At 39.9% G+C, this 284,925-nt stretch overlaps 10 protein-coding genes and 2 long non-coding RNA genes across 19 annotated transcripts; all 12 read left to right on the top strand.

Moving 5' to 3' along the window:
- The first annotated feature begins 15,544 nt into the window (after positions 1–15,544).
- LOC108699124 (major histocompatibility complex class I-related gene protein) lies at positions 15,545–34,783 on the top strand. Of its 4 annotated transcripts, none has more exons than XM_041573569.1 (7): positions 15,676–15,741; positions 21,499–21,791; positions 25,344–25,625; positions 25,785–26,069; positions 28,772–29,044; positions 29,434–29,544; positions 33,380–34,783. In XM_041573569.1, exons 2-7 carry the CDS (start codon positions 21,722–21,724, stop codon positions 33,406–33,408), a joined length of 1,050 nt encoding a protein of 349 aa, XP_041429503.1. In that variant the 5' UTR covers positions 15,676–15,741; positions 21,499–21,721; the 3' UTR covers positions 33,409–34,783. The 4 variants fall into 4 exon arrangements, with proteins under 4 accessions (XP_041429502.1, XP_041429503.1, XP_041429504.1 ...); XM_041573570.1 differs by having other exon boundaries at positions 15,679–15,741; positions 21,499–21,715; XM_041573568.1 differs by lacking the exon at positions 21,499–21,791 and having other exon boundaries at positions 15,545–15,741.
- Positions 34,784–44,288: 9,505 nt separating this feature from the next.
- On the top strand, positions 44,289–60,138 carry LOC108699123 (major histocompatibility complex class I-related gene protein). Its single transcript, XM_018230981.2, has 6 exons — positions 44,289–44,442; positions 49,122–49,403; positions 51,612–51,896; positions 53,331–53,603; positions 53,998–54,105; positions 59,571–60,138. Exons 1-6 carry the CDS (start codon positions 44,373–44,375, stop codon positions 59,618–59,620), a joined length of 1,068 nt encoding a protein of 355 aa, XP_018086470.2. The 5' UTR covers positions 44,289–44,372; the 3' UTR covers positions 59,621–60,138.
- Positions 60,139–61,739: 1,601 nt separating this feature from the next.
- Positions 61,740–76,283, top strand: LOC121397205. The gene is made up of 4 exons (XR_005963582.1): positions 61,740–62,364; positions 62,494–62,566; positions 67,003–67,148; positions 75,454–76,283. It is a non-coding gene; the product is annotated as an uncharacterized LOC121397205 (long non-coding RNA).
- A 1,380-nt stretch (positions 76,284–77,663) lies between these two features.
- Positions 77,664–87,362, top strand: LOC121397202 (major histocompatibility complex class I-related gene protein-like). 2 transcript variants are annotated; one of them, XM_041573577.1, is made up of 5 exons: positions 77,664–78,094; positions 82,400–82,672; positions 84,612–84,719; positions 86,192–86,312; positions 86,962–87,362. In XM_041573577.1, the coding sequence occupies exons 1-4, from the start codon at positions 78,037–78,039 to the stop codon at positions 86,248–86,250; spliced, it is 498 nt and encodes a 165-aa protein (XP_041429511.1). In that variant the 5' UTR covers positions 77,664–78,036; the 3' UTR covers positions 86,251–86,312; positions 86,962–87,362. The 2 variants fall into 2 exon arrangements, with proteins under 2 accessions (XP_041429511.1, XP_041429510.1); XM_041573576.1 differs by having other exon boundaries at positions 84,606–84,719.
- Positions 87,363–100,274: 12,912 nt separating this feature from the next.
- LOC108699401 lies at positions 100,275–158,103 on the top strand. Of its 3 annotated transcripts, XM_018231457.2 has the most exons (12): positions 100,275–100,364; positions 116,137–116,394; positions 127,849–128,127; positions 129,762–130,034; positions 130,762–130,863; positions 135,581–135,653; positions 137,608–137,687; positions 140,806–141,066; positions 142,676–142,954; positions 154,763–155,035; positions 157,054–157,155; positions 157,865–158,103. In XM_018231457.2, the coding sequence occupies exons 1-12, from the start codon at positions 100,307–100,309 to the stop codon at positions 157,903–157,905; spliced, it is 2,079 nt and encodes a 692-aa protein (XP_018086946.2). In that variant the 5' UTR covers positions 100,275–100,306; the 3' UTR covers positions 157,906–158,103. The 3 variants fall into 3 exon arrangements, with proteins under 3 accessions (XP_018086946.2, XP_041429485.1, XP_041429486.1); XM_041573551.1 differs by lacking the exon at positions 157,865–158,103 and having other exon boundaries at positions 157,054–157,357; XM_041573552.1 differs by lacking the exons at positions 116,137–116,394; positions 157,865–158,103 and having other exon boundaries at positions 100,292–100,364; positions 157,054–157,353.
- Positions 158,104–162,749: 4,646 nt separating this feature from the next.
- LOC121397206 lies at positions 162,750–164,124 on the top strand. The gene is made up of 2 exons (XR_005963583.1): positions 162,750–163,126; positions 163,385–164,124. It is a non-coding gene; the product is annotated as an uncharacterized LOC121397206 (long non-coding RNA).
- A 5,284-nt stretch (positions 164,125–169,408) lies between these two features.
- Positions 169,409–183,207, top strand: LOC108699400 (major histocompatibility complex class I-related gene protein). The gene is made up of 5 exons (XM_018231455.2): positions 169,409–169,530; positions 174,535–174,792; positions 176,939–177,223; positions 181,974–182,246; positions 182,799–183,207. Exons 1-5 carry the CDS (start codon positions 169,437–169,439, stop codon positions 182,900–182,902), a joined length of 1,014 nt encoding a protein of 337 aa, XP_018086944.1. The 5' UTR covers positions 169,409–169,436; the 3' UTR covers positions 182,903–183,207.
- A 5,535-nt stretch (positions 183,208–188,742) lies between these two features.
- XB5820455.L (provisional ortholog of major histocompatibility complex, class I-related L homeolog) lies at positions 188,743–201,480 on the top strand. 2 transcript variants are annotated; one of them, XM_041572127.1, is made up of 6 exons: positions 191,866–192,325; positions 193,743–194,000; positions 195,681–195,965; positions 198,045–198,317; positions 199,722–199,829; positions 201,394–201,480. In XM_041572127.1, the coding sequence occupies exons 1-6, from the start codon at positions 192,268–192,270 to the stop codon at positions 201,465–201,467; spliced, it is 1,056 nt and encodes a 351-aa protein (XP_041428061.1). In that variant the 5' UTR covers positions 191,866–192,267; the 3' UTR covers positions 201,468–201,480.
- A 14,028-nt stretch (positions 201,481–215,508) lies between these two features.
- LOC108699590 (major histocompatibility complex class I-related gene protein) lies at positions 215,509–220,215 on the top strand. The gene is made up of 5 exons (XM_018231671.2): positions 215,509–215,566; positions 216,657–216,914; positions 217,420–217,704; positions 219,186–219,458; positions 220,088–220,215. Exons 1-5 carry the CDS (start codon positions 215,509–215,511, stop codon positions 220,213–220,215), a joined length of 1,002 nt encoding a protein of 333 aa, XP_018087160.2.
- Positions 220,216–230,242: 10,027 nt separating this feature from the next.
- LOC108699121 (major histocompatibility complex class I-related gene protein) lies at positions 230,243–243,282 on the top strand. The gene is made up of 6 exons (XM_041573579.1): positions 230,243–230,363; positions 233,435–233,696; positions 237,075–237,355; positions 239,169–239,441; positions 240,923–241,030; positions 243,154–243,282. Exons 1-6 carry the CDS (start codon positions 230,312–230,314, stop codon positions 243,228–243,230), a joined length of 1,053 nt encoding a protein of 350 aa, XP_041429513.1. The 5' UTR covers positions 230,243–230,311; the 3' UTR covers positions 243,231–243,282.
- Positions 243,283–251,305: 8,023 nt separating this feature from the next.
- On the top strand, positions 251,306–262,923 carry XB5756214.L (provisional ortholog of major histocompatibility complex, class I-related L homeolog). Its single transcript, NM_001093994.1, is given in 6 exon segments — positions 251,306–251,426; positions 252,210–252,464; positions 253,787–254,071; positions 256,320–256,592; positions 258,137–258,255; positions 261,125–262,923. Coding segments are annotated over 6 exon segments (996 nt in total). The 5' UTR covers positions 251,306–251,368; the 3' UTR covers positions 261,131–262,923.
- Positions 262,924–270,492: 7,569 nt separating this feature from the next.
- LOC108699120 (SLAM family member 5) lies at positions 270,493–284,007 on the top strand. The gene is made up of 7 exons (XM_041573550.1): positions 270,493–270,617; positions 273,166–273,328; positions 274,026–274,343; positions 277,161–277,418; positions 278,160–278,291; positions 280,532–280,614; positions 283,615–284,007. The coding sequence occupies exons 2-7, from the start codon at positions 273,280–273,282 to the stop codon at positions 283,708–283,710; spliced, it is 936 nt and encodes a 311-aa protein (XP_041429484.1). The 5' UTR covers positions 270,493–270,617; positions 273,166–273,279; the 3' UTR covers positions 283,711–284,007.
- Positions 284,008–284,925: the final 918 nt, after the last annotated feature.

The raw sequence follows: 284,925 nt of genomic DNA, 5'->3' as shown, positions 1-284,925 counted from the left end.
CTCCGACGAGGATATTAGAGGGATTAAGATCCCGGGTATTACTGACCCCATAGTAGGGCCTAAGTGTTAGACTCAGGGGAGTAAGTAGTCTTCTGAGTTCCACCTAAATAAATCCTGAAGATTGGGGAAATACCTTCTCCCAAGCTGCCTAACTCTCTCCCGTGTACTCTCTACTTTGCAGAGAGTAATTCTATGTTGTGTACATTGAGTATATGTTGTTATATTGGTTGATCTATGTGTTATTCTATGTTCCATACTCCATTGTGAACTCTGGTTTTGGTTAATAAACTCACTTTATGGTTTAAGCAAAATAAAACTACTGGCGCCCAATCTCTTGTGCATTGCCCACAATTACAGTTGCACTACACCCTGCCTCCACCCCGCTGCAAGGGCTTACCCCTGAGAAAAGAGTCTTATGGGTGGTATTAACCCACACGGAAAGTAGCTAAAACAGACTTCTATAAAGTCAGTTTATTATAGCGCTACATATAATTCAATTTTTATTTACAAACTCTACATAAGCAGTTCCTCTACCTGCACTCTTATATAAACTGTGGGTGCATGCTGCGGTTTCCCAATACATTTCTTTCCTAAAAATTATCTTTTAGACGTGATATTAATTCGTTGTTGTATTCAGACTTAGTCTGAAAGGAACAGGCTGCTTTTGACTGAAGACTTTACCCCGCCCCAGAAAGTTTCTTGCATTTGTTCCGGAATGGGTTCCATTAAAATATAATAAAGGAAACTTGTTATGTACTTTGGGTCTGGGGGTGCCAGGGAACGTTAAACCACAATCTGACACCTGGTAACAAGAAATACCATACAGAACAAAGCAAAAAACTCATCTTCTGCCAAACCTGTACAACATCGCCATCCACTGACTGAACAGGAGTGTTACACACTTATTCTGAGCGCACCAACGTAAAGATGTTCTCACCAAATTGCTTTACTGGAAATGCTTCTGTGTTCTGCAGTTATTGTAAATATAGGAATTTAAGGGAGAACTAAACCCTAAAAAAATAATATGGCTAAAAATTTAACATTTTATATTATGACCTTATTGCATCAACCTAAAGTTTGAGCTTGTCAATAGCAGCAATGATCCAGGACTTCAAACTTGTCACAGGGGGTCACTATCTTGGAAAGTGTCTGTGACACTCACATGCTCAGTGGGCTCTGATTGGCTGTTGAGAAGCTAAGCTTAGGGCTCGTCACTAATTATCCAGCAGAAAATGAGCTTCCCTGGCTGTAATATAAGCTGATGCTACAGGTTTGCTGATTATTAAATTCTGATGCTAATTGCACTGGTTTCTGTGCTGCCATGTAGTAATTATGTGTATTAATTACTAATCAGCCTTATATTGTGACATTTCTATTCTATGTGTACTGTATATTGTGAGTGGGTCCCTAAGCTCAGTAAGTGACAGTAGCACAGAGCATGTGCAGTGAATCAGCAGAAAAGAAGATGGGGAGCTACTGGGGCATCTTTGGAGACACAGATCTTTACTGCTAAAGGGCTGTGGTTGCCTTGGGCTGGTACAATATTTTTAGCCTAATTTTTTAGTTAAGCTTTAGTTTTTTCCTTTAATGAAATTTGACATATTTCTTTTGAAAAATCCAGAACTGCTGGTCTGTATGTAAGAAATGGCGATTTTGTGTATAACATACCATCACATCATGGCCCAAATTATACATATGAAAGGGTTTCCTGGGAATGGAAGGGGGGTTGTATACTTTCTACTGGAGCCGTAAAATTATTCTGTAAGTGTAAGGGGCCGATTCATCAAGGGTCGAATATCGAGGGTTAGTTAACCCTCGATATTCGACTGGGAACTAAAATCGTTCGACTTCGAATATCGAAGTCGAACGATTTTGCGCAAATCCTGCGATCGAACGATCAAAGGATTTTTCGTTCGATCGAACTATTAAATCCTTCGAATCGAACGATTCGAAGGATTTTAATCCAACGATCGAAGGAAAATCCTTTGATCAAAAAATCACAGGCAAGCCTATTGGGACCTTCCTCATAGGCTAACATTGACTTCGGTAGGTTTTATCTACCGAAGTAGGTGGTCGAAGTATTTTTTAAAGAGACAGTACTTCGATTATCGAATGGTCGAATAGTCAAACAATTTTTACTTCGAATCGTTCGAATCGTTCGAATTCGATCAAATTCGATCGAATTTAACCAATTCGATGGTCAAAGTACCCAAAAAATACTTCGAAATTCGAAGTTTTTTACATTCGCATTCTTCACTCGAATTTTGTAAATCTGCCCCTAAGTGTATTGTTTTGGTCTAACTGTGATCATTTTAGTGTAACATCATCTAGTGATTCATTATCAATATAAACACTTTACTATACACTTATTGGTGTGGATTCAACTATGTCTGCTTGCTCAAAAAGAAATATAACCCTAGTAAGAGGGGTGAATATATTATTATTATTATGATTATTATTAATAATAATACTGTATAATGCTTGTACCCTGTTCTTGTGTGTTTTCTATCTAATATCATTAAAATGTTTATCTTCCCTATGTAGGAGCATAAAGGTTTTGCAAACATCTATTTCTTTAGTTCCCCAAGAGGGTTGTGGCCAGCTAAGTTATTAGAGTTGGGAGGGGAAGCAGGTTCCCGGGCATTAGGTAACTAGCCAAAGGGTTAATGTTTCCCCAAGGTTTCGAAAAATAGAAGCGCACAAATGCCCGGTCTCTTTTGGTTCGGCACTTGCTGGTGGTACTGAAAGGCCAGTGACAGATGTAGGTTTCAATGAGGAGGCCAGTAATGGTTAGTACCCTGCGGCGACAATCCCACCAGTATAGGGACTCACTGCTTGTAAATAACCACTGGTGCCCAAGTTACATTGTTACATAGCTGTGTTGAAAAAAGACCAAAGTCCATCAAGTTCAACCCCTTCAAATGAACCCCCGGGCATATATACACATACAGATAGAGTGCAGTTAACCCTTCCTCTAACAGTAAGTGAGGGCCCACCTGAGAAGGAAGAGTCATATGTAATGTGCCCTACAGGAAAAAATGTTTCAGAGCCCTATATGTTGCTCATCCTCTAAGACAGGGGTCCCCAACCTTTTTTTTACCTGTGAGCCACATTTCAAAAATAAAAAGAGTTGGGGAGCAACACAAGCATGCAAAAAGTTCCTGGGGTGCCAAATAAGTAATAATAATGATTGGCTATTTGGTAGCCACTATTTGGACTGGTGGCCTACAGGAGACTCTGTTTGGCAGTGCACCTGGTTTTTATAAAACCAAAACTTGCCTCCAAGCCTGGAATTCAAATATAAGCACCTGCTTTGAGGCTACTGAGAGCAACATCCAAGGGGTTGGTGAGCAACATGTTACTCAGGGGCTACAGGTTGGGCATCACTGTTCTAAGATTATAAACTCTCATGGACCAATGCTGGAAAGAAATAAAAATGACAAAAGACAATGAGTCAGGAAAGTAAATTGACTATGCCAGTTACCAACACTGGATCAATTTTGACCACACTCTTGATAGTTACATACTGTAGATAATATGGGTTAAAAGAAGACAATTGTCCATCAAATTCAAACCCTCCAAATGAACCCCAGTCCAAGACACATTTGAAACCATTAACAGAATCAACCATCACAACATCATCCGGCAGGACATTCCCCAACCTCACTGTCCTCACTGTGAAGAACCCCCTACGTTGCTTCAAATGAAAGTTATGTTCTACAAGTCTAAAGGGGTGGCCTCTGGGACTTTGATCTTCCTCTATGAAAAATAGATCCCTGTCTATAATGCCCTCTAATGTACTTGTAAAGTGGAATCATGTCCCCTCGCAAGTGCCTTATTTCCAGAGAAAACAACCCCAACCTTGACAGTCTCCCCTCATAATTTAACTCTTCCCTCCCTCTAACCAGTTTAGTTGCACTTAGTCTCTTGTTGATCAAGCTGAATGTTGGTTTTAAAAACATGTGAAGTCAAAAATGTAAATCTCCCCATTGAAAGTCGAGTGACATCTAAGTAATAGAAGTTGGCTCTGCCCATGTTTTCTTCTTGAACTGCTGTTACCCAGAAAGTTTAGGGTCCTTGGCATTAATACTTAAAAGATAAGTAAACCTTTAAAATAAGTGAATGTAAAAGTGATGAGAGTGATATTCTAAGAACTTTTGTAATGTACATTTATTATTTATTTAGTTTTAATTCTAAGATATTAAGGGATACATGTACTGTTAATATGAATGAATTTTGTTACAACAGCGACACCTGCTGGTCATTTTCCCACCAGTCTGACCTCCAAGTAGTCAAGGAAGTTTTTGGGAGAAAGAAAGAGGCTGCTCGGATGTTCTTCTGCTTAGGAAAGGTGTAAGAAAGGTTTCTAATTTTTTTCCTAAGCAGAAGAACATCAGAGCAGTCTCTTTCTTTCTCCTGACAACTTCCTTGACTACTTGGTGGTCAGACTGGTGGGAAACTGACCAGCAGGTGGCGCTGTTGTAACAAAATTCATTCTTCTTAACAGTACATGTATCCCTTAATATCTTGGAATTAAAACAAAATAAATAATGAATGTAAATTGCAAAAGTTCTTAGAATAACACCCTCATCAGATTTACATTCACTTATTTTAAAGGTTTACTTATCCTTTAAAGAATGGCAGCAGTTTAAATTTAAGACAATAAACGTCTGTTGGTGACTTCGGCCACTTCTCCTTGAATATTGGTCACCCAGTGACAAACTGTATAAAGATTTGAAACCCTGGTGTAAACAGCGTGAGAATGGCAGAATTAGAAATGTACATTTCTGACATGGGGCTAGACATATTGTCAGTTTCCCAGGAGCTCCCCGTCATGTGACTTGTGCTCTGATAAACTTCAGTCACTATTTACTGCTCTACTGCAAGTTGGAGTGATATCACCCCCTCTCTTTGCCCCCCCCCCAGCAGCCTAACAACAGAACAATGGGAAGGTAACCAGATAGCAGCTCCCTAACACAAGATAACAGCTGCCTGGTAGATCTAAGAACAGCACTCTATAGTAAAATCCAGGTCCCACTGAGACACATTCAGTTACATTGAGTAGGAGAAACAACAGCCTGCCAGAAAGCAGTTCCATTCTAAATGCTGGCTCTTTCTGAAATCACATGACCAGGCAAAATGACCTGAGATGCACCTACACACATGTATTACAACTACATACACTTGTTGGTTCAGGAACAACATTTTATATTGTAGAGTGAGTTATTTGCAGTGTAAATTTTTGTCGAAAAAAGAAAAATGAATCACTCAAATCATTTGAGTTTTCTGGCAAAAACCTCTGAAAAAAACTCAAACATCAAGCAGGCTGTTAACATCCTCAAATGGTTCAAGGGACCTCTGCCGTTGACTCCTACATGAGCTCGACAGGTTTTTGGTGATATATTTTCGGATTCGAGCTACTGCCAGGATCGGGATATAATAAATCTTGAAAAATTTGAGTTTTGTTAAAAAAACTCCAACAATTCAAGGTTTTTTTACCCAAAAATGTGAGTTTTGACCAAAAATGCAACTCGAAAACTTGAATTTTCATGGAAAACACAACTCGAACCTTAATAAATCTGCCCCCTAATATCAGATTGTTGATTCAACTTAGAGTTGGAATTCCAAAGGTTCCTCAGAAATCACTAAAAATAAAAATTCTACAGAAATTGCAAAAATGCTCATAGGATCACTCTGAGTAAGATTAATTGCTTTACTTGGAATTAGATCCCTTTAAATCTGATCAACATCTGGAGTTCAAATGCATTTGTTTTCTGCCTGGTAACTCTGGCTACAGCTCTATCTGTTTTCTTAATGGACAGAACATTTAACCCTGCCCACTCCAGACCAGATACTTTACTGTGCAGAAAACGTTTGACACTGGCATTTTTTTTTGTCATCATGCACGTTTTGGCGCGAAAACCTGCCTATAAAAGGACGGCAGAGGCCTACAGACTTTGCCTGATTATAGGTTCTACTTATTGTGTTCCTGGGTGTGTTATTCTGCTATTTGATTTCTGATCTTAACCTCGGCTTGTTATCCTAATTACGAACATTGCTGCCTGAACTGACCTTTTTCCTGGAATTGACTAATCTTCTTCTTAACCCCTTTGATACCATGAACTGTGTTTGGAATATTGCTTCCTCCTTGGTCCGTAACTCCAACCTGAGCATTCGGGCCCTTACAGTATAAACGGGCCATGGACCCTTCTGAGGAAGCTCAACCTCAACCAGACTTTGAGAGAGCATTCCAAGGACTGGTTTCTCGTATGAAATCCTATGAGGCACAGCAGACCCATTTTGGCCAAGCTTTGGAAGCCATTTTGGCTAAGCTTTTGGTGACCTCAACACCAGCCCCAGCAGCTACATCACCTGACGTTCCGTCTCCTAGCTAGAAACCCAGAGTTCCAGCCCCTCCTTGCTACAGTGGTGACCCCCAGGCCTGTCGCGGCTTTTTAAAACAATGCCTTATTCAATTAAAGTTACAGCCTGCACAATATGTTCAAGCAAGCCAAAGTGGGGTACGTCATCACTAGCCTCGAAGGAAAAGTGTTGGAATGGGCATCCCCCTTGTGGGAGAAGAATTCCCCACTCATTCAAGACGCCAACGTTTTCCTCCAGTCTTTCCGCACAGTCTTTGATGCCCCTGGTCGGGTTACTACCACTTCATCACGTCTGCTGCAAATTCGTCAAGGGAGTCGGAGTGCCAGTGAATATGCCATTGACTTTTGTACTCTAGCGGCTGAGACAAATTGGAATAATGAGGCCTACCATGCTGCCTTTTATCAAGGACTTTCCACCCATCTTAAAGACGATTTGGTCTTCCGCAATCTGCCGGAGCAGTTGGAAGATCTTTTTGCTCTGGTCATTGAGATTGATACCAGAATGCATAAGCACCAATCGGACAAGGAAAGAAACAAGAGATTTCAACCTATCGGCTGTTCTCCACGATATCCCTCTGCAACAATTATCAATCCCTCTTCGGGTCTTGGCGATTGACAACAGACCGCTATCCACGGCACACAGGAACTTTCTGTTACAGTTGGAGCTCTGCATATTGAAAGACTTCCATTTCTTATAATTAACTATCCTTCTATGCCTGTGGTCTTGGGGCTGCCCTGGCTTCGTCTCCATAATCCTACCATCAATTGGTCTGAAAGCCAGATATCCCATTGGAGCCATCACAGAATTGTCTAGCCCCTAATGCATTACAGAAAATGTCTTGTGCTTCAATAAATCTTCACTCTCTTCTCCTGGCTTATCAGGACTTGATGTGATGTATTTTGTAAAAAGTCTGCAGAGACCCTCCCCCCTCATCGACCCTACGATTGCCCCGTTGATCTACTCCCCGGTACCATGCCTCCTTGTGGTCGCACATATCTGCTTCCACCATCCGAAACAAAAGCTATGAAGAACTACATCCAAGAAAACCTTCAACGTGGATTAATTTATCCTTCCTCTTCTACAGCGGGGGCTGGCTTCTTTTTTGTGGAAAGATGTCAGTTTATGGCATTGCATTGACTATTGAGGTCTCAATAAAATCACCTTGAAGAATCGTTACCCACTACCACTTGTTTCTAAACTTTTTAATAAACTCAAAGGGGCCTGTATATTCACCAAATTGGTTCTCAGGAGTGCATACAATTTAATCTGAATCCGGGAAGGCAACGAGTGGAAGACTGCTTTCAATACTCATGATGGTCATTATGAATACCTCTTAATACCATTTGGGCTCTGCAACACACCTGCAGTCTTCCAAGAATTTGTCAACTACATTTTCAGAGACTTACTTGGTCTCAGTGTAGTTGTTTATCTGGACAATATCCTCATCTGTTCCAAGAATCCGGATGAACACAGAGTTCATGTTCAGGAGGTCCTCGTCTAAGAAAAAACGCACTATTCGTCACTAAGATTCAGTTTCTGGGTTACATCATATACTCAGAAGGCTTTGAGATAGATCCAGCCAAAATCTCTGGAATTCAAGAGTGGCCATTTCCTATGAGTACCAGAGCCATGCAAAAATGCTTTGCCAATTATTATAAACACTTCATCCACAAAGTCTGGAAGCATTTGAGTCATTGAAAAAGTATTTTTCTTCATTTTCTGCTCTCAAACATCCAGATCCCTTTTTCACCTTCTTTATTGAAGTTGACGCCTCTGAGGTAGGTGCTGGTGCAGTGCTGTCCCAAAGACAACTCAGCGATGGTAAACTTCACCCTTGTGCCTTCTTTTCTAAGAAATTCTCTCTGCCAGAACAAAACTATGATGTGGGCAATCGAAAACTCTAGGCAGTCAAGATGGAATGGAGGCATCTACTGGAAAGCTCTATGATACCAGTAACAATCTTTACAGACCACAAAAACTTAGAGTACATTCAAGCTCTTAAACGTCTTAATCCCAGACAAACTCGATGGCCACTATTCATTATAATTTCATCATCACATTCCAATCTGGTTTCAGGAATAAAAACGCTGATGCATTATCTAGAAGTTTCGTTCCTGTGGATTCTTGCCCTAAAGAAAATGACCCTATCGTTCCTCCATCAAAGATTGTAGCTGCCTTATATCCTTCGATGGCCTCTCAAATCCTATCGGCACAAACTGCAGCACCACCCAATATCCCGCTTGGAGTGGCTTTGAATCTTCTTGCTCCATTTGTGCTGATTCTAAATCCTGTCATAACTCACCCAAGGGGCTGCTGATGCCACTACCCATTCCCTCTTGACCCTGGACACATTTAGCCATGGATTTTATTGTAGAGCTTCTGCCTTCTTGGGGTTACACAGCTATTTGGGTAGTAATTGACAGATTCAGCAAAATGGGTCATTTCATTCCTCTCCATAAATTACCCTCAGCAATGGAACTCTCAAAATTATTCATCCAACATATTTTTTGCCTCCATGGCTTTCCTGCTGAAATTATTTTGAGCAGAAGCTCCCAATTTGTTTCTAAATTTTGGAGATCATTATGCAAACCCCTCAATATTTCACTTCAATTTTCTTTATCTTATCATCCTCAATCCAGCAGAGCCACAGAACGTATAAAGCACTTGAACAGTTTTTAAGATGCCATATTTCCTTGTGCCAAGATGACTGGGCTGATCTCCTTCCTTGGGCCAAATTTGCTTATAATCATTCATTACATGCCTCTTCTGAGATATCACCTTTTTTCTGTGTATATGGTCAACATCCTTTGGCATTTTCTCAAGACTTACTTCTCACCAATGTACCTGCAGCCAATGACCAAGTGTCCCACATGTCCGCAATCTGGCAAGCTACCTGTAGAAAAGTTCCATTTCCCAAAAGTCTTATGCCGACAAAAAGCGTTGTCCTCCTCCTCAGTACTCTCTTGGAGACAAAGGGGTTATTTACTAAACTCTGAATGCAAAAATCATGAAAGACTTGCGATTTTTTTTTATAAAATTGGACTTTTAAAAAAAAATCAAAAAAATTTCAGAATTTATTAAACCCCGGGATGGAAAAGTCCGAATCTGAAAATTCGACATCTCAGACCTGTTAAGGTTGCATATAAGTCAATGGGAGAAGTCCCAATGATTTTTTGATGTGCGCTGGGTTTCGTGCAATACCCAGAAGTATTCTGAGTTTTCAGGCGAAAATTACGAAAAAATCATGAAAATCGAGAAAATCCGGCTGAAAAAAAAATTGCAAAAATCGGATTTTTTTCCACAAAGCAAATTTTAGGGAAGATGTAATAATAAATAAGCGTTAAAAACCCGAGCGGATTTGATCGGAGTTTGTAGCAGAATAAATTTAGATAAATTCTAGCTTTGATAAATAACCCCCAAAGTGTGGCTTTCTACCAAGAACATTCCATCTCCTAAGTTGGGTCCCAAGTTCATTGGTCCTTTTCCTATTATTGAACTCAACAATCTGGTGACAGTGAATTCTGAATGTGTTTCATGTTTCCCTTATTAAACCTGCAATGTTTGGTCATGCAAAGGATTTGGGCTGGAGGAATGCTCTTGGATTAAACATTCAGACATCCATGCTTCACTTCTTGTACGGACGTTCCATAAGAAATTTCCTTCCAAACCCAGTCTTGGCGGTCCTGAGGCCCCCCTATGGAGAAGGGGGGTACTGTAAGGATCGCTCACCAGCGCTCCTTACTCCATGAACGTCTTCAGCGTCTTCCCTAAAATGGCAGCGCCCAAGGGAACCGAGTGGGACGCCACGCCGGCGTCAAAACGTGCGGCATCTGTTTTTGGAATATTGTTTCCTCCTTGGTCCGTAACTCCAACCTGAGCCTTCAGGCCCTTACACACCCCTAGCAAACATGTTTTAGGGGATACTTGAACTGGGGATGTGGTGGCCACAGATAACAATTTGCAGACCTTACCCCAGAATTGGGCAACAACAGGACAATTCCATATAAGATATAAGAAATTCACATCTGGTGATTGGCATTTAGGACAGTTACCATGAGACTGCATGTTTGCTTTACACAAATGAGCAGGCATAATAAAGGCCTGGTGTAGGATGAGTATTTGGGTGAATTTGTTCTTAGCATTAAACGATACGAGCAAGCGCTACGTATAATATAAGATCAATCCATTTTATCAGATCTCATCCAAGTGTTGCAGCTGGGATGATAAATAGTAGGATCTCCAGTCTGGGAGAGCCACTCCACCTTGGAGCCTGGCAAGTTGCAATGCTGGGTATGACAGTCTGCTGCGTTTCTCTGCCCATATAAATGTTTTGGTATCATAGTCCAATTGGGAAAACACTTTCGTGGGTATATAGACTAGGGAGTTTTGAAATATATACAACAATTGTGGAAAAAAAATCATTTTATATATCGCTACTCAGCCCGGTGGAAGTGCTTTTTTTTCCGTTAGGACAGGGTGCAGATTGTTCCTCAGATATTGCTTGTGGTTTTTAGAAAAGGAAATGCCCAAATATTGAAACTCACTAACCCACTGAAGTTATTGCGGGGCTGCGGTATCAAGTGGAAATATATGAATTCTCCTGATGTTCATGGAGGTTGCCCTTCCAGGCATAAACCCAGTTTGGTCTCTATGTATCAGTTTAAGGATTACCCTGTTTAGGCTTATATCCATAACTTTCTCTAGTATTTTAATGTCACGGTTTAATAAAGATATAGGGTTATAGGATTCACAGTGTGTTAAGTCTTTTCCTTTTTTTGGGTATCAGTGATATAAGGGCCTCTGTCATGGATGGTGGTAGTGCTTTAGTGGATAGTGATTGGTTATAGCAAGTTTTTAGCCTAGGAACTATGACTTCTGTGTATTTTTTATAGAACTCTATAGGGATCCCATCAGTGACTGGGGCTTTACCAGTGGGGAAGGCATTGATAGCGTCACCTATCTCCTGTTCAGTTACATTGCTATCTAGGAAGTCTCTGTCCTCTGGAGTTAGGATGGGAAAGTGGAATTCACCCAAATAGTCCTGGAGCTCTTCCTTTGAATATGTAACCTTAGACTTGTATGCCGGAGAAAAGTAGTGTTGGAAGACTTTATTAATCTCTTGTATATCTGATACCACTGTTCCATCATGGGGTATGAATATTAAGTGTTGTGGTTGGGGCTATTTCCCTACACATAAGTGCCAGCAGCTGTCCTGTTCTGTCACCAAACTGGGCTATTTTATGTTTGCAATCTAGGATGCTCTTATGTGCCTGCTGCAGTGAGAATTCCTGATATTCTCAAGTTTTAAGGAGCCAGGCTGCCATGTTCTCTGGGGTGGGTTGTAGAGTATACTGCATTTCTGCTTTTGCAAGGCTACCCTCAAGGTGAACCCCTTTCTCCCCTTTTCTCTTTTTCTAACTAGTCTATATTTGACCAACTGCCTAATGTGAGACTTCATAGCATCCCATTCACTGGACTCAGGAGCCCTATGCTCATTATGGGACCAATATTCATGTATTGCCTTTGAAAGGCCAGTAGTTATATCTGGGAGGTGTAACCAATATGGTTGCATCCTCCAGGGGTTATTAGAGTGAGCGAGTTGAGTCACTGTGAGGGAGTGGGTGAGTGGTCTGACACCCCATGAGACAGTATTTTTATACTTTGGATACTGGGGAGCAATTCTGGGGAAAGCAATGCAAGGTCTATCCTGGACGTGGTACCATGTGTGACCGAGTAGCATGTATATTGTTTTACAGTGGGATGTCTAGCCCTCCATACATCTACCAGGCCTAGTGCATTTATATATTGTTGGAATTTGTAAGAGGATTGGGCACCTGATAGGACTGTGGGGGTAAATTTGTCCAGGTTTGCATCCAAAACTCAATTAAAGTTTCCCATGCAGATAACTGGCAGATTGGGAAACATTGGTAGTGGGGAGAGGCAAGTTGCTCTAGAGTGAATGGCAGTGGGATATATACCCCTATTAACAAAAGCTCCCTCTCATCGATCTTAGCATGAACTTACACAAATTTACCCTTGGGGTCAGTTTTAATCTTGATTGGTTGAAACATCAGTTGCCTTCTAATCAATAGTGAGACACCCCTGGCATAGTCAGAGTAAAATGCGTGATATACAGCACTTAACCAGGGTCTCCTGAGTGAGGGAAATTTATCAAAAGTCATATGTGTTTCTTATAATATATAATTCCAATGTGTGGGTGTTTCTTTAGAAAGTTAAAAACGAAAGATCTTTTGATTTTATCTCGGAGGCCCCTCACATTCCAGCTAATCAAACCCTTAAATCAGTGGCAGCCATTACCAAAGTGTTGTAAAAATATTTGGGAGTCACAGGGAGACTAACTGACAGTAGAATTCATCCTAAATAAAGTAAGGAATTGCAAGGAAATAAGAAATGCCATCATACTGAACAGGACCGGGCCAAGCTGACCGGGCACCCTATGCAACTTGGCTGACGCACATATGTGTCGGCGCACCCTGATGTCGAGGGGGAGCAGCGGCAGAGGGGAGAGCCGAAGTGGAGAGGGGAAGCGGCAGAGGGGAGGGGCAGTGAGGAGAGGGGAAGCCGCAGAGGGGAGGGGCAGTGAGGAGAGGGGAAGCCGCAGAGGGATGGGCTGGAGGGTGAGGAGTGGAGGGGGCAATGGGAAGGGTAAGCAGCAGAGGGGAGGGCCAGAGAGGAGAGAGATAGCGGCAGAGGGGAGGGACAGAGAGGAGAGGGGAAGCAGCAAAGGAGAGGGTAGACCAGCACAAGCAAGAGACTATGAACTGGGGGTGGGCAGAAGAGGTACCTGCACATTGCCCCCCTATTGTTGTGCCCTAGGCAGGTGCCTCTTCTGCCTTCCCCTAATTCCAGCCCTGATACTGAAGGACATGCCCATCAAAATATAAACCCCCATTCCCACCCTGTTTTAAATCCTTTACCCCAACTTGGGTTCAGCTTAACTGGATCCCTAACTAACAAAATCATCTTATATCACACACATGTAGTGTGGGGGGAGCCTGTAGCTCAAAAATGGTGAACAGCTTGAATAATTAAAATAGTGATCTGAAACCCTACTTATCAACATCAATGTTCTTTCTCTCCCATGGGTGATTGTTCTGAAGAGGAAGTAAGTTGTGTTGTAAGTAATCCAAACCTGCAAGTTAAAGGGAACGGTGAACGTGCAAAGAGTGTTTTACAAAACCTATCCATCCAACGCTACATTCCGTCTACATTTGAAGGATGATGATTCCAGCCAGTCTGTTAGTTGCCGCAGAGATGAAAAAAATAATTTTGCCCATTGTGTACAATCCAAAGTTTAACTAGAAATAGGAATTCCATATTTGAGGTTTAGCTGCTGCAGTCTCTTTTTAACATACAGTACATGAACTGTCGCCTTTGCTTTTTGACCTCCACAAAAAATCTGGGTATATTACAACAGTGTTTTTTTTGGAAACTCAGTTCCTTGGAGTGAGCCTCCCAAAAAGCAGTATCCCGGTCACGGTAGTTCAAGGGGCGAGCTATCAGTGTGTTGCACCAGGAGGGTCTAGCAGGGACCAGGTGAGCATGCTCCACCAAGAACATATTGGAGAAGGTTTTGTCTCCAAATTGAGAAAGAAGAAATTGTTCCACAAAGACTTGTGGTTCAGCACCCTCTGGCATCCAACCAGTGGTATGTTATTGCATCTTAGGGGGTTTTCAAGATCATCTGCCTTGGCCTCCAGTAATTGTATACGCTTAGTTGCGACATTGCTCTGTAATTGAACACATGCATCTTCCAGCTGCAAAATGAAATGCTCTGCCTCAAATGTACGGTCTCACAGTTTAGAGAGATGCTGTTTCACAAAGTCTGTCTTTAAGCCATCAATTTTGTGGACCAGAGTTTTATGGTTCTGTCTCATGATATACAGTATGTGATCTCTGTTAAAGAAGGCTCTGCATCTCCCGCTGGGGCAATGTTAGAGGGCTGTTGAGGGGGGCTGTGGTGCAGATGTTCTGCCTAATGAGTGGTGAGATAGTCAGGAGTGTGTGCAGCTGACTCATGTGCAAAGACTCCCAACCTTTAAAGGAAAACTATACCCCCAAAATGAATACTTGAGCAACAGATAGTTTATATCAAATTGAATGACATATTAAAGAATCTTACCAAACTGGAATATATATATTTACATAAATATTGTCCTTTTACATCTCTTGCCTTGAACCACCATTTCGTGACTCTATCTGTGCTGCCTCAGAGATCACCTGACCAGAAATACTACAACACTAAGGGGCCGATTCATCAAGGGTCGAATATCGAGGGTTAATTAACCCTCGATATTCGACTAGGAACTAAAATCCTTCAACTTCGAATATCGAAGTCGAAGGATTTAGCGCAGATAGTACGATCGTACGATCGAAGGATTATTACTTCGATTGAACGATTAAATCCTTCTAATCGAACAATTCGAAGGATTTAAATCCAACGATTGAGGGAATATCCTTCGATCAAAAAAACTTAGGAAAGCCTATGGGGACCTTCCCCATAGGCTAACATTGACTTCGGTAGCTTTTAGCTGCCGAACTAGGGGGTCGAATTTTTTTTTAAAGAGAAAGTACTTCGACTATCGAATGGTCGAATAGTCGAACGATTTTTACTTCGAATCCTTCGATAGTCGTAGTCGAAGGTCGAAGTAGCCCATTCGATGGTCGAAGTAGCCCAAAAAAACTTCGAAAATCAAAGCTTTTTACCTTCGAATCCTTCACTCGAAGTTAATGAATCGGCCCCTTATTGTAACAGGAAGAAGTGAGGAAGCAAAAGGCAGATCTCTGTCTGTTAATTGGCTCATGTGACCTTACATGTGGTCTGTATGTGTGCACAGTGAATCTTACGATCTCAGGGGACGGCCCTTATTTTTTAAAATGGCAATTTTCTATTTATGATTACCCAATGGCACATACTACTAGAAAAGTATATTATTATGATAATGGTTCATTTACATGAAGCAGGGTTTTACATATGAGCTGTTTTACTCAGTATCTTTTAATAGAGACCTACATTGTTTGGGGGGTATAGTTTTCCTTTAAGCTGCCAGGGCACCGATGACTGATTTATCACCACTCACTTTATTAGGAGAGAGACGAAGTTCAGTAGCTGGGCCAGCGCCATCTTGGACTTGTGTCGCATCTCTGTTATCAGATCATTTGGAGGCACTCACTGAGGGTTTAGCTGCAGAATTGCATTTGTCCCTGAGTGGAGCTGGAGTAATTCTTGGAGTCTTTCCATTGTGTATAAAGATGACGTAACAATGGGTCACACTGTGCTGCTGCTGCTGCTGCTGTTGCTGTTGAGTCTGGGTGTCTGTGCCGTACATTGTGCCGGTGAGTAACAATATCTTGTGTAATTTATATCACCTGTTGTTGTGAAATAAGTGTTGTCACCTTGATCCTAAACCCTTCTGCTTGCAATTAACTTGAAACAATGTATTATTCAAACAGCATTCCAGGGCAGGTTTCCATAACTGCAATTGTCATGAGTTCTGAAATATTTAAAGAGGTTTTAACACAAAAATACATTTAATGATTAATCAGCCTTATATTGTGACATTTCTATTCTATGTGTACTGTATATTGTGAGTGGCTCCCTAAGCTCAGTAAGTGACAGCAGCACAGAGCATGTGCAGTGAATCAGCAGAAAAGAAGATGGGGAGCTACTGGGGCATCTTTGGAGACACAGATCTTTACTGCTAAAGGGCTGTGGTTGCCTTGGGCTGGTACAGAAGCACAAAGCATAATGTACAACATTTCTACCTACTTCTTTAGTTAGGGTTTAGTTCTCCTTTAAAGCATTGCTGATTACATTTTCCACAGAAATTTTAAATACCTCTGGGGGAAGTCAAAAAAGTGAAGTAAACTGAAAACAATATTATTAATCATCATCATTTATTTATATAGAACTGACACAAGTTACGCGGTTCTTTACCTTAGTTATAACAGATGGGGAATAAATGGAGAATAATAAACGAGGGTTACAGATACAATAGGATTAGAGGGGCCTACAAATTAGAGTTTACAAAGTAAAGGTTAGGGTACAATTGAGAGATTAGGATTTTAGAAACAATTGTGTGATTTATAATTTAGCAATGACTGATTAATTAAGGTACATTGAATAAGCTTCTTTAAACAGGTGGGTCTTTAAGGAGCATTTGGAAAGAAGGAGAAAGTCACCAGAATTCAACTTAAATTGGAGTTGAAAGAATATCAAAATTGCAAAATCCTTAAAGCGGGGATTCACCTTAAAGTTAGCTTTTAGTATTTTCTAGGATGACCAATTCTAAGCAACCTTTCAAATGGCCTTCGTTTTTTTTCTTTTCTATAGCATTTGAATTATTTGCCTTTTTCTTGCTGACTCCTTTCAGCTTTCAAATGGGGGTCATTGACTCCATCTAAAAACATGATCTGTGAGACTACAAATGTATTGATATTGTTACTTTTTATTACTTGTAATTCTATTCAGGCCTCTCCTATTCATATTCCAGTCTCTTATTCAAGTAAACACATGGTTGCTAGGGTGATTTGGACCCTAGCAACCAGATGGCTGAAATTGCAAACTGGAGAGCTGCTGAATACAAAGCTAAATAGCTCAAAAACCACAAATAATAATGCTAAATAATTCACGCCAACTTCAACTTGGCATTAGTGATGGGCGAATCTTTTATCGTCTTGTTTCACTGCGGAAATTAAGCCCATAGACTTAAATTGCGTCCCGAGTAAAAAAAAATTACGCACATCAAAAAAATTTGCTGCCCATAGACTTTAATGGGCATTGGCAAATTTTCGCCAGCAGAGAATTTTTGGTGAAGAGAAACAGGCCAAATTCACCCATTTGACTTGAATAAAAATAATATAAAAATAATATAAAATAATATCAATAAAATATGCATAGTAACCTTTACATTTTTACATGGGTTCCCATAATGGTGTTAAAGCATAAGTAAACCTTTAAAATAAGTAGGGATGCACCGAATCCAGGATTCGGTTCGGGATTTGGCCAGGATTCGGCCTTTTTCAGCAAGATTCGGCCGAATCCTTCTGCCCGGCTGAACCAAATTCAAATCCTAATTTGCATATGCAAATTAGGGACGAGGAGGGAAATTGCGTTTTCCCCTTCCCATCCCTAATTTGCATATGCAAATTCGGATTTTGTTCGGTATTCGGCCGAATCTTTCGCAAAGGATTCGGGGGTTCAGCTGAATCCAAAATAGTGGATTCGGTGCATGCCTAAAAATAAGTGAATGTAAAATTGATGAGAGTGTTATTCTAAACACTTTTGCAATATACATTCATTATTTTTGTTAAGGGATACATGTACTGTTAATATAAATGAATTTTGTTAGTCTGCTGCAGTCTATAGTTGATACTGTGTATGTGTGATAAGGTGGGGGGATTTTAAAGGAAAATTCATTTATAATTTGTAGTGAATAGTAGTGCTAGGGATGCTGTGGGACCATATAGCTCTTGGTTTTTCTTTTCAGGCACAATGTGTATATGCAGAACTTTTGGGTAGAGTTGGGCTACTTACTGTAGATCCATAGGTCCTACTTACAACTTCTAGTTGCTGCTGTACTAGAACAACCACCAGTCTTCCACTTTATACAGGTATGGGATCCATTGTCCAGAAACCCATTATCCAGAAAGCCGTCTCCCGTAGACTCCATTTTATCCAAATAATCCCCATTTATAAAAATGATTTCCTTTATACCTTGTACTTGATCCACAATAATTCATCGTTATTGGAAGCAAAACCAGTCGATTGGGTTTATTTCATGTTTTCGTGAAATACACTTGTTGAGTTAGGAATGACATTTTATATGGAAAAGTGAATTATTTGCAGTCATTTAGGAAAAACAACACCAAAAATCATGACAGGATCCCTTTTAACTTGTTCTACCTGATTTCTTTTTTTCATGAACTTCTCTTCTGACAGATCTACACTCTCACCAATGTTCATAGGTTTATCTTTCTTCCATGTTTGCTGCTTTGGCCCAATCTCTGATATAAAAGTTTTCGTCCCTTCTGCTTCCAAGTCTGACTTTATTGTGTCCTGACCTCTGCTCTTTCCTACTCTCTTCTTCAGGGTCTGACTGGGGGGCCCGGGGCCCATAGACTTAAATTGCGTCCCGAGTAAAAAAAAATTACGCACATCAAAAAAATTTGCTGCCCATAGACTTTAATGAGCATTGGCAAATTTTCGCCAGCAGAGAATTTTTGGTGAAGAGAAACAGGCCAAATTCACCCATTTGACTTGAATAAAAATAATAGAAAAATAATAGAAAATAATAGAAATAAAATATGCATAGTAACCTTTACATTTTTACATGGGTTCCCATAATGGTGTTAAAGCATAAGTAAACCTTAAAAATAAGTAGGGATGCACCGAATCCAGGATTCGGTTCGGGATTTGGCCAGGATTCGGCCTTTTTCAGCAGGATTCGGCCGAATCCTTCTGCCCGGCTGAACCGAATTCGAATCCTAATTTGCATATGCAAATTAGGGACGGGGAGGAAAATTGTGTTTTCCCCTTCCCATCCCTAATTTGCATATGCAAATTCGGATTTTTTTTACTCGGGATGGAATTTAAGTCTATGGGCCCCGGGCCCCCCAGTCAGACCCTGAAGAAGAGAGTAGGAAAGAGCAGAGGTCAGGACACAATAAAGTCAGACTTGGAAGCAGAAGGGACGAAAACTTTTATATCAGAGATTGGGCCAAAGCAGCAAACATGGAAGAAAGATAAACCTATGAACATTGGTGAGAGTGTAGATCTGTCAGAAGAGAAGTTCATGAAAAAAAGAAATCAGGTAGAACTACTGTCCAGGGCCCCCCACCCAGCCCCCTACAGTCACGCACAGATTGTGCACAAATGAAGGCACCGCTCGGCGTGCCTGCGTGAAGGCACCTGGTGTCAAGTGCATGCGCAGAAGGCGATGCGCAGATGGTGTCAAGTGCATAAAAAACCTTTTTCCGGAGATCTGGAGAGGGGTCTGGCCCAGTAGGGGCCCATTAAGGTTCGGGCCCACCGGGTATTTTCCCAGTGTCCCGCCGGGCCAGTCCGACACTGTTCTTCTTTCTTTTTTTGTATTCTGTTAGTGCTCTGAGAAACTGGCGACTGAGCTCTTGCCCCTTACTTCTGTCACCTCTAATCATCCCGTGCCTACTTTGCTGGCGTTGCATTGTAATGGTTTCCTTTCTGCAACTGTCACCCGAATGAGTTCTGCCTCTCCTCCGTCTTGTGATTGAGAGCAGAAATAGCGGAAGTCATGTGATCTGTGATGTGTAATGGTTTCCTGGGTAATACCGCATAATAATATTGTATACTATAAAATAATGTCTAACCGCATTGCATGGTTTAAAAAAATGCACCAAAACCCTGAATGTATCCCATTTTTTATTAAATCAAATGCGGCCTAACTCCCATCCTTGAATTCAAATTTATCAAATAATCAGCTCGAAAAAAGACGGTGCGGGAAAAGTCACGTCAAAATCGAAATTCAATCAAAATTGTACGGCTTTTTCGGATTTGATGCCCGATCTTTTATTTTCAAGCTGTTGACCGAAAATCCAGAATTTTGCAGATTATCGTAGGGGACCCAGTGCAGATCACGACCTCTTCAAATTGTAAAATTGGCATCTGCCATTGGCTTCTACACAGGCCTGGACTGGGAGTCAAAATAGGCCCTGCTATTCCAAGTCTACAGAGGCCCAAACAGCCCCCTACCAGCCCAAACAGCCCCCTTCCAGCCCAAACAGCCCCCTACCAGCCCAAACAGCCCCCTTCCAGCCCAAACAGCCCCCTTCCAGCCCACTATATGGTAACTTTCTATGGAACCATAGAGCAGCCCCTCTGGCATTTACAAGAACCCACAGATTGCCAGTCCGGGCCTGTCTACATGACCTCGACAGGTTTTAGCTGGAGAATTTTCGGATTGGATTTTTAGCAGCTTCAGTGTATAATAAATCCTGAAAAAAAAAAGTTTTTTTCTTCTAAACATGTGAGTTTTCCCCTTTAAAAACTCGAGCAGAAAAAAAGAGGCTTCCCCTTAGTGAATTGATCATTAATTCTACAAATACAAGAAGTGATGCCATTTTTAGTGCCTGCTAACATTTGCTTTTTTACCTTTTGTGAATCGGCCCCACAATCTCCTGCCCTGCCTTTATAATTCATCAGTTATCAGTGCACAAAGATTGTGACTTTTGGTGTAAAATGCATGCTTTTGCACCAATATCTGCCCTTCACTGACACATGAATTCCATGCTATTTGTGAAGACGGAGCTGAACGCAATGGATTGAGTTCTCTCAGCTGCTATCATTACTATAATTACATATGTCTATATTTAGAAAAGAAAACACAGCACATGACACTATACTAATCCTTATTCTGAAACCCTGCTTATAAATTTAAAAGGATCTCAATCAAGGTGCATTTCCTGCAATTTACATTTATTTTCAGTTTTTAGCATATATTTGCAGTTTTATACATCTAGAGGGTTATTTAACAAAGGTCGAGTGTTAGAGTTTTTTATACCTCGAATAAACTCGAAACACAAATGGGATCTTACTTAAGAAAAAACTTAAATGCCAAAACTCAAGTCTGCGAGTTCGAGTCCTGATTAATTGATTCGCAAATTAATTGATTTTTCGTCGTTAAAAAAATAAAAATAGCTCAAATTATTTTTCAGGCTGTTAACATCTTCAAATGATTTAAGGGACCTCTGCCATTGACTCAAACATGACCTCCACATAACTTAGATTTTCTGGATTCAAGCTATTGCCAGAGTTGGGGTATAATAAATCTCCAAAGATTTGCATTTTTTTTAAAAAAAAAAAAAAACACAAAAAATGTGTAAATTTCTTTAATTTGAAAATGTGGGTTTTGACCAAAATATACAACTCAAAAACTCGAATTTTAGTGGTAAACACTACTTGAACCTTAATAAATCTGCCCCTTAATATCAGACTGTTGATTCAACTTACAGTTGGAATTTCAAAGGTTACTCAGAAATCACTAAAAATAAAAAAATAACGGAAATTGCAAAAATGCTCATAGGATCAATAAGTTTCAAATTCTTTTCTTGGGTTAGATCCTCTCTAAATAATATCAACTGGAGTTCAAGTACATCCGTTTTCTGCCTGGTAACTCTGTCTACAGCTCTATCTGGTTTCTTATTGGACAGAACATTTAACCCTGCCCAGTCCAGTCCTGATAATTTACTGTGCAGAGAAGTTTGGTACTGGCATTTTGTTCCTGAGTGGAGCTGGAGTAATTCTTGGAGTCTTTCCATTGTGTATAAAGATAAGGTAACAATGGGTCACACTGTGCTGCTGCTGCTGCTGCTGCTGTTGAGTCTGGGTGTCTGTGCCGTACATTGTGCCGGTGAGTAACAATATCCTGTGTAATTTATATCGCCTGTAATACTTTTGTTGTGAAATAAGTGTTGGCACCTTGATTCTAAACCCTTCTGCTTGCAATTAACTTGAAATAATGTATTATTCAAACAACATTCTAGGGCACGTTTCCATAACTGCAATTGTCATGAGTTCTGAAATATTTAAAAAGGATGTAAATCCAAAAATACGATTTTGCCCAGTGATAAAAGTTATTTGTTGGATTTCTTTAAATTCTCCAGATCTGACTCTTTAAACAATGTACTAGAGGTCTGTTAAATCAGCCGGGCTTCTACTACTTGGTTTCAAAAGTGACAACCAGACCGGTAGGATGGAAAGGCAACAACAACAGATAATTGTTTTCAATTATGTTTTAATTATATTGGAAAGTTGCTTAAAGGGGACCCGTCACCCAAAAAAATTATTCAAAATCCTATTTTATCAAATTAGTCAAGCAAAATGAACTTTAATTACACTATATAAATTATTTGAATCTTGCTTCCTCCAGTCTGGGAATTCATAATTATAATAAGCAGGCAGGAGCCATTTTGTGGACACTGTTATTAAGACAAGTCTTGTATCATCTCAGAATCTTGTTTGTGCACCAGAATGTGGGACCTGATGTCCATCCCCATGTCCTGGCTACACAATTAAATGGTGAAGAGAACTGGGGGAATGTGGGGAGAGCAGTGACATGTAGGAAGTGCTGAATGGAAAGTGAAAGTAATTGTCTGCCCCGCCTCTATGCCACTGGCATAGAGGAGGGGCAGACAATATTTGATTGACAGCTGAGATGTTTAATGAGATTACAACAGCTATGAATGCTTTAATAAAAAATAGAAATTGGATTTCATGTTTAGTTTGAAAAGGACTTTTATTATACAGATTTTTGTGTCTGGGTGACAGGTCCACTTTAAAGGGCACCTATTGGGTAAAAATGTTATCCCCAACCAAAGGTGCGGGCTGATAGAGCCCGCATTCCGGTTGGGGATAACAGTAGTTTTTTTTTAAAAGAAAATGCCCCCCGCCAGCGCTAGGCTACTTGCACAGGGAGGGAGTTCACAGTGTGAGCAGCCATGTCCGGTCACTCGCATGCGCATAATGAAGAGCTGGCCGAATTGCTCATTATGCGCATGCACGTGACGTCATACACGCATTATGCGCATGCGAGTGACCGGACAAAGCTGCTCGCACCGGGAGCTTCCTCCCTATGCGAGTAGCCTAGCGCTGTCGGGGGGCATTTCTTAAAAAAAACAACTGTTATCTCCAACCAGAATGCGGGCTCTATCAATCCGCACCTTTGGTTGGGGATAACATTTTTACCCAATAGGTGCCCTTTAAAGATAGGGGGGTAAGATCAACAGCTACCAAGCAATATGTTGGCACTCTATAAACACATGAAAAAAAAAGAAAGAACATTTCCTTGTAGAATTTTTAAATTCTCAACTTCACTTAGTTACTGTCAGATTGTGTAGAGGTATTCAGTAATTACTAAATGTGATTTATCTTGAATAAAATAGCACTAAACCCCCACAGATTTAATTTAAAATGAATTTGATTAATTAACCATAAAGTGCATCGATTATTAAGGCGCTTAGTGCCAATGAATTCACACAAAGTGTTATAGTATATATATCAATTCTGTGCTCTCACATCAAGCAATTAATTAATTAATGAATTCAATTAAAAACAAATCTGGGTCATCACAATAACCAATTAATTATCAATCCATTTAAGGTCAATCAATTCTTAATAGAAATGTAATTAATTAAAGTGCTTGTGCCTAATAAATGTTGATAATTATAGAAGGTGAGTTCATTAACTTTAGAATTTTCAAAATAGCCAGCAATTCATGAAATGTAGATCAGAAAAGGAAAATAGAATAGAGGTGGAGCTGTCCCAAATTTTCTATCTATGCGTGTTTCGCTTACACGTGATCAAGGCAAAATGTGCCGCTACTTAAGGCTTCCGCGTGTTAAATCACTAAATTATTGCGAGAGCTGCGCATCATCAATTACGACAGCACTTTTTACTTGACCATACACAGTGATGCAGCCCCAACACCCACAGGCACGGAAATGGGAGAAAAATCCCTCCTATGCAAACACCTCTTTGTGGGATTGTGGAAAGTACAGTTTATCTATAATAACAATCAATTCAAACATTATTTATTTTGGATTTGCCTAGTTAAGCAATTGTGTTGCTAGGGTCCAAATCACCCTAGCAACCATGCATTGATTTAAATATGAGACTGGAATATGAATAGGAGAGGCCTGAACAGAAAGATGAGTAATAAAAAGTAGCAATAACAATAAATGTGTAGCCTTACAGAGCATTTGTTTTTTAGATGGGGTCAGTGACCCCCATTTGAAAGGTAGAAAGAGTCAGAAGCAGAAGGCAAATAATTCACAAACTATAAAAAGGAAAAATTAAGGTCAATTGACAGATTGCTTAGAATTAGCCATTTTATTACCTACGAAAAGTTATCTTAAAGGTGAACCACCCCTTTAGTTCCCAAGTTACTTCGCTTAGAACAAAATGGTTTTTCTGTCTCTTGTTTTTCTTTCTGTTTTCTTCAGAAACAGATATTATTGAACAGGGACTTTCATGTCACCTGCTACTCTTCATGATCTTACAGTAAATCCCAGATCAGCAATTTGGAGACTTTCCCAGCCTCGAATACCGGCTCTGTAAGTCTCCATGAACACAAGACGCGGTGTTCAAGTTGTAATATTGCCGTAGTCAGTTTTTAAACAAAATATTTGCATTTCAGATAATACTTTTCTGTATTTTGTTTTTCATGATTAAATCTATAGTTAAACTGGATATACAATGTCGGACTGGGACACCAGGGGCCCACCAAAAAACCTTAGACCAGGGGCCACTCTCAGTGCTATTATTCTTCCTCTTCTCACTCAACCTCTGTTTTCCTAGTTTCTTTTCTTTATATAATATAATCAATTATTCCATCTATTTAGTCTCTTTGTGCCCACAGAAATAGGGAATGGCCATGAATTAGTCCAAATGTTTAGCAGCATTAGGGCCCACTGAAGCCTGAGCCCACCAGGAGTTTTCCCGGTATCGCGGTGGGCCAGTCCGAAACTGTGTACATGCCCGGGTGTTTGTTGGCTTTGAAATGTGTATAAGGTGTTATTGTTGTCTATACACCTATGGGTGCCTTTGCAACACTGAAGCAAATTTTGAAGCAATTTGATTGGTGGTTGTGAGGTGATGTCATCATTATTGGTATTGTAAATTGTACCCGCTATATCCATTAGACTTGCAAGTGCCCTATCAGGTACAGCATGCGTTAGGCTTTTATTTATGTGCTAATAAATATATTTCTGTACATTCTGTGAGGCTTACGCAATTTCAAAGGTCATCTAAATTGCTTCCAAGTATAAAATGCTGTGTCTGCTTTCTAACTATGCAATTGCTTCCCTTATTAAATGTTTTTTATTCTCCATACACGTCACCTATTACCTATAATATTCCAACTATAAAGCTTAATAACACAGATCTGTGTTTCGTTGTATTACAGGTGGCCATGTTTTCCAATATCTCATAACACGAATATTATTTCCAACCCCGGGCCTGCCTATGTATTCTATAATTCTGTATCTTGATGACTTAAAGTGTGGAAAGTACAGCAGTGACACCCGCCAGGCTCAGGTTTTGATTTCACTTGATGGTTTAATTAATATCCTGCCACAGAAAGTCCTGGCTGTGCACCTGGAGATGCAGACTAAATTTGCTCAGGAATTGGAGATTACTGAAAGGGACGAAATGGAATTTATAATGGGGTTTTCAAACAAGACATACGGTGAGTACAATGAAATGCAAATCTGAGACAGTTGGGTATGTAATAATGTATAAATTATAAATATATAAATATATATATATATATACAAGTATATATATATATATATATATATATATATATATATATATATATATATATATATATGTGTTTGTATTACAGATAAAGGACAGTTCCATGTCTACCAGAGGAAATTTGTCTGTGAGCTGAATGAAGACGGTACCACTAGTGGATATGAGGAGATTGCATTAAATGGCAAAGAAATTATAGCACTGGATAAAGAGAAGGTGGTGTATGTGCCTGTAATGCAAGAGGCTCTGGTTATGATGGACCAATTGAATAAGCGCTATGATCATGCAGTGGATAATAAGATGTACATGGAGAATGAATGTATCCAACAAATTAAGCTGTATCTCTATTATTTATCAGCTGACTTGAACAGGAAAGGTGAGATCATATAATATTATTTGTCTTTGGATACCTATGATATGTTTCAATGAGCATTAAAGGACCAGTAACATCAAAAAATGAAATTGTTTTGAAGTAATAAATATTTCTGTTTATCTGTTGCTTCAGAAACACTACTATTGTTTATATAAACAAGCTGCTGTGTAGCCATGGGGGCAGCCATTCAAGCACAGGATACACAGTAGATAACAGATAAGTACTACTATAGTTTATATAAACAAGCTGCTGTGTATCCATGGGGGCAGCCATTCAAGCACAGGATACACAGTAGATAACAGATAAGTACTACTATTGTTTATATAAACAAGCTGCTGTGTAGCCATGGGGGCAGCCATTCAAGCACAGGATACACAGTAGATAACAGATAAGTACTACTATAGTTTATATAAACAAGCTGCTGTGTAGCCATGGGGGCAGCCATTCAAGCACAGGATACACAGTAGATAACAGATAAGTACTACTATAATTTATATAAACAAGCTGCTGTGTAGCCATGGGGGCAGCCATTCAAGCACAGGATACACAGTAGATAACAGATAAGTACTACTATAGTTTATACAAACAAGCTGCTGTGTAGCCATGGGGGCAGCTATTCAAGCACAGGATACACAGTAGATAACAGATAAGTACTATTATAGTTTATATAAACAAGCTGCTGTGTAGCCATGGGGGCAGCCATTCAAGCACAGGATACACAGTAGATAACAGATAAGTACTACTATAGTTTATATAAACAAGCTGCTGTGTAGCCATGGGGGCAGCCATTCAAGCACAGGATACACAGTAGATAACAGATAAGTACTACTATAGTTTATATAAATAAGCTGCTGTGTAGCCATGGGGGCAGCCATTCAAAGGTGAAAAGGCTCAGGTTTCACAGCAGATAACAGATAAACTCTGTTGAACATAATGGTGTTATCTGTTATCCACTATTTAACCTGTGCCATATAGCCTTTTTCAATTGCCATTGCTACTCAGCAGCTTCTTTATATGAACTATAGTGGTGTTTCTGAATCAAACAGATCAGTTTTACCAGTGCAGGGCAACACTAAGGGGCCGATTCACTAACTTCGAGTGAAGGATTCGAAGTTAAAAAACTTTGAATTTCGAAGTTTTTTTTGGGCTACTTCGACCATCGAATGGGCTACTTCGACCTTCGACTACAACTTCGAATCGAAGGATTCAAACTAAAAATCGTTCGACTATTCGACCATTCGATAGTTGAAGTACTGTCTCTTTAAAAAAAACTTCGACCCCCTAGTTCGCCATCTAAAAGCTAGGATATTCCTTCGATCGTTGGATTAAAATCCTTCGAATCGTTCGATTCGAAAGATTTAATCGTTCGATCGAAGGAATAATCCTTCGATCGTTCGATCGTCCTATTTCCGCTAAATCCTTCGACTTCGATATTCGAAGTCGAAGGATTTTAATTCCTGGTCGAATATCGAAGGTTAATTAACCCTCGATATTCGACCCTTAGTGAATCGCCCCTAAATTATATTCCTATTACTTTAAAACACTTTCATTTTTATGTTGTAACTGTTCCTTTAATGACTAAAAGTGATATGTCATGTGACATACAGTATTTGGGATGTACAACTCGGCCTTTGAAAAATAGAATGTGCGAACATATGAATCATATAACATCAAAAAGTGAAAGTACAACAGTCTCAAGGACTATGTTGCGCATTCAAGGTGATTCAATACAGCCATACATTTGTCAACTTAGGGCACATTTACTAAGCTTGAGTGAAGGATTCGAATGAAAAAAACTTAGAATTTCGAAGTATTTTTTTGGGTACTTCGACCATCGAATAGGCTACTAACGACCTTCGACTTCGATTTGAACGATTCGAACTAAAAATCGTTCGACTATTCGACCATTCGATAGTCGAAGTACTGTCTCTTTAAAAAAAACTTTGAATACATACTTGGGCAGTTTAAACCTACTGAGGTACAATGGTAGCCTATGGGGACCTTCCCCATCACTTTTCTAAGCTTTTTTTGATCGAAGAAAAATCCTTCGATCGATCGCTTAAAATCGTTCGAATCGTTCGATCGAAGGATTTTTATTCGATCATAGGATTTGCGCTAAAATCCTTTGAATTCGATATTCAAATTACTTCGAGGGTTGAATTCAAGGGTTTATTAAATGTGCCCCTAAATGTACTCTTAAAGGATAAGTAAATCTTTAAAATAAGTGAATGTAAAATTGATGAGGGTACTATTTTAAGATATTTTGCAATGTATATTCATTATTTATTTTGCTTTTATTCCAAGATATTAAGGGATACATGTACTGTTAATATGAATGAATTTTGTTACAACAACGCCACCTGCTGGTCAGTTTCCTACCAGTCTGACCACCAAGTAGGCAAGAAAGTTGTCAGGAGAAAGAAAGAGGCTGCTCTGATGTTCTTCTGCTTAGGAAAAATATTAGAAATCTTTCTCAAATCTTTCCAAAGCAGAAGAAGATCAGAGCAGCCTCTTTCTTTCAAATTTAACCACAGGTGAAAGTGTGGTCATCCATAATTATTATTGGTAATGGCATAGAGCAGTACAAACTATAAATACCCCACAAAGAGCCACCATGAACACTTTAATTCCATATTAGTTGAATATGGGTTTCTTGCAAAAAGCATTTCACTTCTCTCTCCCTCGCTTCTCCCCCTTCCCATCAGTTTCCCCTAAAGTGAAGGTTTCCAGCTCAGAGTCAGAGAGTGGTACCAAACTGCACTGCTGGGCGTATGGGTTCTACCCCCGAGATGTGGAAGTGAAGTGGATAAAGAATGGGAGAGATGAGATTTACTCCGAGGAATCAGCAGAGATCCTGCCAAACCCTGATGGCACCTATCAGATCAGAGTCAGTGTGGAGGTAACACCAGAGGAGGGCGCCACTTACTCCTGCCATGTGGATCACAGCAGTTTGGAGGATAGACTGGTTGTTCCCTTTGGTGAGTGTTTTGAATTGTTGATCCCAATTATAAAAATATAAAGTGTTAAGGCAGAAAGTTGAGCATAATATCACTGGAAATGTTTTCTACTAGTTAAAAAGAGTTTTACCATTTATGTAATTTATTGTTCTAATACATGAAACCATCATCTTCTAATCACTGATGCCCTAGGTTGAAGGAAACATCCCCTACAGTACTTTCAGTATTCCACCTCTCCTAAAGTTGCCAGCATGGCTTTATCAATTCTGTTGAAGAACTGTGAATAGTCCATTAAAATTCTCTCAAGATTAGCACAACCTGCAACAAACAACTCTACAAGTTTAGGGAATTTGTTTTTCCTTAAGATGAGTTTATCCTTTAAAATCATCTTCTTTCATCCTAATAAACAGAATCCAGTAATAGAAGCATGTTGTACCTCCTGATCGGTGGGACTGCTCTTCTTCTTGTCCTTGCCAGTTTTGCGCTGGGAATATTCATATATACACGGAGAAAGAGTAAAGGTATGTATTGTCCTATTCTCTTGTTTTTCTGTTGGATTTGCAAGTACAGTTAAAATGTTCCTTGTAGCCCTTACTCTAACATTATAGGCAACTTTTGCAAATACACATACTGTACATAGTGAAACAGACAAAAACTACCAAAGCCACCTCCATCTGTTTAATACATTGTTGAGTAGCTGTGTGAGTTTGTACAGGAATGGGACCTGTTATCCAGAATGCTCGGGACCTAGGTTTGTCGGATAAAGTCTGTAATTTGGATCTCCATGCATTAGAGGGCAAATTTATTAAGCTTTGAGTTGTGTGCTCCATGAAAAATTTGAGCTTTCTGAGTTATTTTTGAGTCAAAAATAGAATTTTTGGGTTAACAAAAACTCAAATGTTGAAATAGCTCAAATCCGAAAATACACCTAAAACCTGTCAAGGTCATGTAGAAGTCAATGGCAGAGGTCCCTTGAACCATTTGAAGATGTTAATAGCCTTCATGGTGTTCAAGGTTTTTTTTCAGAGGGTTTCCCTTGAAAATCACGATTCCAGTTCATTTTTGCCGAAAACTCGATCAGTTCGAGTTTTCAGGTTGTCAACCCCAAATAAATTAGAAACCATTCGAGTTGTGAGTTCATTCAAGTTCGACCTTTGCTACTAAAAAATTATTTATACATTAAATAAACCCAATTGGATTATATTGCCTCCAATAAGGCTTAATTATACCATAGTTGGGGTCAAGTACATGCTACTGTTTTATTATTATTATTATTATTATTATTATTATTATTATTATTATTAGAAAGAAAAAGGAAATATATTTTAAAATGTTGAATTATTTGATTAAAATGGAGTCTATGGGAGATGGTCTTCCTGTAATTTGGAACATTTTGGATAAAGGATCCCATACCTGTACCAACAATGGATATATCAGGCATTCCCTGGTATCTGTCCTTGAACAGAGTTTGTAGGGTGCAGAAACAGGTGTGAGGTAGTCTGAAATTCCAAGGAGTAAATTCGAGCGATAGTTTTTTTTTACCTTGAATGACCGTGGAATTCAATTGGTATCTTATTTAAGGAAAAACTCAACCGACCTGAAACTAAAATCAAGCTTTCCTCAAAAAAAACCCCCTCAAATGTCAGGAGACTATGAATTCTTCAAGTAGGTCAGCGGAACTCCATTTGCCATTGACTTCAACCTGAATTCGGCAGGTTATAGGCGGTGACCTATTGAACATGAGTTACGGTAGGGGGATGATAAATCTCACATTCGAATTAGGGGGTTATTTATCAAAGTCCGAATTGATCTCAATATTTTCTGAAAAAAACTCTGACCAAATCCACACGGGGTTATTGGTCTTATTTATTAATGTTATTTATTAATTAATTGATTAATTTAACTTGTTCATGATTTTTTCAGAACTTTCATTCGATTTTCACAATTTTTTCAGATTTTTCACCCGAAAACTCAGAATTTTGCCCAAAAACTCTAAAAATCTTAGGGGCGTTGCCAAAAACCCAGCGCACATCAAAAAATCATCGGGACTTCTCCAATTGACTTATATGCAACCTTGACAGGTCTGAGATGCCGGATTTTCAGATGCGGACTTTTCCCTTCCTCGGGGCTTAATGGATTCTGAAATTTTTTTTTTTAAAAATCCAATTTTATTAAAAAAAAATCCTGAATTTCTCGTGATTTTTTCATTCGGAGTTTAGTAAATAACCCCCTTAGAGTTGGTGGTTTTAAACCAGCTCAAAAATTTGAATTAGAATTTATCATTCAAACCTTGCATTCTTAAATAGTCAGCTTTTTACTATTATTAATAGTAATAATATTACTAAGTTTATTATTATATAATTATTATTATTATTAATTGTATTTTTGTAAAGCATCTGCATATTTCATAGAACTGCAAAATGAACTGGAAGAAAGAAAGAGAAAACAATAGCAACTATAAATTGATATAGGTCAGAAAATCGTGTCTCCAAGATGAATAAAGCGAACCTGATGCTTCAAGGCATAAAACGTATTAGTCTGTTTTTGGACATGTAGATGAAATAATTACTTTTTTAACTAGTATTCTTATGGCCTGCATGTTAGATTTATTTTGGAAAGACAGCCCAGATTTTACAATCGATGAGGTTAACGTTAGTCCAAATGGTTGAACTTGATGGACTTGTGTCTTTTTCTTTCCAGCCTCATCTTCTCTGATGTATCCGACAGTGTTATAGAATTATTATTATGGTTATCCCTCAAGTTTATTTAGTTGGTAATTCAGTGCATGACATAAAAACTTCAACTGGACAGGATTGTGTACTTTGCACTGAATGTTTTATCCAGTGCAAGGTGCAGAGTCCATCTAGATACCAGATGTATATGCATTTTAAATGAGCACTAAGGGTGCACTATTGCTCTTGAGTTTGGGGGTCTCTGTAAAAGACCCCCAAAGTGTTTAATTCTACTTAAAAACACAATGGAAAGCTGTGTCATTTTGAAAACCGGTTATTTAATTTATAGCATTACAATTATTGGCCTTTTGTGCTTGCATGAGAAACCCATTGTCTGTGATTGTCAGTGGTGTAATTAAGCAGAGCCAGCTCCCCTACAAAAAGTTCTTCAGATGGTCTGGCTCACAAAACCAAACGCATGTGCTCCTTCCTTCTCCTCTCTCTTCTCACTCGGTCGATCATTAGTTTGAGTAGTGGGCAGAGAGAGATGGAGAAGGCCAGTGTAGGACCTGTAGAGGGAGAACCAAACAGTAGACTCCTCCACCATTCAGACCCCTCCATAGTAGTGATGGGCGAATTTGCGCCGTTTCGCTTCGCCGAAAAATTTGCGAAATCGCGCCGGCGTCTCGTTTTTGACGCCGGCGCCTGTTTTTGACGCTGGTGCCCGTTTTTTCGAAAAAAAACTTTGACGCGCCGGCGTTTCGCGAATTTATTCGCTAGCGGCGAATCGCGCAAATTCGCCGTGAATTCACGCCTGGCGAATAAATTCGCCCATCACTACTCCATAGTCATAGGATTTGCCGTATGGTGACTAAGGGGCCGATTCACAAAGGGTCGAATATCGAGGGTTAATTAACCCTCGATATTCGACTGGGAATTAAAATCCTTCAACTTCGAATATCGGAGTCGAAGGATTTTAGCGCAAATAGTGCGATCAAACGATCAAAGGAATAATCCTTCGATCGAACGATAAAATCCTTAGAATCGAACGATTCGAAGGATTTTAATCCAACGATCTAAGGATTATCCTTCGACCAAAAAAACTTAGGAAAGCCTATGGGGACCTTCCCCATAGGCTAACATTGACTTCGGTAGCTTTTAGATGGCGAACTAGTGGGTCGAAGTTTTTTCTTAAAGAGACAGTACTTCGACTATCGAATGGTCGAATAGTCGAATGATTTTTAGTTCGAATAGTTCGATTCGAAGTCGTAGTCGAAGGTCGAAGTAGCCCATTTGATGGTCGAAGTAGCCCAAAAAACACTTCGAAATTCGACGTTTTTTTACTTCGAATCCTTCACTCGAAGTTAGTGAATCGGCCCCTAACAGTAATAATAAGAATTAAAGAGAGAATAAGGCTTAGTTGAAGCATTGTACAAATATGCATAGAATGTATAGTTATATATTATATAAATAACTAGCATGTAGACCTCTAATGTAACCAAAAATAATGCGTGTGTCATAAAATAAATTATTATTATTATTAGTAGTAGTAATAATAATAAAGGCAGTGATTACCTTTTAAAATGTAATTATTCCCTTCCATGGGTTTATTGGGTGACATAGAGATTCTTTGCCTTGTTTAGGGGAATTTCTTTTATGCTGAATAAATTATTTTTCCTTTTAGGATTGGAAAAAACAGGAGAAACGGCGTGAATCTTGAGCAACTGTAGAAATAAGAATTATGGTGTTAGTGTTTGAATTACCTTTTCATAAGGGTCACTTTCTACAGGATTGATTTAGCCCAGCAATCTGTTTTTGGGGAGGAATCCCACAGACATTTCAAAGAGTTCTCTGGTTGGAATCAAATCCAGGACCTCAGCACTACAAGACAACCATGTTAACCTCACTACTACGCTTATATTTTGCCATCCAACAGCATAACAAATGAAACGATACTACACACCTTCTACAGAAGATCTCCCAGTTTTTTCACCACAGGAATGGTGACCAGGGAAAGCTGCCCTGAAACTCTATCGAGGCAATAAATATAAAATTGTGCCCAGAACACACAATATTAATGTTGAGCTACAGACAGTTTTAGACTGCTAGGCAGCTTTAGCTCGACAACACTCTTTGAAGGCCTAAAGTATCAATGATCCTGTCTGCTCACTGTCTGTACCAGATCTTGACTCATTATTATCACTAATGATTGGTGAATTCCCTTGCATCTGTAATTAGATTTTGGCCAACAGGATTCTCATTGGCAGCGTTTCATATATTTATAATTACTTGAATTGTAATCAAACTAGAGGGAGGGGCAGTGGAGCAGTTTTATGGAGGGTTTGCAGCCCTTTTAAGCACTTTATTCTGTTTCCAAGGAATGTCCTGGTGTCCTCTGGAAATAACAAATGGTGAATAAATGACTTTATTGATGGCCCAAACTGGCAATCTGTCGATTTAGACAAATGCCCAATGGGCCTGTCTATTTATTGTTAAGTGGGGGAAGCCGAGAAAACAGCTTGGGGTCCCTCGGGTATCGGGTCGACCCGCACATCACTTCTACTCACCATTTTGTTGAATTGTGTATTTTTTTTTATTTCTTGCCGTTCTTATCTGTCTTCCTCATCTATTTTGGTTTTCTTCCAGAACCTTCTGTTCTGCTCCTTTTAGCCACATTTTCTTTTCCTGTTCCACGTTTAATCTCTTTCCTTTCCATTTCACCGTCCCCTTGCTTCTGCCTCTACTTTGATTTTCTCTTCCTTTTTGTATACTCCATTTTCTCTGACTATCACTATTTGCAGGTGGGAATTCTAACCTCAGGTGGCATTTCACTAGGGGTCTATGGTAACTTCAAGGGCTGGATGTCCATTGTTTATAAAGTTTGCAAAACTGTGCACCCCAGCAGCACCAGAAATGCTCCTATTTGCAACCAATTTCTCTTTGTCTCCTGGTTTCTGTTACCTGATGCCATAACTTTGGTTGTGAGGTGCACATAGGAAGCTTGCCTGGTTTCCAGCTCTCTAACTCTGAGTTAGTCAGTGACTATAAGGGGGGCCACATGGGACATAACTGTTCAGTGAGTTTGTAATTGATCCTCAGCATTCAGCTCAGATTCAAAAGCAACAGATATGTCCCATATGGCCCCGCCTCACGTCACTGATTGGTTACTGCCTGGTAACCAATCAGTGGAACCAAGAGAGCTGAAAAGCAGGAAGTAGTGTTCTGGCTATTATGTTACACATCCAGTCACTCCAGCCTTTATACATTACATTTTTGCCTAACTAACTATATTAGAAAAAAAAATGTATTTTGCACAGCCTATCTATTTACCCAGTTTTTATTTTTATACTGAAAAATTCCTTTAAGGCGGGAGATGCATATGCATGAGAATAGAATTTTTTGTTAAAGCTATAGCATGCTTTTATTGTTTCTCAAGATCATAGAGTTCAACATGAATAAAAGCTGTGGCCTTTTCCTCCAACTTCGATCAGTGTCTGTGAGTTTTATTGTGGGTTCATTTTGAGTTAGACTGGCATAAGTATCCAATGTCCTTTCTTATTTCACAATCTTTTCCCACTTGCCATTAAAGTCACTGAAAGCACTTGGATTTCAGCTTGAATGCTGTCACAATCGGCACCATAAATCCAGAACAAGTGCTAGGCTCCCGGTCACGGCTCAGCTTCTGCCTTTAGCAACCACCTTTGGCTTTGGGAGGAGCCCAAGTTGGTGGGAAGGTTTAATTTCTGGTTCGGCCAGAATAAGGAAACCACTCTCAGTAATATATAAAGCCATTGTAAATAATGAGCTCCCTAGGGAGAGTGTTAAGAAAAAACAATGGGAGACTGACTTAAAACTTAAAATAGATGACTTATTGTGGCAGAAAATTATGCTGTCCATGCATAAGGGTTCTATAGCTACAAAGACCCAAGAAACAAATTACAAACTGTTAATGGGATGGTACTATACTCCGTCGAGGCTGCATAAAATGTTCCCGCAAGCGGATAATAGATGCTGGAGATGTCATGCGAGTGAAGGGGACCCACTTCATATATGGTTCGAATGTGGAAAAATAAAAGAGTTTTGGGGAAAGATTCTGGATAATATACAAAAAATAACACCCCTTGGAAAGGTAGTAGACATTGCGGTTTTGGTCTCCTTACATCTTGATCCAATTAAAGGTGAAATTATTAAAAATCAATTGACAATTTTCATGATACAGGCAGCTAAAGTTTTAATTCCTAAAAAGTGGAAATCCCCTAATATACCGACAATTTTAGAATGGGTTAAAACGATGGAAGAGATAAAAAAAACTTGAGGAATTAACTGCATAAAAAAAGGGAAAATTAAACATTTTTGGAGAACATGGGCTCCGTGGGGAAAATTAGGGAAAAACTCAATGCTGACCCTTGATACATGATATAAGAATTAGTATATGGATGTGAAACGGAATACTGGATTTCTTTCCCCTTCCTTTATGTTGGTTTTGTAATCTGCCCTCCTGTTTTCTTTCTGTACCCTTTATAAAAACTTGCTATAAATAAAGAATTCACCAAAAAAATAAATCCAGAACAAGTGCTAGACTCCCGGTCACTGCTCAGCTTCTGCCTTTAGCAACCACCTTTGGCTTTGGGAGGAGCCCTCAGCTACTCAGATGCCGCCAGGTCTTAATATGAGAGGAGCAAAGCAAGGGTTCTGGACGAGCAAAGGGGCACAATCGTTACCGTGGTTTTGGACGGAAGGCCACAGATCAAGGAGTAGACAAAAGTGTAGTCAGGCAGGCTGGGGTTGGTGTGGGCAGAGTTCAAGCAAGATCAGACAGGCCGGGTCGGTACAGGCAGCTTTCAAGGATAGTCAGACAGATAAGGATCAAATCGGCAGAGTTCAGAATGGTCAGGAAGGCAGGGATCAAAACCGGAATCAGAATACACAAAATCAAACCCAGGATACTAACAAGTTAGACCTAACAAGGGCAATGAGTTTAAGCTCAGAGCCCCTTTACATATTTGAATTTTGCAGCACTCGGCGTGATGATGTCATGCGCGGTGCGCGACCTAGTTACCGGCGCTAAGAAGAGGAAGGAACCCTCAACGGGTGTCCCCGCCGGCCCCTTAGACCACCAGGGTGAGTGTTCTTTACACTTGCAGTTCTTTGCCAAAACACACTTGGTGGATTTTGGCAAAGAAAAGCAAAACTTTGCATTTCAAGGCAAAATCCACAGAGTGTGTTTTGACACAAGGTTTTCGAATGCAAAAAGAGAAGAAGATCCGTCTAGCAGTTAGTGGCTGATTTCAATAGACTGATTTCTGCCCTATCTGGCCTTAGCCTAAATCTCCTATTGATTGTCTTGGGTGGTGGCACACAGGGACATTTAGTCACCTGCGATAAATCTTCTACGGGGGACTAATCTCCCCAAAATGGGCTAAATGAGCCGAAGATTCTCCCAGGCATGGGGGTGTGACAGCTGTCAAAATAGTATTAAAAATATTTCCCCATAGAGTTGCTTACCTGTATTCCATCTGGTTACTGTTTCAATTCCATCTTCAGGTTGCATCAAAAAAGGAGGTGTGACTTCACTAAAAAAGGGGTGAAAGCGGCCTATATAAAGACTAACTTGTGGAGCAGTCTTCATTGTTCATCTGCGGTCGAAGGGAAAGGATCGACTTCAGAATCCCACCCACACCTACACTCCAACACGCATAAGCAAATTTAGTGGCAACCCAGAACACGCCATTTGTTTTAGAGGATGTGGCAAACACGGATCCTTTCTACATACATGAAAATCGAGACCATTGATTCTAAACTATCCCATAAATTAGCCACACACATCCTGACAGCAGCAAGATCTCTCTTAGCAGCGAATTGGAAATGACCACAATTACCTGGTCGACAATCACTGATAAACAATAGGGATGTAGCGAACTGTTCGCCCGCGAACTAGTTCGCGCGAACTTCGACCGTTCGCGTCCGCCGAATGTTCGCGAACGTTTGGGAACGTTCGCAGTTTGAGTTCGCGTTCGATCGTTCGACCATTCGACCATTCGAATTCCTTCGACCGCTAAAAATCGAACGATTTCCATTCGTTCGAACGATTGTAAGCATTCGATCCAATGAAAAGCATTCGATCGAATGGCTTCGATCGTTCGATTCGAATGAAAATCCTTCGATCGAACGATTAAAATCCTTCGATCGTTCAATCGAACGATTTTAGCGGGTGTTCGAAGTTCGCGAACTGTTCGCGAACATTCGCATTTTTTGCCGGTGTTCGCGAACGGCGTTCGCGAACACCAAATCGGCAGTTCGCTACATCCCTAATAAACAAAGTAAACTGGATCCGAGCGATGGAATCCATCAGAAATATACTTCTGGATATGAGCTATGAGGGGGAGCTGGAGTGGAATACTTGGGCCCGATACCTGGAGGCAGGACCGCCATCAGAAATCGCAGGGCCCCATACGATAAAATTTCCTGGGCCCCCTGGGCTACACCTACTGCAAGCCCCACCTACAGGTCCGCCCTCCCCACCCCACAGTAAAAAAACAAAAAAAATACTGGTGGCTTGGGTTCCCACATGTTAATAAAAAATATATTGGTGGTCAGGGCCCCCCATAAAAAAACATTTGTGGCCAGGGCCCCCATCATTAAAAAATATTGGTGGCTAGGATCACACATGAGAAAAAAAATTGGTGGCCAAAACTGGTGGCCAGGCCCCCCCCCATTATAAGAAAATTGGTGGCCAGGGCCCCTTTAACTTCCATGCCTTCCCGAAGTCAGCAGCTCTCAGAAAGATGGGGGCCCAACTAATCAAGTAAGTGTGGCGTGGCCGGGCCCCCCTTACCCTCGGGCCCCCTACAACTCTCCCCCCCGTCCCCCCTTGATGGCTGCCCTGCCTGGAGGAAACCCAATCTGAGTCTAACTCCCCTGAATCTGGAACTACTTGAACAATCCAACAGATAAGATGTCGTCTGGTAAAGATGTATTATAGATATGATAACTGCCTCTCTACTTAAACTTTCTTCCCCCCTTTCTTTTCTCCCCCCTCCCCAATAACTGCCCCTTCCCCCCCTTTTTCCTCATCTACAAGCCAGCTGCGTGAATAGCACTGAATTGAAATAGCCCAAGGGGTCATGGGAAGTGACCAGACTCTAAGAATGTTCCGCAAAGAACGATATAACATATTTAGACGGACAAATCTGCAGCTGAATACTTGTTGTACTTTATTGCATTTTTTTATGTTACATTGAAAATCAATAAAAATTTCAAATATTAAAATAAAAAAAAAAAACAGGGGTCGCTTAATGCTTCTTAATCCTTTGAGATGGCCCGCTGCGGAGATCTCATGCAGGGTGGTTTGCTGGCTACAACTAACATGTGAATCGCCAGCAAGATGGCATAAGTGTTGCTTCGATTTTACAAAGTGGTCTCACTTGGAAAACCAAAGCGACTCTTATGCCATCCTGGTGCCGTTCTTGCGGGTGGGAAGGCGTTTCAGGGAGATAAGTCGCCTGCAGTAGCAAATATTTATTGCAGGGGACTAAATCTCCCGCGTGCCACCACCCTAAATGTTCACTTCAATTCTGAAGGGGCTATCTAAACAGATTTGCGATGAGGGAAGACAAAAATATAGAGATAAATAGTGATGGGCGAATTTATTCGCCAGGCGCGAATTCGCGGCGAATTTGCGTGTTTCGCCGCCAGCGAATAAATTCTCGAAACGCCCGCGAAAATTCGCGGCAAAAATTCGCCGGCGTAAAAAACGGGCGCCGGCGCCGTTTCGCAAATTTTTCGCCGTTTCGCGAATTTCGTGCGAAATTCGCAAATTTTTCGGCGAAGCAAAACGGCGCAAATTCGCCCATCACTAGAGATAAACTAATTTCTGGCATACAGTATGTGGAAGGGAGGCAAGTTCCTGTATATAGGAAAGGGCAATAGAAGATCCAGGCAATATTCTCTATTACAAGGAGATTGACTACATATGTTACATTTCTCTTACCTGAATATGAATGAAAAAGCTCTCATCTGTGATCATACAGTCATAGAAAAATATTCCAAATTCCTATGATTAAGTGCCCTGGGGGCACGAAACGAGTAGGGACAATAGAGATAGTGTTCCTTTTTTTAATGAATCTACAATAAACATTACATTTTTAACTTTATTTTTTGGCGGCCCTTGTAGAATTTCTCGGAGTGCCCAACACCCCCTTTATTTTATGTTGCAAGCAATGATATAACCAAGAAGATATGTATAAAAATACACTGTGAAAAAAGGAGGCTGCAATATTTCTTTTCACACGTCATTATTGTGCAGCTGAAATAAATCACAAAGTATTCTTCTCTTTATCTGTTTCACTCCATTTACCCTCAGCGAGTCCTGTGCCTCCTGAAACCACCAACGAAGACCTTTAATAAGGGACACATGAAATAACTAGGCATGGATGAATTTTTTTCGCCTTGTTTCATCGTGGAAATTACGCCATAGACTTCTATGGCGGCATGCGTAAAAAAAAAAGACGTGCGTCAAAATAATTTCGCCGCGCAACAAAGAAATGTTGACGCCCATAGACTTTAATGGGCGTCAGCGACATTTCATTGAAACAGGTCAAAGCGAAGCGCAATAGAGTAGATAGGGATTGCTTCAAAAAAAAAGGTCACATTTTTTCTAATTCCCAAAAAACGCTGGCGTTTTTTCTATATTATGGTTGATAGGCTGAAAAAGATCGAAACATTTTTTGGGGCTCCCCTCCTTCCCTCCTACATTTCCTGACTCATGGCAACTTAACTATACAGTGGGCACATGTGTAGGGCAAAATAAACATTTTATTTGATGTTTTGAAGGTTTCCCAGGCATTTGTAGTGATTCTACGTATTCCTCCATTGAAATTTGAATTTGGCGGCGTATGCAAATTAACCATCACTAGCGTAACTTCGCTTCGCTTAGCGAATCAACGCTAGTGTAACTTCGCAACCTTACGCTACCCCTGTGCGCAACTTCGGATTTTAGCGAATTTGCGGAGCGATGGCGAAACTACGCCTGACGAAGTGCGGCGAAGTTGCGCCTGGCGCAACTACGAATCTTAGTCAATTTGCCCCCCAATCTTTTAGCTGCCAGGGTAGTGATGCCGGATTTATCACCACTCACCTTATTAGGGGAGAGAGTAGAAGTTCAGTAGCTGGGCCAGCGCCATCTTGGACTTGTGTCGCATCTCTGTTATCAGATCCTTTTAGAGCCACTCACTGAGGGTTTAGCTGCAGAATGGCATTTTGTTCATGAGCAGAGCTGGAGTAATTCTTGGAGTCTTTCCATTGTGTATAAAGATAAGGTAACAATGGGTCACACTGTGCTGCTGCTGCTGCTGCTGCTGTTGAGTCTGGGTGTCTGTGCTGTACATTCTGAAACATTTAAAGAGCGTGTAACCCAGTGAAAGAGTGTTTGCCCAGTGAAAAATGTTTTCCGTGGCTTTGTTAAGTTTCTTTGGAATTAAATTCAGTGTTTCTTAGTCCCTTCCAGTTCTCCGGATCTGACTTTTTAAACAATGTACGAGGGGTCTGTTAATCAGCCGGGCTTCTAATACTTTGTTTTAAGAGTGAGGACCAGAATCATAGAATGGAAAGGCAACAACAGATAATTTTTCAAAGGCACAAGTAATTAAAAACTATTTCAATGATTCTTATTAATTATATTGGAAAGTTGCTTAAAGATAGGGAGATAAGACCTACAGCTACCAAGCGAGATATCATAGAGATATTAGGATTTTATTTTTAGTATTTTACTAACATGTTTTGTTTAAAGGAAAACTAAACCCTGAAAACGATTATGGCTAAAAATGGCATATTTTATACAGTGAACTTATTGCACGAGGCTAAAGTTTGAGCTTGTCAATAGCAGCAATGATCCAGGACTTCAAACTTGTCACAGGGGGTCACCATCTTGGAAAGTGTCTGTGACACTCACATGCTCAGTGGGCTCTGATTGGCTGTTGAGAAGCTAAGCTTAGGGCTCGTCACTAATTATCCAGCACAAAATTAGCTTCCCTGTAATATAAGCTGATGCTACAGGTTTGCTGATTATTAAATTCTGATGCTAATTGCACTGGTTTCTGTGCTGCCATGTAGTAATTATGTGTATTAATTACTAATCAGCCTTATATTGTGACATTTCTATTCTATGTGTACTGTATATTGTGAGTGGCTCCCTAAGCTCAGTAAGTGACAGCAGCACAGAGCATGTGCAGTGAATCAGCAGAAAAGAAGATGGGGAGCTACTGGGGCATCTTTGGAGACACAGATCTTTACTGCTAAAGGGCTGTGGTTGCCTTGGGCTGGTACAGAAGCACAAAACATCATGTACAACATTTCTACCTACTTCTTTAGTTAAGCTTTAGTTCTCCTTTAAAGCATTGCTTATTACTTTTTCCACAGAAATGTTAAAATACCTCTAGGGGAAGTAAACAGAAAACAATATTATTCGTCATCATCATTTATTTATATAGAGCTGACAAGTTACGCAGTGTTTTGCCTTAGTTTTAACAAATGGGGAATAAATGGTGGATAACAAACAAGGGTTACAGATACAATAGGATTAGAGGGGCCTATATGCGAGAGTTTATAAACTAAAGGTTAGGGTACAATTGAGAATTTGTGATTTATAATTCACCAATGATTGAATAATAAGGTACATTCAATAAGTTTCTTTAAACAGGTGGGTCTTTAAGAAACCTTTGGAAAGAAGGAGAAAGTCAGCAGAATTCAATGTCTTTTGGACCCTAGCAATGAGATTGGTGATATTGCAACCTGGAGAGCTGCTGAATAAAAAGCTAAATAGCTAAAAAAAAACACAAATAACAATGCTAAATAATTTAGGGGCATTTGGAAACAACAATATATCTCCAAAGTGAACAAAACTGCCGTTTTCACAAACGGGTTAAGGATTTTGTGAATCTGACTTTCTTTCAACAGAAGATAATAGTTCTACTTGAAATTCCAGTTTATTCTACTCCCCCAGGAGAACCAGAGTTTTCCAATTAAAAGTAATTCCATTTTGCTGGCTGTCGTTAATTATATCAAATTCATAAAGATGGAGCTGTTTCATTCACACTTTTTGATTCAAATAAATATAAGTTAAGTTAAATGAACATCAGCTTCCAAAGTCACCTTGACATTTTCACATGGGTTCCCATAATGGTGTTAAAAGATAAATAAACCTTAAAAATAAGTGAATATAAAAATGTTGATAGTAATATTCTGAGATACTTTTGTAATTTACATTTCTTTTTTTTATTCCAAAATTTTAAGGGATTCGTGTATTGTTAATTTAAATGAATTTCGTTACAACAGCGCCACCTGCTGGTCAGTTTCCCACCAGTCTGACCACCAAGTAGTCAAGGAAGTTGTCAGGAGAAAGAAAGAGGCTGCTCTGATGTTCTTCTGCTTAGGAAAGATTTGAAAAAGGTTTCTAATTTTATTCCTAAGCAGAAGAACATCAGAGCAGCCTTGCCTAAAAAAAGTTGCGGAAAAAAGTCTTGTCAAAATCGAAATTCAAATCATACGTTTTTTTTTGTACCTGAATTGGTCGTTTTTTTTTGACCCATTGTACGAGACCCACCGCAGATCATGGCCTCTTCAAACTGTAAAAGGGACATCTGCCAGTGACTTCTACATGACCTTGACAGGTTTTAGCTGGAATATTTTTGGATTTTTAGTAGCTTCGGGGTATCATAAATCTCGAAAAATTCTAGGTTTTTTTTTTCCTCTAAAAAGGTGTTTTCCCCTTTAAAAACTCGATCAGAAAAAAATGAGGCTTCCTATTAATTCTAAAAATACAGGAAGTGATGCCGTTTTTAGCGCATGCTAAAAATAATACTCGCTTTTTTGACTTTTGGAAATTAGTTCCACAATCTTCTGCCTTCTGCCCTGTCTTTATAATGCACTGATAGGCACAACATCCATCTATGACTGCAGAACGGTTGTGACTTTTAGGGGGTTAAATATTAGAGACCGAATGGAAAAAACTTGAATAATTCATTTTTTACTTCGTTACTATAAACTCCGAATTTTTTCTGGATTTATTAAAGCCTGATGCTGCAAAAATAGAACATCATGCAGGCTGTTAACATCCTCAAATGGTTCAAGGGACCTCTGCTGTTGACTCCTAAATGATCTTGACAGGTTTTAGGTGGTATATTTTTTAATTCGAGCTATTTCGAGGGTCTGGTTCTGGTATAATAAATCTGGAAAATTAGAGGGTTTAAAAAAAAAAAAAAAATTAAAGTTTTTTTAACCCGAGTTTTGACCAAAATAAAACGACTTGAAAACTGTAATTTTCATGGAAAACTAAACTCAAACCTTAGTAAATTTTCCCCTTAATATCAGAATGTTGATTCAACTTACAGCTGGAATTCCAAAAAATGAACAGAAATTGCTAAAATGCTCCAAGTTTCAATTCCTTTTCTTGGGCTTAGATCCCCTCTAAACATTACCAACTTCATGCTTTCAAATACATCTGTTTTCTGCCTGGTAACTCTATCTTTTTTATTATTGGACAGAACATTTAATCCTGCCCAGCCCAGGCCAGATTTTTACAGTACGGAGAAAGTTTGGCACTAGCATTTGATGCTAGATTCGATGAGCAGAGCTGGAGTAATTCTTGGAGTCTTTCCATTGTGTATAAAGATAACGTAACAATGGGTCACACTGTGCTGCTGCTGCTGCTGCTGCTGTTGAGTCTGGGTGTCTGTGCCGTACATTGTGCCGGTGAGTAACAATATCCTGTGTAATTTATATCGCCTGTAATACTTTTGTTGTGAAATAAGTGTTAGAACCTTGATTCTAAACCCTTCTGCTTGCAATTAACTTATATTATTCAAACAGCATTCTAGGGCAGGTTTATATAACTGCACTTGTCATGAGTTCTGAAATATTTTAAAAAGGATGTAAATTACCATCTTGGAAAGTGTTCATGACACTCCTTTCCAGTGGGCTACATGTACTGTTAATATGAATGCATTTTGTTTGAGATTTGAGAAAGGTTTATAATTTTTCTCTTAAGCAGAAGAACATGAGAGCAGCCTCTTTCTTTCTCCTGAAAACTTCCTGGACTACTTGGTGGTCAGAATTAACAGGACATGTATCCCTTCATTTCTTGGAATTAAAAAAAAAATAAAATAATGAATGTACATAGCAAAAGTGCTTAGCATAGCCCCCTCATGGATTTTATATTGACTTATTTTTTAAGGTTTACTTATCCTTTAACCTTCTGCTGCTTCTGCCTGCAGTCTAGCCGAGGTTATGTATCCGGGCGCAGGCACATTGGATACCAGAGGAGCAGATTCTCAGCCTGCGTTTCTCCACTGGCCAAGATCCACGTGGCTCTAGCCTAAAGAATCGTAGCAACTGTCGGCTGTTGTCTTTTGTACTAACATTGCAGCGTCTCTGACTGTTCATGTGTTGTTTTTATCTAGAGACTGAGCTTCGTATGATGGTCATATGATTATGTATGAAACCGGTTTTGCTGCAATTGATGCTGTTTATGTGTGATTAGGTGGGGGAATATTAAAAGAAAATGCATTTCAAAAAGTCAGGGAGGGATTCTGGGTGTTGTAGTGAATAGTAGCCCTAGGGATGCTGTGGGACCATACAGCTCTTGTTTTTATTTTTAGACACAATGGGGCTCATTTATCAACATTGGGAAAATTTGCCCATGGGCAGTTACCTATAGTAACTAGTGATGGGCGAATTTGCGGCGTTTCGCTTCGCCGAAAAATTTGCGAATTTCGCGCGAAATTCGCGAAGCAGCGAAAAATTTGCGAAATGCCGCCAGCGTCTCGTTTTTGACGCCGGCGAATTTTTCCGCGAATTTTCACGGGCGTTTTGCGAATTTATTCGCTGGCGGCGAATCGCGCAAATTCGCCTCGAATTCGCACCTGTCGAATAAATTCGCCCATCACTAATAGTAACCAATCAGTGATTAGCTTTTTAAAGTCAGCTGCAAGTAGAACATCGAGTACAGCAATTTGATTGGTTGCCATGGGTTACTCCATGGGCAAATGTGCCCAGTGTTGATAAATGACCCCCATTGTGTTTAAAATATTTTATTTGATTTTCATATTAAACAAATGAATTCAGAATGACAACAAATGTTATGCAGATGAAGCAGATAATGTTGCACATAAGACAATGGCATGATATTATCAAAACTATATCATCCATGAACAACAACAAAAACAAACTAAAATTAACTAAGCCAGTGGGTGCAAATGTAATAAAAGAAAGAAAAAGCCCATTTATCATCTGGAATGTCAGGTAGGTCATCTTACTATTGAAGAAAGTGCATTATTTGATCGCCAGTATTGGAGTTACAGATTTCAAAATAAGGAGACCAAACCAGCCTGAATGAATCTTTGGAAATACTACCTTTAGTTTTAGTTATTAAGGCTTCTTGCCAACTAAGCTGATTCATATAAGAGATGATGTTCTATAATGAGGGGGGTTCCCTTTGTAACCAGAAATTAAATAAAGCTTTCCTAGAAGCAGCTAGAAAAAAAGAAGTCGATAATTTACTCTCATGGGAGATAATATTTAACTTAGGAATTGCAGAAGGCATATTAACATCTAGATGCAGTAAAGCAAAACACGGAGATAGTTTAATTTTTATCTTCAGTCTAGAATTCAAAAATTTAGCAACTTCCCTCCAAAATAGGTTAATTTTTCGACAGGACCATAAATAATGAAAAAGTGACACATTGGTCTCGTCACATTTAGGACAAAATGATATAGGACTATTAGAGATACATTCCCATATCCTAAATGAATAAGCTTAAAGTCTTGAATTCTCCAACTCTCTGCCAAAGTATTAATAGATTTCCCCAAATCTGAGGGAGACACTTTAGGCACAATGTGTATATGCTGGATTAGGGGCCCTCTGGCTGTAATGTGAACCTAGCAGGGCCGGATTTACATAGTGGCGCCCCTAGGCCCACTGCCATTCATCGCCCCTGTTCCCTCCCCTTTATTTGGGAAAATCTTCATCATCTGGACCAGAGCAATAGGGATTGATGCACATTAAAAATGATTTTATCTCCAGCGCATCCCCACTGTTTTTGAACCAATGTGGGTGTGGTTGGGCAGCATGCCGCCCCCCTAAAATCCTGCCACCCTAGGCCCGAGCCTAGGTGGCCTTTCCATGAATCCGGGCCTGGAACCTAGGCAGGGTTGGACTGGAGCCTTGGGGGCTAACCGGGGCTGCAAACGACGGGCTCTCCCCCTTGACCTCCAATTCCCGGGCCCAGCACGAGCATGTGGGCAATTTAAGCTCTTTATGAGGCAAATGGGGGAGCAGGTCTGGGTCGGTGGGTCCCATGAGGGCCAGGGCCCACTGGGTTTTTTCCCGGTGTCCAGACTAGTCCGACCCTGTACCTAGGCAGGTAGAGTTGGGCTACTTACTGTAGATCAGGAGGTCCTACTTACAACTTCTAGTTCCTACTGTACTAGAATAACCACCAGTTTTCCACATTATACAGGTATGGGATCCATTATCCGAAAACCCATTATCTAGAAAGCTGTCTCCCATAGACTCCATTTCATCCAAATAATCTAAATTTTTTAAAATGATTTCCTTTTTCTGTGTAATAATAAAAAAGTAGCTTGTACTATAAGATATAATTAATCCTTATTGGAAGCAAAACCAGCCTATTGGGTTTATTTAATGTTTATATGCTTTTCTAGTGGACTTAAGCCACGAAGAACCAAATTATAGAAATATCCTTTATCCAGAAAACTCCAGGCAACAGGTCCCATATCTGTACTGGGAGGACTGCTTGGAGTTGTAACTTACGTGCAGTAGGGGTGAACTGTAGTGATTTTGTGCCATTTTGCCGTGCCGGTTACTTTTTACTGCTGAACTGCATGAAATGTAATGTGATTAATTCAGCTTTCTTTGAATCTGTAAAAGGTAATTACTTTTCCAGCAGGCATTTATGTGTATAATGACCAGCACTCCATTATTGTAAAAAATGATAAAGTTTCTTTATTCCACCATGTTATTGTAATTCCAACATTTCGGTCCTATATTGGGACCTTTATCAAGGATTAAACACGTGAACAAATTATAAATAAGTGCAAGTGAAAAAAAGGAGGTGCCAAATTATACCTCAGTTAGTTATACCATTTAGGACTTACTTGTAGTCCCTAGGGATCTAATACAGGACTTGAATTCGGCCCGAATTCGGGGGAATGGGGTGCAAGTGCACTCCGGCTAGTTTCCCTCTTGAGATCCACTGGGGACATTAGGATGGAAGATACAGCGCTGCGAAATATGTTGGCGCTATATAAATACATGTTAGTTATAATAATAGGTACAAAATGTCAAAACTTTTCTCCACTAGAACTTTTATAATTCTTGTATATCGGTATATCGGTAAGAGGTGCTCAATGTTAGCTCTTATATAATAATAATAATAGGTAAAGACGTTAAGTTTTTTCTTCTTAACGACCGATTTTAGTGCGATCTGACAGATCTCTGTCTCTGATTTCTCTGCACTGAAGGGAAAGTCCCTATTTTTCTTCACTGAAGGGAAAGTCCCTATTTCTCTGCACTGAACAGCCAAAAAACATACAATTGGCTCTTGGCAGAGAGCACAGAATAGATACTTGATACATTTGTTTTTGTCCCTTGGGAGAAGTTAGACTCACAGCTTAAAGAGCAATTCACCTACATTAGTAAAACTGTAATAAAACATAAAAACTGCAGAAATGTGTTCAAACCTTCATAACCTGGCACATTTTGTAAAATGGGCATGGTAATTAGGGGGTGTGGCTGCAAAAAAGGGTGTGGCAAATCTTTTTGTCCCTTTTTTTCGATTTCCAAAATGTTGGGAGGTATGTCATAGAAATAGGGAATAGCCATTAAATAGGCCAAATGTTTAGAAGCAAGAGGCCCACTGACACCTGAATCTATCGGGAGTTTTCCTGGTATTCCTATGGGCCAGTATGAAATTGTGTACATGAGCGGGTGTTTGTTGGCTTTGAAACGTGTGTAAGGTGTTATTGTTCTCTATACACCTATGGGTGCCTTTGCAACACTGTTCAAATTTTGAAGCAATTTGATTGGTGGTTGGGAGGTGATGTCACTATTGGTACTGGAAATTGTAAACGCCATATCCGTTAGCCTATGAGCAAGTGCCCTATCAGGCACAAAATGCGTTAGACTTTTATTTATGTGCTAATGAATATATTTCTGTACATTCTGTGAGGCTTATGCAATTTTATAGGTCATCTAAATTGCTTCCAAGTATAAAATGCTGTGTCTGCTTTGTAACTATGCAATTACTTCCCATAAAAAATAGTTTTTCTTCTCCATAAATATACCACATATTACCTATAATATTCCAACTATAAAGCTTAAAAATACATATCTGTGTTTTGTTGTATTACAGGTGGCCACACTCTCCGATATCTCATAACACGAATATTCTCCCCTACCCCGGGCCTGCCAGTATATACTATATATGTGTATATAGATGACTTCAAGTGTGGAAAGTACAACAGTGACACACGCCGGGCTCAGGTTTTGATTCCACTTAATGAGTCTTTTATTGCCGTGCCAGAGGATGCCCTGACTGAGCACCTGGAGATGCAGACTAAATTTGCTCAGGAATTGGAGATTACTGAAAGAGACAAAATGGAATTTATAATGGGGTTTTTAAACAAGACATATGGTGAGTACGGATGCGGTGTTCTTCTTCCTCCATGCAAAGCGCTTTTTGTTATGACATATATTTTCGAGTATACGCGAGTATAAGCCGACCTGATTATAAGCCGAGGTACCTAATTTTACCTACAAAAACTGGGAAAATTTATTGACTCGAGTATAAGCCTAGACACAACTATAGCCCTGTCTCCCAGCAGCGCACATTCCGCCAAAGCGACCCCCCCAGCGATCAACCGGACTTCTTTGCAAAGTTGATGGTGACTGAGAATTGCCAAATGGATTACTGTGCGCATTGTCCCACTGTCCCACTACCATGTGCAGAGGGTGCTGTGTGATATTGCCATCACTGTTATTCTTTCTTATAACCAAAAGAGGGCGCTGTGTGATATTGCCATCACTGTTAATCCATCATATAACCAACAGAGGGCGCTGTGTGATATTGCAGTCACTGTTATTCTTTCATATAACCAAAAGAGGGCGCTGTGTGATATTGCAGTCACTGTTATTCTTTCATATAACCAACAGATGGCGCTGTGTGATATTGCAGTCACTGTTAATCTTTCATATAACCAACAGAGGGCTTACTGTTATTCTTTCATATAACCAACAGATGGCGCTGTGTGATATTGCAGTCACTGTTAATCTTTCATATAACCAACAGAGGGCTCACTGTTATTCTTTCATATAACCAACAGATGGCGCTGTGTGATATTGCAGTCACTGTTATTCTTTCATATAACCAAAAGAGGACGCTGTGTGATATTGCAGTCACTGTTATTCTTTCATATAACCAACAGATGGCGCTGTGTGATATTGCAGTCACTGTTAATCTTTCATATAACCAACAGAGGGCTCACTGTTATTCTTTCATATAACCAACAGATGGCGCTGTGTGATATTGCAGTCACTGTTATTCTTTCATATAACCAAAAGAGGACGCTGTGTGATATTGCAGTCACTGTTAATCTTTCATGTAACCAAAAGAGGACGCTGTGTGATATTGCAGTCACTGTTAATCTTTCATATAACCAACAGATGGCGCTGTGTGATATTGCAGTCACTGTTATTCTTCCATATAAACAACAGATGGTGCTGTGTGATATTGCAGTCACTGTTATTCTTTCATATAACCAACACAGGGCACTGTGTGATATTGCAGTCACTGTTAATCTTTCATATAACCAACAGAGGGCGCACTGTTATTCTTTCATATAACCAACAGAGGGCGCACTGTTATTCTTTCATATAACCAACAGAGGGCGCTGTGTGATATTGCAGTCACTGTTATTCTTTCATATAACCAACAGAGGGCGCTGTGTTATATTGCAGTCACTGTTATTCTTTCATATAACCAACAGAGGGCGCTGTGTGATATTGCAGTCTCTCCCCAAGCGTACTGTTGGTATAGGAATGATTAAAAGTGACTGCAATCTCAGCTACTGCCCGCTGACTCGAGTATAAGATGAGGTAGACTTTTTCAGCACATTTTGGATGCTGAAAAACTCGGCTTATACTCGAGTATATACGGTAACTAAATTTTGTCTCAGCAGTCCAAAGCACTTTGTTCCAAAATGACAGTGGCTTGTCTAAATGAGCTTTTGTATACAACAAGCGACTCTGTTTGTGTTTGTGTGAGTGCAGAAAGGGCTTCTTTCTCATCACCCTGCCATATAGATCATCTTTGTGCAAGTTGGACTGAATTGTAGAACGATGTACAGATACACCATCTGCAGCGAGATGTTCTTGCAGGTCTTTGGAGGTGATCTTTGGGTTGTCTATAACCATTCTTACAATCCTCTGCATATGCCGCTTCTGTATTTTTCTTGGCCTGCCGGACCTGGGTTTTACAGCAACTGTGCCTGTGGCCTTCCATTTCCTGATTACATTCCTTACAGTTGAAACTGACAGTTTAAACCTCTGAGATAGCTTTTTGTAGCCTTCCCCTAAACCATGATACTGAACAATCTTTGTTTTCAGATCTTTTGAGAGTTGCTTTGAGGATCCCATGCTGTCACTCTTCAGAGGAGAGTCAAACAGAAGCACAACTTGCAATTGGCCACCTTAAATACCTTTTCTCATGATTGGACACACCTGCCCATGAAGGTCAAGGCTAAAGCTGGCCATAGATGTTGAGATTTTTAAAAGGTCAGATCCTGATCGTGAGACCACGATCTTCTCAGAACTAATGAATACTGCTTCACTATTTGTTTTACAGATAATGGAGGGTTCCCTGTCTACCAGAGGAGGTTTGTCTGTGAGCTGAAAGAGGATGGTACGGCTGGTGGAAATGAGAAGATTGGGTTTAATGGCAAAGAGATTATAGCATTGGATAAAGAGAAGGTGGTGTATGTGTCTGTAACTCAAGAGGCTCTGGTTATGATGGACCAATGGAATAAGCGCTATGATGATGCTACTGATAATAAGATCTACATGGATAATGAATGTATCCAACAACTTAAGTTATATCTCCATTATATATCAGCCTACATGGAGAAGAAAGGTGAGATCCTATGATATGTCTTGTGTATGATATGTTTCAATGAACATTTAAAGACTGCAATTAATTCAATACAGACATACATTCATCTTAATGTACTTTTAATTAAAAAAATATCCAGGCTGATGGGGAGCCAGGGGGTATGGTGGCCCAGTGAGTTCATAAAGAGCATGCAGTTTTATTATATCTTTGCAAAACAGGTGATTGTCCTAAAGTCTAGGGAGGTTCTAAAATGAGTTTGCTGTGGGTCTCAGGAGCTTTCAGTTATACTACCAGTACATTTTCATAATTGTAATTGATCATTACATCGAAGGCAAAATCCAACTGTGAAAGTAAAGTCAATTTTCTTTGCTAGATGGACCTAATTATTATCTCACCTTAATTATACAAGGTCTTTAGTTTATCTTGCTCAACTTTCATTCCTAAATCTTTGCCCTCTCTCCTTTAACTACTCAGAGCATTGCCACTGCAGCCTTTGCATTCTTTGTGTTTAAAGGATAAGAAAACCTTTAAAATAAGTGAATGTAAAATTCCAAGATATTAAAGGGATTTTGGCATGATTTTCATGGTGTAGTTTTTATTTCAATTACACTGTTTACACTACAAACAATTCACTCTACCATGTAAACGTTCATTCTTGAAGCAACAAGTATAATTTTTTCAAGTTATAATATTGGCGTGTAGGTGCATCTCAGGTCATTTTGCCTGGTCATGTGCTTTCAGAAAGATCCAGCACTTTAGGATGGAACTGCTTTCTGGCAGGCTGTTGTTTCTCTTAGTTAGTGTAATGGAAGGAGTCATAAGGGGACATGGATTTTTACTACTGTGCGCTATGCTTATATCTACCAGTGAACTGTTATCTGGATACCTTCCCATTGTTCTGCTGAGGGGCTGCTGGGTGGGGGGGGGAGGGTGATAATATTCCAACTTGCAATACAGCAGACTGAAGTTTATCAGAGCACAAGTCACATGACTGGGGGCACCTGGGAAACTGACAACATGTCTATCCCCATGTCAGATTTCAACATTAATTATAAAAAAAAATCTATTTGTTCTTTTGAAAAATGGATTTCAGTGCAGTTTACTATAGCAGCACTATTAACTGATGCATTTTGAAAAAAAAAAACCCATGTTTTTCCATGACTTATACTTGTACTGTTAATATAAATTAATTTTGTTACAACAGCACCACCTGCTGGTCAGTTTCCCACTATTCTGATAACCAAATAGTCAAGGAAGTTGTCAGGAGAAAGAAAGGTTGCTTCTGCTTAGGAAAGATATCAGAAACCTTTCTCACATCTTTCCTAAGCAGAAAAACATCAGAGCAGCCTCTTTCTTTCAAATTTAACCAAAGGTGAAACACAATCTATTTCTCTATTCTTTGAATATGGGTTTCTTGCGAAAAGCATTTCACCTCTCTCCCTCCCTTCCTGTCAGTTCACCCTAAAGTGAAGATTTCCAGCTCAGAGTCAGAGAGTGGTACCAAACTGCACTGCTGGGTGTATGGGTTCTACCCCCGAGATGTGGAAGTGAAGTGGATAAAGAATGGGAGAGATGAGATTTACTCCGAGGAATCAGCAGAGATCCTGCCAAACCCTGATGGCACCTATCAGATCAGAGTCAGTGTGGAGGTAACACCAGAGGAGGGCGCCACTTACTCCTGCCATGTGGATCACAGCAGTTTGGAGAATCCCCTGGTTGTACCATTTGGTGAGTTTTAAATTGTTGATCCCAATAATTTTGTGCTCAAAACATTTATTTTGTGCCCAAAAATGTTTACTATATCCAGAAATTACATTAGTCACCACAAATATATTTATATGTAATTTATTGTTCTAATACATGAAACCATCATCTTCTAATCACTGATGCCCTAGGTTGAAGGAAACATCCCCTACAGTACTTTCAGTATTCAACATCTCCTGAAGTTCTAAAGTAGCCAGCAAGGCTTTATTAATTCTGTTGAAGAACCACAAATAATCTGATCCATTAGAATTCTCACAGGATTAGCACAACCTGTAACCAACAACTTTAGAGGCTGATTTTTTTTTTCATTAAGTTGTGTTTACCTTTTAAAATCATCTTCTTTCCACCTAATAAACAGAATCCAGTAATAGAAGCATGTTGTACCTCCTGATCGGTGGGACTGCTCTTCTTGTCCTTGCCCTTTTTGCCCTGGGAATATTCATATATAAACAGAGAAAGAGTAAAGGTATGTATTGTCATATTCTCTTGTTTTTCTGTAGGATTTTCAAATGTTCAGTTAAAATGTTCCTTGTAGCCCTTACTCTAACATTATAGGCAGATTTTGGAAATACACATACTGTACATAGTGAAACAGACAAAAACTACCAAAGCCACCTCCATCTGTTTAATACATTGTTTAGTAACTGTGTGAGTTTGTACAGGAATGGGATCTGTTATCCAGAATGCTCACAACCTAGGTTTGCCGAAAAGGTATCTTATTTAAGAAAAAACTCACTGTCTAAAATTCTAATGTTACTGACCAGAAAACTTGAATCTAATTAGAACGTAATTCGAATCAAGTTTTTCTCCAAAAAAAACTCAGGAAGGCTATTAACTTCTTCAAATAGATCATCCATTGACTTCTACATGAACTCGGTAGGTTTTACGTGGCGACCTATTGAATTTGAGTTACTTCCATGGTAGGGGGATGATAAATCTCGCATTTGAATTCGAGTTGGTGGTTTTAATCTCAAAATGTGAGTTTTGACCGAAAAAAGACAATAAAAAAATTTGAATTTGCCATTCGAACCTTAATAAATTTTCCCCTAAGAGTTAGATGGGGAGGTAATATTCTCAAAGTCCAAGGTTGAAGTTATAAAGATATATTGCTTTATACTGAACATACAGTAAAGGTACAGTGTGTGATAAGGAGAACAATATAACCCCATATGATACCTACAGACCTATAATTAGTACTAATACAATATTACTGGTGGACCACAAATTTCAAGCACAGAGAAACTGGTCTCCTCATCAAAGACACACATCCAGGACCGGACTGACAATCTGTCTGTTCGGGCATTTGCCAGAGAGGCCGCTCTATTTTTTCTTTAAGTGGGCCGATCCTGATCTCTACACCTTATTAGAAAGTGCCACTGCCTTTCAATGCATCAGGCGGGCTCTAGGACCGCTCCTGCATCCTCTCTCCCACTGTTGCTCTGCCCCTCCCACTCCTCTGTTCTGCTGCTGCCGTGCTCTATGCAGGCCCGCGCGCTATCAGGAGGCTACAGTCCCAGGCCCAGCAAGATTTAGATTTAAAGGGGGGCCGGCTGTGCTGCTCTTTCAGGATTAGCTGGCCCCCCTTAAGATCGTGAACATCGCTGAAGACCGGATCTCTCTCTGCACTTCGTTTCTGTGAGTCTTTGTCACTCTCTGTCCCTGTCCCTCTCTGTCTCCTTCTGCACTGTCTGTCACACTCTCTCTCTCTCTCTGTCACTCTGTCATTCTCTCTTCCCCTCTCCCTGTCACTCTGTCTCTCTCTGTCACTCTGTCCCTCTCTCTTCCCCCCTCTCTGTCTCTCTCTGTCACTCTGTCCCTCTCTCTTCCCCTCTCCCTGTCACTCTGTCACTCTGTCCCTCTCTCTTCCCCTCTCTCTGTCACTCTGTCTCTCTCTGTCACTCTGTCCCTCTCTCTTCCCCTCTCTCTGTCTCTCTCTGTCATTCTGTCCCTCTCTCTTCCCCTCTATCTGTCACTTTGTCCCTCTCTCTTCCTCTCTCTCTGCACTCTCTGTCATTCTGTTCCTCTGTCCCTCTCTCTGTTTCTCTCTGCACTCTCAGTCACTCTGTCCCTAGGAACCAGACGGCTTTAATTACAAACTGGAGAGCTGCTGAATAAAAAGCTAAATAACTCAAAAACCACAATTAATAAAAAATGAAAACCAATTGGAAATGGTCTCAGAATGTCCCTCTCTACATCATACTAAAAATTAAATTGAAGATGAACAACCCCTAAGGCAGCTCTTTATGCGCATACATTTTTTCAGTTTTACCCCAATATATGAGTGGATGTGTACAAGTCAGACCATTGCGCCTTTATATGTGGGCTGCTTTGATTTTTTTTGCCCGGGCTGCTTTTTACCCCCAGTCTGGCCCTGCACACATCCATCTAATGCAAACCTCCCCAAAAACATCCAACCCAGAGGAAAAACCCTATATGGAAACTGCCAAAACAATAATTGGGCCAAACTTGAAACCATATTCTACTACGAGTATTAATGCATTTCATATAATTGACTGGGTACTTGTAATACACCCAATAATAAGTAATAATAAGCTTGGCATAAAGGCTCATTTACAAACACAATTGCAACCGCAGTGAGCTAAAATGAATGCAAAATTGCATGTGCATTGATGACATTTATAAAAGCTACTTGTGTTCATGCATGTCCCTTGCACTTCTGTCACTTGCCCACGGTCAGACTGGAGCCTTCTGGGCCCATCGGGGCTGCAAAAAAGTGCCTGCAAAGTGCAGTCCCGAGGCCCCCCTCCTGACCTCCGATTTCCTGGTCCACGGCGAGTGCATATGCGGACGCGGCGCTCAGTCTTATTTCTTTATGCGGCAGCCGGGGCATGTGTAGGGCAAAATAACATTTTTATTTGCTGATTTGAAGCTTTTCTAGCCATTTGTAGTGCTGATACATATTCCTCCATTGAAATTTGAATTTGGCGCCGTATGCAAATTAGCCTTCGCTAGCGTAACTTCGCTTTACTTAGCGAATCAACGCTAGCGCAACTTCGCAACCTTACGCTACCCCTGAGCGCAACTTCGGTATTAGTGAATTTGCGAAGCGCTGGCGAAACTACGCCTGGCGAAGTGCCCCTAAATGTTACCAGCGGCGATTCTGGTGCTGCTGCAGCGTGAGGCAGCAGCCCCAGTTGCTGACCCTCCTTTTCCGCTCCTCTCTTAAAAAACAGTGTCGGAGCAGGTCAAAGGGGGAAGTTCGGCTCTTAAAGTTACAAGAGGCGGCTTTTTGTTGCCCCTTGTAACTGGCCGCTCACTGCCGCCTGAGGCAAGGTTCTCACCATGCTTCATGGCAGGAGCGGCCCTGAATGTTACACTCACCTTTCGGCGATTTAAAAAAAAATATGCAAGTTGATGATGGCCTGATTTGGTGTATCACGTGCAACTGAATCATGTCTCCAGGATGAGTAAAATGAGCCTAATGCATTTTATGCCTCAAGGCATATAACGTGTTAGGCTGTTTTTTGGACATGTAGATGAAATAATGACTTTTTTTTACTTGTAGTCTAATGTCCTTTCTTTTGGAATGACAGCCCAGATTTTACAATTGACGTGATTAACTTTAGACCAAATGGTTGAACTTGATGTCTTTTTTTCCCAACCTCATCTACTCTGATGTCTACTACGGTATTATAGAATTCTTATCATGGTTATCCCACAAGTTTATTTAGTTGGTAACTCAGTGCATGACATAAAAACATTCAACCGGACAGGATTGTGTACTTTGCACTGAATTTATTATCCAGCGCAAGGTGCACAGTGCAGTTAGACCCCAGATGTACTGTATATGCATTTTAAAGGACCAGAAACAGCAAAAAATGAAAGTGTATTAAAGTAATGAAAATATCATGTAGTGTTGCCCTGCACTGGAAAAAATTATGTGTTTGCTTCAGAAACGCTACTATCGTTCATATAAACAAGCTGCTGAGAAATTGAAAAAAGTCTATATGGCACAAGACAAGTAGTGGATAAAGATAACATTATGTTCTACAGAGCTTATCTATTATCTGTTGTGTAACCTGAGCCTTTTCTCCTTTGAATGGCTGCCCCCATGGCTACACAGCAGCTTGTTTATATAAACTATAGTAGTACTTATCTATTATCTACTCTGTATCCTGTGCTTGAATGGCTGCCCCCATGGCTACACAGCAGCTTGTTTATATAAACTATAGTAGTACTTATCTGTTATCTACTGTGTATCCTGTGCTTGAATGGCTGCCCCCATGGCTACACAGCAGCTTGGTTATATAAACTATAGTAGTACTTATCTGTTATCTACTGTGTATCCTGTGCCTGAATGGCTGCCCCCATGGCTACACAGCAGCTTGTTTATATAAACCATAGTAGTACTTATCTGTTATCTACTGTGTATCCTGTGCTTGAATGGCTGCCCCCATGGCTACACAGCAGCTTGTTTATATAAACTATAGTAGTACTTATCTGTTATCTACTGTGTATCCTGTGCTTGAATGGCTGCCCCCATGGCTACACAGCATCTTGTTTATATAAACTATAGTAGTGCTTATCTGTTATCTACTGTGTATCCTGTGCTTGAATGGCTGCCCCCATTGCTACACAGCAGCTTATTTATATAAACTATAGTAGTACTTATCTGTTATCTACTGTGTATCCTGTGCTTGAATGGCTGCCCCCATTGCTACACAGCAGCTTATTTATATAAACTATAGTAGTACTTATCTGTTATCTACTGTGTATCCTGTGCTTGAATGGCTGCCCCCATTGCTACACAGCAGCTTATTTATATAAACTATAGTAGTGTTTCTGAAGCAATCACACCCGTTTTTCTAGTGAAGGGCAACAGTGCATTATATTTTTATTACTTTAAAACAATTTCATTTTTTGATGTTACTGGTCCTTTAAATGAGCAATAAGGGTGCACTATTGCTCTTGTGTTCAGGGGTCTCTGTTAATGACCCCCAAATTGTTTAATTTTACAAAAAAAACACTATGGAAATTTGTGTAGTTTTGGAAACAGGTTTTTTTGACTTTACGTAATGTAAAGTTATTGGCCTTCTGTGCTTGCATGAGGAACCCATTGTCTGTGATTGTCAGTGGTGTAATTAAGCAGAGCCGGCTCCCCACCAGAAGTTCTTCAGGTGGTCTGGCTCACAAAACCAAGCGTGTGCTCCTTCCTTGTCCTCCCTCCCCTCATTAGTTTGGGTAGTGGGCAGAGAGAGCTGGAGAAGGCCAATGTGGGACCTGAAGATGGGGAACCAAACAGTAGACTCCTCGACCATTCAGGCCCCTCTGAAGTTATAGGATTTGCCATATGGTGACTTAACAATAAGGGGCAAATATACTTATGGTCGAATATCGAGGGTTTATTAACCCTCGATATTTGACTGTCGAAGTTGGGGACCTTCCTCATAGGCTAACATTGACTTCGGTGGGTTTTAGGTGGCGAACTAGAGGGTCAAAGTTTTTTTTTAAAGAGACAGTACTTTGACTATTGAATGGTCGAATAGTCGAATGATTTTTAGTTCAAATCGTTTGATTCGAAGTTGTAGTCGAAGTAGCCCATTTGATGGTCGAAGTAGCCAAAAAAACATTCGAAATTCAACGTTTTTTTTATTCTATTGCTTCACTCAAGCTAAGTAAATGGGCCCCTAAGAATTAAAGAGAGAATAAGGCTTAGTTGAAGCAATGTACACATATGCACAGAATGTATAGTTATATATTATATAAATACCTAGCATGTAGACCTCTAATGTAGTCAAAAGTAACGTGTAATAAAATAAATTACTATTTTTAGTAGTAGTAATAATAATAAATGTTGTTATAACCTTTTAAAATGTAATTATTCCCTTCCGTGGGTTTATTGGTTGACATTGATATTCTTTGGTTGACATTGAATTTCATTTGTGCTGAATCAACTATTTTTCCTTTTAGGATTGGGAAGCGGCCAAAATGGGAGTAACCTGAATCTTGAACAACTGTAGAAATAAAAATACTACACACGTTCTACAGAAAATCTTTCCTACTAGCTTGTGGCCAGTGCATATAAGGAATGGTGACCAGGGAAAGCTGCCCTGCATTGGTGAAAATGTATTGAGGCAATAAATATAAAATTATGCCCAGAACACACAATATTAATGTTGAGCTAATTGCAGTTTTATACCGCTAGGCAGGCTTTAGCTCCACCGCTCTCTCTGAAGGCCCAGAGTATCAGTGATCCTGTCTGTACACTGTCTATGCAGTGATCTTGACTCATTATTATCACTTTTATTATTATTATCATCATCATCAAGTGACAATATATTCCACAGCAGTGTACAAAGAATAGGTGCATACACTGAACATACAAATTACAAAAATACAAGAAGTAAAGTGGCACCTGCCCAAATGTTCTTGAAGTCTATTGTCCAAAGGGGAATGGTATAATGTCAATGGGGGCAGCTAAAAGGTAATGTTGCTCTGGATTTGCCTGAGATTATTCTGGATCTCTGTGTGGTCCAGTTTGGCTTCTCTCTTACAGTACAATTATATCCTCCCTACTGAACACTTTATTGTAATACCCTTTAGGGTCTATTTATTCAGTTCCACCTCTGGATCACCATTATAAACTCTGCACACACAAATGATTTTTATAGAGATGGACAGATAACCAGAGTACAAGTGTATCTAGTACATATACTGTACATGAATACTACAGACATTTCAAGAAAGTTAATAATTACCTAATACAGGTATGGGACCTGTTATCCAGAATGCTCAGGACTAGTGATGGGCGAATTTATTCGCCAGGCGCGAATTTGCGGCGAATTTGCGCCGGCGTCTCGTTTTTGACGCCGGCGCCCATTTTTGACGCCGGCGCCGTTTCGCGAATTTCCAAATAATGAATTTTTCCATAATTTGTAATCAAAGGAAATCATTTTTAAAAATGTGGATTATTTGGATAAAACGGAGTCTATGGACGATGAACTTCCCCGTAATTCAACAATTTCTCGATCCCATACCTGTAATTCTAGAGTGCCTTTTGATGCCTTCAACTTTGTAAAGTGCATTTTATTCGAATAAAGCCAAAAACGTTTAAATGGAATTATACTAGGGGATTGGGGAACGAGCCCTTCTTTTTACTTACAATCAGGTCTGTATGCTGCAAGCAACATTGTAATTTTGCTACAGCTTTGGGCAATATTGCAGGTATAGCTGGATGATTATTGGCTGGTGGAGGTCAGGTGATCGTGGACAGAGGGTTTAAATACTTGACACAGGTGGGAACTTACCTGATCTGGAACAGTCCTTGAGGCGATCCAGGTCAATTGGCTGAGCGTGATGAAGAGCTTTCAGTCTCCCCCTCCCACCAGAGATTAAAAAAAAATAAAAAAATTGTCACAACTTTTAGGAGGAATAAAGTGAGTTTGGTTTTATGTTTTTATTTGTTTATTGCCAAAATAGTACTCCTGGCAGCTTACGGCAGAACATGCATTTTGTTAAAGCTATAGCATGCTTCTATTGTTTCTTGGCAAAATCATAGAGTTCAACATGAATAAAAGCTGTGGCTTTTCCTCCAACTTGGACCAGTGTCAGTGAGTTTTATTGTGGGTTCATTTTGAGTGAGTCTGACATACTTATCAATGTCCTCTCTTTCTTATTTCACATTTGTTTCCCATTTGCCATTAAAGTCACTGAAAGCACTTGTATTGTATAAACGTTCATTTATATTTGCCAGCAGACTGCAGGCACTGTATGTTTCAATCTATTCAGTTGAGAGCCAGCTCGGCTGCATTAAACATATGGTCAGGCTTAAGGTTGAATTTTGAACCTGCCCATAGCCTTTTCTTTCCCATGTTACTGAGCCAAGTCCTACTAGTAGAACAGACTGTTGCTTTACACTGCAATTCCTTTTGGTTTTGTTCCCCCTTTTCCCTACACTTTTTTTATTTCTTATTTTTCTTCTCTCTTAACTTCTATTGTTTCATCTCACCCCTGCTTTATCTTCATATGTCCCCTCTTCTCTAAAATTCTAAGCCCTTACCCTCCACACTCTCACCCCATCCTTCATGCATTTAGTTCTCCCCTCCCTTTTTTCCCAATTTTCTTGCAAATGCAATTTTTTTGTTTTGGAACCAGGCCCGGATTTGTGGCGAGGCCACATAGGCCCAGGCCTAGGGCGGCAAAATTTTAAGGGCGGCATGCCGCCCTGCTGCATGCCGCCCTGCTGCATCCAAGGAAGCACTTGGTGCTCCAATACTGAATAGTGCACTCGCTTGAGCATAGGGGCCGGCACTTTGGACAATACGTCTGGCGCTAAGACCACACAGTGAAGGGAGGGCGCACACACGAAGCGTCAGGGCACTGGCCTTGGGGCGCGGCTTTCAGAAATCCAGCCCTGTTTGGAACCACAATAATCCCATCATGCCAAATTCTCCACTATTTAATTTCTTTGTTCCCAACTTTTCTTCACCTCTTTTCCTTCCCTCAATTAAACTCCAGTACTGTCACCTTCCACCCAATTCTACTTTTGCTCAGCCATTAAAATGATTTTATTGCCGAATACCTAACTTGTGTTTGCTTTTGTATTTTCTACCTTTCCCTATGCAGTGTAGAATTGACCTGCCTTCCCTTCCAGAAAATTTTCTTATATGTTTTTTGTTTCTCTTCCTCCGTCAAAGCAAAGGTGGGCAGAGTGTGAATACTGGTAATTGAATTAGCCCACTCACTTGGATTACAGGAATATAAGGTTAGTGCTATGCAAGAACTGGACATACGCAGGACTATTTAAGCCTTTACATGGGCAGTAACCTCCTCTTCTTTTTGTATCTGTAACTTTTTTTTTTTTTTATAATTTGAGTTTTTTATTGGTTTTCAGATAACAGTGAAAATTTCCAGTGAAGACTGGGGAAGAAGAGGAAAGGAGAAAGAAGAGTGGTAAAACCAGAAAGGTAAGTAAAGTTAGGTAAAGGGGGGGGGAGTGGAGGGGGTTGTAACTTGCATAGTCCATGAAACAGTACTATATATCTTGAATGGGGGGGGGGAATAAGGTTTGACGTCCTTCATGTTGTCGGTGTCCGTGGGTTGATCGTTGTAGATATTTAAAATTTTTCAATTTTTCATGCCATTTAGTTTTGTAAATCCGTTTTATCAGGTGCGTTCGGGTATTTGATGTTTATGTTTCCATTTTTCCCACAATTTGTGAGTCACTAGGTCTTTGTTGATGTGCGCAAGAGTCGTTGCAGCATACTTCTCATGTGAGAGATTTGAGTCTATTAGGTGGACTACATTATCTCTGTCGGGTATTTCCGTAGATTTCCAGGGGCAAATTCACTAAGGCGCGAAGCGCCGAACGCTAGCGTTAGTTCGCTAGCGTTTGGCATTTTCGCTACTGCGCAAATTCACTAACGAACGCTGGCGTAGTTTCGCTAGTGTTACTTCGCAACCTAACGCCAGGCGAATCTTCGCTAGCGACGAAACTACGCAAATTCACTAACTTGCGCAGTGTACTGAACGCTACCTTTTACGCTAGACTTCCTTCGCCACCTCAGACCTGGCGAAGCGCAATAGAGTAGATAGGGATTGTTTAAAAGTCCAAATTTTTTCTAAGTCCCAAAAAACGTTGGCGTGTTTTCTACATGATGGCTGATAGGCTGAAAAAGATCGAAAATTTTTTGGGGCTCCCCTTCCTCCCCCCTACATTTCCTGACTCATGGCAACTTACCTAGACAGTGGGCACATGTGTAGGGCAAAATAAAAATTTTATTTGCAGATTTGAAGGTTTTCTAGGCATTTGTAGTGCTGATACGTGTTCCTCCATTGAAATTTGAATTTCGCGCCGTATGCAAATTAGCCTTCGCTAGCGCAACTTCGCTTTATATAGCGAAACGGAGCTCTCTTCTATGCGACTACATCAGAGGTTAACTCCGACCCTGCATCTGCAACTTTTATGCTGCGAACACACTCAATTGATTTCAGTATGAAAATACAGTTGAGTTGAGGCTCTTCCAAATCAGCCGAGAGTGTCCAGAGTGCCAGAGCTGCAAATAGAAGAGGAGGTTACTGATTAGGCTAGGGCCAGACAGGGCCAAAATCAGGCTGATTTCAGCCCCCGGCCGCTAACAGTGTCCTCTTCACTTGCCAGATTTTCAGCGGTTTCTTTCGGCAAAGAAACGTGAGACTTTGCATTTTAAGGCAAAATCCGCAGAGTGTGTTTTGACACAGAGGGGCACATTTACTTAGCTCGAGTGAAGGAATAGAATAAAAAATACTCCAAATTTAGAAGTATTTTTATGTCGTCAAAAATGCAGGACAAAAAAGACAAAGAAGTTGACACTGAAACTCTAGAATCTGTTCTAGAGAGCACACAATAATTATTACAAAGCAGCACCCACTGTCCATTTAGGATAGTCCATCCGTCTTAAAGTGCAGTTTTGCTGTATTCTAACAATTATAACTAGTGATGGGCGAATTTATTCGTCAGGCGCGAATTCGCGCGATTCACCGCCAGTGAATAAATTCGCGAAACGCCCGTGAAAATTTGCGGCAAAAATTCGTGGGCGTCAAAAAAAGATTTCTCGAAAAAACGGGCGCCGGCGTCAAAAACAGGCGCTGGCGTCAAAAACTAAATTCGCGAATTTTTCGGCGAAGCGAAACGGCGCAAATTCGCCCATCACTAATTATAACCATAGACTGTTCAAAATTAATTGCTGATTGGTTGAAAGGTTTATCACGTGAAATGTCATGGACGAGATTCAATTGGAGATTAAATTCAGAAAAACTTATCTCATAGTTTATCATGGGAAAACTCTATTGAAGTCTATAGGAAAAATCTGGAATTGAATTTGGAGAAATGTTTTTTTCTCCTCAAATTGAATCTCACCCATGAGTTTTTATGTGATAAACCAGGCGAACTTTTTCTATCTGAACTGAATCTGGCCCAAAGAGTGGGTTCAGTAGTAACAACCAGCTCAGTGGATGGATATATATTGGTAGAGTAAGTGCATTCTTCATTGAAGTGTACAAGAAAGGAAAGTATTTTTCCTGAATTGCGTTGCCCATTTAATTAATTATGTATATTTATTTTATTATGACATTGATATTTGAAGACAATCTACAGGGTGAAACTCTTAGGGAGTTAATTATTGGGAGTCGAGTTTTAGAGTTTTTATACCTCGAATAAACTCACAACTCGAATGGTTGTTTAAGACAAAAAGAGTTTGAGTTACAAAATCCGAAAACTTCAATTAATTGAGTTGAGTTTTTGGCCAAAAAATAACTTGAATCAACCCTCCAAAATAAAACTGGAACATCATGAAGGCTATTAACATCTTCAAATGGTTCAAGAGACCTTTGCCATTGACTACTACATGGCCTCGACGGGTTTTAGATGGTGTATTTTTGGAGTCAAGGGGGCAAATTCACTAGGATGCGAAGTTGCGCCAGGCGCAACTTCGCCGCACTTCGCCAGGCGTAGTTTCACCAGCGCTTCGCAAATTCACTAAAATCCAAAGTTGCGCACAGGGGTAGCGTAAGGTTGCGGAGTTGCGCTAGCGTTGATTCGCTATATAAAGCGAAGTTACGCTAGCGAAGGCTAATTTGCATACGGCGCGAAATTCAAATTTCAATGGAGGAACACGTATCTGCACTACAAATGCCTAGAAAACCTTCAAATCATCAAATAAAAATTTTATTTTGCCCTACACATGTGCCCACTGTCTAGGTAAGTTGCCATGAGTCAGGAAATGTAGGGGGGAGGAAGGGGAGCCCCAAAAAATTTTCGATCTTTTTCAGCCTATCAGCCATCATGTAGAAAACCCGCCAGCGTTTTTTTGGGACTTGGAGAAAATTTTGACTTTTTTTGAAACAATCCCTATCTACTCTATTGCGCTTCGCCAGGTCTGAGGTGGCGAAGGAAGTCTAGCGTAAAAGGTAGCGTTCAGTACACTGCGCAAGTTAGAGATTCGCCTGGCGTAAGGTTGCGAAATAACACTAGCGAAACTACGCCAGCGTTCGTTAGTGAATTTGCGCAGTAACGAAAATGATAAACGCTAGCGAAGTAACGCTAGCATTCGGCGCTTCGGCGCTTAGTGAATTTGCCCCATTGTTCCTTATTCTTTATACAGAATAGGCAGATGAGCACTTACTCTAGCTCTTATCATGGCATAACAGCCGGCTGAGTCCATTTTTTTCCAATACGAAACTAGATAAAGCTGTAACAGGCAGTTACCAGGCAAAAAAAAAACAAAAATAAAAAGTGAATTTGCGCAGTAGCGAAAATGCCAAACGCTAGCGAATTAACGCTAGCGTTCGGCGCTTCGCGTCTTAGTGAATTTGCCCCAAGCTATTTCCAGGGTAGGGATATAATAAATCTCCAAAAATAAAGTTTTTTGGGGGGGGGATTTTTGACCAAAAAAATAACACTGAAAGCTTGAATTTTCGTGGAAAACACAACTTGACCCTAGCAACCTGGCATTAGTCTAAAACGCAGGCTGGAAGGTGGAAGCTATAGAGATAAAAAAAAAACAATAATAATAAAAATTGTATCTGCTTTTGGGTTGTTGGGTCAGTGACACCGGCAAACAAATAACATTTCAGGCTGAAGGAACAAAAGGAAATTTTGCACCAAATCTCACCCACTTTATCAGATAGAAAACCAATAGGTATTCTCAAATCTCACTCTAACTGGTCTTCAGGCTGGGCCCTTACCCATTAGTCTGGGAACCCAAGAGGGACATGACTGCAATTTTGGGTCAACAGACAAGCGCCGTATGAAAGTCTCTGGTCACAACTTTGAACTTTTAATTCTAAAGCATACTTGACAACTCATAGTTCTAAGCCTAGAGGGCTATTATAAAAGATTTTAAAATGTCATTATATTTTTCCATAGGGTTATTGTTTGATATAGTGATTCTTTGTTTTGTTCAGAGAAATTTCTTTCTCGGTGAAGGAACAAACTACTTTTCCTTCCTGGATTGGAAAGAGGCCAAAAGAGGAATAAAGCTGTGTTGCACTAAAAACAGAATGCTAGTGTAACACTATAATAAACTGAGTGGCACCATCTCTGTTATAAGCTTACTTTCATATGTTTGTGCCACGGATGAGACCTTTTCCTTCAGGGAGTAAGCCCTTGCAACGGTGTGGAGGCAGGGTGTAGTGCAACTGTAACAGTGTGCCAATGTACAAGAAGTGGGCGCCAGAGGTTCTTTATGCTTAACCAAGGAACTTATTTATTTACAAGGTCAATCCACAAAGGAGCATATAGAGAAACTGTGTCTTATTTACCTTGTACCACTTTATACTCTGTACCTTACAGCATTAACCTGGCATTGTTTATAAATAACCCACCCCAATTACTGTAAACATCCTACTTTGTTCTTCTTCACAGCTCCGGCTAAGCCTCTGTCTAATTTTATTGGCCTGAATATGTATCTGATCCCAGTCATGAGCGGAAGGACATAAGCGCATTCGGAAGGTACTGCAGCAACAGCTTCTGGGCCCAATGGTCCGAACTAGGGGAAGGCATCAGAAGAGGTATGTGCCTGGCACCCCTTTACCTTTGCGCCCCAGGCACGTGCCTCTTCCCGCTACCCCTTTTTCCTGTCCAAAAGTCCTGGGACTTATTAGCTCCGCAATATCTGATGCAGGAAATTAAATGGGTGGTTTACCTTTAAGTCAACTTTAAATAAGTTAGAGAATGGCCAGTTCTAAGCAACTTTTTAATTAGCCTTCATTATATATTTTTAATAGTTTTTTTTAATTATCTGCCTTCTTCCTCTGACTCTTTTCCAACTTCCAAATGGGAGTCAGTGACCCCATCTAAAAACAAATGCTCTGTAAGGCTATTATTAACATGACTGACATGAATTTATATAGAGCCAACATATTTTGCATCGCTGTGGCTACAAATGTATTGTTATGGCTACTTTTTATTACTCATCTTTCTATTCAGTCCTTCTCCCGATCATATTCTAGTCTCTTATTTAAATCAGTGCATGGTTGCTAGGGGAATTTGGACCCTAGCACCCAGATTGCAAACTGGAGAGCTGCTGAATAAAAAGCTAAATAACTCAAAATCCACAAATAATAAAAAATGAAAACCAATTTCAAATTGTCTCAGAATATCCCTCTCTACATCATAGGCGAACAACCCCTTTAGCTATGGCACCATGAATTACATGACCTGGAAATTATATAACTTATATCAACACGATGCTTTCTTGCTATTTTCACACTCAACTTTCCCCGTCCCACTAGGTACAATGTTATATAATCTGTGGGCGTTTTGCTGGGCTTTCCTAACTCATTCAGTTCCAGCAATCACTTCTCTATTCAGGCTTAATCTCGGAACAGGTTGATTTTGTTTCATGAATTTGCCTCCCCTGCAAATGTTACTTGTAGTGATGGGTGAATTTGGCGCGTTTCGCCGAAAAATTTGTGAATTTCCTGCGAAATTTGCGAAACGGCGAAAAATTTGCGAAATCGCACAGGCGTCTCGTTTTTGATGCCGGCGCAAATTTGCGGGCGAATTTTAGCGGCAGTTTTGCAAATTTATTCACCGGCGCCGAATCTCGGGAATTTACTGCAAATTTTCGCCTAGCGAATAAATTCGTCCATCACTAGTTACTTGGGATGCACCGGATAACATGTTATAATAAAGGAAACTTGTATTTAACTTTGAGACTGGAGGCACCAGAGACAGTTAAACCACAATGTAACACCTGGCATCAATTTTTCAGCCTTTGTTTCTGACCACAGTTCTTTCTTAGAAGATCCTGTCATCCGATCTTCTATATTCCCAACCTCTGTGAATCATATGCAGTTGGCAGTCGATACACCAAAGATAATATACGTTGTTATTGGAGTTGGAGACTGTCCTGCAAAGAATTAGAACGTTGGAAGTATATGCAGACAAAAGTCTGCTTGTTTGCCAGGCGCTGCAGGGGGTTGTTTAACTGTGCTCCAATATAATCTAACCAGGGAGTCAATTGTAATGCAATACAAGCAGTAGTTTTCATTAGAAAAGTGTGAGTGAGAATGAGCAGTAGTGATGAAGAGCAGGGGGTGGTTATTAGAGGTGTGAGAGATGATATGTAGAAGATGAATTTATTGGCAAGCCCCAACAAGCAGCCTGCAATTTATATCATTGTGTAACTAGGGGGCGCTGTGTATAATAAATATAATAAATATAATAAAATGTGCACTGTGCAGAAGCAGCTTCACACAGTAGCTTCAATTTCCCTATTTAACTCAAGAAAAATGAATGTCACACATTGTGCTTTTTCCGTCAGCACCAGAGGAAAGAACCTGATCTATTCCTTTTTGCCCTTTCCTTACAATGCAGCGATTCACACAGGGGGTAGATTTGTTTGTTTTTGCACCAACATCTTCCCCTTGTGCCTAAATTCCATGGTGTCAGTGCATTGGAACGGGTGACATTAGCCTTATGCTCATTCTCATTTCTTGTAAATTGAGAATCTCTTCCAAGCCTACATTCATTCACTATTTCTAGTGGTTTATGAGCAGTTTTAGGCTTCTAATATCAGGCTGCTGGCTCATCCTAGAGTCAGGATCACTCTACGTTTGCATCACTTCACTTTCTTGGGCTTAGATCCCCTTTAAATCTTACTGATAGGAGGAGTGCAGATTAATCACTTTTTTTATTTTTGTTTTTTTTTGCCTGGTAACTGCCTGTTACAGCTTTATCTAGTTTCGTATTGGAAAAAAATTGACTCAGCCGGCTGTTATGCCATGATAAGAGCTAGAGTAAGTGCTCATCTGCCTATTCTGTATAAAGAATAAGGAACAATGGGGCAAATTCACTAAGCGCCGAAGCGCCGAACGCTAGCGTTACTTCGCTAGCATTACTTCGCTAGCGTTACTTCGCTAGCGTTACTTCGCTAGCGTTACTTCGCTAGCGTTTGTCATTTTCGTTACTGCGCAAATTCACTAACGAACGCTGGCCTAGTTTCGCTAGTGTTATTCGCACCCTTACGCCTGGCGAAGTTTCGCTACGGATGTAACTACGCAAATTCACTAACGGGCGCAGTGTACTGAACACTACCTTTTACACTAGACTTCCTTCGCCACCTCAGACCTGGCGAAGCACAATAGAGTAGATAGGGATTGTTTAAAAAAAATTCAACATTTTTTCTAAGTCCCAAAAAACGCTGGCGTGTTTTCTACATTATGGGTGATAGGCTGAAAAAGATCGAAAAAATTTTTGGGGCTCCCCTCCTTCTGCCCTACATTTCCTGACTCATGGCAACTTACCTAGACAGTGGGCACATGTGTAGGGCAAAATAAAATTTTTATTTGATGAATTGAAGGTTTTCTAGGCATTTGTAGTGCAGATACGTGTTCCTCCATTGAAATTTGAATTTGGCGCCCTATGCAAATTAGCCTTCGCTAGCGCAACTTCGCTTTACTTAGCGAATCAACGCTAGCGCAACTTCACAACCTTACGCTACCCCTGTGCGCAACTTCGGATTTTAATGAATTTGCGAAGCGCTGGCAAAACTACGCCTGGCGAAGTGTGGCGAAGTGCGCCTGGCGAAACTACGATTGTTAGTGAATTTGCCCCAATGAGTCACACTGTGCTGCTGCTGTTCAGCATTGCTTCAGGAACTATATTCCCAAAACGAACACTTAAGCAACAGATCTGTCTGTTAATTGGCTCATGTGACCTAACAAGTATGGATTGTTTGGTATGTTTGTGTGCACCGTGAATCGTATGATCCCAGGGGGCGGCCCTTATTTTTTTAAAATGGCAATTTTCTATTTACGATTACCCAATGACACATACTACTAGAAAAGTATATTATTATGAAAATGGTTTATCTACATGAAGCAGGATTTTACATATGAGCTGTTTTATGCAATATCTTTTTATAGAGACCTACATTGTTCGGGGGGGTATAGTTTTCCTTTCGTGCTATGACTTTTCTATATGCTAAGTACTGTGTAACGCAGAGAGAATAGCATTCTAGGACTGGCTTCAGTAGCTTTAAGGGGTTGTTCACCTCTAAATTAACTTTTAATTAGGGATGCACCAAATCCACTACTTGGGATTCGGCCGAATCCCTGAATCTTTGGTGAGAGATTCAGCGAATACCGAACCAAATCCGAATCCTAATTTGCATATGCAAATTAGGGTCAGGAAAGTAAAAAGCAGAAAAAGATCTGCGTTTGTGACTAAAAGTCACGTGATTCCTCTACCCGCCCCTAATTTACATATGCAAATTAGGATTAAGATTCTGTTCGGCCAGGCAGAAGGATTCGGCCGAATCCTGCTGAAAAATGCCGAATCCTGGCCGAATCCCGAACTAAATCCTGGATTTGGTGCATCCCTACTGTTAATGATATAGAGAGTGATAGTCTGAGACAATTTCCAATTGGTTTTCATTTTTTATTTCTTTGTGGTTTTTGACTTATTTAGCTTTTTACTCCAGCTCTCCAGTTTGCAATTTCAGCAGTCTGGTTGCTAGGGTCCAAATTAACCTAGTAACCATGCGCTGATATGAATAAGAATAGGAATAGAAAGATGAGTAATAAAAAGTAGCAATAACAATACATGTGTAGCCTTAGAGAACATTTGTTTGTTTTTTTTAGATGGGGTCAGTGACCCCCCATTTGAAAGCTAGAAAGAGTCAGGAGAAGAAGAAGAAGAAAAAATTAGAAAAAAGGACCAACTGAAAAGTTGCTTAAAATGAGCCTTTCTATAACATACTAAAAGCTAACAAAGACAAACCACCCTTTTAATATTTATGTGTTTTGAGATATTTAAAGAGGATATCAACCCATCAATCCAACTTTGCCCAGTGAAAGAAAATGCTTTTAGTGGCAATAAATCAGCTGGGCTTCTGCAACCACCAGGGCAAAGATCAGACAAGAACTGAAGCAATGCTTAAAAAGCAGTTGTATTTATAAATGACAGTTATATTTGTTAATGACAGTTGAAGTGTGCTTTTGTGCGTGTTGATTGGTTGCAGAACCATGTAGGAGGCCACCTGGCCAGTATTTTATTAGCTTGGCCTGTGCAAATGATTATTGATATCAATGCTATCAACAGAGCATGAAGATGAAAATGTAGCAAGAAAAATATTTTGTTACTGAAAATGTGGCAACTCCACAAGAGACCTGCTTATCTTAAATAGTTACAATTGTATCTTTGCTTATCGTGAATTGTTACAATTGTATCTAAGTGCAGCTGCCAAGTATTCTGGTCTCTCTGGCAAAAGCCTCTTATTTAATTACAAATCTTTTTCCAGCTGTCCAGTGTATGTAGAAGATCAAAGTAAAACTAGGGACATTTCTGTAACAATCCGGGACTGCGGGTTGAGCTGTCTAAATTGGGACACTTGTATATTTTTAGGAGACAATATTCATAAGAAGAAGTGAAACATTGGGTGAGGGTAACCAGTGTGGCTGGAAGAGTTCCCGGGTTGGATAGTTAATAGTAGGTGTAGTAAGAGACAAATAGTTAGCGTGTGTGTGAGTAATGAGCGATTAGGAGGATGGTCAAGCTGTTGAGGGTTTAGGCTATAGACTGGAATTAAAAGGTTGGTTTAAGTGACAGACTGAAAGCTTGGAGGCTGAGTTCCAGAGAATGTATGTGAAAAGTCCTGTATGTGGGGGTAAGAGGAAGTAATGACTGAAGAGGAGAGAAGAAAGTCATGTGCAGGGAAAGAGTTATGCCGGGGGTAATTATTAATTTCGCTATGTATGGCGGTGCTACATTATGAAAAGACCAGTAACATCAAAAAATCCAATTGTTTTAAAGTAATAAAAATATAACCCAGTGTTGCCCTGCACTGGTAAAACTGATGTGTTTGCTTCAGAAACTCTACTATAGTTTATATAAACAAGCTGCTGTGTAGCCATGTGGGCAGCCATTCAAGCACAGGATACACAGTAGATAACAGATAAGTACTACTATAGTTTATATAAACAAGCTGCTGTGTAGCCATGGGGGCAGCCATTCAAGCACAGGATACACAGTAGATAACAGATAAGTACTACTATAGTTTTTATAAACAAGCTGCTCTGTAGCCATGGGGCAGCCATTCAAGCACAGGATACACAGTAGATAACAGATAAGTACTACTATAGTTTATATAAACAAGCTGCTCTGTAGCCATGGGGCAGCCATTCAAGCACAGGATACACAGTAGATAACAGATAAGTACTACTATAGTTTATATAAATAAGCTGCTGTGTAGCAATAGGGGCAGCCATTCAAAGGAGAAAACAGATAACAAATAAGTTCCGTAGAACATAATGGTGTTATCTGTTATCCACTATTTAACCTGTGCCGTATAGACTTTTTTAAATTTTGTTTATATGAACTATAGTAGTGTTTCTGAAGCAAACACACCAGTTTTGCCAATGCAGGGCAACAGTACATGACATTTTCATTACTTTAAAACACTTTCATATTTTGGTGTTACTGTTCCTTTAAGTGCTTTGTAAGTGGGTGCAAGAATTGAATCCTGTATATGACAGGTGCCAGTGGAGGGATTGGCAGATAGGGGTGGCACTTGTGGAGTGGGAGGAGAGGTGTATGAGTCAGGAGGCAGCGCCCCACTAGGTACCAGGGGCGGGAAAAATGCCATTCCTGGTACTTTAAAGCCAAATTTCTGGTTTTCAAATAGGAAATTTGGCTCTTTTAGCGCAGAGAGCACAGTTAGGCTCTCTGCGCTAGCGTACTGGCCGTCCATTACATTATGTTTTGTGCTTCTGTACCAGCCCAAGGCAACCACAGCCCTTTAGCAGTAAAGATCTGTGTCTCCAAAGATGCCCCAGTAGCTCCCCATCTTCTTTTCTGCTGATTCACTGCACATGCTCTGTGCTGCTGTCACTTACTGAGCTTAGGGACCCACTCACAATATACAGTACACATAGAATAGAAATGTCACAATATAAGGCTGATTAGTAATTAATACACATAATTACTACATGGCAGCACAGAAACCAGTGCAATTAGCATCAGAATTTAATAATCAGCAAACCTGTAGCATCAGCTTATATTACAGCCAGGGAAGCTCATTTTCTGCTGGATAATTAGTGACGAGCCCTAAGCTTAGCTTCTCAACAGCCAATCAGAGCCCACTGAGCATGTGAGTGTCACAGACACTTTCCAAGATGGTGACCCCCTGTGACAAGTTTGAAGTCCTGGATCATTGCTGCTATTGACAAGCTCAAACTTTAGCCTCGTGCAATAAGTACAGTATATAAAATATGCCATTTTTAGCCCTATTCATTTTTAGGGTTTAGTTCTCCTTTAATAAATTGCTCACAATCTTCCTGCAGCTATAACCTGTGGGTTCGTTTCTTCCCCCAAGTCATAAGGCTCCTGAATACTCAGGGACCGGACAGATCTCTCTCACACACTCCATCTGACCTCACTATATACCACAACGTTACACAGCCATTGTATAAATAAATAGCCATTGGATACAGTTCTTCTCTATGAGCACATCTGCACTTTATCATGTTCTTTATCATGTTCTTACTACTGTCATATCACAATGATACCCCCATCATGTCTGACGTTTAGCCTTATTTACTTAACATATTACATCTGCTGAGTTGCATATTTTTGCCCTCGATATTCGACTGCCGAATTAAAATCCTTCGATTTCGGATATCGAAGTCGAAGGATTTAGCGCAATTTGTTCGATCGAATGATCAAAGGAATAATCGTTGATCGAACGATTAAATCCTTCGAATCGAACGATTCGAAGGATTTTAATCCATCGATCGAAGGATTATCCTTGATCAGAAAATTGTTAGGAAGCCTATGGGGACCTTCCCCATAGGCTAACATTGGCCTCGGTAGGTTTTAGGTGGCGAACTAGAGGGTCGAAGTTTTTTTTAAAGAGACAGTACTTCGACTATCGAATGGTCGAATAGTTGAACGGTTTTTAGTTCGAATCGTTTGTTTCGAAGTCAAAGGTCGAAGTCAAAGGTCGAAGTAGCCCATTCGATGGTCGAAGTAGCCAAAAAAAAACATTCGAAATTCCAACTATTTTTCCTCTATTCCTTCACTCGAACTAAGTAAATGGGCCCCTTTGTGTCAATGAAGCCATGGACTTTAAATTCGAAAGTGCAAAAAAAGTGTTAAAAATGAAAATATCAATAAACAACTGGAGCAAAAAGACAACTAGAATTAATATTATTTTCACCATAGTTCTTGGACACGTCCAAATTCTACTAGGCCTATCCAAATCTATCATTCCAAAGTGAAAACTGGCTTTAGTATTGAATTGGGAATAATGGTTAGATATTACCTATTTTATTCTATTGTAATTAGTGTTATATTCTAACCTGAACCCATATACCGTATAACACTGTACTACTTGCCATATTTTTCCTTGCATGGATGCAGATTGTTAATATTTTTGTTGTAGTGGCCTAATAAAGAAAAAAATAATCTTCTTAATTTGGTTGTTGGTCACCAGCAATGAAATAGGATTTTACATTTCAGGTGCGAGAGGCAAATAGCTGAATAAACCAATCGTTTCATATGGTGCAGCAGAACTAAAGGTTTTGGACTTTCCAGTTGAAGCATTTATTGAGAGCCAACCTTTATTGAGGGCCTCATTGAGCTTATAATGCTCCATTCTCCATGAATGTAACTGTATTTGGTCCTCAGACTGGACCTCATCAGATACTGCTCTTATCTCATGTGTCCGCAGTTCTGGAACCACTGGCTTAAGTACCGAGTAAACAACTCCTAAACTACTTTTTTATACCATTTATCCCTTCCATGGGTCTGTGATTTGGTGTAAGGATTCATTATCTTGTTAAAGAGAATTTATTTCATTTTCCCTTTTAGGCTTAAATTGTGGCCAAGAGAATTTGCACTCAGAGGAGAACATCTGTGACTCCCCCGAGCTTTTGTTGCTGAGTCGTGGCCAGAATTGGTCAGTCTGTAACAGAAGTGTAACCGAAGCCTCACTACAAAGATATCGAGGCAGAGCTGAATGAGAGAAAACATACGAGAGTGTCCACTAAACAGTGCAGAGAAGACTTTGGTGTGGTTGAAGGGTCGTGTGGTTGCTCAGAAACCTGAGTTAAGGAAACAAAATGGGTTACTAGGCTTGTTTGGGCTGAGGAACACATGAACTGGACTCCTGCTTAATGGTATAAGGGAAATATGAATTCAAGTATGGCAATTTTTGGTTTATCACAACAGGTTTTTGTAGGTCTTCCACTGATTGACTTGCGTTTAAATTAAAGCAGCTACCGGAGTAGTGGCATCAGCATCTTGTCATATCCTTGTAAAACCACTAAAATGTCCTTATCTGCTGGTATTAGACTTATTTGTGTCCCCATGGTTTTCCTGTTGGCTTGTAGCCAGTGCTTAATATAAAATAATAGCAACTTTTCGTTGTCATTGGTGAAAGCTGCCCACTGGAAAATCCTGCATGCTACTTTATTCACGTGCATCTCACCTATCAATTACAAATAATTCAATTTTTTAAAAACAATTTCCTTTCTTCCTATAATAGTAAAACAGTAGCTTGAACAAGTATGGGAACCATTTATTCAGAATGTTCAGGATCTGGGATTCCTGGATGTATTAGTAGGAGTTTTTTTTCAATAATGGCTCATGGTAATACTCTGATTAAACCCAATAGCTCATCGCAATACTTTGATAAAGAACTGTATGAAATATAACACAAAGAACTGTTCTGCTGAACCCAATGTCATATGTTGAGCCCAATATAGTGTAAAAAGACAGCTTTATGACTTATAATTGTGTATAACAAAGCTTTGTATGATAGTATACAAGGCGGCCTTATAATCCATAATCCTGTATAATGAAGAGTTGTGCAAGAGAAATCATGGGAAGTAATCAACTCGATGACCTAATACTTGTTCATTATTCTCATATGTATTATGTCTTATGATTTCTGAAGCCCAGACTCTTCTTTATTATAGATAGGGGCACAATATGCTATTCAGTTACCAGTTAAGCTAAGATAAGATCTCTGCTTCGGATGTGCTTGTTGGGAGTCGGGCCAGATCCTGATGAGCGCATGGGATGCAAGATCTGTTATTAACCAAATCATTGTATCTTCTTACTAAATTACTATATGAGCTCATTGTTTGCTAAGCCTCTATAAACTGGGGGTCTCCATTCGGTCAGTTGAGATCTCACTTGTGGGGTTGACGCGTGCCGCCACAGGACCTTCCGTGCTCCGTTTGAGGGATTCAATCTGCTGACTGTTCCGGGATCTCCCAGTCTTGGTTGCAGATTGTTTGCTTCGCCCTTTTACTCATTCAGTAATGTATATCTTCTTCATTCTATGTATGTTATACACCTTTGCTTATACTAACTGGTGTGTTTGAATTACTTCCGAGAGACTCTGGATAATAGATTTTTTTCTGTAGTTTGGATCTTCATACCTTAAGTCTTCTAAAAAAATATCTTACATTTCTAAATGAACTCAATAGGCTGGGTTTGCCTCCATTAAGGATGAATTTTACCTTATTCTGGATCATCTACAGGTATGAGACCTGTTCTCCAGAATGCTCAGGGTTTTTTCCAGATAACAGATCTTTCCGTAATTTGGATCTTCATACCTAAAGTCTACTAGAAAATCTGGGAAATATTAAATAGACCCAATAGGCTGGTTTTGCTTCCAATGAGGATAAATTATATCTTAAGTGGGATCAAGTAGAAGCTACTGTTTCATTGTATTAATATTGAGCCTTCAGTGCTTCCTTTATATGATAAATTGTACAGGTATGGGACCTGTTATTCTGAATGCTCAGGGCCTGGGGTTTTCCAGATAACAGATCTTTCCACAATTTGGGTCTTTATACTTTAAGTCTATTAGAAAATCATATAAACATGAAATAAACCCAATAGGCTGGTTTTGCTTCCAATAAGGATTAATTATATCTTAGTTGGGATCAAGTACAAGCTACTGTTTTATTATTACAAAGAAAAAAAACCAATAATTTTTTAATAAAATGGAGTCTATGGGAGACTTCCTTTCTGTTATGTGGAGCTTTCTGGATAACGTGTTTCTGGATAACAGATCCCATACCTGTACTCAATGGTAACTAAGCTGCATGAAGCCATTTTGGTGGAGAAACACCCCTATTGGGTTTTTTTTATGTTTAAATAATTTATTAGCAGACTTTTTACAAGTGACTATTATACAGCAAATGAGGCTCTGCTCTGACCGGCTTTAATCTAACACAGTATAAATAACCTACCCTGGTTACTATAAACGGCCTTCCTTATTCTGCCTGGCAACTCTGGCTACACCTCCAGCTATTTTCTTATTGGACAAAACATTTAGCTTTGCCCGGCCATGGCAAAGTGAATCTACAGAAATAGTTTGACAACTGCATTTGCCTTGAGAAGAGCATCTGACTATTTTGTACAGAAGATAAAGGGAAAATGTATTGTATTGTATTGCTGCTGTTTAGCCTTCCCTTCTATACAGTACATTGTGCCGGTGAGTAATAATATCCTCTTCTCTCTCTTTTAGCAGCAGCTACTTACTCAATAATAAGTATTATGCTTATACATTTACTAGCTGGATATACAAGTATACTGACTTCTTTTTCAAATATAGAAAGTAACAGATGATAAACAATATGATGTGTCTTTTCTTAAGTCAAGTTGGTATTGTGGTTAAAAGCAGAAAATGACGTTATGATATTAAATAAATATACTTGCACATATATTAACTGTTATCAGCAATAGATAAGGGGCAGGCAGCTTTTGGTTGGCTGATAGTGGCACTTGGAGTGGCAATGTTACTTTCAATTAAAAGCCGGAATCTGTTCCTACATAGCTTTAAAGGAACAGTAACCCCAAAAAATGAAAGTGTTTTAAAGTAATGAAAATATCATGTTGTGTTGCCCTGCACTGGTAAAACTGATGTGTTTACTTCAGAAACACTACTATTGTTTTTGTGCTGCTGTGTAACAATAGTTAACAATAATTGAAAAAAAGGCTATATGCACAGGTTAAATAGTGGATAACAGATAACACCATTACATTCTACGGAGCTTATCTGCTGTGTAACCTAAGCCTTTTCTCCTTTGAATGGCTGCCCCCATGGCTACACAGCAGCTTGTTTATATAAACTATAGTAGTACTTATCTGTTATCTACTGTGTATCCTGTGCTTGAATGGCTGCCCCCATGGCTACACAGCAGCTTGTTTATATAAACTATAGTAGTACTTATCTGTTATCTACTGTGTGTCCTGTACTTGAATGGCTGCCCCCATGGCTACACAGCAGCTTGTTTATATAAACTATAGTAGTACTTATCTGTTATCGACTGTGTATCCTGTGCTTGAATGGCTGCCCCCATGGCTACACAGCAGCTTATTTATATAAACTATAGTAGTACTTATCTGTTATCTACTGTCTATCCTGTGCTTGAATGGCTGCCCCCATGGCTACACAGCAGCTTATTTATATAAACTATAGTAGTACTTATCTGTTATCGACTGTGTATCCTGTGCTTGAATGGCTGCCCCCATGGCTACACAGCAGCTTGTTTATATAAACTATAGTAGTACTTATCTGTTATCTACTGTGTATCCTGTGCTTGAATGGCTGCCCCCATGGCTACACAGCAGCTTGTTTATATAAACTATAGTAGTACTTATCTGTTATCGACTGTGTATCCTGTGCTTGAATGGCTGCCCCCATGGCTACACAGCAGCTTATTTATATAAACTATAGTAGTACTTATCTGTTATCTACTGTCTATCCTGTGCTTGAATGGCTGCCCCCATGGCTACACAGCAGCTTATTTATATAAACTATAGTAGTACTTATCTGTTATCGACTGTGTATCCTGTGCTTGAATGGCTGCCCCCATGGCTACACAGCAGCTTGTTTATATAAACTATAGTAGTACTTATCTGTTATCTACTGTGTATCCTGTGCTTGAATGGCTGCCCCCATGGCTACACAGCAGCTTGTTTATATAAACTATAGTAGTACTTATCTGTTATTGACTGTGTATCCTGTGCTTGAATGGCTGCCCCCATGGCTACACAGCAGCTTATTTATATAAACTATAGTAGTACTTATCTGTTATCTACTGTCTATCCTGTGCTTGAATGGCTGCCCCCATGGCTACACAGCAGCTTATTTATATAAACTATAGTAGTACTTATCTGTTATCGACTGTGTATCCTGTGCTTGAATGGCTGCCCCCATGGCTACACAGCAGCTTGTTTATATAAACTATAGTAGTACTTATCTGTTATCGACTGTGTATCCTGTGCTTGAATGGCTGCCCCCATGGCTACACAACAGCTTGTTTATATAAACTATAGTAGATTAGTTGTTATGCTTCTGACCAATGGGGTTATTTATCAAAGGTCAAATTTTAGAGCTACATGAGCTTTTTTAGACCTCAAATGAACTCACAACTCGAATGGTCTCTAATTAAGAAATACACTTGAAAAAAAACTCGAATCTAATTGATCAAGTTTTTTAGCGAAACCCACATGACCTCGAAAGGTTTTAGATGGTGAATTTTTGGATTCGAGCTATTTCCATGGTCAGGGTATTATAAATCTTGATTTGAGGTTTTTTTTAACCTGAAAAATCAATATTTTTTAAAAAGCAAAATACCCTTGAAACTCAGATTTTTCGTGGAAAAACCAACTCAACCTTTGATAAATCTTCCCCTTAGTATAATGCAGGTAAGTACATGCTAAGGCAGCTTTCAATATATTTTTTGTTTCAGGCGATTTTTGCAGTCTGGATATTAAACTGCAGCTTGCTGGGCAACTGAGCCAAACAGTCAGGCATTTCTGATCAGCAAGATGGATGAATATAAACGCAAGCAGATAAGAAATATACTATAACTATCACACAATGACATATTAAGGTCATACATAATATGGCTAATGCTGTTGTACTATGATTTTATGTCAGTGGTAATGATGGACGAATTTGTCCCATTTAACGCGATCAAAATTCACGAATTTCCAGCAAAATCTCAGAATTCCCCACAAAATTCGCAAATCGGCAAAAAATTTGTGAAACACAAATTTTGACGCCAGCGTCAATTTTGATGCTCGCGTTAAAGTTTTGATGCTCGCGTCAATTTTGACGTTCGCGTTAAAGTAAATGGGCGTCCGAATACTGTTGACGCGCGACAGTTTTGGTGCCCGCAACTTTTCCGACGGGTGTCCAAATTTTTTTGATGCTGACAAATTTTTGCTGGCATGTTTGGCTCACAGAGAATTCACGCCTGGCGAATTTATTCGCCTATCACTAATCAGTGGTGTAGCTGTATGTTACAGGGCCCCACAGCAAATTATTTTAGGGCCACATCATATCTAGAGGTTGCCCTGTATTACCAGTATATATATTAAAATGCTCATTAATTAGGGCCTCATACCCCCCCCTATATATCCTGGGCCCCCCTGCAACTGCAGGGTCTGCTTCCTCTGTAGTTTCACCCATTTTTATTGTATTGTAACCCAAGCTTGTCTTCATTTTAACTACTGGGTAAAGAAAGTTACTAATTATTGCTTTCTGGTAATAAAAACTGAAAACCTAATAATTGCTCACTTGGCCAGTTAAAGAGGTGGTTCCCATTTAAGATAGCTTTTAGTATGTTATTGAATATAGCTAATTCTTAGCAACTTGGTTGCTAGGGTAATTTGGACCCTAGTTACCAGATTGCTAAAATTGCAAATTGACTAAAAAGCTAAATAACTAAAAAAAACACAAATAATAAAAATATGAAACCTGATTGCAGAGATATATATGTTTCTAATAGGGCAATATTCCACTTTAATTTTTTAACCCAGACTCAATGAATAGAGCGTGTGCTTAACATACTTATTGCCTTAATTAAGAGATATATATTTTGTTTCTATTTCTTGCGTTAAACAAAACAAATTTGCTTTCACTTTCAATTCTTTTGAAAAGCTGTAGGAAGGGAGGGGTTTGTTTATGCCAAGATTATTATCTCTATTTGAATATTTTATCCTGTTTGGGGTGGCGTTAACTGAAACTTTATACAGTAAATCTCAAAATGTGGATCATTTATTATAATTACAAGAGAAGGCAAAATACATGTTCCTATATAACTAATACTGTGTATGATACTAATATTGATCATGGGCATATAGACATATATTCTGTCCCTTCAAATTTTGCTAAACACCATCCAACCCCTTCTTATACCTATCTAATGTATCAGCCTGTACCACTGATTCAGGGAGACAATTCCACATCTTCACAGCTCTCACTGTAACAAACCCCTTCCCAATATTTAGCTGGAACCTCTTTTCTTCTAATCAGAATGGGTGACCTTGTGTCAGCTGGAAAGACCTACTGGTAAATAAATCATTAGAGAGATTATTATATGATCCCCTTATATATTTATACATAGTTATCATATCACCCCTTAAGCACCTCTTCTCCAGCGTGAACATCCCCAATTTGGCCAGTCTTTCCTCATAGCTAAGATTTTCCCTTTACCAGCTTAGTTGCCCTTCTCTGTCCCCTCTCTAATACAATAATGTCCTGTTTGAGTGATGGAGACCAAAACTGTACGGCATATTCTAGATGGGGCCTTACCAGTGCTCTATACAGTGGGACCCCCTCCTCCCTTGACTCTCTGCCCCATTTAATACAAGTCAAGACCTTATTTGCCCTTGATGCTGCTGACTGGCATTGCTTGCTACAGACAAGTTTATCATCTACATCTACATCTACAAGGACTCCAAGGTCCTTTTCCATAATGGATTTACCTCTGTTCCTTCCTGTCAGTTCCCCCTAAAGTAAAGGTTTCCAGCTCAGAGTCAGAGAGTGGTACCAAACTGCACTGCTGGGTGTATGGGTTCTACCCCCGAGATGTGGAAGTGAAGTGGATAAAGAATGGGAGAGATGAGATTTACTCAGAGGAATCAGCAGAGATCCTGCCAAACCCTGATGGCACCTATCAGATCAGAGTCAGTGTGGAGGTAACACCAGAGGAGGGCGCCACTTACTCCTGCCATGTGGATCACAGCAGTTTGGAGAAGACAATGGTTGTTCCCTTTGGTGAGTGACTTTAAAGGGGTGATTCACCATTAAGTTAACATTTAGTACATTATCAAATAGCCAATTCTAAGTTTTTCTTTTATTATTTGCCTTTTTCTTCTGACTCTTTCCAGCTTTTAAATGGGGGTCACGACCGCATATAAAAAGAAACATTCTGTAAGGCTACAAATGTATTTTTATTGCTACTTTTTATTGTTCATCTTTCTATTCAGGCCCCTCCTATTTATATTCCAGTCTCTTATTCGATTCAATTCAATGCATGGTTGCTAGGGTAATTTGGACCCCAGCAAATTACAAACTGGAGAGCTGCTAAATTACTCAAAAACCACAAATAATAAAAAATTAAAACCAACTGCAAATTGTCTCAGAAAATCACTCTCTAAGTTACATTAAGGGAGTTATTTACTAAAACTGGTAAGACTTTTTGGGGCAAAAACTCCTCCTTGGTGAAAAAAAACCTCTAAAAAGCCTGAATTCAAGAATCCGGCATCTCAAACCTGTCTAGGTCATGTATAAGTCAATGGGAGATGTCCCTATCCTAATTTGAAGATATTGTGGTCTGCTCTGATAAAATTAAGCGATTCTGGAAAAAAAGTCAGAAAAAATTATACGATTCGGGGTTTCACACAATTTTATTGGCTTTCTTCCGGATCCGATTGATTTGATTTATTTTATTACCAAGGCAAAATCGGGGATGGGAGTTTGGTTGAGCTTTTTTTATTTTTATTTAAAATACAGGTATGGGACCTGTTATCCAGAATGCTTGGGGGTGCCAAATGTTAGGTACCCCCACGTGACTACTTTTACTTACCTGCTCCTATCAGCAGAAAACTGCACCGGCCCGGGGTTCAGGCCCGGATTTGTGGAAAGGCCACCTAGGCCCGGGCCTAGGGCGGCAGGATTTTAGGGGGCGGCATGATGCCCAACCACACCCACATTGGTTCAAAAACACTGGGGATGCACAGAAGATACAATAATTTTGTAAATTTCCCTTTTTTTGTAAATTTCCACATTGCTCCGGTCCTGATTATGAAAATTTGCATGAATAAAGGGGGGGCACGGGCGACGAACGGCAGTGGGCCTAGGGGCGCTCGCTTTGTAAATCCGGCCCTGCCGGGGTTCTATGGGAGAAGGACTTTCTGTAATTCGAAGCTTTCTGGATAACGGGTTCCCGGATAATTGAACCTATACCTGTATGAGGTAAAATCAGATTTTAGTACATAACCCCTTAAATGTTAACTCAAAGGTGAACAACTCCTTTGTTGGTTACAAAAAGAACTATACTATACAAATATACTTGTTTTCAAAACTATTATCCCACTTACTGTAGGGGTTGCGCATGGTGTGGGTGTAAGATAAATCTTTAATGGGCATATTTATCAAGGGTCAATTTCGAATTGAAAAAACTTCGAAATTCGAATTTAAAAAGACCAACCGAAATTAAGTCGAAGTTTTTTTCGATTGAATAGGTCCGTATTTGGCCAAATTGGAATCGTACGAATCGAAGGAATAGCGCATTCGATCGAATTTGATTCAAAGTTTTCCCAAAAAAAACGTAGATTTTTTAATGTCTAACAATTAACTCCAAATACGTTCTACGAGGTTCCCCATAGGCTAAAACAGCAATTCGGCAGGTTTTAGATAGTGAATGGTCGAAGTCCAATTTTTAAAGAGACAGTACATGATAAATGTTGACATTTTTGAATTTTTTTCAAATTCGAATTCAAAAAATTGCTCGGAATTCAAATTTTTTTCATTCGAAAATTCACTTCGACCTTTGATAAATCAGCTCTTAGAGCATACACTTATCTCATTATTCCTCTAGCTTGTAGGTGAGAATGAGTGTCTTTAATCAGAGGAAGAGAATAGAAGAACAGAACAGAAGTCAGTACACAATGACTTATTTTATATTTTCTCTTCTTCTCCTTTCAAGAAACAGAACCCGGCCATAGAAGTATTTCCCGCATCGTGATGCTTATTCTGGCAGTTTTCTTCCTGTCTCTTGTGGCCCTGGGAATATATGTAACTAGAAACAGAGAAAGTAAAGGTATTCATTATTATATTCTGGTGGCCTTCTACTGCATACTTATATGTAAAACTATTGAGACACATTCTTCTACTCCTTAAATAAGGAAGACCAATTGAAAAGCTGCTTAGAATTAGCCACTCTATAACATACTTAAAGTTAATGGTGGATGACCCCTTTAAAGGACCAGTAACATGAAAAAACATTTTAAAAAAAAAAGACAAATTAAATTGGCCGGATCCCGCGAGTGGACTCTGTCCCATGCCGGTGAGCTCCTTGTGGTAGGGGCTGTACAGATTGTTCATAGATGCCAGTCCCTATTGTCCCTTATTAGGGTGAAGCTGACATTGCCCGGTATCCACTGGTAGGGGTGATGGGGGAATTTGTCTGACATGGTGGAGATTGGGAGTAAAGGCTGTAGAGGGGTCAGAGTGGTGTATGTGCTGCTCATACTCATGCTGGGAGGGGCATCGCAAGCCACGGTCATAGTGGGGTGCCGTGCAGTGGCCCCCTTAACGCATGATGGAGGGTCGGTGGTGGTGGTGATGATAGTCCCCTCCATCGAGAATGGAAGCCATGTCCATGGACTGGGGGTGAGCGGACAGATGGTTGCTCTGAATCCAAGACACTGGCGTTCAGACACGGGAGACCGTTTAGCCTGCGGAGGGAGCCGAGGTCGAACAGGTGCCACTACCGCCTCCTCCTCCTGCGCTGCCGGAGCTACTGCTGCTGGGGAGCCCGGTGACACCGCCTTCCTTTGTGGCTTAATGTACTTCCTCTGGCCTCCTCCACGGGGCGCCCCCCTGCAAGTCCGTCCGCAGTGTTCCTCTTGTGACAAGGGCAACGGGGCCAACTTGCACTGTTTGGACTGCCAGGAGAACTTGTGCATCAACTGCCTGCGGGTCCACCAGCGCGACCTACCAATAACCACGCTCCTTTACATGCTGTCAGTAGAATATAGGAAATAACCAGGGAGGAGAAATCCAGCAGTGCACAATGGATCATTGCCGTATCGCCTTCTGAAGAGGAGCGGCTTTGCGATTTTAAAGTTTACTGTGTCTTGGTGGTTTTTTTTCCATGTATACAATTTTTTTAAACATTTTTTTTGATGTTACTGGTGTTTTAAAGGGGTCATTCACCATTAAGTTAACTTTAAGATTGTTATAGAGTGGCTAATTCTAAGCGGCTTTTCAATTGGTCTTCATTTTTTTTTTTTTATAGTTTTAGATTTAGTCACTGACTCCACCTAAAAACAAATGCTTTATAAGGCTACACAATTATTGTTACTGCTACTTTTTATTCTGGTTCTGGTTTATGGGCATTATTGTAACCAAGTTGTGCCCCCTGCTCATGGCTAGTCTTGCTGCTCTCTGCATTCAGACTGAAGGTAAACTCTGGGTGCACCCCTCTGTCTATAAATGTGACAACTGTGATTTGCCAATTGTGATATGTGACAATTTGTGATATGGCTATTTTTTGTGTTTTTATTTAAGAAAGGTTTAACTTGTTGTTCTGCACCTACCCCTGGGTGGTATGGCCGCCATTACCCTAGCAACAAGGCAGTGGACTGATTGGAAGACTGCAAGATGAACATTAGAGTCTCTAAAAAGAAAGGTATTGAAGAGCTATCACGTTACAAAACTAGAATTAGGATCTAATTTCTGTGGGTTGGAGCCAATGACACTGGCAACTAAATAGAATTGGATGGGAAGAGAGAGAAGAGAATAGCAAAAGTAGAGATGCACAAAATCCAGGATTCGGTTTGGCCTTTTTCAACAGGATTCGGATGTGGCCGAATCCTTCTGCCTGGCTGAACCGAATCCGAATTTGCATATGTGAATTATAGGCGGGAAGGGAAATAACTTGACTTTTCGTCACAAAACAAAAAAGTAAAAAATGTTTTACCACTTTTTCCTTAGTATTTGAACAAATCTTTCACTAAGGATACAGGGATTCGGCTGAATCCCAAACAGTGGATTTGGTAAATCCTTAAGCAAAAGCTGAAAAATCAACGAAAAAATCAACGAAAAAATCAACGAAAAAATCAACGAAAAAATCAACGAAAAAATCAACGAAAAAATCAACGAAAATCAACGAAACAAAATAACACCCACCCACCAGCATATACAGTAGCAGATATACTTTTCCAGTTCAAGCCAATATTCACCCAAACTGTTCTTTACACTGGGCCCCGTGTTGTGAGGATTGTCTTGTTCAGGGGGATTTCTGTCACAGTGACTAAATGAACTATTTTTTATTTTAGGGCTGGAGACTGACCAAAGAGTTTGTGCCCCGAGGAGAGAGGCTACGAGTCTTCCAGTAAACACAGGCCTCCCCTGGGCTTTTCCTTCTAGTTTGTGGCCAACTCAGCACACAAAAATGATTATCAATTAGGAAACGTTGTGTGCTGTGTGTACAAGCAGGGCTGTATATTCTACAGTGACCAGGAGCGCATGGAATTACCCATACAGACATGGAGAGAACAGACACTCTGCCTGCTGAAATACCCAGGCTGGAATTGAACTTCAGAATCCACATACAATTTATACCATGATTTTTAATGGTGGGACATGGTAAAATGTATTCTCTCTGGGTGCTTTTGTCCATTTCTTTTTCTGCCCATTCTTGAGTCTCCCACATACACATATTTATTATCCTTTCCAATCTGCCTCATTCTTTATTGTGTTTGAGTATGAACAGGTGCAGGTGACTGTGGGATATAGTGAGTGTGTAATAGTGAGTATGTTGAGTTGTGTGTGTGTGAATGTGCATGCGAGTGTGTTTATACAGAGTATACATTAGTTATTATGTTTTGTTTTACATACTAATCTCTCAATTGGATAAAAGATTCTTGATTGCCCAGCTTGCAGTAACAGCCACTTCTACAGGGAATCAAGTCTACTTGTTGGCCAAGGGATAGAGTATAATGTCACTGGAGAAGTTGAAATAAGAATTATTTTCTGGTTTCCTTTCTTACTTTACATCTCAGTGTTTGTTCTGCTCTTCCAGCACAATGATATCCCAACTGAGACAAAAACTTCTGTGGGAGTTTAGTTTCAATAACCTTCTCACTTAGCTCCAGCCCTACCACTGATACATGATGGTCATAGAAAGTCTACAGATAAATATCAGCAGAATAGAGCACCCGCAAAACAGACCTGACATATTATCACTGCCTACAGCAACTCCCATGAATATAGTGCTGTTTCTTTTTGGCAGTTCTGTATAAATGAGGGTTGAGAGGAGAAAGCACATAGGTAGTGATAGGCGAATAAATTCGCCTGGCAGGAATTCACTGCGAATTTCCGCGTTTCGCCGCCTGCAAATACATTCACGAATATCCCACGAAAGGGTTCGAATTGCTCGATTTTTTTAGTGAAAACATTCAAATCGCTTGATTTTAGTGAATACATTTAAGTGACAACGTTCGAATTGCATGATTTTTCTGTGGAAACTTTCAAATTTCTTAATTTTTTTTTTGTGAAAACGTTCGAAGTGCTCGATTTTTTTGTGAAAACATTCGAATTGCTTGATTTTAGCAAAGATATTCGAATTGCACGATTTTTAAGTGAAAACGTTCGAATTCTCGATTTTTAAGTGACAACGTTCCAATTGCATTGCATGAATTTCACGATTTTTTCAAATTTCTTGATTTTTTTGGTGAAAACTTTCGAATTGCTCAATTTTTTTTGTGAAAACATTCGAATTGCTTGATTTTAGCGAAGATATTCGAATTGCTCGATTTTTACGTGAAAACGTTCAAATGCTCGATTTTTAAGTGACAACGTTCGAATTGCACGACTTTTTTTTTAAAAATTTTTTTAAAGTTTTTATTTTGCATTTTTTAAAAGTAAGACAATACATAACAGAAGACAAATAACTGTTGCAGTCAGTGCAAGCAGATGCCCAGTCACAGTACATTTTAACATGTAGTCATGATATAACGAACAGTTCTCAAGAGCAATACCATGAGCCCATTAGCTAACACAACTGGCAGTATAAATAAACAATACATATGTACCTGGGGAGGAAATGCCGCCTCAGTTGGGTTTGCATTCAACCAGGGGGTCCACATATTGTCAAATTTTTGTGGGGAAAAAGCAATAAATGTCAACTTCATCAGATGAATAGTTATATTTACCAGTGCTATCCAATCCTCCAATCCAGGAGCAGTTGGGTTCATCCATTTCATGATAATCACTTTCTTTGCATAAAACAAAAGTGACCTCAACAGGTTCCTAGAGTGATTGTGGAGGGTAAGTTCCTCAACCGATCCCAGTAAAGATATTTCTGGAACATTAAACCTGGGGAAAGTCTAGTTGTTTTCATTAGGGTGATGGCACACGTAGCATTCCGGGGAGATTAGTCGCCCAGTGACAAATTTCTTCTTCTACGGGCAACTAATCGCTAATGACTTCCCACTGGTAGCCAATAAAAAGGCAGCCATGTTTGGAAGTTTTAGTCTGAAAGCAGCAAGTAAAGGTGGCCATACACGGGCCGATAAAAGCTGCCGACAGACCGTGTCGGCAGCTTATTGGCCCGTGTATGGGGCCCCGCGACGGGCTTCACCGATCGAGATCTGGCCGAAAGTCGGGGACAGAAAATCCCGTCGGATCGCGGCCACATCTATTCGTTGATGCGGTCCCGCGATCCGACCGCCTGTTTGGGCATCGTTAGGATCCGATCGTTGGGCCCTAGGGCCCACGATCGGATCAGCCGATATTGCCCACCTCAAGGTGGGCATATCGGAGGGAGATCCGCTCGTTTGGCGACATCGCCAAACGAGCGGATCTCTCCATGTATGGGCACCTTAAGTTGGTAAAACTTAGTCCCTTTGTAATATATACAATGAAGCAATAGAATTCTTCATGAATCAGATGAAAATTAAGCGTAGGACTGGCCAGATATGGGATGACTTTGACGTAGTTGTTCAGCTTAAATATATTGTAATATATGGACAAACAATCCCTGTGTTGTTTAAAGGGTAAGGCATTTTTAGGAGCTTAAGGCACAAATTGCTTCAATGTCCTTAATATATTAATAATGAGTTGAGTGCAGAGGACTCTTGTATTTGTCTATATGAATTTTGTGGTTACAACCACATTGCACCCCCCGCTTAATGTTTTTACAAATTTGTGGTGAGCATAACTTTCTCTTGTTTGTTATATAAATATATATATATATATATATATAATTTGTCACACAGAACCGCACTCCAAAGTCTTTTTAGTGAGTCAAATCACCTTTATTAGCATGTGTGTCCAACGTTTCGGCCCCCCTTGGGGCCTTTTTCAAGGGGGGCCGAAACGTTGGACACACATGCTAATAAAGGTGACTTAACTCACTAAAAAGACTTTGGAGTGCGGTTCTGTGTGACAAATGAAGTACAATTATTTTGAACCTGCACCAGCAAACACACTGCAAATCTGGATCAGAGTGCGGCTGCCTGAGAGTTTGTATATATATATATATATATATACCCGTTATCCAGAAAGCTCTGAATTACAGAATGGCCATCTCCCATAGACTCCATTTTATTGTAATAATCTAAATTGTTAAAAATGATTTCCTTTTTCTCTGTAATAATAAAACAGTCGCTTGTACTTGATCCCAACTAAGATATAGTTAATCCTTATTGGAAGCAAAACCAGCCTATTGGGTCTATTTAATGTTTACATGATTTTCAAGTAGACTTAAGGTATGAAGAGCCAAATTACAGAAAGATCCATTATCTGGAAAACCCCAGGTCCCGAGCATTCTGGATAACAGGTTCCAAACCTGTACGTACGCATAGTTACATATACACTTATATACATATAGTCCTTGAAAAACAGTGGAATCAACTCATTGTAACATGAAACATCAAATTCTGTGTTAATCTTCTGTGGCAATCTGGTGTCTAATGTATAAATCCAGAATACTTCACATTTACGTATAACCTTAGTGTTCAAACTCACTCTCTCAATGCCTTGTACCCCAAAATAACTGAGATTTCCCATGTCACATGACTAAAGTCTAGATACATAAGTCTCTTTACTACTTTCAGTGCTCTCGTATCCTTTCTTTTAGTTTTCGTGAAGTTTGTCCTACATATGCTCAACGCCTAAAACAGGGAATTAGATATATGACATTATTTGTATTACAATTAACAGACAGATTGTATAGGACTCTGTTGAACTGGGTGTTGTAAAATTATCACCCACACTTACATAGGGCAAACCACACATCGTTTTTTACCACATTTATCCATCCCCTTATATGATAACCATGTAGGTTTAATTGCAGGTTGGCTCACAATCCTACTGGGGGATAACCTGCTCTTAACTGTGCACCCCTTCCTAGTTACAACCCCATTGCAAGACTTTATACTTGAAGCCATGGATTTTTTTTCTAACACATAATTACTTGCAGAAACAGGGGACTGCCATGGGGGCGAAATTTGCCCCATCATATGCCAACTTATACATGGCATGGAGGGAATATATGTTTATCTATGGTGAGTATAATTCTTTTAAAAACTATATTTATTTTTACAGGCACTATATAGATGACCTCCTGTTCATCTGGGAGGGGGCTCAAGCACTATTTGAAGAATTTATTGAATATCTTAATATAAATTATCTTAATTCACAGTTCACATCAGAATTTCACACTATATATATTAGCTTCCTTAACAGAAGGAAAGAGGGTAGTCACTTCTTTATATAAAAAGGTTTGCACTTCCAATACTATTTTGGATGCTATATCATCCTACAGGACTATTAAACTTACGGACTGAGCCTATCCCCTCTTTTGATACAGACTCAGATAGGAGAATGCCTTTTTTGAATATTTTAATGTATGACTGGAATTAATTTATTACTGATGTTATACTTACTTATTTGGTAAATATACTTGTATTATTATTTATTACTGATGTCATATGACTAACCTATTTGGTATATATACTTGTATATTGGGTGTAATTATGGTGTAGGCCACTGGATGGCAGTATGCCTTTGGTTTTTTGATAATTTACAGCAGGGCTGTCCAACTGGCACTGCCTGCTGTGTCTGCTTACCATTTGAAAGCTTTAAAAGGTATCACTACAGAGTCTGCATAGTTTGAACCTCAAATTCACACTGTAATCCCCTGTATTGTTCACACTTGTGACACCTCTATTGTTTATATCCTAAAGGCCTGTACTGTTCTACCTGAGACCCAGACTGAAACTGCCACATTGTTCTCCTGTTCACACTTTATTCAAAATGCTAATGGGGCACCAGCACTGTGTCACTGTATGTAGTACATATTAGACTGGTCCTGATTCTGTATGTAGTACATATTAGACTGCTCCTGATTCTGTATGTAGTACATATTAGACTGCTCCTGATTCCTGTCTCCTGCTCTGTTCTGCCTTCTCTCCCTGTGTGTGTCATACTTTGGTATTTGTTCTGGGGGTTTGTTAGCAATTGAAAATTATTGTTAGTGGCCCCTAAGGTGTTTAATCATATGCTGGGGTACTGTATTAATTCATACCTCCCAACTGTCCCTTTTTCAGAGGGACAGTCCCTCTTTTGACAGCTCAACCCGCAGTCCCTCATTTATACTGGAAAGTCCCTCTTTTCTCTGCACTGAACAGCCAGAAAAAGAAACAAAGTTTCTCACTTAATTGGCTTTTAGCAGAGAGCCCAGAACAGCTAACAACAATTTTGAGACACAAAAACACAGTTTAGATAAGGAGAAATATTTTCAAACTTTCATAACCTGCCAAATTTTATAAAACAAACATGGTAATTAGGAGGTGTGGCCACAGAAAGGGGTGTGGTCAAAAAATTGCTGCGCTACGTGCGGCATAATTTTTTTTGTCCCTCTTTTTACTTCCAAAATGTTGGGAGGTATGTATTATACACAGGGGAGGAGGAGGCATATGGATTTATGGGTATGTCTTAATATGACTTAGCTTTTTTCCCATATGAGTGACATCCTTGCCAGGGCAGGCACAAGGTAGTTTGGCTCCCTAGACAAGAGCTTCAATCACTGCCCCCTGTCCTGCATTACCATTTCCCTCCTTACCATGATGGTTTTTAAATAAAGAGAGCAACACCATGTACGACACTTTTTCATTTATATTACTGCCCCCCATTCCTGTACCAGCAAGCTCAGCAGCCATCCATGATACAGCCCTCCAGCAGCCACCATATTGCCCCCAATCTTTACCTGTGTCAGCAGCAGCCAAAAATAAATCTGATCACATCATATTGCCCCCAAGTATTTATGTACTTGTGCCAGCGCCCAGCAGCAACAGCAAATATATGGGCCCCAATCTGTACCTGGCTGTGCCAGCAGGAAGCTTCACACTTTACAGTAATAGAAAGAAAGTCTTCAGTTCAGTGCAACTGTGCAAGTGTGAGAGCAGCGAGAGCCACACCAAGCAGCCCCCCAGCTCTCTGCCTCTCTCTGACATCCAACACATCAGTGACGTCATTGACTGTCATTGACATCAGTGATCCCCTTTGACAAAGGGGATCATCCCGAAACGTTGCATCACGCAAATAAAAATTTAGCAAGGGTTATCCCTGCTTGCAACTAAAGACCTGTGTGCCGGTGGAATTATTCGTGCATGGTCTTGTGGTAACATGGGTGTGGTTTAAAGTGGGTGTGGTCTAAAACAGGGAGTGGCTAACACTGGCTTCCATTATTGGCCCTCCACCATGTAGAGTAGAAAAATTCCGGCCCTCTGTACCATATAAATTGGACAGCACTGACTTACTGTATGTACCAGGTCATGCTATGGAGCTGGCAAAACTTGTTGGTGAGGGTAAGGTTTTATATGTTAATTTGCTTATGTCACTTATGTATGCACCTGAGGAAGGCTGGTAAACCAAAACATGTAGTGCAAATGGTGTCTCCACAAAAAAAAACACTATACTGAAAAAAAAATGGATTTGGTACTCTGGGTGAATCTTTTTTCTATTTGCAAGTATAGGCAGCAGACACGGGCATGTAGCCTGTTCAGAAGCACTCACAACAATATACTTTAAGGCAAAAGGACTATTTTGTGCTATTTGGCTACATCATCCTACCCAAAACATCTTGTGTGTAACATTCCGGTGGGACAATTCTTAAGCCTTAGAAGCTTGTGTTCTAACTAACAATATTTTGTGACCGAACAGTGCCTATTTAGAGATCAATTGGAGAAGAGGTATAAGATGCGGATTATGACTGAGGCTTTTGAGAAAGCTATAAATACCTCTAGAACAGATCTTTTTTTGTAAATATATTTTAGATTATTTTATAATAAGAGTAGGACAGGCAGAGTATGGTACACACAGGCAGAGTAGGGCAGGCAGGGTATGGCACACACAGGGAACATAGGGCTGTCAGAGTATGACACACACAGGGAGCATAGGACAGGCAGAGTATGGCACACACAGGGAGCATAGGACAGGCAGAGTATGGCACACACAGGCAACATAGGGCTGGCAGAGTATGACACACACAGGGAGCATAGGGCTGGCAGAGTATGACACACACAGGGAGCATAGGGCTGGCAGAGTATGGCACACACAGGGAGCATAGGGAAGGCAGAGTATGACACACACAGGGAGCATAGGGCTGGCAGAGTATGACACACACAGGGAGCATAGGGCAGGCAGAGTATGGCACACACAGGGAGCATAGGGCAGGTAGAATATGGCACACACAGGGAGCATAGGGCAGGCAGAGTATGGTACACACATGGAGCATAGGGCAGGCAGAGTATGGCACACACATGGAGCGTAGGGCAGGTAAAGTATGGCAGACACACAGGCAATAAAGGGCAGGTAGAGTATGTCACACACAGGCTGAGTAGGGCAGGCAGAGTATGGTACACACAGGCAGAGTAGGGCAGGCAGATTATTGTACACACAGGCTGAGTAGGGCAGGCAGAGTATGACACACACAGGCAACATAGGGCAGGCAGAGTATAGCACATACAGTCAGACTGGGGCAGGCAGAGTGTGGCACACACAGTCAGACTGGGGCAGGCAGAGTATGGCACACCCAGGGAGCATAGGGCAGGCAGAGTATGGCACACACAGGGAGCATAGGGCAGGCAGAGTATGTCACACACAGTCAGACTGGGGCAGGCAGAGTATGGCACACCCAGTCAGATTGGGCAGGCAGAGTATGGCACACACGGGCAGAGTTGGACAGCAGAGAGTGGCACAAATAGGCAGAGTAGGGCAGGCATAGTATGGCACACACAGGCACAGTAGGACAGTTACAGTAAGGCACACACAGGCAGATTATTGCAGTTTAACAATTTCTTTAATAAAGATATCTGTAGTAGCTGAAGGTAGCCGAGGTAGTGAAATGAAATGCGCCATTTTAGTAAGATGATCCACCACCACAAAGATACTATTGCAATTGCTGGAAGGGGTATGGCACCCACAGGCAACGTAGGGCAAGCAGAGTATGGCACACCCAGGGAGCATAGGGCAGGCAGAGTATGGCACACACAGGGAGCATAGGGCAGGCAGAGTATGTCACACACAGTCAGACTGGGGCAGGCAGAGTATGGCACACCCAGTCAGATTGGGCAGGCAGAGTATGGCACACACGGGCAGAGTTGGACAGCAGAGAGTGGCACAAATAGGCAGAGTAGGGCAGGCATAGTATGGCACACACAGGCACAGTAGGACAGTTACAGTAAGGCACACACAGGCAGATTATTGCAGCTTAACAATTTCTTTAATAAAGATATCTGTAGTAGCTGAAGGTAGCCGAGGTAGTGAAATGAAATGCGCCATTTTAGTAAGATGATCCACCACCACAAAGATACTATTGCAATTGCTGGAAGGGGTATGGCACCCACAGGCAACGTAGGGCAAGCAGAGTATGGCACACCCAGGGAGCATAGGGCAGGCAGAGTATGGCACACACACACACAGGCAGTATAGGACAGGTAGAGTATGTCACACATAGGCAGCATAGGGCAGGAAGAGTACGGTACACACAGGCAGAGTAGGGCAGGCAAAGTATGGTACACACAGTCAGACTGGAGCAGGCAGAGTATGGCACAAACAGGCAGATTAGGGCAGGCATACTATGGCACACACAGGCAGAGTAGGACAGTTTGACAATTTCTTTAATAAAAATATCTGTAGTAGCTGAAGCAGTGGAATGAATTTGAAAAAAATTAAAAAATTTGAATATCTAATTAAATATTGGCTTCGACCATTCGCCATCTAAAACCTGACAAATTGCTGTTTTAGCCTATGGGGGACCCCCTTGAACCTATTTGGAGTCAATTGGTGGACTTTGAAAGTTTTTTTTGGGAAAAACTTTGAATCAAATTCGATCGAATGCGCTATTCCTTCGATTCTTATGATTTGAATTCGGCTGAATACGGACCTATGCGATCAAAATTGGACCTATTCTACCAAAAAAACTTATACTTAATTTCAGTTGGTCTTTTTGAATTCGAATTTCGAAGTTTTTTCCAATTCGAAATTCGACCTTTAATAAATATGCCCCTCAGTGTCTGGGTCAACCGCACAGGTGGGTGAGTGCCCAGTAGACCCCAGGAGTGCCCCCACAGTCCTACACCTCAGTCAATTATGGTGCAGCTATTAGGGATGTAGCGAACGTCGGAAAAAAAGTTCGCGAACATATTCGCGAACTTGCGCAAAAATGCGAGCGGTTCGCGAACGGTTCGCGAACCCCATAGACTTCAATGGGAAGGCGAACTTTAACATCTAGAAAAGACATTTCTGGCCAGAAAAATGATTTTAAAGTTGTTTAAAGGGTGCAACGACCTGGACAGTGGCATGCCAGAGGGGGATCAAGGGCAAAAATGTATCTGAAAAATCTGCCTGTGTGTGCTTGGAAGAGATAGTGTAGGGGGAGAGCTGTTAGTGATTTCAGGGACAGATGATAGTAAGTTTGCTGGCTAGTAATCTGCTTGATACTGCTCTGTATTGGAGGGACAGAAGTCTGCAGGGATTTGAGGGACATTTTAGCTTAGGTAGCTTTGCTGGCTAGTAATCTACTGTTCTCTTTAAACAACTGCCATACGTTGACCTTGTAGGCATTGTTTGCCCAGTTTTTTTGGACGCAGCCACTGAAGCACAGTTGCCAGAAAAAATATGCCATATAAATGCTGAAAATAGTAATTTTTCGCCATACGTTGACCTTGTAGACATTGTTTGCCCAGTTTTTTTGGACGCAGCCACTGAAGCACAGTTGCCAGAAAAAATATGCCATATAAATGCTGAAAATAGTCATTTTTTGCCATACGTTGACCTTGTAGGCATTGTTTGCCCAGTTTTTTTGGTCGCAGCCACTGAAGCACAGTTGCCAGAAAAAATATGCCATATAAATGCTGAAAATAGTCATTTTTTGCCATATACGTTGAGTCAACGTATGGCAAAAAATGACTATTTTCAGCATTTATATGGCATATTTTTTCTGGCCTCTGTGCTTCAGTGGCTGCGGCCAAAAAAACTGGGCAAACAATGCCTACAAGGTCAACGTATACACTACTACAGCGGTGGATACGGATTACGTAAAATATATTATGGCTGCTTGAAAAAAGTCACTCCGGTGTTTTTTCTGGAGACGGTAATATTATGGATATTTAGACAGAATGTGAACAAGGTTACACAGCTAGATGGAGGGTTGAAGAAAACAGTGTGCAAATAATGCCTACAAGGTCAACGTATACACTACTACAGCGGTGGATACGGATTACGTAAAATATATTATGGCTGCTTGAAAAAAGTCACTCCGGTGTTTTTTCTGGAGACGGTAATATTATGGATATTTAGACAGAATGTGAACAAGGTCACACAGCTAGATGGCGGGTTGAAGAAAACAGTGTGCAAATAATGCCTACAAGGTCAACGTATACACTACTACAGCGGTGGATACGGATTACGTAAAATATATGAATGCTGCTTGAAAAAAAGTAACTCAAGTGGTTTTTCTAGAGACGATAATATTATCAATATTTAGACAAAATGTGAACAAGGTCACACAGCTAGATGGCGGGTTGAAGAAAACAGTGTGCAAATAATGCCTACAAGGTCAACGTATACACTACTACAGCGGTGGATACGGATTACGTAAAATATATGAATGCTGCTTGAAAAAAAGTAACTCAAGTGGTTTTTCTAGAGACGATAATATTATCAATATTTAGACAAAATGTGAACAAGCTCACACAGCTAGATGGCGGGTTGAAGAAAACACTGTGCAAATAATGCCTACAAGGTCAACGTATACACTACTACAGCGGTGGATACGGATTACGTAAAATATATTATGGCTGCTTGAAAAAAGTCACTCCGGTGTTTTTTCTGGAGACGGTAATATTATGGATATTTAGACAGAATGTGAACAAGGTCACACAGCTAGATGGAGGGTTGAAGAAAACAGTGTGCAAATAATGCCTACAAGGTCAACGTATACACTACTACAGCGGTGGATACGGATTACGTAAAATATATTATGGCTGCTTGAAAAAAGTCACTCCGGTGTTTTTTCTGGAGACGGTAATATTATGGATATTTAGACAGAATGTGAACAAGGTCACACAGCTAGATGGAGGGTTGAAGAAAACAGTGTGCAAATAATGCCTACAGGGCAAATAATGCCTAAAAGGTCAACTTATACACTACTACAGCGGTATTAAAATAAAAAAAAGTAAAATAAAAAAAAAAATGAATATTAAAAAAAAAAAATTAAAGTTGGTGCTGCTGAACTACTAGGAGCAGCAGATTAGCACACCAGTCCCACTCCCCAACACTGCTAGACTAATAGCACTGGGCTCTTATAGTAGTAGTAGTAGTAGTAGTAGTAAAACAACAAAAAAATAAATAAAAGCAGTCCTTACAAGGACTACTGTTATTGCAGCAGTCAGCAGATGAGATCAGAAGCAGGACAGCTGCCCACTGCAGCTACATACAGAGCACTGCAGTAGAAGGTAGATTACTAGCCAGCAAAGCTACCTAAGCTTAAATGTCCCTCAAACCCCTGCAGACTTCTGTCCCTCCAATAACAGAGCAGTATCAAAACGATTACTAGCCAGCAAACTTTCAACTGTCCCTGAAATCACTAACAGGCAGCAGCTCTCTCCCTACACTATCTCTTCAGCACACACAGGCAGAGTGAAAAAACGCTGCAGGGCTTCGGTTTTTATAGGGAAGGGGAGTGGTCCAGGGGAGAGCTTCCTGATTGGCTGCCATGTACCTGCTGGTCTGGGGTGAGAGGGCAAAAAAAAGCGCCAACAATGGCGAACCCAAAATGGCGAACGTCGCGCGACGTTCGCGAACTTCCGGCGAGCGCGAACACCCGATGTTCGCGCGAACAAGTTCGCCGGCGAACAGTTCGCGACATCTCTAGCAGCTATGTTCAAACGCCTTCCTGACTAGATTTTATTTTTAAATTTTTTTAGTTTATTTTGTAACTTCTGAACACACATACATCATCCTGCTTGGTTACTGATGACAGAAAGACACTTCTGGAAATCGGGAAACAACTTTCACAGCAGCTGAACTACAACCCCCTTAACATCAGTGGGACCCTAGTGGAGAGGGTGAACAGTTTTAAATACCTTGGAGTCCACATCTCTAAAGCTGGCCATAGACGCAAAGATCTGATTGTATGAATCGAGGATTCATACGATTTTCGGAACGTGTGTGGAGAGTCCCGACATTTTTCGTCCGGCGGAGATCGGTCGTTTGGCCGATCGGACAGGTTAGAAAATTTCTGTCGGCTGCCGATGATATCTCTGTGTGTATTGCCGATCGTACGATTTTCAGTGGGAGACTGTCACTAGCTTTGGTTGGACATAGATATCGTACGATTGCTGTCAGGGGCAGAACATTGCTGATCTGTTCTTTAACTAATCTGACTGGTAATACTTTGATCTGAATGGTTAGTGGCGAGTCGGGAGATGGGAAAGTCCGATCGTACGATGATTCGTACGATCGGATCTTTGCATCTATGGCCAGCTTAAGAACCTGACATGGTCTAAACACATCCAAATTCAAATCAAAAGGGCAAAGCAGGGTCTGTACCATCTCCGACAACGGCAAAAAAATTGCAAAACGGCGCCGGCGTCAAAAATGCTGGCGTACGTTATTATAAGGCCGGCGTCTGTTTTTTTTGGCGAAAATGCACCGGCGTCCAAAAAACATTTTTTTGCCGCCGGCAAATTTTCGCGCCCGTTTCGCGAATTTATTCGCCGGCGGCGAATCGCGCAAATTTGCGCCTGCCGGATAAATTCGCCCATCACTAATTATGGCCTCAAGGGGCCCCTATACCTCTGGGCCCCCCTGCAGCCGCAGGGTCTGCTTCCTCTGTAGTTACGCCACTGACGCCATTACAAAGCAATCCATTCGAGTCAAGAAAAGATCTTGGCAAATCTGGAAAGAACAGCAGAGTTAATGTGTTGCTTATACAGTTATACAGTCAGCTAACCTTGCTTTTTTCAGTTCCGCCTGGTAACAATGAATAAATTGTAATCTATTTCCCCATTGGACAAATGTTTCAAAAGTGAAACAAGATCCTATTTAGGAACTCAAATTACATTTGTAATGTTTGTTTCCTGCATGCGCTGCCACTAGGATTTTAGGAGAATGGGTGTCGTGGTCTTACTGCTGTTGCTCAGTTTTGGAACCCACTTAGTATATTCTGGTGAGTCTTTTTTCTTTCTTATAATTTCTTTTTTATTGGTTCCGATTTGAATCAGAATATCACTAAACAGCAAACAGAAGATTCGGAGGAACTGAACTATCAAAGATGAGATATAAGGTGTGAGTGGTTGTGTCCCCACTGACAAATGTACTTTTTATTAATAATGGTTTAATTGAATTACAACTTTCACTACACGCAACCAAATGTTTTGAAGACATTTTAAAGAAGTGTTAGGTGAAGGTTGCTTTTTTGTGTGTGGGAAGACTTACAGTATAACAAAATTCTTTCAGCATTATTCAATGATTGTTTTATAGCAGGGGTGCCCAAGACCTCGACCGCGGTCTACCAGTCGATCAATTCAAAGTTCCTGGCACCCCCTCCTGTAGCTCCGTGTCTGCACTGGAATATGGGCGGGTAAAGAAGAAGCAAGAAGCGACAAAGCCATTATTCAAGCCTCAGCCTGCAGACACTACCCTCTCTCTCCTTCCCACACGGTCAGTCAGTGCATCTTGTTTTATTCTGGCTGGCTGACAAGTTTATCCCAGTCTTGGTTCCCATAGCTGATTTGTGTAACTGCAGGCATTAACCATTAAATTACCACTATGCCATGCTTCTATGTCTATGTCTGAGCTTTGGTGGGTTTTACTGTATACATGGAATTGCCTCTGTGTCATGCTGGTGTACTGCTATAGTAAATTGACACTACTCTCTTTACTCAGGGGTAAACCCTCGCAGCGGGGTGGAGGCAGGGTGTAGTGTAACTGTAACTGTGTGCCAATGCACAAGAATTGGGCGCCAGAGGTTCTTTTATGCTTAACCAAGAACTGTATTTATTTACAATAGCACAAATCCACAATGGAGCTTAGAACACAGATACCATAAAGGTATACTCACTGTACCTGTATAGGCTGAATCCCTATAGGCCAGGGACACATGAGCAGAGTTTGCAGCTTATGAGGTATTACCCAGTTTTCAGGATCTCATTAGTTGGCATCTAAAGGAAATACCTATCATCCCTAGTCTCAACACTTTGTCCCTACTCTGGATCAGTAATACCCTGGGATCTTAATCCCTCTATCCTCGTCGAAGCCTTGAGCTGCTCAACTAAATAACCTCTCTATCACTCCTAGAGTGATCTATAAAAGAATATGCTATCACTTTACTAGGGCCACTGGTCCTAGGATCCACTACCCATTCCCTTCCAGCCTGCTTGGTTGGGCTAAAGTAATGGACCCAGACCGCATGGTTCCCAAGGCCTTTATACTACCTCACAGTGCCATCTGGTGTACACTGTGTGAACTACAGGGGTTACATAAGCACAAGGTCCCCATAAGGACCCACTGAGGTGTCCATATTACTAGGGATGTGCCTGTCAATAATATGTGAGGGTGTCTAAGATTTTCACATCCCTACATTGGTATAAAAATTGGGGCTATTATACATGGTATTAACCCTCTACCATCCTGATAAGTTCTGGGGGTATTATGCATGGTATTGCCTCTCTACCAGTTTGCCTTTTAATAGAATGAAATAAACTTCTTCTTTAAACCTCACCGGCTGGCTGCAGGAGTGTGTGCGCTTTCTTTAGATGTGATTATTGCCTCAAGCTACGGGTTTGGGGCACAGCAGCCAGGCCAGCAACTGGATTTGGTGAGCGCGCCTATTGCTGACTTTAAAAGCCCAGTGTTTATAAATGAGCCCCATTATGTTGGATTGAATCAAGTGTCTGAAGTGTTGGACCTGGGGTTTTTACACCCAGGTCACTTTGCCCCTTGGGTGAGCTATAGTTCTACAGATGTATAGAACAGTTATGTGCTTGATTCATTTTTCATTTAATCGTGAGCAGGACTAGAGCCAGCATATTTGTCTTCCAATTGCCTCTCTACCATCTTGATATAAGTTCTGGGGGTATTATACATGGTATTGCCTCTCTACCATCCTGATATGAGTTATGGGGGTATTTATACATGGAATTACCTTTGTGCCTACCTCCTGAGTTCTTAAGGTAGATCTCATGACGGCATCAGGCAGCAGGAGTAGATCGCGAGGTGACAAAGTCTGGGCACCCCTGTTTTATAGTAACCCTTTACTAATGCTACATAGATTTACAGTGTATTAACCCAGACCCTAATCCACTGATCATATATATATATCCAGTATATCTGTGGCTGTGTATGTATACCATATGTGTGCGTGTGTGTGTATATATTTCAGGATCTATGTTACCCAACAAAACACAAACACAAATGTGCACACTCAGTGTCGGACTGGGACACCAGGGGCCCATCCAAAAACCTTAGACCGGGCCCACTCTCAGTACTTTTATTCCTATTCTCCTCACTCAACCTCTATTGTCCTATTCCAGGGGTCAGCAACCTTTACTATCAAAAGAGACATTTTGTCCCCTTCTTCCACTATAGAAAAATAGTCTAACACAGCTTATAAACTTTTAAAAATTGTAACCTGTTTTTAATTATAACTGTTACAACAACAGAAAAAAAAGTGCAGTGAGTATGTGTAGGCCTTCTTTAAAATAAATTAAACACTGAATATCCCTATTAAATGCTAGTGTTCTCATCTGTTTAAAGGTGAGGGCTATAGACGTCATTAAAATATGTCACATCTAAGGTTGCTACTTTTGATGGCGCCTAAACCCGATCAAAGGGGGTGGGCAGATAGCATTGGGGGTGGAGCAGTGGTGACATAAGAGGCAGAAACATTGAAGTAGGTGGAGTTATGAAGCTAGGATGTAATTATTTCATCACTAAAGGCCCCCGTACATGGGCCGATAAAAGCTGCAGACAGACCGAGTCGGCAGCTAATTGGCCCGTGTGTCTGGCCCGAAAGTCAGCCAGATGTCGATCGGGTAGGTTCGGATCATGGCCGCATCTGTTCATTATACAAGTGAGCACCATGGAGCGATCCTCTTCCGGGTTCTTCTTTCTTCAAATTTCCCTGGAGAGACGCATGCGCAGTAGAATGAAATAGGCGACTTTTTAGTTAAAGTTCTGCTTTTCACTCTACTGTTCATGTGCATCCGCGTGAAGAAAGAAGAAGCAAGAAGTCAATCACTCTGTGGAACTTGTTGGAATAACCCAAGGCCGGTACAGTTTTCTGCTGATAGGAGCACCGGCCTGGGGTTTCAGGTAAGTAAATACATTCACCTAACATTTGCCTAACATTTTTCACCCCTAAGTGCATGAATACTTTCCTTCTCCATTAACCTTACTTGATAATTTATTGACCAGATTAGTGTTCGGTTTTCACAAGGCTGAAAACCGAACAGAAACTGGAGACCCAAACAGGCCTTACAAAACTGAACAGGTGGCAACCCAAGTAACATCCACTTCTATAACCCTCATGTCTGCTGCAGCAGGACTCTAGAGGCTTCTCTCTTGTCTTGAGTGTGTGACTGTGATAAGGACCATGATGAATCATCTTGCTGCGGCTTGGTCTTGCCTGTTAATCCTGAGACGTCTATACAGCCCTTGCACCTGCTGGCGGCTTCCTAAGTGAACCGTTAGCTTACCGTGGATGGACACTCAAGAAGCCGCCAGCAGGTGCGAGGGCTGTATAGATGACGTGACAGGCAAAGTCACAAGATGCCGCAGCAAGTAGGATGAAGAGCAGCATGAGGCTCTGGCGCAATGGGTTGCCTACCCCTGTACTATTCTGTTTACTTTACATACTATAATCTATTATTCCATCTATTTGGTTTCTTTGTTCTCATAAAAATAGGGAATGGCCATGAAATAGGCCACATGTTTAGCAGCATGAGGGCCCACTGACACCTGGGCCCACCAGGAGTTTTCCTGGTATCCCGGTGGGCTAGTCTGACACTGTGTACACTGACTTTCTCTGTCTCAAACTACTCAGACACAAATACAGAGCTAGGCTAGTCTGATGTCTGGGGGTTGCAAATCATTTTTGCAAAAGATGTATTAGAGCTCACTCTTTTAAAATTTGATTATTTCAGAAGAAAATTAAGAATTTTTAACTGATTGTATTGAGAAAGTTTCTTATTTCAGTAAGATGAAGCTTTTATTAAATTTTCATTTTCACAATAGTTCCCCTTTAATACATATGCATGTAACTAGTATATATATATATATATATATATATATATATATATATATATATATATATATATATATATATATATATATATATATATATGTAAATATACTTGGGATCTCATAGTATACAGGAAACATGCTGCTTATATGAGGCTCACCATTGCAGAATCAACTTCTCACAGACAGGGGGCATAGGAACAGGGGGCCCGGAACATGGGATCTGCTTCCTCTTTAGAAGTAAAAAAAATAACCCCCTCTTCCCATCCACTCTCTTACCTGTGGCAGGGAATGAGGGGGCACAGGTGGCCTGGAAACTCTGTCATGGGGCAGGGAGTAGGCAGAAGGGGTGGGTAGTGGTCAGACGTAGTGCAGGCCCGTTGGACGGCCCCATGCATGAACACATAAGCTCCCTACTTAGTCTGCAAATCTACTTAGAATATCATAAAGATAAATAGCAACTTTAATGTTTTGATTGAAAATGGGTGGCGCTTCTTCTTTAACCTGTTTTCCTCTCTCCAGGTGGATGTGCTTGGGGATCTTTACTGAGGGATCTTTACTGAGCCCAGTAAAGATTTCTGCCCTAGAGGGACCACCTTTCTAGTGAAAGCTGGGGAACGGGGACCCCCAAAACTGTTGGCAGAGTTGGTCTTTATGATGATCACACAGGGAACACTCAGCACAGCAACTTGGGAAAAGGATTTACTTGTGAATCACAGAGCCCATTTAACAGTGTGCAAGACCAAAACCAATATGGTGGAGACAAAAGAAAAACAACAGAGTGCAGTAATACAACAGCAAAGATTATTGCAATCATACATTAACAATATTCACAGCGCCACCTTGTGACCATTTTAATACTCCAGTGTTTAAGCATGAATGCTGTTGCATGTATTCCAACACCCCTTCTCAACAGTGAAAGGCTTAAACTGATAATCCACTCTTCTTTAACAGTTCCAAGTGTCTCTTTGCATGTAGAGGCTTGGTAAGCATATTTGCAACCATGTCCTCAGTTGGACAATATTTTAAGTCAAGCTGTTGTCTTCAAACATCTGTGTGGGTTCCATCTGCTTTTGATCCAAATCTGCTAAAAGTTGTCTTAGCCAAATTAACTCTTGACTTGCCTGTGCTGCTACAACATACTCTGCTTCAGTTGAAGAAAGTGTCACAGTTGACTGTTTTCTGCTGGTCCAGCTAATGGGTCCACCAGAGATTAGAAACAAGTGACCAGTAGTAGATTTTCTATCACTTGAGTCTCCAGCCCAGTCAGCATCAACATATCCAATCAGGTTACATTTGCCCCTTGCAGGCAACTTTAACTTGAAATGTATTGTTCCCTTTAAGTAACGTATGACCCGTTTTACAGCATTCTAGTCCATCTGACTTGGCTTAGACACCTTTCTGCATAAAAATCCCACTGCTGTAGCGATGTTGGGTCTTGCAACTGTAACAATGTAACGCAGTTTTCCTATAGCTTTTCTGTATTGACAGTTATTTGGTAGCAAATTAACTTCATTTTTCATTTCTTTTAAGTAATTTGTTTCCATAGGAGAGTTAACTGGTTTTGCATCATTCATCTCAAAAGTTTCAATTACTTCTTGTATTTTGTGACTTTGGTTCAGAATATAACTGCCATCTTCTTCTCTTTCAATCTGTATGCCAAGGTAATGTTTTATGTCACCTAAGTCTTTGGTCTCAAAGTCCTTATTTAGAGCTTGTAGTAGTTTGATGTGATCCCCTTCTTCCTCAAAGCATACTAACAGATCATCCAAGTATATGAGCACAAAGATCCACCTACCAGCCAGTTTCTTAGTATACAAGCAGGGATCTGCTTTGCTCCTTTGAAATTTTTCTTTTGTGAGCACATCATTCATTTCATATTCCATGCTCTAGCTGCCTGTTTGAGGCCATAGAGCCCTTTCTGGAGTTTGCATACTAGGTCTGGCTTTTGTGGATTCTCAAATCCCTGTGGCTGTTCCACGTAGATTTCTTCTGTTAGCTCCCTGTGTAAGAAAGCTGTTTTGACATCAGAGTGCTTTATCTGCATTTTCTTTGCAGCTGCTACAGTGAGCAGAGTCCTAATTGTAGTGTGTTTAACTACTGGAGCAAATGTCTCATCATAGTCTTCTCCATATTTTTGAGAATATCCTTTGGCTACTAGTCTTGCTTTGTATCTCTCAACTGTACCATCAGTGTAATACTTGATTTTAAAAGTCCACTTACAGCCAATAGCTTTTCTTCCTGTTGGTAGTTCTGTAAGCTTCCAGGTGTGGTTATTATGCAGAGATTTTATCTCCTCTTCAGCAGCCTTTATCCACTTATTGGCTTCCCCTTCTGGAAGTTGTGATACATCTTTCCAACATGTAGGTTCACATATGTAGGCTGTATTTGCTTTGTATGAAAGTCGAACAGGTGGCTTGCCCTTATTCTCTCTTGTTGAACGCCTTGGTTCATTGTTAGTGCTTGGTTGTATCTGCTCATCTGTGGTGTCAAATTCAGTGCCAACTTCAACTATTTGTTCTGGAGATGTACATGTAACTTGTTCAGTATCTTTCACCTTTTCTCGTCTTTGTTCTAGTGAAGTCATTACACCATCTCTTACGTCTTCAATAAATGTTACACTGTTACTGATCACCACCTTGTCACAATCTTTGGATCCAGAATTCTGTATCCTTTGGAATTTTCTGCATATCCAATGTAGGAAAAATAACTGCTCGCCAACAAAATTGGATATTGCTCCTATTTTGTACTTCTTTATAAAATTCAGAGAGTTATGCCTTTTGAAAGAAAAGATTATTTATTTGATAAATTCAGTTATTGCAAAACAGGTATACAACCTTAGTTGATCTTCATGTGCTGGTAATGGGAGAGAGAGAGAGCAGTCCTTGATGACAAAATCCTTTAGAAGAGTTGCTCCTTCTTATTGATGGTTTTCTCTCTCTGATCTTCTTAGCTTAAAGGTCAGTTTATACACTTTTTCAGTCCAATACAAATGCATTGAACACCTCTAGATCCTCCCATCACTTGTGGTTAAGTCCATATTAGTACTTTCCCAGAAATAGGTTGTGGTAGGTTTTTTTATTTTCTTCCAAAGTTTCTACCCCTCTTGGGGGCAGTAGAGGATTACTTTTGGCATATGTCCAAATGACCATTCATTAGGATAATGTAAATGGTGTCTGATATATAAAACAATCACTCTTTCTTAAATGAATATACATAAATTATCACAAAACCTTATATGTTCAAAATACATCAAGAGAAAACACCCCTTTCCTTATTTATATGAATAATATATATACTATTATTAAATGAGAAAACCTCAATACATGTTTTTTCTGTACAAACTCTTTTGTGACCAGGCCATGCATCACAGTAAAAACCAAATATAGTTTCTCCTTACTCCTCACCTAAGACAGCTGTCCTGTCATTTAACACACACACACTCTACCATACAGACCATGAATATCTCTACAAGAATGTAAAGGAATGACCCTAATCCTAAGAATAGGGATTCACCAGACTGATGACCAAGGTTTTTTTAATGACAGTGTCTCCTCTAAGAGCCAAGGATACTATTGGAATTAGTTCTTGTTAGTAAAAATGTATAATTAAAATATAACAGAATCTTACATCCAACAAGGATACCTTCCACTGCCCGATTTTGCAGTTTGCTGCGTTTCTCTTCTGGAATATAAGCAAATGCTTTGCACCCAAAAACTCTGATGTGTTTAACACTGGGTTTTTCACCATGCCACAGTTCATATGGTGTTTTCATGACAGATTTGGAGTAGAATCTGTTTTGCAGGTAAGTAGCTGTCATTGCTGCTTCAACCCAGTATTTTTCAGATAGTCCGGAATCAGTCAGCATACATCTGATCATTTCTGTTAGGGTTCTATTTTTCCTTTCAGCTACCCCATTCTGTTCTGGTGTATATGGGACAGTCTTTTGATGCTCTATCCCAAGCTGTTTTAAGAAATTCTCTACTTTGTGTCCAGTGAATTCTCCTCCATTGTCACTTCTGAACACAAGTGGTTTTCTCTGAAATTTGTTACTTGCCTTTGTCACATAATCTTGCAGTTTTTCAAACACTTCTGATTTGTTTTTCATTAGATATGTGACTGTGTATCTTGAATGGTCATCTGTAAAAGTCACTATGTATCTATTACCTCCTGGTGTAAGCACTCGCATAAGACCACATACATCACTGTGTATGAGGTCAAGTGTTTTTGAAGCTCTGTTCTGGCTTACCTTTGGAGGAGTTGCTCTTGTAGCTTTGGCTTTGATACAACACTCACATCTCACGGTAGTTGGACAGGCTGACAATACTAGATCTTTTGTCAGGTTCTGCCTAATCAGTTCTTGTATGCCATTTGGATGTCTGTGACCTAGACGTCTATGCCACATGTGAATGCAGTTGTTGTGCCCCTGTGTGCAGAGTTGTGCCTGCTCCTTTACTGTGTCCAGTCGATATAGATGCTTATCCACTATGGCTGTTGCTATTACCTTTTCTCCATTCTGGATTGTACACTTGGAATTTTTGTGTCACCTTGGAATTTTGTGATAAGTCCTTTGAATCCCAGTTTCCTTACAGATAAGAGCCCACCTTCTAGTTTTGGAACATGTAGCACATCCTTTATTGGTATAGGCCATCTGTGTCCGTCAGCATTGTGACATTTAAGAATTCCATGCCCAATTCCTTCAGCTGTAGCGCTACTTCCATCTGCAAGGTAAATAGTTTCTTTGTTATTTGGATCAAACTCTGTAAAGAAGTTTCTGTCCCTTGTCATGTGACTTGTTGCCCCTGAATCTATATACCAGTTCTGGTTTGAAAGGGAGTTTGTTACTTTAAAAGTTCCGTGCCACTGATCTCTATCGTCATTCATTGTAGTTCTGACTGTTTGTTTAAAACTTCTTGGAAATGTTGCCCTTTGCTCTGCCTTCCATATTGAACAGTCTTACTTAAAGTATCCTGGTTTCTTGCATCTGAAGCAAACTTTGCTCTCTTTCTTATGTAGCTTTGTGTCTGTGGCTTTAAGAACTGCCTCCGTATTACTTTCTGTGCTCTCAAATGTTTGCTCCTTTCTGCGCATGTATTCATCTATGAGCCGGGTTTTGACAAATTCTAGTGTTAGTTCAGCTTCAGGCCTTGTTTCCAGGGCATTAATCAGTGCACTGTATGATTCAGGTAAACTGCACAGAAGTATGGCTGATACGTGGCTGTCTTTTATATCCTCTCCAATTGCCTGGAGTTGTGCCACAACCTGCAACATTGCATTTATATGCTCCTGTATGTCTTTTCCTGAACCTAATCTCATCTGGTATAGTTTCCTTAGCAGGAATAGTTTGCTATTCAGGCTGGAACTTTCATGTAGTTTTTGCAATGCATCCCACATGCCTTTAGCAGTATTCTGATGCCTTATATGAATAAGCTGTTCATCTTCCACTAACAGACTTATTGTTGCCCAGGCCTGTCTGTTTTTCTTATCCCATTCCTGGTGATTAACATCTGGTCTATCTGTAGTTATAGCTTCCCACAAGTCATCTCTGGATAGCAGCATTTCTACTTTAAACTTCCACAGTTGATAATTCTCATTATTCAGTTTAGCCACTGCTAGTTTAAGTTCTGAGCTGCTAGCCATGTCTGCCTCACTTCCTTGTATAAAGCTGTGATTCTTACTTGTGCTTTGTAGTTCACAGAACCTCTGGAAGATTCCTTGTGCCAGTCTGTTCACTGAGTTGGATTTTGCCTGGGCCCATAACCTGTTGGCAGAGTTGGTCTTTATGATGATCACACAGGGAACACTCAGCACAGCAACTTGGGAAAAGATTTACTTGTGAATCACTTAGGGATAATACAGAGCACATTTAACAGTGTGCAAGATAAAAACCAATATGGTGGAGGTGGAGTGCAGTAATACAACAGCAAAGATCATTGCAATCATACATTAACAATATTCACAGCGCCACCCTGTGACCATTTTAAGACTCCAGTGTAAGCATGAATGCTGTTGCATGTATTCCAACAAAAACAAGGCAAAGTTAGTTATAGGAATAGTTTTTATCATAGTACGTTCTTGGAATGGAAGATGGCAAGGCATAGCTAGAACACTCATCTAGTCATGGGTGAATTTATTCGCCAGGCGCGAATTTGCGCGATTCGCCGGCAGCGAATAAATTCGCAAAACGCCCGCGGAAATTCGCGTCAAAAATTCGGCCGGCGCCGTTTCGCGAATTTCGCTAATTTTTCGGCGAAACGGCGCAAATTCACCCATCACTACACTCATCCTATCTGTGCCTTGCTATCTTACGTTCCATCAGCTTGTGCTCCAACAAGGACTGATAGGTGATGTAGTAATGAAGAAGGATTAAAGGAATATTTCCGTGTGAAAATAAAAACTTGGCTATGCAAAATAAAAAATGTTTCTAATAAAAAAGGTTTCTAATATAGTTAGTTAGCCCAAAATGTAATATATAAAGGCTGGAGTGAACAGATGTCTAATAAAACTTTCTGCTTTTCAGCTCTATAACTCTGAGTTAGTCAGCGACTTGAAGGGGGGCCACATGGGACATAACTGTTCAATGAGTTTGTAATTGATCCTCAGCATTCAACTCAGATTCAAAAGCAACCCATGTGCCCCCCCCCTCAAGTCTCTGATTGGTTACTGCCTGGTAACCAATCAGTGTAAACCAAGAGAGCTGAAAAGCAGGAAGTAGTGTTCTGGCTATTATGTTACACATCCAGTCACTCCAGCCTTTATACATTACACTTTTGGCTAACTAACTATATTAGATACATTTTTTATTTTGCACAGCCTATCTATTTACCCAGTTTTTATTTTTACACTGAACAATTCCTTTAAGGTTATATTTACTCCCTGATCTATTTCTGCTGTAGATAGGGTTGCCATCCGGCCGGTATTTTACTGGGCTAGCCGGTAAAACACCTGCCAAGGCCGGTATTACAAATTTACCGGCAATGTAGCTGCCGGTAAATTTGTAATACCCTTAAAAAGACCCCCTTGGCTCGCCCCCAATCCCATGTAAACTTACCTTGTCCTTCGGTTCTTGTCCTGGCCGCGATGTGGCCCCTTTGCGACACAACCCCGCCCCCTTTGACGTCACGCCACGCCCCCTTTTTGTACCCGCCCCCACCAGCCGGAATTTTTTTTGGCAAAAGGTGACAACCCTAGCTGTAGAGGATACGACCACTAGCTGGAAACCTAAAGGTGTATTTTTAAACCCTACCAAGCCAATCTCTACAGTGGTGTCACAAGTCTCTGCTCTGCCTCAAATATATTTGTCTGCATAATCTAACTCAACTGAATCTGTGGGTATTAACCCTGTATAGTATATTTGACTAAAAGTATTTTTGCTCTAGTTTTGTTTCAACACAGCAGCAGAGAGGTGTGGTCAAACAACACCATCCCCCTTCCTCCTCCTTTCTGTCAGTCACAACCATAAATAAAAAATACTATAGTCTGTAAAACTGGAATCACTGAATAAGGGAAATTATACAAGGATAACTGATTTTATCTCCTGATCTCAAGTTGATACAACTATACAGTACATATAGGATTTTGAGAAATACAGATATAAGACCTGTTATCCCAAATGCTCGGGCCTGGGGTTTTCCAGATAACAGATCTTTCTGTAATTTGGATCTTCATACCTTAAGTCTACTAGAAAATCATGTAAACATTACATTTTTTGCTTCCAATAGGGATTAATTATATCTTAGTTGGGATCAAGTACAAGCAACTGTTTTATTACTACAGAGAAAAAGGAAATAATTTTTAACAATGTTGATTTGGATAAAATGGAGTCTATGGAATACAGCATTTACATAATTCAGAGCTTTCTGGATATCGTGTTTCCTGATAACGGATCCATACCTGTACCAAACAAAAATCTAAATGCGAGAAAATACTTAAGCACAGAGCACTAGCGGTGTTAAAACCATCGCTTTATTTTAGGTATGCAATGAATCCACTATTTTGGATACAGCCGAACCTCCAAATCCTTTGCGAAAGATTCGGCCGAATACCGAACCAAATCCGAATCTTAATTTGCATATGCAGATTAGTGATGGGAAGGGGAAAACATTTTTTACATTTCCCCCCCCCCAATTTGGAGGAAGTGGCTTTTGCCACAAAACGCGTCAAGCATTAGTTTGTTGTGTGCTCCATTCATGCTTTTTAAAATGTTCTAAGTAAAGCGGTGGTTTTAACACTGCTGGTGCCCCGTGATTGAGGATTTTCTTGCTGGCATGTACACACTTTGGGAACGGATACACGTAGCAGCACAGAGGTGTCTCCTTCAATGGTCAGTGAGTGCTCCCTGCTCTTGTGCTCATTAAAAATCAAAATGCAAAAATGAGAGTACACCCAGGTTGTGTTGCTGGAAATGCTGTGCACCCTTTGGACTATTACACGCATACACACACATATTTATATTTATATGGATAACAAATATGAAATGGACCATCTAAAATGTTTTTGAAGGATATAAAGAACACACTAAAGCATGTCAGAAGCTCAGCACTAGTGCTACGAAAATGACCCATAATATACCTGTATTTACTCTCACATGTCACACATTTTACTAAAGTTAGCTTTTTTAAAAAAATATTCACATATTTGCACACTTACATACACATAGTTCTACAACTTTTAGAAGTGTACACATAGGGGCACATTTACTTAGCTCGAGTGAAGGATGAGAAGGAAAAAAACGTTGAATTTCGAAGGTTTTTTTAGCTACTTCGACCATCGAATTGGCTACTTCGACCTTCGACTATGACTTCGAATCGAACGATTCGAACTAAAAATCATTCGACTATTCGACCATTTGATAGTCGAAGTACTGTCTTTTTAAAAAAAACTTCGACCACCTAAAACCTACTGAGCACCAGTGTTAGCCTATAGGGAAGGTCCCCATAGGCTTTCTAAGTATTTTTTTAGCGAAGGAAAATTGTTCAATCGATAAATTAAAATCCTTCGAATCGTTCCATCGAGCGATTTTTCCTACGGTCGTTCGTTCAAACGAACGAATTGAGGTAAATCCTTTGACTTTGATATTCGAAGTCGAAGGATTTTACTTTGACGGTCGAATATCGAGGGTTATTTAACCCTCGATATTAGACCAATAGTAAATGTGCCCCTACTGTATGGCTACACAAGCTCACACTTTACTACATTTGTTAAAGTTGTTTATTGTCCATGTCCATTACCTTTTCTTTTACAGCATGACTAGTGATCAGTTTTTGATCACTGATCACACAATTAAGTATTATGCTTATGCTGTTTTATGTCAGAGCTTCAGTTTCATAGTTGTGAAGAATAAATATGAACAGTATTTACTCATTTTAGATGAAAATATGTACTTTCCATGTATATGTTGTGTTCTGGGGTCTTGGTACTGCTAGGGGGTCCTACGATACATACTACACATGCTTTGCAATTTGCAAAAACTGCCACACATACCACATACTATACCACATAGAAAACCTATGTATATTGAGCATCAAACTGTTCAGTGGACCCCTAGCATTCAAATTTAGGATGTTTTATCTTGGAAGCTAATGACATGTGAGAGATAAGATGCTGCAAACTGAAAGCTCTGAGAGACTTTTTTGTAATTTTTATTTAAAAATGCAAATTTGGCAAAACTTTACAGTTGGGTAGTTTGGAGTAGAAATACTTACTTACCCATTTTGGATTAGTCAGAACGTGTTTGTCCCAAAAATGTATGGTTTCCTTGGGAAAATATACAGCTGGTGGAATTGTTGCCCTTGACATCTTAAGTAGATTGTGTGGCCCCCCCACATAAATGTCTGTCTGCTGTGACTGATTACTTTTGTGTAAACTTGAAAATATATCAGTACTGAGATTACGTTGCTACTGCACTGTTCCACTATAACTATAAGGACCTGTATTGTTCACACATGTAAAACCCTATTGTTCACACCTGTAAGAAGATTGTATTGTTAAAACTTCAGAATGTAAGCATCCTTAATTTTCATCTGCTCACACCTCTATTCTGGCTGCACTAATCTGCCTGTGTGTGCCATACTCTGCCTGCCATATTCTCCCTGGGTGGGCCATACTCTGCCTGCCCTACTCTGCCTGTGTGTGCCATACTCTGCCTGCCCAATGTTCCGTGCATGTGCCATACTCTGCCTGCCCTATGTTCCCTGTGTGTGCCATACTCTGCCTGCCCTATGCTCCCTGTGTGTGCCATACTTTGCCTGCCCTATGTTCCCTGTGTGTGCCATACTCTGTCTGCACTATGATCCCTGTTTGTGGCATATCCTTCCTGCCCTATGCTCCCTAGGTGTGCCATACTCTGCCTGCCCTACTCTGCCTGTGTGTGCCATACTCTTCTCTGCCTTCCCTATGCTGCCTGTATGTGCCATAGTCTGCCTGTGTGTGCCATATATAACTCTGCCTGCCCTGCTTAAATCGTCCTACAAAAACATATAATACTGTAGCTAATTATTTAAATATCAGTGTACAGTGTCAAATTGTCCATGTATTTTTTTACCAAGAAATGCAGCTCCCCCCCCATAAGTACAGTGAGTACAGGTACACATATGTAACCCTAATTTGGTTATTGTCTATTTAATTCGCAAATTCACCCTTGGCAATCCAGGGGTCCTGAGTCTCTTTTATGTATGAAAGTACTAGGAACTGGTATTTACAGTGCAGTGCCTCCACCTAGGGAACACTGAGGAGCATGCCTCAGGGAGATTCCACTAGGAATAATACAACACACAGTTTGCAAATGAAACAAATATAAACTTTATATAAAACAGTAGTGAAAGAACTTGGGCAATCTAATACACAATACACTCCTGCACTGGGGACATGTGGGACCTACCTAACTCACTGGTACCTGAATGTTTCTCCAACACAGTCCTTTTTATTATCAAAGTCCCAATTCTCTGGAAGGGGTTAATAACCACACATGTCCCTTCCCCAGAGCTCTTATACCCTAGGTAGCGCTACCTTTTCCAAAAGTACCTCTCCCTTTGGAATTTAGCAGCTGCTCCCACATAGCAGGTAAATGCAAAAGACCTGTCCTCAAATTGGGGCCCCACACTTGTATCCTTGCCAGTATCCTCCCTTGGGTGGCTCACTCACCGGGGTGCTTGCAGAGGCAATCACACTGGAGATCACAGGCAGCTCTGCAGCAGGATTAATCTCACCAGTGGCACCTTTCTCCTTCTGAGTCTCTAGCAGTTTGGCAGAGCTCTCTCTGTACTTCCACAGATGCAACAGCTTGGACAGTCTCAAAAGAACTTGTTCTGGCTGGATTTTTCAGCATACAATCCCTGGTATACTCTGTCAGAGACCCTATACAAATGGCTCCAAAGTCAGACACTCCCTCTCTCCCAAGGATGCACTGGGGCACCCAACCAATCAGATGGCTCTCCAGCCTGTAACTGGGCTGGATGATGTCATAGACAGAAAAACAGGAGAAGGATTTGTCTGATCGCCTACACAAAGTTGCATACATATCTATATCAACAGCTATATATACAGAAGAAAAATATATATAAAAATCATGGAGAGAAATTATGGATTTCGTACTTTGCACCATGTCTATAATCAATTTATATACGATCTGAAATTCTCAAAGATGTTTTCATGTATCTTCTGTGCTTTGTCTGTTTTTTCTCTCTTTTATTGGATTTTAGGCAATCACATTCTACATTACTACTTTACTGCGGTGGTTTCAGATGTGACCCATGGCCTGCCACAGTATTCAGTTGTAGGTTATGTGGATAACTTGTTTTTTGGAAGGTACAGCAGTGACACACGGCATCCTGAACTTTTGATTCCATCACTAAAAGGACTTAATGATCTCATAAAGGAGTTAACCATTAATGCACATGACAAAGAGAATGCAGATATAATAATGATGAAACTGATCATGTCTTCATTAAACAAGACTGGTGAGTGTCATATACAATAGTGCAATATACAATACATACATTGTACACCTTCCTCTCATATGCCTCATATAAATGCAATAAGTTTATTTTCTGCATGGGAAACATTATTGTATAGTAGTCAAGTCTGAATGAGCAAGCTGGTAGAAGTGACTAAGACCTCTTATAACTTATCAACATTTACACAGTATTATGTATCCTAATTATAATTTATAAAGATGTAAGTCTCCAAGGAGTTAGATAAAAAAGAGAAGATGCCGGCTCCAATCTCCTTTGGACTAATTATAATATATCAATAGAGCAAATCACTTATAAACTTTGCGGGTCAAATCCCTTATTTTTGTGTATATATATATATATGCATGTAATGCTCAAGTTGCTCAAATTTCTACGTTTCTAGGCAATCCTTACCAAGCAGAAAAATCTGGCCTGGGTGTCCAGACCCCAGGCCCTTCACTCCAATCGTTAAATGATAGAAAACAGCCAAAGAGCTTTACACTCACCAAGTTAGCCGAATGGTCCGGGTGCCGTGCCCCGAACCCGTAGCTTAGGCAAACTCTGTCTTCAAAATAAATCTGCACGCACTCCTGCAACCATGGCCGTGGAGGTTAAAAATGTAACTTTATTCCATGTAGTTAAAAGATATGCGTCCTAACGCGTTTCGTATCAGCAGATACGTAATCATAGGCACTTGTTAACAAAATGACCGTTACAACAATTTAAACCTAATTAGAGGAAATGACGTCCTGGATGACCCTACTTAGGGTACTCCCATCGGACTTAATACTTAAAAACAATTAACTCTTAACAAATCGGAAAGTTACTACTACAAAAATTCATCATTTGAAAAAATACAATTAGAAGAAATTGCAATCTTAAGGAAATTCATTCTTACTTTATACAAAGCATGTAAATCATAATAAAACATTTCTATGCACATTTCAATTTTAATATTTTGAATTTAATACTTCAAGCCCACCTTTATACTTTTTGAATTTCATATTTAAATATTATTTAGATTTCATATTTAAAAATTGATTTCATGCTTTTAGATTCTACAGAAAAACTTCTAAAGCGAAAAAGCTGAAAACCTAAATCCATCGCTTAAACACATGTATCATCACTTTTAAACTGAAACATTTTTGCTTCTTAACACAGACTCATATTGAAACCTTGTTACATGATCTCTGGTCATGTCTATTAGCTCGAGTGTCGCAAATCCATACGATTACGTCAAATTCCTGTTCCTACCTTCTACGTTGTTTAATACTTAAACTACGGAACTGCCGACTATAAAGTTATAATTTAATTAATTAATTTATTCCCAGACTCTAAATGAAAAACTAAACGTTTAATTAAATAATAAAATAAAATAAAATAAACTGTAAAGAGACAATGTACATACTTTAACTTAATGAAAACTGCTGAATAAATTCATGTGCGGACTTATCTTCAGTGGCAAGCCAAAATATATTTTTAAATTGTTTGAAACGCTGGTGGACGTGAATAGGTTTGTTCGTAAAATTGTTCTTAAAAAGTATTTTCTAACTGAGAGTGGGGAGGGAGACGGTGATGACATAGGCTGTACATATGAAGAAGTTAGTAGAGACTTTGTACAATCGGACTTGTCTATATCGGACTTTGATGCAGGTGGGGAACCATCTAATCTAATGTGTAATAAATTGGAAGAGGCAATTAATGATCTTGAATGTGATAGTGGTTTAAGACTTGATTTTCAGGATGAAGTAGCCTTGTTTAATTTAAATTCTTTGTCTGCAGAAACGGATAACGATGTTCTAAAGTTGCACGGAATTAATTTGAATGACATTAATAGGTTAAGGGATAAATCAAAATTTTACCCTGTACATCAGAGAGGCCCTGCGGTTGAAGCTTTTCAGGATCTTATAGAAAAAGAATTAAAGTTGTTAAAAAAGGGCACTACAAAAGTGAACTCAAATTTGTCAGGGTCTGAGACCCAAGCGCTGAAGGAGTTAAGTCTTGATGAAACAATCGTTATCCGTAAGGCAGACAAAGGAGGGAAGGTTGTGGTCCTTGATAGGGCTGACTATCTTAATGAAGTGAATAGACAGCTCAATAACACAGACTCATATAGGACTTTGAAATCAAACCCTCAAGAATCGTTCCAAGGCAAGCTATTGGAGCTGGTGGAAAGGGGCATGCATTTAGGTATTTATACTGAAAGGATTAAAAATTATATAATTCCTGAGAACCCCAGTATCCCGATTTTCCATATCTTGCCTAAAGTGCATAAGAGCAAACGCCCGCCTGAGGGAAGACCGATAGTGTCTTGTATAGGCTCTCTTAATGAGAATTTAGCTGAATTAATTGACATGTTTTTACAGCCTTTAGTAAAACGATTAGATTCGTATCTGTGTGACACAAAGCATGTATTGCAAGTTTTGGATGGTTTTGTTTGGGATGAGGGTATTTATAGTTGGGGCACGATTGACGTAGTCAGTCTTTATTCCAATATACCACATGAGAAAGGGATAGAGGCAGTGCGTTATCATTTACAGAAGTACAGTAGTTACAACATAGAGATTATTGAATTTATAATTGAAGCTTTGCACTATCTTCTAACACACAATTTTTTCACATTTGATCGGACTTTTTACCTCCAAACATGCGGCACCTCAATGGGTGCGAAATTTGCGCCCACCTATGCAAATTTGTACATGGGGTGGTGGGAGGAAGTCCACCTTTTTGGGGGTAAAGTCACAGGGGTTAATTTTATTAAGTTATATAAAAGGTATGTGGATGACCTGATCATGGTTTGGAGAGGTTCAGAGTCACAGTTTATAAGTTTTGTAGACAGTCTTAATCACAATGACTGTAATTTAAAATTCACTTTTTCTTTTGATCATGCTACTATAGATTTTTTGGATTTAAAATTAAAAAGTAAATCAAGTGAAATAATAAGCACGGTATATAGGAAAGAAACAGCGGGGAATTCGTTGTTGCGGGCGGACTCCTGCCATCCTAAACATATTTTCAAAGCAGTACCAATTGGGCAATTTCAACGATTGCGTAGAAATTGCAGTACAGACGTAGAGTTTTTGTCACAATCAGTACAACTGAGGGATCGTTTTTTGGCTCGAGGATATTCTCTACCCCTTTTAGAAACAGCTTTTGTGAAGGCTTTTAAAGAAGATAGGAATACACTCTTAAATAGAGAGAAAAAGTTTAAAAGCTCCACAGAAAGTACTTCACCACTGTTTATCACTACTTATAGTAGGCAGTTTTACAAGATTAAGAAAATAGTTCAAAAATATTTACCTGTTTTAGATGGAGATGACAAATTGCGAAGGGTTATGGAAAATGGATGTAGGTTTGTGTCACGTCGAGCCAGAACAATTGGAAACATCTTGTCACCGAGCGATGTATGTGGGAAGCAGAATAGTCCGAGAACATGGCTGAATGTATGGGGTACTTACCCATGTGGAGCTGGTCGTTGCGTGACTTGTAAATACATAGAAAAGGCTCCAGTTTTTGTGAGCAGTAGTACGACCAATACCTATCATAATAAATGCTATATAAACTGTAACACCACTTTTGTAGTGTATCTTTTGACTTGCAAGAAATGCACCATTCAATATGTAGGAAGTACCACTAGGAATTTAAAATGCAGAATGCGCGAACATATACATAGCATTGAAACCCGCAGTAACAGCACAACAGTATCCAGGCATTTTTTGGAATGCAGTAATGGTGACATAACTAACCTTAAAATCCAAGGAGTAGAAAAGATTTATCAGTCCTCAAGGGGTGGTGACAAAGCAGCGAAACTTCGTTATAGAGAAGCGTATTGGATATTTACATTAGACACGAGGCAGCCAAAAGGATTAAATTTTCGATTTGACGTGGTGTGTCATGTTTAAATAGATTCAAAATAGATATTTATGATATTTTTAAAAATATATTGTGGCTTGCCACTGAAGATAAGTCCGCACATGAATTTATTCAGCAGTTTTCATTAAGTTAAAGTATGTACATTGTCTCTTTATTTTATTCTATTATTTAATTAAATGTTTAGTTTTTCATTTAGAGTCTGGGAATAAATTAATTAATTAAATTATAACTTTATAGTCGGCAGTTCCGTAGTTTAAGTATTAAACAACGTAGAAGGTAGGAACAGGAATTTGACGTAATCGTATGGATTTGCGACACTCGAGCTAATAGACATGACCAGAGATCATGTAACAAGGTTTCAATATGAGTCTGTGTTAAGAAGCAAAAATGTTTCAGTTTAAAAGTGATGATACATGTGTTTAAGCGATGGATTTAGGTTTTCAGCTTTTTCGCTTTAGAAGTTTTTCTGTAGAATCTAAAAGCATGAAATCAATTTTTAAATATGAAATCTAAATAATATTTAAATATGAAATTCAAAAAGTATAAAGGTGGGCTTGAAGTATTAAATTCAAAATATTAAAATTGAAATGTGCATAGAAATGTTTTATTATGATTTACATGCTTTGTATAAAGTAAGAATGAATTTCCTTAAGATTGCAATTTCTTCTAATTGTATTTTTTCAAATGATGAATTTTTGTAGTAGTAACTTTCCGATTTGTTAAGAGTTAATTGTTTTTAAGTATTAAGTCCGATGGGAGTACCCTAAGTAGGGTCATCCAGGACGTCATTTCCTCTAATTAGGTTTAAATTGTTGTAACGGTCATTTTGTTAACAAGTGCCTATGATTACGTATCTGCTGATACGAAACGCGTTAGGACGCATATCTTTTAACTACATGGAATAAAGTTACATTTTTAACCTCCACGGCCATGGTTGCAGGAGTGCGTGCAGATTTATTTTGAAATCCAAGGAGTTAGATAACCATATAAAAGCACAAGGCTGCAGACTGGGTTATACTGGTTACTTTTATAAGGTGACTTCTAATATTGTTATAGATTTTAGAAGGGATGCATTAGTCATTATAATATCAATCTTAAAGTGGACCTGTCACCTAGACATAAAAAATCTGTATAATAAAAGTCCTTTTCAAATTAAACATGAAATCCAAATTCTTTTTTTATTAAACCATTTATAGCTGTTGTAAACTCGTTGAAAAATCTCAGCTGTCGATCAAATATTGCCTGCCCCTCCTCTATTATTGCCTTAATAACAGTGCCCACAAAATGGCTCCTGCCTGCTTGCTATAATTATGAATTCCCAGACCGAACGAAACAAGATTCAAATAATTTATATAGTGTAATTAAAGCTTATTTTTCTTGACTAACGTGATAAAATAGGATTTGGAATAATTTTTCCAGAAGACAGGTCCCCTTTAAGGGAGGTATGTGCTCTGACCAGCTTCTCAACAAGCCCCTCTCCTAAATACTTTTTTTAATGGGGATATAGATCTCACCGGTACATCTGAGTTTTCCCTGGTCACACCCTCTTGGCAGCAGCTTCCTATTTTACATATAGCATTTCCAGACTCAAGATTTACTATGATCTGCTCCCGGATCCAATAAAAATTCAAAATTCTTTATGGCACAGTGCAACATAAACAACTACTGATGAGCAAAGCACTTCCTCAAAGCATAATTACAATCATCACACCATTATAGATAACACCACTCCCAAACAAAATCTTAAAAGGATCTCTTAAAGACACGTTAAAGACATATTTCAGAATTCACACCTCTGTACATAATTAAAGGAGAACTAAAGCCTAACTAAAAAAGTAGACTTCAAATGTTGTACATTATGTTTTGTGCTTCTGCACCAGCCCAATGCAACCACAGCCCTTTAGCAGTAAAAATCTGTGTCTCCAAAGATGCCCCAGTAGCTCCCCATCTTCTTTTCTGCTGATTCACTGCACATGCTCTGTGCTACTGTCACTTACTGAGCTTAGGGACCCACTCACAATATACAGTACACATAGAATAGAAATGTCACAATATAAGTCTGATTAGTAATTAATACAGATAATTACTACATGGCAGCACAGAAACCAGTGCAATTAGCATCAGAATTTAATAATCAGCAAACCTGTAGCATCAGCTTATATTACAGGGGAAGCTCATTTTCTGCTGGATAATTAGTGACGACCCCTAAGCTTAGCTTCTCAACAGCCAATCAGAGCCCACTGAGCATGTGAGGGTCACAGACACTTTCCAAGATGGTGACCCCCTGTGACAAGTTTGAAGTCCTGGATCATTGCTGCTATTGACAAGCTGAAACTTTAGCCTCGTGCAATAAGTTCACTATATAAAATGTGGCATTTTTAGCCATATTCATTTTTAGGGTTTAGTTGTCCATTAATACCTTTTAAAAAAATTTACACTTTCAAGTTTTGCAACTCTACATAATTTTGGAACTTGTATACAGCTTTATAATTATGCATTATACATCATATAATATATACATTTATATATTTATTCATTTATTCCAATTTTGAATTCATTCTCCAAAACTCTCAAGCATAGGCGGATGGTGATTTTTTTGTTTGGGTAGGCTAAAAAATGGTAAGTATCTACATTCATATGAAAAAGTTTTGGAACCCCTATTAGCCTGCATAATAATTTACTCCACTTTCAACAAAAAAGATAACCGGTATTTCTTTCATTTCCCAGAAACTGGGGTGTTTTTTTTTAGTGAAACAGTATTCAGTTGTTTGAAATTAAATCAAATGTGAAAAACTGGCTCTGCAAAAATGTGGGTACCCTTGTAATTTTGCTAATTTGATTGCATGTAAATACTCAATTCTGATTACTGGCAACACCAAATTGGTTGGGTTAGCTCCTTAAAGGAACAGTAACACCAAAAAATGTAAGTGTTTCAAAGTAATGCAAATATCATGTACTGTTGCCCTAAACTGGTAAAACTGATCTGTTTGCTTCAGAAACACTACTATAGTTCATATAAACAAGCTGCTGTGGAGCAATGGCGGAAATTGAAAAACGGCTATATGGCACATTTTTAACTAATGGATAACAGATAACACCATTATGTTCTACAGAGTTTATCTGCTGTGTAACCTGAGACTTTTCTCCTTTGAATGGCTGCCCCCATTGTACACAGCAGCTTATTTATATAAACAATAGTAGTGTTAACACAGCAGTTTTACCAGTGCAGGGCAACACATAATATTGCATTATATTTTCATTACTTTAAAACATTTTTATTTTTTGATGTTACTATTCCTTTAAGCTTTGAACTTCATAGGCAGGAGTGTCCAATCAAAAGAAAAGTGACCAATTGCAAGTTGTGCTTCTCCTCTGAAGGAAAGTGCTTTGGACTGCTGAGACAACAATGAAGTTATTTGGCTAAAACAAAAAGCGCTTTGCATGCCAGAAGAAGAACACCGCATTCCATGAAAAACACCTGCTACCGACTGTCACATTTGGTGGAGGTCCCATCATGCTGTGGGGCTGTGTGGCTAGTTCAGGGGCTGTGTGGCTAGTTCAGGGGATGTGTGGCTAGTTCAGGGGCTGTGTGGCTAGTTCAGGGGATGTGTGGCTAGTTCAGGGGCTGTGTGGCTAGTTCAGGGGCTGTGTGGCTAGTTCAGGGGCTGTGTGACTAGTTCAGGGACTACTGGGGCCCTTATTAAAGTCGAGGGTTGGATGAATTCAATCCAATATCAACAAATTCTTCAGGATAATGTTCAAGCATCAGTCACAAAGTTGAAGTTCCGCTGCAGGGGTCGGATATTCCAACAAGACAATGACCCTAAACACACTTGGAAATCTACAAAGACATTTATGCAGAGGGACAAGTACAATATTCTGGAGTCCCCCGACTTGAATATCATGGAAAATTTATGGGATGATTTGAATCAGACTGTCCATGCTCGGCAGCCATCAAATTTAACTGAACTGGAGAGATTTTGTATGGACCAATGGTCACAAAACTACTGTTCCCATAAGGCATGTTATATATTAAAAGGAAGTTGCTATGACAAAACAAAAAAATGACAAACAAAACTCCAATGAATTAAGAGGGGTTCCCAAACTTTTTCATATGACTGTATCTGCAATGACCAACATCAATACAATAGACTTACCCCAACAATGTTTTTTTGTCACACACATGTTGATAACTCTGTAGTTCTAATGCAAAAATGTTGTTTGTAGCAGTGTAGGGTAACAGAAAAAAAACATTTTTTTAAAACAAATGATGTTGGTCTTTTAAGGTTGGATTTTTTTCCACTCTATTCAGTCATGTTAGCTGGATTCCATATCTTTTCGTACATTCAGCTCCCAATATGTAATTTTTTGTCCCCACACTTTTGTTTTTTTCTATTAGATGCCAGCATGTCCAGCCCTTAGCAGCATTAGCCCCAGCAAAAACCTATCCAGCAAGGCAGTTCTCCTTACACCCCAGCAGAATTATATCTCTTACACACTAAACACAAACTATCATTCCCTGGTAATATAAACCCATACAATCCCAGACTTTTTACACACCTTCAATTCTCTTCATGGGATCCCCAGTTCAGTGATTTCTCCGTGTAGCTCCGCCCACTACTGTCTGGTCTAAACTTTCACTGGGAAGCAGGGCAGGCATGAGCAGCAGAGTCTGAGAGTAAGGATTTAACTCATCTACCAGCAAGGTGGAGTACATTATGGATAGATTATTACAGTCTAACCCTTGCATCTGTTCACATGTTAACGCTGCTTATTGAAGTTGACAGTGCCACGATAATGTAAGTTTTTTACCTGCTGACTCCCTGAGTTTTTTAGTAGGTTACTTGTCTAGCATAATGCTTAGGTTTGGGGAGGCTTAGCCTTCCCCAGCCTTCATTAAAATCCGCCTATGCTCTCAAGTATCTTTATCGGTCTACATAGTCATTTATTTCCCAGTCTTTATTAATACCTGCAGGAAGTAAACATCCCCCATATCTCTATTTTATTTAAGAGCTTCTATATATCTCCCTTCCACTTTCCCAATTTTGCACGTTCTATACCTTGAAAGGAGATAGATCTCTCATTACCATTATTTACACTAAAAAATGGTCTGCAATTGCAAAGGTGGCGTCTTCTCCATAGGCAGCGGAAGATGGATTTTGCAGGGGGGGCTAGGGAAAGTCCGTGGGTGGCGAGAGTAGAGCGCCGCTGCAACTTTTTTGACCATGCCCCTTTTGGCCACTCCCTTTGGACTCCACCCCTTTTCCTGTGAGCTTTCACTGAATTTCCAGGAAAATCAAACCATAGCAGTTGGGGCAAAATTTGCTAAAATCTGGCACTGCAGGAAGGGGGTATTAACATGACATGTACAATTTTAACTGAGAGCTGTGAATGCTGCACTACAAGCACATTATGGGGAAAAAGATTCTGGCACCTAAAGTACATTACACGCAGAGACTGTGAGATACTAAAAACACATACAAATGAGCAGTAAGTACTGATCTCCCCAAGAACATAACATCAGGCACCACAAGCACCATAATGAACATTATATAGTAAGAAGCAGAGGCACTGGCACACCAAATACATACATAGACAACAATGGCACCACAAGCAGTAAGATATACTGGCAGGCCAAGCACAATATAACAAAGTGGATATATTTAATAAGAATCAGTGAGCACAGGCACTCCAAGTTTATAATAAGTTCTAGCACCTCCCCATGCACTGCCTCACTCTATTGCTCTGCCAAAATGCAAGGTATGAGGAGCTGTAGGCCTGGAGCATTGTGTAACCTGTAGTACGGAAAGCCATGCAGTGATTGCATTAGTAATGTGAAAAAGTCAAATATCTCTCACTAAATGGATCCCTTTTTTGTTAGTTAGACAGCAGTGTTATATAATAATGGGGCAGTTGTACAAGTTATCCAATCCCACGGAATCAGCATAATAAATATATATAAAAATAGTAATTTAAGTTGAAAAAAAGACACGTCCAGCCTTTTGGCCTAAGTAAAACCTGTCTAACTTCTAGCTGATACAAAGGAAGGAGAACCGCCCCTTCTAAAGCTTTTCCAATTTGCTTCAAAAAATGTCTTCCTGACTCCAAGATGCAATTGGAACATTTTCTGGATTAACTTTGTACTAAGATCTTTAACCCTGTATTTTCTGTATACCCCCTGCCCAGAAAGCAGGATGGCACAGTAGAAATTCCATGTATAAATACCCTAGACTAATAGCTGAATGGCACAGTGGAAATTTCTACTTCATTTACAACATGACTGCTGAAAAGCAAGTAAAATAACCATGTAGTGGACATGGAGCATGTTTTAATATCACTCACTGCCAGGAAGAAACTGTCAATGTCATTTTTATCACAATATACCAAGACAGAAATGGCTAAGGATGTCACCATCATATGATCTGAAACAAATATGATCTGGAAGTGGGTCCTCCACATCAAGAACAATACAGAAAGCAGCGGTGTCTACTTGTATTTTACTGTGAGTGGGTACTGGCACTCATAGTAAATTACATGAAATGAGAGGCAGTGGGTTTTGGTACTGGTAAATCATGCAATTCGAACATTTTCACAGAAAAATCGAGCAATTAGAACGTTATCACAAAAAAATCGAGCAATTCCGATGTTTGCACTTCAAAATCAAGCAATTCAAGCGTTTTCACTAAAATCGAGCAATTCGAATGTTTTCAATGGAAAACTGCGAAAATCAGAAATTTTGTGGGAGATTTGCGAATTTATTCGTCGGGGGCAAAACGCGGGAATTCGGCGCAAATTCACTACTGCCCAGTCATTCCCCTTTGCTGCCTTCTGCCTGCCCCTTTCAGATTAACTCTCTCTATACCATCTACTCCCACCCTTTAAACCATTCATTCCCATTTGAGGCCTTCAGCCTGTCCTAACTACTCGTTCTCACCTTTCTGTCAGTTCCGCAGCCCACCTCTCACAACTCTGCTCTATCCCACCTGTTCAATCAGCTTTATTGTCTTCCACTGCTCATTCCATATAGGGTCACATTTATTTGTGAATTAAGGGATAGTGAGGCTCATTTATAAACTTCACTTTTTTTCGTACTGCGAATGTCCATAAGATATGTCAAAAATTGCAAATTGCGATTATTTCTGTGCAAACTCAGCATTTGAGTTAGGACACAACTTTGGTGGCAGAGAAAATATTCACAAAACAGTTTTGCAAATTGCAATTTTAAATTACCGTCAATGCTTTTTTTTCTCATCTAAAAACTTTGCACAGTGGATGCACTCACGCAAACACCTCATTTGCGAAAAATTTATGCACAATGCAAATTCGCAAAAAACGGAAAGATGTGCGCAGCAGTGCAATATTTTAACTTTTCTTGCAACTATGATTCCATTGTCCTTACATGCGCTTAATTGTAAAGGTATTTGCTCAATGCTTCTACATTACCTATCTGATCCCCTATCTTCTTCTATGACTAGTCTGCTATATTTGTGCTGCAGTCAAAAATGATCAATATGAACTATAGGTACATTTTTATTTATATTATTATTTATTTTTAGTGTGAGTCACAATAGTGCGTTTGTATTACAGGTGATGGAGCTTTTCATGTTTTCCAAATAAAGTATTCCTGTGAGCTGCGTGAGGATGGCGGCATTCATGGAAATGAAGACTTTGCATTTGATGCAAAAGAGTTTATGACGTTTGATACAGAAAATCCACAGTACCTGCCATTGGTCCAAGAGGCTCTGATTGTAACTCAGAAATGGAATGGAATTTTTGCAAAATTAAAAACAGTATACATGGAAAATGTCTGCATCAGTCACCTGAAATTTTATCTTTCTCATTTAAAAAAAGACTTGGAAAAGAAAGGTGAGACAAGATGCAGTGTTGCAATCAAGGTGCTTTTCTTTGTGTTTCTACCATTAAAATAGTAATGCCATCAATAACAAATATTTAATTCTATCCGAAAAGCAATTTACAAAATGATCATTAGCTTTTCTTAAAGGGATCCTGTCATCCCACATGACTTGGGGCAGCTGGGAAATTGACACTATGTCTAGCCCCATGTCAGATTTCAAAATTGAATATAAAAAAATCTGTTTGCTCTTTTGAGAAATGGATTTCAGTGCAGAATTCTGCTGGAGCAGCACTATTAACTGATTCATTTTGAAAACATTTTTTTTTCCCATGACAGTATCCCTTTAAAATGTATTACAGGTATGGGACCTGTTATTCAGAATGCTTGGGACCTGGAGTTTCTTAATTAGTAAAATCGGGTATTAGAGTTTGGGCGTGTTTTTTACCTTACTTGGTCTTACCCATATTTGCTTTTGCCAGTTGCATCTCCCTGCAACTCCCATTAGAGCACGTTTTACATGTGACTCTCTTCAGTCAGGTGGACCCTCTCTGTATCAAACACACACAAAGCTGATCTTACAAAGAAATATTGGTGCCAGTGGTTCTTGAGACAAAATGATATGTCTTTATTATTCAACTGATCTTTGTGTCAGTGATGTTTAGATGGTACAATCATAAATCACTTCAAGAAATTCTTCAGACACTTTCATCTCCTAGATTATACTTACACAGAACAAGCATAGTGTTCACAACAGTGAAGGTAGTACTCATATCAGTGAACTAGCCCTGAGTGCTCGGAATCTCATATTTCCAGTTACCATTTGAGTCTCTATACTGGCAGGTGCACTACAGAGTACTAACCTTACCTGGTCATCCTGTTGGAGTCTCTGGATGCTCTGCTAAATACCTTACACTTACTATCTCCTACTACTTCATACATACCCCCAGGCCCTTTAGCACACCATCTCCTCAAACAAGTGGGGACCAAAAGAGGCAGAGCACTTGGGATAAAATAGAAAAAGGGCTGACTCTTCTTCCTCTCACAACCAAATAGGCCATCTTTCATCAGGCATTTCCTCTGTAAAGCTATTAACCAGGTCTCATGCTATGCTCTTTCCTGAACAAGGGGAGTTCACTCTTATTGAAACTGGATGTAAAAAAGATGTCTGCATATTTGTTTTAATTAACTTTAGCTATTCTTCTATAGTAGTAAATGCTTGATAAAAGGCAAGTGTATATATTTTAATATTATATACCCCCAACCCCAACCTCTCACTAGAAAACAAATATATGATGTACTGTGTTCCCTAGTAACTAGACAATCACTAGGGTGACTACAAAATATAATCAAATGAAAAAGAAGGCCCACCTCTAAAGTACACAATTTTAAAGGAAGTCAGTACTATGGTTTCATTTAAGTCCATTCTTCCATCAGAACGATATCTTTTTAGGGGGTACATTCTACCTACAGTATGCTGATGAGTAGGACAACATTAAAACATTTGATCAGTCCCACTTATAATTAGCAGGGAAGAATGTCATGCTGTAGCCTTCATATTCAAGTATTCATCAACTGTCATCTCAATTATATTGTTTTCTGAGATCTTACTCTATTTATTGTTGAATATTCTCAATTTTTCTACCAGTTTCCCCCAAAGTGAAGGTTTCCAGCTCAGAGTCAGAGAGTGGTATCAAACTGCACTGCAGGGTGTATGGGTTCTACCCCCGAGATGTGGAAGTGAAGTGGATAAAGAATGGGAGAGATGAGATTTACTCAGAGGAATCAGCAGAGATCCTGCCAAACCCTGATGGCACCTATCAGATCAGAGTCAGTGTGGAGGTAACACCAGAGGAGGGCGCCACTTACTCCTGCCATGTGGATCACAGCAGTTTGGAGAATCCATTAGTTACACCTTTTGGTGAGTGTCTTTATGTTCGTTGTACATACACAACTTTATTTTTAAGATACACAAAATGAGAAGAAGAAGAAAAAATTCTAAGCAATGAAAATAAATATAAAAAATATTAAAGGGGAATGATTGCAAAAATAAAAATGTAATATAAGCTTCAGCATATTGAAATAAGAAACTTTCTAAATACAATCAATAACATATTCTGTACTGTTTCTGAAATAATCAAGTTTATCTTCACTATCCCTCTCTCAGCATCTGTTTGTCTTCATTCTGTCTTCATGTGGCAGTTGAGTGTCAGATACTCTTTGACAGTTAGATCCAATATATCTTAAAGGGGGCCTCCTTTCCTAGCAGATGAATTAGAGCTCACTCAAATAACTGATTCCAGTACAAACAAAATCTAAGAAAATAATTGCCTTTTGCACAAATTCTGCATGTAGAGAGACATGATGTCTGGTGATTTTAATAGTGAGCTCTAATACATCTTCTAGGCAAAAGGAGCCCCCTATAAGCCTTTAAAAAGAAAGCGCTCTAGGAGGGTGCGTATGTTAATTTTTACAACATGTTTTCAAATTGTTTTTATATGCTAATTCATATTTACATCATTTTAATAATTTTTGATACATGCTCTTTAAGTTTTAGAAAACATGTAAAATTGTTTATGCGTATTTTTACACATTTGTGTACATGTGCTAATTTAAATCTGATTTTTTTTCTCTATGTCCTTAAATAGAAGCCAACAATGGAAAGCTTCTCTATATTCTGATCGCTGTTGGTGTGACCATTATTTTATTTGCTGTTGTCCTGGGAGTATTTATATACAGAAAGAAATCTGGTAATTTCTCATTAAATTTACATCTTGGTTTTCATTCCGTATTGTCAAAATGTATAACTAATATTCTACTTTTTCATATTACCTAACATAATATAATATCTTAAGAGAAACCAACTGTCCTGAAACTAGTAGAGAATCAAGGATCAATGAAGGCATTAGATCAAAGATAACGATAGACAGATTAATACAAAAGAGAGGTTTTTAAGGAAATACAGTTAATTAGATATCACAGCCAAGTGGGGTAAAGTCATAAGATAACTACTGAAAGAGGAAGAGAAAGGGAGTGAAAATAAAAAAAGAGGAGGAAAGGAACCTGAAAAAATAATGGTCAAAGATAATTAATAACTATGGAAGTGAATGGAAATGAATTCCATGGTGTGATAGTTTAAATCAGTCATTAAATAAGAATAACTAAAAGCAAACTGATTCCTCCTTCTTTTCACCCCACAAACTTTCTGGGTTCCACTGGGGGAGGGTGTCTCCTCTACTTCTTAGTGGGGTGGAGTTGAGAAGGCCACATTTTAGGAAAGTAAGTGAATAAAGGACTGACATGTAAACTGAATATGGTTCATGCCCATGGCAAGTGTAACATCACTCGGATGGACAGGTAAATCACAATTTTCTACAACAGTAACATCAGTATTACTTGTTGACTTGGCATCTATACTAAGATATCTGTAACAAATCTGACTCACCCAGGTGATCCAGTGGTCCGCGTCACGCCGCTCCTCTTCGGCCGCCATGTCTGCTTCTTAGGGCAAGCACGCCCGCGTCTCGTTTCTAATATAGATGTGGACACTCTGGTGTAATGACGCTGGTGCACAATGACGTGCAATTGCGCGGAAATCAAAACAGTATAAAAGGATAATTTGGGCTTCAAACCCTTGCCCATTATAGGATCTTGTTCCTGGTGCTTCTGTGCTATTGAGCTTCTGATTTATCTGTGTTTGATTCCTGTTGTGACCCCCTATTGACTATCCTGACTTCTGAATCCTGACCCTTGCCTGATTACCGACTTTGATTCTGCTTAACCCTTCTGATTGACTTCCTGGTTTGACCCTTGCCTGCCTGACTACGTTTATTCTCTGCCTGCCCCGACCCGGCCTGATCTGACTACTCTATTGCCTAACGCCTTGTACCACGACCTTCTGCCCAAAGACTTTGCTTACAGTTGTGCCCCTCTGCTTGTCTAGAACCCCTTGGCTTGCACCTCTTGTTTTATGACCTGGCGGCATCTGAGTAGCTGAGGGCTCCTCCCGAGGCCAGAGGCGGCTGCTACAGGCAGAAGCACAAGCCGAGACCAGGGTGCTTGGCATCGGTTCTAGATTTAGGGTGCCAACCGTTACAATATCTTTAACTATACTCCTTTAAAGGAAAAGGAAAGTTAAATCACTGGGGGTCCCAATATTAGGAATCTCCAAGTCCACATAATTATATTAACTTACCTTACCTAACATTTAGCACCCCAAGCCCAACTTTACCTTCTCCTTTAAGTGAAAAACACATGAGATGTTTTGTCCTATATGGGCAGGCAACAAAATGCCTAAAATAATTGCATTGTAATTACTGACTGTGATAACCAGACCCAGATTTGTAGCCACAAAGGCTTAGGACTTTTTTTTTTTTATTTAGTAAAAACTTATCAATTTACAATAATCATCAGCTCAGCTAAATCAAAACTGATTTTAAACTATTTACCACCAATAAGCAAAATAGAGTCCATGAATCTTTGGATTGGCTCAGCAGTATCTCCCACCACCAAACCCTCTTGGCGTCCTTCCATAATTCCCAAACCAACCCTGGTAAAGTCTTTCCCTTTGTCCATGAAAAAGGTTTTCCTCCCTCCCCACCCACCACCATCACCACCACAGCCGCATTCTAAGGAGCACTGAGGATGTGCAGCTGTTTAACTCTCCTGTAGGCGAAATCCCCGGTGCTCCTGCGGAAACCAGCACATGGGTGTGTGCACTCAAGTGGGGAGAAATTAGAAATAAAAGTAATACAGTAGAATGCTAACCATGTCACAAAACATCTGTTTTCTTTTAGAACGACAACCTGTGAACACAGAAGAGAGAGACTGAATTTAAATATTAAATGACACGTTACTTTATGTGAACTGCATGAAATTTCTAAACATTGAGATAAGGTTAAGAGTAAACCCTAATACTCAAATGTACCAAGTTTTCTGTGGAAAGAACTCGAATTGCTTGTAAAACCCAAACATCATGAAGGCTACAAACATTTTCAAATGGCTCAATGGACCTCTGCCGCTGACTCCTACATGACCTTGACAGGTTTTAGCTGGAGTATTTTTGGATTCAAGCTATTTCCAGCTTTAGGGGTTAAATACATTTTAAAAAATTCTAGTTTTTTTTAAAACCCGAAAAAATTTAGGTTTTTTTTTTTAACCCGAAAATTGGAGTTTTTACTGAAAAGTAACCTCGAAAACTCACATTTTTCATTAAAAAAATGACTTGACCTTTGATAAATAACTGAAAATACTTTGGTTTGTGCTACTGCCACATAAAAAAAAAGTGTCTATGGTACCACTCAGCATATAAATGTTAAATGAGTAAAGATACAAAAATATATAATAGAGAAAATAATAAGGAGAAAACACTCACAGTTCACCTCAGTCCCAAGGTGCAAAAACACTGTATCCAAAGGATGTGAGGATCTCCAAAAATAAAGAGACAAATATAAAAAGTAGAAAAATTTATTAGAACATGAAGACCTAACGCGTTTCGTGCCTATAGGGGCACTTACTCATAGGCTCATGAGTAAGTGCCCCTATAGGCACGAAACGCGTTAGGTCTTCATGTCCTAATAAATTTTTCTACTTTTTATATTTGTCTCTTTATTTTTGGAGATCCTCACATCCTTTGGATACAGTGTCATTGATAAATAACCCCTTATAGTATGTGAATAGTATAATAGTAAACCATTGAACATGTATTTTTTTACTGTATCTTTATAGAGGGGAAAAGAAGATAATTAATTTATCCAAATCTCTTTAAGGAATAGCTGGAGTATTGAGAATTGCCTTGTGGTATGGATACAACATAAATAGATGAACAACAAACCATGGAATATGTATAAAGTAAATGTGCAGGTATATAAGGGATGTGACCCGTAATAGCCACACCTTCTCTGGTGAAGCGCCCAATGGCGTGATGCGAGTCAGTCGGGAGTGGCTGAAATGAAATATGCAGACGGGGAAGACACTGCCTTGTGTTATGATATGACTTTATATTTTCACATTTGCACAATTTTGTAATTAATTGCTGCAGTGACTTTGCACAAATAAATGTCTGAAGTGAGCTACTGTGCATGTTTTGTTGATTATTTGCTAAGTGCTTTTGGACCCTTTCCTATATACCTAATGTAATAGTTTATAAACAGTAGAACTATCTCCTATTTTGGCACCTAGTCCAATAGATAAGGGTTAGATTATGGTAAATTTGCAGTTGGGACCCTGGCACAAATTGATGTTAGTTTTGAGGTTTAGCTCCTGCAGAGGATGTGGTCTGAACTCAAATGACTTGTGTTGATGCAGGTGCAGCTCGTGCTTATATCATATTATGTAACAGTGACTGACTGTGAAGAACCCCCTAAGTTGCTTCAAATGAAAGTTCTTTTCTTCTAGTCTAAAGGGGAGGCCTCTGGTATGGTGATACACTTTATGGGTAAAAAGGTCCCCTGCTATTTGTCTATAATGTCCTCTAATGTACTTGTAAAGTCTAATCATGTCCCCTTGCAACCCCAGCCTTAAAGGAGATATTTACTTGGGGATAGGTTGTATTTATTTACCGACACCCAGTGCTGGTGCTCCTTTTTAGCAGAAAACTGCACCATCCCAGGGTTCTTCGAGCGAGCACCACAGAGCGATCCTCTTCCTGCTGAGAAAAGCTAAGCTTTAATGAAGAAGTCGATATTTCATTCTACTGAGCATGTGTCTGCCCCCGGGAAATTTGAAAAAAGAAGATCGCTTTGAGCTGCTCGCTGGAAGAACCCCCGGACTGGAGCAGTTTTCTACTGACAGGAGCACCGGCCAAGGGTGTGAGGTAAGTATATATGATCACTTGGGGGTGCCTAACTTTTGGCACCCCCAAGTAAATAGGCCTTTCATTCTCCTTTAACAGTCTCCTCTTATAGTTCAGTTCTTCCATCTCTTTAACCAGTTTAGTTGCAACCGGAATTACTTTACCTTTGAAGGTACATTTCCTTGATTATTCAAGTCATGTTTTACCTGCTGTGTTTCCCATGGGTACAGAATTTTTTGGTATTTTTCACAAGGAAAAAAAGAGTTCTGTGTGCCATCTCCTTTACATTTGTCTCTACTAGATAAGGCAGTGTAGGTATTATCCTTTCCTAACCACAGTCTGCCAGGAACAACATCCTACAAAATTATACCATGGGTATTTCCCTGTACAAAGAAGAACTGCCGGCTTTTCTTAGAGGGTGTGGTAAAGGTACCAACAACATTATATCATATATCAACAAAGGTATATCATTAATACTGTGATTATTCATTGAGCTGGAATGTTTCTGAGCAGCATGACCAATGTTTGGACAAATAATGTTGTATAGTAATAAGTAACAATATGATTTTATTGTACATAGAGAACAAGGCTACATAAAACACATTTGTTTAACTCTTTCTATTTAATGTCTCTTTTTAAATTGCCAATATGTTTAAATGTTCTTTATAATACAGGGATCAAATGGTCCAGAACAGCAGGAGAAGAGGAAAGAACAAACGGACACGGACCTTCCTGCAACAGGTGGAGGTGGGTTTAGAAAAAGAAAATAGAGGAGATGGCAAGCAGTGGCGTAATGTTTGGGTCTCCGACAAAAAATGTTTTGAAGACAATCAGAACTAGAGATAGGTGATCAGTAGTGATGGGCGAATTTGCGCCGTTTTGCTTCGCCGAAAAAATCGCGAATTTCGCGCGAAATTCGCGAAACGGCGAAAAATTCACGAAACGCCGGTTTTTGACGCCGGTGCCCGTTTTTGACGCTGGCGTCCGTTTTTTCGAAAAAAATTTTTTCGAATCGCGCAAATTCGCTGCGAATTCGCGCCTGGCGAATAAATTCGCCCATCACTAGTGATCAGTAAATAGAACCTGCTGATTGGTTGCTATGGGCAAACGTAGTGCCTTTTATTACATAAACCCTTTGTTAAGAAGACTAAGAAGAATCTAGGATTATGGCACCCAGTTGCATGACATCTCAACGCACTGCATCTGCAGTTTGACGAGAAAATTTTGAATGAAGGGACACCAGAGATTTAATGCCCAAAAAATAGGTTCTATTCCTGAGTGTTACTGGGTGTGTGTATAATTCCTTATTGACTGATTCCTGGTTACTGACCTTTTTACATTGACTCCTGACTTGGCTAATCGCTGCCTGTCCTCATCTTTTGCCTGGATACAACTACAATCTATTTTAAAGGGGTTTTTCAACTTTGCTTCGAATTCTATTATTTATTATACATATTTATATATATATTATACATATTTATTAAAACTCAAATTTTTTTGGTCAGGCTTTTTGGGGGCAAAAACTCGAAATTTATTATACCACGTTTCTGCAAAAAGCCATAACAGAAAATCCACCATCTCTGACCTGTCCAGGTGGTTTGCATTGGGATTAGCCCGACAATCCGAAAAACTCACCATTTTCTGGAAAAAAATTATATGATTTGGGTTTTCGATTTCGATTTTATTGTGTTTTTTCCCCAATCCAATTTATTTTAGTTATGCCAATGATAAATAAGGCTAAATTGTGGATGGGAGTCTGGTCAAACTTTTTTTTTTTATTGAAACAATGAGATAAAATCAGATTTTTAGTAAATAACTCCATTGAACCACCCCTTTGAATACTGCAAATTGGACTTTTTGTCCAACCTTACAAAAGTCAGTAAGCCTCCTGACTATAAACCATATTTAATGTAATTCTCCAAGCTTCTGCATGGTTGTGACATCACTGATGCCACAGATAAAAGGGATTCGATGGAGCAATATGTAATCGAATATATTAAGAGACAAATATACACCAACAGTTATGGACACACAAACATTTTTTATAAAAGTACCACGACTCAGATTACTGAGAATACACTGAAAAATTCAGCACCACAACCAATCCAGTCAAGTGCAGAGAAAATCTTATTAAATCTTGATGGAACGCCATTTATCTTATAATAAACCTTCATATACCAGACCAGAGTTAATATATCTGTATGTGTTGATTACACATTAATCCCGAGCAACCAATCAACATTTGATGTGATCCATCAAATGAAGATTAGATGGAGCCCTGAATTTAATTTAATATTCGAATTTTGTAGCCAACAGTTCTGAGTTAGCTACCGGAATATTAATCTGGTGAAAAATGCAGTAAGTGCTCCAGTAAAACTCTTTCACTTCTGTCTGGGGCTTTAGTAAATGAACCCTGGTAGGGTTTTACTGTGGCATTCCAGCTCATACTGAATTATAAGTTTTAAGTATCCCCAATCAACACAATTTCACAACATTATTCCTTTGTAATACCAGCATGTCACACATAGGAGGCTAAACATGTTAACTATTAATTCTATTAATGTCAGCTTTTCTATTCTGCCTGGTAACAATGACTAAACGAAGTCTATTTTCCCATTGGACAACGTTTACTCTTGCACAAGCTGTGAAAAGAGATGGCATTTAAGAAATCGCATTATGTTTGTCGTGTTGTTTCCTTCAGGTGCTGCCCCAGGGATAAGAGGAGAATGGGTATTGTTGTATTTCTGCTGCTCAGTTGTGGAGCCCACTTAGCTTCTTGTGGTGAGTTCTTTTTGTTAATAATTATAATTCCTTTTTTATTGTTACTGATATGAACTAGAATGTTATTAGACAGCTTATTTAAAAAATAGCAGAGACATAGTGTTGAGCTGAGATATAAGATGTGAGAGGTTGTGTCCCTGCTGAGAAGTTATTTTTAATGATAGTTTAATATAATGATAACTTCCAGTGTACACGGCCAGTGCTGACAGTATGACGATGCTTAGCAAGTGATTGTCCTCTAGTGAGGGTGACTCATCTCCTCCGAATACTTTCCTACTGGCCAATAAAAAACATATGGAACACATATTTTCTCTTTGGCTTCCAAAAGTTGCTTATAGTTTCTCCAGATTATTTGGCAACTTGTGTGCTTTCCCACAGGTGATTCATCATATTGCCGGTTGGTAAGGACTCGGTGGAGATTAGGGACCTGCACGAGAGGAGATTGATTGAATCCTCACGTGTCAGGCCTCTTATACTGGGTTCCAGGAGACATAGTCATTCCAGAAGGTGCAAAATTGTGGGGGACTTTGCACTTTGCACCTTGTCTGCTTTTTCATTTTCTCTGAAATGCTTGTAGGATGGCAAAGGTTTTGTCAACATTTAGGGGCCCATTTACTTAGCTCGAGTGAAGGAATAGAGAAAAAAAACTTTGAATTCCGAATGTTTTTTTTGGCTACTTCGACCATCGAATGGGCTACTTCGACCTACGACTTCGAATGGAACTATTTGACCATTCGATAGTCGAAGTACTGTCTCTTTAAAAAAAAATTTCGACCCCCTAGTTCGCCACCTAAAACCTACCGAAGTCAATGTTAGCCTATGGGGAAGGTCCCCATAGGCTTTGCTATCTTTTTTTGGGGCAAAGAAAAATCATTCGATCGATGGATTAAAATCCTTCGAATCGAACAAATTGCGGTAAATCCTTCGACTTCGATATTCGAAGGATTTCAATTCGGCAGTCGAATATCGAGGGTTAATTAACCCTCGATAATCGACCTTAAGTAAATTTGCCCCTTAGTTTCTGGCCAGCCTGGTCATAGTAACATAGTAAGTTAGGTTGAAAAAAAGACACATGTCCATCAAGTTCAACTCTATTTTAACCTGCCTAACTGCCAGTTGATCCAGAGGAAGGCAAAAAAAAAAAAACATTTGAAGCCTCTCCAATTTGCCTCAGAGGGGGAAAAATTCCTTCCTGACTCCAAAATGGCAATGGGACCAGTCCCTGGATCAACTTGTACTATGAGCTATCTCCCATATCCCTGTATTCCCTCACTTGCTAAACACCATCCAACCCCTTCTTATACCTATCTAATGTATCAGCCTGTACCACTGATTCAGGGAGACAATTCCACATCTTCACAGCTCTCACTGTAACAAACCCCTTCCCAATATTTAGCCAGAACCTCTTTTCTTCTAATCGGAATGGGTGACCTTGTGTCAGCTGGAAAGACCTACTGGTAAATAAAGCATTAGAGAGATTATTATATGATCCCCTTATATATTTATACATAGTTATCATATCACCCCTTAAGCGCCTCTTCTACTGGTCCTTTACAATTGGAAAGGGGGATCAGGTCCCTTGGCAGTTCACTGTTCCCCCAGGTTATAAAAAACGGAAGCTTGCTATTTTTTTGGTCTACCCACTTGCTGGAGGATGTGTGATGTACTACAAAGGGCCTAGAATGAAGGTAGGTTTCAGTAGGTAAAGTAAGTGCAAGAACAGTAAACCTTGCTCTAGTAGTTGGGTTAGTACTTTGTAGTGTCTATGCTGCTGGTATTGGGATTTGTTTAGGCTCAGGAATAGAGAGATTCCTGGTGTAATACACCACTGGGAGCTTCAACTTGCACTGTGGATTGATCACCAAGGCAGGCAAAGCTACATCTGGGTATTATTACTAGGGATGCACCGAATCCAGGATTCAGCCTTTTTGAGCAGGATTCAGATTCTGACGAATCCTTCTGCCTGGCTGGACCGAATCCAAATCCTAATTTGCATGTACAAATTAGGGATGAACTGAATCCACTATTTTGGATTCGGCCGAACCCCGAATCCTTCACGAAGGATTCGGCCGAATACCGAACCAAATCTGAATACTAATTTGCATATGCAAATAAGAGGTGGGAAGGGGAAAACATTTTTTACTTCTTTGTTTTGTGACAAAAAGTCACACGATCTCCATCTCCACCCCTAATTTGCATATGATTTGGATTCAGTTGGCCAGGCAGAAGGATTCAGCCGAATCCTGGTGAAAAAGGCAGAATCCTGGCCGAATCCCGAACCGAATCCTGGATTGGGTGCATCCCTAGTACAAATTAGGGGCGGGAGGGAATTGCGTGAATTTTTTTACAAAACAAGGAAGTAAAAAATGTTTCCCCTTCCCACCCCTAATTTGCATATTAGGATTCGGTTTGGTATTCGGCAAATCCACTGTTTCGGTTCGGCTGAATCCAAAACAGTGGATTTGGTGCATCCCTAATTATTACCCCACAGCTCTGATTGTGTGAGGAACAACTGATTAAGAAAATATTTGAAGAATTTACTGATTTGATATTGTACCGTCAAATGTCAGCACCATTTCTAACGCTTCTCATCTGTCCAATAAATGTTCATCTGTTTTTAATGGCACCCAATTTAATTCAGTAAAAAAAAAGTTCATAAACTCTTTTTTGGTTTTTTTATTTTTTGGTTTATCACGTGAAAACTCGTGGACAAGATTCAAATAGAGGAGAAAAAACATTTCTCCAAATTCAGTTCCAATTTATTCCTATAGACTTAAATTCAGTTTTCACATGCTAAACCATGAGATCAGTTTTTACCAATTGAATTGCATCTCAAATTGAATTTCGTCCATGACTTTTCACGTAATAAACTTTTATCTCACTGAATTGAATCTGGTCCTTTAACTTAAGAGTCTGGTTTCTGATTGAAATACAGTAAGTGAGGCTCCAGGTGAGTGAGAAGAGTCACATGTACCAGGTGCCTAGTTGCTGCGGGTTGAACACAATCTAAACTGGTTGGAGGTATACCAGCTGCTTTATTAGTATATTCATATTAGATGTCCAATTCTCATAGGCTGATTTAATGTATTTTTGTTTGGTTTTCTTTTTTGGCTTTTAGGCAGTCACATTTTCCAATACAGCACAACGCTGGTTTCAGATCCGAAACAGGGCCTGTCGAAGTATTCAGTTGTAGCTTATTTGGATAACTTGATGCTTGGAACGTACAACAGCGACAAACTCGGCCCTGAGCCTTTGACTCCATCGCATTCGTCTTTCGAGCTTTATGACGACATAGAGGAGCTCACCAAAATTATATATCTCAAAGAGAGTTTAGATAAAATGATGATGAAATTGATCACATCTTCATTAAACAAGACTGGTGAGTGAAATAAACAATTGTTAGTTTCAAGGGGAATTGCCACTTTTACCACACTGCAGTAAATAAATTGCTTTATCACTATGATATATTAAATTTCTGCATTAATAATGAAAGTTACACAAACACGTATGTCGTAATCATCAGTCGCTAGGCCGACTTCCCTTTTTATTGCTATTCGTTGCTTCATATTAACATTGCTTTCTCATTGTCATTGTTTTAATCACAAGGCTAAATTTGCTAATCATAGTGGGCAGTCATTTTATCATACCGTAATGTAGTTGAGCAGGTACTCAAAGGCCCATTCCACAAAGACAGGATAAAAATCAAGTATATTTATTTGGTTGGCATGGCCTTACATGTTTTGTATCACAGAGCTACTTAAGCATAGGCAGTCATTTTATCATAGACAATATTGATATAATCAGGGCCGCCATCAGGGGGGGGACAGAGGGGACTGTTGTCCCGGGCCCGGATGGTTTGGGGAGTTATGGGGGGCCCAGCCGTGCTGCACTTACTTGTATAGCCGGGCCCCTGCCATCAGTAAGCAACAGACTTCGGAAGGGAGGGCTGGGTGGAGCTCCGATGACTGGCTTCTTGTGCTCTGATTCGCCATGAAGTGTAAGTCCCGGCAAAGCCACATGCGGATTGGTTGGGTGAAGTTTGAACCACCCCTCTACTTTAACCAATCACCATGTGGCTTTACCGGGACTTACATTTCACTGGCGAATCAGAGCACACGAAACTGAAGATACCGGCATCTGAACTCCGTGGCTCCCTGGCCAATTGTTTTTTTTTTAAAATGTTTGGGGGCCCTGGCTAATCATTTTTTTTTTTAAAAACTTGTAGGGGCCCAGGCCAAACTTTTTATATAATAACTCGTAGGGGCCCTGACCACTAATGCTTTTTTTACATAACTTGTAGGGGCCCTGGGCACCAATGTTTTTTATTTTTTACTTTTACCACCACCTGACCACCAAAACTTGTAGGAGGGCCCTGGGCACCAAAGTTCTTTTTTTTTAACTTGTAGGGGGGCACCTTTATGTTTTAATGACTGTGTCTTGTGTGGCCTTCATACTGATGGGTGAGGGAGGGGTGGTAAGGGGGGCCCACCTTGTACTAATAATTTTGCCTTTAGCTCCTCCTCCTTAACCTGTCTGTACCTGCACCTTATAGGAATGATTTTGCCTTTAGCTCCTCCTTCTAAACCTGTCTGTACCTGCACCTTATACTAATGATTGTACCTTTAGCTCCTCCTCCTTAAACTGTCTGTACCTGTACCTTGTACTAATGCTTTTGCCTTTAGCCCCTCCTCCTAAACTTGTTTGACCAAGCACATTGTACTAATGATTTTACCTTTAGCCCCTCCTCCTAAACTTGTCTGACCAAGTGCATTGTACTTATGAGTATGTGGGGATCACAATGGGATTTTTTTGCAAGGAAGCCTGGCGCACTCTAGTTATGCCACTGGATAAGCTTTTCTCAAATTGAATCTGAAAGCTGCCTATTTGAAAGACAATCTCTCTTGTGATTACTCTCAATATATGAATCCATTAGACCACTACCCAGACTTGGGTTTAATGTATTGGTGCATTTTGTTTGTTTATTGCAGGTGTTGAAGATTTTCACGTTATGCAAATAAAGAATGGATGTGAGCTGAGTGAGGACGGCAGCATTCGTGGTAATGAAGAATTAGCATTTGATGCCAAAGACTATATAACATTTGATACAGCAAACCCAGAGTATATCCCAGTAGTGCCGGGAGCTCTCATTGCAGTTCAGAAAAGGAAGGAACTTTATTCTAAATTACAAAGGACATACGTGGAAAATGTGTGCATCAGTCAACTGAAACTGCACCTTCCTTATTTAAAAAATGTCTTGGAAAAGAAAGGTGAGACTAAATACTAACTAAACCAGTTTTTTTTAAATGATTTCCTTTTTCTCCATAATAATAAAACAGTCGCTTGTACTTGATCCCAACTAAGATATAATTAATCCTTACTGGAGGCAAAACCAGCCTATTGGGTTTATTTAATGTTTAAATTATATTTTTAGTAGACTAAGAGGCAGATTTTTCAAAGGTCGAGGTGAGTTTTCGAATGAAAACAATTAGAATTTTGAGCTATTTTTTGTGTACTTCGACTAGGGAATAGTCCAAATTCGATTAGAATTTGAAAAAAATTCAAAAATTTGAATATCAAAATTCATCTAAAACCTGCTGAATTGCTGTTTTAGCCTATGGGGGACCTCCTAGAACTAATTGGTGGACTTTGGAGCCAATTGGTGGACTGTGAAAAATCAAAGTTTTTTCTGGGAAAAACTTTGAATCGAATTCGATCAAATGCGTTACTCCTTCGATCCGTACGATTGGAATTTTGCCGAATACGGACCTATTCGATCGAAAATGAACCTATTCAACCAAAAAAAATACTTTGACTTAATTTCGGTGGGTCTTTCTGAATTCAAATTTAGAATTTTTTAATTCAAAATTCGACCCTTGATAAATATGCCCCTTAAGGTAGGAAGATCCAAATGATGCAAAGATTTGTTATCTGGAAAACCCCAGGTCCCGAGCATTCTTAATAACAGGTCCCATACCGGTATTACATTTTTTTATTCTATTCCAAAAACAATTATCATTAGCTTCTCTTCATCTGATTGTAAAGTAATCCCCTAGGTAATTTTCATCTGTAAAAAAATGGGAAAAATGGGTCCGCCGAGTTTTTTCCCAGTGTCCCGACAGCCCAGTCGGTTGGACTTCAGGGTATAATTAATCTCTAAAAATTCAAGGTTTTTTTCTCTCTAAAATTTAGAGTGTTCCCCCTAAAACACTCCTGGATTAGAAAGTTGGCTACCTGTCTTACAGAGCTGATATGAGGAAAATAAAACAAATTCATTTTTAAAACCTACATTTTACAAAATGATTAAAAATGCCCATAGAGAATAATGGATAGTAAAAAAATGTTTCACACTTTGAATTGTTTCATGGTGAAATTACCCCGTTATCCATAAAGGTCGGAATTACAGAAAGGTCGTCTCCCATAGACTCCATTTTATCCAAATAATGCAAATTTTAAAAAAATTATTTCCTTTTTCTTTGTAATAATAAAACAGTAACTTGTACTTGATCCAAACTAAGATATAATTAATCCTTATTGGAAGCAAAACCAGCCTATTGGCTTTATTTAATGTTTACATGAATTTCTAGTAGACTTAAGGTGGGGAGATTCAAATTATGGAAAGATCAGCTATGCGGGATCATGTAACAGTGACAGCATTAATCTCAGACAGTGATAAAGCCAGAATCTTTTAGAATACCTGACCAGGCATGGTTAAAGCTTGAAACTACATCCAGGGGTAGGACTACATGAGATTCCTCCATTGTACAGGGCAGCAGGTGAAGCAGTGTTGGTAGGAGGGTGCCACGTTTCAGTGGTAGCCAGAAAGTTAAGAGATTTGGAGATTATGAAGTGCTGTGAGTTTAATGCAAATGGACTGTACATCCCAGAAGGCACATGAGAAAGGGGCAGAGGGTCACAGCTTTATGTGAAGAAGGTTTGCACGATTAGAAATATGTACGGCCATGGAGACTGTGGAAGACATCAATAAGTGCCTGTATATAGGAATAGCTGAGCAGAGGAATGATGAGTGAATAGGGCAAGGGTTTGGGAAGCTTAAGCACGCATGGGGCATTATAGAAGTGTCATGGAATGTTTTACTTTTGGCTGTTTTTGTCACTCTTAGGACATTATCTCCAATATCTATTTGCATTTCCCTTTGAGAAAGGATGTCAAGCAACTAACTTGAAGTCTTATTTCTACTAAGGCCTGGAGGTGTGGGTTTAACCAGTGTAGCGCTATAATTAAGTGGCACAGTCTCTATTATGAGCTTACTTTCAAATATAATTGTGCCACGGATGAGACCTTTCTCTCAGGTGTAAGCCCTCGCAACAGTAGGGATGTAGCGAACGTCGGAAAAAAAGTTCGCGAACATATTCGCGAACTTGCGCAAAAACGCGAGCGGTTCGCGAACGGTTCGCGAACCCCATAGACTTCAATGGGAAGGCGAACTTTAACATCTAGAAAAGACATTTCTGGCCAGAAAAATGATTTTAAAGTTGTTTAAAGGGTGCAACGACCTGGACAGTGGCATGCCAGAGGGGGATCAAGGGCAAAAATGTATCTGAAAAATCTGCCTGTGTGTGCTTGGAAGAGATAGTGTAGGGGGAGAGCTGTTAGTGATTTCAGGGACAGATGATAGTAAGTTTGCTGGCTAGTAATCTGCTTGATACTGCTCTGTATTGGAGGGACAGAAGTCTGCAGGGATTTGAGGGACATTTTAGCTTAGGTAGCTTTGCTGGCTAGTAATCTGCTGTTCTCTTTAAACAACTGCCATACGTTGACCTTGTAGGCATTGTTTGCCCAGTTTTTTTGGACGCAGCCACTGAAGCACAGTTGCCAGAAAAAATATGCCATATAAATGCTGAAAATAGTCATTTTTCGCCATACGTTGACCTTGTAGACATTGTTTGCCCAGTTTTTTTGGACGCAGCCACTGAAGCACAGTTGCCAGAAAAATTATGCCATATAAATGCTGAAAATATAAATTTTTTTGGTTGCAGCCACTGAAGCACAGAGGCCAGAAAAATTATGCCATATAAATGCAGAAAATATGCATTTTTTTGGTCGCAGCCACTGAAGCACAGTTGACAGAAAAATTATGCCATATAAATGCTGAAAATATAAACTTTTTTGGTTGCAGCCACTGAAGCACAGAGGCCAGAAAAATTATGCCATATAAATGCAGAAAACATGCATTTTTTTGGTCGCAGCCACTGAAGCACAGTTGACAGAAAAATTATGCCATATAAATGCTGAAAATATAAATTTTTTTGGTTGCAGCCACTGAAGCACAGAGGCCAGAAAAATTATGCCATATAAATGCAGAAAATATGCATTTTTTTGGTCGCAGCCACTGAAGCACAGTTGCCAGAAAAAATATGCCATATAAATGCTGAAAATAGTCATTTTTTGCCATATACGTTGAGTCAACGTATGGCAAAAAATGACTATTTTCAGCATTTATATGGCATATTTTTTCTGGCCTCTGTGCTTCAGTGGCTGCGGCCAAAAAAACTGGGCAAACAATGCCTACAAGGTCAACGTCGTTGACCTTGTAGGCATTGTTTGCCCAGTTTTTTTGGCCGCAGCCACTGAAGCACAGAGGCCAGAAAAAATATGCCATATAAATGCTGAAAATAGTCATTTTTTTGGTCGCAGCCACTGAAGCACAGTTGCCAGAAAAATTATGCCATATAAATGCTGAAAATATAAATTTTTTTGGTTGCAGCCACTGAAGCACAGAGGCCAGAAAAATTATGCCATATAAATGCAGAAAATATGCATTTTTTTGGTTGCAGCCACTGAAGCACAGAGGCCAGAAAAATTATGCCATATAAATGCAGAAAATATGCATTTTTTTGGATGCAGCCACTGAAGCACAGTTGCCAGAAAAAATATGCCATATAAATGCTGAAAATAGTCATTTTTTGCCATACGTTGACCTTGTAGACATTGTTTGCCCAGTTTTTTTGGTTGCAGCCACTGAAGCACAGAGGCCAGAAAAAATTAAACCAGTAGGGTTTGCACCCTAGTTTGTAACGGTGGCGGAGGGAGGAGGAGGACGCTAAAGGACAGCTGTGTGTGGAGTCATGAGGCTTGAAGAGAAGGACAGCTGCATAGAAGTCAGAACAAGTCTTCCGGCGTGCAGTAACCCTCCGAGATCCACCCCTCATTCATTTTAATAAAGGTCAGGTAATCGACACTTTTGTGACCTAGGCGAGTTCTCTTCTCAGTTACAATCCCTCCTGCTGCACTGAAGGTCCTTTCTGAGAGCACACTTGAGGCTGGGCAAGACAAGAGGTTCATGGCAAATTGTGACAGCTCTGGCCACAGATCAAGCCTGCGCACCCAGTAGTCCAGGGGTTCATCGCTCCTCAGAGTGTCGATATCTGCAGTTAATGCCAGGTAGTCCGCTACCTGCCGGTCGAGGCGTTCTTTGAGGGTGGATCCAGAAGGGTTGTGGCGCTGCCTTGGACAGAAAAACATTTGCATGTCTGACGTTACAGACTGGCCAAAGGGCTTTGTCCTTGCAGGTGTGCTCGTGGCAGGATTACTGGCACCTCTGCCCCTGGAATGTTGATGAGTTCCTGAAGTGACATCACCTTTAAAAGCATTGTACAACATGTTTTGCAGGCTGGTTTGTAAATGCCGCATCTTTTCGGACTTGTGGTATGTTGGTAACATTTCTGACACTTTATGCTTGTACCGAGGGTCTAGTAGCGTTGCGACCCAGTACAGGTCCTTCTCCTTAAGCCTCTTGATACGGGGGTCCTTCAACAGGCATGACAGCATGAAAGACCCCATTCTCACAAGGTTGGATGCAGAGCTATCCATCTCCGCTTCCTCATTATCAAGGACTGCATCATCCACGGTCTCCTCCCCCCAGCCACGTACAAGACCAGGGGTCCCCAAAAGGTCACCACTAGCCCCCTGGGAAGCCTGCTCCTGTTGGTCCTCCTCCTCCTCCTCCACAAAGCCACCTTCCTCCTCTGACTCCACTTCTGGCACCTCTCCCTGCGTTGCAGCAGGTGCCTGGGTTCGTTCTGGTGATTCCGACCAGAAATCGTGCGCTTCCAGCTCCTCGTCACGCTGGTCTACAGCCTCATCTGTCACTCGTCGCACGGCACGCTCCAGGAAGAAAGCGAAGGGTATTAGGTCGCTGATGGTGCCTTCGGTGCGACTGACCATATTTGTCACCTCTTCAAAAGGTCGCATGAGCCTGCAGGCATCGCGCATAAGCACCCAGTAACGGGGGAAAAAAATCCCCAGCTGTGCAGATCCAGTCCTACCACCCAGTTCAAAAAGGTACTCGTTGACGGCCCTTTGTTGTTGCAGCAGACGTTCCAACATAAGGAGCGTTGAATTCCAGCGAGTCTGGCTGTCAGAAATCAAACGCCTGACTGGCATGTTGTAGCGCTGCTGAATGTCAGCAAGGCGTGCCATGGCTGTGTAGGAACGTCTGAAATGGGCCGACACCTTTCTGGACTGGGTGAGAACGTCCTGGAATCCTGGGTACTTGGAGACAAAACGTTGGACTATTAAATTTAACACATGTGCCATGCAGGGCACATGTGTTAAATTGCCTAGTCTCAACGCTGCCAACAGATTGCTTCCATTGTCACACACCACTTTTCCGATCTGCAGTTGGTGTGGGGTCAGCCACCGATCGGCCTGTGACTGCAGAGATGACAGGAGTACAGATCCGGTATGGTTTTTGCTTTCCAGGCACGTCATCCCCAAGACAGCGTGACAACGGCGTACCTGGCACGTCGAATAGCCTAGGGGGAGCTGGGGGTGCACAGGTGTGGAGGAGGAGAAGGAGGACCCAGCAGCAGAGTAAGAAGAAGAAGAAGACGAGGTAGAGAGCGATGGAGGAGTAGAGGTGGTGGCAGAACCGCGTGCAATCCGTGGCGGTGACACCAACTCCACTGTTGTTGTTGAGCTACCCATTCCCTGCTTCCCAGCCATTACCAAGTTCACCCAGTGGGCAGTGTAGGTGACATACCTGCCCTGACCATGCTTGGAGGACCATGCGTCAGTAGTCATATGGACCTTTGGCCCAACACTAAGTGACAGAGATGCGGTAACTTGGCTCTGCACATGTTGGTACAGGTGTGGTATTCCCTTTTTAGAAAAAAAATTGCGGCTGGGTACCTTCCACTGCGGTGTCCCAATTGCTACAAATTTGCGGAAGGCCTCAGAGTCCACCAGCTGGTATGGTAAAAGCTGGCGGGCTAAGAGTGCAGACAAGCCAGCTGTCAGACGCCGGGCAAGGGGGTGACAGTCAGACATTGGCTTCTTACGCTCAAACATGGCCTTCACAGAAACTTGGCTGGTGGCAGATGACTGGGAATGGGAACAGGTGGTCAAGGTGGAAGGCGGAGTGGAGGGTGGTTCAGACGGGTCAAGGAGAGCAGAGGTAGAGCAGTAAGATGCTGGACCAGAAGGAGTGTGGCTTTTAGTTTGCCTGTTGCCTTTGAGGTGTTGCTCCCAAAGTGCTTTGTGCTTGCCGCTCATGTGCCTTCGCATAGAAGTTGTACCTATGTGGCTGTTGGGCTTACCAAGGCTCAGTTTCTGACTGCACTCATTGCAAATTACAATGCTTTTGTCAGAGGCACACACATTAAAAAAATCCCACACTGCTGACTTTTTGGAAGTGTGCGATCTGGCGGTAACAGTAGAAGTTGGCGGAGTTGGCGGTATTGGCGGCAATGGCGGGTGCGTTGGCCGGCTGAACACAGGTGCCGATACATGTTGTTGCCCTGCTGATCCCTGCGGGCTGTCCTCCCTGCTTCTTCTAAGTCTTATTCTCCTACTGCCTCTCTGACTCTCCGTCTCTCCATCTGAACTACCCTCCTCTTGCTCTCTTCTACTAGGCACCCACAAAACATCAATCTCCTCATCATCATTCTCCTCAGATGCATCAATTTCTTCTGACACATCACAGAAGGAAGCAGCAGCGGGGACCTCCTCCTCATCACTCATTATGTCCATCTCTATCGTGTTCTCTGCCAGAATTAAATCTGGTGTAAGGTCCTCATCTCCTTCATCTTCTTCTGGCAATAATGGTTGCGCATTACTCAGTTCAAGAAACTCATTGGAAAATAACTCCTCTGACCCCAGTGAAGAAGGGGCACCGGTGGTGGAGGAAGTGTTACGTGGGGTGGCCATAGCAGTGGAGGATGAGGAGGATGTTGTGGTAAAGTTAGAAACGGTAGAGGATGGGGTGTGCTGTGTAAGCCAGTCAACTACCTCTTCAGCATTTTGGGAGTTCAGGGTCATTGGCTTTTTAAAACTGGGCAATTTGCTAGGGCCACAGGATTGCATAGCAGCACGGCCCCTAGCACGGCCTCTGCGTGGCGGCCTGCCTTTGCCTGGCATTATTTTTAAAAAAACAACAACAACAACAAAAACTCAGTTGGTTTTTCTGGAAACGATAATACACACAGCTAGATGGCGGGTTGAAGAAAACACTGTGCAAATAATGCCTACAAAGTCAACGTATACACTACTACAGCGGTGGATACGGATTACGTAAAATATATGAATGCTGCTTGAAAAAAAGTAACTCAAGTGGTTTTTCTAGAGACGATAATATTATCAATATTTAGACAAAATGTGAACAAGGTCACACAGCTCGATGGCGGGTTGAAGAAAACAGTGTGCAAATAATGCCTACAAGGTCAACGTATACACTACTACAGCGGTGGATACGGATTACGTAAAATATATGAATGCTGCTTGAAAAAAAGTAACTCAAGTGGTTTTTCTAGAGACGATAATATTATCAATATTTAGACAAAATGTGAACAAGCTCACACAGCTCGATGGCGGGTTGAAGAAAACAGTGTGCAAATAATGCCTACAAGGTCAACGTATACACTACTACAGCGGTGGATACGGATTACGTAAAATATATGAATGCTGCTTGAAAAAAAGTAACTCAAGTGGTTTTTCTAGAGACGATAATATTATCAATATTTAGACAAAATGTGAACAAGCTCACACAGCTCGATGGCGGGTTGAAGAAAACACTGTGCAAATAATGCCTACAAGGCCAACGTATACACTACTACAGCGGTGGATACGGATTACGTAAAATATATGAATGCTGCTTGAAAAAAGTGACTCCGGTGTTTTTTCTGGAGACGGTAATATTATGGATATTTAGACAGAATGGGAACAAGGTCACACAGCTCGATGGCGGGTTGAAGAAAACAGTGTGCAAATAATGCCTACAAGGCCAACGTATACACTACTACAGTGGTGGATACGGATTACGTAAAATATATGAATGCTGCTTGAAAAAAGTGACTCCGGTGTTTTTTCTGGAGACGGTAATATTATGGATATTTAGACAGAATGGGAACAAGGTCACACAGCTCGATGGCGGGTTGAAGAAAACAGTGTGCAAATAATGCCTACAAGGTCAACGTATACACTACTACAGCGGTGGATACGGATTACGTAAAATATATTATGGCTGCTTGAAAAAAGTCACTCCGGTGTTTTTTCTGGAGACGGTAATATTATGGATATTTAGACAGAATGTGAACAAGGTCACACAGCTAGATGGCGGGTTGAAGAAAACACTGTGCAAATAATGCCTACAAGGTCAACGTATACACTACTACAGCGGTGGATACGGATTACGTAAAATATATTATGGCTGCTTGAAAAAAGTCACTCCGGTGTTTTTTCTGGAGACGGTAATATTATGGATATTTAGACAGAATGTGAACAAGGTCACACAGCTAGGTGGCGGGTTGAAGAAAACACTGTGCAAATAATGCCTACAAGGTCAACGTATACACTACTACAGCGGTGGATACGGATTACGTAAAATATATTATGGCTGCTTGAAAAAAGTCACTCCGGTGTTTTTTCTGGAGACGGTAATATTATGGATATTTAGACAGAATGTGAACAAGGTCACACAGCTAGATGGCGGGTTGAAGAAAACACTGTGCAAATAATGCCTACAGGGCAAATAATGCCTAAAAGGTCAACTTATACACTACTACAGCGGTAGTAAAATAAAAAAAAGTAAAATAAAAAAAATGAATATTAAAAAAAAAAATTAAAGTTGGTGCTGCTGAACTACTAGGAGCAGCAGATTAGCACACCAGTCCCACTCCCCAACACTGCTAGACTAATAGCACTGGGCTCTTATAGTAGTAGTAGTAGTAGTAGTAGTAAAACAACAAAAAAATAAATAAAAGCAGTCCTTACAAGGACTACTGTTATTGCAGCAGTCAGCAGATGAGATCAGAAGCAGGACAGCTGCCCACTGCAGCTACATACAGAGCACTGCAGTAGAAGGTAGATTACTAGCCAGCAAAGCTACCTAAGCTTAAATGTCCCTCAAACCCCTGCAGACTTCTGTCCCTCCAATAACAGAGCAGTATCAAAACGATTACTAGCCAGCAAACTTTCAACTGTCCCTGAAATCACTAACAGGCAGCAGCTCTCTCCCTACACTATCTCTTCAGCACACACAGGCAGAGTGAAAAAAACGCTGCAGGGCTTCGGTTTTTATAGGGAAGGGGAGTGGTCCAGGGGAGAGCTTCCTGATTGGCTGCCATGTACCTGCTGGTCTGGGGTGAGAGGGCAAAAAAAAGCGCCAACAATGGCGAACCCAAAATGGCGAACGTCGCGCGACGTTCGCGAACTTCCGGCGAGCGCGAACACCCGATGTTCGCGCGAACAAGTTCGCCGGCGAACAGTTCGCGACATCTCTACGCAACAGTGTGGAGGCAGGGTGTAGTGCAACTGTAACAATGTGTTTGTGCACAAAAATTTGACTCCAGTGGTTCTTTTATGCTTAACCAGGGACTGGGTTTATTTACAGAACAGTCCACATAGGAGTACATAGGACATACTGTATAGCATAAAGGATTATTTTATAGTCACAGAACCAAAGAACACAGCTTGATCCCTGCAGGCAAGGGAATAGTTACAGCAGTAGTTAAGGAGCAATTGAGAAGGTACCCCAGCTTTCAGTCTGTGCCCTAAGTGGAACCTAGGGGAAATTCTACCATCCCTAAATCTATGCACTTAGTCCCTACTTCTGGGTTATTAGTACCTGGGATCTTAATCCCTCTGACTCTCCTCGTCGGAGCCTTGAGCTGCTCAACTATATGACCTATCTATCATTCCTAGGGGCAAATTCACCATCGCTGGTTTTGCGCACATCGCAACACTTCGCCAGGCGTAAATTCGGCTGGACAACGCTAATTCACGAAGATCCAAAGTTCCGCACAGGGTACCAATCACTGGCGAAATTACGCCAGTGAAATTACGCCCAGCAGTTCGAAGTTACGCTAGCATTGGCTAATTAGCGTACGGCGTGCCGTTACAGTACAATGGCTGTATATGCTGCAGCAAATACATTACACTACACAAGGCTAGGGAACCTTAATAAAATTATATAAAGTTGCTATAATGCCCTATACATGTGCCCACAGTATATTTAAGGTGCCTTATTTTAGCAAATGTAGGAGGGAATGCCAAAAATAGGAAAAAAACGCGAGTGTTTTTTGGGACTTAGAAAAATTTTCAACTTTTTTTTGAGGAACTCCTATCTACTCTATTGCACTTCGCCTGGTCTGAGGTGGTGAAGGCAAGTCTGGCAATAGAAGTAATGGTCAGTAAAATCAAAAACTTAGTGAATTTGCGAAGGAACGCTCTTTCACCAGACCAAAAATTTGCATGGCGTTAGAGTGAGAAGTTGCCTTGGCGAAATTACACCAGCGAATTTACGCCAGCTACCGTTAGTAAATCGACAAAGTGCCAAAATGACGTCACGCTGGTGAATTTTGCCAGCGTTAGCCACTTCGCCCTTTAGTACAATTCCCTTCTAGAGTGATCAATGACAGAGTGTAGCTATCCACTTTACTAGGGCCGAAGCTTCTGGGTTCCACTACCCATTCCCTTCCTGCCTTCTCAGGTAAGGGCTAAAGTAATGGACCCAGACCGCATGGTTTCCTAGACCTTTATACTATAGCACAGTGCCATCTACAGTATACTGTGAGAACTATATGGGCTTACATAAGCAGAAGCAATGGAGAGTAGCCTGCTCGCACAACCCTGGCCTTCAGCAATTCGACGCCTGGTGCACGGTGTCGGAGGGATCGGCACCCCCCTCAGCAATTGATCCAAGAAGACACTGGCACACAGAGGCTAGTAACAGCAGGGTTATACCCTTGCGTGTTTATTCTGCAAACGTGCAATGACACATAAGCAGAGCAATGACACAAGTCCCTATTAGAACCCATTTAGGTGTCTAAAACCTTCAAGATGTGCTTACCTATAATATGTGAGGGTTTCTAAATGATCAGATCCCTACACCAGTAAAAAAAACAGCTGCAAGTGTGGTATTTTTTTCAAGAGTGGATCAACTTTGACTTTGCCCTGGGCACTACCCTGCCCCCTCCCATACTCCACCACCAACCCACTTTATCTCCAACCCAGGCCACCCTGCTCCATGGTTGTCTTTATTATGTCCAGCACAGTTTGTATCTAATAGCTCCTACTTTTTTACCTACTTACCAGAGGCTAACTCCTTCAATTTCTTAAATATTGGTTTTAAAAAAAATCAAATTAAAAAGGATGCTTTAACTTTTAAAATATGACTTTGGAAGAAGATGTCAACAAGGTTAATGGGCATTTCATAGGTCTATACTTCTATCCTAGGTCTGCACAGAAGATCACCACCCAAAGCACCAACAACTCTCTCTCTCTCTCTCTCTCTCTCTCTCTCTCTCTCTCTCTCTCTCTCTTTCTCTCTAATTTGTTTGGAAAGACATTGATTTAATCTTAATTGCATATTTAAATATAAATTTCAGTTTGTTGTTTGTTTGTCTTATGGGCAGGTTTGAGTGCAGTCTACCTTTGCTAATGGGTAGGACTTAATATTTAAAGATTTGATAAATTCCACTTTTAATTAGCAGGGAATCATGTCATTCTGTGGCCTCCATATCCAAGTAACCATCTACTGTCATCTCAATTATTATATTAACATTTCCTGAGCTTTTACTGTATTTATTGTTGTTAAATGTTCTTAATTCTCCCTTCAGTTCCCCCCAAAGTGAAGATTTCCAGCTCAGAGTCAGAGAGTGGTACAAAACTGCACTGCTGGGTGTATGGGTTCTACCCCCGAGATGTGGAAGTGAAGTGGATAAAGAATGGGAGAGATGAGATTTACTCAGAGGAATCAGCAGAGATCCTGCCAAACCCTGATGGCACCTATCAGATCAGAGTCAGTGTGGAGGTAACACCAGAGGAGGGCGCCACTTACTCCTGCCATGTGGATCACAGCAGTTTGGAGAATCCACTGGTTGTTCCCTTTGGTGAGTGTCTTTATGGTTGTTGTGCACATATAAATATAATTCAGGTGTAACTGCGCAGAAGTTTTTCTAAAGTTCTAAAGTTTTTCAAAATTACCTGTGCATTATTCTTTAGGTACAAGTACACCACATCAATTGACACCATGTAGCTACCGGATTTCCCCGCATTAATAGGCGTACTGCACACAATCCATTAAAACAGACTGGTGTGGTGCCAAACAATGCAAGTGTAGGGGGCGCTTTTAAAAGCAAGTACTAGTGATGGGTGAATTTCTCCCATTTTCACGATTTCAAGAAATGGTAAAACATTTGTGAGACTTGAAAATTGACGCCTGCGTAAATTTTGGACACTTCCGAAAAGTCAATCGAGGCAATTTTGACGCTCAAATTTTTTGCGCCAAGCTAATTTAAAGTTCTGAAAACTTAACCCAAATGTGTTGTGTACACAAAAACATTTTTAGAGCACCTTATATAAATACGAAGGCCATTTTTCTTTCTTTCATTGTTATTACGTGGGGGTGAAATTAGAGCTCACGACCATCCACTTCCTATTTATCCCTATGGGATTTTTAGAAGTGCATTCATCAATGGGTAAACAATATAGTTTACCTTTTGTGAATATGCTTCTAAAAACCTGAAAGTTTTAATAAATCAAAAATCATACTGCGCTGGATATCTTTCAGAATTCCCTAGTTAGATCTAGTTAGATCTGGTTCTGTATGAACCACCAAACTGTTTGACTCCAAAACATATTCCAAACATAGGAAGAAATAATTCTCAGCTGTAGAAATATAGGAAAACAGTTTTTTTTAAAAGTAAAAACTCAGCTCTGCACAACACTCCTCCCCCCACCATTGTTTCCACTACCTGGGTAAAAAATACAAGAGACAATTGTATGACACAGGAGTGATGTTCTTTTTTTTTGTTTTTGCTTTATTATTGCTTTTTTACAGTGTTTGAACATTGCAAGCTCCCGCAACAATAAGGGGATTATTTACTAAAATCTGAATTTTTAAAAAAATGGTATTAAAAAAGACCACAACCAAACTGCGATGCTCGATATGACCTTATTTATGAATAAAATAACCCAAGTTAATCAGATCACGGAAAAACTCGATAGAAAATCTGAATTGCTCTAGTTTTTCCGTTTTTTTTTACCAAATTGTTTTTTAGAGTTTTTGCCCAAAAACCCTGGCAAAGTTGGATTTTCAGGCTAAACCCAGCACAAACCACAATAACTTCAAATTGAGATACAGTAGGTGCTTCACCCATTGACTTATACATGACCATGACAGGTCTTTTTGGATTCAGGCTATTTGCAGCATCAGGATACAGGTATGGGATCCATTATCCGGAAACCCGAAATCCAGAAAGCTTCGAATTACAGAGGCCCTCTCCCATAGACTCCATTATAATCAAATAATTCAGATTTTAAAAATGATTTCCTTTTCTCTGTAATAATAAAACAGTAGCTTGTACTTGATCCCAAGTAAGATATAATTAATCCTTATTGGAAGCAAAACCAGCCTATTGGGTTTATTTAATGTTTACATGATTTTATAGTAGACTTAAGGTGTGAAGATCCAAATTACAGAAAGCTCCACTATCCGAAAAACCCCAGGTCCTGAACATTCTGGGTTACAGGTCCCATACCTGTATAACAGATCTCGGAAAAAAAATTTCCATGAAAAATTCAAGTTTCTTCCCCAAAAAGCCCAACCAGATAAGTTTAAGATTTAGTAAATAACCCTGAAAAGTAAAAAAAGAAAAGAAATTGTTTAGTCGCGAAGAGACTCCTTACATTCATTTTTACATTTAAAAGAAAAATAATTATATATGCATTTTCATAACATGCCCTTCATTTTGTTATATTCTTATTCAGTTTTCCAAAATGTTGAAGAAATGGTTCCTATTTGTTTATTCAATTTACCAAGATATTTAAAAAGTAAAAAATAGTTTTTACAAACATTTATATCCGCGTATTTTAAATCTGAGATCTCTTTCTCTATTTCCCAAAACAGAAACCAACAACGATGGAAAGCTCCTCTACATTCTAATCGCTGTCAGTGTGACTGTTGTTTTATTTGTTTTCCTGGGAATATTTAGATACAGAAAGAGATCAGGTAATTTTCTCCTAAAATGTAAATACTGGTTTTCATTGGACAATAACAGAATGTATTTGCATATTGTTATTCTCACATTGTCTGTCTTATTCGTATTACCCAACACAATATGTAATATCTTCAGAGAAATGAATTGGCCAGAAACCAGTAGAGGCTCAAGTTAAAGGACAAGTAAACCTTTAAATGAAGTGAATGTAAAATTGATGAGAGTACTATTCTAAGAACTTTTTTTTTTTTAGTAATTTGCATTAATTATTTATTTTTTTAATTCCAAGATATTAAGGGATACAGGTACTGTTAATATAAACGAATTTTGTTACAACAGCTCCACCTGCTGGTCAGTTTCCCACCAGTCTGACCACCAAGTAGTCAAGGAAGTTGTCAGGAGAGAGAAAGAGGCTGCTCTGATGTTCTTCTGCTTAGGAAAAAAGTTAGAAACCTTTCTCAAATCTTTCCTAAGCAGATATAGTATATACACAATATATATTCTGCATGTTCCTAGCAACGTTGCACTTTTCCTTCTCTTTTAAGTTGATCCAGTGAGATCTGTAAAGCTGTAGAATCCTCTTCCTGAAGGAGTAATACTGGCAGATACAATAGATAGCTTCAAGAATGGGAGGGGAACTTCTTTATGGGGGGAATTTGAAAGTTAAGTAATACAGTAGAATGCTGATCTTGTATGTCACAAAACAAGTTTTTTTTCTTTTAGACCATCAACCCGTGACCACTGAAGAGAGAGAGAGAGACTGAAACAAGCTACTAAAAAACACTTTACATTTGCATTACCTTTACAAATAGTCCTTTTCCATCTGCATTTGACTAAGTAGGAAAAAAATTAATTTTTTTGAAATATTTGACAAAACCCTGTTCAGAATGAGAGGACAGATGGAGTAGTGATGTGCGGGCCGACCCAATACCCGCGGGACCCGTGGGTCGGGCGGGTTCTGGTCGACCTCGCACTGCTCCTCAAATGCCGGCTTCCGGGTTCGGTTTTATAGTCTCGCGCCTGCTCGCCCCGCCCCTTTTGTGACATCATTAGTAGGTCTATAAAAGGACCTTGGAAGCGTGGGCAGGAGCAGGGCGGGTTAGGGTCGGAAAACCCTGACCCGCACATCACTAAATGGAGGGATACATTTGGTTTTGATATCCCCAAAATAGGAGTAGACAATGCAGCTGAGATGGCAGGGTATAGTGTTACAACAGTTGGATTTTCTAAGAATGCGCCTATTCCTGCCAGTTCCTAAAAGTGTGTCTAAAAGTGTTTTTTTTTTTTATCACTGACACTTGTTGGTGCCTCTCAAAACATCTCAATGAGTCAATTACCATTCACTAAAAATGGAAGTTCCACCAGTCAACTGACACGGGCAATTAGCATTGGAGTGGTGGTGAGTGGCAAAAACACTGGGGGAGGATTATTGTTCCCCTTAACAGAGAGCTGGTCCCATCTAGACTATGACTTCAATGAATAGACTATGCTGTGCCATTTTGTGCTCCAACGATCAAGTGAGAGTTTGTTACAGTGAGAGCTGTGAAGATGTGGAATTGTCTCCCTGAATCAGTGGTACAGGCTGATACATTAGATAGCTTTAAGAAGGGGTTAGTTGGCTTTTTAGAAAAAGGGAAAATATAGGTTTATTGAAAACAAGTTGATTCAGGGACTGGTCCGATAACCATCAGAAATATATGATTTTTTGAAGCAGAAAAAGTGTTTTCCTCCCTTAAAGGAGAAGGAACCCCTTTTTTTATTTAACCCAAGGCGCAGATTCTTCCAGCGGAGTTCCACGCATCCATCTTCCGCGTCTTCTGTAAGCTGACTGGGAGATCGGTATTTCTGCGCATGAGCAGTTGGAGCAGTTTGCCGGTTTGCGACAACTGCGCATGCGCCGAATTACAAGGAAATTGCCGATCTCTCAGTCAGCTTACAGAGGACGCAGAAGATGGAAGCGTAGAACACTGCTGCAAGAATCTGCGCCGAGGGGTATGGAGTATGGGGGATTTCTCTGGGGGGAGGGGGATAGTTAGCCTGGGGGGGGGAAGGGGGTCTATGTGGGGTGGAGGGTACAGGGTTATTTGCAAAAGGGTTTGCTTCTCCTTTAACGTTGAAACACAGAGGCACAGTTCAGAATCATCCCGATCTGAGTATTGCGCTAGGGGTTTCCACGTATCACTTTATTGAATATTGCTGGGCCAACTTATGACTAGGGGTGAAGGTGCAATAAACACAATGCAATGGCCTCTCCTAAAAGCTGCTGCTGAGAGGTCCAATTCTTTCGAATTAACTGCTATGAGTTGCAAGTAGACAAATACAAGAGGTCCTCTGCACTCAACCCATATCAAATTTCAAGAAAACTGAGACATTTTGTGCCTTAAGCTACTAAAAATGCCTTACCCTTTAAACAAGACAAAGATTATTTGTCCATACCCCTATCATCCCTGGTCTGGCCAGTCCTACACTCAACTTTCATCTGATTTATTAAGAATTCTATTGCTTCATTATAAGATCTACACAGGGACTACATTTCAACTGCAACCTACTTGCTTTCAAGGTTAAAACTCCTTGATTTTGACGTAGTTGGCCAGCTTCAATATATTGCAATTAACATTACCTGTGTTGTTTGAAGGGGAAGACATTTTTAGTTGCTTAAGACACTAACCCCATTTAATAAATTGCACTAAGTTTGCCCAGGAGCTGTAATCCATAGCAACCAATAGGATGTTTGTTTCTATGCATTGCAACTGCCTCTGTATGCAGAGCTACCTAGTTTTATCTTGGCTGTTGTTTGAAATTAAGTATTTTACATTTACTGCTTATAAAGTTGACTTATTATGTGATTGCATTGGGGACTCATTTCCTGGTACACATTTAACTAATTCTGTTTCCTTTCTGGCAAACAATAAAAATGTATTTTGCATAAAGGCAGGGAATTATATAAACTCAGGGTGAGGCTCGGTTCAAATATAATTTGTAGGAATGGCTTAATGATAATTACTGGATACTTGTGGCTGTTATTACAATGAGAGTTAAAGAGATAATAGTCCATGACAACGGTCCATAAAAAGTTAAGGGGTAGATGATGGTACATCTACATTAGGGTTGTTTAGATCTGCAGAGGAAGTGGTCTGACCTCATATGGTTCAACTTATATTATGAGATGCAGGTGCTGCTCAGTGTAAAAGGTATCAGATCTATCTATAGTATAAAAGCTCCTTTACCATTATTTTTTTTTATTTCTGTATGTGTGTAAAAATATAAATAAAGAGGAATGTAATTGTCCTTTAACTTGCTTTATCTTAGCTTCAATGAAGGTGACACTTTCTCAGCTTTTCTTGTCTAATCTTCCATTATTCTGGCTAAAAAATACTGTATTTACTCCCATATCTACATAGTAGTATTATGATCTCATAAGATGACAGTGTAGCCAGTAGCCAACAGTCTGTAGCTGAATACTAAAGTCTTTGTATTAGGAAAACAATGACCAACTTCATTTGCTCATAACATGTAGACAGAGTTTACATACATTGTTTAATAATTGTCAATTACTAAATTACTAACATACAGTAATTGTTTATCTCTATGACTCATCATGGCTTCTTGTGAGAGATAACATAAAGCTGCACAAACCTAGATATTTCTCCACTGCAGGAGTGTCAGGGATAGGTAGGGGGCACTGAGGAGGCAGAGGTGGGAAGGTGAGTCTTTCAGGCAGGAGCTTTTGTGCACATGGGACACAGAGAGAAAAGGACAGGATCAGGGTGATGAGGGTGAAGAGTCAGGAATAGAACTGGAGTGGCCATAAACTACTTCATGGGATGGAGCAGTTGGAAGACCAGAGTCGGACAGTGCAGTGAAGTTTCAGGAGCTGGACTGACAAAAGTAGACAGGAGCTGAACAAGGCAAGGACAGGGAAATAGCAGGATCAGAGCAGGAGGCAAAGCAGGAAGACTGGAGCAGGACAGAAAGGGCAGAATCAGGAGCAGGGAACAGGACACAAACTAGACAAAGGCAGGACAAGATAAGAAAAGAGCAAGGAAATCAGAACTAGGGATGGTGCCTCAGTGCTCAGAGTAGCCCTGATTGGCTGAGCCCAACCCACCAATTAGGCTGCTGCTGGGAATATACAAAGTAGAAAAGGGTTTTGGCCGCTCCAGACTCATACAGTTCAGATTTTTTCTTCAATTCCCTGATACAGAAGCCAGCAATACTCCTCTACATTCTAACAGCTCTCAGTGTGACCGATATCTTTTTTGCAGTTTTTCTGGGAATATTTATTTGCAGAAAGAAATCAGGTAAATTCTCATGAAATGTATATCTTGATTTGCACTGGATAATGTCAAAATGTATAATCATTATCTAGCTTATTCCTATAACCTAACACAATATGTAATATCTTCAGAGAATTTAGTTGGCCATGGAACAGAAGAAACGCAAAGATAAGGTAAGGAAATAAAATAAAGATGGAAATAGGAGTTCAGGTTAATACAAAACAAAGAATTTTCAGGGAATACAGGTATGGGACATATTATCCAAAATGCTTGGGACCTTGGGTTTTCTGGATAATGGATCTTTCCACAATTTGGATCTTCATACCTTAAGTCTACTAGAAAATCATGTAAACATTAAATAAACCCAATAGGCTGGTTTTGCTTCCAATATGGATTAAATATATATTAGTTGAGATCAATTACTAGGTACCGTTTTACAGAGAAGAAGGAAATTATTTTTTAAAATTTGGATTATTTCGATAAAATGAGAGATGGCCCTTCCATAATTCGGAGTTCTCTGGATAAAGGGTTTCCAGATAACAGATCCCATACTTGTATATACAGATAGTAGCCACGTGGGGGTAGACATAAGATAATGACTCAAAGAGGAAGAGATGGGATGAGGAAAGGAACCTGAAATATAAAGAAAAATGGCTGGTGAGGATGTTGCTAACATCTAAATGGAAATAATGGGATGGCAGCATATTCCATGGTGTAATAGTTTTAATCAGTCATTGAATAAAGATAACTAGAAACAAAAAGCTTTCTCTGCTTCTCACTTTCTTCCTTTACAAATCATTTGGGTTCCTCAGGGGAAGGTGCTTCTACTTGTCAGTGACAAGAGAAGAGGAGCCAGGAAACCCTAAAGAAATATAAAAATTAAGAAAACTGAATGGAAATTTATTAATGCCCCACCCCCAGTGATTTTTACCTTTCTTTCCTATTTGTTGTAATTATCACAGCGAGAGCTGGGAAGTCGTAGAATTCTCTTAACTGAAGTGGTTGTACTGGCAGATACATGACTGTAAGAGCCTGTATGGGAGGTAATTACCGTTGACCCTATACTTACCGAACCACTCTTTTGCTGCGCAACTCCCCCAGAAAAAACTCACCAAAAAAGAGACGACACGCATTGTTGTTGGATAATGCTGGCCGCAGCTTCTTTAATAATTGTCCCAAGCTCAAACATTTTGAACACCAATAAACTGCAATCAAAATTAACTGTTTACAAAACAATTGACATTTTTCTTAGACATCACATTCCATAACAGTGCTTGTTAACCTGCTTATTTCTTCCCTGTTCTAATTAGCTTGGGCAGATGGTCCTGGGATTATCATTATGTGCATTGCATCTCTGTACTGCTGCACCCTTCATGTGCTTTTTTGTTTACCCATCAGCCGCAATACGCCGACTCAATGGTATGCTCAAAATTTTGCCACCATGGGACCCCATGCCCGAGTTGGCTATTTATATATTGTTCCTCCTTTTTCCGAAAACCACTCACATTTTTTCTTTTTAACTCCCTGCTTTCCCAGGACCACCGCCATTGCTGCGACAACTAACAAAAATGGATCTGACACCCCAGCACCCAAAATCACTCCCCCCACCAAGTACCTGACACTTACCCCTTTCGAACTCCACAGATTCCTGAAAGAAAATAGGGTGGGAAGGGTGGGCCTGTTCCAGTCTGTGTAGTCCAGCGAAAAGGTAGGAAAAGGAAGTGGCAACTCCCGCACTTCTATTTTATATCCACCCCCTCCCCCTGCTAAAATTTGGTTCCCACTTCCCCTTCCTACCTCCTCTTCTTCTCCCCCCCTGCCTTCCAGTCATGACTTCTTATGGGCTCCATCATAACTTTAGATGCCTTCAAGAAGGGGTTGGGTAGCTTTTTAGCAAGTGAGAAATTAGAGAGTAAAATAATGCAGTGACCATGTATTTCACAACACATTCTTTTTTTCCTTTTAGACATACAACCTGTGAATACAGAAGAGAGAGATTGAAACAAGATATGGAAACGCATTGTATTTAGGTGGAATCTAACATTACTTTCGTGAATAGTTCCTTTTCTGACTTTGTGAGCCGGCTGATGAAATGGAATAAGATCAAGCCAAAACGGGAATTTGTTTCACATGCCAAACCAACCCTGTTTAGAATGAGAAGACGCACGGAGGGATATATTTAGATTTGATATCCCCAAAATAGGGCTAAACAACATTTGGCAGGGCCGCTGAGTTGGCAGGGAATTGTGTTACAACAAGGGTGACTTTTTATACCATATGTTGAGTTGTGGAACTAGAAGTTTTTGGCTTAAGCTGCCAAAACTATTAGCAATCGACTGGTGCCAAATGATGGCAAACAACACAGTAGGGGCTGGCAGTGAGGAGCGGCAAATGAGCAGACAATAGGGTATTGGGTGCAGTTTGCCATCAGGTGGTCATTATCTCTTGGCCTGGCACTGCCAGATCCCAGCCCTTGATGGAAACTCTTTCTTGATATCATCTATTCAGAACTAAACTCCCCTTTGGAACACTAATTCAATCTTGGCACTGAGATACCTATAAGACAATTTCAGCACTTAAAAGTCTCCTATCTGAGTCTGTAAGCTTCCTACCTACTTAAACCGTAAGCTCTATAGGGCAGGGACCTCCTTCCTCTACCTAAATGGAGATCCTTTAATCATGATTATAAATATTATTTTGAATTTATTTACTGTATATTTCTTTGTATCGATCTTTGACTGTTCTATTATCGTACCGTTTTATTATACACCGTGTAAAGATCAGCCCTCAGCGTTGATGTCATTGAACTGATACGGCTTTGTGATGTCATCGCCAAGTCCTACTGCTAGATGCCAGGGATTCCACCAGGAATTTGTTGGGTGGTCGCAGCAAAAACAGGGAGGTGTTTTTGGTGTTACCGCCCCACAAAGGGAGGTTGAGGCATTAAGAAGTCTTGGTATCGCGTGGATGCGAGTGCGGCTTGACCCTGAATTTGGAAGTGTGGTGCAGGGAGTTTTTGACCTTTATAAATCAGAAATTTTTGTAAAAGTATATATATTTGTGCAATTTTTTTGCATTTTGTACACACAGCGAGGGGCATTGTAAGGACCCTTAATATCATATAATATTATATCTATATAATAGAAAAAAGAACAATGTATAGTTTTTCTAGGTTAACGGCAAGATCCCCCCCCCAGGAAATGCCTCAGAAATTGAAAAAAAATAGCACAAAATGCTCAAAAAATTGTTTAGCAGTGAGTGCAAATGAAGTGATTATTAAAGGTTGCTATGACAGATCTTAAAAATATCATCTTTTTCCACTGATCTATTCCTTTGACATTGCCATACTTTGTCTTGTTCAGGGGAATTTATTTCATGGTGGAAAAAACAAGCAGTATTTGCTTTTAGAATTTGAAAACAGCCAAGGAAAGGTTATTATATTATACTGGTTATAAACATGTTGCCTAAGATTTAAAGGGCACCTATCACTTGAAAAATTTTTCATTGAAGCATAGTAACCAATCAGCAGGTACATAGAATTAACTGGTCATCTGTTTTGAAGCAAACATCTTATTGGTTGGTATAGGTTACTGCTACTGTGCAAACTTAGGACCCTATATTACGTATGGAGGTAAGTGCTACATTCCCTCTTGAAGTCACAGCTACTATGTATAACAGGTGTGTGGTTGGAGAATTTGCATGAACTGGGGGTTACCCTGAGAAACCTAAGGCAGATACCTTTGTTAAAATCTTCTGGGAAATATGCATACAGATCCTTTATTACTGGACTCATGAGCAGAGTTTTGGATCTTCTCCTGTAAAAATTAAGTAGTCCATCTGTATAAAAATACTCAACTATTAGTGATAATGGAGACCAAATGTTGTAGGCAGACTCTTTGGCAGATAGATGGACTTGTTTATTTTGGGTGCAAGAGCTGGAGCCCCCATTTACACATATATTGTACCCATGGGATTTCTGGTGCAGGCAGAGGCAAAATCTCTTCGAATATCAGAAACAGGGATGGTTGGCTGAACAGCTTTGACCTTTTAGACATATTTTTCTTATGGGTAACCAATAAAGTATTGCAATAAAGGAAGTTTGTCATTTACTCTGGAGTACAGCATCAGACTGGGGGTGTGTGGGTCCACTGGGGGTGTGTGGGTCCAGTGGGGCTGCCACATCAGGGCCCCTGCCACCCCCACGACCCCCCTCCCCAGCCCCAAATCCCCCTCTGTTGCCCACCCCGCAAATGTGTACCTATGCATGTCACACTTTTGTAATCAGGTGGAGGGTGGAAGTCAGGAGCACAGAAGAGAAGAAGGCTGCTGGCTGTGTGGAGCGGGTCTGGGCCAGTGGATCCCATAAGGGATGGGGTTTTCCCAGTGTTCTGCTGGCCCAGTCTGACCTTGCTCGGTAGGAGTGCCAATGAACATTAAACCACAAGGGAAACTTTGTTTCTGCCAGGATAACAAGAAGGCACCATTTAATAACCACATACCACTGCAGGTTCATTCAAAGCACAGGCAGACTCATGGGTGAAGCTTAAGATGGTCTCACCAAATTCCTTTATTTGAAATTCCTCTGTGTCCTGCAGTCAGCTTCAATTCAGGAGTGGGATTTTTGACTATTTATTTTCCTGTTTTCCATATTTTGTTTTTGACCATCATTATTCCTAAAACCTTCTGCCATCTATCATCTGCCGTTCCGGTCCTTTATTCATGTTCTTATAGACTTGGTCAACATTCCATTAGATAATGATGGTCCAACTGGATGGCTAAGGAAGTGGGAAACAGAATGGAAAATGTAGTGGATAAAGAAAAAAAAACATGATGGCAGAAAAAGGGGATAAAATGGCAACAAGAAGAAAAAAATGGGAAAACAGGTAAAAGGTAAAAGTCGAACAGAAAGTTCAAACAAAGAAAGTCTGCAAGAAGAAATTAGAGGAATAAGAGTGTGATTATTGAATAAACATCTGTATGCCTAAATTTCATGACGTGACTTCAACTGTCCACTTTAATAAAGAAACCCAACATTCCTAACTAATTTATTCAATGATATTTAATTTTTTGGTAAAAGTTTACCCTCAAGTGAACTCTCGAAAAAGGACAAAGACTTATCACTTCCCTCCTCCTATAGACCAATTTCTTTATTAAACCAAGATATCAAATTACTTTCCAAGGCCCTTGCTGATAGGCCCTCTTTAATTCTTCCCTTTATAATTTCAGAAACCCAAAATGGTTTTATTAAAAATAGATCAGGAATTAAAAATATAAGGGCTTTGATCCATATTTTATTTTTTGCCAAAAAACATGAAATTCCTAGTTCTATTCTGAATATCGATACCGAGAAGGCATTCGATAATTTAACATGGAAAAATCTATTTATGTGCCTTCAAAAATTTGGTATCACGGGTCCATTTTACCAATATATCAAATACCTCTATAAATGTCCTAAAACACAAATAATCTTGGGGGGAGCCAAATCATCAACCTTTGAAATATTTAAAGGTACGAGACAAGGCTGCCCCTTATCGCCCCTTTTATTTAATATTGCACTAGAACCTTTTATTCATCTGTCCAAATTGATTAAAGGAATTACAATTATTAATAGGCAACTCAAGGTTTTAGCCTTTGCAGATGATTTGTTGCTGATATTAAGAAACCCTGAGTCTTCACTCAAGATTGTTTTTGACTTGCTTCAGGATTTCCAGTCTTTTTCTGGCTATAAAGATAAAGGATAAAACTGAAGTGATGAATATCTATGGTTCTTTATCAAACTCTCTACTTAAAAAAATTCAACTGAAATACCCCAAAAATCAGATAAAATATTTACAATTAATAATCCCTTCAGACTTTAATAATTTATATTCATTAAATATCACTCCAGCTTGTCAGAAGGTTTGCTCTATGTGTGAAAAGTGGACCAATGCTCCCCTCAATCTTAAGGGACGAGTGATATTTTTTAAGTCTTTGATATTTCCCAAACTGATATATCCATTAATTAATCTCCCCTTGCTTATAAAACATTCTGATGTCAAGAAACTTGATTCTGCTCTTATCAAGTTTATAACGGGAAAAAAGCAAAGATTGCTCTCCATAAGTTAAGAGCTCCAGTTAAACTTGGAGGCTTAAATCTCCCCAATTTTAGAGCCTTCAATCTATCTGCCCTTACCAGATATCTCATTGAGTGGATCTCTCAAGGTAATACATTTACAAATTCTGAGATTGAAGTTTTCCAAGAACCTTACTTTGATATTGTATCTGTTCTACATAGTAAATGGAGTAGTATTCCTCTTGATTTTAAGAAGTATACTCTTTTCCGAGACTCTATTTTTGTGTGGAAACATTTATTCTCTCGAGATAACCATAGTTATACACAAACTCCTTTTATGCCGGCTAAGCTCTTACTCAAACCCTCAGATTTTCAAAAGTCTGAGTCCTTTTTATTTTCTTGTAAAAGAAAATCACTAGTCTTAGTAAAAGATTTATTAGATCCACTCGATGGGACTCTGTTATCTTGGTCAAAACTCAAAAAAGAGCACGGGCTTCCTGAATCTGATAGATATTATCTAGAAATTTTGTTTTGTCTGACCACAGATTAACTGAAGTTTTGCAAGAGCATTTGGAGATCGCTTCTTCGATTTCTATTAACTCTTTATCTAGAAAATTTTGGAACAATTACGGGTCAGATCCACACCCACTACTAAAAATTTCCAATAAATGGACTGAGTTCCTACAATATCAAGTGTCCCCTTCTGATTTAATGAACTCTGTTCATGATTTCAATAAATTGATTTTAGCAGAGAGTTGGAGGATACAACATTTTAATTTAGTTCACTGAGGCTATGGAATTTTGTTTTCTAAAAGTGCCTCTTCTGGTCCTGTATCTTATTGTCCCAAATGTGATGAAACCAATGTGTCCCTTTCCACTATCTATGGACTTGTCCAAAGACTAGTATGTTTTGGAGGGAAGTCACCAGTTTTCTGAACATAAGTCTGAAAATAAAAATTACATTTTTTCCAGGTTTTGCTTTGTTGCATCTAGTTGAAAATAGTCTCTCTTCAATTTTTAATATAAATGGTATGTCCCAAGATATGTCATTATACTAATTGCAGCACATTTTCTTTTTCTGCATTCTACTTGTTGTCATATTGTCTTTATGGTTTATCGTGAAAACTCAAATCAAATATTTTAAATATAAAGAAACCCAACAGTACTACAGAACACTAAATCTGAAATCAATATAAATGATTCAGCAACTAAAGAAGAGAGAAAGTAAAACCTCTACAACTTCAGTGAGAAAGTCTGCGTAAAGCAATAAGGGCATCCCGGTGAAACGCTTGTACTATGCGGTTTACAGCACTGCAGCCTGAGCCAGTATCATGGAGGAAACACAAAGTTTGCCTATAAATAAGAATCAGCCAATGAAGAAATGGCACCTCTCAACCAGCTCCAAACTTAGTTGCTTCAAGGTAAATGGGTTTTTAAGGTTAAATATGACACTGAAGGTAACATACATAGATACAAGAAACACATACAGTAATGTGGCATTAAAAGGAAAGTGTTTTCTCCAGCTAGTCCTTATTACACCTTTAATCCCCAAGGTCCTTTTTAGGATAACAATAAATGAATTAAATAATTAAAAAGGTATAATTAAAAACCAAGCTGATATGAAATGCATTCATTTTATTAATCCTTAAATTAGGTCAATTCATTAAAACCCGGCCAAGAACCAAAAATACATCAATATAAATTCATAAAAATTCTCTAAAAATAAATAAGGTAAATGGTCAATTATTTTCAAATAAAAGTGATAAGAAATTAGGTTAAATTATAGCTGGGTGATCCACCCCCCCCCCCCTCCAATCTCCAAACGGAAATTATGCAAGGCAACATTTGTATGTGTGAGTTATAGTTCTCTTCTACATGTATTCTGATTCCTGTTCCTGTTTCATTTAGCTAACAAGTAAAGGGAAATGAAATGAACGCATGCAGAACTTGACTTTTGTAACACCAAATGGAAGTTCTACTATTTTGTATAACAGTTAAGGAATCAATGCCATATATTGTTTTCTTGGCACTAAGCCTTGGGGTTTTTGCAGTATGTTGTGGTGAGTAGCAATATCCTGAGTAATGTCTTTACTTTTTTATTCTCTCTCTCTCTCTCTCTCTCTCTCTCTCTCTCTCTCTCTCTCTCTCTCTCTCTCTCTCTCTATCTCTCTCTCTTTCTCTCTATCTCTCTCTTTCTCTCTCTCTCCCTCTCTCTCTCTCTCTCTCTCTCTTTCTCTCTCTCTCTCTCTCTCTTTTTCTTCCTCTCTCTCTCTCTCTCTCTCTCCCTCTCTCTTATGAAGCTGACTAGTGACGTGCTACTGAATATTAAGCTCATTCATTTATTAGCTGGAAATAGACTGGGTGTTTTCTTAAAAAAAATAATGTGCAATTTAATTAAAGTGGGCAGTGCTGTTGAAAGAAGAAAAACATACTGGTTTACTGGTAAAATATTCTTGCAGTTAACACTTTCATACCCACAATAAGACGCAGATAGGATTGTAAAGTGTTGAAGGTTCCTTTCTCCCAGTATTTAAAGTCTAAATCTATTTCTAAGTGGCTTCCTCTTAAAATGAATGTGATCATTATGCAGCCAATGGAATTGTTCATTTTAAAATCGTATTTGATTGTGTTTCAGCCTCAAGCTTTCACTAATTGTATCTAAGAATTGCTTGCTTGTATTAGGAATATTGAAATACTAACGTGCAGACGGTCACTTCTAAATAACAATTTGTAATTGCTGTAAAAAGACAAACCCTGTCCCTGGAAATAAGAAATGGCTGCTATGACATTGACAAGAACACAATTCTGAAACTACAAGCTTATGTGACACAACTGAGTTATTGCACATGTTTGAGTCAGCTTCTTCTAAAACGTTCCCAAATATGTTGTTATAAAGGAAGCACGTAATCTAATGTGGTTACTCACGAGTTACAGAGACATTGTGACCTACTTGTACATTTAAAGCAAAAGATTTCAAAAGTGGATAAATAAGTTCCAACAGGTAGAAATTCTCAAAAACCGTGTAGTGTCCAGGGGCACACACCTTGGAGCCTTCAGCCAGAAAAAGGTTTAGAAATGTCAATGGAAACATTTTTTTACAAACTGGCACAATACTGGACTAACAAGAAAGTGGTGCATTTCAAAAAAAGTTTATTAAAAGAAAAAGCATAATACAAAAAGTCTATTTGCTACAGGCTATCATTTGTATAATTTCCATTGACACTTACTAGTAAACCCTCCACTGCTAAGCTTATGAGATAAAACCATCTTCTGACTGCTATCAACATTGCAGATATTATGAAAATCCAATTGGTAGGAAAGTAACTTTGGTTGTTTGGTTGCATCTAATGTTACAAGGATATTTTTGGTAACCAGGGCACCTGGGCTATTGGGAACAGACTTGAAGAGAAGCTCCACTACTGAAGGTGGGCAGAAGCTTTCCAGGACAAATAAGAAGTTGACTCAGGGGTTGATCATTAATTTGGATGACTTGAGGATTATTGGGGACTATATCATCAGCATTGTCATTAACTGAAGTCTTTCAAAAATTACTAGAAGTCAATTGTGGTTTCGACGGAATAGAAGGGGTGGGGAGGATTTAAACCTCAACCAGTGCTCGGTTCCTTACCTTTTTCTCTGATACTAAAGCTCACAAGAGCCTGTGGATTTGTGGTTTTTTATGCTTATATAGCTCTTTCAAGTCTAGGACTTAGATTAACAATCGAGACCACAGTCCCGGGTACTCTGCCTTCTTTATCTTCGTGGTGTCCTAGGGATAGAAAAAAACTCGGTAGTAGATTTGGGACAACTCCACCTCCTCTTCTTTTCCATTTCTGACTCAATTTCTGAAACTGAGCATTGTGTGTTTTTTAGTATTTATTCTATTTATTGCGGCCTCTGTCTTATTTATAATTTATTGCTAAGCACTGTTAAGCACTTTAAACTCTATGAATTAATTTTTACGTTTGAACGAATTTATGTTAATTACCAGTCATTATTAATTATCTAAGCACTTTAAAAGTATTGTAATTTAAATTGACTGGAGGGGGTTTATCAGTAACTTCTATTATAACACACTTTTTTTAAAAAGGATATAAATTAGTGTTAAATTGAATTGATTGTAGCTAAGTCTATGGGGCAAATTCACTAACGAACGCTGGCGTACATTCACTAGTGTTACTTCGCACCCTTACGCCTGGCGAATTTGCGAAACGGACGTAACTACGCAAATTCACTAACGCGCGCAGTGTACTGAACGCTTCCTTTTACGCCAGACTTCCTTCGCCACCTCAGACCAGGCGAAGCGCAATAAAGTAGATAGGGATTGCTTCAAAAAAATTTAAAATTTTTCTAAGTCCCAAAAAACGCTGGCGTTTTTTCTATATTATGGGTGATAGGCTGAAAAGGATTGAAAACATTTTTGGGGCTCCCCTCCTTCCCCCCTACATCATGGCAACTTAACTATACAGTGGGCACATGTGTAGGGCAAAATAAACATTTTATTTGCTGTTTTGAAGGTTTCCCAGGCATTTGTAGTGCAGATACGTATTCCTCCATTGAAATTTGAATTTGGCGCCGTATGCAAATTAACCATCGCTAGCGTAACTTCGCTTAGCGAATCAATGCTAGCGCAACTTCGCAACCTTACGCTACCCCTGTGCGCAACTTCAGATTTTACTGAATTTGCGGAGCACTGGCGAAATTACATCTGATGAAGTGTGACGAAGTGTGGCGAAGTTACGCCTGGCGCAACTACGAATCTTAGTGAATTTGCCCCTATATCATTACCTTATTAACCCTACTATACAATAGAATTAACTGCATCATACTTTGTAAATTTATTTTATTAAGTTTAAATTAATTGGTATTTTAATTTTGCACGCAATATAGATTATATCCAATAGGTAGTTGGAATTTAATTTGAGACTGCTGAGCGGGTTTGAAGCAAGTCGGGTACTTTTTTTCTTTTTCATTATTTTAATAGTTCTTGCTGACTGGGGTCAGACCTCTGCTTCTACCGTAGGATAAATACATTTGATAAGGGATCACTTTTTTGTTTGATTAACTGAAGTCTTGTCATCAGCCTCAACTAGTGATGGGCAAATCTGTCCCCTTTCGCTTCGCCAAATAAGTTGCGAAACTCCGAAGAAATTTGCAAAACTAGCAAAAAATGTACTAAACACATTGACGTCAATGGGCATCAGATAATTTAGACACGTGACAATTTTGATGCGAGTGACAATTTTTCTACATGCGACTATTTTGTCCAAATGCATTAAAATCAATGGGCGTCTGAATAATTTTGATGCTGGACAGTTTTTATGTGCATGACAATTTTGGCGCGCAACTTGTTTTTTTGTTGCATCGAACTTTCCACGGCACATTTTTGGCGAAACATTTGCAGGCGGTGAAATGCCGAAATCCGTGGCTGGCGAATAAATTCACCTATCACTAGCCTCGGCAGGCGCGAATTCGCGCGATTCGCCGCCAGCGAATAAATTCGCGAAAATTCGCGGAAAAAATTCGCCGGCGTCAAATTTTTTTTTCGAAAAACCGGGCGCCGGCGTCAAAAACGGGCGCCGGCGCCGTTTCGCTAATTTTTCGCCATTTCGCGAATTTCGCGCGAAATTCGCAAATTTTTCGGCAAAGCAAAACGGCGCAAATTCGCCCATCACTAGCCTCAACCCTATCATCTGAGATGTGTCATCAGGTTTTATAGCTGCATAGCTATTGTATATCCTTAAAGGGCACCTGTTGGGTAAAAATGTTCCCCAACCAAAGGTGCGGGCTAATAGAGTCTGCATTCCGGTTGGGGATAACAGTAGTTTTTTTTTATAAAAATGCCCCCCACCAGTGATACGCTACTCGCACCGGTAGGGAGCTCCTGGTGTGAGCAGCCATGTTATGTCACTCGCATACGCATAACGCGCATGTGATGTCACATGAATAACGAGCAATTCAGGGCAGATTCTAATTATGCGCATACATGGCTGCTCGCACCGGGAGCTCCCTCCTGGTATGCCTAGTAGCCTAGTGCTGGCGGGGGGCTTTTTTTTTTTTTAAACAACTGTTATCCCCAACCAGAGTGTGGGCTCTATTAACCTGCACCTTTGGTTGAGGATAACATTTTTACCCAACAGGTGCCCTTTAAATAAACATATTTTTGATTGCAAGGCAAAAAATGCCCCTTAAAGTAAGTTTACCTCAGGAAAAACCATTTACGTTTGAAAATGTACATTCAAAATTGGATTAAACTTCAAAATGGGTTAAATACAGGTATGTTTTTCAACTCCAAACTACCACATGAGCTAAAGTTTTTGTGAATGTTCTTAAAAAAATGTCTCAAAGCTTCAATTTTACATCTTAGGTGCAAAAATCAATAACACTCTTCTAAATCATATCAATGTGCATAATATTACCAAGGTGACTTAAAGAAATCCCAAAATGTAAAGCGTGCATAGGAATTTTTATGGCTGGCGCTTTACCTACTCCATAAAACAGCACACCCTGTATATGTTTTATGTGTCCTAATTTAATCAATATGCATAGGATTACAAAACCATGTGACATGTAGAAACTTAAAGCTGAAAATATTAGACATAACATTTTTACACACAGAATTGAATAAAAAAAAACCTGAATAATGCAATAAAATCAATCAAATACTATACCAGTCAAACCAAAACATTGCACAGTGAGATCATTGGCTCAGAAGCCGGTCTATGTCATTAGTGTTTTATGGCAGCAATCAAGGAACCAACAGCAAAGCTGAACAGACGATACAATAAAATAAGTAAAAACAACATTCAAATTGCTGAAATCACCAACATAAAATAATTTTGTAGGGTACATAGGAAACTTATGATTCAGTAAAAAAATCAAAATAGTTGCATGTGTGTGTCTAAAAAAAAACTAAATCACAGAGTGTTAGTGACCCATGACGGTGCTGTAAGGCTCAAATAACAAACACCAACAAGCTAGCGGTTTCCATAACATTTCTGCCAATTGCAAAAGTAGAATCTGTATGTTTAAGCTTTACTTCTTTGTCATTTCTTATCTCACAGGCAGTCATACTCTACAGTATCACTTAACGTTGATATCAGCCCCTAACCCTGGTGTGCCACAATATACAATCACTGCGTATATAGATGGCGTGAAGTATGGAAAGTACGACAGCGATGTACACCATACTCAGGTTTTGACCCCTTTGCTGAGTTTACTGACTGAGCACCTGGAGATGCAGACTAAACATGCTCAGGAATTGGAGGTTATTCAGAAGCACAAGATGAAATTTCTAATGGGCTTTCTGAACAAGACACGTGGTGAGTACAATGAAATTAAATGTTCATGGAACGGCCATGGGGGCAACATATGCTTCAACCTATACACATCTCCATTTAGGTCCACCAAATCCTGGATTACTGAGCCTAGTGCTACAATAGATTTGCATTGTTGCAGTGGTTTCAGACATCCACAAACACATGTTTTATCTTTCCAAAGGTTTTATTAAAACCAGGAAAACCAGTGGTGTCATTTAGGTTTACATTGTAGTTGTATCCAAATATTGTTGGAAAAACACTTAGAAGAGTAGAGTGTGATGGCACATCTTGCTTGGTATTAGACTGTGACTGTGTATCAACAAGTCTAAACAATGGGTGTGGTTGTCGGCTGGCAGGTGTAGACTGAAGTGCACAGAACGTTTGTGTGCCTGTGCCAATAATTGTTTCTTATTACAATCAATCTAGTAACTTGTTGGTTTGTTGGTTCTTTGACTAAGAGGGTTATTTATCAAAGGTCGAAAATCTGAGTTTTTTATTCCTTGAATGAACCCGAATGAACTCACAACTTCAATGGTTTCTTATTTAAGAAAAATTCAAATGGGAAAATCTCAATTTTCTGAGTTTGAGTTGGGAAACTTGAAAACTCAAATTGATTTCAGCGGGAAAATACTCAAATCGATCAAGTTTTCGGGCAAATCCCTCCGAAAAAAACATGAACATCATGAAGGCTATTAACATCTTCAAATGGTTCGAGGGACCTCTGCCATTGACGCCTACATGTCCTTGGCAGGTTTTAGATGGTGTATTTTTGGATTCTATCTATTTCCAGGGTCGGGGTATAATGAATCTTGAAAAATGCATGTTTTTTTTAACCTGAAAATTTTAGTTTTGACCCAAAAAAATCAACTCGAAAACTCTAATTTTAGATAAATAAACTCAAACCTTAATAAATAACCCCCTAAATGTTCAATATGTCATTATTTCTATGGCGGCAAATGCAGCCTAAGTAATAAGAGAATTTATAAAAGGACTTTTCCTTCTTAATGTCTCTCTATAATATGTATTATAAATATATTATGAACTTTAAATTCATTCCATGAATATTTCATTTATACATTATTCGAGTTGCGAAACTTTAAAACTCAAATTTATTTCAGTGGAAAAATACTCAAATCACTTGAATTGATCGAGTTTTTGTCCAAAACCCTCTGAAAATAACTGGAACATCATGAAGGCTATTAACATATTCAAATGGTTCGAGGGACCTCTGCCATTGACTCCTACATGGCCTTGACAGGTTTTAGATGGTGTATTTTTGGATTCTAGCTATTTCCAGTGTTGGGGTGTAATAAATCTTGAAAAATTCATTTTTTTTAAGCTCAAAATGTGAGTTTTGACCAAAAAAATCAACTTGAAAACTCTAATTGTCGTGGAAAACACAACTCAAACCTTAATAAATAACCCCCTAAATGTTCAATATGTCATTACTTCTATGGTGGATAGTGATGGGGGAATCTGTGCCCAAAATTCGTGAAATTCGCGAAAAGGCGAAAAAATTTGCAAAATGCATTGAAGTCAATCAGCGTCAAAATAATTTTGAAGTGCATCAAAATTGACATGCATTAAAGTCAATGAGGTCCAACTAATTTTGACGCACAGAAATTTTGACGCAAGCGACAATTCTGATGCACGCCAAAATTTTCTTCATGCAGCGGATTTTTCGCGGCGAATTGTTGCTGCTGTTTTGGCAAATAAATTTGCTTGTGCCAAAGCGCAGAAATTTGTCGCAAATTTGTGTCTGCCGAATTTATTCACCCGTCACTAATAGTGGCAAATGCAGCCTAAGTAATAAGAGACATTATAAAAGGACTTTTCCCTCTTCATGTCTCTTTTTCCTGATGCCGTGATTTGTTTCAAATTATGGATATATAATATGTATTATAAATATATTATGAACTTTATATTTATTATAAATTTTCATTTATACATTATATATTGGTTATATAGACAACATACAGGTATAACCAATTTAGTCTCAAGTCCCTCTGAAATCCAGTGGTAGGATAATAAAAAGGGTACAGACATAAGGATTTCCCTATTGTAACAGAAATGACAGTATGACAATCTCTGCATTAGAAAATGTATTCAAACCTAGTAAATTATATAATATGTTTTCTTTGTTTATCAGGAAATGAAGCATTTCATGTCTACCAGAGGACGTTTGCCTGTGAGCTGAATGAGGACAGTACCATTAATGGATATGAGGAGATTGCGTATAATGGCAAAGAGGTTATAACATTCGATAAAGAGCGGGTGGTGTATGTACCAGCAATGCAGGAGGCTCTGGTTATAACTCAGCTGTGGAATAAGCGCTATGATCATGCAAAGATGAATAAGATGTACATGGAGAATGAATGTATCCAACACATGAACCTGTATCTGACTTATATATTAACTGATTTGGAGAGGAAAGGTGAGCCCATGAAGAATGCACTTATTTCTATGCAGCCAGGAACTGTACACCCCAGATACTTCTTATTACAAAGCTTGAACCAAGCTACTAAGAGGTCCATGAAAGTAGATAGAGTAAAAGGGCCAGACGAATAACCATGTATAGATATAAAATTTAATTGGGTTTAAAACAACTCAAAGTTCTTCATGTTCAACCCCACCAAATGAACCCAGTGCTCATATACACATATACTTGTCGATACACCCAAATATGTAACTATATATTCCCATACCTATCCTAACAAACTAAGGGGTCCGTTTACTAAAGTGCGGTTAATCGGACTTTAAGTTTCCGCATGTTATCGCTGAGAATATTTTTACACCAGAATATTCGCAGTGACTAAGTTTACTAAACAGCGATGCGCTCAGAAGTCCTTGCGATCACTTGCGGTAACTAAGTTAAGGAACCAGCTTACGTTAGCAGTAATTTTAGCGAGTTGCGAATTTTCTGCCGACAAATTACGTTTTTGCGAATATTTATGCTATAAAATAGTCTTGTTTTATGGCGGTTATTATGGCAATTTTTACTGTGACATTTATGGCCAGAAATGCATCTTCAAAACTCATAAACTTTATTGACTGATGATTGTACCATCCAACAACACTACGAATGTAACAGCAATCAAACATTTATGCATCATATAAACCCTTCTGCCAATAGAATCATATGAACAAGAAATCATACCAGTCAATCTCTTTGCTTCATAGAAATGCACAGTTTAATGCAGCCAATCACAATGAAACCAAAAAAGAGTAGAGGCCGACAAATCCTTGGACTGTGATGCCGCTGCCAATAATACACCTCTGAGCTGAAACTGCTGCTGTTGCACCAGATAGAAGCAGAAGCCAAAACATCCTGTCAGCAATAGCTACAGATCTCTCTCCTGTCAGCAAAGAATGATGGGTAAAAAAAAACAGTATTATGGGATATTTCCTGCCCCTTGAGAATTTTCTGGCGTCTAAAAAACAGGTGCCGGCGTCAAAAACGGGCGCCGGCGTCAAAAACGAGACGCCGGCGCCGTTGCGCGAATTTTTCGCTGTTTCGCGAATTTTACGGCGAAGCGAAACGGCCCAAATTCGCCCATCACTACCCGGCAGTGCATTCCACAACCTCACCGTCCTGACTGTGAAGAACCCCCTACGTTGCTTCAAATGAAAGTTCTGTTCCTCTAGAGCAGTGATCCCCAACCAGTAGCTCATGAGTAACATGTTGCTCTCCAACCCCTTGGATGTTGCTCCCAGTGGCCTCAAAGCAGGAGCTTATTTTTGAATTTCTGGGTTGGGAGCAAGTTTTGGTTGTATAAAAACCAGGTGCACTGCCAAATCAAGCCTTAATGTAGGCTGACAATCCACATAGGGGCTACTAAATGGCCAATCACAGCCCTTATTTGGCACCCGAGGAACAGTTTTCATGCTTGTGTTGCTCCCCAACTCCTTTTACTTCTGAATGTTGCTCACTGGTTCAAAAGGTTGGGGATCCCTGCTCTAGAGGGATCTTTGGTAGATCTGTTCTGTGGGGAGGGTATTCATATAGTCATATCAGTTATATAAGGGGTAGGTTTAATTATTTTAAATTAATTCCATGTCTTAAATGTCACTGTTCAACCTTCAATTGAAATGTGATATAAACTTTCTCAAAAACATTTACATCTGCCACGTTAGTTCCCCAAAGCAGGTAACCCAAAACTATTACCAATTGCAAGAGTAGGGATGTAGCGAACCGCCGATAATGTGTTCGCGAACGCCGTTCGCGAACACCGGCAAAAATTGCGAACAGTTCGCGAACAGTTCGCGAACTTCGAACATCCGAAAATCGTTCGATTCGAACGATCGAAGGATTTTAATCGTTCGATCGAACGATTTTCGTTCGAATCGAACGAAAATCGTTCGATTTTAGCGATCGAATGGTCGAATGATTTTGACGCGAACGCCTATTGGCGAACGTCGCGCGACGTTCGCGAACTTGCGGCGGACGCGAACAGCCGATGTTCGCGCGAACAAGTTCGCCGGCGAACAGTCCGCGACATCCCTATGCAAGAGCACCTCTCCACTGAGAATCATCCCTACCACTCACTGTTTTGTTTTCCATTGTAATCAAACAACAATAGATGACATGTCATTTTTTTTTTAGGTGTTTAGACCTAGAAGTAGTACAATTAAACACTTAGGGGCAGATGTATTAAGGGTCGAATATCGAGGGTTAATTAATCCTTGATATTCGACTGGGGAATTAAAATCCTTCGACTTCGAATATCGAATATCGAACGATTCGAAGGATGTTAATCCATCGATCGAAGGATTATCCTTCGACCAAAAAAAGATAGCTTTTAGGTGGCGAACTAGGGGGTTGAAGTTTTTTCTTAAAGAGACAGTACTTCGACTGTAGTCGAAGTTGTAGTCGAAGGTCGAAGTAGCCCATTCGATGGTCGAAGTAGCCAAAAAAAACACTTTGAAATTCGAAGTATTTTTTTTTCTATTCCTTCACTCGAACTTAATGAATGGGCCCCCTAAAGAAAGCACCGGGAGGCAGGATTCTCATTGATTCTCTTGCATTGAAACGACTTACTACAACTATCGAGGAAATGGATGTAAATGTATATAATGCATAAATACATGTTGTGCAGCAAAATTTGGGTGGAACAAGATTATGTGATGATTTACACCTGCTGCTCTCCAGTTATAGACCAGATGTTCCCAATACAGCCTGTGCATGCTATAAATTGTAGTTAGTACAGGTATGGGATCCGTTATCCGGAAACCCATTATCTAGAAAGCTCCGAATTATGGAAAGGCCATCTCCCATAGACTCCATTTTATCCAAATAATAATAATAATAACCCACGTGGCTACTATCTGTATATACAAGTATGGGATCTGTTATCTGGAAACATGTTATCTAGAAAACTCCAAATTATGGAAGAGCCATCTCCCATTTTATCAAAATAATCCAAATTTTTAAAAATGATTTTCCTTTTCTCTGTAATAAAAAAACAGTCACTTGTACTTGATCCAAACTAAGACATAATTAATCCTTATTGGAAAAAACAGCCTATTGGGTTTATTTCATGTTTATATGATTTTCTAGTAGACTCAAAGGGGTGGTTTACCTTTAAGTTAACTTTTAGTATAGAATAGCTAATTCTAAGCATCTGTTCAATTGGCCTTCATTTTTTTCTTTTTTTATAGTTTTTGAATGATTTGATTTGTTCTTCTGACTTTTGTTTCCAGCTTTCAAATGGGGGTCACTCACCCCATCTAAAAATAAATGTTTTATTAAGGCTACAAATGTATTGTTATTGCTACTTTTTATTACTCATCTTTCTGTTCAGGCCTCTCCTATTCATATTCCAGTCTCTTATTCAAATCAATGCATGGTTGCTAGGGTAATTTGGAACCTAGCAACCAGAAAGCTAAATAACTTAAAATAATAAAAGATGATAAACAATTGCAAATAGTCTCAGAATATCAATCTCTAGTTCATGCTAAAATGTAATGGTAAACAACCCCTTTAAGGTATGACGATTCAAATTTACGGAAAGATCCGTTATCCAGGAAACTTCAGGTCCCAAGTATTCTGGGTAGCAGGTCCCATACCTGTAATGTAGGATTCACCCACCATCGAACACAAGCAGGGATAGAGAGATGCCAAGAGCCTATGTTACTTGGGGATAGGCACCTGTTGAGTGAGTACTACTACTGGGTGCAACTACTAATATTATTACAGATGCCAATATTAATGATCACAGTGAAACTAATTTTGATGAACTTATATGTAGGATTGTGCAGCATCGTAGGATCAATCATCTATTGACATCATTTATTAATGATAGACTGTTCTGCATTCCAGCAATAAAAAACTGTATTTAAGAACAACTGGTGCCCAGATGAACATCAGGAAATGTTTGTGAATAATTGGCTCTTGGCTCTACTGCTATAGTGAGGGCCTGACCGAGGGAGAGAAAGTTGTGACTTTGGAAAGCACAAGCTATAAATACAGTCTGCTGAGCCTTGTCTTAACCTACATCTATATGTTAAAGGAAAACTAAACCCTAAAAAATGAATGTGGCTAAAAATGGCATGTTTTATATAGTGAACTTATTGCACGAGGCTAAAGTTTGAGCTTGTCAATAGCAGCAATGATCCAGGACTTCAAACTTGTCACAGGGGGTCACCATCTTGGAAAGTGTCTGTGACACTCACATGCTCAGTGGGCTCTGATTGGCTGTTGAGAAGCTAAGCTTAGGGCTCGTCACTAATTATCCAGCAGAAAATGAGCTTCCCTGGCTGTAATATAAGCTGATGCTACAGGTTTGCTGATTATTCAATTCTGTTGCTAATTGCACTGGTTTCTGTGCTGCCATGTAGTAATTATGTGTATTAATTACTAATCAGCCTTATATTGTGACATTTCTATTCTATGTGTACTGTATATTGTGAGTGGGTCCCTAAGCTCAGTAAGTGACAGCAGCACAGAGCATGTGCAGTGAATCAGCAGAAAAGAAGATGGGGAGCTACTGGGGCATCTTTGGAGACACAGATCTTTACTGCTAAAGGGCTGTGGTTGCCTTGGGCTGGTACAGAAGAACAAAACATCATGTACAACATTTCTACCTACTTCTTTAGTTAAGCTTGACTTCTTCCTTAATTTTATTGCAATGCATGTGAGTTTTTGTACTTTAATAGATAATGATTTCTCCCTCTCTTTCTGTCAGTTCTCCCTAAGGTGAAGGTTTTAAGTTCTGAAACAGCTGGAGGAAGAATACTGCACTGCTGGGTGTATGGGTTCTACCCCCGAGATGTGGAAGTGAAGTGGATAAAGAATGGGAGAGATGAGATTTACTCCGAGGAATCAGCAGAGATCCTGCCAAACCCTGATGGCACCTATCAGATCAGAGTCAGTGTGGAGGTAACACCAGAGGAGGGCGCCACTTACTCCTGCCATGTGGATCACAGCAGTTTGGAGAATCCCCTGGTTGTACCATTTGGTGAGTGATTTTATGTTGTTGGTCAGAATACAAAATAGAGGGGAAATGGCATGTGATATCATTGGTAATTCTTTCTGTTTGTCAGAGTTAATTTTGTGACTTTAAAATCATCTTTGTGTTCACAGAATACATTTTGCGTGTAAGAATGTGTTTAGAATTGTTTCTTTACCACAAATATATTGCATAAGTAAAATATAGACTGTATTTAATCATTATAGAATGATTTTATGGGTAAAAACTATTAATAAAAATAGTTAAAATAGTTAAAAATTTTGTGACAAGAAAAACATTTTTGAATCCATTTTGTAGTATATGTAAGGAAGCATCTGTACACCCCGTCCTTAATCAGTTGGGTCTGTTTCTTAGTCTAGGAGGATTGGCACCAACTGCTTAAAAGAACTGACAGTGGGGTGTTATTCCATTCCCCCCGAAAGCTGCATAGAATTAGAGGCTGTGTTTCAGGACTGTACAATGTGAATTATTCTGTGGCACTTCTATTCAGGTTCATTGTCCATTAAAAATCATCTCCTTTTTTTCTCCCCCAATAAACAGAACAAAACCATGGAAAACTGAACAGCATGATCCTGGTTGGTGGAGCAGTTCTACTGGTCACTCTGGTTGCTCTGGGAATATGTTCACATAGAAGGAGAACATAGAAAGGATTTCTTTTCCATTCTTGTGTGCTAAAGTATTAAAGATCACTTAAGGCCACAGCAGCTGTGGAGACAAGTGAACTCTAACACCTTGAGAAGTATCAAAGTAGTCGGCAGCAGGTCCACTTTGGGCATTCATAGACATATTTCAGCCTCAGAGATTGATCTCAGTGTATAACCCTTTACACATCTGGAGAGAGTGACTTTATTACCTCTAAATTAGTTTATTACTAACATCATAATTAACCCATAAGTACTCACATGTATGGACTGCTTCAGTAACCACTAGGCAGGCACGTTTCAGGGGGCTGCTGCCGCCTGAGGCAGCAGCCCCATGCCGCCCCTCCTCCTGCTCCGCTCTTCTAACTACCAGCGTCGGAGTGGGTGGAGGAGGGGCCGCATCGCTAGTGCAGTGAGCGCTATTGCGCTCGCTGCGCTAGAAGAGTCGAATTTCCGTTTTAAAAAACGGAAATTCGGCTCTTAAAGTTACCAGAGGCGGCTTTTTGCCGCCCCTGGTTACTGGCTGCTCCGTGCCGCCTGAGGCAAGATTCTCACCTTGCCTCATGGCCGGAGCGGCCCTGCCACTAGGGATGCACCGAATCCAGGATTTGGTTTGGGATTGTGAGGATTCAGCCTTTTTCAGCAGGATTCGGATTCGGCCGAATCCTTGTGCCTGGCCGAACCTAATCATAATTTACATATTCGGTTCGGGATTCGGCCTTTTTCAGCAGGATTCGGCCAAATCCTTCTGCCCGGCCGAACCGAATCTGAATCCTAATTTGCATATGAAAATTAGGGGTGGGGAGGGAAATCGCGTGACTTTTTTGTCACAAAACAAGGAAGTAAAAAAATTTCCCCTTCCCAGATTCGGTTCGGTATTCGGCCGAATCCTTTGCCAACCTCAACAGTACCACTCAACTGTGCCATCTGTAATGTATAGTATCCCAAAATCCAGAGCAAACCCCAAGGTCCTGGTCTCGGCTCACACTTCTGCCTATAGCAGCCGCCTTTGGCTTCGGGAGGATCCCTCTGCTACTCAGATGCCACCAGGACTTAACGTGAGAGGACAATGGGGAAGCTCTGGGTAGGGAAGGGAACCGTAATGTATACAGAAACAAGGAGCATAGCAAACAGACAATACCGTACCAAATCAGGAAGCAGAAGCCTAGTTGAGGTCAAAGGCCGGGGTCAAACTAATCAGATTTGCGGTACAGTAACGAGATCCAAAAGAAAAGTCATAGAATAGGCAGAGGTCAGTACAGGCAGCAGAACAGCAAGGGTCAAGGTCAGGCAGTGGTCAATTAACAGGATCAGATAAGAAAACACACACTATGGAATATAAACCTACGTTGGGCAACGAGTCAGTGCAGAGTAGGGGGTTTACTGTATAACCAGACTAATGACTTACACAGATCACCTGTGGCCAGATTGGCAACAGATGAAACAAGCCATTCTTACTTGCAATTACAAGTGAACCAGGGCCATAGCTCTCTGCTCACAGCAGTAGTAATGCAGCCAGCACAGATTTACCATATCCCCGGTTCAACTCCAGGCAGGTTATTACACCATCATAATAGCCTGATAAATTACCTCTAGACTAGTATGACAGTAGCAGAATTTTGTCCCGTGGACATCAAAATGTGGCGACTAGGGATTGTCACTGATGCAACATCCCAAGACTTATAGGGCATTGCTGCTCTTGGATTAGAGATCCAATGTTTCCATCTAATTAATGAATGTATTTTTGTTGAAGTGAGTAATTTAGCTAACGATGTTGATGTACATGATGTAGGTCCATGTCACGACTGTAAGGATAAATATTTAGACTGTTACTTTGCCATGATGAGTCTAATGCCCGGTGATCCTCATATAACCTGTTACTGATAACTTCTGTATATGAAGAATTGTGACGTATAAATGAATGTGTCAGAATAAATCCTGTTACCACCTATCCAATGGAGTTTAAAGGGGTGGTTTACCTTTAAGGTAACTGTTATTATGTTATGTTCTAAGCAACTTTTCAATTTTTATAGTTTTATAGTTATTTGCCATTTTATGTTGACTCTTTGCAGCTTTCAAATGGGGGTCACTGACCCCATCTAAAAAACAAAAGCTCTGTAAGGCTACAAATATATTGTTATTGCTACTTTTCATTACTCATCTTTCTATTCAGGCCTCTCCTATTCATATTCCAGTCTTTTAATCAAAGCAATGCATGGTTGCTAGGGGAATGCACATCCTAGCAACCAGATTGCTTAAAATTCAAATTGAAGAGTTGCTAAATAACTCATAAATCTTAAATAATAAAAAATGAAAAGCAATTACAAATTGTCTCAGAATATCAGTCTCTACATCATACTTAAAGTTGTCTCAAAGGTGAACAACCCCTTAAAGGAATTTTAATTTACAATTTTTTTGCTTGAATTATCTTTATATGTGTCCTAAACATGAATTAGGGATCAGCAGTCTCTTTGTATTGCTGGTCTACACATTGGGGCATATTTATTAACATTGGAGACAAACATCACTGGTGATGTTTCCCATAGCAACCAATCAGCCATTCGATTTGACCAGTCACAACTATTTTTTTTCACCCATTGGCATCTATGGGCATCATTTTTTGCGGCGACACTTGGAGAAAAGTTTTGCTCATCACTACTGGTGATGTTTGTCACCAGTGGTTTAATTATATGCCCCATTGTGTGTATATGCTGTTAGAGGCTAAATCTTACAGACTCATAGTTACATGGTTAAGTTTGGTTGAAAAAGTTCATCCCCTCAAATGAAAACCGTCTTACATACTTACACACACACACTATACCAATATCTGTATTAATTGTAGATTTTAGTAGCACTGGATATTTTGCTTGGCCAAGAAATCATCCAAGCTTCTCTTAAAGGCATTAACTGAAACTCACTGTCCTGACTGTAAAGAACCACCTGCTAACTAAACATTATTATAAACATGTACTCTTATTTGAGGCAAGTATAATCCTCATGTTTTCACAATTGTATTATTCCTTTGTAGTGGAAACAGCACGTTAAATGCATTCAAATAGTTTAATCATACTCAATTTACGCTGTTTAAAAGTAATTCTGTATATTTTTGAAAACCCAATAAAAATGTGGAAAAAGAGTAAAGAACCACCTGCTCTGTTTCAAATGAAAGTTCTTTTCTTCTAGTCTAAAGGGGAGGCCTCTGGTACGGTGATCCACTTTATGGGTAAAAAGGTCCCCTGCTATTGTCTATAATGTCCTCTAATGTACTTGTAAAGTCTAATCATGTCCCCTCACAAGCGCCTTTTTTCCAGAGAAAACAACCCCAACCTTGACAGTCTCCCCTCATAATTTAACTCTTCCCTCCCTCTAACCAGTTTAGTTGCACTTAGTCTCTGCACTCTCTCCAGCTCATTTATATCCCTCTTAAGGACTGGAGTCCAAAACTGCCCCCATACTCCAGATGAGGCCTCACCAGGGACCTATAAAGAGACATAATTATGTTTTCATCCCTTGAGTTAATGCCCTTTTTTATACAAGACAGAACTTTATTTGCTTTAGTAGCCACAGAATGACACTGCCCAGAATTAGACAACGTGTTATCTACAAAGACCCCTAGATCCTTCTCATTTAAGGAAACTCCCAACACACTGCCATTTAGTGTATAACTTGCATTTATATTATTTTTGCCAAAGTGCATAACCTGCATTTATCAACATTGAACCTCATTTTCCAGTTTGCTGCCCAGTTTTCCAACTTAGACAAATCACTGTGCAAAGTGGCAGCATCCTGCATGGAACCTATAGTTCTGCACAATTTTTATTATCATATAACTCTACACTCAGTTAGTACCAGACATGGCTGCTCTGGCATTCACCTTGGAAGCTCCTTTCTTCTAATTGAAATGGATCCCTTGTGTTTGCTAGAAGGACCTACTGGTAAATAAAGCATTAGAGAGATTATTATATGATCCCCTTATATATTTATACATAGTTATTTCATCTCCACCTTAGGTACCTCTTCCCCAGTGTAACCACATGTTACTTGGCCAGTCTTTCCTCATAACTTTCCATGCCCTCATCATCTTATTTGTCCTTCGTTGGACCCTCTCTAATTCAATAATGTCTTTTTGAGAACTGAAGTCAAAAACTGCACGACATATTCTAGATGGGACATTATCTGTGCTTTGTAAAGAGGTCTATATATGGGAATAGATGAAAAGATGGTTAAAAATGTTTGGAGTCAAAGGATATTAGTATTAATATTCAGTAATTGCAACCATGGCAGTTAGGCAGGTTATATATAGACATAAAAGGTTGAACATGAAGTACACAGGGCCAGAACTAGGGGTAGGCAGAAGAGGCACCTGCCTAGGGTGCAACAATAAGGGGGCACTTGGCAAGTACCTATTTACCGTCTTCCGCCTACCCCTAGTCCACATGTGCTGCCCTCTCTAGCTCTCCTCTCCCACCTGCCCTCTCCTTCACCCACCCCTTCCTCCTCTCCCTTGCCCTCCCTTTCCCTCCTTCACTGCTGATCTGCGCATGCTTGCAATCCTAGTCAGGCACGCGCACGTGTTTGGCGCGTGCACAGGTTGCCTAGGGCGCCCAGTCTGCTTGAACCCGGCTGTGGAAGCAGATGTGTCTTAACTTAATATGTTACTATGTCATTTAAACACATTCCAGTGCATTGCAAGATCATCACAAGGTGAGAATAAAAGATGTATTTTGAGCAAAAAAACAGTGGCAGGCGTTAGCAGCAGATGAGCAGTATGAAAATACAGTGTGGGTTAGTGTTAGGTAGTAGAGAAAGACACAACTGATGGTCACAGACCATTGAGAGTCCTTATGAAGGACATTGCTTACCATTATGGGTGGTCAGTCAATATAATATATAATGAGTCCAGGTGGTACAGTTGGCAGACACCAGGGTTAAAGAGTTGTTTATGATGATGGGTATTATGCCAACCATTCTGCTGCCATATTTATCCAGTGGTGTGTGCCCCATTGCTTCATGGAACATAGTTGCAGTGTCGGACTGGCCCACAGGGATACCAGGAAAACTCCCGGTGGGCCAAGGTGTCAGTGGGCCCTCATGCTGCTAAACTTTTGGCCTATTTCATGGCCTTTCCCTATTCTATGAGAACAAAGGGGCTAAATAGATGGAATAATAGATTATAGTATGTAAAGAAAACAAACTAGCAGAATAGAGGTTGATTGAGGAGATAAAGAATATTAGTACTGAGAGTGGGGCCTCTGGTCTAAGGTTTTATGGTGGGCCTCTGGTGTCCCAGTCCGACACTGCATAGTTGTATTGTGCCTAGCAATCACCCATACAGTCATTGGAAACTAGTTTGATCCGAGAAGGAAGATTGCAATAACAAGCTCCACATATAAATATGTTCAGCATTTTATTATTATTTAATCAATCACGCCATGCACATTTCATCTATAATTTATCATTCTGAGGCCACTCTTAACGGACTTTCCCTTCTATGCCAAATTCCTCTTTCTATCTCGCAATAATGCTGATTCCTTTCACTTGTGTGCCAATCATACTGATTCTGTTTATAATTTGTGCTGAGCTTGGGATAACCATGAAACTATTGCTGAGTTTTCCCATGATAAACCATGAGATAACTTTTTCTCACTCAATTGAATCTGGCCCACTGTATGAAGTGGAACATAGAACGCTTTGGGGAACGGAAGCTATGATAAAAATGCCAGCTAGGAAACTAACCACTGAATCTTTCACTTTCACTTTATATATACAGAATGGGTGTTACCATTTAGTACAAATACTAAAGTGACTGTTCTGTTTCCTATAACTGCAGTGTATCAGGCTCTGCACTGGACATCATTGGTCTGATGCAGAATCAATAACCTGCTCCAGTTACTGCAAAAAAGTTCCTTTTTTTTCTGCCTGGCAATTTTAGCTGAGGCTCTATCGATTTTCTTATTGGACCGAATATTTAACCCATGCCCAGCTACAGTATGACAAGCACTTGATTCTTAATTTGATATTTTCTACTATATCGGCAGAACTGGAGTAAAGACTCAGCTGACTATTTTATACAATGTCATAATGTATCACATTGTGTTGCTGCTGTTCAGCCTCGGTGTGTGTGCAGTACATTGTGCGGGTGAGTAACACTATCCTGTGCTACGGCTTCTCTTTCTCTTATGGTGCCAACTACTAACATGTTACTGAATCTTATGCTCATGCATTTATTAGCTGGAAATAGAGATTTGCTTCTGTGTTTTTGTGCAAAAAATATTGTAAACATATTATATACATTTGCAGTTTAATTACTGTATAGTTGAAGTATTGACATATATGGGCATGTAATAACGTGCACTAAATAAGGAGCACGTGGTTTCCTTGCAGAGAGACATCTGGGAATTGAAACACCAAAAGATCTTTATCCCTGAATTACAGACACCAAATTAACCCTGAATTACAGACACCATTTCTAAAAATTGTCTCAAACTCATCATTCATTATTGCTGTGATTATTCTTGAGACATTGTGAGACAACATACGTAGCACGAATGTAATAATAGACGTTAATATATATATATGTGGGCCAGAGTTTTCCCGATGACAGAAGAGCTCACACTTCAGTAAATCTGCTTTTGCATTTTTTTTCTGTATCGTTGTTTATTGCACTTTAGTAAACAGACGTCTTACTCCCTGGGGCTGGAGATGCCATGGTCACCAACAGGTTTACTAACAAATGGAGATATGTATTAGCAGTGATGTTGCCAATAGAAACCAGATCTTTGTATTTATATTATTATTTATATACTGCCACTTATGTACACAGAGCTGTACAGCATAAAAATACATTAATAGGACAAGCAGAAGTCAAAACAATAATAAATACAAAGTATAATTACAGTAAAGAAGAAAGTCCCTGCCCCATATAGAGTACAATCTAAGATCTTTGCTTTTGTTTTATAACTTGGATTTGATTATTGAATTCTAATTGCATATCCTTAAAGTAAAGTCTATGAGGTTCTCTATAATAGACAGACGTTATTGTGTGTGCCACATTTAATTTAAATGTTGGAGATCCTCCAGGTGTCCTCTTTAGAATTCAGACCAGTTTGATATTTTCATTTACATAGATACAGAATCCTTACACATATATATACTGCCACTTATGTACACAGAACTGTACAGCAGAATAATACATTAATAGGACAAGCAAAAGTCAATGCAATAATAAATACAAAGTTCAGTTACAGTAAAGAAGGAGGCCCCTGCCTCATAAAGAGTATAATCTTATATCTTTGCTTTTATTTTGTAACTTGGAGTTGACTGTTGAAATCTAATGGCATATCCTTTGGACCACAAATAGATTTGGGAGTGACGTCTATGAGGTTCTTTGTAATAAATAGACAGAAGTTATTGTGTGTTCCACATTTAATTTAGATGTTGGAGATCCTCCAACAGAGGATCCCAACAGAGGATCCCAACAGATGCTGCAACATCAGGTCCCTGACACCCCACGGGCCCCTCTACCCAGTCACAAGTCTCCCTGTAGAAGTCAGGAGCACAGGGAAGAAGAAGTCTGCCAACTGTGTGAAGCTGTTCTGGGCCGGTGGGGCCCGCCATGTTTTTTTTCCAGGGGTCTCGTTGGCCCAGTCCAACCCTGGTTTGTGCTCCTCTAGGAAGTGTGGGAGCAGTGTGGGAGAACTGGCTGAGATACTAAGAATGAGGTGCAATTAAATTCAGAAAACTTATCTCACTGTTTATCATGTGAAAAGTCTATGGAAATCTATAGCAACTAGAACTGAATTTGGAAAAAAAAAGATGTTTCTCCTCTGAACCTGGTCCTGGTAACTGGTAACTGAATCTGGTCCATGAGTTTTCCTATAATAAACCATAAGATAACTTTTCCTCACTCAATTGAATCTGGCCCATTGGGCCAGATTCAATTCAGAGAGAAAAAGGTTTATCACATGAAAACAGAAAAACAGAAGAAATTTAATTTGAGATGCAATTCAGAAAAACGTATCTCACGGTTTATCACTCGAAAACTCAATTGAAGTCTATGGGAAAAAGCTGGACGTGAACTAGGTGAAAAGTTTTTTCTCCTCTAATTTAATCTCGTCCATCAGTTTTCACGTGATTAACCATGAAATAACTTTTTCTATCTGAATTGAATTTTGACCATTGTATGAAGTGGGACATAGAACGCTTTGGGGAACGGAAGATTTGTGGATGTGATAAATGAGCCAGCTACAGGGTTATCAGATTTAAATTTCAAAACCAGCCAAAGACTTTAAAAAGTAGCCAAAAACCATAAAAAAATAGCCCAAAACACTAAGGGGCAGATTTATCAAAGGTTGAAATTTTCTAATTAAAAAACTTCGAATTTTGAAGTAATTTTTGAGTACTTCGACCATCGAATAGGCCTAATTCTACTTCTATTCGAATTGAAAATACTTAAATTCGCCCATTTTAAAATCAAAGAACTTTGAATTCGACACTTCGCCACCTTAAACCTGCCGAAATGCTAGGTTAGCCTATGGGGACCTCCTAGAATCTATAGACGGTATTTGGCTAAGTTTTGAGAAGTCAAAGGATTTTTTTTTGTAAAATCGTACGATCTTAAAAATCCTTCAACTTCGAATGTCGGACTACCCTTTTTTTTTTCACTTCGAAATTCGACCCTTGATAAATCTGCCCCTAACATTTTATTTGCTCAGCCTGGCTCTTCTGCTCTCAGCTCCTTCTTCAGCCTGAAGAGCCCACCTACTCCTCCACCCTCGCTCTCACCACCTCCCCCGGCTGCTGCTTAGAGTCCCGTAGCCTGTCTGCTTGGAGCCAAGTAAAGAAGCTGAAGTCCTGAGGGGAGGGCTGCACAGAACAGTCAGACAATTGCAGGAACGCTGGACTGGTAAATTGGGTGGGTTTTGAAAGTCTGTGACTTCCAAAACTAGCCATAATCCGTACATTGGCGGGTTTGGACTTTTAAAACTGCCACTAATTTTAAAAAGTTGCCCAATTGGGCTATAAACCTGTCAACTAGGCAGCCCTGGCCAGATAGAAAACTAACTCCACTGAATCTTTCACTTTCACTTTACATACAGAATGGGTGTTACCATTTAGTACAAATACAAAAGCTCAGGCTCGGCACTGTTCAGCATTGGTCTGATGCAGAATCAATAATCTACTCCAGTTAAAGTTCCCTTTTTTATGCCTAGCCGAGGCTCTATCCATTGTCTTATTGGACAGAATATTTAGCCGATGCCCAGCTTTGACGAGCACTTGATTCTTAAGAACATTTTTAATTTGATATTTTCCGCTATATCGGCCGAACTGGAGTAAAGGTTTAGCTGACTATTTTATACAATGTCATAATGAATCACATTGTGCTGCTACTGTTCAGCCTCGGTGTGTGTGCAGTACATTGTGCGGGTGAGTAACACTATCCTGTGCTACGGCTTCTCTTTCTCTTATGGTGCCAACTACTAACATGTTACTGAATCTTATGCTCATGCATTTATTAGCTGGAAATTTAGGTTTGCTTCTGTGTTTTTGTCCAAAAATATTGTAAACATATTGTATACATTTGCAATTTAATTACTGTACATTTGAAGCATGGTTAAAAGAAGAAAAATGTATTACAATGTTGGTGACATATATGGGCATGTAGTAACATGCACTAAATAAAGAGTAGGTGGCTTTATGCTTGAAGAGAGACAGCTGGGAATTGAAATACCAAAAGATCTTTATCCATGAATTACAGACACCAAATTAACCCTGAATTACATACAGCTCTTGTACAAATGGTCTATAATTCATCATCAATTATGGCTGTGAATATTTTTGAGACAAAATGAACACCACTTTGTGAGACAACACACGTAGCACGAATGTGATAATATTAGTTAATATATATTTGGACCATCATTTTTACAACGAGAGAAAAGCTCACACTTCAGTAAATCTGCTTTTGCGTTTTTGTTTTTTTTTCTGGCGCAGTTTATCATCGTTGTTTATTGCACTTTAATAAATGGAAGCCTTACTCCCTGGGGCTGGAGGTGCCATGGTCACCAACAGGTTTACTAACAAATGGAGATATGTATTACCAGTGATGTTGCCATTGTATGTATGTTATTATTTATATACTGTCACTTATGTACACAGAGCTGTACAGCATAATAATACATTAATAGGACAAGCAGAAGTCAAAACAATAAATACAAAGTACAGTTACGGTAAAGAAGGAGGTCCCTGCCCCATGTAGAGTACAATCTAAGATCTTTGCTTTTGTTTTGTAACTTGTAGTTGACTGTTGAAATCTAATTGCATATCCTTTGGACCACAAATAGATTTTGGAGTGACGCCTATAAGGTTCCCTATAAAAGACAGAAGTTATTGTGTGTTTCACATTTAATTTAGATTTTGGAGATCCTCCAGGTGTCCTCTTTAGAATTCAGACCAGTTTTCCATTTACATAGATACAGAATCCTTACACATATACCATATATCCATAGACTGTGAATCTATGTAGAGTAGTGTTAGCTATAACAAATATTTTTTATAAAAAATATATAGTTGATAAGCAAATATGCATATGACAATACGAAAGAATTTTGTTTCTCAGCCAGGAGACACTGGGAGTTTAAATTATATTGAGGAGGAAAGTTTATATGATCTAGAGGCGCAAAGAGGACTTTTCATTGAAGAATGATGATAAAAAAACAAGGGATGATGAATAGTGATTATTTAAACTTTACTTGTATTTCTCTATTTACTCAAATGCTTATTTTGGTTGCCATATATATTTCTAAAATATAATCTGCTTTTTTTGATTTTTGTTGCTCTGTAGGCAGCCACACTCTCCAGTATCACATAGCGCTGGTAGCCACCCCAACCCCGGGTGTGCCACAGAGCACAATCACTGCATATCTAGATGGCTTGGAGTATGGAAGGTACGACAGTAACACTCGCCGGGCAAGGTTTTTGACTCCATCACTGAGTTCTCTGACTGAGCACCTGGAGATGCAGACTAAGTACGCTCAGGGGTTTGAGGTTATTCAGAAGCACAAGATGGAATTTTTAATGGGGTATTTAAACAAAACAAATGGTGAGTACAATAAAGGGCAAATCTGTCAGAGTTGAACAATCATTTAGGTTGAAAAAAGACACACATCAATCATGTTCAACATTTTAATTTAAAAAAAAAAAATCTGCTTAACTGCTAGTTGATCCAAAGAAAGGCAAAAAAACCCTTCTCCATCAAGGATTTGCCTAACACAGTCCCATAAAGAGTATAAGTGGCTTGTATATTTTTATATCTCAGGTGCATGGCCTTATAGTCATCATTATTGTTTATACGTTGTTGAATACACCAGCCAATGCCTGTAGGGACTGTTTTAAAGTTGTAGTCTGATGAACTGTCTAGATGCCTTCTATATTTGATAGAAAGAAGATGAACCAAGTTTCTGGAGGTAGTGTTTCCTGGCAGAGCAAGATTTATTTCCCTGATTCTGGACCCCCTTCTCAGCCAGCCTAGGAACCAATAAACCCCAAATTAAAACTTATATTTTTTTGTGAATAAAATAACTCATTCAATCCACCCAACATCTTCAAATTAAAATTAAAGGTCCAATATGAACCCCACACTAGGATAAGTGGCATCCTCAGGTATGGTGTCAGTTACATAAGGAATATTCAGCTAGAGGGCCTGTGTCTTCTACTCAATATATGTGGAAACCCCATCTTGAAATTTGGACTGAAAAACAAATACTATAATATTTTCTTTAACTTTGGACCTCCAAAGAGGCTTGGACCAATAAAAGCCCAAGAGCCACTGCAGTAACACAATGATCTGTAAGTAAATGATCCAGTAAAGGGAAACTTGTCCCTGGAAACCCTTGATGATTTTGAAAAAAAGCGTATTAGTGATTATACCCAATCATGTGTACCCATGTAATACCCACATATACCAGAAACAAAGAGGTAAATATGAACATATTCAAGGCATAAAAGTCACCAGTATTGTGTAATGTACAAATCTCAATCACAAGAACATAGCATATATACAAACAACAATCTGAGAAGCTGTGTATTAGAAGATGTGTCCTAACCAGGTCAACTGTTTAATATAATGTGTTGTCTATCTGCTGTTCTCAGCCACAGCATCTAAAACAGGGATCCCCAACCTTTTGAACCCGTGAGCAACATTCAGAAGAAAAAAGAGGTGTGGAGCAACACAAGCATGAAAAATGTTCTTAGGGTGCCAAATAAGTGCTGTGATTGGCCATTTGGTAGCCCCTATGTTGATTGTTAACCTACATTGAGGCTCTGTTTGGCAGTACACCTGGTTTTTATACAACCAAAACTTGCCTCCAAGCCTGGAATTCAAAAATAAGCACCTGCTTTGAGGCCACAGGGAGCAACATCCAAGGGTTGGAGAGCAACATGTTACTCATGAGCTACTGGTTGGGGATCACTGATCTAAAATGGCACTTAGGGTGCAATTTGGGGTGAAAACTGATACCACAATATATTTCTACGTCTCTAACTTTGGTATACTGCATGTTGAATGGGTCTTTACAAAAGTCTGGACCTCCGAGGAGGCCTGGCACTGAAGAAGTCCAACAGCCACTGCAGTAGCACAATTATCAGTAAAAAACTAAACCAGTAGTCTGAGAGAAGTCTAGTGAAAACTAGTGGAGCGCGCCCAAACTTGTGTAGCCATGTAATACCCACTTCTAGCAAAATCAAAGAAGGTCAGCTGTATCATGTAATGTTTTCTTTGCAGATAAAAGAGAGTTCCATGTCTACCAGAGGAAGTTTGCCTGTGAGCTTCATGAAGATGGTACTGTTAGTGGATATGAGGAAATTGCATATGATGGCAAGGAGGTTATGATGTTTGATAAAGTCAGGGTGGTGTATGTGCCTGCAACGCAAGAGGTTCTGACTATGACCCAGCAATGGAATCGGCATTACGATCACGCAAAGATAAATAAAATCTACATGGAGAATGAATGTATTCAACATATGAAGTTGTATCTTCCTTATATATCAGTTTACTTGGAGAGGAAAGGTGAGACTCTATAACAATGCTTGTCCTTGGATACATGTAATATTTACATTTGCTCTGCATTAGCATTACGTTTAGATGTTTGTCGGCCAGCACTGTGTGGTAATGAAGGTTCATAGGCTTGGTGTTTACCAGTTTCCTTTTAAATTAGCTTTTAATATCATACAGATGGAGCTGATCTAAACATCTTTGCACTTATTTTATAATTCTTCTAAAATGTTGAATTATTTGACTTCCTAATCCTTCTCTGCTCAACCTACACTTTAAATGGGATATAAATCTTCCCTAAATCGTTTCCATTTCCCACAATATCTGCAAGCATGCCGTTTTTAATTAGTGATAATACATTGTTATCCATCATTGGAGGCTCACATATAAGGACTGATTTCATAAGCAATAAAAAAATCACTGGGCTAAGCAAGTAAAAATCCTGCCAGTATGTCTTCGGGAGGAAAGCTAAACATGCATGCTGAGAATGTGTTCTAGTCAGCTAGCTTCCCTTTAAACATGTGCTCCTCTTAACAGGAAATTGACTGGCAGTTGCAATAAACATGGTAGAGGCATTTGACAGTCACAAATATGGATATGTAATATATGTTTGTCTTATGGAAATAAGGGACTTTATAAATATAACCTTGTGGCGTTTATACAAATGGCCTGTAGATGTCACTGTGCTCATACTTATACTGTGCATACTTCCTGGTAGCTTAAAAGTGAAAGTTGTTTGTCTTATGGAAATAAGGGACTTTCTAAATATAACCTTGTGGCGTTTATACAAATGGCCTGTAGATGTCACTGTGCTCATACTTATACTGTGCATACTTCCTGGTAGCTTAAAAGTGAAAGTTACTGTTGTGTAATGCCTACATGAGAGCCTGCTAATAAAGCACTGTTATACTCTACTCATCCTCGGCTACCGAAAACATAATAATTGGCGACGAGGATGGGATTTTCTACCTCTGCAGCAGCCTACACCTTTTCTTCCAAACCCTTTTGAGCCTACCATGCCTTTTACTGCTTGGATTCGTATGTTTGAAAATTACATTATTGCTGCTGACCAAGGGGAGATTTATGCTGCTAGAAAATGTGCTTTACTTATTCACTGCCGGAGAGCAGAGGGACAGCATATATTCTATACATTACCATTACCTGATGATACTTATGAAACTGCTCTTACTGCTATAAAGAACTTTTTCATGCCAAGAGTAAACATGGTGTCAGAGAACTACACTTTCACCCTGGATCTTTAGTCAGAATTAAGAAACCAGGAATACTGAAACAAGGGCAATCTAAATTTACTACACCACTTGAAGTGAGACACCAACGAGGACCATACACATATGAACTGTCTGATGGACGCATATGGAATGCAAGTCGTCTTGCTCCTGTTTGATATGACTTTGGAGAAGCTCCATTTGATGAAGGACATTTTCCTACTCCTCATGTCAACTGCAATAGGCCTGAAGAAAGTGAACCTATAAGGCGTGCTGAGAGAATCAGAAAACTACCTGCATGGACCCAGGACTATGTGATGTGAATAATGGATAATATTGTTTTAAAATGCATACTGTTTAATTGTTGCTGTTTATTATAGTTGTCCAAATGCTTTCCTACTATAGGGGGAATATGTGGTGTTTATACAAATGGCCTGTAGATGTCACTGTGCTCATACTTATACTGTGCATACTTCCTGGTAGCTTAAAAGTGAAAGTGAAAGTTACTGTTGTGTAATGCCTGCATGAGAGCCTGCGAATAAAGCACTGTTATACTCATCCTTGGCTACCCAAAACATAACAAACCTCTACTGTTGATTTGCCATTTTGACTTCTAAATGCCATTAGTCAAGTAGACACAAAACATGGCACTGCTAATTGCTCATGATTTAACAATGCAAATGGTGCTCAAGTCCAAAGTTTTGGACGTTTCTGCTTTTTATTTGTGCAGTGGCTATACCATCATGTGTGAAGCCAACTGAAGCCATTGTACCAAATCCACTTCTTAAAAGTGTGTTATAATACGTGCGAGTTTATTGCACTTTTATTTGCTTTAAGAACCAATGACATTTCTCATCCTTTCTGTCAGTTCAACCTAAAGTGAAGATTTCCAGTTCAGAATCAGATGGGGAAAGAATACTGCACTGCTGGGCGTATGGATTCTACCCCCGAGATGTGGAAGTGAAATGGATAAAGAATGGGAGAGATGAGATTTACTCAGAGGAGGCAACACAGATCCTGCCAAACCCTGATGGCACCTATCAGATCAGAGTCAGTGTGGAGGTAACACCAGAGGAGGGCGCCACTTACTCCTGCCATGTGGATCACAGCAGTTTGGAGAAGACACTGGTGGTTCCTTTTGGTGAGTGTCTTTAAGGGACAGTATAAACCTCTTTTCAGCATGAGCTCCGTTAATAGGTCTTGAGTTTAATTACATTTTTGCCTATTGTTTAAAGTAAGAAATATTTGTGTTATTTCTGGCACTAAACAACAGCAATTCCTGTCATTTGTTGGAAGGATGTGATAAAACATAAGACCTGTCCACTGAGAAAGCCTTTGATAATAAGCTGCTCAAGCTGGAGCTAAAGGGCAGAGACACACGAAGATTCGGGGGATTTATTCGTCCAGCAACAAATCGCCTCTTCTTTGGGCGACTAATCTCCCCGAACTGCCTTCCCGTCTGCTAAAATCTAAATCACCGGCGGGATGGCACTCGGAGCGTTTCATCTTTCAATGTCGCCCGAAGTTAAAACTTTGTGCGACTTCAGAAAACGAAATGTTCCAAGTTCCATCCCGCCGGCAATTTAGATTCTAGCGGGCGGGAAGGCCTTTCAGGAAGATTAGTCGCCCGAAAAAGAGGTTGACTAAATCTCCCTGAATCTTTGCGTGTGTATCTGCCCTAATGAAGAGAGGGGGTTGTTTGTTCAAAGGTAGATAAGGAGCCCTGTTTATAAAGTAAGGGGTGTTTAAAAACACCTTTCAAATGAGTACTTTAATAATAATAATAGTAAATACACAGGTCACTCACAGTTAAAATCAGATTTCAATAAAAAAATATGCATTTAAATATTTTCTCACCTTTTACTGGGATTTATTTAAAGGATAAGTAAACCTTTAAAATAAGTGAATGTAAAATTAATGAGAGTGTTATTTTAAGCACATTTGCAATTTACATTCATTGTTTATTTTTATTCCAAGATATTAAGGGTTAATATGAATTAATTTTGTTCCAACAGCACCACCTGCTGGTCAGTTTCCTGACTATTCCGACCACCAAGTAGTCAAGGAATTTGTCAGGAGAAAGAAAGAGGCTGCTCTCATGTTTTTCTGGTTAGGAAAGTTTTGAGAAAGGTTTCTAATTTTTTTCCTGACCAGAAGAACATCAGAGCAGCCTCTTTCTTTCTTGACTACTTGTGGTCAGAATGTTGGGAAACTAACCAGCAGGTGGCAATGTTATAACAAAATGTAATCATATTAACCGTACATGTATCCTGTAATACATTGGAATGAAAAATAAATAAATAATGAATATAAATTACAAAAGTTCTTAAAATTGCACTCTCATCAATTTTACATTCACTCCTTTTAAAGGTATACTTATCCTTTAAGTCAGAGAACTCTTGGCAATATAAGAACATATCAGGCCCAGTAAGGCTGCACAAATGTAGGATTTTGTTTTTTTATAGAGTATATTCTTCTGTGGGATGTGTATTTGTTTTTTGTTTTTTTGCATTCAAAATAATATTTTTTCCCACCCAAAATCCAGAATTCAACAATATAAGCACGTTTTATATTGTGATCGCTGTTGTGGCAGCTCTCTTCCTCGTTCCTGTTTCCCTGGGAATATTTGTTTGTAGGAAAAGAAGAGCAAAAGGTATTTACTTTAATTTTCTCTTTTCAATTAGAAATGATAATGTAAAATGTAGTGAAGGAATCTCTTGTAGTCCTCTTGTAGTTGTAGCTTGATAACAATATTTGCAAGATAAGACACCACATACTTATTGAAACAAAGTCACAAAGGCCACCAAAACCAGCTTGTAATTACTGTATAAGAAACAGCGCGTATATCCTGGATTATGTCCTGCCTTTAATTGCTTCCACCAATTTAGGGTGCACAAACTGTTGTGAGGTAGTGTGGTTCACCGAGTGTTGAACCTAGCGGGGGAGATACAGTATCTTAGTTCTTAAAATCACAAAGACGAAGAGGCCTACAAATAGTAAAGGAAGTAGTAAAAGTAGTTGAAACATTTAAAAAGTGTATATTAGGACATGTATAGTCTAACGCATTTCGTGCCAAATGGGCACTTACTCATTGGCTAATGATTCCACCCCTGTACAAGCTTTTTATAGGGGTGATGACCAATTAGAAAAGCCTTCTCCAATAAGAATAATACAATCAAACAAAACCTTATCCAGTAAGAATCATGTGAGCAAAAAATAACCAATAAAACATGCCGTAAAGGAACAATAAAGTGACTTTATATTCATATTCACTTCTTAGGAGCAGATATACGTGCCATTTTTTTTGTCTTAGTTCTTAAAGCCCAGAATGCAGAGAATTGACAATGTCATACCACTCACAAACTTCCCAGTCCCACCTTCATCCCCCAACAGGTCTTCTCAGCTTGCACCCTCAGCTCTTGTTATCAGCTCTCCCTCCAAGAAATCCCAACTCTCCATGCATGCAACATGGCTGGTGGAGAGACATTTATATTATCTAGGTGCCCCATCTCCAGTTCTTGAGACACTTAATATACCAGTGCAATTTATCACTGACAAAGGGGGCGTGAGGCCCCCGAAACGTTTGATTTTTTTGTACTCCACACAAATAAATGATTGGAGGTACTTCAGGTACGCCACATCTGAGTCTGAGTGCATCTTCTTTCTTCTCCAATTTCTCTTTATATACCAACATTCGCTTGTAACTAAACCAGTGGTCTCCATGGGCAGATGTTATTCTATGTGTTCCAGTCAAGGTACTGTCAGTAACAAACTGATAAGGTGTGGAAAGCAAACAGTCTAAAAAGGATGCATCCATATACAAAGGGATAGAAAAATTCACGCTGCAGCACTCTCCGAAATGGTGAAAATCTGAATTTATTTTTGCTAAAGACTAAGCAACGTTTTGGGGCTCCTGTCTTTTCTCAAGCCTCTTGAGTTTGTACTTTGTACTTGCCCTTGAGTTTGTAATTGTGCTCTGAGGTCCCATAACATGTTTTATGAAATAAAAATATATTCTCAATAGGGGGGGGGAGGTCTCTCCCTCCAAATAACCAATATAAATACTTTTTGATAAAGTGTCACCTATAGGTCTTTGTCTACCATATCTTGCTCCAAACATCTCTAAGCTTCCCGTGTTAATCTTTTATTTGATGTAACAATCTTGTCATGGGGATTTTCTTTCATGGTGAATAAACAATATTTTTGTTTCCTTTTAGGCTCAGGAAGAAGCCAAAAGATTATATGTCTGGCAACTGAAAGCCAAGAGTCTTCAACTAAATGCTTGAAATAAAGTTATAATGGAATTTATAAGGCTACTCAGTTTTTAATAGTTGCCCCCCAATGATGCACCCCATTGTGAGGGGTCCCCTGTCCCTCCTGAGGGTAGCATTGTAAAAATGAGATTTAGTGAATACATTTTCATCTTTATTTGCAAATTTACAATATACTCTAAATATATATTTTCTTAGACTCAGCGAAATATAGACATTATAATTATGCTGAATAAACTGATAACATACATCAAAACAGGTGGGTGGGGAGGAGGAGTACAATTGGGGAAGGGGTAAGGTCAGAGAACCCAATTCTGCGCCATGTGCAGGTTTCTCTTTAATTCAAACTAGTTAAACAAAATGGAATCACATATGGACAAAAACAATATCCCTGGTGGCGCCTCCTTTATGTCTCCGCCTCCCTTTATTTCCAGGGTTTCCTCAGTGAGTGTAAGGGTTACAGCGTGGAACCGCTGTGATAGTGGATAACCATTCCATTGGGAGAGGATATGGCGGAAGCCCAGGGGTGTACCCATAGATGGTAAGGGAGGCAGACATGGTGAAAATAAAGCAGGTTTACTTGGAGCTTGTAAATAACACAGGAACAGTTCAAAATAAGGTAATTACCAGGAAGGTGAGGATAAGGAAACAATGCTGGAACAAGGCAACACAGGAGCTTGGAATCCAGGAGCTTGGGATACAGGTAAGGAATCACTGGAACAAGATACAGCGACCAGATACAGGATACGATTACAATTAATGACTCAGCCCTGAGCAAGGCTCAGGGCGGGGTTAATAAAGGGACGGTAATTGGGAATGGGAAACACATGAGGGTAAACGAGGTGGGTGGAGAATGGGGAGGAACACACTAGAAACTGACAGGTACATGAAACACAAGACACACAAGGGTAAGGATGAGCCCCCAGTGGCTCAAAAGAACACACAATGTCCAGAATCTGGGAAATAAAGGTTCGAGTCCCGGGCTGATCCTTACAGTGAGAAACTGATTAAAGACTCTCTATAGAATATTTCTTATATAGGTAGGTTGTATATATTGTTAACTATGATTCCTGCCTGTCTTCGACATATAAAAAAGAAATATTAAGAGATAGGATGCAGAGTGCAGGATGCAGCTGTTGGGTTACCCCCCTCTGTCCCTAATTCGACTTAATTCCTATACCTTAACATTTATGTGGACATCCGGTTGGAGTAACCTTCAAGACCATATTGTTCAAGCTTTTCTCTGGGCTATCTATATTTACTAGTGATGTGCGGCCACCTGATACCTGAGGGACCCACGGGTTTACCCCGGGTTGGGCGGGTTTGGGCAAATCTCGCTCCCACATTTACGGGTTTGGGCAGGTTGGGGTTGAGCTCTTCTGCCTGCTCTCCCGCCCTCGATCTTACACTGCCGGCTTCTGACTTCCGGTTTTATAGGCACACGCCTGTCCATCGACCCCTTTTGTTACGTCATTAGTGATGAGCGAATTTATTCGCCAGGCGCGAAGTTGCAGCGAATTTGCGTGATTCGCCACCAGCGAATAAATTCGCGAAACGCCCGCGAAAATTCGCGGAAAAAATTCGCCGGCGTCAAAATTTTTATGCGAAAAAACGGACGCCGCTTCGCAAATTCGCCCATCACTATACGTCATTGGCGGGGTGGCGCAGGTCTATACAAGGAAGGCGGAAGTCAGGTGCAGGTGTGTGCGGATTGGGGGCTCATGGGTTAGATTCGGGTGTGGGTTGAGTCTTTCTCTCTCTAGTGTTTACTGCACATATAAATGAAGGTCATAGTAAAAGACAACCGTATCCAGAATGGGAATCATAAATACTGAATCTAGAGACAGCGCCCGATTGTGGTACCCAACACTACATTAGCCCCTAAACAGACCTGACATGCCAACACCACCAGGGTCAGACTGGACACTTGGGGGCCCACCCTGTTCCATACCTCTGGGCCCCCACGGTGCTCGTGTCAGGCATGCGCGAACACCATTGTTTGTTTGTAAACACACGCCCCGATGCTCAAAATTAAAAAAAAAAAATCTAATTTCTAAAACTCAGGTAAAACTCGAATTAAAACTTGAATCAAGTTTGGATAATTCACAATTCAAATTTGAGAGTTCTGACCATAAAAAAAAAATAGAAAATTTTAATTTTCAATAAGACGCTTAATAAATCTGCCCATTAGTAATGAATACTATTGCAACACCAGGGTTGGACTGGGGGGCCCGGGGCTGCTGTTGCAGGCCCCCCACCACCGGACTCCCCTGTGTGTACCACCGTGCAGGAGGATTGGCTGCTGCAGGAAAAGGAAGCTCAGGGTGCAGATCTGGGCCGGCGGGCCTACAAGAGCCTGGGGCCCACTGGGTTTTTTCCCAGTGTCCTGTTGGCCCAGTCCGACCCTGTGTAACACTCTCATCCAAAGAATAGTGAAGGTGAAGCTGGGATCAAACAACCTTCCCTGGTTCAAGTTAGTTGAGCTCAATAAACTTTACTTACAATATATACATTATAAATATAAATTAGGAGGGGGGAATGTCAAGAGTGCAGTTGACTGCCCTGCCTAAGGCATAGAGATGGACAGGCAATATATGATTGACAGCAGATATATATTTAAATACCTTTATAGCAGGTATGCATACCTCCCAACTGTCCCTTTTTCGGAGGGACAGTCCCTCTTTTGACAGCTCAACCCACAGTCCCTCATTTGTACTGGAAAGTCCCTCTTTTCTCTGCACTGAACAGCCAGAAAAAGAAACAAAGTTTCTCACTTAATTGGCTTTTAGCAGAGAGCCCAGAAGAGGTAACAGGTGCAAATAAGATACTTTGTAACAATTTTGAGACACAAAAACACAGTTTAGATAAGGAGAAATATTATCAAACTATCATAACCTGCCAAATTTTGTAAAACAAACATGGTAATTAGGGGGTGTGGCCACATAAAGGGGTGTGGTCAAAAAATTGCTGCGCTACATGCGGGAAAAAATTTTTTGTCCCTCTTTTTACTTCCAAAATGTTGGGAGGTATGGGTATGGATGTTTTAATATAAAAAAGGACTTTGATCATCAAGTTTAATTTGCACAAGACTTTTATTGTACAGCTTTTTATGTGTGAGTGACAGGTCCCCTTTAACCAATTGTTTGTTACTTAGAAGAGGTTGGGAGGCATCTGTGACTTCTGGAAACTTGGATTCTGCTACACCTGTACTAATAAATTTAAATAACACTTGTGCTCTCAGAAATGCTGCTTTCTGCAGTCAGCATTGGATGAAAAATCTGGTGCTCGGTGCAGAGAGCATTGCCAGGAGGGGCATCAGCTTTGTCCTTCAGGGCTGAACTCCATGGTGCGCTTTTGTCTGATTCGTTGATATGTGATGACATGCCTGCGACCATGTGCAGAAGATAATGGAACTGAATGTGAAACTACATGTATCTGAATGTCGGAAGAAAATGCATCATGAAGAGTGCTGTCTCATAGACCAGATACCAGGTGTCAGTTTGTGGCTTAACGCTCTTTGCCACCTCAAGTCTCAGAGTAAATGACAAGCTTCTAAGCTATTTCAACCAGAAATAAAGAACATTTGGGGGCACATTTATCAAGGGTCGAATTTCGAGGGTTAATAAACCCCCCAATTCGACCCTCGAATTTAAATCCTTCGAATTCGAATATCGAATTCGAAGGATTTAGAGCAAATCGTTCGATCGATCGAAAAATCGGTCGATAAAACGATAAAATCCTTCGAATCGAACGATTTTAAGCGATCGATCTAAGGATTTTTCTTCGATCAAAAAAATGTTAGAAAAGTGCTGGGGAAGGTCCCTATAGGCTAGTATTGTTCCTCGGTAGGTTTAAAGTGGCGAAGTATGAAGTCGAAGTATTTTTTAAAGAGACGGTACTTCGATTATGGAATGGTCGAATGATTTTTACTTCGAATTGTTCTAATCATTCAATTCGATCGAATTTGACCCATTCGATGGTCGAAGTACCCAAAAAAATACTTTGAAATTCGAATTTTTCATCATTCGAATTCTTCACTCGAGCTTAGTAAATGTGCCCCTTGGTGTTCCAATATCCAGAATTTATTACAGGCCAAAACCTTCCTGCATCTTATTTAGTCCAAGTGAAAATATTTCACTGTTACACTGTTATTATAGTTTATGTTTCCTTCTTTTAAATGGGTTGTTCAGCTTCTAAACACTTTTTGCAGTTCAGATGTTTTCAGATTTTTTCAATTACTTTCCATTTTTTGTTTTTTAACCTTTTTCCTAAGTTTAAAATGTAATGCATACAGTAAATGGGCTGTTGGTGTTTCCGGTACTTTGCTGTGACAGGGCACAATTTTCTGTCCAATGAAAAAATTGATTGAGCCTTAGCTAGTGTTGCCAGGCAGAAAAAATGAATCTTATACTAATGGACACAGTATGGGGGATCTAAACACAGTATGGGGTCTAAAGGAAAAGTGAAACTTGGGGACTTATTCATGTTGAAACCTTTAGGCCACACAGCAATGCCTTTAGCCATAATTCCCTAGATATGCCAGTATGATAACTACAGAAAAGGAACCATGAGCATTCTGTTAACCCCTGGTAAGCTGCTAAAATCACAGAAGAAATAAATGATGGATAGATTAACCCCTGGCATGCCAATACGATCTTTGCAGAAAATCTATCTAGTGATGATCTAGTGATGATCGAATCTGTCCCATTTCGCTTCCCCCTAAATGACCTGCGCTATCTTTTTTCCCCTCCGTCTTACCATTATCTGTGAATGCACTGTGATAGCATTGGTCAGAATTCCTCTGGATACCCTAAAGATAATATACATTTTTGTCAATTATTTACTGGCTCCTCTGATAGAGATGAAACAGCCGTGGAGATAGTCGATTTGCTTTGTGCAGCTCCACTATACTTATACAGATACCCCTTACCATAAACTAAATAATCAGTGTAAAATAAGATACCAGAAAATTGCAGAATGTTGATGGGTATCTAGAATTTAATTAAAAGTAGGGAGGGGTGTGTGTATGGATGCTGGGGTTTCATTTGGAGGGGTTGAACTTGATGGACTTTGTCTTTTTTCAACCCAATTTAACTATGTAAATAGGAAAAGCAAAGGATTCAATAACATAAAATAGTAAACTGGATAATACCAGAGATGTGTTGTCTTGCAACTACTAGTGATGGGCGAATTTATTCGCCAGGCGCGAATTCGCGGCGAATTTGCGCGATTCGCGTCCAGCGAATAAATTCGCGAAACGCCCGTGAAAATTCGCCGAAAAAATTCGCCGGCGTCAAAAATTTTTTTTTCGAAAAACGGACGCCGGCGTCAAAAACGGGCGCTGGCGTCGAAAACGGGCGCCGGCGTCGGAAAAACGGGCGCCGGCGTCAAAAACGAGACGCCGGCGCCGTTTCGCAAATTTTTCGCCGTTTCGCGAATTTCGCGCGAAATTCGCAAATTTTTCGGCGAAGCGAAACGGCGCAAATTCGCCCATCACTAGCAACTACCCCTTAACTTCACAAGCTCTTGCCAAACATAATATGATGGTATGTATTTATTATGTACAAGGTCAGACTGGGCCAGCAGTTTGAAGGTGAGTAGGGGGCCCCCTAGACTTACAGGAGGTCCCTTCATTTTGCAGCCTCAGTGGGCCCCAAGGCTCCAGTCTGACCCTGATTATGTAAGTATGTTATGTATGTAACTTTACTTGTATTTCTATATGTATGCCCTGTTTTTCTGTTGCCTTGTAGGCCACCACTGTTACGTACTCGTCTGTTGGGAACCTTGAAAGCAGCGGGTACACTCAGATGCACAGGGAACCCCTGTGGATTCCGGGGTTCACCAACGCCCTTTTGGGGCCCGGGCTTTCTGCTGCGGAACCGACAATGAAATAGTGCCAGAGGTACTGGCAAGGATTAGGCAAGGCGTAGTCAAAAAACAAGCAAAAAGGTTGAGGCAGGCGGCAAGAAAACAGGTAGAAGTAAAAAAAAACCAGGATATTCCAAATAGTAATAACGCTTCAGCAGGATCTGTAAACAGAAGCCAACTTGGGCACTGTTCAAATTGAGGAATGACTTTTTAAAGGAGAATTGCCACCAAAAATTTGCTCTGGAAAATGCCGTAATGACTTTGGTGATATGACGTATGTGGCGACCGTGAATGAACCGACACCAGCGTCACTTGCACATGACCGGAACACATGATGTTGCCGGAAGCACGCGCCTGCGCCCCAGAAGCCAGGGAAAGAGATGCGCTGGGAGGTAAGAGATACAATTGATCTCGAGCCCTACTCCTGGGATGCCTCAGTATTCTATCAATTCTATCAATTCCTACATAAACAGCTTGAGGTATGGAACGGACAGCAGTGACACGCGCCAGGTTCAGTATTTGACCAAATCAATGGGCACACTGACTGAGCACCTGAAAATGAAGACTAAATTGTCCATGAATTGGAGGTTATTCAAAAGCACCAGATTGCATTTCTAATGGGGTATTTAAACAAGACATATTGTGAGTATAATCTGACATAGCTGAACATGTGGTGCCTATCGATAGACCACGGACTGAGCTGATGTCAGGAAGACGGGTGCCTTCAAGATTTCCTACTGAGAAGTAGCCTTCAGCTTGTGTTCCTTGGCAGATTTACTTATTATTCCTTACCCCACCCCCCAAAAAAAAAACAGTCTGGTGACCCATAAATGTCATTGTATGTGTTTAAATACAGATAAGTACCCTTATTTTAAGTTTTCCCGCATTTTACATTTTTTATTTGTGGTCCCACCAATTTAATATGCATTTCAATGGGTGCATTTCCCTGATTTTAAGTAATGTTTTCCCGGATTTTATATTAAAATTTTGTTCTGACTTTACATTTTCCCGGATTTTACATCATGTTTTCCTGGTCCCCTGAAAAACATAAAATGGGGGTTCTACTGTAAAAGAATCCTTTCATGCGCCCCATATAAACCCAAACTGAACATCCACACGTATGAATCCCAAATAAGTATGAGAAATCCTTCCCCAAATCAATACTACAAGAAAATAGGAAACATTTCATAAAGTTGGAGCCCTGCAACTCAAAACAGTCCGACAGCTACTGCAGTGATAGAATTATTTCTCTGTAAATAAAGCAGTAGGGTAGGTTGTACCTGGATACACTTGGAAGACTATTTATTAAAGTTCAATTTTCTGGGGTTCTATGTTTTAAAGCGAAAAACTTGAATTTTTAGAGGAAAAAGAAACCTTGATTTTCTTCAGATTTATTATATCCCTTAGCTCAAAGTAAATAATGTAAAAGGCCAATATTTACTGATATATATATATAGTGAATAAAGTCCCCTCTCTTGTAAATTATAAGGATATTATAAGTTACCGAGGAGTTTCATGACCATATAAAAGTACGAGGCCGAACAGCGCCGTTTCTGGGGAAGGAGCCACCTGAGGCGGCTCCTGCAATGCCGCCCCCCGCACCGACTTACCTGTCGGCGAGGGGAGGCAGGAACACGATTGCGGAGAGCGCAATTGCGCTCTCTCGCAATAGCGCAGCCGAATTTCCGGTTTAAAAACCGGAAATTCGGCTCTTAAAGGTGCAGGAGCGGCTTTTTGCCGCCCCTGGAATCCTGACTAGCGCTGCCGCCTGATGCGAGCGGCTCAGCTCGCCTCATTGGCGGAGCGCCCCTGAGGCCGAAGGCCGAGTGTTTTTATACAGGTCATGGAACTCCGAGGTAACTTATAATATCCTTATAATTTACAAGAGAGGGTACTTTATTAATTATAATAAACAAATTTCAGTGAGTCGTGACAGAAATTACATCACTACTCACCGTTTATAACTGATGACATCAGAACTCACCATTTATAAGGATATAATTTACAGGATATTCATGGCTTTTGTGTATTATATATAGATATATATTCCATTTTGGTAATACTCTATAATTGGCCACTTTATATGATGTAATCTGTCTATTAAAGGGCGTGTAAAGGCAAAAAAATAAAATCAAATTTTTACTTTTTTTAATGAAAAAGAAACTCATATATATATATATATATATATATATATATATATATATATATATTAGAAAAGAGATAGGCGGCACTCCGCATAAAAATGAATATAGAAAATGTATTCCAATAGGAGATGGATCCACATGGCCTTACACATTTCGGAAAAGAAATCCCTTAATCATAGGCTACCTATATATTTATATATATATATAATTCAGTAAGCAGGACCCGCACTCGTTCAAATTCAGTGAAATAAAAGTGTCTTTATTCACAGGTTCACAGGAAAATGAACCTGTGAATAAAGACACTTTTATTTCACTGAATTTGAACGAGTGCGGGTCCTGCTTACTGAATTGTATCACACTTTGACCAACGCACCACCATCGATTGAAACAAATCCGGAAGGAGTGCGTTCACTGAACCGACAGAATATATATATATATATATATATATATATATATATATATATATATATATATATATATATATAAATGGAATCTGTTTCCCTATTATTCAGACTGTGACGCAGTTAAGTGTAATGTTTTATGTTATCTTCATAATTTATCTTACAGGCAACCACGCTCTCCAGTATCACACTTCCTTCCAAGGCAAAGGCCATGTCAAATTTAATACAGACAAATGATTGACAGCCTATTATTACTTGTGTCTTTGTGTTTATAACAGTACCTGCCATGATTTTTTGTAAGTTGGAATTGCAGATTTAATCAATGAACATTATATTAATTCAGTGAATATCTAGTATAGGTAAATCTAAAAACAACTGGACTTGCTGAGTAATCATTGAAGACGTTTCACTACTCACCCGAGCGACTTCTTCAGTTCAACCTGCTCGCATGAGTAGTGAAACGTCTTCAATGTCAATACAAATTCCAGCAGCACTCCGGTATAGTGAAAGAAATTTATTTGTGCAAATGAAGCAACGTTTCGGGCATAACCAGCCCTTTATCAATGATTACTCAGCAAGTCCAGTTGTTTTAGATTTACATATACAGGTATAGGATCCCTTATCCGGAAGTCCGATATCCAGAAAGCTCAGAATTACGGAATGGATCTCTCCCATAGACTCCATTTTATCCAAATAATCCAAATTTTTAAAAACGATTTCCTTTTTCTCTGTAATAATAAAACAGTAGCTTGTACTTGATCCCAACTAAGATATAAATAATCCTTATTGGAGGCAAAACCAGCCTATTGGGTTTATTTAATGTTTAAATGAATTTCTAGTAGACTTAAGGCATGAAGACCTAAATTACAGAAAGATCCTTTATCCGGAAAACCCCAGGTCCCGAGCATTCTGGATAACAGGTCCCATACCTGTACTATATATACCATGACCTGGATGAATGAAAATCTTCACAGTGAATGTTTAATTTCCATATATATTAAACACGTGATATTTGTTACGTACACAATTTATACCCAAGTTATTGTGATATGGTTAATGATCTATCAGTGTGATTTAATAAAACTACTTGTTATTGTAAAGGGTCTGCATCTATTGAAATAATTTGGGTACTAATAAAAAGTATGTCAGCCACGGAAATATAAAGTACAATAAATTGTTCCATCCAAGGTCCGAGTGTTTGTGGCTTTTCCTTGCTCTGGTGAAAGGACAGTAGGAAGAGGACAGACATTAGGGTCACATTCTTTTCTTTGTTTTACAGGTAATGGTGATTTCCATGTCTACCAAAAGAGATTTTCCTTTGAGCTCAATGAGGATAGTACTAGCAGTAGATATGAGGAGAGTATATATTAAGAAAGTACCGAATCTAGGATTCGGCCTTTTTCAGCAGGATTCGTATTTAGCCGAATACTTGTGCCTGGTCTAACCGAATTTGCATATGCAAATTGTGGGCAGGTTGGGATTTCAAGTGACTTTTCATCACAAAACAAAGAAGTAAATCATTTTGTTTCCACTTCTTCCTTTCCACTCCCTATTAGGATTCGGATTTGTTTCGGTATTCGGCCGAATCTTCCACAAAGGATTCGGCCGAATCCAAAATAGGGGATTCAGTGGATCCCTAGTATATATAATGCAGAGCCGTGCAGTCGGGAGCAGTTTTGGGTAGCTGAAGTCAGAGTTAGCAAACATATACCAAGTCCAACTCCTAATTAGTGATGGGCGAATTTGCGCAGTGTCGCTTCGCCGAAAAATTCACGAATTCCGCGCGAAATTCACAAAAAATGGGGAAAAATTCGCGAAACGCCTGCGGATTTTTGCCGCGAATTTTCGCAGGTGTTTCGCGAATTTATTCGCTGGCAGCGAATCGCGCAAATTCGCCGTGAATTCGCGCCTGGCGAATTAATTCGCCCATCACTACTCCTAATATATTTTTCAACAAGTTGCCCTATAAGGGTAAGGGCACACCTGGAGATTCGGGGAGATTTAGTCACCTGGCGACTAATCGCCTCTTCTTTTCACGACGTCGCCGAAGTTTACTCGTGAGGAAACTTCTGGCGACTTCGGAAATCTAAGCACCGCAAGTGCATTGGCGCAGGCGTTTTTTCACTGAAGCAGCCGTAAGCCATGGGGAAGCAGTTCGGGAGATTAGTCGCCCCAAAGGAGAGGCGATTAGTTGCCGGGTGACTAAATCTCCCAGAATCTCCAGGTGTGCCCTTACACTAACAGATAATGGTCTTAATAAAGTACTTTTCTTCTGTAAGAATAAACCCCAGTGCATAGTTGTTGTACTAGTGTGTAGTCCAGCTGAGCTATTATTCAGCCTGACTGTTCATACGTCATTCTAATCTGGAGTATGGAAGCAGTTTATAATTTACGTGAATTATAGGTCAACCCAGAAAAACACACCAGGAAGTATATTTGCTCTCTGCTGCTTCAGTGGATCTTATCTTCACAGCCAGAGCTGAGAGACCCCAAGTTGTTCCAACTTGCAGAGCCGCACTGATAAGGCTGCAACCGAAACCATGAAACCAACTTGTTTAACCCCTTATAGGTGATTCTTTCAAACAGAATTGTCTGCTTAGTTTCAATGTGCGGCGCCCCTAGGCCGCGCGGTCCGACCAGGCGGCCGCGCGGTCCTAGCGCCCACCTCACCTCCCCTTCCCAGCGCGCCGGCGTTTTTTCGCCGGCGCAGCTGCTGTAATTGAATGGGGACGCACGCGTCCCCATAGTGCGGCTGGGCGGCATGCCGCCCCTATTTTTTTGCCGCCCTAGGCCCGGGCCTATGCGGCCTTGCCGCAAATCCGGGCCTGAATATCAGTTGCACAACATTGTGGATAATATAGGGATTTATTTTTGAGCAGGATTTGGATTGGGTGATTCCAAGTGCCTGGTCAAACCAAATGCAAAAAATGTGAATTTTCGGCACACAAACAAGGAAATCTATTTTTTTTTACTCTTCTTACCCTTTATTTATGCTCTTTTCCCCTCGTTTCATATGCATATGCAAATTAGGGTTCGGATTCTGTTCGGCATTCGTCCGAATCTTTCAAAAAGTATTTGGCCAAATACATAAATAATGGATTTCAGTGCATCCCTAATTAAAATATATATGTATATACAGGTGGAGGACCTGTTATCCAGAATGCTTGGGGCCTGGGGTTTTCTGAATAATGGGTCTTTCCTTAAGTCTACTAGAAAATCATATAAACATGAAATAAACCGATTAGGCTGGTTTTGCTTCCAATAAGGATTAATTATATCTTAGTTTGGATCAAATACAAGGTACGGTTTTTAATACAGAAATCATTTTTAAAAATTTGGATTATTTGGGTAAAGAGGCGTCAATGGGAGATGGCCTTGCCCTAATTTTTGGGCTTTCTGGTTAACGGGTTTCCGTTCCGGATAATGTATCCAATACCTGTATATATATCAGGCTTTAACTACCAGCCCATAGAAACAGACTATCCTAATATAATAAGACTTATAAGGATGGAGCTGTAGTGCTGATTATCATAACTAGATACCGTTGGATGGTGACCCCACTCAGTTATTCAGACATTACAATTTACATTGATTCAGGGTTTATCTTTGACCAGGATTTTCCTATATATCATTCCACGATCCACAAGGATCCACCAGGATGATGAATACTGACTAGGGGGTGCCTACTTTAACCATTGGCAATTTATGTCGATTATCTACAACATCAGCAAAGAACACCACTACCTCTACTAGGGATGCAGGTCTCATTACTTTACATTGTAATACTCACAGATGAAAGGTTGGTATTTATCAGAGATGCCTTCAACAAATCACTCGCCCCTAAACTGAATATGTGATGCAATTGCTCCAATACTGCCTCACACTTAACTACTAAGCTTTAATGTTTATACTGTTTTAAAATCAGATCCAATGTGGCACCATCATTTGCTTACGTATATAAGGAACGCTCTTGCCATATTACTTACAGAGGAAATAACTACATTGACATCAGTCCCCGCTGAGACAAATTCCCTCCCTTCTCTAATTGATCCCAGAGCTGTAAAGAGCTGATAAAAAAAACACAAGGACACAGAGTTATGTGGGTAAAGGTTGGCCACAGTTTTCTTTAGAACATCATTTATAGTCCTTGCTTTCTGTTATTTCTTTTAACCCTAACCATCTTATCAATAAAGTCTCAACATACTGTACATAAACAAGGAACGGTTATAACTGTGTCATATCCAAATAGCGGCCACCAATGCAGTGGGCATGTAAAATAATCACAAATGCCAGGAGGAGCTCACGTTTTCATACCCCACCCACCAAAACCCACCTACTAGCACCCTCTCTATGTCATCCTGACGACCAGAAAGAAAAATATTGAGTCCAATATCATAAAGGTGTCTGCCATCCTACTCCATAATCATTTTTCCTACCGCACACCTGTAGTTCACCAGTCCTGCAATGGTGGTGCGTTCTTCCGTTGGCCCGGCCGGGTCCTCTAGCAACGTACACGTATAGAAACGGATCCTCACACACTCGAGTTTATGCAGTCGGGGAATGCACCCCTTTTATTTAGCCACCAAACATTCAACGTTCATAAACTCGAGTGTGTGCATATCCTACTTCATAAACCCGTGGTTTTTGTCTTCCAAGTGAATGTGCGTCCAAGCTACCCAACCTTTGCTCCTGACAAAACGGGAATTTTTTACATTGAGGAGCTTGAGCACGTGATTGACGCCCGGTCACTGGCTCCTCACCACCCTGAGGACAATATCAAACCAGACCGGATTTCAATCCAAAGCATCCCTAGGCCACTTGCAACCTGCGTTAGACTGGGCCAGCAGGACGGGGGGAAAAAAACCCGATGAGCACTGCCGGCCCAGACCCACTCCACAAAGCCTGACCTCCTCCCCTTCCACTCCTGGCCTCCACTAGCCTGCCCAATCGCCTAAAGATGATAAGTAGGTACACGCCAGCGATGGGGGCAGGAGAGGGGGGGGTTTGAGACTGGGGAGCCTTTAAGGGGTGCAAGGGGCCCTGATGTAGCAGCCCGGTGGCCCCTGACCCCCCCAGTCTGACTCTGCTTGCGACCCCCACCGTGTTGTAATAATAATAATCTTTTCTTTCTTTTCTTTTAAAATTCTTTTTATTAAGTTAATAATAATAATCTGAGAAAGGTTAACACTGACAATATAGAAAAGTGCTTTCAGTGCTATATGAGAGTTTTGGTGAACACTTTACAGGGTGGCTTTCTAAAATGCACTTTATGCAATACTTCTTTTTTGATCCCGATTTCCTTTGTGTCAAAGCACGTAACCGTTGCAGCTCTGCACATTGTGATGTCTTGTCCCTCATTCACTTTACACGTGTGGGTGTTGCCCTTTAGTACCAACATAAAGGTGACGGTGGTTTCCCATTACTGCTTTGTATTGGCCTCTGCACTGTACAGCCTGGAGCAGAATAAATATCCCTCACCAATTGCTATAAAGAAGCTTCTGGCTAAGGTCCTATCTATTTTATTACTGGATAGAAAATGTTGCCCTGCCCAGCTTTGACAAGTACTTGACTCTTCAATAATTAAATTGTCATCAATATCAGCAAGAGCCGGTGTGAAGACTCAGCTGACTATTTTATACGATGTAATAATGAATCACATTGTGCTGCTGCTGTTCAGCCTCGGGGTCTCTGCAGCACATTGTTCTGGTGAGTAACACTATCCTGTGCTATTATGTCTCTCTCTCTTATGGCATTGACTAGTTACATGTTACTGAATATTATGATATTATATATATTATAAATCACATGATTTGCAGAAAATTTCAAGAAAACGATAATATAATGTTGTTGACAAATATGTGTATATTATACTTTCCCATGCACTAAAATCCTAAAACTAAACTGAACTAAATCCTAAAATTGAATATGGCAGAAAATACTATATTTTATATAGTGAACTTATTGCACGAGGCTAAAGTTTCAGCTTGTCAATAGCAGCAATGATCCAGGACTTCAAACTTGTCACAGGGGGTCACCATCTTGGAAAGTGTCTGTGACACTCACATGCTCAGTGGGCTCTGATTGGCTGTTGAGAAGCTAAGCTTAGGGCTCGTCACTAATTATCCAGCAGAAAATGAGCTTCCCTGGCTGTAATATAAGCTGATGCTACAGGTTTGCTGTAAATTCTGATGCTAATTGCACTGGTTTCTGTGCTGCCATGTAGTAATTATGTGTATTAATTACTAATCAGCCTTATATTGTGACATTTCTATTCTATGTGTACTGTATATTGTGAGTGGGTCCCTCAGCTCAGTAAGTGACAGCAGCACAGAGCGTGTGCAGTGAATCAGCAGAAAAGAAGATGGGGAGCTACTGGGGCATCTTTGGAGACACAGATCTTTACTGCTAAAGGGCTGTGGTTGCCTTGGGCTGGTACAGAAGGATAAAACATCATGTACAACATCTATAGATACTTCTTTAGTTAATCTTTAGTTCTCCTTTAATAAGGAGCAGGCATCATTTGAAAAGGTTGTGAATTGAAATGCCACATGTTCTTTATCCCTGAATTACATACATAGCCTAGAAGCTCGGAATTTATTCTCTGGGGTTGGTACTGTAGCTGCAGGGGCATTTAACTAAAGCAAATGTGATCTAGAAATGAAAAGAGGAGCTTTCATTAAAGAATGATGATGAAAAAGCAGGGAGTGTTGTCTGCATTTCTAAATTTAATCAAATGTTAATTTGGGTCTCCATTATAAAATATAATCTGCTCTTTTTGGTTTTTGTTGCCTTGTAGGCAGCCACACTCTCCAGTATCACATAGCGCTGGTAGCCACCCCAACCCCGGGTGTGCCACAAAGCACAATCACTGCGTATCTAGATGGCTTGGAGTATGGAAGGTACGACAGTAACACCCGCCGGGCGAGGTTTTTGACTCCATCACTGAGTTCTCTGACTGAGCACCTGGAGATGCAGACTAAATGTGCTCAGGGGTTTGAGGTTATTCAGAAGCACAAGATGAAATTCCTAATAGCGTATTTAAACAAAACGCATGGTGAGTACAATGAAAGGCAAAACTGACTTGTATTTTTGGAACAGTAGCCTCTGCCTATATTTTATACATAGTAACATTGGCTTGAAAAAAGACACACGTCCACCAAGTTCAACCTTTTAAGTCGATTTATAACCTGCCTAACTGCCAGTTGATCCAGAGGAAGGCAAAAAAAACCATTTGAAGCCTCTCCAATTTGCCTCAGAGGGGGGAAAATTCCTTCCTGACTCCAAAATGGTAATCGGACTAGTCAACTTGAGTTAACAGATAATTTCAGTAACCCTGTATTTTCTCACTTGTTAAAACCCAATCCAATCCTTTTTTGAAGCTATCTAATATATCTGCCAGTTGCGACAAACCCTTTCCCATGGTTTTTGCTAAACTGGATGACTCCCTCGTGTCTGCCAGCCCCACTATAAGAAGAAAACAAAAGCACAGTCTGAAAAGATCTGCATTAGAGTTCGGGTCTCATCCCAGTCAACTGTTTAATGTTATGTTTTGTTTGCAGGCAATGGAGGCCGCCATGTTTATCAGAGGAAGACTGTCTGTGAGCTGAATGAGGATGGTACAATTGGTGGATACGAGGAGATTGCATTTAATGGCAGGGAGGTTATGGCTTTGGATAAAGAGAATGAGGTGTATGTGCCTGTAACACAAGAGGCTCTGACTATGACCCAGCAGTGGAATCAGTATTATAATCATGCAAAGATGCACAAGATCTACCTGGAGAATGATTGTATTCAACACATGAAGCTGTATCTCCCTTTAATATCAACCGACATGGAGAGGAAAGGTGAGATCATATAACAATGTTTGTCCTTGGATGCGTATGATATTTACCGATTGCACATCATTAGCAATATGTTAAGAGACGGCCTTCCCATAATTCGGGAGCTTTCCAGATAATGGATCCCATACCTGTATTGGCTCTCACCTCCCAATTGCAACAAAAACAATGTCTGCATTTTATTGAAAGATTATTTTGACATATTCTTTTCCATTAGACGTAGTCCCTTCACCGAGCTGGTTGTTGAAGGATTAGGAATTAGACCTGTGGAATATTAGCTGGCAGTTGCGATAATCCTGGTAGAAGAACTGTTATTGGCCATACAAAAGTACAAAAAAATATATTGATTCTGAAGATTGGACAGAGCAATAATTTCACTAGTACATCTTGAATATAATACAGAATTCAAAAAGTTCTCTCATTCTCACGCCAAAATGAAATGAGTATAATATTTTTATTACTTATGGTTATCTCTAACCATAAATTTGCTGTGGGAAAAAAATCAAGTCCTTCATCAGAAATCTAATCAAGCTGAATATAGTACTAAATCCATGATTTGTCATACTGGATCTAAAAGACTCTCCAAAAATCCCACTTTTAGCTTTTCCCATGAAATAATCATTTTTTTGTTTTTTGATGATGGGCTGGCAGTTACTCAAAAGTAATTTTATTTATTTTGAATTAACGAAATAGATGATGTAATATATTACTTTAAAATAACCTTTGTATCCAACAGGAGCTGTCAATCAAACCTTAAAGGGATACTGTCATGGGAAAAAAATGAATGAGTTAATAGTGCTGTTCCAGCAGAATTCTGCACTGAAATCCATTTCTCAAAAGAGCAAACAGATTTTTTTATATTCAATTTTTAAATCTGGCATGGGGCTAGACATTTTGTCAATTTCCCAGCTGCCCCAAGTCATGTGACTTGTGCCTGCACTTTAGGAGAGAAATGCTTTCTGGCAGGCTGCTGTTTTTCCTTCTCAATGTTACTGAATGTGTCTCAGTGGGACATGGGTTTTTACTATTGAGTGTTGTTCTTAGATCTACCAGGCAGCTGTTATCTTGTGTTAGGGAGCTGCTATCTGGTTACCATGCATTTGTTCTTTTGTTTGGCTGCTGGGGGGAAAAAGGGAGGGGGTGATATCACTCCAACTTGCAGTACAGCAGTAAAGAGTGATTGAAGTTTATCAGAGCACAAGTCACATGACCTGGGGCAGCTGGGAAATTGACAATATGTCTAGCCCCATGTCAGATTTCAAAATTGAATATAAAAAAATCTGTTTGCTCTTTTGAGAAATGGATTTCAGTGCAGAATTCTGCTGGAGCAGCACTATTAAGTGATTCATTTTGAAAAAAAAAAATTCCCTTGACGGTATCCCTTTAAGAAAACATTTTGAACGAAAGTGGTGTATTTATTCAGAAATGTCTTCAGAAATGCATTCAGAAATTCATTGGAAAATGACTGCTCTCACCTTTCTTGTCAGTTTCCCCTAAAGTGAAGGTTTCCAGCTCAGAATCAGACAGGGGCAGAAAACTGCACTGCTGGGTGTATGGGTTCTACCCCCGAGATGTGAAAGTGAAGTGGATAAAGAATGAGACAGATGAGATTTACTCAGAGGAATCAGCAGAGATCCTGCCAAACCCTGATGGCACCTATCAGATCAGAGTCAGTGTGGAGGTAACACCAGAGGAGGGCGCCACTTACTCCTGCCATGTGGTTCACAGCAGTTTGGAGAATACACTGGTTGTTCCCTTTGGTGAGTGACTTAAAGGGGCGATATACAACCTTTTTAACATGAGCTCAATGAATAGGGTTTGTGCTGAACGTACTTACTGTTTAACAATGTAATTAAGAAACATCTAAGAAACCAGTTTCACTTTAGCACTTCCTGTCATTTCCTGGTTCTGCAGAGCAGGTGAGTAGATGATTATAAGTCCACTGAGAAGCCATCTAATAGTAAGCTGATCACAGAGCTTAGGGGGGGAGGGGGCTGTTTGTTTGAAGGTAGATAAAGAGCTCTGAAAAAATTACCATTTTTATAAGGATTGTATAAGTGGGTGGCGATCCTATCCAGGAAGTTATATATATATATATATATATATATATATATATATATATATATATATGTGTCTATAGCCCAATACATTGTCTTGCAGCTGGTTATCAGTATAAAGTAATCGCAGTTATTGCAGGCAAAGATCAAGGATCAGTCTTAGTTACTGAAAATCCCTAGTTAGTCTTTCCTTTTCAGCCATGCACTTTGACACTGTGTTTGATAACATGGAGGTAATCTTTTCCTATAGAAATATCATTAAATCATAAATGAGCTATAACTACTGAACTGTATTTAAAATCACATTTTTTCTCTTTCCCACCAAAATACAGAATCCAAGGATTTAAGTACAAATTATATCACGATTGTCATTGCAGCTGCTCTCTGCCTCCTTCTTGTTTTGCTGGGATTGTATGTTTGCAGAAAACGAAGAATAAAAGGTATTTACTTTTTTCAATGAGATGTTGTAGAGTACAATGTATTGAGGGATTCTCTTGTAGTTCTTCATTTATAATTGTAACTTGTTAATGAAATATAATATTTAGTGATGGGCGAATTTGTGGCGAATTTGCATGAAATGCCGCCAGTGAATAAATTCGCGAAACGCCCACGAAAATTTGCCCGAATAAATTCGGCGGCGTCAAATAGAATTTTTGCCGGTGTCGAAAAAACCTGATGCCGGCGTCAAAAATGGGCGCCGGCGTCAAAAAACGGGCGCCGCCATCCAAAACGAGACACTGGCAACGTTTCGCGAATTTTTCGCCGTTTAGCGAATTTCGCGCAAAATTCGCGAATTTTTTGACGAAGCGAAACGGCACAAATTCGCCCATCACTAATAATTTTAGTTAGATGTTTAATACAGTGATCTGCTGCATGTGATTGCTCATACCAAAACTTGGGATTTGTCTTGCTGTCAACTGCTTCCGGCTAAATAGGCTGCACAATATGGTGTACGCTAGTATGGATTACGAGGGTCTGATTTAAGAATGCTTGAGCCTTTGTGCTTGAGCTTTCGGGTCCAAAAACTATACAAGAGTTCCTAAATAGTGATGGGCGAACAAGTTTGCCAGGCACAAATTCACAGTGAATTTCCATGTTTCATTGACGGTGAATCAATTCACGAAACTCCGGGCAAAAATTTGCCAGCGAAAATTTTGTCAACACTATTCGGACGCCCATTGAATTTAACACCAGCGTTAAAATTGACATGAGCATCACAATTGACAAGGGTGTCAAAATTGAGGCGGGCATCAAAATTTGAGTTTCGTGAATTATACACGGTTTTGCAAATTTCACGAGAAATTCGGCGAAACGGGAGAATTTCGCCCATCACTATTCCTAACCTCTTCTGTGATTTCTTTCTTTCTTCAGGTTTTTTTTTCCCTGAGTGAGTTGAACAAAAAAATAAATAAATAAAGAGCTTGGAACTTAAAAGCTGCCGAGCTTTTTATTTTTTTTGGCAGGAAAAAATAAAACCTGATTGCCAGGAAGTCAAGGCGTTCCAAGGAAGAAACCACACAAGAATTTAGGAACTCCTGTGAGGTTTTTGGTCCCGAAACTCAAGCATGAAGGCTCAAGCATTCTTAAATTGGGCCCCCTGTGTTGAACCTAGGGTGGAGTTACGGCATCTTATTTTACTTAAAGCCATAGACGAGAATGTAGAGAATTTGTTAAAGGAGAAGGAAAGGCATTTTTACTTGGGGGTGACAAAATTTAGGCCCCCCAAGTGATTGTATCTACTTACCTGGCACCCTGGGCTGGTGCTCCTATCAGCAGAAAACAGCACCGGTCAGGGGTTATTCCAGTGAGCACCACAGAGCAATTGTCTTCCTGCTTCTTCTTTCATTAAATTGTCCGGGGCAGACAGATGCATAGTAGGATTAAATAGCCAGCTTTTTTTGCTAAAGTATGGCTTTTCACTCTACTGAGCATGCGTACCCGCGAGAAGAAACAAGAAGAAGGAAGATGATCGCTTTGTGGTGCTCACTAGATGAACCCTGGGCCGGTGAAGATTTCTGCTGATAGGAGCACCTGGTTTCAGGTAAGTAAATACAATCACTTGGGGGTGCCTAACTTTTGGCACGCCCAAGTATAACAGGACCTTCTCCTTTAAAGGGTAAAAAGCTTAAAGGCAATCAAAGCTAAAGGAAAAAAGGGGTTAGATAAATTACCTGTTTGTTGAAATTTAAATTTTATAGAAATTATGGAAAATATAAAGATTGCAGTGGGGGTGATCCAGATAACTGAATTCTCTGGTTCTTTACAAGAAACTGGAGGGGGCTCTTTGGGCACCTAATAGTATACTGCTCAGAAACGTCCACAACTCTCCCACTGCTGCAATATTCTCTCCATGAATGTTCACCAACATGGCAGGTGGAGGGAGATCTTTATATTAGCTAGTCCTTAATGCACTTTGTATACCAGCTTGTGGCCTTTTATTAAGCTTTATAAAGGGCTGCGTGGCCTGAAACATTGCTGTAATGTGTGCAATAAAGGCATTTTAATTGGGATAATTTTGTGGTTATGTTCCAGTCTGTGGAAAGCAAACTGTCTGTAAGGGAGGACCCAAATACAAAAGAGAAACTCCTAGTGCAAGACTGTCAATGGTTCAAAAACAGATATAAAACCACAATGAGGGATGAAGAGTAGTGATGGGCGAATTTTTCGCGCGAAATTCGCGAATTTTCCGGCGAATAAAACGGCAAAAAATTCGTAAAACGGCGCCGGCGACTCGTTTTTGACGCTGGCGCCCGTTTTTGACGCCGGCCTGCCGAATAAATTTGCCCATCACTAATGAAGAGGAGAGAGAAACAGGCTCACATGGTACCTACAGTACAAACACATTGATAGAAGTGCTTATCGAGTAATGTATCATGTGCTCATTTTCCTAGTGAATAGCCTGGTTTAGATCTGGCTTACCAAGCAAGGCCAGAAGCTTGTCTGAAAGACTTAAATTGTTCAGCTTGTTTACTTGCTTTGTGCAAAAATCATATGTGAAACACAAATTCCGAGGACAGAAAATCTGGTCTCTCATCTGTATCTCACATAGGTGTCTAGTAACTGAGGTTGTAATTAAGGTTGCGTTTTTTTTTGAAGGGTTGTCCGGGTCAAAACTAGGGATGCACTGAATCCACTATTTTGGATTTGGCCGATCCCCCGAACCCTTCGTGAAAGATTCGGCCGAATACCGAACCGAATCCTAATCCTAATTTGCATATGCAAATTATGGATTGGAATGGAAAAAGATCTTAGACGTCCTTGTTTTGTTACAAAAAGTCACACGATTTCCCTCCCCGCTCCTAATGGATTCGGATTCGGTTCGGCCGGGAAGAAGGATTCGGCCGAATACGGATCCTGCTGAAAAAGGCCGAATCCTGGCCGAATCCCGAACCGAATACTGGATTCGATGCATCCCTAGTCAAAACTGCCTGCTCGATTTTCCAAATTAGGAAAACTGGGCAGGATTTCCTATGATTGACATGATTGTGACATCATAGCCCCACCCCTGATGTCACAGACCTACTTTCACCGTGTCACAGACCTGCCCCCATTAAATCGTTCCATGGGACAGAAGGTGGCAACCCTAGCTGTAATAGACACACATTCGTCAAGTTTTTGCTTCTTTTCATAAATCTAACTTGATTCAGAGGAAGGCGAGAGAAAAACCCATAATGTTCTAATTCTAAAATAATAATCAGTTCAGTCACTGGATCAATGTATGGGCTAAAGTATTCATACATTTGGAATATAAATTAATATAAGTTTGGGTACAAGTAAAGCCCAGCCAAAAGCCTGTTACTTTTTGGAGTCAGTGCAATTTTGCACTTTGCAATTGCCTTTGAGTTTGAGCCCTGAGATATCTTTATGTGTTTCATGGGATAGTGAGGTCATATACCTAAGAGGAGGAGCTTCTCACTCCAGATAACCAATGTAAATACTGTTTGGTAAAGTGACACCTCTAGGCGACTGTGGGGCAAATTTACTAGAGGGCAAATTTTCCAACCTAAAACAAATATGGCATGAGCTTCAATTGGTTAAAAAAAAATTTAAAAAAAACATATTTAACAGTTACAGCTTTTAAACATAATCCAACATTAAAATATGAAAAAACACCAGCGTTTTGTCTTTTTTTATGACTTATTTTGACATACAGGATATGATGTCACTGACATAATAATGTTGAGGATGTAGCTTGATCTTATCAATTCACCAGGTATAACCTGAAACAGACACTGGCGAAAGGGGTAACTAGTGATGGGCGAATAAATTCGCCTGGCACAAATTCACGGTGAATTCCCGCATTTCGCCACCGTTGAATAAATTCGCGAATCTCCCGCGAAAATCCTCAGGTGAAAATTCGCTGGTGTCAATTTCCGATTTTCTTGTGAAAATGTTCAAATTGCTCGGTTTTTTCGTGAAAAAGTTTGAATTGCTGGATTTTATAGTGAAAACGTTCGAATTGTTCGATTTTATAGAGAAAACTTTCGAATTGTTCGATTTTTTCGTGAAAACTTTTGAATTTCAAGATTTTTTCATGAAACTGTTCGAATTTCACTGTTTTTTTGTGAACTTTCTGGTTTCACTATTTTTCGTGATTTTTTTGCCGTTTTGCGAAATTTGCAGGAAATTCGCAATTTTTTTGGCGAAGCAAAACGGGAGAGATTTGCCCATCACTGGGGTAACGGATTGGAAAGTTCGCAGTTTGATAAATTTACAGAGTAACAATTGTTCACCTGAGGGAAAATTTGCATGTTGAAATGGCACAAATCTTTGCTAGCGCTGAGCTTTTTTGCTAGCAAATCATCCTCTTCGCCTTTTAGTAAACTGGTGATTTTCCTGAGAATTGTTTTTTTGGCAAATTTTTAGGAACTTTTCACCTGGGCTGCAATTCAGACAGGGGGGAACCCTAAAGCTACATCCCATTTCTATAATATCATTATCTTCTTCCATGGATCTGTTGTTTGATGTAACAATTCATTGCCTTGCCCAGTGGAATTTTATTTTGAGTATACTTTCTTTTTTCCTTTCAGAATCAAGAAGCAGCCAAGAGAGTTTACGTCTAGCAAATGAAAACCACGACTCTTCAGCTAAATGCTAGAAATAAACACAAGTTCCTGTCTCCTCTGAGCTACTTCCTGTCTGCCCACAAGATGGCGACTGTCTGGAACCCTACAGTGCAAAGTGTCTCCAGCACTCCTGAAAAGCCAGTTTTTCAGTTGGATAATGCAAAAAACAATTGTCCTTCACATTATTTGCCAACACACTTGTTTCCTTCAGTCTGGGAATTCATAATTATAACAAGCAGGCAGGAGCCATTTTGTGGACACTGTTATTAAGACAAGTCTTGTATCATCTCAGAATCTTGTTTGTGCACCAGAATGGGGGACCTGATGTACATCCCCATGTACTGGCTACACAATTAAATGGTAAAGAGAACGGGGGAATGTGGGGAGAGCAGTGACATGTAGGAAGTGCTGAATGGAAAGTGAAAGTAATTGCCTAAGGCATAGAGGAGGGGCAGACAATATTTGATTGACAGCTGAAATTTTTAAATGAGCTTACAACAGCTATGAATGTTTTAATTAAAAATAGAAATTGGATTTTATGTTTAATTTGAAAAGGACTTTTATTATACAGATTTTTGTGTCTGGGTGACAGGTCCACTTTAAAGAAGCAAATGTTACAGTAGCCAACAGCATTAAAGGGTAAAGTGCCCCCCTGGATAGTATAATGACCTCAAGATTTAAATGAAATATTGACCCAAAATATTAGGACACACTGACCCCCCAAAAATAAATGCAAAGGTACATTAAGCCCATTTTATTGCACTTGGCACACTGCCTCAGATTTTGCAAAAAGGAAATCAGAAGAATATCAGAGAATATGGACAAACGCAACATGCCTCCTATATGTCTCCGCCTCCCTTAATCTCCAGGTTGATAAAGACTTTCTATAGAATATTTAAAAAAAACATAAAAAACATGCAATTTAGAGTTTAGCAGTAATGATATATGAGTGTGACATAAGATGCATTTATATTTTTCAATGAATTATTTGGTGCATTTATATAATTTGCATTATGTGCAAGAAACTGAAAATGACTGTACATTATTTATTAACCACGATTCCTGCCTGTGTTTTATACATGTAAAATAAATGACTTTTCCTTTGATGTAGAGTTAAATAGCTTTATTGGGGGTGGGTGTTCAAGTTACCTTTCTCTGACCATAACTCTTCTTATAACTCTTCTTATTTCCTCTACATTTGTGTGGGCATTGGGTTGGAATAACCTTCAAGACCATATTGTTCCAGTTTTTCTCTGGGTTATATATGTATTTACTGCACATATAAATGATGGTCATAGTAAAAGACAACCGTATCCAGTACGGGAACCATCAATTCTGAATCTAGAGACAGCACCCTCTTGTGGTACCCAACATTACAGTAGCCCCTAAACAGTCCTGACATGCCAAAACCACCCCCAAGGAACTAGGAAAATTTACTCCTGGGCAGAAACCCCATAGCAACCAATCAGTATTTTTTTCATCCTGCTGGAGGTATTTCAGTGAAAGCATTTAATTGGTTGCCATGTATTACTATCAGACAGACACAAAACGTGTAAGGCTTGAAAGGATTGTTCAATAAGGATTTTCCTACTTTTTAACAAATAATTTGGTGCCCTAAAACCTTCCATTTCTTTCTGCTATGTATTACTACTAGAGATGCACCGAATCCAGGATTCAGTTGGGGATTCAGCCAGGATTCGGGCTTTTTCAGCAGGATTTGTATCAGGCCGAATTCTTCTGCCTGCCCGAACCGAATCCTAATTTGTATATAAAAATTAGGGGCGGGAGGGAAATCGCGTGACTTTTTATCGCAGAATAAGGAAGTAAAAAATGGTTTCCCCTTCCCACCCCTAATTTGCATAGGAAAAATTGGATTCGGTTCAGTATTCGGCCGAATCCTTCTGCCTGGCCGAACCGAATCCTAATTTGCATATACAAACTAGGGGCGGGAGGGAAATCGCGTTCTAGTGGATTCTAGTGGATCTAGTAGATTCGGTGCATCCCTAATTACTACCCATGATAAATGAGCACCATAAGGTGTCCCCTTTTCTGGAATAAAATTTCAGCCTTCCTATATTTCTATTTTCTACCCTATTAATGATATTTTCATGTAACAAAATCCAGCAAAACACTCACCCTAAGAGCAGTGATCAAAGAACCTTCCCTGGTTTAACCAATTGCTTTTTTTTGTAACTTAAAAGAAGTTGGGGGCATCTCCAACTGTTTTGGAAATTGATGCACTCTTTTAGACAGGCAGCTGTAAAAGAAATATTAACAATCCATAAAATAATTCATGGTGAAATTTAAAAGAAAATATTTGTTTCCAGACATACTTTTATAGAGGATAATTCAGTAAGTAAAATAGCCACTAAACTTGTCATTACGCGATTCACCAAACGGTAATGCTGTGGAGCTTTGGTCAGGAGTAGTGTTACAATCAGACAACTATTAAAAGGAAAATATAGATTTATAAAAATTAAAATCCCACTCAAGGCAATAATATGTATGATGTCTGATTGGAATGTTAAAAATGACGATTGTTACCTTTGTAAAAAGTAAGAAAGGAATGGCACTCCCCATGTTTATGTTAGGAATCAGTAGTGGATATGTTCTAATAGTTCTTCCCCAAAAGCACAGTAGGGTTTCCTGTGAGGTTCACCAAAATGCTGTCTGCTTGCCCACAAGCACACCCAAGTAAAGAGAGCTTTTCCTTCTCCTTTAAGCAAGAGCCAGAGCATCCATCCAGCCACCTCTGATGAACAACATACAATTACACTCATGGGTGTTAGAAAGCCCTACAACTACCACCAGTCTGGACCTGGCAGTCATTTCAAGGTCTCCATGGAAGCAACTGACTAAAACACACATTATTGAGATGATGAAAGTGACACCACACCCCACTCTGCACTGCACCCCCCCCACACAAACACACACACACATCTTAAATGGCACAGTGACCCATAACATTAAACATTACAGTAACTCCAAAAAATAAATGGTAAAGTAAATGGTAAATGGTTAAGACTACAGCATTAAATGGTACAGTGGCTTCCATTCTGTTTCCCATTGATTGTCAAGTCCTCCCCAACCTCCCCCTAATACCCATCTAAAGCGGGTTCAGTGATTAAAGTATCTTGGAATCAACATACACAGTATATATGTAACACCCTCTTGGCGGGTCCTGAGTCCCCTTTGCAAGGTGAAAGGGTACTGGGAATTCTTCTCCGGCAGTGCCACCACCTAATGGGATCTGGGAATACACCTGTGGGTGGCCCATTAGGAATAACATTCAACACACACTTTGCTTTTATAAAAAACAACAACTTTATATAAAGAAAGTGTAAATTAAAGGGTAAGTAAAAACGGCATTTACATCATACAAATATAACCCACTCCCCTGGGAACCTGTGGCAGTCCATTTCCTGGCCCGCCATGCCAGGCAAAGTCCCACACTACTCCCTTTGGCAGAATCAGAGAGTCTCAGTCCCTTTTCCCCAAATGAGCACACAGGGTCCCAGGCAGCGCTAACAGCCCAAAATACCTTTCCCTTTGGTTAGGTACTGGCTCCCTCATGGCCAGTGTCGGACTGGCCCACTGGGATACCAGGAAAACTCCCAATGGGCCCAGGTGTCAGTGGGCCCTCTTGCTTCTAGTCAAAGTAGAATTTGTATGCACTCCCTGGCCTTTCCGTAATGCAATAATCTGGTGCTCAGTCCTCTAGGGAGACGGCACTCCCCTGGGTCCACAGGAAATGAAGAATTGAGGAAACGGCACACAGAGTTGAATGCAAAAGGGGATATACCCCTATGGATTTATTGTGTCAAACAAGCACAACGTTTCGGGGGCAGGCCCCTTCGTCAGGTGATGACTTCTAAACATTTGGCCTATTTTATGGTCATTCCCAATTCTTTTATGGTAAAAAAGAGGCTTAATAATGTAAGTATAGTATAGTAATAATAATAATAAAATATAGTAAGTACATATAAAAGACTAGGAGAATAAAGAGGTTGACTTCAGAGAGGAGGAATAATAGTTTGGAAAAGGGGGCCCATGGTCACAGTTTACTGATGGGCCCTCCATCTAAAAATTTTTGGTGGGCCCCTGGCATTCCAGACCGCCGCTGCTCGTGGCAGGCATTTACAAACAACCTGTGTCACAAACGAAACCATCCTGGATTCTCTCTTTTTCTACCCTCCCCTGGGCACACCTTACCCTGGGGATTCACACAGATAGGTAGGCTCATCCAGAGTTGGAGTAGGCATCCACAGCGATGAATCCATTTCATGAAGCACATGCAGCTTGCTTGATCCTCCAGACATAGCTCCCAGCACTGTCTATAGCGCAAGCACAATGTTGCTGAAACCATAGCTGAACTGTAGCTCCCAGAACTGTATATAGCATAAGCATTTCCACATTCATTTTGGAAAATCTGGAGCTTCAGACCCTCCTGATCGAGCTCCCAGGCAAGGGGTCGCCTACCCCAGCCTCAGAGGCCTCCTGCCTCTACATAGTGGCAGCTGAAATCACCATCTCCTTAGTGAAGTACAATCAGCAGAAATCCTCCAGCAGTAATGGCTGTGAGCACATGGCAATTTCGTTTTATAGGGTGCAGCAGCGAAACCTAGTGACTTCTTTTGGGTTCGGCCATGCTGCACCAACACAAGGGCATCTGCCCCTTAGGAAACCCTGTAGTTAGTCCCAAACAGGATTTCTGCACCATGAGGCTCCGACCGGAGGGGAATTAACCCTCCGTGTCCCTACACATACAAAACAACCTTAATCTCATAATCTCAAAATTTGACTCTGACATCCAAATCTGGGCAAACCAGACTTCTGTGAGAGACAGACTAATCCAGTACAAAGTCTTCCACCGGCTCTATACAACGCATCTAAAACTCAAAGCAATGGGCAAGTGAGAAAACAATATTAGCCCTAGAACCTCTGCAGCCATCTTCCTACATATGATCTGGGCCTGCCCAATAATAGCAACTTTTTGGTCCCAAATAATGGCCTCTGTAGCAACTACCCTTGACTTTCCACAGATGCTGCAATTCTACAATATAAGAAGGCAATGTGTGTAGCTATATTGAGACATTGTGCATTTTGCATATTTCCTTTAGTTAGTGGTTGTAAATGGCCCTTTTTATGTACCAATATTTTCCTGCATCTCTAAAATTTTTATGAGCTATATGGAGCCCTAAAAGTTTGAATGTCCAAGGTGGAATTAAACTGCTTAGTTTAATCTTACTTTGGTATGAGGAAGCTTATATTACATTTTCATATTCGCAATCGTTCCCCTTTTAACAAGGTTCCTTTTTTTACTGCCTGGCAACGTTGACTAAGGCTCAAGCTATTTTTTTATTGGACAGAAAACTGTGTCTTGCTCTGTGATGAGAAAGTACCGGAAGCACAAGCAGCGCAATTACTGTGCAGAGATGCAGAGCTGTGTTAACACTCGGATGATTATTTAATATAAAAGATAATGAAACAATGAATTACATGTTCTGGCTGTTCAGCCTCAGTGTCTGTGCTGTACCTTGTGGTGAGTAACAATATCTGGTGCTCTTCATTTTCTTCCTGCTTCTCTCTCCAATAATTAGTAACAATCGTGAATATTATTTTAATGAATTCATTCGTTGAAAATAGAGATTTTTTTTATAGAGAAGAATAGTAAACAGATAATATGATGTGATATGTAAGTGATGGGTGCAGAGTGGTTAAAAGAAAGAAAAATATATTGAATTAATGGTTAAATATTTTCGCTTGCACCAAATAAGATGCATGAAGCTTTTTTTTTTCCCTGTAAAGAAAGATTTATCAAGGGTCGAAGTAAAAATTCGAAGTAAAAATTTTTTCATTTCGAGCTATTTTTGTGTACTTCGATGAGGGAACAGTCCAAATTCGAATCGAATTTGAAAAAATTCATAAGTCGAATATCGAAATTTATCATGTACTGTCACTTTTAAACTTTGACTTCAACCATTCACCAACTAAAACCTGCCGAATTGGTGTTTTAGCCTATGGGGGACCTCCTAGAACCTATTTAGAGTCAATTGGTGGAAAATTCAAGGTTTTTTCTTCGATTCAAACAATTCGATTAGAGCCTATTCACCTACAGAAAAAAACTTAGATTTTTTTTAATAAATTTCGGTTGGTCTCTTTTTATTCAAATTTCGAAGTTATGGGAGTTCAAAAAAACTCCCATTACTTTGAAATTCGACCCTAATATAAATCTGCTCCCAAATGTTCTTTATTTGTGGTTTAAATACAAAATCTGGAAGGTGCCATAGAGTGTTAAGACGAAAAACTGACACCTGTGGGCAGATTTATTAAAGTTTAAATGGTAAATTCGAATTTTTAAATTTTTTTACTCACAAATTCGAATCTTAATTCACCAACATGAATTTGAATTTGAGTGTGACTCTGGAAACAGTTCTAACTCGAATATTCACTACCTAAAACCCGCCGAGTTCATTTACAAGTCAATGGCAGAGGCAGAGGTCCGGTTTACCATTTGAAGATGTTAATTGCCTTCCTGACATTCAAGTTTTATTCGGAGAAAAAACTCTAAACGGGTTCCGTTCTAATTCAATTTAAATAAAATTTGAGTTTTCGGCTGGTTCATATTCGATCGAATATTAGACGTTCAAGATTTTTTTTTTAAATAACCACCCATTCAAGTTGTGAGTACAGGTATGGGATCCATTATCTGGAAACCCATTATCCAGTAACCCCCGAATTATGGAACGCCCATCTTCCATAGACTCAAATAATCCAAATGTTTTCCTTTTTCTGTGTAATAATAAAACTTGATCCCAACTAAGATATAATTAATCCTTATTGGAAGCAAAACCCAGTCTATTGGGCTTATGTTATGTTTTGGTAGCCGAGGATGCGTAGAGTATAACAGTGCTTTATTAGCAGGCTCAGGCAGGCATTACACAACAGTAAAATCCAACTCTAACACTCTCAAGCTGTACAGAAAGTCCTGTGTATGCACAGTACAAGTCCTGTGCACAGTGACACCCGCAGGCCATTTGTATAAACACCACAGTTTACTTAAAGGGAACCCGTCACCCAAAAAAAATATTCAAAATCCTATTTTATTACATTAGTCAAGCAAAATGAACTTTAATTACACTATATAAATTATTTGAATCTTGTTTCCATCAGTCTGGGAATTCATAATTATAGCAAGCAGGCAGGAGCCATTTTGTGGACACTGTTATTAAGACAAGTCTTGTATCATCTCAGAATCTTGTTTGTGCACCAGAATGGGGGACTTGATGTCCATCCCCATGTACTGGCTACACAATTAAATGATAAAAAGAACAGGGGAATGTGTGGAGAGCAGTGACATCTAAGAAGTGCTGGATTGAAATTGAAAGTAATTGTCTGCCCCGCCTCTATGCCACGGGCATAGAGGAGTGGCAGACAATATTTGATCGACAGCTGAGATTTTTAAATGAGCTTACAACAGCTATGAATGCTTTAATAAAAAATAGAAATTGGATTTCATGTTTAATTTTAAAAGGACTTTTATTACATAGATTTTTGTGTCTGGGTGACAGGTCCACTTTAATGTTTACATGATTTTCTAGTAGACTTAAGGTATGAAGATTCAAATTACAGAAAGATCCATTATCCTGGATAACAGGTCCAACAAGAGAGTACCATCAGCTGACTGCATATCATTTGTAGCAAATTTAGGGGAATACTCTGGTGTTCCCACCAAATGGTTCTGTGGTCCCCAGTTAATTAACATGTAGGAGTTTAATGAGTTTTCAGAGTTTGCCAGGCTTTGTCTTTGACTAAAAATCATGCTAGTAACCCCCCTGATAGACACCGGGTTGGATTGGAGCCTTGGGGGCCCACCAGGGCTGCAAAATGAAGGGCCCTCCTGGCAGACCCCGGGGCCCCATCTCGACCTTCAAACTGCTGGTGTCAGGGTGCACATGCATACAAGACGCATGCACGAGAGAACACCGCCACACCACGGCACAGGTCTTTATGTGGCAGCCGGGGTGCAGGTCTGGGCCGGAGGGTGCCCATGAGGGCCAGGGCCCACCGGGTTTCTTTCCGGTGTCCCGCTGGTCCAATCCGACCCTGGATAGACACCCTCAGATGTATTAAACGTAAAATTATCATTTAAATTATCATTCTAATGTTGAAGATGACCAGGCATTGCATTGCAAACAATAGGTTTAATTTCATAAAAATAGTAAACAGCATAATAACATATTACCTTTATACTACCCCTTAACTTCTTGAACTCGTCAGTCAAATTACAATGCTCCGCACTTGTTTTCTAACTTTACTTTTATTCAATTAAAATCCGCCAAATACAGGTATCGGACCAGTCATCTGAAAACCCGTTAATCCAAATTCCAGAAAAGCCATCTCCCATAGACTCCATTTTATCCAAACAATTCAAATTTTATTTGGGATGGCCCTCAGAGCGCTTAGTTTTCCGAAGTCGCCTGAAGTTGCCTCACGAGGAAACTTCCGGCAACTTCGCCAGGCAACTAATCTCTCCGAATCTCCATGTGTGTCTTTGCCCTAAAAATTTAAATATAATCCCTTAAACTCTTTTTTGTTTCTATTGCCTTATAGACAGCCACACTATCCAGTATTACACAACACTAATACCATCTCCTACCCCTGGGGTGAATCATTATACAAACATTGCGTTTCTAGACGGCTTTAGGTATGGAAAGTATGACAGTGACACATGCCATGTTCAGTACTTTGATCCGGCACTGAATGCACTGACTGAGCACGTGGAGAAAAAGACGAAATATGTTCGAGTACTGGTGGTTTTTCAGAAGCAGCAGATGGAATTTTTAATGGGTTATTTAAACAAGACATATGGTGAGTACAATCATATGGAGCCTATTTATGTCCCATAGCTTGTGGTCAGGAAAGTGTCTTCAAGATTTCCTCCTTTAGTAGCCTTTAGCTGGTGTTTCTTGAGCTTAAATGAGCTTTTGTATACAACAAGCGACTGTTTGTGGCGTGAGTGCAGAAAGGGCTTCTTTCTCATCCCCCTGCCATACAGATGTTCTTTGTGCAAATTGCGCTGAATTGTAGAACGATGTACAGATACACCATCTGTAGCAAGATGTTCTTGCAGGTCTTTGGAGGTGATCTTTGGCTTGTCTGTAACCATTCTCACAATCCTCTGCATATGTCGCTTCTGTATTTTTCTTGGCCTGCCAGACCTGGGTTTTACAGCAACTGTGCCTGTGGCCTTCCATATTCCTTACGGTTGAAACTGACAGTTTAAACCTCTGAGATAGCATTTTTTAGCCTTCCCCTAAACCATGATACTGAACAATCTTTGTTTTCAGATCTTTTGAGAGTTGCTTTGAGGATCCCATGCTGCAGTGTCGGACTGGCCCGGCGGGACACCGGGAAAATACCCGGTGGGCCCCGACCCTCATGGGCCCCCGCCGGGCCAGAACCCCTCTCTTAATATTTATATTTGAAAAAAATAAATAAAAATTATCGGCGCTGTGCAGCGCCGCCTGCGCATGCGCGCCAAGCAGCGCTGTTGCGCATGCGCACCGAGCAGCTTCCTTTCTGAGCCGGCGCGTCACAGTGGGGGGACGGGTGGCCGGAGGGGGGCCCTCGGCAACAGTCCCGGTGGGCCCCGGTCCCCCCAGTCCGACCCTGCCATGCTGTCACTCTTCAGAGGAGAGTCAAACAGAAGCACAACTTGCAATTGGCCACCTTAAATACCTTTTCTCATGATTGGACACACCTGCCTTTGAAGCTCACGTCTCAACGAGCTAATCCAAACAATTTGGTGTTGCCAGTGATCAGTATTGAGCAGTTACATGCATTCAAAATAGCAAAATTACTGAATACTGCTTCACTAAAAATCTTTGCTCAGAAAACACCCCAGTACTAAGATGTTCCTGGGAACTGAAAGACATACTACTGTTATTTTTTTTTGTTGAAAGTGGAGTAAATTATTATGCAGGCTGAGAGGTGTTCCCAAACTTTTTTATATGACTGTATCAAAGTCCGAAATTCAATAATTTAAAAAATTTGAGTTGTATTTTTTAATATAAAATCAGCATTTTTAGTGTAAAAACTACTTGAATTTTTTAAACCCAGAGGGTCTTAAAAGTCCAAATAAAAAAGTACTCCAACTCAGACCTGCCTAGTTCATGTAGAAGTCAAAGTCAATCTGCGCTGGGTTTTGTGCAATAATCTGAAGATGTCATGGTTTTCAGGCGTCAATCCGAAATCCGAGTTTTTTTGCCACACAGGAAATATTTTCGGAAAAATGTATTGATAAATAAGGGGAAAAAAATCTGTGCGGATTTGGTCGGACTATTTTATTTTCAGAAATTTTCGGATTTTGATAAATATTTCCCTTATTGTGGATTAGTAATTATTCTAAACCCTGTGGGCCCAAATTATACTCACTCAAATAGAAAAAAAAAAAAAAAGTACAAGAATGTATTTAAAAGAGAAAAAAAGTTTAAAACTAAGTAAGCTTTATCAGAAAGGTCTATATAAATACACCAGAAACCCCTCAAAGTAATGCTGCTCTTTGTCCTCAAAAAAAAACAAAGAAACACCACATTTCTTTCCTTCTATTGTGTACTCATGGGCTTCTGTATCAGACTTCCTGTTTTCATCTTAAACCTCCAGTGCTTGGACTTGAGCATGCTCAGTTTGCTCCCAATCAAGCACAGGATACACAGTAGATAACGGATACATTATGAAAAATTCCAATATAAACTACAGATCGTATCTGTTATCTACTGTGTATCCTGTGCTTGAATGGCTGCCCCAATGGCTACACAGCAGCTTGTTTATATAAACTATAGTAGTACTTATCTGTTATCTACTGTGTATCCTGTGCTTGAATGGCTGCCCCCATGGCTACACAGCAGCTTGTTTATATAAACTATCGTAGTACTTATCTGTTATCTACTGTGTATCCTGTGCTTGAATGGCTGCCCCCATGGCTACACAGCAGCTTGTTTATATAAACTATAGTAGTACTTATCTGTTATCTACTGTGTATCCTGTGCTTGAATGGCTGCCCCCATGGCTACACAGCAGCTTGTTTATATAAACTATAGTAGTACTTATCTGTTATCTACTGTGTATCCTGTACTTGAATGACTGCCCCCATGGCTACACAGCAGCTTGTTTATATAAACTATAGTAGTACTTATCTGTTATCTACTGTGTATCCTGTACTTGAATGACTGCCCCCACGGCTACACAGCAGCTTGTTTATATAAACTATAGTAGTACTTATCTGTTATCTACTGTGTATCCTGTGCTTGAATGGCTGCCCCCATGGCTACACAGCAGCTTGTTTATATAAACTATAGTAGTACTTATCTGTTATCTACTGTGTATCCTGTGCTTGAATGGCTGCCCCCATGGCTACACAGCAGCTTGTTTATATAAACTATAGTAGTACTTATCTGTTATCTACTGTGTATCCTGTACTTGAATGACTGCCCCCATGGCTACACAACAGCTTGTTTATATAAACTATAGTAGTACTTATCTGTTATCTACTCTGTATCCTGTGCTTGAATGGCTGCCCCCATGGCTACACAGCAGCTTATTTATATAAACTATAGTAGTACTTATCTGTTATCTACTGTGTATCCTGTGCTTGAATGGCTGCCCCCATGGCTACACAGCAGCTTGTTTATATAAACTATAGTAGTATTTATCTGTTATCTACTGTGTATCCTGTGCTTGAATGGCTGCCCCATGGCTACACAACAGCTTGTTTATATAAACTATAGTAGTACTTATCTGTTATCTACTGTGTATCCTGTGCCTTTCCTCCTTTTTCAGCTTTGAATCTCTGCCCCCCGCAGCTACCCAGCAGCTTTCTATATAGTAGAGTTGCTAAAGCAAACAAACCAGTTTTACCAATGCAGGCCAACCATGCATTACAGTTAAATTAATGTAATGCACGTTACTGTTCCTTGAAGGCATTAAAGATGGTGGTCTTACAATCACATGTCTGCCAATCAGAAATCTAAAATAAAATCTAATTCTATTTATTTAAAATAGGGAAAAACTGCTACCCTGAGAGTTCTTCCAACTCAAGGCCTGAGTCTAGGTGGCTTTTTCCAAATCCAGTTTCCTAGGATAATAGGAGAGTTTAGCGTTCCTGGCAAGAAGAAAAAATTAACTCTTTTATAGATGTGTCCAAACCTGCTCTACTGTTTAATGTTGTTTTTTTCATTTGTTTTATATATAGTGGAGACTTCTATGTCTACCAGAGGAAGTTTGTCTGTGAGCTGAATGAGGATGGTACTCATGCTGCATATGAGGAGATTGCCTTTGATGGGAAGGAGATTATGGTATTCGATAAAGAGAATGAGATGTATGTTCCTACAACACAAGAGACTCTGCTTGTGACCCAGCAATGGAATCAGCATTATGACCATGCCAAAATAAATAAGATTAACAGAGGGAATGAATGTGTGCAGAATATCAAGATGTATCTACCTTATCTATCAAATGACTTGGAGAGGAAAGGTGAGACCATATAACAGTGTTAATTCATGGATTCAGAGGGTATTTAACATTAGCCAAACATCTAAATATCTTCTGCAGCCTTCAGTGAAAAGCAGAATTATTTTTATGGAGCAATGAATATGGCGCTGAAAGTTTTTGGGCTATGCATATATTGTTCACATTTAAGTATATTATTATAAACAACTTTACACTTGTAGAAACAATAGAATTCTACGTCTATGTGACGATTAAGCAGTATCCCCTGGCCAGTGTTCAGCACCACCAAAGGTTCTCGACCAAAATTTCCCATCTTGACGACTAGCCGACAGATATTCAAGTCTTTTAACTATATCGGTCGACTGATCTTCCGCCATACACGCATCGAATATATGAAGCCTCATTTTGTACAACAATATCTGTGTATGTTTGGCCACCTTTAGGCAAGTGATAAGGACAGGACTTTCCTGCACCTCCTGATGCTCTGCTCAAGTCCTTTCTAGAGGAACACTAGGGCGCAAATTCACGAAGCGCCGAATGCTAGCGTTAATTCACTAGCGTTTGGCATTTTTCGTTACTGCGCAAATTCACCAACGAACGCTGGCGTAGTTTCGCTAGTGTTACTTCGCACCCTTACGCCAGGCGAATTTTTGCTAGCGACGTAACTACGCAAATTCACTAACTTGCGCAGTGTACTGAACGCTACCTTTTACGCTAGACTTCCTTCGCCACCTCAGACCTGGCGAAGCGCAATAGAGTAGATAGGGATTGTTTCAAAAAAAGTCAAATTTAAGTCCCAAAAAACGCTGGCGTGTTTTCTCCATGATGGCTGAAAAAGATCGAAAATATTTTTGGGGCTCCCCTCCTTCCCCCCTACATTTCCTGACACATGGCAACTTAACTAGACAGTGGGCACATATGTAGGGCAAAATAAAATTTTATTTGCTGATTTGAAGGTTTTCTAGGCATTTGTAGTGCTCCATTTCGCGCTGTATGCAAATTAGCTAGCGTAACTTCGCTTTACATATCGAATGAACGCTAGCGCAACTTCGCAACCTTACGCTACCCCTGTGCGCAACTTTGGATTTTAGTGAATTTGCGGAGCGCTGGCGAAACTACGCCTGGCGAAGTGCGGCAAAGTTGCGCCTGGCGCAACTTCGCATCTTAGTGAATTTGCCCCTAGGAAACAGCTTTCATAGCCCCTTTGCACTTGCACCCTGGGAAATGAAAAATGACCCCTAAAGGATTTTCCAATGAGGCTCATCCTTACCAGGTCAACATGGCTACATTGTGATCAATCATTGAATGCTCACATATCAGGGCTCATTTACTAACTCTATGGGTGCAAATGTTGGGGCTTGTTGCTGAACCATAAGTTAGTCTTGTGGGATATCAGTTGGCAGTTGCATTAAGCATGGTAAACACTGAGCCATATAATTAACTGTCAGTCTTAAAGATCAAGTTCAACTTTAAATAATCTTTCAGTTAAAAGGTTAAAGATAGACCTATGCTTTAGTTTTGTCATCAATCTTATTTTCTGCTCCCTTTTTTCCTTATATTTCTGTTCAAACCCTCTGCTAATCATTGGCAATTATGACTTCCAAATGCCATGAGCCAATGCCAATCTAACCCAAAACTGGCTCATGATTCACCGGTGCTAATAGAGTTGCATGTTTTGGAAACTCTTTTTATTTTATAAATGTTGTGCACATTCCCAACTTTTCTTATACCTACTGGAGACATTATACCAAATCAATGCACTTTGACGTTAAATTATATTATAGTTTATATTCATTTATTGCTCAACAAATGGCAGTTCTCTGAATTCCTATTGCAGTTCCCCCTAAAGTGAAGATTTCCAGATCACAATCAGAGAGCAGCACCGCACTTCACTGTCATGTTTATGGGTTCTACCCCCGAGATGTGGAAGTGAAGTGGATAAAGAATGGGAGAGATGAGATTTACTCCGAGGAATCAGCAGAGATCCTGCCAAACCCTGATGGCACCTATCAGATCAGAGTCAGTGTGGAGGTAACACCAGAGGAGGGCGCCACTTACTCCTGCCATGTGGATCACAGCAGTTTGGAGAATCCCCTGGTTGTACCATTTGGTGAGTGTCTTGAAGTTGTTCTACGGTGCAAAAATGGTCTGGTATTTTTGTTAATAATTCGTTCAGTGGTAATAATTAAAATGAATAACTAACTTATTCGGTGTTAATATTTCATTAATTGTGACTTTTAAACTTCTGTGCTCATAATACATTTATCCCTGTTCAATTTTGTGTGCATTATATATTTCATATCGCAAAACTCCCTGTGAATAAAGGCCAACTAATGCTGAACTACCTTTTGTTTTATTTATATATATATATATATACACATATACGCATATACACATATACACACATACACATATACACATATACACATATACATACATTGTTATTGTAATATTGGAAGTATTACAGACTTTTATGCACCAATTTACTAACTTTAGAATTTCTATTTTTCTCACAAATTTAAAAAAAATTTGTTTTTTATTTCGCTAAATCTCTAAAAAAAAAATTCAAGATTAAAAAAACAAAAAACAAACCATGACCAAACTCCCATGCCCATTTTTAGCTTAATTTTTTTTAATAAAATGAGATTAGATCATGGAAAAACTCCATAAAATCAAGCTTTTCCTTTTTTTTTTCACAAATTGCTCTAATTTTTTGGGCTTTTTTCCTCAATCGCTCGAATTTTTAGAGATTTTGCCAGAAAACCCTGAAAAAGTCAGATATCTTTGTCTAAACCCAGTGCAGACCACAAAAACTTAAAATTGAGAGGTGCCAACTCCCACTAACTTATACAGGACCTCTACAGGTCTGAGATGGCGGATTTTGGGATTTGGGCTTTCTGAAGCATCGGGGGTATAATAAATCTCGAAAAATTCGAGGTTTTTTTGTTCTCTAAAAATTTGAATTTAGTGATTTTTCAAAATTTTCTCATACACCATTTTAATAAATAACCCTGTAAGTGTAAAAACAGCTGAGGTCATATAGAAGTCAATGGGAGCTGCGCTGATTGTATTGACCATTCAAACTTTTAGAGGTTTTCAGATGTTTTTTTTGCTAGTAATTGTTTTTAGAGGCTTTCAATTTTTTAGCATATTATTCAGCCTTTTTTTATTCCTGCTTTTTATAATCAGATCTTTTAATAACTTTTTTATGACTTTTAGAGTTTTTTGTGGTTTTATAAAACTATAAAGCCACTAAAATGAGACTGTTGACAAATAGGCCTCTTTAAATCATTAGTATCGAACACTCCCACATGCCTGTTTCATTTGTTGCCAATAAATGGGGTAAGGGGCAGTTTGTTATATCCCTGAGGCTACTACAACATGGGTTATAAGACTGAGAAACTGCTCCTCTGCTCATTTCCAATCTCTGGTGTCTCTACACCCCGAGACCCTGTGTTGGGCTTCGGGCAGACAAATGGAGAATATTTTCAGTTTTCTTTTACTGTATACAGTTTATCCTTCTGTGGGAATTGTAGGTGTTCAATTTTGGTTCCAAGATCTATATCTTTCTCTTTCCCACCCAAAATACAGAATCCACTGATCTAAGTACTTATTATATCGTGATCCCTGTTGTGGCCGCTCTCTCCCTCCTTCTTGTTGCCCTGGGAATATTTGTTTGTAGAAAGAGAAGAAGAAAAGGTATTTACTTTCACTTTCTCTTTTTGCAGTTGGGTATTGTAATGCTAAATGTATTGAGGGAATATCTTTTTTGGAGCACTGAGACTTACAGACTGCTTTTTAAATCTAGTGTGATCTGTATGAGGCCATGCTAGAATCAAAAGGGTCAGGCAGTGTCGGACTGGGACATCAGGGGCCCACCCAAAAACCTTACACCAGGAATCCACTATTATTATTCCTCTCCTCACTCAACCTCTATTCTCCTAGTCTCTTTTCTTTACATACTATACTCTATTATTCCATTATTTAGCCTCTTTTATTTTTCACATAGAAATAGGGAATGCCCATAAAATAGGCCACATTTTTAGCTGCATAAGAGCCCATTGACACTTGGGCCCACTGGGAGTTTTCCCGGTATCTCGGTTGGCCAGTCCGACACTAGGGGCAGGCAGTGACGGATTAATGAGATGTGAGACCCATAGGCTACACCAGTGATCCCCAACCCGTGGCTTGTGAGTAACATGTTGCTCTCGGACTCCTTGGATGTTGCTCCCAGTGGCCTCAAAGCAGGTGCTTATTTTTGAATTCTTGACTTGGAGGCAATAAAATCTGCCTAAAAGACATTCCTATAGGCTGCCAGTCCACATAGGGGCTACCAAATAACCAGTCACAGCTCTTATTTGGCATCCCATGGACTTTTTTCATGCTTGTGTTGCTCCTCAACTTTTACATTTGAATGTGGCTCACGGGTAAAAAAGGTTGGGGATAACCTGGGCTACACTTTGCCAAGGGCCCCCTTCTATGCTACTCCCACTCCCTAAAGTTAAGAAATATACAATAATTAATCAGGGACATGTGTGCACCTAGAGACACAAGGGGACAATGATCTAGCTTTTTTCAGTTATAATTTGTATTTTATATTAAATTAATTCTTAATTGACTTGTTAAATCTGGTTCCAGTTGGGACGGGTGCAACTGGGAGAAGATTAGGCAGCCAGACAAGGCGCATATAGGGTTGCCACCTTCTAACCAGTGGAACTCCGGGCAGGAGCTACGACTTAATGGTGGCGGAGTCCTGACATAATGGGGCAGGTCCGTGACAAGGCGGGGGTGGGCCATGATGTCAGGGGTGGGTTATGACATCAATAATAGGAAATCCTGCCCTGTTTTCCTAATTTGGAGAAACCAGGCGGCCAGTTATTTGAAGGGCTGACTGGGTCAAAACTGGACAAGTGGCAACTCTAATCGCATATGTTTGTGTGGTGTGAGTACAATTGACGCCACAAGTGAACGGAAAACTTGATGCATCTTAGAGGCTTTGTCTGGCTGCTATAGCCTTTAAACAATAACAAAACAAAAAAAATAGTTTGTCCATATAATGACATGATTTTATTGCAATATATGGACAAAAAAATCCTTAAATTTTTCTAAAATGGAGGGAATTTACACACATATAGGGGCTTATTTATTAAAGTCCGAATTTATCTCTATTTTCTGAAAAAAAACTCAGACCAAATCCGCACAGGTTTTTAGGGCTTATTTATTAATACACTTATTAATACACAATCCGAAAAAATCTTAAAAATTATCGAAAATCTAATTTTTTTTGTATTTTCACCCGAAAACCCAACACACATCAAATAAATCATTGGTACTTCTCCCATAGGGGTAAATTTATCAAAGAGTGAAGTTCCGCAGCTCTCAATTCATTTCTATGGGATTCAGAAAGGCGTATTTATCAATGGGTGAAAGTGAAAGATCACCCTTTGATAAATACGATTATAAAAATCCCATAGAAATGAATGGAGAGTGGCGGAATTTCACTCTAGTGGCGGAACTTCACTATTAACTTCACTCTTTGATAAATATACCCCTTTGACTTATATGAAACCTCGACAGGTCTGAGATGTCGGATTTTCAGATTCAGACTTTTACCATCCTCGGTGTTAAATAAATGAAAAAAAAATCGTGACTTTATAAAATTAAATTTTCCATTATTTTTCATTCGGAGTTTAGTAAATACCCCCATAATGTATATATAGCACTATGTACTTTGACGGGTCACTCGTTTGCTGTTACGATTCTTTGTTGTATTCAGAGGGATTTCTTTCACGGTAACAAAGCATCTATTTTTTCCTTTTTAGGATCGAGCGGTGGTCAAGAGGGTTTGTGTATGCGAAATTCCAACAATGACTCCTCCGTTCAATCTGTTTCACGTTAATTTAAGCAGGAAAAAAAAGATGCATGTATTAAATTTATAGAGTATTATTATATTCATTTTGTGAACTGCCCTTGATTAGTAACTAAGATACAGATATAACTTCCTACTTAAGTTCCCTTATCATGCACAATAGAGCCAGTTGCCTGACAGATTGTAGTCTGGGTGAGGATTGGAGGAATTCCACCCAAATGCCCAGAAAAGTGCGTCTGCACAGTACAAGACACTAGGGGGCACATTTACTTAGCTCGAGTGAAGGAATGGAAGAAAAAATACTTCGAATTTCGAATGTTTTTTTTGGCTACTTCGACCATCGAATTGGCTACTTCGACCATCGACTACGACTTCAGATCGAACGACTCCAACTGAAAATCGTTAGACTATTCAACCATTCGATAGTCGAAGTACTGTCTCTTTAATTCGTCTCTTTGATTCGAAGGATTTAATCGTTCGATCAAATGATTTTTCCTTCGATCGTAGGAAATGCGGTAAATCCTTCGACTTCGATATTCGACAGTCAAAGGATTTTACTTTGACGGTCGAATATCGAGGGTTAATTAACCCTCAATATTCAACCCTAAGTAAATGTGCCCCTACATGACTAATGGTAATGGTACCACCATGACCCATAGTAGTGTAATACATTCTGCAAAAGAACCTTCTCTTAGGCTTAATAATAATTTGTCAGGCCCCCAAAATGTCTAAAGGTTGACTTGTCTTACCAATATTTATTGAAATTATTTATGTATTAGAGCATCATGGGGCCCCTATACCCCCTCTGCAGCCGCAGGGTCTGCTTCCTCTATATTTACACCTCTGTTAATAGGTCGTTATACATTAGGCCTGGTCACTGGACTGCTCTTCCCCAGTGGTTTCACTCTGGTCACTGCTTCAGTGCAGATTCACCAAATGTTTCACCACACACAAAATTTGTGTTCAGCTCAGGTAATAAAAGTTGCATCTGATTGCTCTTAAAAAAAGTACATAACAGTATTAAGTCTTTTGGTCCTGTTTCTCTTCCTGATCGTGTCATGCAAATATATATTATTTTTATTTATTATCACAGGATATTACTGCAGAACTGTTGATGCAATTAAGAGCAGGCCAAGTAAATGTGTGACATAAGCTGCTATTGTATATTTATGTTATAAGGAATGTTTTTGTGCATTTATATAATTTACATAGTTGATTTATATTTAATCAGGATTCCTGCCTGTCTTTTATACAAATAAAGTGAATGGATATTCCCTAAGGAGATGTGACGCACAGTTAGGGGCAGATTTACTAAGGGTCGAATATCGAGGGTTAATTAACCCTCGATATTCGACCAGGAACTAAAATCGTTCGACTTCGAATATCGAAGTCGAACGATTTAGCGCAAATCCTGCGATCGAACGATTCGAAGGATTTTAATCCAACGATCAAAGGAATATCCTTCGATCAAAAAAACGCAGGCAAGCCTATGGGGACCTTCCCCATAGGCTAACATTGAGTTCGGTAGCTTTTAGCTGCCGAACTAGGGGGTCAAAGTTTTTCTTAAAGAGACAGTACTTCGATTATCGAATGGTCGAATAGTCGAACGATTTTTAGTTCGAATCGTTCGATTCGAAGTCGAAGTAGTAGTCGAAGGTCGAACTAGCCCATTCGATGGTCGAAGTAGCCAAAAAAACACTTCGAAATTCGAAGTTTTTTTAATTCGAATCCTTCACTCGAGCTTTGTAAATGTGCCCCTGAAATATTTTGTCTATCGGATGCTTTCCTATTGGTAAGCTTTTGGGTCACCCATTTCTAACCCTTCTGGTTTCTGTACCATTTGTGGACGTTTGTTTGGAATATGATTAGTGATGGGCGAATTTCTCCCGTTTCGCCAGAAAATTCACAGAATTTGCTGCGAAATTCTCGAAACAGCGAAAATTTCTCGAAATGCAAATTTTTTGCCGACAATTCTGATGCCCATTAAAGTCAATGGGCGCCTAGAATTTTCAAGCGCGAAATTTTTGCGGCAATTTCGCGAATTTATTCGCCAGCGACGAAAAGCAGAAATTCACCCATCACTAAATATGATCATATTATTCGTGTTCATCTCTGGGACACCTGTGTACTTACTGCACATATAAATAATGATCATAGAGAAAGACAACTGTATCCATAATTGGAACCATAACTAGTGTATCCAGAGACAACACACAACACTAAATTGGCCCCTAAACAGACCTGACATGTTGATATAAACCCCAAGGAACTCCATTGAATGAGCCAATGAAGGAATTAGTGTGGCAGATTAGCAGGGTGACAGTTAGGGTTGCCTCTAGGCGTCAAATGTCATTTCTGATGGAGGAGCTTGGTGACATAGGGGTGACATAGGGGTAACATAGGGGTCTGTGATGAAGGACACATACAAGATATTTCCCTTAACTGCACAAATAAATAGTGATGCAATGCCTACTATAGACAGTAGGTGTCAGTGTTCATAGAGCAGTTACATAACCATCAACTACAGCTATTTATTAGCGATGAGAGAATCTGTCCCAAAAAATGCATTCATGTCAAAATAATTTTTTATGCAAGCGACAATTTTTACATGCGCAACTTTTTTGTCCAAATGCATTAAAGTCACAGCAAATTTTTCAGCATGAATTTTTGCAGCGATTTTGTAAAAAAAAAAAAACCCCAAAAAAATTAGCAAACTGCAGAAATGCTCAGCTAATCCATGCCATTTGCTTTGGCATAAATTAGGGAGAATAGTTATGAAAAAAAGTGTAACCCTTATTTCCCACCAAGAACTAGCTTCCACAGTGTAGAGCACTGGTTACTTTAGACCCTCAGTCTCAGCTGGGCCGTTATAATACAGTGTGGATGAAGGGAGAGATGTTGCAGAACTGTATATCTCAGCTTCTTAAAACAGGATTTCTGTTCATTTATTATTTATTTACAGTGAGAAGGTAGTCACAGTATAGGCTTCTTTGTTATAAAGGGGTCAACGCACAACACAGTGTATCACACTCTTTTGGAGAAAGACTTGGCAAGGTTCCACCTCATCTTTGTGACTCCCTTTACTGGACCTGGATCACCTCGAGTGGAACTTCCAGGGAAATCTTCTAATCTGATTCCCTATCCACTATAATCCTTACATTAACAGACATTATCACATGGGAGAGATACCTCCAATCTATCCTCTTATGTTGGAGCTCAGAACTGCTCTTTCTAGATCAACCCTATCTGACTTAAAGGAGAAGGAAAGCTACGGAGGCATTTTATTGCCAATAGATTTGCTGCAATAGTGCAATCTAGAATGCTATATTTATTCTGTAGAATGTTTTACGATACCTGAGTAAAAAGCTCTAGAAACTCTGTTTGTTTAGTATAGGAGCTGCAGTATTAACGTGGTGTGACATCACTTCCTGCATGAGTCTCTCCCTGCTCTGGGCTCAGATTACAGTAGAGAAGGGAGGGGGGGAGGGGAAGAGGAGCAAACTGAGCATGCTCTTGCCCAGGGCAATGAGGTTTAAGCTGAAGACAGGAAGTCTGATACAGAAGCCCATGAGTACACAATAGAAGGAAAGAAATGTGGTGTTTCTTTTGACAGGGGACTCAGAGCAGCACTACTTTGGGGGTTTACTGATATATTTAGATGGACCTTTCTGTTAAGGCTTACTTAGTTTTAGCCTTTCCTTCTCCTTTAACTTCTATGGCAGGAGCTACACTTACCACTATTTACATAACTCATTTATGGGGTAAATAAACGTCTTTCCTTATTGGGGCCTAAGTCCCAATCTCCCCAGCAACCTTCCATTTAGAGTCAGACTGGGCCAGAGGGGACCGAGATAAAACCCGGTGGGGCCAGCCGGACCAGACTCGCTCCATAGAACCGCGCTCCTGACCTCCCCTCCAGATCACATAAAGAAGACGCGAAGCAGGTAGTGTTGATATATTTTATGGGAACAACCTATTCCTCTGACGGGTGACGAGTAGGTGCTGGCTGGGGGGCAAGATTGACATAAGTGGCACAGCTACTGGGGAGAGGGGCCCTTGGGGGTGGGCCCTTGGAGGGAGGGTGGCCCTGATGTGGCAGCCCCGGTGGGCCCTGAGCCCCTAGCCTGACCCTACTTCCATTCCCTCCTAAAGTGGAAGTGAAGAAGAACATGTGGTACCTCTCCTGTATAAAGATTTAAGAAATAATAACACCTCCTAGCCAAATCTGGTACTGCGATGAGAACATTTTAAATTGGAAAGGGAAACACTCCCCCCTCCCAAATACAAATTAGGCCCAGTTCTTAAACATACAGTAGATAGGGGATTTCTAACTAGTATGGTAAGTTAACCCTAAGGACTCCTATTAAAGTATCTAGAGCAGTGATCCCCAACCAGTAGCTCACGAGCAACATGTTGCTCCCCAAACCCTTGGATGTTGCTCTCAGTGGCCTCAAAGTAGGTGCTTATTTTTTAATTTCTGTTTTGGAGGCAAGTTTTTATTGCATAAAAAACAGATGTACTACTAAACAGAACCTCCTGTAGGCAGCCAGTCCACATAGGGGCTACCAGTAGCCAATCACATCTATTATTTGGCTCCATCCAGGAACATTTTTCATGCTTGTGTTGCTCCCCAACTCTTTTTACATCTGATTGTTGCTCACGGTTGAAAAAGGTTGGGGATCCCTGATCTAGAGTATATAAAGACAAATGTTTCCCTGCTATTGAATATGAGGATTTTACAAGTCACACTAGGAAGTTATGTGACCATATAAAGGCACAAGGCTGCAGGCTGAGTTATACAGGGAACTCTGAGTATCACTCATGTATTATAAGGGAAAATGTACCCCCTACTGTAAATGATAAGGATATTAGAAGTCACTGAGGGGTTGTTCTGTGACCATATAAAGGCACAAGGCTGCAGGCTGAGTTATACAGGGAACTCTGAGTATCACTCATGTATTATAAGGGAAAATGTACCCCCTACTGTAAATGATAAGGATATTAGAAGTCACTGAGGGGTTGTTCTGTGACCATATAAAGGCACAAGGCTGCAGGCTGAGTTATACAGGGAACTCTGAGTATCACTCATGTATTATAAGGGAAAATGTACCCCCTACTGTAAATGATAAGGATATTAGAAGTCACTGAGGGGTTGTTCTGTGACCATATAAAGACACAAGGCTGCAGGCTGAGTTATACAGGGAACTCTGAGTATCACTCATGTATTATAAGGGATCATTTACCCCCTACTGTTAATGATAAGGATATTAGAAGTCACTGAGGGGTTGTTCTGTGACCATATAAAGGCACAAGGCTGCAGGCTGAGTTATACAGGGAACTCTGAGTATCACTCATGTATTATAAGGGATAATGTACCCCCTACTGTAAATGATAAGGATATTAGAAGTCACTGAGGGGTTGTTCTGTGACCATATAAAGGCACAAGGCTGCAGGCTGAGTTATACAGGGAACTCTGAGTATCACTCATGTATTATAAGGGATAATGTACCCCCTACTGTAAATGATAAGGATATTAGAAGTCACTGAGGGGTTGTTCTGTGACCATATAAAGGCACAAGGCTGCAGGCTGAGTTATACAAGGAACTCTATCACTCTTGTATTATGAGGGATAATGTACACCTTACTGTAAATTCTAAGGATTTGAGAAGTCATTGGGGATTTCAGTGACCATGTAAAGGTACACACTGCCTGGGTGAAAGGATGACAATGATAGTGATGTACTGAGAGGTGAGTACCCAGCTTTTCAACTTATCAGCAGTGAAAACCTTTGGCTAGAGACTAGGAGGAGGTCGTTGGTCCCACCAAGGTCAACTTTGCCACTATTCACCAATGATAATCAGATAATTAGAAAACACTAGTGGGCACATCGTGGCAGGGCACTTTGTAGCTTGGATGAGATTTGTTGGAAGGAAGGTTGTGTTAAACACAGCTGGAGCAAAGAAGAAGAAGCTGGAACAGATAGAGGGCCCTGTTGCAACCATAATGATTATATCAGTTAATATCATGAAACAAGACCTTTCTCCTAAAAATACAGTAGGTTTTATTAATATTAATCTTTATGATACACCCTCGTGTTACAAATAATATAGCTCTGGTTATAAAATAATTACTGGTAGTGACCCCCATAATGTAATTCCCATTATGGTGGGTGAAAACAAAATGCTGATTTTAAATGAAATATGTAAATTAATGTTGATTGGAAAAACATAGTGGAATGAACTGTACCCCCTGCTATTATTGACAAATCTAGAAAGAAGTCAGAAAGGAGTTTGCTTCCCAAAGAAAAGCTCTAACTTGTAGCCAAAGAAAATGTTTTATAGTAATAGTTCAGTGACCTCCTATAGGTCACACGATGATGGAGGTTACCAATCGCCTCCAGCAGAAGGTCGACGATGAAGAAAATGATCACCCAAGGTGAACTGTTTATTTGTTAAACTAGACAGATACCATTAGGAGGCTTTCGCAATATTCACCTTCTAAACACAAACACGGACTCTGCATTACAAATCTATAGGGACACCTGTGAACACCTGGATGATTACTGTAATAGGGACTGAAGTTCATAATTCAGGTGTTGATTGGTCACTTTGTACTGTAATCTTCTCTTCCTCTTGTTGCTCCCTAGTTCTCAAGTTTCCTCCAAAACTATGGCCTGTACTACCAGAGCTGATCAAGAACATTTACTGCTAGTTTGGGCCACGTACCACAAAGTTTTGGACATTTTGTTATGAAAAGACGGCAGACATTGTCCCCTCACAGGGCTTATTACTGTCCAGCTGATTTATTACCAGGTGCTCCATTTTTTTGGTCACATATTTTATCTTTCTGAATGTGAACTCCGTGTTCACCAGGAGAACTTAAAGAGTGGCTTTATTTGACCATCCTCATCTCCAGCTGGACAATTTTATCGAGAACTTACAATTATAGATCTTTACCCTCTCCCTCTGATTCATGAAATCTTCCAAATGGTTTGGTTTGCTACTGTGATTCCTGAATGGATTTGACAGGGGTGTACAGCTTAATCAGTTTCAGAGAATGGGATGAATGGAAGATGGCCTATCGGACTAGGTACTGACACTCTGAATACCTGGTTATTGTACTTTGCAATGCACCGGCAACCTTCCAGAACTTCAGTAATGATTTCTTCAGAGTTATTTTGGATGTTTTTGTTACATAGTTACATAGTTAAATTGGGTTGAAAAAAGACAAAGTCCATCAAGTTCAACCCCTCCAAATGAAAACCCAGCATCCATACACACACCCCTCCCTACTTTTAATTAAATTCTATATACCCATACCTATACTAACTATAGAGCTTAGTATCACAATAGCCTTTGATATTATGTCTGTCCAAGAAATCATCCAAGTCCCTCTTATAGTCATTAACTGAATCAGCATCACAACATCACCCGGCAGTGCATTCCACAACCTCACTGTCCTGACTGTGAAGAACTCCCTACGTTGCTTCAAATGAAACTTCTTTTCTTCTAGTCTAAAGGGGAGGCCTCTGGTACGGTGATCCACTTTATGGGTAAAAAGGTCCCCTGCCATTTGTCTATAATGTCCTCTAATGTACTTGTAAAGTCTAATCATGTCCCCTCGCAAGCGCCTTTTTTCCAGAGAAAACAACCCCAACCTTGACAGTCTCCCCTCATAATTTAAGTCTTCCCTCCTTCTAACCAGTTTAGTTGCACGTAGTCTCTGCACTTGCTCCAGCTCATTGTTGTGCATACCATGACAACACCCTAGTCTTATTCTACTTCTTGTCTTCATTATTTCACTTAAAGGGATTGTTCAGAATAAAAATAAAAACTGGGTTGATAGATAGGCTGTGCAAAATAAAAAAATAGTTTTTAATAAAGCTAGTTAACCAAAAATGTTTCCTGTAACTGCTTTACATTAAGCTCTACACTGTACAGCAATAGTCTGGTGCAGCCTACCCCAGTTATGGTAAACAACCCGCCTTTTTTCTGCCTAGCAACTCTGTCGAAGGCTCTATCTTTTTCTTCTATTGGACAAAATATTTATGCTCAGTCATGGCAAAGAACTTGACTCTTCAGAAGACAACAGTAACATTTCTTTCAAGCAGAACTGGAGTCAGGATTCATCGTATTATCTTATTATTTGACGTAAAGTTTTAGAGAACAATGAATCACATTGTGCTGCTGCTGTTCAGCCTCAGCGTCTGGGCAATACATTCTGCTGGTGAGTAGCCCTATCCTGTGCAATGACTTCTCTTTCTCTTATGGCACTGACTAGTTATATTTTTCTGAGCAGAAAGCCTTTTTATTTCAAGTGTTTAAGCAAGCACCAACATCATCTACATCTTCATTTACCATCTCCAGTATATCCTACACCATCTGCAAACATGAACAACAAATTCAGGAGTGGAGACTATGATGTTCTTGAAGTGTTCTGCAGTTAACTAGCATGTAGGAGTGTAATGTTTAATGTTTTTTTTGAGCATAGACAATGTTGTCTTACTTTAATTTTCCTTCCCATCTTCGGTGAATGCTTCTGTAATATTGCACAGCGTACCTCTAGATACACCAAAAAGAATATATATTTCTGACAGTTTGTCACTGCCCCCTACTAGACGTGAACCACCCATGTGTCCATTTTTCTTTATACGGTTACAGTATACTTATTTTACTTACCGTACACCATACATCCAGAGACTTGATGTATTATGAGCTACAAAAAAATATTAAAAGACAAAAAATGATCATTTAAAGGCAAATGTGGCAGTAAGAAAGATGATTTGCTTATCTGCCAGGCGATACAGGGGAAATGCCAAATGAGTCTAGAAGGAAAGTTAATCTACCAATGCAAATTGGAGTTTTCATTATGGAATGAAGATGAAAAGCATGGGTTGATGAAAAACAAAGACATATTACTTGTTAAATTTGTGTTTCCAACTATCCATATACTGCATATTTTTATAAACAGTAAAATATAATCAGATGTGATCACTTTTTTGCCTTGTAGGCAGCCACACTCTCCAGTATCACATAGCGCTGGTAGCCACCCCAACCCGGGTGTACCACAGTTCAATCACTGCGTATCTAGATGGCTTGAAGTATGGAAGGTATGACGGTGAAAGTCGTCAGGTGAGGTTTTTGATTCCATCACTGAGTTCGCTGACTGAGCACCTGGAGATGCAGACTAAATACGCTCAGCGGTTTGAGGTTATTCAGAAGCACAAGATGGAATTTCTAACGGGATATTTAAACAAGACATATGGTGAGTAGAATGAAAAGTAAATACGTGGTACATTACCTTCTGCCGATATTTTATATATGGATGCCCTTAGGCATTTGTTTTAAAGTTGTATTCTGGTGAACTAGATACCTTCTCTATAGGTAGTGTTTCCTGGCAGAGTCAAATTTACTGATGATTCCATTAAAGCCTATCCCTGATTCTGTAACCCTCTTTCCAGCCAGTCTGGTGACCCATGAACCCAACCAACCCAACTATGAATCGACCGAACATAACTTAACTGAAATGATAACATAAAAGTCCAATATAAAACCCATAATGGGATAGGGAGCATCCTCAGGAGTGTTAGAGATCTCAACAGCGGAGGAAGGAGAACAAACAATACTCAAAGAATAGGAACTCACTTGCAATCACTTTATAAAATTAGATAGAAAAGTTAGAAAACCTGTAAAAAACTAACCACATAAAACACATCACAAATACACATGCATGAGCATGAAGTACAAGTAATACTAAAGGTATAATACTTTTCCAAACCTGTCATTTAGCCTGTAACACTGTCATTCTCAAACTGTTTGGGAGGCCCCCCTAGGGGTTATGGTGTTTTGGCTGGAGGGGCTTTACCTGAATGCCAATTACAGTAAGATTCAGGAAGAGTGTTTATTTGCTCTTCTTCTCATAAATTAAACGTTATGTTGGGTGAGATTTCCATATATGTAACTTTTTTATAAGAATGTCTCTTTACTATGGTTTGGCCCTCCAGGGAGTCCTTACAGTAAATAAGTATCACTACCACTGCAGTAGAACAATGACGAGTAAGGAAATAAATCAGTAAAGAGAAGTTTTTAACCAGGTAATTTTGATGTTTTCGGAAAGGCGTTGATTATTGAGTATGTCCAACCAAGTGTACTCACATAATATTGGCTTGTACTAAAAATAAAAAAGTAAATCAAGAAGTCATCAATATGGTGCTATATATAAATATCAATCATGTGAACATAGCAAGTTGGACATTAAACCAAGAAGAACCAGGAATAAGATACGCTCCAATGTATTTAATTGTTGTTGTTTTCCTTTCTTCAGTAGAAGGTTCTCTTACAACCGCATGTGTCTGCCATTAGTTCTATGCTCATATTGAGTTCAAATACCAAATTATAGTTATATAGGAAAGACTTCTACAACAATACTTCTTCCATATAAGGCCTGAGTATGTGGCTTTTCCCAAATCTGGGCCAGTTTCTTGAGGAATCGATGATGTGGGAGTTTACACAGTCTGAAAATCTTTGACTTAGAAGATGTCTTCCAACCTGGTCAGTTGTGTATTGTTTCTTGTATTTGTCTTACAGGTAATGGATACTTCAATGTTTATCAGAGGAAGACTGTCTGTGAGCTGAATGAGGATGGTACAATTGGTGGATATGAGGAGATTGCATTTAATGGCAGGGAGGTTTTGGTGTTGGATAAAAAGAATGAGGTGTATGTGCCTTTTACACAAGATGTTACGCTTATGACCAAGCAATGGAATCGGCATTATGATCACGCAAAGATCAACAAGATCTACATGGAGAATGAATGTATCCAACATATGAAGTTATATCTCTCTTATATATCAACTTCCTTGAAGAGAAAAGGTGAGATGAGGATTTCAGGGGCTGTTCCTATTTGACATTTCTGTATAACACCCAAGTTTAGTGGCTACGCACAAACATTATGGGCTTTATTTATTAAAGTCTGAATCCAAAAAACTTGAAAAATCTGAGTTTTTTTAACTATAATATAATTTGTGAAAAAAAAAACCTCAAATTTTTTTCAAAATGTATTATACCCTGAAGATGGACAAACTCAGAATCTGAAAATCCAGCATCTCAGACCTCAGAGTAGGGATGTAGCGAACTGTTCGCCGGCGAACTAGTTCGCGCGAACTTCGACTGTTCGCGTCCGCCGAATGTTCGCGAACGTCGCGCGACGTTCGCCAATAGGCGTTCGCGTCAAAAATCGTTCGACCATTCGATTCCTTCGATCGCTAAAATCGAAGGATTTTCGTTCGAATCAAACGATCGAAGCCATTGGATTGAATGAAATCATTCGATCGAATGGCTTCGATCGTTCGATTCGAACGAAAATCCTTCGATTCGAACGAAAATCCTTCGATCGAACGATTAAAATCCTTCGATCGTTCGAATCGAACGATTTTCGGATGTTCGAAGTTCGCGAACAGTTCGCGAACTGTTCGCATTTTTTGCCGGTGTTCGCGAACGGCGTTCGCGAACACATAAACGGCAGTTCGCTACATCCCTACCTCAGAGGTTGTATATAAGTCAATGGGAGAAATCCCTATCCTATTTGGAAGTTTCTGTGGTATGCGCTTGAATTATCCCGACAATCAGACTATTTTGGGCTTTTTGGGCAAAAATCCCGAAAAATTCTGACTTTTCGGGAAAAAGTAAACAAAAAAACCTACGATTCAGAATTACGCTCGATTTTATCGAGTTTTTACCCGATCCAATTAATTGTGCTTTTTAAATAATTAATAAGGTCCACTCATGGATTCTAGTTTGGTCAGAAAAATACTCAGATTTTGATAAATAAGGTCCCCCTTCTGCCTTTAAATTTGGTTTGTTATGAAGCTAATCTAAGCAACAATACCATTTGGCATCTTTTTATGATTCTTCTAAAATATTGGATTATTTGACTTCTGTCCCACCTTCAGTTTAAATGAGACATAAAAATTCCATAAATATTTCCCATTTCATCCCCTAGAAAATTCTCCGGTGAGAATGACCCCACTACAGCAGTTACTGGGCAATCTGTTTCTCACTGATAATACATTGTATTCACACATTGGAGACTTACATAAAACGGCTCATTTACCAACTTGCCAAATAAGAAATGTTCTACTGTACTGTATCGGCAAGGAATACCTAAGGGACTGACATTTTTTACCAAGTTGCATTGTAAGCAATATATGTTCTACTGTACTATATGCCTATATGTTCTACATGTCTACTATATAGTTGTTAGCTGCTCTTGAATACTGATTTGTGATTGCCACAGCCTTATTTACCATACACTTTCTCTTTAAACGTGGGCTTTCCACACTGTGTTGGATGTAAGAGATAAGGAGTTGGACTCAAGGATATCAGCTGGCCATTGCGATAAACCTGCTTATCTACAACTGTCAGCCTCAAACTTTGTCTATAAGTAAATAAGACCCTTGCAAATTCAGCATGTCTGCATTTATATAATTTCTGGGTTGCCTTAGAAACAGCTGCAATTGTCTAGGTGTAAATTGCCCATTCCCGTTAAAATTTGTGAATATTGGGAGTTGTTAGTTTTAGCTGTTCATTATAACAAGGTCACAGGCTAAATATCCATTATTAATGCTGATACTGCCATCAGGGAGATCTTTATTAAATGTCTAAAGTGGTCCTTTAGGGCAGAGGCACACACTACGATTTGGGGAGATTAGTCGCCCTGCGGCAAATCTCCTCTTCTTCGGGGCGACTAATCTCTCCAAACTGCCTTCCCGCCGGCTAGAATGAAAATCGCCGGCGGGATGGCACTCGGAGCGATTCGTTTTCCAAAGTCGCCCGGAGTTGCCTCACTAGGAAACTTCCGGCGACTTCGGAAAATGAAGCACTCCGTTGATGGCGGTTCATATTTCGTCTTTGCAAAGTTTAAGCAGTGGAAATATATAGTATTTCTTACTGCAAGTGTTTCTTCCCCCAGTTTAACTTAAAGATGGTGGGAGACCATCATACTTGGTATCAGTGTGGACTAAAGGTGGAGGATTTTTCATTCCATTAGGCGGCTATAATCAGAATTCTGAACTTAGTTTTAACATTGAATGACTTTTTTTTTTTTATTCCTTCCTGTTAGTTCGCCCTGAAGTGAAGATTTCCAGCTCAGAATCAGACGGGGAAAGAAAACTGCACTGCTGGGCGTATGGGTTCTACCCCCGAGATGTGGAATTAAAGTGGATAAAGAATGGGAGACATGAGATTTATTTAGAGGAATCAGCAGAGATCCTGCCAAACCCTGATGGCACCTATCAGATCAGAGTCAGTGTGGAGGTAACACCAGAGGAGGGCGCCACTTACTCCTGCCATGTGGATCACAGCAGTTTGGAAAATATTCTGGATGTGTGTTTTGGTGAGTGTAGTGACAATAATACTATAGGTAGGATGGTGGCTTGTGAAAATCTACCATAATTTTGTACTTTGGATCCTTCCTCCCATACTTTTCAGTTTTCAGACACCTGTGCATACCCCCATGAATACTGTGTTGCCTGTGGTTGGCTGCAATGTATTCACGAGGAGTGGATGGAGGCACATAGATGCATTTCCCCCCACCCATCCCCTAATTTAAGAAGCACCAGCAGGAACAGGTTCCATCAGGGCCTTGTACCTACCACATGCCCTATGGCAAGTATTAAAGACAGGGCTGCCTTTGCTTCTCCAATGCAAGTTGCAACGTGCATTCAGATACCAGACAGAAGTGATGGCTGACAAGTACCCTTTAGGGCAGAGACACGCTTAGATTCAGGGAGATTTAGTCACCCGGTGATAAATCGACTCTTCTCCACGAACTGTCAAGAATCTAAATTGCCGGCGGGATCGCACTCGGAGAACTTCGTATTCCGAAGTTTCCTCTTGAGGCAACTTCGGGCGACTTCAGAAAACGAAGCACACCGTTTGCCATCCCGCCGGCGATTTACATTCTAGCTGGCGGGAGGCAGTTCGGGGAGATTAGTCTCCCAGAAGGAAGAGGAGATTTGTCGCTGGGCGACTAATCTCCCCAAATCTGAGCGTATGTCTCTGCCCTTAGTGATCTAGTATTTTTTTTTTGTCTAGGGTCTTTGTAAATGACCCTTTTCATGTATACAAAATACAGGGATGGGACGTGTTACCCGGAAACCTGTTATCCAGAAATCTCTGAATGGAGAAGCCATCTGCCTTAGACTTTTATCCAAATAATCCAGATTTTTAAAAATGATTACCTTTATGTCTGTAATAATAAAACCGTACCTTTGGACTTCATTCAAACTAAAATATAATGAATCCTTATTGGAAGCAAAACCAGCCTATTGGGTTTATTTAATGTTTACATGATTATCTAATGACTTATTGTATGAAGACCCAAATGATTGAAAGATCCATTATCCAGAAAACCCTAGGTCCCGAGCATTCTGCATAACAGATCCCATACCTTTTTTCCCTCCTTGTTCATCTAAATTTTTTCAGTGCCACCAACTGATAGTTCTGCCCTGAACTCACTTTAAAATTTAAACCAGCAACACAGTATTTAGGATCAGAATAAGAAGCTGCTTCTCCTTTTGCAAATGTTCTAGGCTACAATATTTCAGTTGAAGGCTTCTCCAATCTTCCTCTCACTTCCAGGTGCCCCATTGGGGACTGTGTTTGAATACAGGGAGATCATATTTTCAAATGGAAACTGCAGGTTTAATTAATAAGCCTCTGCATTGTCGTCCATCGCCCCATTATTAATGGATGTGTATTTAAAATGGAATAAAAGTTTTAAAATCATTAGCTAAAAAGAAGTAAGTTTGAGACCACAGTAAAGCTGCCAAAAATGTAGGATTTATTAGTTTTTGTTCTAGAGATTTGTCTTGTGCCAGATTATGTTTCATGTTGGATTTCAACACAACTTCTTTCTTTTTGCCCCCATACAAACAGAACCCAGTGATAGAAAGATTTTATACATGGAGATCGCTGTGGCGTCTGTTCTCTTCTTCGCTCTTGTTGCCCTGGGAATTTATATATATAAAAGCAGGAGGAAGAAACTCTTACAAAAGGTATTTCATTCCGTTTCACTTGGATATTAGGTTGTGCAGTGTGCCGGGGTGGTCTCTTGTAGTGCTTTATCCGAAATTGTCATGATTATAGTGTAAACTTAATGAACTGACCAAGCCATTGGTGCTCATTGGTGATATATGTTTAGGCACAAGCAGATTTATAAGTAGACATCACAGGTGACAGGGTCGGGGAGATGATTGGGACAGGATTGCAGTTCGAGGGCTTCAAAGGCTATGGGGCAAATTCACTAAAGGGCGAATTTTAACCTGCAAAGGCTTCACCACACTTTGCGCAACTTCGTCAGGCGCAAATTCACTACCACTAGTGATGGGACAATTTATTCGCCAGGCGTAAATTCGCGAAACTGCCGTGAAAATTCACCGGCGTCAAAAAAAATGGACGCCGGCTCATCACTACCCTAATTCACTAAAATGCAAATTTGCGTTTCGGCAGCCGAACATTGTTGAAGTTTCACTAGCGTTAACAGGCCCCGATTTGTGGAGAGGCCACCAAGGCCCGGGTCTAGGGGGGCATGCTGCCCAACCACACCCACATTGGTTCATAAACACTATGAATGAGCAGGAGATTTTTTAAATTTCCCATGTGACCATTCTCATTGCCAGTCCCGACGATTAAAATTTGCACCATTAAAGAGGATGGGACAGTGGCGATGAACGGCAGTGGGGCTAAGGGTGCCCGCTATGTAAATCCAGCCCTGAGCATTAATTCATCTGTTTATAGTGAACTTTCACTAAAGCTCATTGATACCGAGCGAAACTTCGTTAGTACACTTACACTTAGGTCAATTTGAATAGGGCGGGTACATATAGGTCATATATAATGTCTTTATTAGAGATGTTGGTGCAAATGCTTGAAGTGGCCACTTATTATTACACATGTCCAAGGAAGCAAAATAAAGACAAAAGAAGATCCTCTAATGCCCTAGACATGAGCCCACCCTAAAACAAACATGGCATGCCCCTCAAATGATTAAAAAAAAGGTTAAAACAAAAATATTTAAAAGTTACAACTTTTAAACACAATCCCACTTTAAAATATATATAAAAAAAAACATTTTTAAGAACTTTAATGATTTCCAGCATACAGGATATGATGTCAATGACATAAAATTGAGGAGGCTGTAGCGTCATCATATCAGTTCGCCTGGTATAACCTGGCGAAGGAAACTCTAGCGGAAGAGGTAACGTAATGGAAAATTCGCACTTTAGTAGCAATCGTTCGCCTGAGCTAACTTCTTTAACGACAGTCTCTTTTGCTAGCATATTGTCCTCTACTCCTGTTAGTAAATTGGCGATGTCCCCATGGATCGGATTTCTGGCAAATTTTCGCTACCGACTTCACCCTTTAGTAAATTTGCCCCTATGTCTGGCGGAGGAACACTTTACAGGGGGGGAGTGTAGGACAGGTACTTACAATTAACAGCATGTACAAGAACTAGCCCCAGATCTACTAAGCTGATCTAAACCCAAAAAAGGATTTTATGTGTATATATATATATATATATATATATATATATATATATATATATATATATATATTTTTTTTTTTTTTTTTGCAAAGCACTATACAGCAAAACAATAAATTAGTAGTAACAAACAAGGGGTCACTGCAGTAATAAGTATCAATAAGTGCATTATTAGAAATTCAATTCACATAAATATAAAATATAATTACAATACAGGTTAAGTGCTCAGTGTCAAGGAAACAAATGGATTTGCCCTGAAGGGCTTACAGTCTAAATGGAAGGGTCACTTACAGACACAATTCAGAGGGGCATTTAAGGTTCTTCTCTTACCACTAGTGATGGGTGAATTTATTCGCCAGGTGCGAATTCTTGGCGATTTCTCGAGTTTCGCCACCAGCGAATAAATTTGCAAAAGTGCCGCGAGAATTCAGGGGCGAAAATTTTCCGGCGTCCATTTTTTTGTGCGCCGGCAGCGTTTCGCGAATTTTTTGCTGTTTCACGAATTTGCAGGAAATTCACGAATTTTTCAGCGAAACAGGACAAATTCGCCCATCACTGCTTATCACTTTAATGGGGAAATGTAAAAAAGTCGCAAAGAGCAAAACAATTCGCACCAATAAGATTAAAAATCCACATCTCGCAATGTATTATTGTTCCTTAAACTGTTATTACATTGCGAATTTTAATTGCGCACTCTTAAGAAGTGCTTGAAGGTGTCGTAATCGTTTGGAGCAAAACACAACGACTTTTTCAGTAAGAAGTTTAATTACATTTACTGTGCATTGGCGCAAACGATAAAATTCGCAAACGGTCTTCCACGGAAGTTGGAAGTGGTCGCTACACCGTTTTCGGGTTCACGAAAGCTATATTAAATTCGTGCAAAGCAAAATTTGTTGGCGCAAATAGTTTTTCTGTGACCAACTTTTATTACATTCTCCCCGTATTAGTTTACATTCATTATCTGTTTTTAATGGTTCCTGAGATATTTGCAGTTTTAAATATATAATAAAAAGCTTTCGGCTCAGTTAAGAGTGAGCAACTGACGAGTTAGCTAAATCCATGACAGTTGGGGTCACTGACACTCTGGGCCCTCAGACAGCTGCTGAGCTAAAAGCCTACTATTAGCAGTCTAAAACTGATAATATCCCTGACCACACAATATAGAAAATCAATGGAAGTTGCAAAAGTGCTCAGAGGACTACTCAGAATAACTTTCCTCCAGTTCATGTTTTTGAGTTAATATACCCTTTAAGAGTCTTGTGAATGTCTTATGCGTAAAACATGGCCGCCTTCCATGGGTCTAGTTTTTGGTGTGCTCATTCTTTGTCTTTTCTAGGAAAATTATTCTCAAGGTGATGAAACGCTTTTTTTCTTTCTTTTAGGGATGAAAAAGGAAACAGAGTTTGCATTTGGGAATGCCGTGACGCTTCCTGTTAAATGCTAAATATAAGTGATAAAGTATTACTGTGTGCATTGTCTTTATAGATAAATAAGTTGAATATATAGCTAATATTAAAGCTAGATCAGTTAATAAGCTATGTTGGGTCACTGCGTTGGGGGACATGAAACCACCTGCAGATGTGGGTTTAGACGGGTCTGCACTAATGTCCTTCCTTTAGGAGAGGGTCACAGACCCAACTACTCACGTGGCCCTTCACTACCTGCCCAGACACTTTATCCGTCACTGTCACAGGGAGGGCAATGGATGTAAAACCCTTCTCAACCCTTGGCCGAGCCGCCATCAGAAACTTTGGGGCTTCGTAAATAGTCAGTAATAATTCATATAAATAGTAAAAATAATTAAAGTGCTAATAAGTCAGTCATAAGCCATGTTTTCCTACATTTTTGCATGTTTTAGCCACATTTTTGCATAAGTAAGTAAAGTGTGTAAGTCTAGGGAGCCCATTGAATTTGCTGTGTTGAAAAGTTTATGTAGGAGACGCTCATTTCATTCGATAAATCGATCCTATAGCTGATATAACTATAATAAGCAGTTCATAGAAATTAGCATGTGCTAATCAGTCAGTCAGTTCGTTTGGGGTGAGTGGAATTTACTTTAAGTTTTGCAATTCATGGGTGGTCAGTAGAGATGGGCGAACTTGTCCCATTTCGCCGGAAAAATTTACAGAGCATTTGTTTTTTTAGATGGGGTCAGTGACCCCTCATTTGAAAGCTGAATGAGTCACTAAATAATTAGTGATGGGCGAATAAATTCAAAAATTCGCCGGTGAAAATTTCCGGTTTTCACGATTTTTTCGTGAAAATTTCAGATTTTCATAATTGTTTTGTGAAAATCTTCAAATTTCAAGATTTTTTGGTGAAATCCTTCAAATTTCACGATTTTTTAGTGAAAACTTTCAAATTTCAAGATTTTTGAGTGAAAACTTACGAATATCACAATTTTTTTGTGAAAACGGCAGAATTTCACGGTTTTTTTACGTGAACTTTCCGATTTCACGGTTTTTCACGAATTTTTCATCGTTTTGCAAATTTTGCGGGAAATTCGCAAATTTTTTGGTGAAGCGAAACGGGAGAAGTTCGCCCATCACTACAAATAATCAAAAAGAATATACAAAATAAATAATGAAGACCAATTGAAAAGTTGCTTTTGTCTAGTTTGAATGAAATTATGAGAAAAATTAAAGTTTTAGTAAAATTCAAGTTTTAGTCCTGTCTGGTAATTCCCCCAGACCACACCCACCCTTTCTTTTTTTTTGTGGTCAGTGAATCACATCATAAAGTATTTCCAAGCCTCCAACTGCCACAGGGCCCCTGATAACACTTCCACCTGCCCCACCCATGACAGTTGCCCCGTAAAAATGTGTTATATATAGTGAATAGAAGAAAAGTTAATTTCTGCTTGCTTGCAGGCATAGATGTCTTCCTTATATCTAGCTTCCTACTCACTCTGTGTCCTTCTGGGTTGGTGATGGTACCAGGGTCTGATAGGTTGAATTGGAAATAAAAGTAGCACCTCCAGCCTATCAGATCCCTTCACAGTCAGTATAGAAGCCCAAGTAGAAGGAAGACTCCAGTCCTGCAGCAGCCGGAAAGACTTTAAACATAAGTTTTCTAATGACATGGATGTTTATATGAGTGTGACAAGATACAGTATGTAAGGTGTTGTATTTATTTGTAAAAGATTGTAAGAAACTGAAAAATAAAACAATTTATAGTTTAATACGGATCCTGACTGTCATTTATACATACAATATACATTGCTATTCCCTGAGCTCTGCTGGGTTAAATATTTTGTCTATGACATGTTGTTGCTGTTGGGTTGGGGTACGATTTGGTGACCCTTCTCTTGTCTACCTCTTCTTGAATCTGAGAAATGGATCAGCTTAGTTACCATAGGATCGAAAGGTCCCACATCATATATATATATATATATATAATCCCAGGTAGCATGGCATCTGAAAACAGATATATTTCCAATCTTATTATGGAATTCTGCTTTTCACAGTAAGATTGCACATGTGGGTCATTCTGCTCCATCTCTGGGCTATCTATGTATTTATTGCACATACGATGGTCATATTTATTCACTTTTTATAGGGCTGGTTCTTGGGCCTCTGTGTACTTGAAATGTCAGGGCCTATTACGAATCTCAGTCGTGACCTGGTCAAATAACTAACTCCTGTAGAGACTGGCTTCTCACTGCTGTTGTGTCCGTTTTCCAAATATGGAAAAACTTGTGCCCTGCTTATAATGATTCAGGAATATAGGGAAATTATACCATTCAAAGGAATATTAAATATTAAATCCTATTGTAACATTTTCATCCTAAGAACAGCAAAGTTAGTGGTGGGATCTAAGAACCTTCCCCAACTTAACCTATTGCTTAAAGGGATCCTGTCGTGATGGTGCAGTTTTTCTAAATTACACTGTTTACACTGTAAATAAATCACTCATTTAAAATTTCATTCCTAACCCAAGTATATTTTTTTAGTAGTAATATTGATGTGTAGGTGCATCTCAGGCCATTTTGCCTGGTCATGTGATTTCTGAAAGAGCCAGCACTTTAGGATGGAACTGCTTTCTGGCAGGCTCTTGTTTCTCCTACTCAATGTAACTGAATGTGTCTCAGTGGGACCTGGATTTTACTATTGAGTGTTGTTCTTAGATCTACCAGGCAGCTGGTATGTCTAACCCCCCATGTCAGATTTCAGAATTAAATATAAAAAAATTATTTTTTTTACTTTTAAAACATGTCAGTGCAGAATTCTGCTGGAGCAGCACTACCAAGTGATGTGTTTTGAAAAAAACTTTTTTCCCCCATGACAGTATCCCTTTAATTATAAGAGATTATGCCACATATCTGACATAGTAAATTAGGATTGAAAGAAGACTCCATCAAGTTAAACCTTTTAAGTCTGTATATAACCTGCCTAACTGCCAGTTGATCCAGAGGAAGGCAAAAAAAAAACAGTTTGAAGCTTCTTCAATTTTCCTGAGAGGGGAAAAAAATATTTTCTGACTCCAAGATGCGATCGGACTAATTTATGAAAAAATGGAATTCTTTTATTCACAGCTTTGCTTTCAACTGAGCTGCTGTTTGTCTGCCCATAAGATGGGAGTGACTGAAGCCACACAGTGCTAAGTGCCCCCAGCCCACCTGAAAAGATTGTGGAAAATAAGCCTTAAAGGTCAAGTAAAGTCTAAAAAAGAATAAGTCTAGAAATGCTGTATTTTGTATACTAAACATAAACATGAATTTACTGCACCACAAGCCTAATCTAACAAATGATTTATGCTTTCAAAGTTGGCCACAGGGGGTCACCATCTTGTAACTTTGTTAAACATCTTTGCAAGACTAAGACTGTGCACATGCTCAGTGTGGTCTGGGCTGCTTAGGGATCGCCATAAATAATCAAAACAGCACAAGTCAAATAATATCTGCCAGAAGCCGATACAGCAAGACTGATTAATAATCAGAATATACAGACTGCACTGGGTCCTGTGTTGTCATGTAATCTAATGTGGATTTTATAGTTTTTGTATTGTTTAATACAAACTTTCTCCAACTCTGCAGAACCAGTGGCTGCAGCAAAATAATCCTCCACGATCTTTGTCCCTGCAGCTGGAGTTGGAAACAGTAAAGGGAATGTAAAGGCAAAAATAAAAACCAATACAAATCTCTACACAGTTGCCGACTGCTCTACAGGGAAATAAACAAAGCTGCTTGAGTTCTGCACGGCTGAGAAGTAAGGCGGGGGCTCCCCCTGCTGTTCATAAGTATGATTGTTTCCCTGCAGAGCAGTTAGGGACCGTCTGACAATTCCTATCCACAGCAGTAAATGAAGGGAGAATCTCACTTTATACAGTCAGGTTTCTTATAAAAACGGTACACATTATTTAATTAAAGTATAATGGAGATAAGTTTCTTTTTCATTAAAGAAAGTAAAAATGGCATTTATTTTTTTTTTGCCTTTACATGCCCTTTAATGAAATGCCAAGGCTGCTTGCAACATTTAAAAGCACATTTCCTATTTATTGAGCTGGATAATGCAATAGGAAATAAATGTTCTTCACACTATATTTGCCATTAATAATTAAGCCAAAGGAGATATTTCTTTTTTTTTTTTAAGGTTTTATTGATTTTTTTAATAAACAACAATATACACAATATTAACATTGTATGGTATTCTTTACAGTGCACACTGGTATAATCAACAGTGTACCGTCTTATGTTCACTGTTCTATAAAGTTTTGGTTGAACCAGGCACCGCAAAGCCTTTCGACCTTATCTGTTGCCCCTCTGGTCTCATAATTGAGCTTAATCAGTGGGAGGGCCCCATAAACCCGTCCTCTCCAGAAATTTATAGTTAGGAGGGTTTGGCCCATCCAGTGCATAATTATAGTTTTCTTTGCATAAAACATGAGAGTGAGTACAGGGCAGCATTTACATAGTGGGTTCCCTAGGTCCACTGTTGTTCGTTGCCTCTGTCCCCTCCCCTTTATTCATGGGGAGGGACCAGAGCAATGGGGATTGGTACACAGGAAATTTATGGAGATCCAAATTACAGAAAGACCCCTTATCAGAAAACCTCAGGTCCTGGGCATTCTGGATAACAGTTCCCATACCTGTATTCTATACTGTTGCACAGACATAAGGGATTCAATAATCAGCATGTGGCTATTGTATGTGCTGAGTATTCAAAGATGTGGGTTTAAGACAGATCATTGCGTGTGTTCATGTTAATTCACACATTTACACCATCACAGCTAAAATATGCAATATCTCATATAAACAGTGGACAGTTACATGCCCAACAATGACATCTATTAGTTAGGAAACACGGACATAAGCAGTATTCAGGGAACTCTGAGTATCACTCCTGTATTATAAGGGATAATGTACCCCCTGCTGTAAATGATAAGGATATTAGAAGTCACTGAGGGGTTGTTCTGTGACCATATAAAGGCACAAGGCTGCAGGCTGAGTTATACAGGGAACTCTGAGTATCACTCATGTATTATAAGGGATAATGTACCCCCTACTGTAGATGATAAGGATATTAGAAGTCACTGAGTGGTTGTTCTGTGACCATATAAAGTCACAAGGCTGCAGACTGAGTTATACAGGGAACTCTGGGTATCACTCGTGTATTATAAGGGATAATGTACCCCCTGCTGTAAATGATAAGGATATTAGAAGTCACTGAGGGGTTCTGTGACCATATAAAGGCACAAGGCTGCAGGCTGAGTCATACAAGGAACTCTGAGTATCACTCATGTATTATAAGGGATAATGTACCCCCTACTGTAAATGATAAGGGTATTAGAAGTCACTGAGGGGTTGTTCTGTGACCATATAAAGACACAAGGCTGCAGGCTGAGTTATACAGGGAACTATGAGTATCACTCCTGTATTATAAGGGATAATGTACCCCCTACTGTAAATGATAAGGATATTAGAAGTCACTGAGGGGTTGTTCTGTGACCATATAAAGGCACAAGGCTGCAGGCTGAGTTATACAGGGAACTCTGAGTATCACTCATGTATTATAAGGGATAATGTACCCCCTACTGTAAATGATAAGGATATTAGAAGTCACTGGGGAGTTCAATGAACGGTTTTGGAACACCATTTGGCTGAGCACCTGGAGGATAGTGAGAAGCTGTGAGACAGGAAACAATAGGGGGTGGTCTGGAGCAGCTTTCCTGCATTGTGGGTAAAAAACACAGTCATTTCATTAGAAGTGAACTTTTCACACTACACTAGTGATGACTGAATGACTTTCCCTACTACCAATCAAGTGGCCTGTGCAAAATGCAATTTTCAGAAGCAAATCCCCATTTTTTTTTACTACATTACGTTAATCCATATGCCTTGGGCCTGATATTCTTGTGGTTTCTGGTTCTGTTCTTGTAGCAGGTGCTTAGGATTTTCTTGTTCTTATTGCACCAACATAAATAGAGTTATTTACTAAAACCCGAATTGATCTCATATTAAATACAAAAACCACGACCATACTCCTGTAGAGACCCTGAGATTTGGGTGTAGTTATCTCAGGCATTCCTCTTTAGTATTTGGACACCTAAGGGTCCTTTAGTTAACTCAGGCAGCTATGTCCCTAGCTGGGTCCACACTAGTACCTGGGGATTGTCCACTAGATGGCACTGTTTGATAATATAAAAGGGTTTAGCACCATGCGGTCTGGGTCTGTCCTGGGACTTTGCCTCAGTGTGAGGTACTACAGGTCCAGATCTGCCGGAAAAGTTAGTTAAGCGTGAGATAGGGATAGTACTACAGTAATAGTCGCTCTAGGAGTGAAAGTTAGCCCAGGGTAGCTAGAGAGCAGACGTGGCTCCAACGAGGAGAAATAGTGGGGTTAGGACCCCGTGGTATTTGAACCACTAGTGCAGGGACTACAGTGGGTGAGTTGAGGACCAGATAGGATACCAAGACCCAAGATCCCAGGCTGAATACAGTGGGTGAGGTGAGGATCAAGTCCGGTGCCAAGATACAAGACCCCAGGCTGAGAAACCCATGCCTTAGTGCTCAACCATAAGGATAGTGCCAGTGAGAGTGGTAACTATTTCCCAAGTATATTGTTACTGATCTATATTGATTTCTACTCCGTCTGTTGCACCTTCTACCCCCCCCCCGGAGGGAATATTGTTGTTGGAGGCGACTCTATAACTGCCAGTGAACATCAAAGTACTGTAACCTATGATCTTGCCGGTGTTCTGTTAATAAACCAGTTATAATTTACTGCAAAGGACTTGTCTGGCTGAATCTACTGCTGCATTTATCCACACCAGGTACCGGGAGTTGCAGGGAGTTGCACGGGTACACTGGGGTCTGGGGCACACTACAAGCAGTGTTAGCCTGGTCACACACAGCCTTAATACACAGCAAAAGTACACTCAAGGGTGTGCTACATTTGGGGGCTCGTCCGGGATCATCTTTATTGAACTCATTGCTGTGAGAGAAAAGTGTGACAGGCGCTGCAGTGCCGGACCAGAGAGGAAAAAGGCATCTTGGCCTAGCGCAGTTAGCAGCCTGAGTTCCGACCGCCCTAAATTTACTGTTGCCTTAAGGAGAGGGCTGACTGGAAAGTTGTGTGCCCACCTTTCCAGATTGGTGGGAAGAACCAATCAGGATCGTGTAAATTGGCGCCAGAGAAAGGCGCGAAACAAGTGTGAGTGACGTGGCCCTAATTGTCTGCAGTACCACCCTGTTTAGCCCAACCCCCTCTGACACCAGGAGGTGGGGTATTAGCCAATCTGACGTGCAGAATTCGGCGCCAAAAGGGAGCAGGGAGGATGCCACCCGCGAGGAACGATGCCCACCTTCCCGCCGCTCCAACCGCCCAGAGGGGGTAAGTGTCAATATCCCCAGCCGGGGCCCCCAAGAGCCACCCGTGAGGGAAGGACCCCCCCCATACCCCGAGGCTAGCAGCAAAGAGGGATGGGGCCCGCAAGGGAGCAGATATGCCCAGCAGAGGGGTCACTCAGGGTGCGTCAAGCGGCAAGGAGGGAACAGTGGATGAGGCGGAAGATGATGGAGCCACCGACAGGCCTCTGTTCAAATTGCCCCATAGTTTCTGGGCCCCTAAGAAAATTACCCGGGCTGAAGAGAAACACTTCTGGGTAGTACACGGCCGAGCCAATCCTGAGATTTTCTGCAGGGTTTCCCGGGTACAGCGGGTCATAAACTTCCGTGTGTACAGGAAATGGGGGTATTATATGCCCTACGCACCGCTGTGGGTTTACGAGCAGGTGGAGGAATATCTAGATGAGTGGGTGGTGGAGGAGATTGTGGCGAAAGAGAAGACAATCGGAAATACTCTTTCCCACCCTGATCAAGCCAGGCGTGCAGCTGCCTGGAGCTTTGTACGGTCCCTGGAGAATGAGTGGTGGTGGGGACGCACTATTTTGCACCATGCTGTCCACAGCTGTGGGAAGAGAAACCCTACTCCACGTTATTTCAGCGTGGATGTTTCCGTTCCAGAAGGGGGCACTGTGGAGAAGCCGCACCCCAAATATTATATCAGTTACGAGGACACTAAGATGCGGTTCACCTACATGATTTAAGCCGGCATCTGTGGGACTTATCATTTGTAGCCTCGTGCTAGGAGTCACACCCAGGAGGGTGCTGTTTTCTGTTGTGGGGGGCAGGGTGAAGTAACCACCCACAGTAAAAAAGTTAAAGTTGACCACTGGAGGTCTTTTGTTGCATTTTTATTTTTTTTCCCAAGTGACTTCAAGGAATGGAGTTTTTTTTTTGTTATTCATCTCTGGTTTGAGACACTTCAAGTTGGGGAGGCTTCCCCTGGAGTCAGGACACATAAAGAACAGAGACTCAGGTTTGACCTGCAGCATGACTGAAACCATGTTGGACTCTGTAGTGGGTTCTTTATTTTTAGCCACTCTCGGGGTGAATCGTACCCACCTGGAAGGAGGACTTTGGCAAACAACCCAGAGACTGTAAATAGTTAAGGGACACTTGTCCTAAAATCCCAATTCCCTTTTTCCCTCCTAAGTGCATAAATAAAAGAAATGTGAATACCTGATTTAAGTACAGTGTTGGTAATAGTAGGGTTAATCCCGAGGTAATAGGATTTAGGGCCACGGCCGTGGACCCAGTATGAGGTTGCATTTTAAGTATTGATACAGTGCTCAGGAAAAATGCATGTTTGCAATATTTTGTTTACAGGATCCATTGTACCATGGGCAGTCCTCTGGAGAGGCTGTTGAAGCGTGATGTACAAATAGTAAATGTTATTTAAAATGTGATTTATTGTGCACTTGAGAGTAACTGTTTAGTTTGTCAACGGGGACGTTGACGTTTCTAAGTGGGGGGAGAATGTAGAGACACTGAGATTTGGGTGTAGTTATCTCAGGCATTCCTCTTTAGTATTTGGAAAACCTAAGGGTCCTTTAGTTAACTCAGGCAGCTATGTCCCTAGCTGGGTCCACACTAGTACCTGGGGATTGTCCACTAGATGGCACTATTTGATAATATAAAAGGGTTTAGCACCATGCGGTCTGGGTCTGTCCTGGGACTTTGCCTCAGTGTGAGGTACTACAGGTCCAGATCTGCCGGAAAAATTAGTTAAGCGTGAGATAGGGATAGTACTACAGTAATAGTCACTCTAGGAGTGAAAGTTAGCCCAGGGTAGCTAGAGAGCAGACGTGGCTCCAACGAGGAGAAATAGTGGGGTTAGGACCCCGTGGTATTTGAACCACTAGTGCAGGGACTACAGTGGGTGAGTTGAGGACCAGATAGGATACCAAGACCCAAGATCCCAGGCTGAATACAGTGGGTGAGGTGAGGATCAAGTCCGGTGCCAAGATACAAGACCCCATGCTGAGAAACCCATGCCTTAGTGCTCAACCATAAGGATAGTGCCAGTCAGAGTGGTAAGTATATTGTTACTGATCTATATTGATTTCTACTCCGTCTGTTGCATCTTCTACCCCCCCCTCCCGGAGGGAATATTGTTGTTGGAGGCGACTCTATAACTGCCAGTGAACATCAAAGTACTGTAACCTATGATCTTGCCGGTGTTCTGTTAATAAAGCAGTTATAATTTACTGCAAAGGACTTGTCTGGCTGAATCTACTGCTGCATTTATCCACACCAGGTACCGGGAGTTGCAGGGAGTTGCACGGGTACACTGGGGGTCTGGGGCACACTACAAGCAGTGTTAGCCTGGTCACACACAGCCTTAATACACAGCAAAAGTACACTCAAGGGTGTGCTACACTCCCATACCTGATTTACCTTGTTTCTTATTTCTTATTAAAAAAGCCAGAGTTAATTTGTTCTGGTAAAAACTTGCTAAAATCGAACGGTTTATTGTGAAATTTTGCTGAATTTTCCGGATTTAAACGTCTAAATAGGTCGGACTTTTGAGCTAATTCCAGCGCAGACCACAGAAACTTCAAAATATGACGTGGACCTCTGCCATTGATTTATACACAACCTCGGCAGGTCTGAGATGGTAAATTTTTGTATTCTGTTTTTTTTGCTGGATCGGGCTTTAATAAATCTCGAAAAATTCAAGTTTTTTTTTTAAAAAAAATGAAAAATTCAAATTTTGACCCAAAAAGACAGACTACAGTTTAGTAAATAATCCCCTTAGCTCTATAGGTGTAACTTCCTGAGGCCAAAAATTCCACCTATAAAGAAGATTAAAAAGCAGCAGTGCATACATATAATAGTAAAGATGGCAGACTTGCCTTTGGTGTTTCAGGCAGCATGGAAGTCAGCTCTAAAGACTCCAAACCCTTTAGAAGCAGAACAAAAAATGAAATAACTCTCACCTACAGTGAAAAACTAAGAAACTGGACACATTGTGAAACATTGACACAGCTGAGTAGTTCTCTGCAACTAGGAAATGGGGAAGGTAATTGGTCAGAAAGGTAAAGGTGGCCATAGATGCAACATCGCCAAACGAGCGGATCTTTCCCCGATATGCCATTAAAAGGCATGGCTATATCGGGTGTAATCTGATTGTTCGGCCGTATGGCTGAACGATCTGATTACGATGTGCCGTGGGCTCCGGCGGGATCGGTCGGGTCAAAATCAAACCTGACCAAACGACCGATCGCCGCCGGACGAAAGATGTTGGCACACGCCACACGCGATCTGAAAATCGTACGAATCCTCGATTCGTATGATAGGATCTGTGTGTCTATGGCCACCTTAAGTGGGCCTGGAGCTGACATATATCTGTTTTGAGCAGTGATCCCCAACCAGTGACTCGCGAGCAACATGTCACTCACCAGCCTCTTGGATGTTGCTCCCAGTGGCCTCAAAGCAGGGGCTTATTTTTGAATTTCAGGCTTGGAGGCAAGTTTTGGTTGTATAAAAACTAGGGATGCACCGAATGCAGGATTCGGTTTGGGATTCGGCCAGGATTCGGCTTTTTTTAGCAGGATTCGGATTCGGCCGAATCCTTCTGCCCGGCCGAACGGAATCCGAATCCTAATTTGCATATGCAAATTAGGGGCGGGCGGGAAATTGCGTGACTTTTTGTCACAAAACAAGGAAGTAAAAAATATTTTCCCCTTTCAACCCCTAATTTGCCTATGCAAATTAGGGTTCGGATTCGGTTCGGTATTCGGCCGAATCTTTCACGAAGGATTCGGGGGTTCGGCCGAATCCAAAATAGTGAATTCGGTGCATCCCTAATAAAAACCAGGTGTTTTGCCAAACAGAGCCTTTTGCAGGCTCCCAGTCCACATAGTGGCTACCAAGTAGCCAATCACAGCCCTTATTTGGCACCCCAGGAACTTTTTTCATGCTTGTATTGCTCCCCAACTTTTTTACATTTGAAAGTGGCTTCCCTGGTTTTGAGTCTATTCAAGAACTTTATACTTGGGTATGTAAATAAGCCATCTGCTGAGTTCCCTCTACTCCCCATTCACTGCTGAATAATGCATACCCGCACTGTTACATGTACACAACCAGGCTCACTCGCTCTCTCACACCGACCCAATAACATGGACAGAGGGGAAAAGCAAATTCAAACTCTAAACACCCCAGGCAGAATCAAAAATAGCCTTAAACACATTTTCCCACGCGCACAAAACCAGATAGGAAACAAATCAGGCTGTCGTTTTCTGACTGAAAGATTACGAAATGCTATCAGCAGGGAGGCAGGGGATCGGCAACGCATATTTAACCCTTGCCACAATGTAGAATTTATAAAAGTACCAACGTGTCAGTGGTGGCACCCATGCCAAACCCGCTGTATGTATGTTCTCTGCTTCAATAGACATTTCAAGTATTTTTAGGTACAAATGTTTTAGCTCTTCAGCCTGTTCCATGTATTGCATATTTTGCCCTTTCAGTAATTCCACTTACTCCTCAGATGTGTACTGTTATAGCTTTGCTTCTTGCAATCTCAAATTCTGCCCCCCTTTCACATTATATTGCCCTTTTATTTTTTTGCCCCTTTAGTGGTGGGATGTGAGCTTTTTCATGATGTATGCGGCGTGGGCGTGAAACAGATTTCATAAAACTGTGAGTTTTTTAAAGTTTCAGTCTTTGCAGTTTCCAGAAGTGAGAATAATCATGAACTGTTTCTTCTACTGCCAAGTGATTATATTTGCTGCCTACAAAGGTAAGATTAATTTCTTTATACTGGATTCAATTCTATTGCTCACCTCCTGAGCTTGCTGAGGAAACCTGCACCCTGTATGAGTTAGTTCAGCTGGAGTCCAATAACACAAACAAATCCAATGTAAAAACTCAGAAAATGGACTAAGAGGATCCAAGATGGGGAGATGCTCCTTCGTTTCGAAGGTCTGACTCTTTTTTGTTACAGGGTTGTTAATCATCTGGGCTGGTACATTAGGTTCAGGATATTAAATATAACATTTTTAGCCATTATGTTTTCAGGTTTTAGTTCTCCTGTTGAACACGAGGAGGTGGAAAATAATAAAAATTAAGCCTCATACTAAATCTCTAGTTTGTTTGTTGGGCCCACTGCCCATGGAGAACAGATATTTCAGACCATGGCTTGAATTGCTGCCAATCATGTTCCCTGGTTGCTCATGGCATAAGTCCTGCTGAAACCTTGTAAGGGTATTGTGACCCTATAGCAGGGCTATGTATGAGGGTAAGGATGGCTTTCACGTCAGCATATTGAAAAAAGTCCTGGGTGGTAAATACCTTCAACGAGAATGTAAACCCAATTATGTATATTTTGAAGACATTCTTAAACAAGACAACCTTTTACAGAAGAAGAGGACAATTCTAACCCAACATTTTGTATTAAATGATGTATTGATAATAATATGTGGAATATCCCCTGCCAGGAGTTTGGAGTGAGGTCAACTGCATTGACATTAAAATGGTTGAAGTTGCGGCAGGAGAAGAGCTCACTCTGCAACTGGATAGACCTGGAATCAAAGAGACCTCTTGGATCTATAAAGGGAGACACATCGCTACAACCAAACCTAACGCAGCCATCGAGGTGAAAAATCGGAAGCTTACAACAAGGCTGTCCAGCAAACCTGATGGATCATTAATTATGCAGCACCTAATCAGTGACGATCAAGGAGTCTATACAGCAGATATGTATGGAAAAGAGGAGAAGGATGATTTCACACAATGTTATGATGTCAGAGTGCACAGTAAGTTATCCTTCTGTTGTCTTGAATTATTCCCATTCCATCACAATATGTAATCATATGTAAGAAGCTTTAAATTAACAGATACCAAATAATAATGAAAATATCGTATATCGGTCACCAGCCTGGCCAGTCACCTATTTCTGTTGTATAAGTCTTAATTCAAGTATTTTATGGACTTTGACACTTACATTTTGAACATATTGTTAAGACCAGGCTTTGCCCAGCATTGTGTTCCTTATGCCAGCACCATAAACAATGTAAAATTTAATGAGTTGTTCACCTTTAAATTAACTTATAGTATGGTGTAAAGAGTGACATTCCGAGCCAATTTGCAAATGGTTTTTATTTAGCTTTTTATTCAGCAGCTTTCCAGTTCGCAATTTCAGCCATCTGGTTGCTAGGGTCCAAATTAGCCTAGCAACCATGCACTGATTTGAATGAGAGACTGGAATATGAATAGGAGAAGCCTGAATAGAAAGAGGGGTAATACAAATTACCTATACCGATATGTTTGTAGCCTTTGTAGATTTTTTATATGGGGCCAGTGACCCCCATTTGAAAGCTGGAAAGAAGCAGAAGAAGAAGGCAAATAATTCAAAAACTATAAAGAAGAAAAAATGAAGGACCATTAGAATTATTCATTCTATAACCTACTAACGGGGGACTGTAATTAAAGTCGAAAAGAGAAACACAATTAAAAATCCCCATCTCACTATGTAATATTGTTCCTTAAACTGTTATTGCATTGCGAATTTTAATTGCGCATCGCAAAGTTTTATTACGTTCACTGCGCATTGGTGCAAACTATAAAATTCGCAAGCCGTCTTCCACTTTTGGAAGTGGTCGCTTAACAGTTTCCGGGTTTGCAAAATCGATATTAAATTTGCGCAAAGCAAAGTTCGTGAAAAGGCATAACTTTTCTGTTTTTCCGTTACTGACTTTTATTACATTCCCCCGTACAAGTTTAAGATAACTACCTCTTTAACGGCTGAACTGTAAGATTCTTGCACAATGTATCTTTCTGTCCGAAACCCACGTAGCCAGAAATACTCTCAGTAAATGAATTTTATAGACATTCTTGATCAAGATTCACTTCTAGGGGCTGATTCACTAAGGGTCGAATATCGAGGGTTAATTAACCCTTGATATTCGACTAGGAACTAAAATCCTTAGACTTCGAATATCGAAGTCGAAGGATTTAGCGCAGATAGTACGATTGAACGATCTAAGGATTATTTCTTCGATTGAACGATTAAATCCTTCGAATCGAACGATTTGAAGGATTTAAATCCAACGATCGAAGGAATATCCTTCGATCAAAAAAAGTTAGGCAAGCGACCTTCCCTATAGGCTAACATTGACTTCGGTAGCTTTTAGATGGCGAACTAGGGGGTCGAATTTTTTTTTAAAGAGACAGTACTTCGACTATCGAATGGTCGAATAGTCGAACGATTTTTACTTCGAATAGTTCGATTCGAAGTCGTAGTCGAAGGTCGAAGTAGCCCATTCGATGGTCGAAGTAGCCCAAAAAATACTTCGAAATTCAAAGTTTTTTTACCTTCGAATCCTTCACTCGAATTTAGTGAATCGGCCCCCTAGTGTTATCCTCCAAAGCACCTGGTGTAGGGTATCTGCAAGACTGAGAATAGACTCTCCAACTTTCAGGCTCTCATCCATATAACAGACTGTAATATAGTAATATAATGCCCTGGAAAGGGTAAATGGGCAGACTCCCACTCTACATCATCATTTTATTTTTGCTTTACATTGTATTTTCTCACTTACTAGAAAGCCATTCAACCTGTTCTTGAACCTTTATCTGCCAGTAGAGATACTGTATCTCTCACGGTAAATACCCCTTTATCAAACCTTAAATGGGTTGTTCACCTTTGAGTTCGCTTTTAGTATAATGTAGGGAGCGATATTCTGAGACAATTTGCAATTGGTTTTCATTTTTTATTATTTGTGGTTTTTGAGTTATTTAGCTTTTTATTCTGCACCTCTCACCTTAGCAACCATGCATTGAATAAGAGTCTGGAATATGAATAGGAGAGGCCTGAATAGAAAGATGAGTAATAAAAAGTAGCGATAACAATTAATGTGTAGTCTTTCAGCTCACTTGTTTTTTGGATGGGGTCAGTGACCTCCAAATGAAAGCTGGAACGAGTCAGAGGAAGAAGGCAAATCATTCGAAAACTATAAAAAATAGACGAGGAAGACCAATTAAAAAGTTGCATAGAATTGACGATTCTATAACATGCTAAGAGTTAACCTAAAGGTGAACCACCCCTTTAAGACTAACCTTTTTTTCTTCTAATCTTGAGAAATGCCATTGTGTCCCTTGAGCGTTGGACTGGGGGTTCAGGGGCTTCCAACCCAGGCCCCCCTCCCCCCTCGTGCCCCAATTGTTAGGTCCTCTGAAATACCCAATGAGACAATATATGTCTCCTGCCACCCCTGCTCTTACCTTGTTCTTCCTTTTGTGGCCGTGATCAAAGGGAGGACAAGCAAAGCCATAGTTTGAGCCGGGGAGTGGGTCTGGGTCGGTGGGTTTTTTTCTCTGGGGTCTATATTGTACCAACCAATTACATGAAGTTAAACAATCCAAGCCTAAACTTACATTAGATATTATATTTCCTTTATTAGCTTGTTGTCTGTCTCTGGGCTTTCTCTATTGCAACCGTGTCCTTTCTATGTAGTGTAGACCAAAACCATACTGTCTAAAATATTCACCAGTGCCTTATAAATGGGAAAATACTCTTTTGTTGAAAATGTATGGATCTGTCGTTGACATTTAACTGAATTTTTCCCAAACAGAAAAAATTTCATTGGCCGATGTTGAGATCCATCAAAGTGTCACCAGGAATGGAACTTGCACTGTTACTCTAATGTGCACTGTAAATGTACCAGACGTGACTCCTTTCTGGATTAACACAAGTGCTGAAGATTTCGATGTGACCGGCAATATTGTCTTTGTCTATAAGAGTCATCCAAATGCCACCTTCAGCTGTATGGCACAGAATGCAGTGAGCAACGTTTCCAGAACTGAAACTCCATGGAGATACTGCCAAGAAGGTAATGACACATATTAAAACTGTCAGCGGGATCCAAAATGTAGGGAAATGTAGGGTTCAAGTCTCGGGCTTGAAACACTGCAAATATCAGAGGAAATGTAAGTCCCGTGGCTTCTATCTTTGTCATAACAGTAAGAAGTAATATGAGGAACTGCAGTATCAACTTTAGAAGTTATATAGAGAAAATAGTTCATCTACAGGTAGAGCAAGACATAACAGGTCTTATATCTTGGAATATTTATAGTTACACAGTAAGTTAGGTTGAAAAAAGACACACGTCCATCAAGTTCAACCTTAAGTCTATATATAACCTGCTTAACTGCTAATTGATCCAGAGGAAGGCGAAAACCCCAGTTGAAGCTTTGCCAATTAGCCTCAAGATAGTAATGGGACCAGTCCCTGGATCAACTTGTACTATGAGCTATCTCCCATATCCCTGATTTTCCTCACTTGCTAAACACCATCCAACCCCTTCTTAAATCTATTCTAGACAGATATGTCTAAGATATTTACTAAAATCCTAGGTTTATTCAGTGCAACATGCCATGTGAAATGGTTTGAACTTGTTGCATTTCTTTACGGATAAATTTTCCTCCATCAGTATTGATGTCCCACCAAATCTGGTATTGCTTGGAATGCTGACGTTAATCGAAATAACTTGAGAATAATTAGCAGGAATGTGTTTACGTTACAGCCTTCCTTGTCGAACTAGTATGATAATAATGGTATATTCTGTTTTCAGTGGAAAGTGAGATCCAGAGGATAACAGCTGAAAAGTCATCCTCCCTTGTCCTTCTTTTAATTGTTCCTGTTGCCGTTCTATTGATTTTGTTTGTAATCTACTGGAGGAAAAAGAACATGAAAAGCCCTTGGGGTGAGTATTAAATGACTGAGAGTAGCATGAGCATCTTTTGATTTGTACAGCTTGTTGTGATATTGTGAGTGGTGAGAATCGGCAGATTTGGACAGATCAGGGTCTTATTTGTGTGTATTGAGGCAGCAGATGACCATTTGGATTTCTGAAGACAGCCATGTAACTGGTTGTATAAAAATGCAGAATATGCACTGTACAGATAATATATTGACATCATCTGTATACATATGTAGGGGAGCAACGATTGTCAGCACACGTGTTTGGCCACATAAACATTTGCATTCTAAACTATGGGCACTTGGCTACTTTTACATGGATGGATAATAGGAACTAGGGATGTAGCGAACCGCCGATTTGATGTTCGCGAACGCCGTTCGCGAACACCGGCAAAAAATGCGAACAGTTCGCGAACTTCGAACATCCGAAAATTGTTCGATTCGAACGATCGAAGGATTTTAATCGTTCGATCGAAGGATTTTCGTTCGAATCGAACGATCGAAGCCATTCGATCGAATGATTTCATTCAATCCAATGGCTTCGATCGTTCGATTCGAACGAAAATCCTTCGATTTTAGCGATCGAAGGAATCGAATGGTCGAACGATTTTTGACGCGAACGCCTATTGGCGAACGTCGCCGGCGAACAGTTCGCTACATCCCTAATAGGAACGTGAACAGAGGATGGCTGTCACTGGTACATTTTCTAGTTGGAGAAGGGTTCTTAATGGGTTTCTACAGGGTTCTGAATAATGTGAGCTTGCTAAAAACACCAAACTGTGTAGAACAACTCACGCCTGAAAGTGTTAGCATTGCAGGTGAATCTGGAAAATCTGGCAATGTGGGCATCAAAGGGGCAGATACTATTTAAGAGGTTATTTATTAAAGTCCAAATAAAAAAAATTTCAACTAAAAAGCTCAAATTTTTTGTTGAAAAAAAGCTTGAATGTTTGGGATTTGTTATACTCCAAGGCTGCAAAAAGTCAGATTTTGAAAATTCTCCATCTTCAACCTTGTCGAGGTCCTGTAGAATTTAATGGCAGAGGTCCTGTTTCCAATTTGATCATAGTATTGTCTGTTCTGGGTTTCGTACAATAATCCAAACATTTTGGGCTTTTCCAAGGATTTCACAAAAAAATGTCTGGCTTTTCAGTAGGGATGTAGCGAACTGTTCGCCCGCGAACTAGTTCGCGCGAACTTCGACCGTTCGCGTCCACCGGATGTTTGTGAACGCTTGGGAACGTTCGCATTTTGAGTTCGCGTTCGATTCGAATACAAATCATTGACCATTCGACCATTCGAATTCCTTCGACCGCTAAAAATCGAACGATTTCCATTCGTTCGAACGATTGTAAGCATTCGATCGAATGAAAAGCATTCGATCGAATGCTTCCATCGTTCGATTCGAATGAAAATCCTTAAAAATCCTTAAAATCCTTCGATCGTTCGAATTGAACGATTTTAGCGGGTGTTCGAAGTTCGCGAACTGTCCGCGAACGTTCGCATTTTTTGCCAGTGTTCGCGAACACCAAATCGGCAGTTCGCTACATCCCTACTTTTCAGGTGCCAAATCTGTAAAATTCTGATTTTTTGCAGGACAATTTGGAAAAGTCGCAGTTTTCATGCAGCAATCCAAAAACATCGTGGTTTTTGTCGATCTGATTTTTTAGGTTTTTTTTAAGGGTAAATCATGGATTCTAGTTTGGTTGGATTTCTTCTTTTTTAATTAATCAGAACCTCTTTTATTTGCTGCTCACCTGCAGTCTAATCAGTCCTGTAGCTGGGCAACTACACAACCCTCAATGGAGCATAGAATTGAGGACCCACCCTACTCTTCTCCATTCACTGCAGGGGTCCATTTATCCTGAGCCAGTACACAAACACAGCCTTACTTGCTGCAACACCATACATTTACAGTGGAGTTCATGGTTTACCAGTTTAATACTGGCAAAAAACACACACATAATCATGATCTTTTTAAGCACATCTCTTCCAATAGCCGTGTTGTAATAGAATGGGCTTTACAATAGCATTTACTTAATTTCACAGGGAATGTCCATGTGCCTCACATGAAGTCAAGGTCCTCACAGATCCAGATCCTTCTACTCCAGCTAGTTTTAATAAAACACCTTAAGGTTGATGTTTGTAACCTGCTTAAATTCTTTGATTGTTAATTTTATCCTATCTTTGCTTTCTTGTAAATACTTGTATGTAATATTTTGTTACTTTTATCCCCTAACCTAGGTACAAAAGAAAAAGCAGCTCACGTAACAGAACCAGCAGTGGTAGTGAATACAGTAAATACAGTAAATACAGTTAATAATGTGGTAGGTACAAGTTGAAATTTTCTTCTGAAAAAAGACCACTTTGGTATAGTGATGGGGGGAAAATTTGCGAAAAATGAGTGAAACTCGAACGTTGACGCCTGCATCAATTTCACCGCTGGCGTTAAAGTCAATGGGCGTCCGAAAAGTGTTGACGCGCAGTGATTTTCACGCGATCAACTTTTCGGATGCACATCCAAATTTTTTTTGATGCCGGTGAATTTTTGCAGGAGGTTTGCTAATTTATTCGCCGGCAGCAAAGCGTGGAAATTTGCCGCACATTCGCGCCAGGCGAATTTATTCATCCATCACAACTTTGGTATCTAGTTGAAATAAGTCTAAAGCAACAGGGTTTTTCTGAGACTTCTTGAAAATGTTTCACCACTCATCCAGGTGGTTTCTCCAAGGAAAAGAGCAGCTTACTTTTCATGTGCATTGGTGTTGGGTCTACCAGCTATTGTCTCAGGGTGTTGCTTGGTTTTAAAAAAACAGAACTTTGGTGTTTGTTGATTCTCTGATGTTTCAACCACATCTGGGATGACTATGCCTCTTCTCTGTTGGTCTGGCATTTTTGCTTGACCTTGATTTAGTGTAGTTTCATTTTGAACCCAGGTATCATCAACAAATCTGAATCAGTGACTTGATGCTGTTACCTTGAAGGTGTTCACGGCTTTCTCTTCCACTTCTTTCATGTAAAGGTTTGCTATGATGGAAGACACAGGTGAAACCATATCACAGCCATGTCTATAAAAAAACTTTCTTATGCTTGAAGTAAGTGTTATTGAGAGAAAGGTCCAGCAAGGAACACATTTATTCTGGGTTCAGCTTAGTTCTGCTACACAGGACGATGTCTTGAATCAGCCAATTTCCTATTGTTTCATTTGTCATGGGAATAGTGATGTCACATCATAGAACACCATTGTCTCCTCACTTTCAAAAATACTCAAAGTCCAGTTGCTTCAGACTTATTTCTAATAGATACTGTATATCATGACCTGGATGAATGAAAAACTGGAATCAAAGTTATTTTTTCATTTGCACCTATTCTAATGAAAGTGGAAGAGAGAAATGAAGTTCCAACTTCAGGTTCACATCCCTTAGTGAAGTCCCATTTCACTTATATCAGTTGGGTGGATTTTGTTGTGCAAAAATGAAAGCTTGAGAGGAACTTACAATGGGACACTTCATTTTTTTTCAGATTGAAAAGTAAATGTAATCAAACTGCCAAATAAAAATAAAAATACAGAAATATACAGAGCACTATCAATAAGCATTAGATCTTTTTATATCTTTTCATGTTACATTTTTTGGAATTTAAATGAATTGTACTGGGATTTTTATTTGATTTACACAGCATACTGGTCCTAAATATTTTTTTATAGTGGCACAAAAATTCATCTAACTAAGAAGCAAACTTGGTTAGTTGGTTGGACAAGTATTCACTACCCATTAGTTAACACTTGGCAGAAACTTTGGCTGCAATTACAGCTGGGTGTTTTTGTAGGTAAATCTCTACCATCTGCTTCCAGCAATTGTCACCCCTTTCTTCTTCACAAAATTGCTCAAGCTTGATGAGGTTGCCTTTTGATTTTAATATCTCTTAGATCATTATGGTGCTATTTAGATATGTTTTGTAATGTATTCCGAATAAATGTATATAGAGGTATGGGACCTGTTATCCAGAAAGCTCAGGCCAGGTGATCCAAATTACAGAAAGACCCCTTTCGGAAAGCTTCAGCTTTCCGAAAGGGGTCTTTCTGTAATTTGGATCACCATATTTTGTCTACTAAAAAGAAATCATTCAAACATTTAGGGGTTATTTATCAAAATCTGATTTTTTCTAATTATTTCATTAAAAAAAGGTCCAACCCTACTACCCTATTTATTATTAAAAAAAGCTTGATTTAATCTTATTGGGGAAAAACAAAATAAAATCGAGCAAAAAAACAATTTGTACGATTTTTTCTGATTTTGTCCACGATTCTCTCGTTTTTTGCAGGCTTTTTCTCCTGAAAAGCCCAATTTTTTTTTTTAAATTTTGTCCAAAAACCCTGAAATAGTCTCACATTATGGTTAATTCTAGTGCAGACCACAGAAACTTCCAAATAGGATAGGAACTTATATCCAACCTTGGCAGGTCTGAGATGGAGGAATTTTGGATTCTGACTTTTTGCAGCCTCTGGGTATATTAATTTGTATTTTATAGTAAAAAACCTCAGCTTTTTCAAGTTTTTAGCATTTGGATTAAATAACCCCTCAATAAACCAAGTAATATTATTCTGACTCCAATATAGATCCATGCATCTTAGTTTGGATCATGTGCAGGGTGCTGTTTAATTATTACAGAGAAAAATGAAAACATTTTTAAAAAATTTAATTTGAAATAGACTCTAGGGGATGGCCTTCCTGTAATTCAGGGATATACATCTTATGACTCCTTAACTAAATGGAGGTGGACTTTATTCACCCTCTTATGTGACTTCTAAAGACAATGACTCGCACAAGAGCTTACTTAGGAATTTAAGAGCAGAAGAGGTGCATTAGATTGACATTAGTGATGGGCGAATTTATCCGCCAGGCGCGAATTCGCTGCGAATTTGCGCGATTCGCCGCCAGCAAATAAATTCGCGAAACGCCCGCGAAAATTCGCCCATCAAAAATGAATTTTTCGCCGTTTCACGAATTTCGCGCAAAATTCCCGAATTTTCCGGCCAAACGGCGCAAATTCGCCCATCACTAATTGCCATTACTATGTTCATTTGTATTCAAAATTTAGAATTTTTTGCATGTTGTGTTATAAAATGTAAACAAAATGCAACAAACACATGTATGGAGATTGAATACTGTTGTCCAACCAGCGTTATAATAAAATATTGATGGAACAATATAGCATCAGTTTAGACTGGTGAGCAGTGAACTATGGATTATGTGGTTTTGGGACTTATGGGAGGCTACTGGCTGTTTAGCTTTTTTTTTTATAAGGTCATGTTATTTTTTTTGCAGGTCAGAAAAGAGGGAAATGAGGAGACGACGGAAGATCGACATCAAAATAAGGATGCTCAAATATCAATTTATTCTATAGTTTTACCTAAAGTATGACTGTCAGCACCCCAATAGTAGTCACCTACTATCAACTGTCAGCCCACAAAAGATCAGTCACCTTCCATCAGTTCTTGATACACCAAAGTTACTTACCATTCACTTTAAGCAAGTAGATACTTTCCAATAGCTTCCTGCATAGCCAACTAAGATATCTCTAATAGGAGTGGCTTACACAGCATCATCTACCAGAACAGAAGAGAGCTGTCCTACTGTCAGGTATCAAGGCGAGTCTGAAGGTATAAGCCTCCCCCACGCTTCCCACTGAGCCCTGGGAGTTGATACAGGACGGTCCCAGATAAGGAATAGCAGGAGTGCCAAGTGAGCCCGCAGAAATAACAGTTTGTGAATAAGGACTCAGCACTTATCTGCAATTGAAGAGACGAAGTCAGGAAAAGTTCGGGTCATACATGTGAGACGATCAGGAAGCAGATGCCAATTGGGAACAGACAAGCAGAGTAGTCAGGAGAAGCCAAGGTCGAAATTAGAAGTAGCAATCACAGAAATCCAGGGATAATCAGAAGCAAGCCGTAGTCGTAATCAGAAGAATCATCAGAAGTCAATACGCTTAGTGTCAGTAGAGACGATAACCTCGCATTGAGCCTAGGCCTGAGCGTCCTTTTAACCTCGTCAGAACATGCACAGGCGCTAGAACGCGTGCGCGCATCAGAATATGCGCACGCATCAACAACAGGCGCTGGCATAGAGACATCGGCTAGAGCGCGAGATGACGTCAGCTCAACCCGGAGCTGTTCTGCTGAGCCCTGACACCTATGTTCATCTACCTGGATAATATAAAACTATAAAATGTCATCAAGTGAGTGGTGGTTTTCATTAAAAATTCACATTTGAGAGTCTGGATGAGGATGGAGGAGTCAGATAGACTAACATACAGCAGGACATGTTACTTACATATTTAAGAATTAAAGTGAACTAGGCAACAGGGCCAGATGGAATACACCCACAAGTGCTTAAAGAGCACCGTTTAGTCTTAGTCAGGCCTCAGTTTATGTAATTTCAATATGTAAAAAGGGATTGCTGATCTCAGCCTGGTAATTATATGCCAGTAAGCTTGACATCCATGGTGGGTACGTTTTTAAGGGATCACATTCAAGATTATGTTGCCATTATAATGGCATTATGAGCAGTTTGTTTTTAATGATGAGATTAGTAAGAAGTGGATGTTATTTAAGTAATGTATCAGAGTTTGCAGAT

The sequence above is a fragment of the Xenopus laevis genome, chromosome 8L (genome assembly GCF_017654675.1).
Source record: "Xenopus laevis strain J_2021 chromosome 8L, Xenopus_laevis_v10.1, whole genome shotgun sequence".
Lineage (NCBI taxonomy): Eukaryota > Metazoa > Chordata > Amphibia > Anura > Pipidae > Xenopus > Xenopus laevis.
The sequence above is the reverse complement of the archived record's forward strand: the minus strand, read 5'-3'. Positions and strand labels throughout refer to the sequence as shown.

Bases quoted from the DNA above. Each gene is read 5' to 3' on its own strand.
- XB5820455.L (XM_041572127.1), top strand. From the start codon at position 192,268: ATGAATCACATTGTGCTGCTACTGTTCAGCCTCGGTGTGTGTGCAGTA. The intron at 192,326-193,742 runs GTGAGTAACACT...GTTGCTCTGTAG, and splicing joins GTGTGCAGTACATTGTGCGG to GCAGCCACACTCTCCAGTAT. The intron at 199,830-201,393 runs GTATTTACTTTA...GTTTCCTTTTAG, and splicing joins TAGGAAAAGAAGAGCAAAAG to GCTCAGGAAGAAGCCAAAAG.
- LOC108699124 (XM_041573568.1), top strand. From the start codon at position 15,669: ATGGGTCACACTGTGCTGCTGCTGCTGCTGCTGTTGCTGTTGAGTCTG. The intron at 15,742-25,343 runs GTGAGTAACAAT...GTTGTATTACAG, and splicing joins CTGTGCCGTACATTGTGCCG to GTGGCCATGTTTTCCAATAT. The intron at 29,545-33,379 runs GTATGTATTGTC...TTTTCCTTTTAG, and splicing joins TACACGGAGAAAGAGTAAAG to GATTGGAAAAAACAGGAGAA.
- LOC108699120 (XM_041573550.1), top strand. From the start codon at position 273,280: ATGAACTGTTTCTTCTACTGCCAAGTGATTATATTTGCTGCCTACAAA. The intron at 273,329-274,025 runs GTAAGATTAATT...ATCCCCTGCCAG, and splicing joins TATATTTGCTGCCTACAAAG to GAGTTTGGAGTGAGGTCAAC. The intron at 278,292-280,531 runs GTGAGTATTAAA...CCCCTAACCTAG, and splicing joins GAACATGAAAAGCCCTTGGG to GTACAAAAGAAAAAGCAGCT.
- LOC108699123 (XM_018230981.2), top strand. From the start codon at position 44,373: ATGGGTCACACTGTGCTGCTGCTGCTGCTGCTGCTGTTGAGTCTGGGT. The intron at 49,404-51,611 runs GTGAGTACGGAT...TTTGTTTTACAG, and splicing joins GTTTTTAAACAAGACATATG to ATAATGGAGGGTTCCCTGTC. The intron at 54,106-59,570 runs GTATGTATTGTC...TTTTCCTTTTAG, and splicing joins TAAACAGAGAAAGAGTAAAG to GATTGGGAAGCGGCCAAAAT.
- LOC108699590 (XM_018231671.2), top strand. From the start codon at position 215,509: ATGAATCACATTGTGCTGCTGCTGTTCAGCCTCGGGGTCTCTGCAGCA. The intron at 215,567-216,656 runs GTGAGTAACACT...GTTGCCTTGTAG, and splicing joins CTCTGCAGCACATTGTTCTG to GCAGCCACACTCTCCAGTAT. The intron at 216,915-217,419 runs GTGAGTACAATG...TTTTGTTTGCAG, and splicing joins GTATTTAAACAAAACGCATG to GCAATGGAGGCCGCCATGTT.
- LOC108699121 (XM_041573579.1), top strand. From the start codon at position 230,312: ATGAATTACATGTTCTGGCTGTTCAGCCTCAGTGTCTGTGCTGTACCT. The intron at 230,364-233,434 runs GTGAGTAACAAT...ATTGCCTTATAG, and splicing joins TGTCTGTGCTGTACCTTGTG to ACAGCCACACTATCCAGTAT. The intron at 241,031-243,153 runs GTATTTACTTTC...TTTCCTTTTTAG, and splicing joins TAGAAAGAGAAGAAGAAAAG to GATCGAGCGGTGGTCAAGAG.
- LOC121397202 (XM_041573576.1), top strand. From the start codon at position 78,037: ATGTATTGTATTGTATTGCTGCTGTTTAGCCTTCCCTTCTATACAGTA. The intron at 78,095-82,399 runs GTGAGTAATAAT...CCTTCCTGTCAG, and splicing joins CTATACAGTACATTGTGCCG to TTCCCCCTAAAGTAAAGGTT. The intron at 82,673-84,605 runs GTGAGTGACTTT...TCTCCTTTCAAG, and splicing joins GACAATGGTTGTTCCCTTTG to AAACAGAACCCGGCCATAGA.
- LOC108699401 (XM_041573551.1), top strand. From the start codon at position 100,307: ATGGGTGTCGTGGTCTTACTGCTGTTGCTCAGTTTTGGAACCCACTTA. The intron at 116,395-127,848 runs GTGAGTGTCATA...TTTGTATTACAG, and splicing joins GTCTTCATTAAACAAGACTG to GTGATGGAGCTTTTCATGTT. The intron at 142,955-154,762 runs GTGAGACTAAAT...TTCTCCCTTCAG, and splicing joins AAATGTCTTGGAAAAGAAAG to TTCCCCCCAAAGTGAAGATT.
- LOC108699400 (XM_018231455.2), top strand. From the start codon at position 169,437: ATGGAAGTTCTACTATTTTGTATAACAGTTAAGGAATCAATGCCATAT. The intron at 177,224-181,973 runs GTGAGCCCATGA...TCTTTCTGTCAG, and splicing joins AACTGATTTGGAGAGGAAAG to TTCTCCCTAAGGTGAAGGTT. The intron at 182,247-182,798 runs GTGAGTGATTTT...CCCAATAAACAG, and splicing joins TCCCCTGGTTGTACCATTTG to AACAAAACCATGGAAAACTG.